The following is a 288,358-nucleotide window of genomic DNA, read 5'->3' as shown; positions in this document are numbered from 1 at the left end:
TTTTCTGCCATTTTACTACAGCTATGAGCTCCCCCGCAAAGGGGCCTACTAAGTCAGTGTTGCCCAAGGTGCCACATAAACCGGGAGCCGACTTTGATTTGATAGGACACTGTGCTTTTGTAATTATTGAATATTGCAGTACAGTTGTGTATGATTGGTTTTGGAACATAGTATAGAATTTGGCCATCTGTCATGCCCCACAAATTCAATGGCTTTAAAGGGGTTATCCAGGGGAGCAAAATTTTTGGGGGATTTACGTTTTTATATAAAAAGAAGACACTTACTATTGTACTTTGTGCAATTCAAAACTGGTGAAGTGGTGCTGGTAGTCCTGTAGATTCCTAATATTGATGACGCGCCGACACGGACCCATGTGATTGATGGCTTGTTTCCTATTTGTGTTGGCGTGTTATCAATCACATGACCACAAGGGGAAGGAACATTGCCTATTGCTGGAGTTCCCGAGCAGAGTATTAGGTAGGGCTCTGCCTAGGACTCCAGCACTGCTCCCGATATAACTGTCTATATATGGGTAGTGGCTCCAGGGGTTTACTACAATGTACCACCAAAAGCAAGTATAAACCTAATGTATATATATATATATATATATATATATATATATATACATATATGTATCTGTGTGTGTGTGTGTGTGTGTGTGTGTGTGTGTGCATATAAATATATATATATATATATATACACACCGTGTTACAAATTATTATGCACATTGGATTTAAGTGTCATAAACATTTAATTATTAGTTTTTCAATTAAACTCATGGATGGTATTGTGTCTTAGGGCTCTTTGGATCATTGTAATCAATCTCAGACACCTACGAGTGTGACAATAAGTTTGTGAGGTGTGCCCAATCAAAGGAAAACTACTTAAAGGAACAGTGTCATCAGAAATTATTTTTTTATATGTTAAAGATGTTAGTGCTTTATTAAAAACTTTTATATTTATTTGTGTGTTTGTGTTTTACTTTTTCTTATTTTTACACTTTTTCTTCCCTATGGGGGCTGCCATTTTTTGTTCCATTTCTGTGTGTGTCGATTAACGACACATACAGACATGGAATACGGCAGCCACAGTCCCATAGGGACTGCGAACGTCTCCCGTCCCATTGACTGCAGTGTACGGCGTCTGTGTGGGAACTGCGCATGCGCCGCTCCCACACAGTCCTATTTGAAATTGGCGCCGTCCGGCGCCATTTTCCTGTGGACCGGAAGTCGCGGCCGGACAGTAATATTACTACTTCCGGTCGCGGCTTCCGGATTTCTGCACTTGCACCAGCGGCAGCAAACGGAGCGGACGGGCCGGAGGGAGCCGCGGCGGCAGGAGCAGGTAAGAGATTTCAATGTATGTTCGTGTTTGTGTGTGTTTACTACTGTATGTAAACCTACTACGCTGTGTGTTAGCTCAAAAAATGGCGACACACAGTGTAGGAGGTTACACCGTTCAAACCCCTCGTTTATCCCGGCACTAGCCAGGATAAAGGAGGGGGGGATGCTGAGAGCTCACTAGAGCGAGGGCTTTAACCCAATGTTGCAATGCTGCAATTTTGGGAACAGCTCCATCTAGTGACCAAAAATGGGTAGTATTATAAATTAGAAATAATTTATAATATTTCCTGGACTCGTGCAAAAAAATAAAAAAAATTTGAACAATGTTTAACCACCCACACACTAAATGTTTAATTTTTAAAAAAAAAACATGTTTTTCTGGCAACACATTCCCTTTAAGAAGGACGTTCCACATTATTAAGCAGGCCACAGGTTTCAAGCAATATGGGAAAGAAAAAGGATCTCTCTGCTGTCGAAAAGCGTGAAATAGTGCAATACATTGGACAAGGTATGAAAACATTGGATATTTCAAGAAAACGTAAGCGTGATCATCATACTGTGAAAAGATTTGTGGCTGATTCAGAGCACAGACGGGTTAGTTCAGATAAAGGCATAATGAGGAAGGTTTCTGCCGGACAAATTAATAATATTAGGAGAGCAGCTGCTAAAATGCCATTGCAAATCAGCAAACAGGTATTTGAAGCCGCTGGTGCCTCTGGAGTCCCGCAAACCTCAAGGTGTAGGATCCTCCAGGGGTTTGCAAGTGTGCATAAAGCTATTATTCGGCCAACAATGCACAAGCAGAAACGGTTGCAGTGGGCTCAGAAATACATGAAGACTAATTTTCAAACCGTGTTGTTTACTGATGAGTGCCGTGCAACCCTGGATGGTCCAGATGGATGGAGTAGTGGATGGTTGGTGAATGGCCATCATGCCCCAACAAGGCTGCGACGTCAGCAAGGAGGTGGCAGAGTCATGTTTTCGGCTGGAATCATGGGAAGAGAGCTTGTAGGCCCCTTTAGGGTCCCTGACAGTGTGAAAATGACCTCTGCAAAGTACGTAGAGTTTATGACTGACCACTTTCTTCCGTGGTACAAAAAGAAGAAGAACCGTGCATTCCGTAGAAAAATTATCTTCATGCATGACAATGCAAAGAATACCTCTGTGTCATTGGCTGCTATGGGCATAAAAGGAGAGAAACTCATGGTGTGGCTCCCATGTTCCCCTGACCTCAACCCTATTGAGAACCTTTGGAGCATCCTCAAGCAAAATATCTATCAGGGTGGGAGGCAGTTCACATCAAAACAGAAGCTCTGGGGGGCTATTCTGACATCCTGCAAAGATATTCAAGCAGAAACTGTCCAAATACTCACAAATTCAATGGATGCAAGAATTGTGAAGGTGATATCAAAGAAGGGGTCCTATGTTAACATGTAACTTGGCCTGTTACGTTTTTTTGATTGAAAGAGCTTTTGATTTCTGTAAATATGACCTCCTGATGCTGCAAATTCAACAAATTACCATTTTAGTTCTCTTTACAACCTTTAAAATGTTTTGATCTCTGTTGTGCATAATAATTTGAAACAGTGCATTTTGAGTTTTTTACTTCTAAAAAAAAATCTGTTATCATTAGGAGATTTGTTCAATTTAAATTTGCATTATACTCCAACGGTTGATGACTTGAAGATTATACTGACTGTCATTTGCATCAACTATTTAGGAAAATCAGCGAAAAATAACATTTGCATAATAATTTGGAACGCGGTTTATATATACAGCACGCGCACCTGTATTATATGTCAAATTAACCCATGATCACCCTGGAGTAGAAGAAGAGCCCTGCCCCTTCCTTCATTGCCTGAGTATTGTTGTGTTTACCCGTGTAAGTCTTTGCAAATGGTTCCTTAGTGTTTTCCAGTATCCCGTGCTACCGTGTTCCTGTGCCATAGAGAGTTGGAGTCGTGTTGTGCCGTATATTACGCCTTCTGTGTTACACCATGCCTGGTGTCTGCCTGCTGCCATGTCCCATCCGAGCCTACTATCGCTACTGTCTGAATTACCACTGGTAATACATCCGTATTATGAGATATTATATGTTTTATATATTCTCTATTATTATTCAAGTGAAAGGCTCCTGAGTTGAGCTGAAACGTCGTGTGTATATGGACCAATAAAGCACCTTTTTCTACTTTGCTTATACCTTGGAGTGCTGACTGATTTTTGGATTCTATATATATATATATGTATATCCTCAAGAAAAAATAAACCATAACATGAACCAAAACAAAGAAAGGTTTACTATCATTTGCGATCCACAGAACATGCTGTGAATCTGCACATTTGAAATGATACATTCAATGCCACACATTGTAAAGATTTAGACACTAGAGAAGGATGAGTCACAGATGCATTACTTTGTACATCTTGTTTAGACCTGTGGGGTTTCTACCAGTGACCTATGGTTGTCTCACAGATTATGTCAAGCATGTAGTGTTTTGTAGATTCATTGGTTGTGAATACAAAAAAAAAGGAAATACAAAAAAAATGGAAATAAAAGAAAAGGCAACCTTTGCGCAAACTGACCTTTTTTTCCTTAGAGAAATCCAAGTACTTTTGATGAGAGGTGAAAACATATTCCTGGAGAAGGTTAAAATCTTACCTTTCATTTGTAACTGTGAGAAAGTTATTCTCTTTTTTACTTTTTCTTTAACTGTCTCAAAAAAGAAAATCATGTTTATTTTTAACTGAGCATTAGCTTACCTGTAAAATCAAGACCAATCTAGGAAAGTTAAAAAATACTTAGTGTTATTTTTAAGGTGGGAGGCTAAAGATTGAATTACCAGATTTCTAGCCTTAAACATGTAGAGCTCATGCACATGGCCACATTACAGTTTTTCTATTGTACCTATATATGCCTCAGAAGAAGGTTTACACAGTTTATTTTCTGTATAAATTGCCACGATCTAAGGGTATGTGGACCCACTAGGCCGCTCCACCGTGGCGTAGTGGCAGCTGACCAAGTCACAGTCTATGCAAAGTCCATACAAAAAGTTTGTACGGTAGCACAAGGGTACCTGAGATAGTCCAGACAGTGGCAGAGACTCTTGCACGGATGGGGCTAGATGTGGCAGGTTGTGTCAAACATGGCGGATGATACCATGAGTGGCAGATGACACCAGACATGGTGTATCAGGGCAGGTGGCACAACACTACTCCAAAACTAGACAGGCTCGGTAACAAAACACAGCACGGGATACATGATACAGGTATCAGGGCACGGGAACACTGGGAGCAGGATACAAACATGGGAAAACTACAATAAAGCTCAGGCAAGGAGTGGAAAGGCGGAGCCATTTTTATAGTCCATGGTGATCTGGAGATAGGTTAGGGAAACTTTAGAGTGTGTGCGCGCTGGCCCTTTAAGGCCAGGGATGAGCACGAGCACACACGCACCCTACAGTAAAGTCCAGGACAGGAAGGCCGCGCCAACTGGTGTCTCCGGGGAGGGAGATGCTGGCATACGGCCAGGAGGCTGCGATCGCGGCCGTTCGCCGAAGGTAAGCGGCGGCGGTCTTTGGCCACAGTCGTAACATATATGTCACAGAAAGAAATTGTGACATGCTCTATCGGAAGTCATATTACATAAATAACCGTGCAGAGTACTATACGGTAGCACATGAAGTGCCTACAGCTCCGTACTACATAGCCACAGGAACTTTATGTGCTGCCATATAGCCTACTGCAAGCAAAAAAATCATTATGAAGCTTTGGTCGGACTTGAAGTGTTGTGCACATTGCACTTCCACTCATTCTCTTAACCTTTAACATCTTGGTGCCAGATACCAAAGGACACCGACAGAGATCTTGTGGAGTCCATGCCTTGATGGATCGGAGCTGTTTTGGCGGCATGAGGTGGACCTACACAATGTTAGGCAGGTAGTTTTAATGTTATGACTGAACAGTGTAAATGACATGTGATGATGGTGATAACGGCTGGCAGAATAACATGCCATCAGCTGTGGGGTGTAGGATCATTCTTAGGTAGCTTATTCGAAGTACCAGTTTATGTAGTGGAACATACTGTTTATGTAGTGTAACATCACTTTTGAAAAAAATGGTCACCGTAACTGAATAAAAAAATACCAACATCTCGGTAAGTTAAAGACAAAATATTATTAAAGTTTAAATCCTTTTCAAACATCAAATAATATGAAACAATACCCCAAAATAAATGCTATTTTTCAAGCAGAATAAGTCACTTCCTGTGAAGGGAAAATAGCCACCCTAGCAGCCATTAGGTACTGTCAGATAGCATTGACAAGAGAAGACATAGTTTCTAATAAAATGCTAGACAGAAGCAGAGAAGAGACTGTGACTAATCTCTTTTCTATTAGTCAGAGAAGAGTATGAGTGCTAAGGAGTAACAAACAAAGATTCAGAGATATGTGGTCACTCAAGTGTTCACTGAGCATGAAAATGAGCCTTCAGCAAAAATCATAGTACATACTGTGATGTGCAGTCAAAAAGAACTGTGTTGAATTAGATTACAAAATTGCTTTGTCTACATTGCTTGAGAAACACATCACAAGTGCAAGATATGCTAATCATCATGCCCTGAAGACATTTGGATAATTAATTAAAAAAAGCATACAGAACCATAACTATTCTTTATTAATCAATATTAATGAGGTAAATTGTTGACACCAGCGAAGACTGACACTGCTTGTTTGTTATATATTAGCATAAGAAACTGACAGCTCTATTTTATTCTAGGCACTATAGAATAATATGTTATTCTTTCTTCTTCTTTGTTTAGGAAATGTATTGGAGAGGTGCTAAATGCCATGTGATGTTTTGTTATGCAAAAAGTCAACGCCTGTCATATGCAATGGTGTGTTTTTTTAAATTGCACTCAACCTTTAATTAATGCAGGTGCTCCATATGTTCCATACAATCATTCCCAGCTGCCAAAATAATTTTGCTTTTAAGCTACTTTTAAGATATCCTGTAATGACACACTGAGTACCTACATGTATGCTTTGTTGTATCTGCTTCTTACTATAATAATGTAAAAAGATGCACAATCTCCATGTTGTAACACATCAGAAAAGGTAGGAAGCAGCAAAAAAAATGTTGTCAAAAAGTTGACGTTTCTCCTTAAGAATATGAAGATCCCACATGATAGGTGCATTGAGTTCAGTAAATAATAGGGTAAAAAATAATCAACGTTTCCGGGTGGCACCGGGTGGCACTTCTAAGCTAAAATGGAGTTCTATGTATAGAAATATGAAGACCTTTAAGACATAAAGATGTACCATAGTGGTATATTTTATTTATACGTGATTAAAGATATGTCATCGAGCTTAATAAAGTTTGCTTATATATGCAAACAAGAGCCAGGGAGACTGGCAACTACTTAATTGGAAAATGGGACGGGCTAGCATAATTAAAAAAGTACAAAAAAGGAAATTAAAAAAACTTAGAATATATTAATAATCAAAACATCAAGCAGAATAAGTTAACTAAAAGTTCATCAAAGATTTATTCAACACAAAGAAAAAAAAGTCCACATATGCACATACATTTCACCTAAATACATTTTCAACCGTAAGATGACAATGCAATGTTCTGAATACCCTAAGAACAAGCAGAAGAAACCAAAACACCTATCTTCTGGAAACCTACCAACATATTAATCTATGTTCTCCAACTCTCTAAACTTTTGGTGAACTTCTTATGGTTTATGAAATATTTAGATTTTGATTATCAATGGCTTCGGAGGTTGGTTCTATATAAGCGTACCTGTCGTTTCACGTGACTTTTTAGAATAAGGGGTTATATTTGTGTACATGAGGAATAACAGTATTTCTAGTAATTATATGACTTGCATTTGCATTTTTTTTAGCAGTTTTCCACCTCTGAAGCTCTGTCTCTAATTCTCACGTTGTGTGGCAACAGGAAAACGGAAGTTAGAGCTCATGGACAGGGCTGAGGAGGAAGTTTGGATTTCAGGTTAGCGAAATGTTACATGACAGAAGATGTGATACACCGCTAGGAACATCGGCTCAAACGTATGTATATTGCAAAAAGATTTGTTTGCCATTGGTTAGTTTAACTAGATTGGATTATTTGATTCTGGAAAACCCCTTTAAATAATAATAGCAATGTTACAGCTCTAACACTTACTCCGCACATTGGTTCTTTAGCCTTCATCTTTTCAATACTTAATTGTGGCAGAATATCTGCCGGAGACAGGCACTTGCCATCGCTAGTCTTGTTGTGGCTCACACGGAGTGTGTGGCCATTCATCAATTTCGGTCCGAGCGATAGGGACCGCGCTGTGCTGCACTGTTTGTGCTGACTTTGCACTCAGACAGCTGATCGCGGTTTACCTACTGCCATTCCCCATGCCAAATTGACTACATGCGGCGCTGCTCACGATCATGCAGAGTCTGTCATCTTAATAGGTTCCTTCACCGCTGGGCTTTATTTACAGCGCGATAAAGGAACTTTTAAGCATGGAATATGTTATACAACATCTCTTATTTAACTTTAGGTGGATGACACCTGGTATGTAAGCCTTTTGACAGGTTTTGGGGTATATTCACAGCCCTTTATCACCCATTGACATTTCAGAGATACGCTAGCTCGTCATCCTAGGCAGCCATTTACTAGCACAGACAGACATTACACAACATCTCTTATTCAACTTTAGGTGGATGACACCTGGTATACAAGAACAGGTTCACCTACCCAGGATATTGGCAATTTGTCTTACATCTATAAAGGCTTCCAATAATATTTATATGGAGTATGTTCACTATAAGACATTTATTTGTCTCCAGTGCCCAGTGAGGGGTCATTGGCACTGAATATTTATCATCTAACATTGTTCTTTTTAATCATATTATTAATAAAACGTTTTTATTTTTTACATTCTATTTGATCACACTCCTTTCCCATCATTCCTTCCCTGTTACAATATACATTATTAGTGTAGTGGTGTACACCTAGTGTGATTTCATTGCCCTAATTATTCATTAAACTGTAGGAGGGCATACATCTATCACATATCTCTAGTAAGCAATTGTACCTATATACAGATTGCAGTGCTTTTCTGGTTGGCATAAACATGAAATGGTTAAAAGCTATCTCTATCCACCCAAGAAACATCATTCACCTAAAAATATACAATTTAGCTTTTGCCCAGGATTAGGACAATCTCATTGCTCTTGGTATTAGTGGGGTCAAATAATATAGAAATTTGCTTACTTCATGACATCATCCACCTGCACTGAGTGCTATCATGAGAACTGCTAAATTCTCTGTACTAAAAAATTATCCCTCTGATTCAGGAGATATTACCAGATATTACTGTAGATAATAGTATAGGTTCGAGTGGATTATTTATTTTTAGAAATAATCAAAAAGTTATTGGTGTCACTCAATGCAGTAACAGATGATGTCACAAACAGCCTGAAACAAGCAGAAAGAAACGGAAGCACATTTTAGTTTTTGCTTGCTAATTTTAGCAGAATAGCAGCTGGCCAACTAGGTACAAAACAATGTCTATAGTCCAGAATGGGTACCTGAGGCAATGTAGACAGTAGTGGAGACACAACTTGACTTTCACTGTAGATGGCACAGTAGATGCAGCGGAAGACACAACTTGACTTTCACTGTAGAAGGCACAGAGGCAAGGTAGCACGGGATACAGGGTACAGGAAGCAGGAACAGGTAACACTGGGAACTGGAAAACACTTAGGAGACCATGTGCAAGACAAACTTTAGGTAGACAACAACGCTCAGGCAAGGGTCAAGTGGGCAGAGCCCTTTTTATAGTCCAGCAGCATTCTGGGCTTATTACTGATTAGACAACTGGACGAGTACTGGCCCTTTAAGGCTGTGCACGCGCACCTGTGGGAAACAGTCCCAGAACCCGGAAGTGAGTGCCAGCGTCTCCCAGGAGGGAGATGCCGCCGAGAACACAGACGTCCATGGCCGGGGCCGTCAGAGGGTTAGTCTGAACGACGGCCCTTGGCCATAGACGTTACACTGTGTGGGCACTAAAATCTCTTCTACTGATTCTCTTATATAAACTAGGAACATTTTGTACCATGGCAGCATATTAGATCTGTATGTAAATATAAATATTTCTTCATAGGTCTTAAAGGCAAAACTCAACATCCCATTGGTCTCATATTACAATTAAAACTGAGAAATATATAAAGAAACCTTCTCTGTGTTTCATAGGAGATCAACCATGTCCCACTCTTCTTCTTCTTCACTGTTCTGTGTCTTGCTGTAAGACAACTGACTGGAGCAGGAGCCTCCCACTCTGCCCTGTCTGCCCTGTCTGCACTAGGACAAACAAATGGTTAAGCCCTGCACCTCATGCATTCCCTAACTGCTAAAGGAACAGATCATCCATGGACGAAAATCTGTATTCTTTGCAGGATATCTACAAGACTGTTTGCAAAAATATGTATGTAAAAAATCCTGCAGACTGACAAATAGTGTAAGCAAGTTTATCTCGTCTACTTTTATCATTCCTTTCAAGGTTTAGTGTTCCTTTAATAAGATCTTCAGAGACTATTATTCTTGAGTAAAAATATCCTTAGTCTTTGAATACACAAAGGTTCATTTATACACAAACCGCTCAATATAATTTGTCTGACTTTCCACATCCCTTTGCGGACTAAAATATTCTGAAAGATAAATGAAATAAACACTTTCTGTCCTTCATATTCTAATTGCTTTGTTGTGAAACAGACACGTAGGTAATTTTTTTTTGGTAACTGGAACAATGATTACTGATAACTTGCCCCTTGATTCAAGTTTTAATTATTATTATTAGATAAACCCAGGTATAAGAAGAACAAAGAGAAACCAAAAATGTTATCAGAAAAATATTAAATTACTCTCGCCATTACGATTTATCTCATACACATGATGCCATTAATTCAATTTTCTTCTAACTGTTTATTTTAAAGATGTGAGAGATTTTGCTTGATTCATTTCCATAGTGTTCTCCTTAACTAGCTAAATTTACCATCGCACATCCTCAATGTTTAGCATCATTTTGATAACTCAACACTTCATATGAGATTTACAAAAAAGTGTCTCCACTTTTATGTCATTATTTTCTATTTTATAATTTACTCTTGATGTACTGTATCTTGCATTCTTAGCAATGAGTGTATAAGAAAATAAATAGTATTTTCATCTAAAACCAAAATTTCTTGGTAAAAATAAATCCTTTAATTAACCTTTTCTAAGAAGATTAGACTTTTGTTCTGTTAAAATTAGCAGCCATTACAGTTTCCATAATGGCTGTCACTAAGCTTTCCCTGGCTCTTAAAGAGGCTCTGTCACCACATTATAAGTGCCCTATCTCCTACATAAGGAGATTGTCGCTATAATGTAGGTGACAGCAGTGCTTTTTATTTTAAAAAACTATCTGTTTTCACCACTTTATTAGCGATTTTAGATTTATGCTAATGAGTTACTTAATGCCCAAGTGGGCGTATTTTTACTTTAGACCAAGTGGGCGTTGTACAGAGGAGTGTTTGACGCTGACCAATCAGATTCATGCACTCCTCTCCATTCATTTAGGCAGTGCATAGGGTTCCTTTTAGATCACTATGTGCTGTTTTCTACTAACAAATTAACAATACTGAAGTGTTTATAGACAGTGAGTAGACATTCCACGGGATGTCTATTCACAATCTGTGCACTTCGTTACTGTTTCTGTGGTAGTTACAGCAGAGCAAAGCGTAATCTCGCTGTAACCTCTCATTTACAGCGTAATCTCGCGGGATTACGCTTTGCTCTGCTGTAACTACCACAAAAACAGTAACGAAGTGCACAGATTGTGAATAGACATCCCGTGGAATGTCTATTCACTGTCTAAACACTTCAGTATTGTTAATGTGTTGGTATAAGACAGCACATAGTGATCTAAAAGGATCCCTATGCGCTGCCTAAATGAATGGAGAGAAGTGCATGACGCTGATTGGTCACTGATTGGTCAGCGTCATACACTCCTCTGTACAATGCCCACTTGGTCTAAAGTAAAAACACGCCCACTTGCTCATTAAGCAACTCATTAGCATAAATCTAAAATCGCTAATAAAGTGGTGAAAACAGATCGTTTTATTAAATAAAAAACACTGCTGTCCCCTACATTATAGCGCCGATCCTTATATAGGAGATAGGGCTCTTATTATGTGGTGACAGAGCCTCTTTAAATGGCAAATCTGACTCTCCTATTTTACTGTATACAAATTAGCAGAGCAAAATTTGAAAAAGGGCTCATTTAAAAGGGGGTTGTGGGGAGTTTACTCCATCTCTTCCTGGAGACTTAAAAGTATGACATTTCTCCAACAATAAAGTCCTATTCATTGAAAGTGCCATAAAACATACATACCCGTGCAGGAAAGTAGTATGCATCTTCAATATGGCCGCCCGTTGATGTAGTCGTCTGATGGCTGGGTTGTAGTTTTTATTGGCACCTTCTTGAGGTACAAAAAATTTATTAAATACCTTTTAGACATTTTTTTGAGGGGGGAATGGAAAAAGCAATTTCATCATTGTTTTTTTACAACTCTTATGTTGTTTTTTTGTGTGGTATAAATACATTTAAAATTTATTCTAAAGGTCGGTAGAAATACAGCAATAACACATTTACCGTATATATCGGCGTACAAGACGACTTTTTACACCCTTAAAAAAATTTCAAAAGTGTGGGGTCGTCTTATATGCCGGATATTGTCTACATTAGGGATGCACATTGCAGCCGCACAGCTCAGTATAATACACATGAATGTATGGGAGCGCGGCTGCGGCTGTGTAATTCAGCCACAGCCCCGCTCCTGAGTCATAAGTTCGCGGGGTCAGGATGATGCAATGCGGCCAGCGCTGCACTAATGAGCGGCGGCACTGGAGACAGAACATGGCGGGCGCGCTACAAAACACCCCCATGTTCTGTCTTCAGTGCCTGAACTGCCGCTCATTAGTGCAGCGCCGGCCGCATCACCTCATGCTGACCGCGCGCGCACTTCCTATCAGGAGCGGGGCAATGGCTGTATTACACAGCCGCAGCCCCGCTCTATAACGGCGGAGATCAGAGAAACCGCTCATCTCCGCCGTTATTCCCCTGAATGCTGCGATCACAGCTGACTGCAGCATTCAGGGGAAAGTGAGAAGGGGGGATGCCCCTGGATCACGTCACAGGGAATTCCTGTGACGCGATCGAGGGCCATACCATATATGGGCAGACAGCCCAGGGTCTATTGACGGACCCCAGGGCTGTCTTACCATATTTCATGTTGTTAGGACATACCCAAGTATGTCCTAACAACTGCCTGTGTATTATCCGTCCACAGGTTAATGTACTGGCATATATCTGATATATGTCAGTACATTAAAGTTTAAAAATAAAGTAAAAACAAAGTATTGTTAAATTGTAAAAAAAAATACACCTTCACCTTTTTTACAATAAACATTAAAATAAGTCTCAATACATAAAATACACACATTCAGTAATGGCGCGGACAACAATGTTTTTGCATCATTTATGATGTGTACGCTGTAAAAAGGGCCCGCCCTTTCCTCTCATTCCCTGCCTCTCAGATCTCGCGCGATGAAGCAGCCTATCTGCGCATGCGCGAGTTCAAAGAGACAGAGAGTCCTGGGTCCTGCCGCCGATGGCCATAGTGAAGCGCTCCTGCACGAAATGGTGAGTATATCTTAAATTCTATATTTTAAGGGTAAAAGTTGGGTGTCGTCTTATACGCCCAGTCGTCTTATACGCCGACATATACGGTACATATATTTTTTAATTTTTTAGTGCTTTTGCATAATAAAAGCAAGTTTTATGAAAAAAATATTTATTGTACAAAATTACTAAAACATAAAAAATATATATAAATTTTGCATCTCAGTACTTTTACGGACTAGAGATCAGCGAATTTACAGAAATTCATTTTGGGTCCGATTCGATCAAATCAGCCATCTGATTTGATTGAAAAAATTTTCCGCAAATTGCAATTGCCCCAATTTCCCTGAAGACTGAATCTCTGATGTCTTCTAGTACTGTTAATCTCTTTAACACCAAGCCAGTATTAGCCATGTCATCCACCTCACCTACACCAAACATTACCGTTAGGGGCTGTCACATTGCCTATTGCTTGAGTCCCGAGTAGAGCATCAGCTAGCGCTTTGCTCAGGACTCCAGCACTGCTCCCGACGTCCATATTTGGTCAAGTCAGGGGTTTCCTATCGCTGGAGTCCCCGAGTAGAGCATCAGCTGATGCTCTGCCTGGGGACTCCACAGCTTCTACCCACGTCATTGTCACTGTCTATATATGGACAATGACGTCAGCAGCACTACTGGAATCCCCGAGCAGAGCATCAGCTGATGCTCTGCTCTGGGACTCCAGTACTGATTTTGCTAGACATGTTAGACACTTTTCTCTTCTGCTATTTTCTGTTTGTTTCCGTTTCATAAGGTCTCTTTTATTTTACGGAAACAATAGCGCAGTCGACTGTGCTATTGTTTGCGCAAAAAAACCTGAAACCTTACAAAACGGAAACAAATGGAAACCATTTGCAATGGAATCATTACCATTGAAATCAATGGTAATGCAAATGGAAGCTATGGTTTCCGTTTGCCTTTCTGTTCATGGTTTCCACTGACGGAAAGGTCTAGTAGAACCCAGGAATGGAAGGGTGACGCTGATGTGAACAGCTGAAATGGAAACTTGTGGAAACTTTGCTTCATTAACCCCTTAAGGACAGGGCCAATTTTGGCCTTAAGGACAGAACAATTTTTTTTATATTTGCCTCTTTGCATCGTGGCGCTCATAACTTTTTCATTTCTTGTCCGACATGGCTATATGAGACTTTTTTATTGCCGTAAGAGTTGTACTTTATGTAGGTACCGTTTTTTGGTACATTTACATTATCGTTTAATTTATATACATTTTTATTTTGCCCAAAAATTTAGAAAATATTTTTTTTTTTTTTACACCATACACCGAACATTCGAAAAAATGTTTAGACATTTATTGTACAGGTTGATACGGATGTGGTGATACCAAATATGCGAGTATTATTTCATGTTTTAGAACTTATATTTTGAAAAGTTTATTTATTGTAAAAAATGTGTTTTCTTTGTCTGTTTTTCTTACTATTTTTTTAATTTAACATTATTTTATTTCTTTTTTTCTTATTATTATTATTATTTTTTTTCATTATTTGTTTTTTCTTTTGACTTTAAAGGATAAATCAAGGAAATTACTTGTAACTAGTAACTCCTGCCATTCCCCAATAATAACAACGAGGTTCACATAGACGGTGCAGATCGTTGTTATGGTATTATTATTTTTTTCTAGATTCTAATACCATAATTTGAAGGCTTCAATTTAAAATATATATTAGGTAGAATTGTTTGCAGAAATGTGTGTCAATATTTCTGGCTTGTTTTGTGCATGAAATTTGGCAACTTGTTCTTGGTATGCATTATTTCATATAAAAAGAATGGTTTGATAAATGTATTCCTATCATACAAAGGCAGATCAATAGGTTTCAATCCTCTAAAACCCAAAAATGTCAGATCGATACGATGTTGTACTTTATCAACGCAGAAAATGCTACACTCAATAATGGTCAATTTATTTAAAGATATGAAAAGGCATACTTTATTACTTTATCTAGGAAGACTACACAAAGCTAGAACATAAAACATTGATTACGCAGTTATATAGATATATTGTGCCCAACTGGACAGAACATGAGTGCTGCTTCAGACATTTACGTAGACATATAGTTGTGAATTTAAATACCTGAATGTTCTTTCAAGATGACATTTGTGGTCTGTAGAGGTGATACTTATGTGTTTACCTTCAGAATGACCACATAGTTACCCATAGATAACTACCAATGCTTTATTAAAGTATTCCTTATGGTAAAGTGCTGTACATATTTTGTGTAAAATGTGCAAGTTCAAGGATTTGCTAATAGTGATCTTAACATTTTGGATAATGGAGGCTTAAAGATGACCATTGTAATAAATAGCAGAATTAAAGTTTCTAAACCTATTGTTTTTGCATAATTCAGTAGCACATGTGAATAGCTAAATGGTTCTTCTACCCCTTTGGTCAGACGACCGGTGTGGGTCTCGGAGTTCAGACTCAAACCGATCATGATGTAATGTTAATTATGTAAAATAGACAAACCATATAATATGTTTAGGAAAAAAATTGTAAACATTTAAATTAATGATCATGCAATCCTAATGTGTTGAATATTATTCAAATTGCATTTCACACAAATTAATTTTGTCGAGAGAGTTCCAAGGACCAGATCATAGACATGTATGTTAAAGTGCAGTAGACTGTAAAAAGGAAGCCCTTGCACAAATAAAGAAGACATCCTTAACTTTTTTTATGTTAATTAATGATGCTTATATAATAGCACTACTTTTACCAATTAGGAACCCTATAAATATGTTACCGACTACCTCCCTGTAAAAAGTACACCATAAATGATAATGTGTAATTCCATGTAAGTAGTATCACACAGGTACTTGACTGTAGCTATGATTAGTACACTAAAATCATAATTGGATTCATTATGAAGTCAGGAAGAATGTGTTCTGTATATATATATATATATATATATATATATATATATATATATTTATATATATTTATATTTATTTAGTATAACGTGTTGCTTGTAGGGTTGGGATAGGTTCCCTGTAATATGGTCTCGAATTACCCCAGCACACGCAAAAAATTAAAGTAGCTTAAATTCTTCAATGAAATTTTTTGTTTGTAGCTGTATTTCATATATTATTTAATATAGAAAAGACAATTTTTCAAGAAACATATGAAAGAGGCGACTGATTGGTGATTCGGAAAATCCATGCCCTTTATCACTGTCGCTGCAGGAGGGAACAAAATGATGCATCAATACAACGCACATTCAGTAGGAAGATATGTTATCTATGTTAATATTCATTACAGTACATAGACGTCACTTCCTCTTCTCGGAGCTGACGTATATCCGGTTCTCGCACACTTAAGTGCGATACATTCGCTGACTCAGTTCACTCTGGAATATCTGCTAGACGCCCATATACAACTTCTCTACATCCACAGGTAATTTTCATCTCAAATGCTTTCTTTACTTTTCCGGTATTTTATGGTATGGTCTTCTCCTAGGGGGTTCTCTCTCCTTCCCTTCTCCTATTAGAAATGATGATGCTACTATAATCTATGATGACTCTGTACTCTTATCTTTGTAACGACATGTGTCGCGATTCCGTATACATGTATCTCTCCAGATGTTGGACATCAGTCGCCTCTTTCATGTGTTTCTTGAAAAATTGTCTTTTCTTAGATTTTTGATACCCTGATATGCAACAATCCATTATCTGGTACAAATATTTCCCTGCCCTAGTTCTATTTTCAGTTTTTTTTTATATTGTTCTCACGTAATGGACGTCATTCTCTATGTACTGTAATGAATATTAACGTAGATAACATATCTTCCAACTGAATGTACATTGTATTGATGCATCATTTTGTTCCCTCCTACAGCGACAGTGACAAAGGGCGTGGATTTGCCGAATCACCAATCAGTCGCCTCTTTTATATGTTTCTTGAAAAATTGTCTTTTCTATATGAAATACAGCTACAAATGAAACAATACATTTCAATGAAGAATTGAATCTACTTTCATTTTTTGTTTAATTTTGGACTACTATGTGGCAGGGTGGCCAAGTGTCCACAAATTCCTCATTGGTCCGTAAAAAAAAAAGACTTTTTTCAGTGTCCATAAAACATATGCAGTTCACTATTAGGCCCTGTTCACACTGAGTTTTTTTGCAGGCCAACAAACCTGCCTCAAAATTCCTTCAGAAATTTTGGGGCAGATTTTGACCAGCCTGCATATACTTGCCTCGTTTTTCGCAGCGTTTATCAGTGCATTTTTCACCCGTGGCCATTGAGTGCAGTGGGCAAAAAAACGCTTTCTCTGCCTTTCATTGATTTCAATAGGAGGTCAGAGGTGGTACCATGGCAAGAAAGAGCATGCTGCTTTCTTGTTTCCTCAAGTGGCTAAAAGCCGCCGCAAAAAACGCCTCCATCTCCCATTGAAATCACGCGGTTTCAGCGTAAAAAAATTAATTGTGAACTGGGCCTTGTTGTAATTATCATAATTTTACAGGTCACAGTAGATGCTGCTAATGTCTTCATATCAGTATTCTGAGCTATAAACATATATTACTTGTTGTTAGTCGTCCATGAATTGGCAAAACCATTATACCAGAGGATCCCTCGATGGGCTTAGGCTGTGACACAATAATGGACCAGTAATACCAACATGGTCCAAAAGGTCCAGCAAAAGACTAACCCATTTGGTGCTTACATCAACAAAGAGTACATTGAAATTAATAGTGGATGTGTACATGATCTGTATAGATGGAAGTTGGGCCTGCAGAATAATTGCTTCTGTTGGGCCAAGGAATCCAGTCTGATGCTGTTTATGATTCCTTTTTTGAGGGCACTTACACTTTTTTTTAAGTGTACCAATGACCTATTATAGATGTGTGTTTGTACTTAAGCTGCATCTAAAGCATGTCTGCATAGTTTAGTTAACAAAGTGCTTAGAATCCCAAAATACATACATTACATAAAAAACAGCATCAAAGTATTCCATAGCTTCTTAGCATACATAAAATGTGATCTATTTGTCACAGTTATATATCTTTAATTTGACTTATAAACATACACTTTACCTTCAAATGAAATCTGGGGGTTACATTTATTTTATACCTATGCTGAGGAACAAAACATATTTTTCTTTTATGCAGTTGCCTTACACAAAGTCATGCAGATGGTGGCAGCAGGGAATGCATTTTCAGATGAATAGCTCTATTCAATAGTATTCATATGAGGATTGTCACTTTTTTTTTATTGCTTTGTTTGGCAAACGGCAATTTTAGCAAATATTAGCACAAATAGATAGATAGATAGATAGATAGATGATAGATAGATAGATAGATAGATAGATAGATAGATAGATAGATAGATAGATAAAAAGCAGTAAATAGGCAGCACTCACAAAGGCTGATGGTGAAAAAAGTGGGTGCTTTATTGACCCCAAAAGTGCGACGTTTCGGCTCACACAACCTGGGCCTTTCTCAAGGCTTCTGAAAGGCTTAGGTTGTGTGAGCCGAAACGTCGCACTTTTGGGGTCAATAAAGCACCCTCTTTTTTCATCATAAGCCTTTGTGAGTGCTGCCTATTTACTGCTTTTTGTCTAGAGGGACAGTGGTCAGTTCCCTAAGGTTTGCACCCCCTTTCATTTAAGCCTGTGCTGCTGGATTCTATTTTTGTATCTAGAAAGATAGATAGATAGATAGATAGATAGATAGATAGATAGATAGATAGATAGATAGATAGATAGATAGATAGATAGATAGATAGATAGATAGATAGATAGATAGATGATAGATAGATAGATAGATAGATAGATAGATAGATAGATAGATAGATAGATAGATAGATAGATAGATAGATAGATAGATAGATAGATAGATAGATTTATGTTCACATAGCTAACACAAAAAATGTAGAAAACAAATTGCAATGTCTAAAAATATCACTTAAGGAGAATGGCACTATAACATCCAGATGTTGTTCTTAAAAAATTCCACACCAGCAGTTTTCACAGTCAATTATTTCCTTTTAATGACTCTTAAAAAAAAACTTTTTACTCAGATATACTCATTACAAATAATTTCCTCAAAAAAGAATGTGGGATACAGGCAAATTACTTCTCGGAGCAAATTAACAAGTCACATTTTGGTGACTTCGTTGTGAGAGATAAGACTAATAAAGCTGTGCAATTTGACATGACATAATTCAAATAATGAATTCTATGTATACGTTTACTGAAAGCTGCTGTTCTGTATTGAGGTGGGAATATTTTGTGTTTATTTTGTAGTTATTTGATAGAAAAATTTCACAATTTCACTTTTAGTGGCAAGTTTTATTATTTATTAATATAGTATATAGGGCATCTATCATCAAGGGGAAACAATTGGCTGATACGTTCTGTTTTGTAGAGATCACTTTCAGCAGCCATCTTGCTATCATCACAGAGAGTATTAGGGCACATTCACACGTGGCGGAATTGCTGTTGAATTCCGCTGCGGACAGTCCGCAGTGGAATTCTGCAGCAGCCATTTTTTACATTTTTTTCTATACATTTTTAGGAAACTTAGTTCAGACATTGCAGAAAATAACTGTGCAGAAATCAGGCTGTGGTGCAGATTTTTCCCTCCGCAGCATGCTCATTACATTGCGGAGAAGAAGCGGAATTTCACTGCGGATTTCAGCCTTTGCAATGCAAAAACTGAAATCTGTGGCAAGGCCACTGTGTTTTCTGCAACGTCTGAATTACCTGTCAAAAATGCAAATGTAGGTGCAGATTCGTTGCGTAATTGCCCCAAATCTGCACCAACATTTGCAGCGGAAAAACTCTGTCACATCTGAACGTGCCCTAAGGGCACTGCCCCACGTGGCGGTTTTCCTCCGCAGCTGTCCGCATCAATGTGTGCAGATTCTGTGTTGCAGATTCTGTGGCGGATCTGCCCAAAATGTGCAGTAAATTGATGCGGACTAGCTGCTGCGTACTGCGGTAAAAGTGCTTCCCTTCTCTCTATCAGTGCAGGGACAGCACTTTCCCTAGTGAAAGTAAACAAATTTCATACTTACCGGCCGTTGTCTTGGTGACGAGTCCCACTTTCGGCATCCAGCCCAACCTCCCTGGATGACGCAGCAGTCCATGTGACCGCTGCAGCCTGTGATTGGCTGCAGCCGTCACTTAGACTGAAACGTCATCCTGGGAAGCCGGACTGGAGACAGAAGCAGGGAGTTCTCGGTAAGTATGAACTTCTATTTTTTTTACAGGTTGCTTTATATTGGGATCGGTAGTCACTGTCCAGGGTGCAGAAACAGTTACTGCCGATCGCTTAACTCTTTCAGCACCCTGGACAGTGACTATTTACTGACGTCTCCTAGCAACGCTCCCGTAATTACGGGAGCCCCATTGACTTCCTCAGTTTGGCTGTAGACCTAGAAATACATAGGTTCCGCCAGAATGAAGAAATGTCATGTCCAAAAAGCAAGACGCATCCGCAGCACACATAACATGTGCATGACATCTGCGGACTTCATTGTGGAATTTAGAATCTCCATTGAAGTCAATGGAGAACTTCCGCAATGAGTCCGCAACCAGTCCGCCACTGGTCCGCAACATCCATTATATGCTGCGGACACCAAATTCCGCACCGCAGCTTATGCTCCGCAGCGGAATTTTCAGCCTCGTCTAAACGAAGCCTACTAAAAAGAAGTGGAAGGCAATGGAGAAACGGCTCCGCCACGTGGGGCTTTGCCCTAAGAGTGCTAAGCACTGAACCATCAGTCTGACCTTTGCAGTGCAATAATTCATGTGAGCATTCATGCAATTTTGGTATTAGGACTTCTGTTACTGATATTTTGATCATATACAGCAACAACATTTTAAAAACAATTTAAAACCTTTTTTTTCTTTTTACATTTCTGAACATTATTCAGTAAGGCCTTATTCAGACGAACGGGAAATACGTCCGTGCAACGCGCATGATTTTCACGCGCGTTGCACGGACCTATATTAGTCTATGGCCGTGCAGACAGGTCCGGGATTTTTACTCAGCGTGAGTCAGTTCTTTGGGCGTTTTTCGCGCATCACGCACCCATTGAAGTCAATGGGTGCGTGAAAACCATGCATGTCGCACGGAAGCACTTCCATGCGAACAGCATGATTTGCGCAACAGCTGTCAAAAGGATGAATGAAAACAGAAAAGCACCACGTGCTTTTCTGTTTACAAACATCCAATTGAAGTGTCATAATGATGGCGGCTGCGCGAAAAGCACGCAGCCGCGCATCATATGCTGATGCCCCACTGAGCTGTTAAGTGCCCTTTGCGCAGGCAAAACGCCACGTTTTTTGCCTGCGCAAAAACGGCACGCTCGTGTGAATCCAGCCTAAGTCCTACACTAATTATCCACTAGGAATTGGTTTTTGTAAACACTTACAAGGGTTACCTCTAAACTTGGACTTTTTTGTTCTCCTGCTGATTGATTCCAACTCTTGAGCTACAGCTGAATTCTAAATGAGTACATTGAGTTGAATGTAATCTTGGACTGCAGCTCTCACTCAATAATTAAAAATCAATCAGTAGAACTAAAAAAAATTCAGTGTAGCCCTAAGGCCTCATTTACACGAGCATGTGCGTTTTGCGCGCGGAAAAAACACAGCGTATTGCGCGTGTTGGCATTGCGTTTGCACTGCGTAAACTCAGCGTTGTTGCGTTTTAAACGCGTGCAAGACTAGCGTTTGCATCGCGCGTAAAAATCGCCGAGGGGATTAATGCGAGGCCAGCCTACAAATAGGCCAGCTGGCCCAACCCCTGCTTGCTGGGAGAAGCCGGTTTTGCACCTTATTTCCGCCTCTGCAGAAACCCCAGTGTGTGTTTCTCCATTGAGGTTGGAATAGCCTTTGCACAGCACAATTATGCCTTCTCAGTCGCTGGCACGTGTGCTTCTTGCCTGGATGATCTCACGTCGTTTTGGGGAGCGTCGACCCATGCTGCAGCACCAGACGCCTGTAAGATGTCGCATTTGGGTTCATCCACTTGTGGCCCAACGTACGATGAAAGGCCATTTCCATAGCCTGTATGAGGACTTACGACGGCATCCTAAAAAATTTCGAGCCTTCTGCCGCATGTCTGTGGCCACATTTGACCTTCTGCTTGAGAAGATTTGCTCTGGTCTCACCTACAAGAATACCAACATGAGACGCTGCATTTCGCCCAAGGAACGTCTGCTTGTGACCTTGAGGTATGTGTGCAGCTGCTATTACTTAGTCAATGACGCTCTCTGCTTTACCAGCCCCCCCCCCTAACATGTGTTGTGGCTTTCCTTTTCTTTCTCTTTGTTTTCTAGATTTCTGGCCACAGGCAATAGTTATCATTCCTTACATTTTGAATTTCTTTTGGGAGTGACCACCATTTCGTTCATTGTCACATCCACCTGTGTCGTGTTGTGGCAGAGGTTAAAGACCACGGTCATGCCTCAGCCCACGACAGAACAGTGGCTAAGTATTTCAGAGGGATTTCTTAGAGCAAGTGATTTTCCAAATTGCATTGGTGCCCTAGACGGCAAACACATTCGTGTGAGAAAGCCCCCACGCAGTGGCTCACAATACTATAACTACAAGCAGTATTTCTCTATGGTATTGTTAGCCTTGGCGGACACGAATTATTGTTTCACTATTGTTGACATCGGCTCGTATGGAAGCTCGGCAGATGTCCGCATATTCCGTTCATCAAGAATGGGGAAGCGACTCGTGAATAATCGACTGGCGGTGCCGGAACGTTCCATCCTCCCGGGCTCCAGCGGACCCCCAATCCCGTATGTCATCGTGGCGGATGAGGGGTTTGCCCTGACAAGGCAAGTCATGCGTCCTTTTGCGAGAAGGGGCTTGTATGACCGTCAGCGCATGTTCAATCTCCGCCTAGGCCGAGCTCGACGATGTGTGGAATGTGCCTTTGGCATTATGTCGAACAGGTGGCGTGTCTTTCTGACGACAATGCAATTGTCCATGCAGAATGTGACACGTGTTATACAAGCGTGTGTAGTTCTGCATAACTTCTGCCGCATTAATGATGTTACCTTTGATGCAGAATATATCCTAACACATGCAGGCACCAGCCACACTGTCCCAGTTATTCCTCTCGGCCGATCTCTCTCTTCCGGCCTTCGAGTGCGGGATACTTTGGCGGCATATTTCGAGTGCCCATCAGGAGCCGCACCGTGGGGGCGTGATGACCTTTGAAGGGTTGTCTGTTGTTTGGAGGCTTCACTACACACGTCACATGTGGCCTGGGTTTTTAGAAGTTTTTGGGGTTCGTGTTGGGTTAGGGACTCGCAAAACATGAGGACCCTTGACGCGGGTTGCGAGCTTACATCTGTCGGGGTTTGACCAGGACTTTTGACATTTGGCAACATTCTTTCTGGAGATAGAATGATGTGCGGCCTAAAGATAGGCAAGTCCAATTGCAAGTGTACTTAGTTTGCTTCGGGGCCCATGACAGCACCTAAACATTCGCACCTCTTGCAAACCATGTCAAACCCCGAGAGATTAACTAAAACCTCATATCACGTGTGTATGCATTGGGCCCAAAGGCCAGAAGTGTGAGAGGGTATAGCCAAAGGAAATGTGGGTTAAACATTGTGTTGAGGGGTATCAATTAAAAACAACACGCAATAGAAACAATCAACATCCATGTTTTTAATGTGTTGGGAATGCACACAACGGAAACATGGTGTGGTCAGGAAAACACACAAACATATCGTATAAACAAACAAACACCAACATGGTGTAATATACATAATACATAAGACGACGAGTTGCCATCCCTGCATCAAAATTAAATTGGCCGCCCAAATATCACGCCACCAACACACTCACAGGTGTTGGTAGTGGTGGCCCGGGGACGAATACGCCGGCATTTCAACACCACTATGCTGGACCTGGAGCTGTGGAGGTTGTTCCTCGCCAGGATAGTGGTGCTGATGTTGCCCGTGGTACGTTGGGGCAGGGAAGTGGGGAGCCATAGGGCACATATAGGGATGCGGACGTGGCATCTGGGGGCCTGGATTGTATGTGGCCGGCATCTGTGGCGTGGTGGCCGGCATGGCTATTCCGCGCCACTACTCAATGGGCGTGAAGCAATGGTTGGGATTGTGGGGTGGTGTGGATGCGTCGATCAACGTTATTATCGACGCTTGCAGACGGGCCATACGATCCATGGGGACCAGCCGGAGTAGGGGAACGATGCTGCGCCCAAAGGAGTCGTTCCCGTCCTCATCTGCGGCTCGCCTGAGATATTCGAGGACCCGGGTATCGACTTGGGCAGCAGCGGAGGCCCGTTGAGCACGGCGCCGGCGAGTGGGGGCACGCACGGTGCGCTCCTCAGCCGGAGAGGCGACGGCCCGTGCAGACTGGACAGGGGCGGGGTCCAGGGGTGTCGGCTCGGGGCTAAGGGGCAGAACATGGTCAGCAGGAGGTTCCGGCAGAGACTCTCCCATGTCCGTCTCCTCTGTCGTATCCTCCAAATTGTCGGTGGTTCTATAAAGGGAAAATTACGTAAGAACAGAATATAGAACAATGCCCACAACAACACGATGGCAAACAGGACATGGGCGAACACACATTAGACACATGCAATTGCAGAATCTCTTACGTGCGCATCGCCATTATGTCCTTCAGGAACATCAACTGTTTAGTGTACATGTAAGGGCGCTTACGCGAGCCGCCATCTCCGCTGCGTCCCTTTTCCCCCATTTCACGGCGGAATTGGTCCCGGAAGCTCCGCCACCGTGTTTTGATGTCTTGGACTGTTGGAGTAAAAACAAATATAACGCCATAAGAACTCTGCCCTCTCACTAAAATGAGGGGCCCTGCCCTGCCAATGACGTGGTACATGGTGATGCGCCTGCTCCACAAAAGGTTATTGGGCAAATGCGCGGAAGAAGACACATATAGGGCCCCAGTTCTTCAATAGGGATGACATTGCATTGACAGAAAAAGCATGGTACTCACCCAACCGACTGCGGTCCCGGGTTCGGCCACTCTCCCACTCCTGGCCAAAAAGCTCCTTCGCGACCTCCTCCCAGGCGTCCTCCTTGACCGTGCGGTCGTGGTCATGCGTGGTTTTCACGCACCCATTGACTTCAATGGTTGCGTGATGCGCGAAAAACGCACGATTATAGAACATGTCGTGAGTTCTACGCAACGCACTCGCGCTGCGCAAAAAATAACGAATTGTCTGCACTGCCCCATAGAGTAATATAGGTGCGTACGACACGCGTTTATTACGCTCGTGTAAATGAGGCCTAACTGTAAGTGGCGTGCAGTTTTTTTTTTGTTTGTTTTTTTTAAACAGTTCTATTTCAGTTTTCTTAAAACCTTTATTTTATGGTCGCAGGATTACTCATCTCTAAGAGGAACATATCATATTGTCCATATTTTAGAAAAGTGTGATAAAATTGGAAATGGTTTTCTCCATGCCAAAAGTAAGTAAACTTTAAAGGGGGTGTACCATGATAAAATATTACATTTCTTTATAAGATCTTGCAAAACAGAAAACATATTCATATGTCTGGATATTGCTGGTACATACTTGTTATGGCGCATCCTGGTGTTTTTCTCATTCCTTCTCAGAATGTTCACCTAATGTGTCCAGTACCGAAGGACATACATGCCCAGGAGCTTGAACCTGACACCCGGATCCTTTTGGACACGAGCAGCAGAGTGATTCTTGCTACTGTTATGGCCACCCAATAGGAATTGTCACACTAGAAGCGGCTTCTCCTCACTAGCACTGGGCAAATTAGGTTGACATTTTGAGACCGACTAAAAATAACACCCGAGGTGTTAAAACTAGCATGTGACAGCAACATCTAGACACAGGAGTATTTTTTTTAATAACAAGGGAAAACCAATTGAGTGACCTAATATCGAAATGTTTATTGGAAATAAGTAGATATGGTCCTTAGCACCATGGACTTGACTTTACATCAAATGGCTCCAGGCTCCGCCATATTCCAGAAATCATAGTCCAGCAGAATTGCCAGTGAATCGATTAATCAACTAGCTTTGTCTTTATTCTATCAACAATTTGTAAATACAGTCAAGGCGACGACAATGACCTTTGGACTTGAAAAAGGCCATTGTATGCCAGAAATGTCACCTTGATTGTATTTGCAAATTGTTGATGAAATAAAGACAAAGCTATTTTAACAATTGGTGTAGTGACAATTTTCAGTTGGATAGAAATGTTAATCAAAGGCCGGATTCACACGAGCGCACGCAAAAAAAATGCGGCGTTTTGCGCACGCAGAAGTCCACAAAAGCTCCATGTGTCACCAGCATATGATGTGTGGCTCCGTGATTTTTGTGCAGCCGCCATTTTTATGACACTCTGTTTTTATGTTTGTAAACAGAAAAGTATGTGGTGCTTTTCTGTTTTCATTCATAGTTTTGACTACTGTAGCGCGCATCACACCCGCACAACGAAAGTAACGTCCGTGTGCCGTGCGCAGTTTTCACGCACCCATTGACTTCAATGGGTGCGTGATGCGCGAAAAATTGGCAAATATAGGACACATCGTGAGTTTTACGCAGCGGATATACTCTGCGTGAATATCACGGACTGTCTGAACAGCCCCATTGTCTAACATAGGTCCGTGCGACGCCCGTGAAAAGCACGCGCGTAGCATGGACGTATTATACATTCGTCTGAATAAGCCCAAACTCTAGTCACTGGACAACGCCATTAGGTTGGATTTACACTGTGCATTTTTGTTGCATTCTTAACATACATTTTTTTTTATTTTGGTTGACGAACTTCCATTGAAAGACATGGGAGTTTGTTAAACAAAACAAATAAAAACACATGTTTAAAATGCAACAAAAAACTCACAAAGTGAATCTAGCCTAAAGTCGTTTTTGTACTGCGTCTCAAAATTAATTTGACATACAATGGCTGTTATTTCTTTCACTCTGGTCCTTCAAATGTAAGTTTTAAATATGCTCTGTACACTATTAGTCTTTAACATTACAGGAAATAATAGAATGGCTGCATGTTACTGGGCTGTACATGAGTACTCACCTCTCACATCACCCAGTGCTCTGAAGCAATTGGTTGAAGTTGTACCTCACAGATTTCCTTCCTGCTTCGCCCTTCGCACGATTCACAGTTTACCAGGTACAGCGCCGTAGACATTTAGGTCATGTTCAGACGTGGCAGAATTGCTGTTGAATTTCGCTGCGGACAGTCCTCAGTGGAATTCTGCAGCAGCCTTTTTGACATTTGTTTCTATACATTTTTAGGAAACTTAGTTAAGACGTTGCGGAAAATAACTGTGCGGAAATTAGGCTGCGGTGCAGAATTTTCCCTCCGCAGCATGCTTATTATGTTGCAGAGAAGCAGCGGAATTTCACTGTGGATTTCAGCCTTCGCAATGCAAAAACTTAAATATGTGGCAAGTCCGCTGTGATATCGGCAATGTTTGAACTACCTGTCAAATATGCAAATGTTGCTGCAGATTCGTGGCGTAATTGCCCTGAATCTGCACCAACATTTGCAGCGGAAAAATTCTGCCACGTCTGAATATGGCCTTATAGCAGCTGTATCTGGGATTGCAATGCTCTGAACTGCCTGGTAAACTGTAAAGAGGCCGTGGCGTTTGTTGCTTGTTCCAGCTAATTGATGTGAGTGCCGGTAGTCGGACACTTACCAATCTGATATAGATGGCCTATTCTAAGGATAGGTCATCAATATAAAATTCCCGGAGAACCCTTTTAACTAAACAAAATCTGATCATCCCTCTCATTATAGGGTGACATCCTCGACTAATAGATACCCAAAGTAGTAGCCCTAAAAGCAGAGAATTGCGGGCGCTCTGCTCCTGTTGAGGTAAGGACTTACGTCTGGACGGTAGACAACTTTTTAAAACACTAGCAGAAACCCAGAGTCTGAAAATGGGCAATCAATGTTTAACAAATGGGGCTTTCAGTTCTAGAACCCCCGCCAATCAGCACAGTGAAATAGCCATGGATTTCCTGTGATCATTGTTTACACAAGCACCCCCACCGCTCAAACATTAATTAAACATATTCAATTATGAATGGCAATATTATATCATTTATCAGTTTTATATTTTTAAATCTTGAACTGTCTATGTTTCATCAAAACATTTCAGGTGTTTTTACACATTTAGTTTGATGTTTCTATCTATCTGTCCCAATGCATTTAGTGTGGAATCAATGCATAACAAATCAACTACTTAACTGACAGCAGAATACAAGAGCACTTTCACACTTTTAGTCTAGTGTCCCTTTTCATTTTCACAGTTGCTTTCACCTTTCCAGGGATTTTGTCTGACTTCTTATGTTTTAAGAATACATTTCAATGCATAACAGTTTTTTTGGCAAACAAAATGCTGCTAGTTCAGAAGACGTTAATGTGTAAAGTGATATAGATTACAGCTTGAAGGAAAAAAAAAGCTTGAGGGGCATTTTTTAGGACAACATTTCAATTATTTTATAGATTTAAAAAAAATATGTTTTGTTTATTTCTTAAAAGAACACTCGGGGTAAAAACTGATACTCTGTGTTATGCCTAGCGCAGGTCCTGATGCAATGGTGGTGCATGACACTGGAATTAAGAGCACAAAAAAAAAAGAGAATCCCATGTCCGCCCTGGAAACCTCTGAAATAGCTATAGCACACTGTATCAGTTTGCCTGGAATATTTCTTTAATGCACAACATGGAACTTTTCATATATGATATTTTAATGCATATGCAGAAACAGTTTGAAATCTCTTTTTCATATGTACAACAATAGTCCATGTGTAAATGTTGTTCTGTTTGAGATAGCAAAGTGAGCATGTGAGCATGATGCCCGACCCCCGTTTTTATATAGAGAGCCTGCGAAGCTGCACTGTTTTCAAGGAAAGACTAAGCTGCTCCCTGACTCGGATTACCATTGCAGGGCAAAAAGAATGACCATCCCTGTCGTTGCGCGAGAGGATTGACCGGCTGTGCAAGCTCTTACCCAGCCTGACTTCCTGACTCGACCTGCCACTGTAGGATAAGCCGAATGGCTGGCTGCCTAAACCATCCCCCGACTGCCATCTCACTGCCATTGCATCTATCTCCCACCGGTGTAATTGTTCCAGCACTTCAATCGACTTCTGTCTCTGGGATCGGAACCCCTGCCAAGGCTACTTGAAAGGGGATGTGAAGGAGCTTACCAGGGCCTAAGAGCTGTTATCTGGGCTGTTTGCCAAATCTCTGGTTGCTCAGTGGATGGGGTTCTTGCTGGGGGAACTCCAGCATGGACCAGTGCTGAGCTCTGTAAATGTTCCACAATAGAAAAAACGCTGTCTCTCCTCCTTAGCAGACCTGTCGCTAACTAGGCGAAGGAAGCATTGACTGATGCATTTTTGGATAAGTATAATCTCCCTTATGTCTTTCATAAATACAGGACAGTTGAATTGTTGCTATTGCTTTGGAATTGTGTGATTTTTTTTAATATATAAGTAAATGAATGCTTTCTTTGAATAACAGATCAACCTCAGCAATTGGCTATTGGCTGAATGTGAGTTTTGAGGTATCGCTGATTAAGTCTGCAAGGAGTGTTGGCCTGAGATTGATAGTTATCCCGTGCACAAACCACTAAACTCTACGAAGTTAAACAGAGCAGAAGTTTTGTTGATGTTGCTTTAAATAATGCTCTAAGGGTAGGAACACACACAGCCTAAACACTGTGGATTTTCTGCAACAAATTAATTGGGGAAAATCCGCAGTGTATTACAGTAGCATCCGTGTGGATGAGATTTTAACAAATCTCGTCCTCACAGTGCGGAAAAACGCATCCAAAAAACGCACATAAATTTACCCTGCGGTGCGGTTTCCTCAACTGCAACATGTCAATTAATGCATCAGAATCACAGCTCTTCTGTTGCCGTTTTTGCCCATTGAATTCAATGGGGTGCTTAAACATGCAACAAAGCGGTGCGTGTTACAACATTTGCGGCGGAATCACAGTGATTCCGCTTCAAAAATCTTCAAAAGTTATACTTACCCAGCGTTCCCTGCTTCTTCTGCCATGTGACCGCTGCAGCCTGTGAATCACAGTCTGCAGTAGTCACATGGCCTGCAACGTTATCCCAGGAGGCCAGACCACGCATAGAAGAGAGGAAGGGGGTAAGTATGAACGTTTTTTTATACATTTTGAACAGCATTACATGCGCTGTTCAGGGAAGATACGCTGCAAAGCTTGAGGCAGCGTATCCACCCAGAACACGCAGTGTGTGTTCCTACCCTAAAGATTAATGTCTGTGCCTGCAAACACTTGTCAAGAATCGAGAATTTCTGGCTAAGCATTAAAAGACAGGTCTTAATATACTTGGACTGTAAGCTATAAAATACACTCAACTGGGCCTTTTCGTTTCTTTAAAGAATAAACACAAGTAAGAATATGAAACAGGGTAAGAAAGAGGAAAATGTGGCCGCACCTGAAAAAAAAAGTCCTTCATTGGAAGCAGCTAAAAGCTCAGGGAAAAGTCGCTGCCAGATTGCAATACTTTGCCCAGCCCCCTCTGAATCGAACAATTGTTGATGAATTTAAATGAAAGTCCCTGGAAAAGAAAAATATTGTCAGGGCAGTTAAGGTGCTGAGGCAGTGACAATGGAGTAGAAACAGAAAAATAAGGAGAGAGGCACTGTTACTCTATCTCAAATATTGGCTGCTATAAACAAAAATAATAGGACAATGATGGAATAATTGGCAGGGGTGGTGGAGTACAGGCTGAAGTTATGTTGGTGATAGGGTACATGCATAAAATCCAGGAAAGACTGTCAATGGTGGAGGAAAGGGTCAGTGGAGTGGAGGATGAAGTAGAGATGCTCAAAAGAGAACTTAAAAAAATACAGGAACATAACAGGGCATGTATTAAGAAGCTGAATGATCTGGAGAACTGGTTGAGGCGATATAACCTCAGATGTATTTGATTCCCTGAAAAAGTAGAAGACATGGATATCATTGGATTCCTGCAAAACTGGTTCAAGAATAACTTTGGAGAAAATCTTTTTGCTGCAATGACTTTATAAACAGAGCCCATAGAGTGCCTCTGAGAACACCCCTCTTTGGGGCACTGCTGAGACCAATTCTGGTAAAAATGATGTATTCCAGAGATAAGGATAAACTTCTTAAGATGTCAGCAAATAAAAAAGATCTAATTTGGAATGGGGGGGGGGGGAGGCGGAATTAGTATATTCCCTGATTTTTCTCCAGAAGTCCAAATAGTAAGAAAAGGTATTTTTGAAGTGAAGAATCGCTTAAAGGGGTTGTCCAGGAATACATTTTATTCTATTTTAACTTTTAACTTAATGTAACATGTCCGATTAACTTCCTAATATAATGTCTGTTTATATCTTGTGGCGTTACTTCTAATGTGTACATTTTTCACTTCCTCTGACATTCCGTGTCTTTGCTCAGCCAGCACTTCCGTCAGAGCTGAAGCACGGTACGTCATCAACTAGGTTTACAGGTAGTGGGACCAGAGGCGTAGCTCTGAAGAGCTCATAAAACATCTCCCCGGCCCACTGCCTGTAAACCTAGTTGATGACACGCCGTGTCTCTGTTATCCCGGAAGTGCTGGCTGAGCAAAGACAGGGAATGTCATCTCTGCTAGTATACGCCCCCTCCTCCTCTCTCTCAGAGTTCCCATACAGCCCGCCCGTCTCCTCTCATCGCCCACGTGCCCCCCCCGGCACCCCTCCTGATGGTATATACAGTTATTAAAGGGGTTATATAAATACAGGGATGATGGGCGTTATATAAATACAGGGATGATGGGGGTTATATACAGGGATAATGGGGTTATATACAGGAATGATGGGGTCATCATCTCTGAATATAACTCCCATCATCCCTGTGTATAAACCCCATCATCCCTGTGTATAACCCCATCATCCCTGTGTATAACCTCCATCATCCCTGTGTTTTACCGCCATCAACACTGTATATAATCCCCAACATCGCTGTGTATAACCAACATCATCCCTGTATAGGATGTTCGGGATAATACACAGGGATAATGGGGTAATACACAGGATGATGGGGGTTATATAAAGGGATGATGAGGTAATACACAGGGATAATGGTGGTTATACACAGGGATGATGGGGTTATATACAGGGATGATGAGGTAATACACAGGGTTGATGGGGTTATTTAATGGGGTTATACACAGGGATGATGGGAGTTATATACAGGGATGATGAGGTAATACACAGGGATGATGAGGTACTACACAGGGATGATGGGGGTTATATACAGGGATGATGGTTCCCTGTATATAACAGCCAGGAACAGAAGCAAGAGATGTAAACAAACAGAAAGAGCAGCAGTGACGATTGAGATTAAACAGAAACTGGTTAGAAGGTTAGTAAGGGGTTTTAGGGAAGGCAAACCAAGGCTTCTTTCCTGGCCAACCACTTTAAGATACAATATATTTTTTTAATATATTCGGGTGAAATTTGAGAATTATCCATTAGGATGAATCGCTCTCTCTCTCTTTATACAGTATATATATATATATATATATATATATATATATATATATATATATATATACATACACACACATATAAAGAAGACTCTGACTGGATAGATAAAAACTCTCCATGTTTTTTTCCCCCTTATCTCTGCTCTTTTTTCGGGTATCAGCACAACATATCTGTCTCTGACCTGTATAGTACAAGTTAAGGGGGTAGGAGGAGTGGGGGTTATGTAGGAGTAAAGAGCTATCTCAGATGGAATCTGATCAAAAGGTGGCTAGAAGAAGTTTGCTTTCAATCTGGCTTTTATGCCCTTCCCATATGCCACAGATTGCAGCTAGTTGGTTGAAAATGTGATAATTTGCAGATTAGCGACAACTGCTACTTCCTCTCTTTGCATAACCTTACTGCTTCCCCTTCTTGGTGTTGCAATTTCAATCTTGATGTGTGTAGTAGTAAGTTTTACGTTTTTAAGAGTGAACACATGCACTTTACTCTGGGCCACTATGGGCAGCTTTGGTACTAGATTATGAAGCACCTCTACAATTTACATATCATGTGATTCGTCTCCATAAGCTGTTGGGGGCTTGACATGCACAGTCTTTGTACTGGCAAATGGACATGCACAGTCCGGATTTCCGAATGCCGGGTGCCGATCCATCCCCACCACTACTTTCATCAGAGAACGATTCTTTGCATATATTTTTATGGTTATGATTGTTCGCTTGTATCATGTGATTATGCACTTAAACAGTTACTTTTTACATAAATTTACATATATTTATCAATAATATATAGATTTTTTTCTAGCACTTATCACTTTTTCTCATTAATTAAGAGAAGTCCATGTTGAATAACAGTATTGATTATTGTGTTTAGGGAGCTTCGTATTGGAGACTTTACCTAGGATCTAAATCTTTGTCTGGTCACACACCACAGGAGGGTCACATTATTGTCTGTGACCCTCTTTTGAGATTCTCCTTTTTTACATGTGTTTTATATTTCTTTGTTTTTTGGGTGTATGTATATATTTTTGTGTACTATAATAAAGTGTTTGTGCTTTTTTCAATTTCACACTATAGTGGGTATGCATACTTCTTTTTTGAGTAGTCACACTTTGTGTAAGAGTCTGAAAGCTTCATAACAGTGCCAAAAATTAAAATTCTTAATATCCGAAAATTCTTAAAAAATGAAAAATATGGAAGTATGTATGTATTAGATTTATGGGCGTCTCTACCTGTCCGCTTACTTGTTGTTTTGTATATTTCAAAAATAAAAAGTATTAAAAAAAATATTCCTCTGTTTATTGGTACTTATATATTTATTCAGCAGCTGTTAACCTAGAGAAAACAACTGACTTGGCACAGGTGGAGAAAAGGGAAATGCTTAGCTGCCAACTAGTCCATTCAATCAACATCAACATTTGTTTTATGACTTGTTCGGGCATTTGGAAGACAAAAAAAACATATGCTACAATTTGAGTGGAATTGATATAATGGAAAAGGTAGTAGTATTTTTGATTATAATGTATATACATTTTTATAGAAAATAGACAGTTTCCAAATGTTTTTCCTTGGAAAATATGACCCAAGAACTTTACAAATAATGTAAATACATATACAGTGAAGGAAATAAGTATTTGATCCCTTGCTGATTTTGTAAGTTTGCCCACTGGCAAAGACATGAACAGTCTAGAATTTTTAGGCTAGGTTAATTTTACCAGTGAGAGATAGATTATATAAAAAAAACAAACAGAAAATCACATTGTCAAAATTATATATATTTATTTGCATTGTGCACAGAGAAATAAGTATTTGATCCCTTTGGCAAACAAGACTTAATACTTGGTGGCAAAACCCTTGTTGGCAAGCACAGCAGTCAGGCATTTTTTGTAGTTGATGATGAGGTTTGCACACATGTGAGATGGAATTTTGGCCCACTCCTCTTTGCAGATCATCTGTAAATCATTAATATTTCGAGGCTGTCGCTTGGCAACTCGGATCTTCAGCTCCCTCCATAAGTTTTCGATGGGATTAAGGTCTGGAGACTGGCTAGGCCACTCCATGACCTTAATGTGCTTCTTTTTGAGCCACTCCTTTGTTGCCTTGGCTGTATGTTTCGGATCATTGTCGTGCTGGAAGACCCAGCCACGAGCCATTTTTAATGTCCTGGTGGAGGGAAGGAGGTTGTCACTCAGGATTTGACGGTACATGGCTCCATCCATTCTCCCATTGATGGGATGGAGTAGTCCTGTGCCCTTAGCAGAGAAACACCCCCAAAACATAATGTTTCCACGTCCATGCTTGACAGTGGGGACGGTGTTCTTTGGGTCATAGGCAGCATTTCTCTTCCTCCAAACACGGCGAGTTGAGTTAATGCCAAAGAGCTCAATTTTAGTCTCATCTCACCACAGCACCTTCTCCCAATCACTCTCAGAATCCTCCAGATGTTCATTTGCAAACTTCAGACGGGCCTGTACATGTGCCTTCTTGAGCAGGGGTACCTTGCGGGCACTGCAGGATTTTAATCCATTACGGCGTAATGTGTTACCAATGGTTTTCTTGGTGACTGTGGTCCCAGCTGCCTTGAGATCATTAACAAGTTCCCCCCCGTGTAGTTTTCGGCTGAGCTCTCACCTTCCTCAGGTTCAAGGATACCCCACGAGGTGAGATTTTGCATGGAGCCCCAGATCGATGTCGATTGACAGTCATTTTGTATGTCTTCCATTTTCTTACTATTGCACCAACAGTTGTCTCCTTCTCACCCAGGGTCTTACTTATGGTTTTGTAGCCCATTCCAGCCTTGTGCAGGTCTATGATCTTGTCCCTGACATCCTTAGAAAGCTCTTTGGTCTTGCCCATGTTGTAGAGGTTAGAGTCAGACTGATTAATTGAGTCTGTGGGCAGGAGTCTTTTATACAGGTGACCATGTAAGACAGCTGTCTATAATGCAGGCACCAAGTTGATTTGGAGCGTGTAACTGGTCTGGAGGAGGCTGAACTCTTAATGGTTGGTAGGGGATCAAATACTTATTTCTCTGTGCACAATGCAAATAAATATATATAACTTTGACAATGTGATTTTCTGTTTTTTTTTTATATAATCTATCTCTCACTGGTAAAATTAACCTAGCCTAAAAATTCTAGACTGTTCATATCTTTGACAGTGGGCAAACTTACAAAATCAGCAAGGGATCAAATACTTATTTCCTTCACTGTATACATTGATAATTATGCCTCAGTCTGTGCAATTAAAGTTTGACTTCACCTAAAATTATTCCATGACTATCCTAGCAATAAGTCAACACTGACATATATATATACTATAGTGGGAAAACTTCTTTAAACAGCTTTATTCAAAATCACCCTTTATTACAACTTTGCCAGTACAATACACTAGCTAGTTTAGTCTATTTTGACAATCTGATAGTTCTAACTCAACGTTAGAATTTTTAGCTTTGCTGCAGCTGTGTAATGATGTCATAAGATGTAAGGAAATTTATCATTAGACTTATAATTGACATAATTTAGCCACATCTACTGCTCTGCATGGCCGGCCTTATGTGTGTGCAATGTGTGCGGTAGCACAGTGCGCTTCAGGCAACTCTGCTGAAGGGGGCACGACATGGGCACCTTAGGGGTATTTCTGACAATCAAAAAGGGTTTATTATTTATTTTTATTTATTTAGTAAAACTATTAATTATTGTATAACACCACTTTTAAATTACACTGAAAACTGCTATTTGGTGACAGTGTGTTGCCATTATTTGAGCACTGTATGTTAATGTTTACTTAGGCATTGTGTGGCACTGTTGCTTGAGTGCTGTACAATATATTATTTTAGCATTATATGGGGGTGGTGGCACTATATAGTATTGCTATTTAGGCAACTGGATGGAAGTCTTTTGGCTAACATATGACACTGCATAGTGCTTAGAATTAGGCACTGTTTGGTATGGTTATTTGTAAACTACAAGATTCAACTTTAGGCTGGACCTGCCGCTATGCTAAAAAAAACAATACTTTGATTTCAGTTGGTCTATTTTTGGTTAAATATCGATATATTTTATAATATTATCATAAAATTGAGTCTGGAGGTTTTAGCCATGGCATAATGGAGGCACAGCCTAAATCACTGGCTAACATGATGGGATTTGGCATTAAAATCCAAATCAAACTTTTCATTATACAAAGAATACCATTAATACCCCTTCCAGTATTATGTTGTATATTTTCAGCACATAAATCAGCTTTTGCACTGTGCTATATATATATATATATATATATATATATATATATACATACACAGTGCCCAACAAAAGTTACGAAACACCCTCATAACTTTTGAATAGCTTGAGGTAGTGGGTTGACATTTGGTGGGATTTGATGGGGTCATAAAATCCACCAGTTAAAACAAAAACAAAAACACACCACCCTCTTGGGGGTGGTGAAGTGGACAGGGGGCAGCAAAATTTCATTTGAAAGCTCTTTTCAATAAGAAAACAATGCCGAAATCGATTTTGAGATAGGATTTTTTTTCGCTGAGATATTTAACTTTAAAGTTATTGTCTTCATTATCGGCTACCGCCAGTGTTAGCATTACCCAAAATGTACCGCGTGGGTAAAATCCTAAATGTGTGTGAGCGCGTGTGCGTGTGTGAGCTTGGGAATGTCACATCAAGGTCACTTTAAATTACGTATTATTACAATTGGCCTTGGCGATACAAAATGGACCTTGTCTACGATTGTAACATGAGTTCATGTGTACACATTTCGGTAGTCACTTGTGAATTTCAGAGTGCGCTAATTTGGAGAGTAATTTTCATTTTTGTACATTTCTTTTGTCATATCACAAAAAGTATTTCACCGAAACGGAAAGGATCACTTTATTGATGATGAGAGGGTATGGCGAAGAAAAAATAAGATTCTTGTAAAGGATCTGCCAGGCACAACTTCTGTGTATACGCCCATAGGTAATCAGTCTGCACCTGAGTCTATGTCTCTGAGACTGACTCCAGCTTCCACCACTCAGGATGGCAGGCTTAGGAGTGGGAGAGCCTATCGCAGCCTGGCCAGACGGAGCTAGCTCCCGCCCTCTGTCTATTTATACCTGCCTTTCCTTTTCCTCCTTTGCTTGTGACTCTTCTCGTGTGGTTTCCTGGCCCAGCTACAGCTTCTGACACTTTGATCCTGCTCCATACTGACCCTGGCTTTCTGACTACTCTCCTGCTCTGCGTTTGGTACCTCGTGCACTCCTGGTTTGACTCGGCTCGTTCACCACTCTTGTTGCTCACGGTGTTGCCGTGGGCAACTGCCCCATTTCCCTTTGCTTTGTGTTCCCTTGTCTGTTTGTCTCTTGCACTTACTGAGCGTAGGGACCACCGCCCAGTTGTACCCCGTCGCCTAGGGCGGGTCGTTGCAAGTAGGCAGGGACAGAGTGGCGTGTAGATTAGGGCTCACTTGTCCGTTTCCCTACCCCCGTCATTACAATCCTATCGAGAAGTAGCGGCTTTACACAATGCTACTTATCCTATCCAATTTCATTATTAACTGTTAAAAGAACTTTTCATCGTTTTGAAATAGCCAGTTCAATTAAAGACGCACCAAGATCCGGAAGACCCCAAACATGCTAGTAATGATGAAAAAGCTTTAGATGTTCTGCTCACTGTACATGACATTCCTCATACATCTGTAACGAGTGGAGCACAAGAAAATTTATCAGCGCCACATCAGTCCGTCGAATTTTGAACAGGCATCATTATCATCCTTATAAAATACGTCTAGTTCAGGAGCTATCCGAAGCTGATTATTACAGATGATAACTTTAACGTTAAATATCTCAGCGAAAAAAAATCCTTTTTTAAAATCGTTTGCAGCATCGTTTTTGTTTTGAAAAGAGCTTTCAAATGAGCCCCCACTCGACCCGCCGTGTCATTTAAGATTTTACTAGCCCCCGCCCACCGCACCGCCCCCAAGGGGGTGGGGGTTTTTTTTTTTGCGTTAACTGGTAGATTTTATGACCCCATTAAATCCCACCAAATTTCAACCCTCTACCTCGAGCCGTTTAAAAGTTATGAGGGTGTTCCAGAACTTTTGGTGGGCACTGTATATATATATATATATATACATACATATATACACTTTATGGACAAAAGTATTGGGACACCTATACATTACATCTACAGGAACGTTTTTGACGTCCCATTCTAAATTCATAGGAGTTGGTACCCCTTTGAAGCCTTAAGAGCTTCCACTCTTCTGGGAAGGCTTTCTAGAAGATTTTGGAATGTGTCTGTGTATTTTTGCCTATTGATCCAGAAGAGCATTTGTGAGGTCAGACTCTGATGTTGGTGGAGAGGGCCTGGCTCGCAATCTCCGTTCTAGTTCTCAAAGGTGTTCAATAGAGTTGAGGTCAGTGCTCTGTGTGAGCCGTTAAAGTTCTTCCACACCAAACTCACCCAACCATGCCTTTATGGACCTTGCTTTGTGCACTGGGGCACAGTCATGCTGGAACAGAAAAGGGCTTTCCCCAAACAGTTGTAACAAAGTTGAAAACATATAATTGTCCAAAATGTCTTGCTATGCTCAAGCATTAAAGGTTTTTCTTTACTGGAACTAAGGGGCCTAGGTCAACCGCTGACAACCAACCCTATAGCATTATCCCTCTTTCACCAAACATATATAATATATACTATATTTAATAATATATAATATATAATATAATATATGCATATTTTTATATATACAGTGGATATAAAAATTCTACACACCCCTGTTAAAATACCAGGTTTTTGTCATGTTATAAAATCAGACAAGATTAATAATTCCAGCATTTTTTTCCACCTTTAATGTGACCCATAATCTGTACAATTCCATTGAAAAACAAACTGAAATCATTTAGAGGGGAAAAATAAAAATAACAAAACTACAGTAATGTGGTTGCATAAGTGTGTACACCCTCTTATAATTGGAGACGTGGTTGTGTTCAGAATGAGCCAATAACATTTAAACTCATGTTAAACAGTAGTCAGTACACAGTTGCCATTATTTAAAGTGATTCTGAGTAACCCCATATAGAGTTCAGCTGTTCTATTAGGATTTTCCTGACAATTTATTTGTTGCATGTGACAGCAAAAGCCATGGTCCGTAAAGAGCTTACAACACATCAAATGGATCTGATTGTTGAAAGGCATTATTCAGGAGAAGGGTATCAAAGAATTTCCAAGGCATTAGACATAGCATGGAACATAGTGAAGATGGTCATCAAGAGGTGGATTACATTTGGTACAACAGTGACATTACCAAAAACTGGACATCCCTCAAAACCTGATGAGAAGACAAGAAGAAAATTGGTCCAGGAGGCTACCAAAAGGCCTACAGCAACATTAAAGGAGCTGCAGAACTTTCTGGCAGGTACTGGTTGTGTAGTGCATGTGATATCAATCTCCCGTTTTCTTCATATGTCTGGGCTGTGGGGTAGGGTAGCAAGATGGAAACCTTTTCTAACAAAGAAAAACATCCAAGCCTGGCTATGTTTTGCAAAGACCTAGTACATCAAGTCTGCCGAAAGCATGTGGGAAATCGTGTTATGGTCTGCTGAGACCAAGGTTGAACTTTTTGACCATAATTTCAAAAGGTATGTTTGACGCAAAGCCAACACTACACATCACCAAAAGAACACCATACCCTTAGTGATGCATGGTGGAGGCAGCATTGTACTTTGGGGCTGTTTTTCTGCAGCTGGAACTGGGGCTTTAGTCAAGGTGGAGGGAAATTTGAACAGTTCCAAATAAATATCAATCAATATTGGCACAAAACTTTCAGTCCTCTGCTAAAAAGCTTAAGATGGGGAGGAATTTCACCATTCAGCACGACAATGATGACACAAAGCATACCTCCAAATCAACAAAAGAATGGCTTCACCAGATGAAGATCAAAGTTTTGGAATGGCCCAGCCAGAACCCAGACCTAAATCCCATTGAAAATCTGTCGGGTGAACTGAAGAGGGCTGTACACAGCAGATGCCCGCGCTTTTGCAAGGAAGAGTGGGCAACAATTGCCAAGTCAAGATGTGCCATGCTGATAGACTTCTACCCAAAAAGACTGAATGCTGTCATAAAGTCAAAGGGTAATTCAACAAAGTGTTAGTTTAAGGTTGTGCATATTTATGCAACCACATTATTTTTGTTCTTTATTTTTATTTTTCCACCCCAAAAGTTTTTCAATACAATAGTACAGATTATAGGTGATATTAAAGGTGGAAAACGTTCTGAAAGGATTCATCTTGCACTGATTTTGTAACATGAGAAAACTGGCATTTTAACAGGGGAGTGTAGACTTTTTATATCCACTGTGTGTGTGTGTGTGTGTGTGTGTGTGTGTGTGTGTGTGTGTGTGTGTGTGTGTGTGTGTGTGTGTGTGTGTATATATGTATATGTACACACACACACATATGTACATATATGTATATATACACACAAATATTTAATGGTTTTTTTCGGGGGGGAATATTTTATTTCTAGTGATATGGGCTATGTTTTAAGCAATACAGCCAAATTATATTTATACTATATTATAGTATGGTAGAATAGTAAAGGAATTCATTTGTTTTGTATTACATAAAATAAATATTTTAAAGGGCAGTCTAAATGGGTTTCTAACAGACTTAAAATCAAATATGACAATTAGAAATTAATCAAATGTGTTCTAGGTTTGACATTACTGTACATTAGTTTAATTATATAAAACTAGGGACTTTGATGTTCTGTAAAAAGGGAATGCTCTCTTTGATGTCAACTTGTTTGCCTGCAAGGGGAAAATGGCACTTTAAAGACATTGGGAAGTTAACTTATTTTGAGTTCGCTATACTTTGCAATGCAATTAACGTGAGGTTCTTCTAAGTCCTTGGCACAGCAAGTTTACCTATTACTCAAAAAATAAATGCATAATCGGCAAACGGCGACATGCTGAAATGATCAATTATTTTTTTGGGTATATTAATGATCAACAAAACCTTGACTTGTTGCGATTAATTCTATAGAGATTAGAAAGGCAATTATAATTATCCCTATCCAGATAAATTCCCAGAAGAATTGTATAAAACAGTTTAGAACTCAGCAAATTGCTTATTTTATCTTATAGAGAGTCAATTGACAAAATAAAATGGTAGGACGCAATGATAGAAACTGCAAATTAGATGGCACTGGAATTAGCTTTGAATGGCTGTCATGCTTGCTTATATTAATTTCCTGTCTACCGAAACTGGAAAAAAATAAAAATGTATTTAGAGTATATAGTTTCACAGATAATTTTGATGATCATAGAAATTTAAAGGGAACCCATCACTAGAAAATATACCTATTTATTGGCATATTTTACAGATACCCTCATAACACTGAACCAAATGTAACTACCACTACTAAATACCCTCCCAGTGAGGTAATCATAAGGCTGGAAAGTAGCGTACCACATACTACTCTCTTTCACATCACATCTGGGAGATCTGCTCTCTCTTATGTCTCTTTAGATAAAAATGAGGATCGGATCATGGAAAATATTGCCTAATATTTCCATTCTCTTGTGCCGTGATTTGATTCTCCTTTTGTTATAAAATGACATACAGGAGAGTAAATCTCCCAGATGGGATTTGAAAGGAGCCTAAATAAATGATTTACCAATGTATGATATTGTAATTTGATGCTTATACTTCTGATCATGTGCAAACACTTCTAAGATAGTTTTCCTGTATTTTTTTATTATTGTTGATATTATAATTCTATTTTGACAGGCTAGGTTAATAGATTTATTTAGATTGCTTTGAGGAAGGTACTCTATAAAAAGCACCTCTCTCATAAGCCGAGGGGCCTATGTACTGTTCTTGCCCATGGGCCTACTGCTGCCTGTGTCCACACTGAAGTAATGCGTCTATGCAAAGATTTACAAGTTGACCTACCCCATGTTATTACCATGCCATTCAATTCAAATCTGATGTCAAGAAGATTGAGGTATGGGTGAAACCACCAGACATCAGCCTTACTGCTTTCATGCTGTATGTTTTTGGGAAAACGTTTTATCTTTTTGATTTTAATATAGAACACACAGTAGAAATGTATCCCCCCCCCCCCCCCCCAATGCAGTATATGCTGTATTTTTAAGCAAGTCAGTTTCTCTATTGAAATATATGGTGGAAGGTTAAAACCAAAATGTGTCTATAAGCTATATGTATACAATAGATTTAACATGTTAAACAGCATGTGCAACTTTTTTTTTTTAAATTTGTCTAGCTTTGCACTGAATTCTGAGTATCTCTCGCAGATTTTTTTTTTCTTCTACCAGTGTATGTAAAACAGTGGCATGGTACCATGTTATGGTTACTGTTAAAATCTTCAATAAAATAAAATAAAAAAAAAAAACAAAAACTGATGTGCCGTTGTTTCCAATGCAGAAAAAGGTAGTACATTTCTTTGTCGTAGTGCGACTCTGCCCACTTTTTTAACACATTTAAATGAACAGGAAAACAAGGCGTAAATATTTTCAGAAATATGCCAATTAGCATGAACAGAATTATTTTCAACAAATGTTTTAGAATATGTTAATTTAATTGAAAAATACATATAGGACATATTGGAGCAGAAGGGGACATCACGCAGGAAAATAACATGCAATCATGCTACATGACCGTCACAGAGGTCAAGTATTTTGTCACTGTACAGGGGCTTTAAGATTGTCTGTATTTTCTCCCACTATTTACTACGGGTAGATTAAAGGCACCACCCTTGGCTTTGTCCGTCATCATCTTCCTGCCTGAGCTTGTCTCATATTGAGAAATTGTATTGCTTTTCTTTTGTGGCCAGATGTGATGTGAACACTGCCTTCACCTGTCCTCATACCATCTTTGCCATGTCACACCTGCACAGGGCTGCACACCGCTTCAGCCCGTCCATTACACGTGCAACACTAAAAACTAGAGCATATTAGTAGTGTTGCATGATGTTCTGCTCTTGATGACGTACGGGCTCTTTTGGTCATAAAGAGGTTATTACCTCAAAAAACACTCGTTATATTGAGAATGCTGTCTTGTTTGCTTTCATCTGTCTCAAAGGATTTCGCTCTTTGTTCTTATATTGATAGTAAATGCATTAGAGGTAAGTGCGATTACAATTGTAAAATATTGATTTGTGGTGCTTGCTTTGCAACTCATATAAACTTTGCAATCCATTTACTCTTTTAAAAAGGAAATGCTGCATCATGTACTTATTTGCAATATGAATTTGTAAGTTTATGCTGAAAAAGTTATGTTAATGTAATAGAAGAGCATTATGATGGAAATACAAAATATCAAATTTGGTGTTTTGGTAGATAATGGGAAAAAGCTGTTGCAGCAGTTCCTAACTATTTTTCTGGTAACTAGTAGAAAGTTGCTTCCAAACCATTTTATCTAAGCAAATATGTGTTTACATTAAACATCTGTTCAGGTAACTTTCTTTAAGGACTTATTCACATGAACAAGTGCAAACTCGGATGTGAAAAATGTCAGTTTTTTTTACTTCCGAGTTGCACCCGTACGGCACCTGTTTTCACAGTTCCCTCATAGACTTGAGTCTTACAAGGGATCCGTTAAAACGGAAAACAAAATAGGACACGTAATATTTTTAAACAGACCCGTCACACGGTCCGTTGAAACAACAGCTGTGTGAATGGCCCCATTGAAATACATGCATCCGTGTGCGGCTGTCGTTTTAACGGCCGTCATATTGACGTATATAACGTTCGTATGAATAAGCCCCAACACTCTATAATTTACCTTCACAATAAAAGTACAGCATGAAGAGAGTGCTACTACCTCTTCAAGACACCTAGTTTTTATACGATGTCCTGTAAGTGTACATGACTTCCGCCAAGGGGAAGTATGGAGCACGCTCACAGTCTGAGCACGCTTCATACTGAGCGGTTGTCGGCTGTATGTTACAACTGATACCCCACTGCAATGGGCCGGATCTTAGATCACTTTGATGCCGCCCGTTAAACCATAGATACCGCGGTCAATAGCGACTGCGGCATCTAAGCCATTAAAATAATGGGCGGCTCCCTCAGACGTGTCATCGGCCCCCCGTGATGCAATCACGTGATAACAAGTGATCAAAAAGTTGCATGTGCTCCAAAATTGTACCAATAAAAACTACAGCTCGCTATGCAAAAAATAAGCCAACACACCACTAAATCGAAGAAATATAAAAAAGTTATGGCTCTCAGAATATGGTGACAAAAATATATTTTTGGTAAAGTGGTAAAACATCATAAAAACTATATAAATTTGGTATCTCCGTAATCGTATCAACCCGCAGAATAAAGTTACCATGATGTTTTTAGAGCACAATGTACGTCGTAATTATGAAACCCAAATAACCAAAGGTAGTTTTTTTTTCTATTCCACCCCACAAATAATTTTTTTATCAGTTTCCAGTACATTATATAGAAGAATAAATGGTGTCGTGAAAAACGACAACTTGTTCCCCCCCAAAAAATCACACATGTGTCAAAGGAAAAATAAAAATGTTATGACTTTGGGAAAGCGAGGAGGAAAAAAATGGAAATCCGAAAAATGGCTGCGTCTCCAAGGGGTTAATGAACACATATACTACTTAATAATTCATGTGATTCTGTTCTCTAAAATCGTGCAGGGAGTATATTAATGTATATTCAGGGACGGACACTGACAACTGAGACCCCTTATCCCTTGGCAACCCCACAAAACACACAAATAATTTAAAATAAATAATGACTATAGTGGAAAGTGAATGGTAATATACTGGTTGCCTAAGGAAGTAAAAGAGTTAATGCTAAAATTGCTGTTGGTCTAGAGTAGTGAAAGAGTTAGTGTTAATATATCCTGTGGTCTAATGTTGCTAATGGGTTAATGTTAACATCCCTGGTGATCTAGAGCAGTAAAATGGTTATTGATAAAATCCCTTATGGTCTAGATTAGAGAAAGATCAAACCACTAGCAGTACTTATATTAAAGGCTATGTGAATGTTTGAAAGTGAGATCCCTCTCGTTTAACCTATTAAATGCTGCGGTTAATAGCGACCATGGCGTTTAAATCGTTAGAAAGATGGGGTGACCCCCTCTAACAACTCATCACCCCCTGAGATGCAATCATGGGAGGCTGATGGTAGCTATGGCAGTCTGGGGGCCTAATGAAGGCCCCCAGGTCTGCCATCTTTGTGCTCCTATCAAGCCCTGCTTCTGACAGTGCTTAATAGAAAACTGTCAGAAAGACGATATACTGCAATACATTAGTATTGCAATATATAATGCATACAATCCAATGATTGCTGGTTCAAGGGGGACCTAGGGGGACTAATAAAAAAAGAAAAGTAAAAATCTGTTAAAGAAAGTTTTTTTTAATGTACAAAAAAAGTTCGAAAAACCTTCCTTTTCCCATTTTCCCCTTAAAGCATTGTAAAAAAATAAATAAATAAACATAATTGGTATTTTTGCATCCGTAAAAGTCTGAACTATTACAATATAACTTTGATGAACCCGCACAGTGTACGCTGTGAAAAAAAATCCCACAAAAAATGAAATAAAAAGTGATCAAAACCTTGCATGTACCCTAAAATGGTACCATTAAAAAAAAAAAAAAAACTTATCCTGAAAAAAATATTTCCTCATTTAACTTAATAGGCAAGCTTAATAAAAAAACGTATGGCTCTCAGAATTTGGCGACACAAATGACATTTTATTTTTCAGTTAATTTTCCTTTTAAAAGTAGTAAAATTGAAAAAAAAAACTATATAAATTTGGTATCACCATAATCATATTGACTTGCAGAATAAAGTTAACATGACGTTTTAATTGCACGGTGAATTCCGTAAAAATAAATCGCAAAAAACAATGGAGGAATTGTGTTTTTTTTTTATTTTCTACCACACAAATATTTTTTTCCCATTTTCTTGTACATTATATGGTGCAATAAATAATGCCATGAAAAACTACAACTCATCCCGCAAAAACCAAGCCCCCACAGGACTATATCGATGGAAAAAGAAAAAAGTTATGGCTTTTGGAAGGTGGAGAGGATTTTTTTTATTGAAAATATGAAAATGGCTGCGGTAGGGAAGGGGTTAAGATACAGCTGTTCTGTATTCTCTATACAGAGCAGCTGTATCTAGTGCTATTGCCTGAATCCATCAGTCCCACGGACCTGACGGGTTTAGTGACAGCGGGTCCTGCGTGTCTCTGGCGTGATATTTTACAAGTGGATCCTGCGTGTCAGAGACACGCAGGACTTGCTGTCACTGAACCCGTCCGGTCCGGAGGACTGACGGATTCAATTAATAGTGAATGATACAGCTGCTCTATGTATCTTAAAAAGTTAAAATAATTTGTAATAAAATGTATTTACAAAGTTTATTAAAACACACTAAGGCCTCATTTACACGAGCGTAATATACACGCGTGCGACGCACGTGCTTTTCACGCATGTCGTACGCACCTATATTAGTCTATGGGGTAGTGTAGACGATGCGTGAATTTTGCGCAGCGCGAGTGTGTTGTGTAAAACTCACGACATGTTATATAATCGTGCGTTTTTCGCGCATCACGCACCCATTGAAGTCAATGGGTGCGTGAAAACCACGCATGCCGCACGGAAGCACTTCCATGCGAACTGCGTGATTCGCGCAAGAGCTGTCAAAAGGATGAATGTAAACAGAAAAGCACCACGTGCTAATTTGACATCCAAACGGAGTGTCAAATTAGAGATGAGCGCACCAAACTTCACCGGGTTCGGCCGAACTCGTTTTGACCGAACCCGGCAAAAAATGTTCGGGTACGCGACGGCAGGAGACAGTCACTGTCCACGGTGCTGAAAGAGTTAAACTGGTTCAGCACCATGGACAGTGACTTCCGATCACAATATACATATACGTGTAAAAAAAACAAGAGGTTCTGACTTACCGATAACTCCCGGCTTCTTCCTCCAGTCCGACCTCCCGGGATGACAATTCAGTTCAAGTGACAGCTGCAGCCAATCACAGGCCAAGCACAGCCTGCAGCCAATCACAGGCTGCAGCGGTCTCATGGACTGCCGCGTCATCCTGGGAGGTGGGGCCGGATGATAAGAGAGGGACGCGTCACCAAGGCAACGGCCGGGAGACCGGACTGGAGGAAGCAGGAAGTTCATGGTAAGTATGAACGTCTTTTTTTGATTCACAGGTTGGTGTATATTGCCGATCAGTTAGCTCTTTCAGCACTTTGGACAGCGACGGGCGTCGACTAGCCTCATCTCAGCCGCGCATCATACACGGATGACGCACGGAGCTGTCAAATGCCTTTTGCACGCGCAAAACACAGCGTTTTTTGCGCACGCAAAACGCACATGCTCGTGTAAATCAGGCCTAATACACAATTTAAAAAAAACAAAAAAACTTTCAAACCTTTTTATAGTCTTTAAAGACTGCATTACTCATTATCTGGCTTCTGCCTTCCACTTGCTCCTAAATCCATGGATCACAGATAACTAGAGCATTCACTTTCAACCAATCAAAAAGCAGCTGATACATTCATAGAGGCTATTGATTGGCTGTTGGGCATGTTTCATTTTCTGTGTAATCTGCCAGAGACCTACAAGTGTATGAACAAGGAGAGTGTAAGTAAAGCAAGATAGTTTTTTTTAGACTCTGTTTACGTCAGCGTGGAGACTCCAGTTGTAGTCTCTGTCACAGATTCTGTAAAAAATGCAGGCAAAAGAATAGCGCAATTTTTTTTCAGGTGAAATTACGGACACCATGACGGAATTCCAACAGAAGTCAATGGGGTCAGTCGGGCACCATTGGTGTCTGTTGTGAAGGAGCTTTTCATTTTTCTGTTCCTATGAAGGAACAGAAAAACAGAAATATGAATGCAGATGTGAAAATGCCCTTGAAAAAAACATGGCCAGAGTGTGTCGTCTCCCACTCTGGACCCCTGTGTAGTTTTACATGCTGCACAAACAATATCACCCTGTATGTATGCACGTCTAAATGTAGGGTAGGTAAAAAAAAGTAATCTACATTATCGCTATTACCAGATATTTGATAAATTGGTAATATATCAGAAATCCAACAATTTTCCATATGTAATGGACAGTAAGTTGAGGTTTGCCTAAACATGACTGTGAGGGACATATTGGACATGATCTAGTTTTGTATATCTTCAAGAGTATAACCGTGAAAATCTTGTAAATGTTCCAAAACACATAGCTGGGGCAGATCCCCAAAGCTAGAAATAGTGTGGTGCATTGTAAGTTTAATGCTCTAAGCAAAAAAGTGATGTCAGTCACTAATTAACTCCTTTGAGGATAACGGACTAGGTATTTGTGGAACACAAACATAAAAGTAAAAAGCACAGAATCCTTTTAAAATTCATACATTTTATTTTAAATAGATAACGTTGTTTTTATATTTAACCTAAGTTTGTGGTATATATCATTTTGTGCTTCCATCACTTTAATCAGAATTGCTACATAGATAACTAGTGGCCTTCTTATCTGGAATAATAAGAAGCTGAAGTTACAAGGATTTATGTGAGAGAATCCTCTGTGCCACCTGCCCAGCAACGTTTTGTGTTCCAATGGTCCGGCGACTCATTAGTAAACTGGGCCTCTTATTTAAAAAGAAACTCCAGCAGACTCCTAAAATAATTACCACTACCCCCTAATCTCTTGTATCAGTGCTTTATTTTTCACCATGTCACCTCTAACTTGCTTTTTAATCACACAGGGAGCTATGGCCTGATAATATCTATCAGTCCTGCGTCCCCCATTCCAGAGACGCATGACCATGGCGTTAAGGAGTTTGAATGGAGTGGTGGTAAAGTTGCCGGTTCATTTAAACTCTATAAAAGAGACAGAAAGAGCTGAGGGAAGCACATCTCCTCTGATATAACATTTATCACATAAACATATCATTCCAAATTGTGACACAGATGCTGAAAAGTCATAAATGGAGGTCTAAGGCACAAGAAAAAGCAGAGAAGAGGTTTCAGATTGTGCCCATGCAGCAGCTTTCATACCACGGGTAGTTTACAAATTGAAGCCCATCGCACAGAAGGCAAAGATGGTTGGTTGGAATAGCCTTTCATCATCTACAGGAAACACCTAGGGGAGGTTCAGGGGAAATGACAGAATACACAGGGCTAAAAAGATTTGTAGTTGTCACCCAGTGTTTTCTTGAACTAGTGCTATTAAATGGCCCAGGCATACTCTGTCTATATTTTATTACTCAAAAACCTTTACGAAACAGCATCAGGCATCATGATTACCAGTAAGAATTTGCATGGGTGTTTCCCTATAACCCAGCCGCAGCCAGTTTTATTTTTTTAATTTTAGTCCCCCCTGCCAGAACCTTTTTATTTTTACATTAACATAGCTGTATGAGCGTTTGTTTTCTTGTGGAATGAATTGTATTTTTTATTCGAACCTATTTAATGTTTCATCTAAAGTACTGAGGAGCTTGTAAAAATTATTTTGTGGGGTGGAGTGGAAAATAATGGAAAATAAACAACAATTTCTCCACTGTTTTTTTTTTCTAATTTTATGGCGTTCACCACATGGCTTCTGCAGATCAATATGATAAGGTTATGTTCACACGCTTAACAAAAAATGGCTGAAAATACGGAGCTGTTTTCAAGGTAATACAGCCCTTGATTTTCAGCTGTTTTTTTTAAGCAACTAGCATTTTTTGCGGCATTTTTTACATCCGTTTTTGGAGCTGTTTTACTATTGAATGAATGAAAAACGGCTCCAAAAATGTCTCAAGAAGTGACATGCACTTCTTTTTACCAAGCATTTTTTTTACGCCGCCGTTTTTAAATACGGACGGTAAAAAAAAAAATGACCTGTGGGAATGAAACGCCGTTTTTTCCATTGAAATCAATGGGAAGATGTTTGGAGGCGTTCAGCCCTCGTACTTTAGTTGTTTTTTGGGGCGTTTACGGCCCTCAAAATGGCTAAAAATAGCCTGTAGTGCGGTTAGGTTGAGAAAAACGGGACCATCGGCGCTGCTTGGTTAAAGATAATCCACAATCATTCCAGTGGGTAAAGTAATAAAAGGATTTATTGATGACAGGCTACGCGTTTCGACGCGTAAGCAATCGAAAGCAATCAGGTCAAAGGTCATATAAACAGAAACAGAAAACAAAGGAAAACATCAACGTGTATCATGTATGATGTTTTCCTTTGTTTTCTGTTTCTGTTTATATGACCTTTGACCTGATTGCTTTCTGGCGGTCTTTATTCCTCGCCTTAGTGTATAAATAAGGCTGGAACCGCACAGTCTGCATTGGCCTGAGGAAGACGCCGGTACGGCGTCAAAACGCGTAGCCTGTCATCAATAAATCCTTTTATTACTTTACCCACTGGAATGATTGTGGATTATCTTTAACCAAGCAGCGCCGATGGTCCCGTTTTTCTCAACCTAACCGCACTATAACCTTGACAGCAAACATGCTTTGACTGTGACGTTTACCTGGCTGCAGCTTTCCAAGCCGTATTGACACCTTAAGGTGTCCACCACCCGAGGTAAGCGGAATCACCGCACTCACCATTCTTCTGATAATTATCAGATTCTCATTTGCGGCGCCGTGTCTCTTTTCTAATCTACATAAAAATAGCCTGTGTGAACATACCCTAAGGGCAAAGCCACACGTGGCGGAATTGCTCTTGAATTCCGCTGCGGACACTCCGCAGCGTTAATCCGCAGCGGAGCCGTTTCTCCATTGACTTCCACTTCTATTTAGTAGGGTTCGTTTAGACGATGCGGAAAATTCCGCTGCGGAGCATAGGCTGCGGAGCGGAATTTGGTGTCCGCAGCATGCAATGGATGTTGCGGAGTTGTGGCGGACTGGTTGCGGACTCATGGCGGAATTTCTCCATTGACTTCAATGGAGATTCTAAATTCCTCAATGAAGTCCGCAGCTGTCATGCACATGTTATGTGTGCTGCGGATGCGTCTTGATTTTTGGACATGACATTTCTTCATTCTGGCTGGACCTATGTATTTCTAGGTCTACAGCCAGACTGAGGAAGTCAATGGGGCTCCCGTAATTACGGGAGCGTTGCTAGGAGACGTCAGTAAATAGTCATTGTCCAGGGTGCTGAAAGAGTTAAGCGATCGGCAGTAACTGTTTCTGCACCCTGGACAGTGACTACCGATCCCAATATACAGCAACCTGTAAAAAAAATAGAAGTTCATACTTACCGAGAACTCCCTGCTTCTGTCTCCAGTCCGGCTTCCCAGGATGACGTTTCAGTCTAAGTGACGGTTGCAGCCAATCACAGGCTACAGCGGTCACATGGACTGCCGCGTCATCCAGGGAAGTCGGGCTGGATGCCGAAAGAGGGACGCGTCACCAAGACAACGGCCGGTAAGTATGAAATTCTTTTACTTTCACTAGGGAAAGTGCTGTCCCTTCTCTCTATCCTGCACTGATAGAGAGAAGGGAAGCACTTTTACCGCAGTCCGCAGCAGCTAGTCCGCATCAATTTACTGCACATTTTGGGCAGATCCGCCGCAGAATCTGCAACGCAGATTCTGTGCGGCATTGATGCGGACAGTTGCGGAGGAAATCCGCCACGTGTGGGCATGCCCTAACAGTGATACCTAATTTACATCGTTTTTATATATAGTTTACTACTTTTAATTTTTTTTCTGTCCCCATATTCTAAGACCCAAAACTTTTTTATTTTTCTTTCTTTTTGCAGGCCAAGCTGTAGTTTTTATTGGTTTTATGTTGAGGTCCATGCAACTTTTGATTTTCTTTTTTCCATTTTTTTGGAAGGTGAGGTTACAAGAAAAATTAGCAATTCTGCCATTTTTACCATGCGGGATGAATAACGTTATATTTTTATAGTTCAGATCATGGACGTGGTAATACCAATAATGCTCATTTTTTATTATTTACATTATTTTATGGAAAAAATGGGAGTAGTTGTTTATTTTATTTTAAACGCCCTGTTCATATATATTCTTAAAAACTTTATGAAACTTCCTTTCACAAGTTGTTTTAGTTCCACTAGGGGACTTGAACATGTGATCAAATATACTTGTACAATACATTAGGAGGATTAAAAATGGAAGACTTGGGGGCCTTCATTTGGCCACTGGCTGCCATGACAACCCTTCGGCACCCCACAATTGCGTTGTGAGGAGGCCTATTGGATGACAGAGGGGGCTACAAATCACGGCATCTAAGTGGTTCAATGGCCGGGAATGGAATTATCTCCAATCCCAAATCGTTAGTGCGAGATGTCAGCTGTAATAGCTCCATACATATCTGAGCTCCTCCATTCATACCTTTTCAGACTATGTAGTACAAGAACGAGAAGGCTTAATTTTTTTTTACCTATGCTAGGAAAATAAAACATGGTTTCTGATTACTAGCTATTAGGCCCAATGAGCCTATGATAACAGTGAGCTAGCTCGGAACTATGTTCACTCCCATCAAATTGTTGTCTATGTACATCCCAGCACACAGACCACACTGATGCTATCTTTTTTAACATGTCTAAACATGTCAGAAGAGATAAAAGGTAGAGATTTGTTACGGTTGTGACTTCAAATTTTGGACTTTAAGGCTGGATTCACACGACCTATTTTCAGACGTAAACGAGGCGTATTATGCCTCATTTTACGTCTGAAAATAGGGCTACAATACATCGGCAAACATCTGCCCATTCATTTGAATGGGTTTGCCGACGTACTGTGCAGACGACCTGTCATTTACGCGTCGTCGTTTGACAGCTGTCAAACGATGACGCGTAAAATGACTGCCTCGGCAAAGAAGTGCAGGACACTTCTTTGCAACGTAATTTGAGCCGTTCTTCATTGAAGTCAATGAAGAGCAGCTCAAGATTTACGAGCGTGAAATACGCCTCACATAATGCGAGGAGGAGCTTTTACTCCTGAAAACAGTCTGTCTTTTCAGACGTAAAAGCCACTTGTCGTGTGCACATACCCTAACAATTGCTAACACAGACTGACTGAAGTTGCTTTAGAAAAATATCTTAATTATTTTCAAGGTGGTGTTTAACCCTTTCATGACCAAGGGTCATTGATGCCCCTGTGTCCAGGTCTAATTTTCTATTTTTGATATGCACTTATTTAAACGATAATATATTTGCAACCGCTTTGAATATCACAACTATTTTTACTTTGTTTTTTTACAAGACTTACAGGGCTTTATTTTTTTTAGATTACTTTAATTAATTCCGTGTTTTTAATTTTTATTATGAGCAGATAAATCACTAAAAATGTAAAAAAAAACACTTTTTTGTAATTTTTTTATATATATTTATCTATATATATATACTGTATAGCCCTGTAACAATTAGTATTCTTCTCTCTCCATAACCCTGGATCACTGTGAGGGGAGAGTCAAGAGGGCTATATACACACGTCCGTAAAAAAAATGGCAGTTAACAATGGATCAACTGTCAGTTTTTCATGGCTGTTTTGCATCAATGTGTCTCAAAATTTGAGTCAATTTCCTGGCTGTCTGACCATTTTTAACCGTTATTTGCCATCCATTTTTCATGCACGTTAAAAAAATGTATGAATTTTTAATGTATGGGGATTTTTGTCCCAACCCCCTGAAAACACTAGATAGTGACAAAATTCCACTTTAGATAGTGCCACATTGCCCACATAGATAGTGCCAGTGCCCACATAGATAATGCCTGCTGTAAATAGTGCCACAGTGCCCACATAGTGCCACAGTTCTCCCTGTAGATAGTGTCAACATAGTGCCACACACACAGTGCCCATGTAGATAGCGCCACAATATCCCCTGTAGGTAGTGCCAATATAGTACCACACCCCCTGTATGTAGCACCCCCTGTATATAGCACCACACCCCCTGAAAATAGCACCACCCCCTGTACATAGCGCCACCCCCCTGTAGATAGAAACACCCCCCTGTATTTAGCATAATCCCCCTGGAAGATAGCGCTACCCCACCTGTAAATGGCATCCCCTTCCTGTAAATAGCACCACTGTAGCTCCCTGTAGAAGCGGAATCCCTCTGAGAGAAAGAACGTAAGTGGTTCAGAGAAGAGTTGCAGCACCCCTGAAGGGTTCTCATAGAATCCCAGGGTGCCTGATTTAGGATGTTCATGTAAAGGGTTTGCCAGACACAGGTTCTGTGTCGACGCCCTGGGTTAATCAGCCTTCATCAGCTCCAAGGTCTGCTAGAGTGACGCGATCTGTTACCACTCAGGCTGGCAGGCCTGACGGTTATAGCTCCCGCCTTTGGTCTATTTATACCCTCACTTGCAGCATGTTCCTTGCCTGCGATTGTCTGGTTTACTGGATCTGCGATTCCTGCTATTTACCTGATTGACCGCTGTTACTTATTGACCCTGGCTTAACTGACTATTCTCTTGCTCTGATTTTGCTACTACATACTCTCCTGGTTTGACTCGGCTCGTTCACCACTGCCTGTTGCTCACAGTGTTTCCGTGGGCAACTGCCCCTACTACCCCTTGCTTCTGTGTGCCCTTGTCCTGTGTTGTCTGTCTTGCACTTATTGAGCGTAGGGACCGTCACCCAGTTGTACGACATCACTTAGGACGGGCCGTGCAATAGGCACCTGTCCGTCTCCCTACCCCGATTCATTACATAATCACAGGCCCTATACCTTTTCTTACCCTGGTCCCTGACTCTACTATGGACCCCCTTAAGGCCCTGGTCAGCAAATGTAGGGTCTCTCCCTACAGGTCCAAGACCTGGCTCAAAGGTTCAACCAGCGTGATGCTACCCAGGTAGTGCCCTTCACCTCACCTCTCGAACCCCACCTCAAGTTGCCTGACCGGTTCTCAGGGGACGGGAAGACTTTTTTCTCTTTTCGGGAGAGTTGTAGACTCTATTTCCAATTAAGACCCCACTCCTCAGGTTCTGAGAGCCAGCGAGTGAGTATAATTAGGTCCTGGCTCCAGGACGGCCCCCAGGAATGGGCCTTCCCCTTGGCTCCTGACGCCCCTGAACTTTCTTCTGTTGACCTTTTTTTTTCTGCTCTCGGGCTCATCTATGACGAGACTGACAAGACTGCCTTTGCCGAGAGTCATCTGGTGACCTTATGTCAGGGTAAGAGGAGTACTGTTCTGACATTAGGAAGTGGTGTGTAGCTTCTCGGTGGAATGACCCTGCCTTGAGGTGCCAGTTTAGATTTTACTGCTATGTACTCTCCTGGTTTGACTCGGCTCGTTCACCACTGTCTGTTGCTCACCTAGTTTCCGTGGGCAACTGCCCCTACTTCCCCTTGCTTCTGTGTGCCCTTGTCTTGTGTTGTCTGTCTTGCACTTATTGAGCATAGGGACCGTCGCCCAGTTGTACGTCGTCACTTAGGACGGGCCGTGCAAGTAGGCAGGGACTGAGTTGCGGGTAGATTAGGGCTCGCCTGTCCGTCTCCCTACCCCGATTCATTACAGTTCAGTTTCATAATTTTCCTGAATTTCTCAAAACTAGACATACATCAATAAACAAAAACAAAGAAGTAATTTAAATAATCGTCAATATGAGTGAAATGAAGCAATAACAATCACATCATAATCACACAGAATATAGTAAAAAGGCCCAAAGGCTCCTATACCACATAGGAACATACCAGTATTGTAAATAGCGTAAAGTAGGTGGGGGCCCTCAGAATTTGCATTACATTATACTGCAACAAATGTATTCTGTCTAAACGGATGACCCACATTTAAGCTAGCATATCCTCCATCCTGAGTAGCTGAGTAGCCAAAAAATGGCATCTACATAAAGTACATCTTGTTCCGCAAAAAAACAAAGTCTGATATAGCTACGTTGAACAAAAAATAAAAAAGTTATGAGCACAGGAATGCAAAGAGAAAAAAAAAAATCTAAAAATGTGTCTGGTCTTCATGGCCACAATTGGCCCGGTCCTTGAGGGGTTAATTACCATTGAAATGTACAATTAACTTTGAGTACATTTTCTTTTAGTGTATTTAACATATTATGTTTACTAAGCTATTGCCCAAGATAAATCCAACTCTTACGGCCCTGTAAGCTGCTCAGATGAAACTGTTGCAAATGTAGCTGTGATTCTAGTTGCATTAAATATCTCTGACATTTATATTGTGCTGTCTATGTAATATTACGTTTAGTGAAAACTGTATGGGTGGATCTATTTTATTTTTATTTTTTATTAGAATTTATTTTAAGTGGTTCATTGCATTTTAGTTTCCACCAAAGGATCAGAGTATTCTCTATAAATATTATCCATATAATCGTGGAGTAATCAATAGTATCAGGTGTGTAAGAAGATGCTAGTTGTGTTTTATGACTTGGTTGTTGGGAATACCATTTTTTTTATGGGGCCATCTGCTGGGGAAACAATCTTAGGAAGGTAGATGCTAACAAGCTAGAGAAATAAAGAAAGAAAGCAGGCCAGGTAGTGGGATGTAAGTTTGCCTCTTTTGCTGAAGTGGTTGAAACTAGGACACTCTCTCGGTTTAGAGCCATAGATGAGAATGGCCTCATCCATTTTTGAAGCGGCTATCGGTGGTCATTTCTGCCAACTTCCATTAGCCTCTGAAATAAATTGTTGGCGGGGAAATATGGATGTGGAAATTGTTAATATTATAGACATAGATAGTACAAATATTGCTGGTGTTTTTGCTATAGGCAGGTAATTTTTTTTTTGTTTATTGTGTTCTTGTCTTTTTATGTAATTTTTTAAGGTTTTTCTGCTTTTTGTATTATGTTTTCTATGTGATTACGTAAAACTTTAACACAATGTTTTCCCCCTTGGGGATAAAAAAAAGTATTTCTATCTATCTATCTATCTATCTATCTATCGATCTATCATCTACCTATCTAAAGAAATGCTATTAGATGTACGTTTTGCATATACTATATTCATTAAGTACTAATAACTGAATCTTTTTTGAGAAGTACGAAACCTTGCTATTTGAAGGTAGTGATGCAGATGGTTGTGTTTGCGCTTTTCTTCATCCTAAATGTATAGATGATGAAAGAGTTAACATGGAGCCTTGGTTGCTAGAAGACAAAATTAGGTCTTTTCAAGAACAAGCATGGTTTGATTTGTCAGAAAAAAGCCGTAAGTTAAAAAATTTACAACCTTTGACAGTCCACTTGCCTTTGACAGCACAAAGTGTGCCGCTGGGCAGGGATATTTCTTGAAGACTGCCATGTGCTACTGAAAACATAAATAACCATTACTGGTATATCAAAACCAGTAGAGGAACAGTGAATGGAAATTTAGATTTGGTTCTTGTCTGATTGGGTATAGTGTGCATTCAAGTGGAGAGCAAACATCTGTTGGAAAGACATGTTCAGAGCTACTAACAAATGCTTCAGGTCCTTACAGTTTTGGATATTCCGGAATATCCCCCATATTTAATAGAATTACCTGAGGGGATATATCAAGAATGTGCCGCTAAGGGTTTTATGTTGTTGACAGTACTTTTCTACCACAGCAGAATTCAAAATCAAGAAAATATATTTAGAATTGAAGTCTTGCCATAACTGAGTCAACAAATCATGAATATCTATTTATCTCATATCTATCTATCTATCTATCTATCTATCTCATATCTATCTATCTATCTATCAATCATGTGCAGACAAAGAGAAGTAACAGTAAATGATTTGTCAGAATATTTAGCCATACATTTTATAAACATGAAATATTTTTAAAATATGACTAAATAAACTTTTATATTCCTTGTGGCTTCAGTGTCACACTAAAACATAAACACAACATGGAATCACTGGCCGCAGCGGAGATGTCAGTATGTATGGCACCTGACTACTGTGGCAAGTGATTGGCTGGCAGCTATTGTGGTACAATATGGCTAACACTGTGGTTGTTATAGATGAGATGTCTTTGGTTGTCCTTCATGGGATATAGAAGTCAATATTCATAAGGGGGCACTGTGGCTGGCACTAATGACGGCACTGTGGCTGGTACACATGGGGGCACACTAACTGTCACTGTTATGGGAACCTTGTGGCTGTCACTGTAATGTGGACGCTGTGGATGTCAATAATGTAGGTGTGCTGTGTCTGACACTATTATGGTGGAGCCTTGTGCTGTCCCTGGGGTGGGAGTGCTGTGGTTAACAAAGTTTTGTGGGTGCTGTGCCTGTCATTTTCATGGGGGCTGAAACTGTAAGGGTATGTTCACACAGGATGGATATGCTGCATAAAAACATACAGTGTATCCGCCCTGGGCACTGCAGGGAATTCTGGCCAAAAAATTCACAAAATTGTGGTGCAATTTTTAAGCCGGAATGTCCGCTGCGGAAAGCTGCACATAAAAATAAATGTTTTTGTGATTGGGTACAGTGGTCACATGGGATGAAACGTCATCCCTGGACGCCGGCCTGGACGAAGAAACACAGAATTCTGGGTTAGCGTGAGATTTTTTTTTTTTTTCTGAGTTGTTTTTTTTGCAGGGGAATCGCTGCTTTTCTGCCACAAAAATGCAACATCTGCTATTTGTTGTGAGTTTTACCTCCCCATTGAATTCAATGGCAAAAACCTGCAACAAATAAGCAGCGTTTAAGGTCAATTTCTGAGCATTTTGTCCGCTCAGCATTTACGCAGCTTGTGAATGAGATTTTTTTCACATCTATTCCACTCTACTGCTACCATATTATGCTGCAGATTTTCCGCAACAAAATCTGTTGCGGAAAATCCGCAGTATTTATGTTACATGGGAGCCTGCCCTAATAGGTTTTGTGGTTGTCAATACAAGGGCATTGTTAGGAAGGAACACATTTTGGAATGCTTTCCTTGGGGCCAAAAAAAGTATGATTGTGCAATTACGATTTAGGGTATGTGCACACGACCTATTTTCAGACGTAATTCAGCCATTTTACGCCTCGAATTACGCCTGAAAATACGGCTCCATTACGTCTGCAAACATCTGCCCATTGCTTGCAATGGGTTTTACGATGTTCAGTTCAGACGAGGTGTATTTTTTTTAGAATAAATAGTGAGCAGGTCTACTTAAGCCCTCCATCGGGCTGACCATCTGATTAACTGCACTCTATGACTGGATGAGTATATTATTTTCATAACATATGTCCTTACATGTGCATTCAATTATAATCAGACCATTGTTGATATGTTTCATGCTGATCCCCGACATATCCGTGTGCGGTACTTTTCTTAAATTCTCTGATGTGACCCTGTTACTTGCTATACTTATTTCCCAGTAACGTGATGTCTGGTTTTGATCACTGTTTTCTTCAGTATGTAAATGTCTCCTTATATGTCTCATAGTCCTCATTTTGAACAACGTTTTTCATCTGGTTGCTGATAATTGTCCATACATCATTGCTTTTCGACATACTGTAATAATTTGAATTATACTATTGGCTGTGTATGTAATTTTCATGATTTAGGTCACATGCTTTTTTACCTTTGTCTGTCTTACTGCAATATAGGATTACCTGTGGTGCGGTTATCTTTGAAATTATTTTAATATTTTATATGAATAAAATGTTGTTATTTTTTTAAATCTAAGAGTTGAGTGCCCTTTAACTACCAGGTTTGTTCTTCTGGTTACAGATTAGCTCCAATGTGAATAGTATTATATTAAGAGGTATTGGATATTATAGGTTTATTATATTAATATGATTATTGTTGAGCTTAAAATTGGCAACAGAAGTTTAATGTAGATAATGTAGACCACACATTGAATAAGGTATAAACACATAAGCAAGACAGAATAGTTGTGGAAGATTTAGAAATGACGTTAACATTTTAAATTGTTTACAATTCTTGATATAATGTACTGAACTGCTATATATACATTGCGGCAATGAAAATAATATTTTCTGAATGTGACAATACAAAATTTAATACATATACAATACAACTTTAATGTAAGATGTTCTTGCAAGAGATACAGAACTAGATAAATTAAAAACATCTGACAATGCAAAAACATAATGTTACATTAAACATTATTTGGGAAAATGCTCAAAAAAATATACACTTTTCTCAAGGAAACGTAATAAATTATTGAATGAATACTTCATGGCTAGCAACGATAAAAATCATTTAAGGTAATATACGTTTCACTTTCAAAGACAAATCATTAAAATGTAACATAAAGGATATGTTTGGGATTAAGCATAATGTTGTTGTGATAATACATCATTTCAATGGTAGCTGTGTGGGATATGACTATGATGAAGATGGAGCTATCTGACCTTTTTGTTTCTTTAGTTCATAGAGATTGTACTAATTTGCTGTATGATATCCATGCCATAAACAACCAATATAAAGAAGAGGTTTCTAAGACTATGCGGGGCTCAGAACAGATGCCCTTCTTTAAAAGACACAGGTTTTGAAGATCCTCTCTATGATGGGAATTTTCAGGAATAAACATAGCTTACCTCCAAAGTGCAAATGCAAGAGCTGCCATTCGTACTCATAATTTTTTTTTTAACTATGTTCCTAGAATAATTTAGTGATTACAACTTCTGTCTATATCCAAATTTATGAAAAATCTTTAGGGAAATCTCTTCATTAGAAGCATGACAATAAAATTATAACTTTCATTCAAAAATATAATGTAATTAGTTACAGCCAAGAGAACTAAAGAGCTCAGTTCAGTTATTTCTGTATATATGTTGATAATATTTAGGCATCCTGTAATGTCTAAATATGGTGTAAAACAAGGTAAAGCTGGGTTCACACATTGGGTATTTCTGTTGTGATGCTCCTTCAGAGGAGCAGAACTAGGGAAAACTGGAAGCAATTCATCCGTTGCACCACGTTAATCACCGGTGGCTGACGTAACCCATTGACTTTAATGGGTTCTGACAGGGTGTCCGTGGTCTTACTGGAAACATTAGCGTAGCATGCTGTGCTATTGTTTCCGGTATACTCAGACGGATCTACGACAGAGGCCTTAAATCCAAGGGTTGTTGTTATTTGACTTATTTATAAATTCCATAAAGCTCAGGTCTTATAGATTTTTGCTCTCCCCTGAATCGATAACGGTAAACACATTTCTAAGATTTACTCCCTCCTTTCTTTTTACCCTTCTTTTTCCTTCCCCTTGTTAAACTCAGGGTCAAATTCTAGAAAGGAAAAACAGAGCATTTGTCCTCCACTACCTGAGGGCCTAAGGAGGGACATCCATTATCCCCACCTCTGCATTGCTGTACATTTTAGTGGCTGCTGCGGGCCACGGACACCAACCACTGACAGTGCTGAGCCATGGCCCATATAATTTGCAGCATTGCTGGTTGTTGGTATGCAGTAGTTAGAACCTACATAAAGTGGGTTAAGGAAGGACAACCAATGTACCGGCGACACTGTGATGGGAGCCCAAGGCTCATTAAAGCGCATAGGGTGCGAAGGCTAGCTAATCTCGTCCGATCTTACAGGAGAGCTACTGAAGCATAAATGCCTAAATAAGTCAATACTGGCTATGACAGAAAGTTGTCAGAACACACAGTGTATCACAGATTGCTGCGTTTGTGGCTGTGGAACCACAGACTGGCCAGAGTGTTAATGCGGACCCCTGTACACACTGCCGAACGCGCCTATAATGGGCATGAGAGCATCAGCATTGGACCATGGAGCAATGGAAAAGGGTGGCCTGGTCCGATGAATTATGTTTTTTTGTACATTATGTGGACAGCCGGGTCCACATAGAAAAGATGGCTCGAGGATATGCTATGGGAAGAAAACAGGCCGGTGGAGGCAGTGTGATGTTCTGGCCATTGGACGTTACATTGACACGTAGCACCTATCCAAACATATTTGCACACCTACTACTTTCCTCCTTGGCAACAGTATGCCCTAAGGGCTGTGGCCTCTCTTAGCTTCTCTGCAAACACTGTTTAGGAATGATTTGAGGAACATGACAATGAGGTCAAGCTGTTAGTATGGCCTTTAAATTCCAAGTTGCCAATAACAAGTCCAAACCACGGAGGCCCACCTTAGAACTTAACGGACTTACAGGATGTGCTGCTAATGTCTTGGTACCAGATGCCACAGGATACTGATGGGTCAGAGCTGTTAAGAGGACCTACACACTATTAAACAAGAGGTTTTACTGTTATGGCTATATATTCAGGGGGGTTATAAGTAGCTATACAGTTTAAATGATAGGTAAGTATTATAATAATAATAATAACAATAATAATAATACTAATAGATATACAGTTTAAATAATAATTTATAGAATACCAAAACAATTAAGTACAATCTCTTATATGCTCAAATTGGTGGTCCTCACAATTTACACATTGCTGTAATCTAGTTTTTACACTCAAGCACACTTTGGCTCAAAGTTCTTTATTGCCATTGATTTATTGGCATGCTTCCTTTATTAACTAAATCATGTTATCAATCCAGCGTGGTTTTCTTGAATATACCTTATCTTTGATATCTCCCAAAAAGAAAAAGTCCATCGGGGTAAAGTTGGTGATTGTTGTGGCCATTTAACCGGGCCTCATCTGCCCATCCACCTATTGGGTAATTTTTTGTCAAGAAAATTACGCACCGTTAAAGCATAATGAGGAGGGGCTCCATCTTTCTGAAAATATGTCTACATTTTCATGCTCCAACTGCAATTGTGCAATTACATTTTCTTGGAGCATGTTAAGGTACAGGTCTGAGGTAACCGTTGTATTGTTGAAGATGGGTCTAATTACCCCTTTACATGAAGGGGCCACTCAAACTGTGACCCCAGGTTTATTCAACTGTTCTTCAATTATTGCAAAGAGGTTTTCTGTTGAATAATAAACACGGTGCCTTTTAACAGCACCTGAAAGTTTAAAGTTGGCTTCATCGGACCAAGGTTTTTTTTCTAATAATGTGTTAGTGTTTAGTGTTTCTTCATTAAAAATTGCCTCAAAATTGTAATTACACTAATCCCACCCTGTATACCTACTTATGCACCCCCCTGTATATTACTTATGGAAGAGCTAAGACAAAGTTACACTACAAAAACTTGCAATTTAGATTGACAATAATACATACATAGAACTACTATACCACACACATACATAGTTCTGTTATGCTGCACACATAAATACATTGCTTACACAAACACATCTTTCTCCTGTCTATACCGACAGAGTTGCTGCCTCTACCCCAAAATTACCCCGCTAGTCCTACCCCCTAGCTGCATCTTGGAGCCTGCCCTCCAAGTTCATATAAGCAAGCAAGCAAGCATATATCTGTGCCTGTTTGACCGTACAAGCAGGGCCGGCCTTAAGGGTGTGCGAGCGCACAGGGTGCTGCCCCCTCCAAGCATGTAGAGGGTGTCACTGGGCTCTGCCTCTACTCTATGCTCTTCTCTTAGTTACATACACGGAGTAAATAAGAGCCGAGGAGCAAGAGAAGAGGAGAAAGCTCCGCCCACAGCCCGTCTTGCACGAAGCCTGTGATCCTCTCAGCAAGGAGAGATGGTGATTATCTATGTGTGTGTGTCTCTGTGTGTATATGTGTGTGTATACAGTATGTGTCTCTGTGTGTATACAGTATGTGTGTCTGTGTGTATACCGTATGTGTCTCTGTGTTTGTATGTGTATATGTTACAGTGTGTGTGTGTGTGTGTGTGTGTGTGTGTGTGTGTGTGTCTGTGTGTTTATGTTTCTTTGTAAAAGTGTGTTCAATATTAAAGTAGAACAGATAAAATTAAGAGATCTGTGCTGCCTCCTATATACCCTGGTGTCTCTTGTATACCCTGCTACCCCTATATATCCTGCTGCCCCTTATATGCCCTGCTAACTCTTATATACCCTGCTGCCCCTATATACCCTGCTGCCCCTATATATTCTGCTGCCCCTTATATATCCTGCTGCCCCATATATACCATGCTGCCCCTATATACCCTGCTGATCCCTATATATCCTGCTGCCCCTATATATCCTGCTGTCTATATATATGCCCTTCTGCCCGTATATATACTGCTGCACCTTATATATGCTGCCCCTATAAACCCTGCTGCCCCTATATATCCTGCTTCCTCTTATATACTCTGCTGCCTCCTATATACCCTGATGCCCATATATATCCTGTTGTCCCCTATATATCCCACTGCCCCCTACATATCCTGCTGCCCCTTATATAACCTGCTGCCTCCTATATACCCTGCTGCCCCTTATATACCCTGCTGTCCCCTATATATCCTGCTACCCCTTATATACTCTGCTGCCTCCTATATACTCTGCTGCCTCCTATATACCCTGCTACCCCCTATATATCCTGCTGCCCCTTATATACACCCTGCTGCCTCCTATATACCCTGTTTCCCCCTATATATTCTGCTGCCCCTTATATATCCTGTGGTCCCCTATATACCATGTTGCCCCTATATACCTTGCTGCCCCTATATATCCTGCTGCCCCTTATATACCTTGCTGCCTCCTATATACCCTGCTGCCCCTATATACCCTGCTACCCCCTATATATTCTGCTGCCCCTTAAATATCCTGTGCCCCCTATATACCCTGCTGCCCCTATATATCCTGCTGTCCCTATATACTTTGCTGCCCCTATATATCCTGCTGCCCCTTATATATCCTGCTGCCCCTTATATAATCTCATGCCTCCTATATACCCTGCTCCCCCTTATATATCCTGCTGCCCCTTATATACCCTGCTGCCCCTATATACCCTGCTTCCCATTATATACCCTGCTGCCCCTTATATACCCTGCTGCCCTTTATATACTCTGCTGCCCCTTATAAACCCTGCTGCCCCTAATATACTCTGCTGCCCTTATATATATGCCTGTGTGTGTGTGTGTGTGTGTGTGTGTGTGTGTGTGTGTGTGTGTGTGTGTGTGTGTGTGTGTTTATATGTGTCTGTGGGTATAGTTATCATCTACGACATTATCTGTACTCAGAGAGTTATCACTGTGTTATCAGCGGTGTTACATAGGACTGCAGGTAACATCTACGACATTATCTGTACTCAGAGAGTTATCCCTGTATTATCTGTGGTGATACATAGGACTGCAGATAACATCCACTGCATTATCTGTACTAAGAGAGTTATCACTGTGTTAGCGGTGGTGTTACATAGGACTGCAGGTAACATCTTCTACATTATATGTACTCAGAGAGCTAGCACTGTGTTATCTGTGGTGTTACAGAGGACTTCAGGTAACGTCTACTACATTATCTGTCCTAGTTGTTACAGTGTGTTATCTGTGGTGTTACATAGGGCTGCATGTGAAATCTACGGCATTATCTGTACTCAGAGTTTTCACTGTGTGTTATCTGTGGTGTTACATAGGACTGCCTGTGAAATCTACTACATTATCTGTACTGGGTCTCTTTGTGAATGTGTTTTTGTGCTTGTATATATGTGCCTTTTATGTATTTGGATATGTTCCTGTCTGTGTATTTATCTGCAGGTGAGTGCAGGGCCGCCATCAGGGCAGTACTGGTGGTACAGCAGTCAGGGGCCCGGGCATAAATAGAAAAAAAAGGGGCCCGCACTCTACCGCTGGAATTAATATACTCATGGCAGTGTGGCCCTTATGATTTCATTTTGGTGAAAGGAATAGGTCCCATCACAAAGCCGGGGCCCGTTCTTTACATCAGAATAAAACCATAAGGGCGTGCTGGAGAGTGAGATGTGCCCGCCCCTCCTCTTCCTCCACAACAGCGTGATAGCATGTGGGGAGGAGACAAGGAGTGGAGACATCACAACAGCGGGAGTTATGAGCTCAGCCTCAGAGGATACGTCCAGCAGCAGTCTTCTTCTTCTGACACAGTGAGTACTAAGTTATTTCTGTGTCCGGCTGCTGCTGCCCAGAGTCTCCTGAAAAAATCTCCTCCTGCCGCCATAGAAAGTAAATATCTTACCCACCTCTGTATTATTTCCTCTTAACACTGCAGCATAGGATTGTATCACTATCAGCTCTACGACGGCTCTTATCTCCTGTCCTGTGTAACATGTGACAATAAACCTGTCTTCTCCCTCTGTTTATGCAGCACAGGAGATAAGAGCCGTGGTAGAGCTGATAGTGATACAATCCTATGTTGCAGGGTGGGTAAACTAATACAGACGTGGGTAAGATTTTTGCTTTCTATGGGGGGGTAGAGTTAGATGATAATGGGGGCAGGGAGATGATAATGGGGGCAGGGAGATGGCATTGGGAGGGGAGGGAAATTATTCTAGAGTGGGAAGGAGATAATAATGGAGGGAGGATGGCACTGGAGGAGGCATTATACTAGGGGGGTAATAATTTGGGGAAAAGAGTTTATATCTGAAGGGAGGGTAGAAATTATACATGGGGAGAGGTAGAGGAGGGAGAGAGTATACCTGGGTAGGGGGAGAGAGCTTATACCGGAGGCATAGTTGCCAACAGTCATGAATTTGCAGGTACTGTCCTGAATCTACAGAGACAGTCCCGGCAAATTACTGTCCCAGACGTGTTCGCAGCAACTGCCATATTCAATTGTATCTGCGACCACAGGATGCAGATACAATTTAATACTATGGCAGTTGCTACTCTCTGGCCGGGGATTCCTCTCTTAGAGGTAGCCCCTGAGGTCACTGTCCATATATGGACAGTCAGGTCAGGGTCTCCTCCTGGACTGGAATCCCCTGTAGATAGTGCCACACTCACCCAACTGCAGATATTGGCACACTCCCCACTGTAGATATTGGCACACACACCCCTGTAGATAGTGCCGCACATACTCCCCTGTAGATAGTGCCGCACATACCCCCCTGTAGATAGAAACACACCCCCTCCCTGTAGATAGTGCCACACACACACCCTCTGTAGATAGTGCCACAGCCCCCTGTAGATAGCGTCACACATCCCCTGTAGTTGTGACAACACCCCTGTAGATAGTCCCACACACCTCTGTAGATAGTCCCACATTGCCCTGTAGATTGTGCCATCCACCCTGTAGATAGCGCCCCACACAGGCCCCTGTAGATAGTGCCACCCCCTGTAAATAGTGCCCCACACCCACCCCCTGTAAATAGTGCTCCACACACCCTGTATATAGCGCCACACACACCCCCTGTAGAGAGTGCCACACACAGCCCCCTGTAGATAGAGCCACCCCCCCCCCTGTAGATAGCATTCTGCACCCTGTAAATAGCGCTCCAGACCCCCTGTAGATAGCGCCACACTCCCCCCCCTGTAGAGTGTGCCACACACAGCCCCATGTAGATCTAAAGTCTAAATGCTAAACTCTGGCCACAGGTAGGGGTCTGGTGGAAAGGTGTCTGAATTACCTAACAGGTCTGGTCTAGGGTCTGAATTTTTTTCTGGTTTGGTGTCTGAATTAATTTTGTTGTGTCGTTTTTACACAGATAACCTGTGTGCGGCGTGTGAAGAGAATGCAAAAACATCATCCAGGTGTGCCCGTGGCGATGGGAGATCTTAGCGAATGCAGCAACCAGAACTACATTTTGGTGAGTGACTTTGCTGTGTATAGGACTTCAGCAGCTTCAGTGCAATGATTTTTGTTTATATTGCCCCCCTATACCCCGACAGATTATTTTCACACACACACACACTCACACACACACACACACACACACACACTGTTTCCCTTTTTGCCCCCCACAGAACCGCTGTCTCTTCCCTGTCACTCCACTGAGCCCCTGTGAGTTTGACTCTCCCTCCTGGCTACCACTGCTACTTTCAGTTCTCCCAGCCCTGGCACTTAGTCTTTCCCCTTTGCCCTCCGACACCCACCTCCTGTCTCTTCCCTGCTCCTCCAAATAAACCTTGCTAGTTTTCTTTTCACTGTGCCCTACCTCCCGCCCCTTTACATTTCAAACCCCCTCCTAATATTGAGGGGGCGGGGGCCCAGACTCGTTGGCAGCATGGGGCCCAGAAATACCTGATGGCAGCCCTGGGTGTGTGTGTGTGTGTGTGTGTGTGTGTGTGTGTGTGTGTGTGTATATGTATCTGTACATCTATATATTTACCTGTATGTACTGTATATATCCCAGAATGTGTGTATGTATATTTGCCTGTATGTCTAAATATCTGTCTTTATATATGTACAGTATGTATGTTACAGTATGTGCGTGTGTATATATGTGGTTAATTTTTGGTTTGTGTAGGGGGCGGCAATAGAGAGTACCGCACAGGGCGCCATCCAACCTAAGGCCGGCCCTGCGTACACGTTATTACATACCTGTTCCTGACTGACTATACAAGGGTGATCGCATATATGCCTGTTCCCGATTGACTGTATGAGTGAATGAATGTATATGCCCGAGTATGAGCAAGAATATGTCTGCCCTTGATTGTTCGAATGTGAGTGGGCATACACCTTTTCCTGACTGATAAAATTGGACCATAGATATATGGCTTTTTATCAGACATAATAAATATATCTTGTATTTATTTCCTGATGTTATAAACTGTTATAAGTGCACCTCAGTTCCTGAGTTCTAGTCCTCATCTGAAGATAACATCATCATAATAATATAAACCATTGTTATATTCCTCTGCACGATTGCTAATACAGAGTATGCTGAATGTTTCTTTTCAACTTTCTGTTCTTTTCTACATTGTGTCAACTTCCATTTCCCATGATATGCAGATAAAATGTGCTGTCTGTAGAGTCTGCTGTCATCTTTAGAGCACAACAACATTATTTTTTGCCTACTAATTAACAGTGATTGTCTTGTTAACTCCCTGCATGCTATAAATTCAGAATGCAACGTGCACTGCTACTGTGACTGGTTCGGCTTATGTTATAAAGCCCCGGGCTCAACTAAGAGGCAAGGAAGGAGGATGGCGCTGCACAGCTGCTACTGACCAGGTGCCGCTGGTACAGCTGCCGCTAATGGTGGAACTAATGGAACTATCTACAAGGGGGCTGTGCGGCACTATCTACAGGGGGTGTGTGTGGCACTATCTACAAGGGGGGCTGTGTGGCTTTATCTACAAGGGATGTGTGTGGCACTATCTACAGGGGGTCTTTGGCACCATCTACTAGGCGGAGTGTGGAAATATCTACAGGGAGTTGTGTGGTACTATCTACAAGGGGCGCTGTGTGGCAGCATCTACAAGGGGTTGTGTGGCACTATCTACACGGGGTGGCACTATCGACAAGGGGGGCTGTGTTACACTATCTACAAGAGGAGGTTGTTCATTATGTCACCATATAGTCTCATTAGCCTCAGTTATACAATCTGTTTTAGTCAGGCCCTAGGGGACTCGAACAAGCGATTTTTGAATAGCTGGTACAATACAATTCAATAGTTATGTATTGCAGTGTTTTGTGATTATTACTGGCTGTTATCACCCCTTCATTTGGCCCCCAGACTGCCATGACAACCATCGGCACAACGCTATTGCTTTGCGGGGGGGGCATGGAGTGACAGCGGGGCCCTCCTCTATCTAACAGCTTAGATGCTGCGGTCGCTATTGACCACGGCATACATGTGGTTAAATGGTTGGATTTAAAGTTATCTCAAATCCCGGCCGTTAGACGTGGGTGTCAGCTGTAACACACAGCTGACACCCACAGCGTGTGAAGTGGGCTCAGCCCACTGAGCCCCCTCCATTCCAACCCTTTCCGACAAAGATGTATAAGAGTGCAATAACACGTGGCGTACTTGCTTTGCATTTCCACCGCATAGCCATTCGCTGTGGAAAAAAGTTTACAATGTAAGCCAATAGGAAAAATATTGTGCACCGCAGTAGAGAAATCTGAGATGCAGAATCATTTTCCCATAGGCATACATTGTAGTTTTCTGCAGCATATGTTTACGGTGTGGAAATACAAAGCATGTACACAACGTGTGACTGCACTCTTATGTCAAATGTTGGTAAGGGATTAAGGATTGTGGTGCCTAAACCAATAAAGGGCTGACCAATATGGACTAGTGCCCCATTGCAAAAATATGCTCAATGTTTTCTTGTGAACTCTCTCAAGGTGCTGTATAATTTTTATTTATATACACAGAGAGAGAGTGAGAGAGAGAGAACACAATCTTAAAAGTCTTTTAATTGTGCTTTCATTCGTCGTCATGGAGCTAACATTTTTGTTCTAGAAAATAGCTAGTGCTTATGAACATTTGCTTACTTGCTGAGAAAGAATGCACACTTTCAGCTTAGTACATTTCTAACAACATAAAGCTTGACTCTCTCTGCATGACGCTTCATGGTGCAGAGAACAAATTAAGTTCAAATTTGACAATTTCCAGTGAAATGCTGTGACCAAAACCCAGTGCTGCTTCATTTAACATTTAGAGGACTGTGGATCATATTTGTCTTCACTGCCCAGCCACTTTAAATCCTTATTTTTTTCTTGTGTTATGTCCAGACATATTGGGACTCATTGTGCCACAGGAAATGGACTGTGTGTGATTTTGTATCTACTTTATATCTTTACAATGTTGGGATTAAAATAAACCATGCTGGGGCGTGGCTTGGCAGCTGAGAGATATATATGGTAACTTGATTCCCGGGCTCCGGCACCTTTAACAGCCATTTTCACAGCAAGGCTTTTCACAATGCATCATTTGGGCTTCTGGAGAAGCATTAGACAGCAAGGCAAACTGGAGTTTTACGTCGACAAAGATCGGGATGGAGACGAGGGAGACTCCAGAGTCACTTCCCACTCACATACCTCAAGGCCGGGGTAAACTGGCTTCCCCGCTTTCATCCTGTTCTTCACAGGGAAGTAAACATCCTCCAACTACCACAGAGGACACTCGGAAAACCTCTCCTGTGTTTGTCCCAGGCTCCAGATACAGCACCCTTGCAGCGGTGTCCTCAGAGAATTTGGGCGCCAAAACTAACATGCTGCCGACGCCATCTCCTCCTTCAGTGAGCACTGTGAAACAGAGACTCAGACTCCAAAACCAGACTCGTCAGGAGTCAGAGGTAAGCAAAATTGCTTCTTTCCCCAGCGTACCATCATCTATCGCAAAAGCATTTATGGACATACCTACCAATGATCGCCCTGCATCGGGTACATTAATTAAAGAGATGCTAACGGAATTTAGCATTTCCATGCATAATGAATTCACAACTTTATTGGCTCCCATTAACTCTACAATGCAGGGATTGGGTCATAGGATACATCATGTGGAAAGCAAAATAGGAGACTTTGCTACCTCTCACAATCACCTTGTGGATACACACAATCACCTATCTACAGAGATTGATAACCTAAAAGCTAAAGTTATAGATCTCAAAGACTGACCAGGCGGAATAACGTGAAAATCTGGAGCATATCGGAAGACATTCAATCGAAAGATCTCGTAAAGTACATACAAGACCTCATGATGGCTATACTACTGACAAGTTCCACTACTGATATAATAATAGATGGCGCGCACAGGGTACCTCGCCAAAGTCATCTTCCTGATACCATGTCAAGGGATGTTGAAAGATGCCTTGATGGCCTCTGCTAGGACACTTGCCGATTTGCCGTCACCTTACCTATTAAGCTGTTTGCAGATTTATCATTGGTAACGCTTTGCCTTCGTAAAGATTTGTCTCCGATTTCTTCTGTATTACGGGACCAAAAAATTGCATACAGATGGGGTTTACCTGTGAAAATTCGAATACGCCATAATGGATCACTGCACGTAATCTCTTCATTGACTGAGGGGAGGAAACTCCTGCAAATGTGGAATCTTTCACTTCCAGAACTTGCAGATGATAGTACAATCTTGTCTAACCGTCTGGAACACGACTAGCAAATGGTGACCCCCTCGGAGACGAACCAACCGTTGAAGAGCTATTTTACCGAGCAGCAAGTGCCGGTTGGAGTTCGGCCATGTCTTTGGGTAACGAGCCCTGAGTGACTGTCCCACCATCTTTCTACAGCTTATATAGCTGCTTATGTGTTTATTGTGTTCATTTAGTGTCTCTGACTCGCATCTTTGGGTAAGTTACGTCTTAGTTTTAATTTTTCTAATGTCTCTCTCAGCTAGATATGTGATACCTTATAATTCTCAGATGTTTGATATACCTTCACTTGTATGGTGTAATAATTTGGTCTTATAGAATATGAATATTTATGAAGTATACTCTTCTATTGATACTCACTTAGGGATAGATATTTTGCTCATATATCACCCGAGTTCACAACCTTACACAATTGCGTTTTATTTATTATACCAAGATGAATAAGTTAGCTTCCTTAAATATAAAGGGCCTGAAAAGTCCCCATAAAAGATTGTTTATGTGGAAGGAGACACTTTCTTTGAGGTGTGATGTGTTCTGTACTCAAGAGACCCATAAAGTAGAGAAGGATGCACATAGAATAAGACACCCCCACTTTTCTAAAATTATTCTTTCTCACCATAATAGGAAACAACGGGGGGTACTTCTCGCCATCAAAAATACAGTGGTGTTCACTCCAATTTTGTCTCTATTGGACCCCTATGGTAGGTACATCATTCAAATAGTACTCAATAATGTGTTATTTACAATGGTGGTTATCTATGCCCCAAACACCCACCAGCTCTGTTTCCTTAATAAATTATTCCATAAAATCAACAAGGTTAAACAGGGTGAATTAGTGATTTGTGGTGATTTTAATACCGTACATGATTCTCAGAAGGATTCCACAGCCGTACATAGATCCTACTCCCAATCCCTAGCCATTGTCCTACATAAGGAGGACATATATTATGTGTTGCGGATTCAACATGATTCAGAGAGAGATTATTCACATTTCTCCCCGGTACACAAATCTTATTCTCACATAGATTTATTTCTCACAGGTAGATCTTTATTACAGAAAGTTGAAAAATCTACTATTGTGTTGATTAAATGGTCAGATTACGCAGCAATTACTATATGTGTTAATTAAGCACAACCCACTTACCCAAATTTACTATGGAGAAATAATGCTTACTTAATGTCCAAAGACGAACTTCGTAAGGACCTTGATGAATACTTCCTTTTAAATGTTAACTCTGTCCGGGATCCTTTTGTTCTCTGGAATGCGCATAAGGCATACATGAGGGACCTTTTTATAAAATGGGGACATAGAGCAAAAAAAGATAGGGAGCGCCAATTTGATTAAATACTAGCACAGATACGTAATTTCGAATCTCTAAATAAATCCGATATATCTCTGGAAAATATAGAGAAGCTACGGAATCTTGGTATCAAACTGAGGTCCCATGCACGCGACCGTATTTTTGTCCACCCGTAAATACTGGCGTAAATACGGGTCCTTGGTCACACGTATTCGACCCGTATTGCACCAGTATTTACGGACACGTGCCTGTAAATACGGGTCCGGTGTCACCCGTATTCCACCCGTATTTACGGGCACGTTTTTGGCTGCAAAATTGCACTGCACTAATCGGCAGCCCTTCTATCTATCAGTGCAGGATAGAGAGAAGGGACAGGGGACAGCCCTTTCCATAATAAAAGTAAAAGAAATTCATACTTACCCGGCCGTTGTCTTAGTGACGCGTCCCTCTCTTGACATCCAGTCCGACCTCCCTGGATGACGCGGCAGTCCATGTGACCGCTGCAGCCAGTGATTGGCTTGTGATTGGCTGCAGCGGTCACATGGGCTGTAACGTCATCCCAGGAGGCCGGACTGGAGGAAGAAGCAGGGAGTTCTGGGTAAGTATGAACGTCTTTTTTTTTTATACAGCTTTATCTTTATTGTGATCGGTAGCCACTGTCCAGGGTGCTGAAACAGTTTCTTCCGATCGTTTAACTCTTTCAGCACCCTGGACAGTGACTATTTACTGATGTCGCCTAGCAACGCTCCCGTAATTACGGGTGCACACACGTAGTCACCCGTAATTACGGGAGCCCCATAGACTTCTAATTACGGCCTGAAATAGGACATGTTCTATCTTTTTCAACGGCACGGACACCTTCCTGTAAGCAGTCGGGGAGGTACCCGTGGCTAATAGAAGTCTATAGGCCCGTAATTATTGGCTGTAATTACGGCCCATAATTACGGGAGTTTTTACGGTCGTGTGCATGGGGCCTAAGAGACTGCTTAATGTATAAATATGAAAAAAAAAGTGCAATCTATCAAACCGCAATTTTATTCCCAAGATAATAAAGCTGGCAAACTCCATAGAGCGAGTGTGTCGGCTGTGTGTTACAGCCGACACTTCTGGGTAACGAGCGTTAAATGCCGTGGTCAATAGCGATCGCGGCATTTAAATGACTAAAAACAGGTGGGTGACCCCCTGTAATGTACCAATGCCCCCCGCGGTGAGATCGGGGGGTACCATTGGCTGGCATGACTGCCTGGGGGCCTGATGAAGTCCCCCAGGTCCGCCATCTTTGTACTCCTATGAAGCCCTGCCTCTGGCAGGGCTTCATAGGAGACTGTCAGAATCACGATATACTGCAATACATTAGTATTGCAGTATATCTTGCAAGCGATCTAACGATCGCTGGTAAAAGTCCCCTAGGGGGACAAGTAAAAAAAGTAAAAAAAAAATAGTAAAATAAAGTTTTTTTAACAAATTTAAAAATTAAAAGTAAAAAAAAACAACTTTTCCCATTTTCCCTCAAGCACAATGTAAAAAAAATAAGAAGCTAACATAACTGGTATCGACGCACCCATAATAGTCTGAACTATTACAAGATACCATTATTTAGTCCGCACGGTGAACGGCGTAAAAAAAAAAATGTAAAACATCAAAATTACTGTTTTTTTAGTCCCTTCGTCTCCCACAAAAAAATGAAATAAAAAGTTATCAAAAAGTCTCACGTACCCCAATATAGTATCAATATAAAATACAGCTCGCCCTGCAAAAAAAAATAAGCCCTCATACCGCTAAATCATCAGAAAAATAAAAAAGTTATGGCTCTCAGAATATGGCGACAAAACTCAAATTTTATTTTTAACAATCAGTTTTTTCCTTGTAAAGTCACAGCGAATTCAGATGTATTCCAGATATGGTCTCAACCTGTTACACAACTTAAAGGCTTGCGTCCTCTATATGACCTCTTAAGTTCTAAAGCTAAATTTGAAAAGTCTTCTCCTTTCTTGGCTTGGGAGACGGAGCTCACATGAGTTTATCCCCTATCTAGATGGCCATACTCTCTTGCCTTTGTAACAAAACACCTGAAGTGCACTTTAAAATATGAGTCGGTGATGAAGACTATACTCAGATGGTACTATACTCCAGACATTCAGCATATGTTTCCTAGTGCTTCCCACCTTTGTTGGAGAAATTGTGGGGGCAGAGGCACCATTCTCCACATTTTATGGAACTGCCCGCTGCACAAAAATCTTTGGAACTCTTCATTCGCTTTGTTATCAAGACTTGTAGGGACGCCTTATTGCTCCTTCCCCATCAGTAGCACGACTTTTTCTAAATATTAATACCATACCGGCTAATTATAGGATTATTTCAGCTCATATATTCATCGTGACCAAACTGGTAGTTACTAGATATTGGAAAAGCCTGACAGTTCTTTCCATACAGGAAATAATTGCACATGTCAATAGTACATGCTCCCATGAGAAAATGATGGCATATAATGATCACTCATTTAGTAAATATGAGAAATTGTGGGGGCCCTTGGATACGTAGCGCTCATAACTGTGTTCCTTAGTGAATGGTTCTCTGCTTATATCCCAGATTTTAAACACTTTACATCTTAGCTTGTATCTTGTATGAGACATTTCATTATTTGTTTAGTTCTGTTATTTTCTTTTATTATTACTCAAATACATTCCACGTAGAAATGGTTCACAAATTGTACATCCAGGTATATATCGTTTTCACTTGTGATGTTTTGCTGTGCCATGGATCTCTTATACTAATACTAGACCTTTATTTAATTGTTAAATCTAAATACGATCCCTATGAATGGTAATTGTAACTTGTCTTGCGACTATTTTGTTCTTTCATAATATATCTAATTGGGCAACCACTATGTATGTTGTTCATTTCTGAAAAATTTTCCCCAAAAATTAATAGATTATAAAAAAATAAAAATAAACCATGCTTATTACATCTGCTCCCCAAAACACTTTCTTTTTTCCTTTGTGGTCAAAACATTTTGTTTCCCTTTAATGATGCAGCCAGTGCTGTGGCATCAATTATATGCTGGGAGTTCACAAATGAGTAAAAGGCCTGAGGTAATGCAATTTATATTGTGTATTTGAAGCTTCAGTGGCATAGCTACATTTTGCAAGGATTCCATAAATAGCAGAGAAGCTTCAGAACAGATTCAGGCCCCTAATTTGCTGTGAAGGCACTTTTAAAGATAACCCAAGAGAAATAAATTATGTGTACTAAGATACAAAAACAGAACAAGTTTACTTCTATTTTCAAGAGATTGTTTTCCCAGGATACAATGTACTTTTCATGTTAATATAAGATTCATTCATCAACGGACATTTTTATTGAAGTGTTTGTAAATAATACCTGTATCATATAATAATATTTATATAATAATATTTAGAAAAACTTCACAATCTGATGTCTGAACCTGACGATTGAGATGAATTATGCTGCTCATCACATCCTGCAGAAGAGCTATGTTAAGTGGCTTTGTAGAAAGTTTCTTCTGTTGTGTCGACCACTGACCATCATGTAGTGAAAACTCTTTCTATAAGAAGAGGCCCTTCAGCAGCTGCAGCAGCTACTGTATTGTGCCCCAGCTGCTGCAGAACACAGCTGCGACCTTCTTTATGAAAAGTGGATGAGGATATGAATGAGGATCTTTCATATCAATCAATTAAATCATGGACAGAAAGTTTCCTTTCAGTTGTGCATACTAAGGCATAATGGAAGCCCTAGTATAAATTACTTCAGATTCTTGTGATATGTATCACTATACTCTGCCTACGATCTTGTGCTTTTATATGGTCACAGAACTGATCATATTTTTAGATACATTATCCCATACACAGTATGTTCAGCACTTTTTTTGCATCACAAATTGCTAATTATATGTAAATTAAATCTATTTATTAAAGCGACTCTCCGGTCCCGTGACAACATTTTAAATATGCCTCGGTGTATTGGTTAATTATACCTGGTGACGCACAGTTGTGCCCCTCTGACGTGAATCTGCCGCATTGGGGTCCCCTATGTGTTGTCCCAAAATGGCAGCAGCGCTTCTTAGACTACGAGTCCGAGACACTCCATTTATTCTCGGATTGGCCAGAGCAATTAGAGAACAAGGGGAGTCTGTGAAGTGCTCTGGCTATTTTGGGACAATACAGAGGGGAGCCCAAAGCGGCAGATCCACGGCAGAGCGGCGCAACTGGAGGGCACGAGGTAATATAACTCCATGTACCCTGTCATATTTATAATTTTGTCCTGGGACCGGAGGGTCGCTTTAATCATGTTCTGACATCAGAATGTTTCAATAAAAAGGAAATAAACTGGACTGTTGTGTGAACTGACAACCGAGATTACTTCCCTCTCCACTTATAGGCTGCACAGCAGCTTCATTAAGCTTCTAAACGGACTCTTCTCCTCTGCACTTGTCGCCTAACTGTCTGAAAGTACTACTATACCCATTCTCTTTAGGACACCTCCTCACTGGTAGAGGGAAAGTCATACTAATCACAATAGTGTGTTCTCTTCTATGGGACTTGTTATTGTACTGTTGGCTGTTACCTTTAGCAAACATATCTCCTACCTTCCTATTGTTTGTCTGGTTCCTCATTAGCTGGCGATATCCAGAGAATCTACCACCTTGCTAGCTAGAGCCACCAAAGTCCTAAGACAAGCTGAGTACCTCGACCCTAACCAAGTCTTGGGAAAGTGGGGTGCTATAGGTTCATTGTGCCACCTGGTTGTTTCTTTCTCTGAGTATCGTAGGAACCAGACTATATAGGAGCCCAGGCTCAACAAGGTCCATGAGGTCTTGTAATGGTCAACTAAACTGATGCTGGATTGGATTACTTGTTTCTGTTGTTTATTAGTTCTCATTGATTATTTATGTGTCTGCTATAATAACTGCAGAGTATATAATGAAATTTAAATGGGAATATGTATTTGCTCTACAGGGTAGGTCCTCTGATTAATTTCCCCTAGTGGGCCCTTAGACTGACACTGCTTGCAAATAGGAAAATGTTTGCTGCAGATATACATTTTACAGTTCAAAAGCTTTTTGGCACCTAACTTTTCCCTTATTATTCTATTTTTTTTTATTGTAAACATTACATGTTGTTGAAAAATGTTGCACCCAGAATTATAGCAATGTCCATGGGTGTCTCCAATGGAGAGCCCTGACATATTTGTTAAAGTGTAGTATGTGGTAGTATCAGTAGTAGTAGTTTTAATATGGAGATACATTTCCATAATTCTAAAAAATACATTTATAAATACATTAAAAAATACATTTAAAAAAAGGTATATCCTGGAAAACCTTTTAAAGGTAAATATCCATACAGTAGAATGCAGATATTAATATTTGGACATTGCCTGGTTTGTTCAAACTATGTTTTCATTGGAGCTTAGTGGTACAGTACATAAACAAAGATCTAGTGCTTGACACTAGTGCTAGAGCATTGACACCTTGCTATCAAAGTAATAAGCAAGTAACATTACTGACACTTGCTTATTACTGGGTCTATCACCGGCTATCAGTACAGTAATATACCCACTGATTATTCAAAGCTACCTTACTGTGTGTTGTCAATATTGTTAAAAGAAGAGGAGTAACCTCACCTGGGCCCCAATGCACAATCTATAACAGGGCCCCAACCTACCATGGACCATTTATAATAATGGTGTCAAATTATGTGGCAAAGGGGCCTTTTATAGCCCAGATGAGACAGCTACATTTGGACCCACCTTTACAGGGAACCTGTCACCATTATTTCACCTATTGAACTTTACTTATCCCTCACTGGCCGCTGCTATCATAAGTTCATTGCCATTATCCCTCTCCTAAACTCCTCCTCCGACTGTAAATAACGGTCTGCAAACATTTTGCGCCTTTTATCGTAATCATCCGGTGTCCCTTTGTGTACTCACACCAGAAGGGGACATCAATGCACAAGTGTGGGATTTAGTGTGCTGGGCAAAGGCGAGGAGCTGTCCATCAAAAGTAAGGAGGCGGGGTTAACTCGGAAAGACTTGAGGAATGAAGATTTGACTCTTCAAACGAAGATTTTACTCTTTTCTGCTCATTAGCATACATGTGGGAACACTAAAAAGCTGAATACTAAAGCTACAGAGCCGACTAAGAAGACAATTATAGGTTATATAGAAATTATTTTTCACCCACTACCACCAGGTATTGCTGGTTTAATAGGTGAAACGCTGATGACAGTTTCCCTTTAACTACGCCACTGGCTAATAGATGCATGAGGCTTTTATTGAATATTATGAAACTAAATTAGATGATTATTGCAGTTTATTGTACTACAACATACACTTTTATTTTCTAAATCCAAGATGCTCTACAACAGTTAAATTATTTATTTTGTATATATGCACCACTTTCCCTCATTAGTTTTCATATCAATTGTGAATTGGTCCTTCAGTTTATATGCAATCGTCTCACCTGACAATCTCCCACTATGGCCTTTGTACAATCTGACTTACACTGAAATTGGAGAAGCAATTGCTAATAACAAAGGGAAAAATATATAATTGCTTGTTAATATCAATTAGGTAAATGTTTTGTTATGCATAGAATGCATAATATTAATTGACCAGGGTGCATACTGTAAGTGTGTCTAATCATAAAAGCTAAGAGATTATACAAAATATATATGCAAATTATTTTAATAATCAGCTGTATGCTGAAACATCAGGAAATATTCCTCTATACACTGCAAACATTAAAGTAAATATTACCAAGAAATATCCAAGGGATATGATTTAAGCATCACTCTGTGACTTATAGAACAATGCTGAATAAACAAATCTATAAAGTATAAAATAATTAAAAAAAAAGCACTAAAAATAACATAATGTTTTAGGATTTCACTCTTTCATTGTAAATGCCAGAATGACTTTGTCATGACAGAAATTATTGTTACAGCACAAATGGACTATCATTCCTGCATGTCCCTCTTCTCACATTTTTTGGAACTTCCCTACTCAATACCTGTAAAATGCCTTCTTTTAATTGACCTCTCTCATGGTTTGAGACCTTACTATCCCGTACTATGTATCTAGATAAGCCGATGTCCCAATAATATCAAAAATTATCCACACCCACCTCGCTTTCCACCCTTCTTACGTTTGCTTGTGGGAAATGGACTTAGGGAGGACACTATCAATCAGTGAAGTTTCACATATCTTGTGAGCTCCATATAAAAACTTTAGGGTTGTCAGAATACAAAAGAATTGTTATAAAATTTTGACGAGATGGTATAAAATCCAAGGTAAAATAGCAATGTTTGCAAAAGATAAATCTATTTATATAAGTTCTGGAAGTGTCTAGAAGAAGACAGTACCTCCTTCATTTCTGGTGGATCTGCAAAAAAAAAAAAAACTTGGAGGGCCGACGTTTTTGATAATGTAACCTAGTTTGCAAGACCAATGCCTCCCCCAAAAAAAGTATAGCGCTGATTTACCTTTTTATGGGGAAAATGTATAGTCAGACCTCTCTCGTCTTTATACAATTTATAATTGCAGGCCACTGCTCCTACCACAATATTGTCTCACAGAAGAATTAAATGGGAATCTCGCAATAGACATACAATATATCGATGTGGGAACCATAGGGATATTGTGGTATTACACCTATTGCTAGATGAAAATAGCTTAAAAAAAAAAACAGCCCTTTGTTGGGCGCAGTTCCGTTCTGGTGCAATTTTTTTTTTCTGGTTTACAGTGTTATGCATCCAAGAACAACACTGAAACCATTCAAATAGAATGTTCTTTATTTATAGTGGCACAAGCGATGCATTTCATTTATGTAACATATACTGAAAGTTAACCCTTGACCTCTGCCTCACTATCATCCTTTTTTTCTGATTTTTTTTTCAGTATAAATGTTTGTACTATCATCACACCATGTTATTCCTGTGATATAATGCCTGAAGAATTAGGTGTTACGGCTCCGAAACGCGTCTCTTGTGTCACTATAATCACTATTTGAATGGCTTCAGTGTTGTTATTGGATGCATAACACTGTAAACCAGAAAAAGGACTGCACCAGAAGGGAACAGCACCTAACAAGGGTTTGTTTTTTTTTAGCTATCTCACCTACCAATAGATGTAATACTACAATATCAATTGAATTTGGACAAGCACTTTTTATCCAGACAAACCCATGACTTGCAGTTCCCTGGATTTCTACATTGTAAAGACCACGTCTACAGGGATGTTGTGCGTCTAGCATGACATCACCAGATGAGCACTATTTGACAAACTCTTCTTTCTGACACTCAAACATGGGATAATACCCTATGTCTGCGCCATTGTGTACATTTATTTCTTTCAAGTGATATGGGAACCATGGAAAAGATACAGCATTGGAGCTTTCAATAAGATAGCAAATAGGCATATTAATAATGCTTCAATAAAGTCCTTCATGATTGTAGTCTTGTGATTCGCTTATCCTAGTTCTTTTACCTACCTCATGCTTTAGGAACCAAAAATCTTGGTGGAACTAATGGTACTCTTCATGAGCTATGTATGTGATGTATCTTGCATTGTTCTTATTATTATTTTCTATTGTTATATTTGTATTTCTGTGTATTGTATTGTGCTCTGCACCTACTTCTAACAAGAAGATATCTTTGTGTCATATGGTGCCAATGCTATTGTTTGCCTAAATTGTAATTAACTGCAAAAAATGTTCATGAAGTAACTATAACAAAACTGAAAACCCTTCAAAATAACAATTTACCCCTTTCTTGATGTCTATTTGTCAGGTTGAAAGTAAGCGTATGGAACTTTTAGCTTAACCTGAATTGAGGCCTCGCATGACAGGGTGTCTTAATAGGAAGGCTGTAGGCAGATATGCATTAAGAAGGTGGAGGGATTTAAAATTGGCAGGAAGGAAGAACATTTTGAACGGGATAAAAACGCCACCCGCTTGATTTTCACTTAGTGATGTTTGAAATGTTTTTTTTCTCTTGCACAGGATTTGTCTTGGCAGCCTAGCTGGGTCAAGGGCAGTGTAGGTAGTCAGTGGGGGGCCAATTGGAGGTATGGTGACCCTGGTTATAGTGTTGTGTACTCTGTGAAAATGGATGGTACAGGAAGCATTGCAGAATTTCTATATATTTGTCAGTCCTGATTTATCGCAGTGTGGCTAAAGATAGTTTTGTAAACTAGATTCTGCTCTATAAATGCCATAAAGACCTCTTCTTGCAGTGCTCCCATATTGCTAGTGTTTTATAAGGTGATATGATGTCAAGATGGTAATAATAAAAATAAGTTATTTATGTAACTGCACCAGCTTCATAACTAGTTGCCCCAACTTTTTCATCAATATCTGGATCTAAACTCTTTCTTTTGGTATATGTCTTTATCTTCACTGCTGAAGAATTTAAGCTCACTTTTCTTTGTGCAAGATTTGCACATTTAATATTCTGCCAGGGTATCTATATTAAGGTCCACAATTACTTTTTCCTCGTAATCTTTAATCGCCATCTGCTGATGAACCAAATGTCTTAAATCAGTATTTCAGTCTCCCTCGTAGATCCAGAATCTGTGAAAGTAAATAAAAAAGAATAAACAGAAATTATTAGATGACTATTAATTAAGGTGGTAATTGAATATAAAGAAAAAGAGTTCCGGACAAAACCAGCACACACTGGGCTCCAAAAATAATAACATTTTAATTAATTTAGTTTTAAATATTAAAATATATAGGTGAGGGTATCATTTCCCTGAAGATTGCATATGACTACAATGTTATTAAAAAATATAAACCCACATCAAAGACAATGATATATCAATAATAACACAAGTTATAAACAGCATACAAATATATTAAGATGTGTCGATGGAGATAAGAAAACATTCAAATTATCCCTATAGTAGATATTGCAGATATTATTTCCCAAGAAATATAGCATAAAGCCAGGCATATAAAGCACACGCAAGTTGATCCAATAAGAGGTATACTCATCTATTTATAGATGTCAAGGGGCCCCATGGACAAATAGATGGCTTCGATAGTAACCAAAAGTTCTCCTTTTTGTGTGTTCCCTTTTAAAGCAGTTTTTTCAGCCAAATATGCAGGGAGTACTACAATCACGTCTTTCAGGATGGTGCTAGCGATTCCTCACCATTGGATATATCAGGAGTTCTGGTTCTTATTCTAAAATGCAAGTGATGTTTGGGTAATCTCACCTGGATCCTGCAGAGTTATTCACCGCGTGGTGAATCCAGGAGACCTGTTTGTACAGCTTGTAGGCATGAAAAGCGAGTACACAGCGTGCTGATGTCACACACAGCACGCCGTGCTGAAATTAGTTCAGCTGACACACTTCGCCCCAGTTGGGACTTTCTCAAAGCAAGGAATAGCAATCATGTTGGTGACACCTTTTTATAGTATTTGCATTTAAATGTGCAGTGTCTGTCATTATACAACTGTCATTAGTTAACCCTAAGTTTGGTCATCATCGACCAGACTAGATAATATAATAGTATAAACTTCATAATGGAGTCAGAATTTCAAATACAATCAAATATGCATATTAAAGAGACACCGTATCGTATCCAATGTGTTGGAGCTATTAGTAAAGCCCCGAACAGAACTAATACATAGTACCATGATAAAAGGGGAAAACCACCATTTACAATCATCTAAATTCTCTCAGAATCATGGATAGATGCCTTCTCCAAACAAAAAACAAACAAAAAACTAAGCAAAAAGGGGGGGAGAAGAAAGGAAAGATATAAAATAAAAAATAAATAATAATTAGGATAGCAAATCCACATCATGGGAATATAAGTATAAAGCATATGTGCTTACAGAACCAGAAGCCATCCTTCCAAACATGGCTAGAAGCCAGCCAACAACAGTCTGACCTATGTTAACCTTGATTATGTGCCTTGACTCGACACTGTTTGTTGCACCAGCTGACAATGCGGCCCGCCCCCCGACTGCTGATGGGGACCCGGTCTGTGGCTACCATTTTTAGTTTTGTCGCTGACTGGCTCCCTGGCGCCATTGGGTTGGGCCGTCCTGATTGATTTGCATTTGTAGATGGTAATTCAGGCTGGTGCTGTCCATGTACTGTCACTGTGACAGTTGCCGCTCTTTGAGGCTGTACTGGTGTATCTTGCATGTATGGCTACATTTTGTTATATCGGTGGGATTCTAACTCTCCTAAGATACTTGTAGTTTTTATTCCTAGGCATTAAATTAATGGTCACTATTTGGTCTATCCTGGTAACTGGTGGGTTCTCCGTCCGTCCATGGCTGGGACCCAGCCTGAGGCAGCCTTAGTGGCGTGCCCTGACTGGCTCCCCGTCCCTGGTGGCATTCGCTATATTTGGTTCCGATTTGGTTCTGATGGTTCCTGCTTCCAATGGGGACCAGGTCTGTGACTGCCATTTAGGCATTGTCGCTGACTGACTCCCCGTAGTCACCGGGTGGGGGCATCTATTTTTCCCGCATCTATGGATGGGGACCTGGTCTGGTGCGTCCTCTGGGCTATTCTTGGCTGGCTATATGCCTAGCTATATGCTATATTTCCTGGGAAATAATATCTGCAATATCTACTATAGGGATAATTTGAATGTTTGAATCAACACATCTTGATATATTTGTATGCTGTTTATAACTTCTGTTATTATTGATATATCATTGTCTTTGTAGTGCTATCTCCCAGCCAGGTGATGTGGGTTTATATTTTTTAATAATATTGTAGTCAATTGTGCAATGTTCAGGGAAATGATACCCTCAATTATATATTTTAATATTTAAATCTAAATTAATTAAAACCTTATTATTTTTGTAGCCCAGTGTGTACTGGTTTTGTCCGGAACTCTTTTTCTTTTTTGGTCTGCTATTATTATTCCACACAGCACCGTGTAATATTTATTACATTGATGGATAGTGCTTTAGGATTTTTTTTTAATGGTAATGTAATGTAATATATTTGAAAAGGGTTGTCTTTGTTAGAAATGCCCATTAGATCCCAATGTGTCCCCCTGGGGACCCCAGCTATCAGCTGTAATCTATGGAGAAAATTGGCAGTAAGTGTTCAGTTTCCCTGCAGCACCACCACAGGGAAAATTAAGCATTACACAATTACCAATTAAATCAAATCAATCAGTTGTCTGTGTAATGCAGGACAGGACAGGTCCTCCAAATTGTGAGACACTCTTTGTAACTCGTGTCCACTTTGGCGAAGAGATGAGTATCCCAAATAAAGGACCGCCTTCTATTAACTCTTCTTTCCCTAATAGGGTGTATGAAAATTGGTTTTTGAAACTAGACAACCCCTTTAAGCACCAATAACTGAAATTAGATACATGGAAATATTTTACACAAGAGGCATTGAAGCCCCATCCTGGACATTCTCTTGTGAAGACATTACAAAATATTGTACAATTTTCATATTGTAAAAGTTGTCTTGCAGCTGGGACCCACACTGATGTTAGGAATGAGTGGTTTCAGCACCATCTTCTATGGAGACAGCTCAAACCCCTCTCTGAATTTTATATCATGACAACCTAGAAGCTCACTTGCGGACTTTTGTAGCGTTCATTGATTTCATTGGTGTGAAAGAGCATCACCTTTACATGAAAACCAGAGCAAGATAAAAAAAAAAATTAACATTAGTGAGGTGAAACCCACTGCCGACCCCCATAAAATGCCTAATTGACATGTCATTTATTAGAAAACTTAATTTATCAGAAAACTTATTAACAGTAGAAATATGAATAATAATAATAATAATTATAATAACAGCAACTCTTCTGTGCACAACATCTAGTTTAACCCCTCAATGACCGCTGATAAGCCTTTTCACGGCGGTCATTAATGGGCTTTATTCTACAGCGCCGCTATTCCACGGCGCTGCATTAGAATAAAGTAAATAGAGCAGGGAGCTCTCAAATCTCCCTGCTCTCAGCTGGAGCTGGGGGCATCCCTGCTCGACCGGGTGAGATCGATATTAGTATCGATCTCACCCGATTAACCCCTCAGATGCGGTGCACAATAGCGTGCACCGCATCTGAGTGGTTTTGGAGAGAGGGAGGGAGCTCCCTCTAATCCCACTGACACCCGGCGATGAAATCGCCGAGTGTCTGTGTCTCCGATGGCAGCCGGGGGCCTAATAAAGGCCCCCAGGTTTGCCTGTGGTGAATGCCTGCTTGGTCATGCCAGAGGCATGACCTAGCAGATGCCTGTCCGTTTTAAACGGACAGGCAGTAATACACTGCAATACAAAAGTATTGCAGTGTATTATAATAGCGATCGGAGGATCGCATAGTGAAGTCCCCTAGTGGGACTAGTATAAAAGTAAAAAAAAGTTGAATAAAGTTAATTCAAAAACATGAAAAACATACTTTTTCCCATTACAAACTGCTTTACTATTACAAAAACACAATAAAGCAAAAAAGTTACACATATTTGGTATCGCCACGTCCGTAACAACCCCGACTATAAATCTATTACATTATTTAACCCGCACTGTGAACGCTGTAAAAAATAATTGCTGTTTTCTGTTAATCCTGACTTAAAAAAAATTTGATAAAAAGTGATCAAAAAGTCGCATCTACTCTCAAATGGTACCAATAAAAACTACAAGTCGTCCCGCAAAAAACAAGACCTTATACAACTATGTCGACGCAAAAATAAAAAAGTTATAGCTCTTCGAATGTGACAATGGAAAAATGTAAAAAATGGCTTGGCCATTGGGGCCCACAATGCAAGCAGGGGGAAGGGGTTAAAAGATACATATACACACACCTTTAAGACAAGTGTGAAAGATAGTATATGCAATTTTAAAACGCAATCATAAAGGCTATGTCCACTATCACATCCAGTTGTTTTTTTTATTTCTCCAATGCATTTAATGTCACTACTTTGTAATAGGTCTTAATTAAAAATGTACTACTGTTTTGTTTCTACAGCATCTATGCAGTTTATGCATCTCCATGGTAACAGACAGCAAACAAACCCTCTGTAGTCTTATTATACTCTCTCCCATCTGCCCCCTACTTCTTGGTAACCTACTGAATGTACATTAGTAGGGGACAGCTGGATCAGACTATACAAGGTTTGTTTGCTGTCTGTTACCATGGAGATGCATAGTCTGCATAGTAGCTGTAGAAACTAAATGGTAGTATATTTCTTATTAAGACCTATTGCAAAGTTATGTAATTTCTCATATTTGATGCATTGAAGCAATAAAAAAAAATGTTGTAGCGAAGGTGAACATAGCCTTTAAATTTGTTGGTTTCATATTTTATCACATAAAAGTTTCAGAATGTGACTGGATTCAACTTTATTTTTGTTTTTTAATACTTTTTTTTACTTTTTTACTAGTCCCACTAGGGGACTTCACTATGCGATCCTCCGATCGCTATTATAATACAGTGCAATACTTTTGTATTGCAGTGTATTACTGCCTGTCCATTTAAAATGGACAGGCATCTGCTAGGTCATGCCTCTGGCATGACCTAGCAGGCATTCACCACAGGCAGACCTGGTGGCCTTTATTAGGCCCCCGGCTGCCATCGGAGACACAGACACTCAGCAATTTCATCGCCGGGTGTCAGTGGGATGAGAGGGAGCTCCAGAAATGCGCCAAATTTATTAAGATACGTGCAGTTTATTCCAACATTCTTGAGAATAAGACTGGCGTATGAAACTTTCCCCCTATATCTCTAAAAATAATAACCTGTGTTTTAATTGGTGTTTATTGAAATTTGCTTGCACAAAGTATTAAGAATTTAACAGCTTTTCTACGCCAGTTTTCTTGCGTACAAATTAGCAAATGGCTCAAAAGTCGCAAAAATATTGACTTTTCAAAAAAGAGTGCAGCGTTTAGTACAAGGAGGCGGGGCCAACCACGACCTGAAGCATTTCCCTGACCTCTTCCCTTGTCTTTTCTCATCACATGTACTTACATGTATTTCTACTGGCATGCACTTCCTACTTATCTCATTTTTATTCACATTTTATTAAGCATTGTTTTCTAAATTTCTAATACATTATATTTAAATTAAATATATAGAGCTATTGTCATTTAGCTCTACCCAGTAGCGTAGCTATAGAGGTTGCAGAGGTAGTAGTCGCACCCAAGTCTATGTTTCTTTACCTCTGCAGTTTTCCTCTTTAACAAGTTGCAAAACTTCCCAGAAAAAATGACTTGTATGTATTGTATTGCTGCCAATTAAGTTAATTATAGCGTTCAGAAACATTACTAATTGCTATGATTGCAATAAAAGAAACAGACACACAGGTGAAAAATAAATGAAAATCTTGACTAAACAAAACAACAGCAAACCTACGGAGGTATTACAGTTTTAGCAAATAAAGCGTGTTCATTGTATAATGAAAAGTTAGAACACTTTCCAAAATTGCTGAGAAAATTGCTGAGATCCCCTAACATATATAACGCCTAAGGTCCTCTGCACAAGGCAGAGAGTCTCCCGCATTTGCGGGCTATGCTCCCATTATAAAGTATGGGAGCACGGTCCTTCAATCAAAAAACAAGACATGTCCTATTTTTTGCGTGTCATTTCTACTGCCCGTACATCTTCCCATAAATATACCGGAAGGTGTCCGTGGGCAATAGAAATGAATACACATTAGTTCGCAGTTACGGTCCATAATTGTGGATAAAAATGATGGCCGTGTGCATGGGGCCTCACAGTAATTTCACTTCTTTGATGCACAAAGGCTCAGACCTTTATTAGTATTTTACAGTTCATCATTAAAAACTTTAAAGCACTTAGATGTGTGTGCATAAATTCAAACTCAAAAGTATCCCGACAGCTGAACTCCAGGTTAGCAAATCCACGATAAACTGCAACTCAAAGCCACCCACCAGACTAGTGCCTTTAGAAACAGACAATTTTGACATTGTAGACAAGAACATTTTTTTTTTCCTCCCCACATTTGGGAGCCATTGCAAGAAATAACTTAGAAGCTTGAGAGTGACCTTGTTTCCCATAAAGAAACATTAAGGTTGTGTCGTGATAATTCTACTATAAAATATCCCTAGTCTCAATCAAAGCTTCCTGAAAGATCTAAAAATATTACTGATGTAAACGGCATCCTTTCCTTGTTAAATCGATATCAAATGTAATGTTATTGCATCCAGAGACAAATAGCGATCTATCTGCCTAATATTATACAAGAGCAATATCTGTTTCGCCGGAATAAAATTTTTTGCAATAATTGTCTCGTTCTATGATAATTTGATTTTGGATACCAATAAGAACTCTTGAAATAATATCAGACGTCCTGTGATCAGAAACTGTTTTGACGATCTGATCCTCTTTTTATATTTTTCTAGCATCTCAAAGATAAGAAATTAAATTAACTTTAAAGTTTATCTACCCTAGGGGGTTTACACATATCTCTTTTTCATTTTCTACTTATCAGATTGCAGAGTTTGTACATGCTGTTAAACTCTGTGCCTGAATTCCTAATTTTGCCTTTATTAGAATACATCTCAGATCTTTTTAAGAAAAAAAAAATACATACAGAAAACAGTTACATAGAGGAGAAAAAAGCTAAATATTCAATATCTACCATGAATGTTAGAGTAATCTATGACAACATATTTTCACATATTATGATGTAATTCCACCATTCCGCTTGAAAGTGCTTGTAATGCTGTATAATCTGTATAATAAAGGGTTATTTAAATTGAACAATTTTTTAAACTACTGGTGAAGGATCAGACATTTTCCATCAGAAAGATTATTGAGGAGGAGTTTTCCGTTTTCGAGATGCAGCCATCATTTATTATTGATATTTTTTTGAATGTGCAATGAGCAAGTATTATTATAATAGAATGCAAACTCACAAATTGTAACAGAGAAAAGGGCCTTCAGTGTAGATTGTGAAGCATCAAAGTTACTCCTGCTGCAGTTAGGCTATAGCTACATAACAAGCCATAGCAGCAAAATCAATGCATTATTATGAGTTGCATGTAACCTCAATGTTTCCCTATTGGGAAAAAAAAGTCTTGCAAAACTCACAACAATCCCTCATGAGGAATCATTAAGGTTGTGTTCAGTTCGTTTTAAATGGACACTAACCTTTCAAACAATTTATGCTAACCTAATTCAGTGACGGATTAAGTAGATCATAGGCCCTGGACTGTACCCCAAATTTGGGCCCCTCTTCCCCACCGATGCCCTGCTGCGCCGTCTATAGCCCCCTGTAAATAGTGCCACACACCCCCCTGTAGCTAGTGCCGCACAGCCCCTGTAGATAGCACAACATAGCCCCCTTTGGATAGCGCCACATACCCCCCTGTAGATAGTTGTAACGTCTATGGCCACGGTCTGTAGTTCTAACTTACCTCTCGATGACCGCGGCCATGGACGTCTTGATGCTGTGCTGCGTCATCCCCCTGTGAGGCGCCGGCACTCTCCTCCAGGTATCAAGCCTGTCTCCCGGAGGGTGCGCGCGCGCGCTCGCGCCCGCTCTTAAAGGGCCAGCGCGCGCACCTGGAAATCATCATCATCAACTCCAAAATTCCTGGACTATAAGAGGGTCACCGTCCTCATTATCCTCGCCTGAGCATTGTTGTTGTTTCCCTTAATCTGTCTTGCAAATGATCTCCTAAGTGTCTTCCAGCTTCCCAGTGTTACCAGTGTTCCCCGTACCTGTAGCCTGTATCCTGTTTCCCATGCTATCAGTACCATCTTGATCTACCGCCGTGCTGAACTGTAGTCGTATTTTGCTGCATCTCCATGCCTGTTCTACTGCACCATGCCTGATGTCTACCTGCCTCCTAGTCCCAGCCAAGCCTGCCTTGCTACTGCCTACATTGACTCAGGTACCCTTTTCTGGACTATAGACTCAGTACCATAGGTACCTTAGGTACAGTATCAGTACCAAACCTGTTTGGCCAGCTGCAATCCCGCTACGTGGTACGGCCCAATGGGTCTGCACCCCGCATCGTGACAATTGTGTGACACATCTCCTTTTAGATAGTGCCACACAGCCCTCTATAGATAGCGATAGACAGCCTCCTTGGGCCATAGACAGCCACCCTAAATGGAACTGTGGGGATCCACTATTGCTAATAGAATACCTTATATAAATCAAATTTGTAATTTACTTACTGTTAAAACTCAGTTGTTTAATCCATGTAAATTCTGTGTAAAATTACTGCCACTAGGTGTCTCCCTTCCTGTAATTTGCTGTTCAACCCCTGTTGTAAAACAAAGTACGTCCCTGATTACAGAACAGAATTGACGGACTACAGAAGGTGGGTGGTGGTCTCTTCCCTGCCTGCCTATACAAGTGTATGGAGAGGGGAGGGGGAACAGGTGGAGGAAGCAGGAGAAGAGCGAGAGACACACAGGCTGCTGGTAAGATTTCAATGTCACCCCAGTGCTGGATTCTCAACTACACTGCTTATTACTGCTGTATAATTACCCCTATGCTGCAGCAGCTTCCATATATATGTGTGATAGAAAAAGATAGGAGAGAATGATTCTCCTCTTCTATGTGTGCAGTGTATGTCAGACATGATAGTCGTTAGGCTCAACCCATTAGCTCAGAGAGTACTAGGAATTGGCAATAGAGCCTGCAGAGGAGAAAACTGCTAAATCATGCAGAATACAAGTAATATAATTGCCAGAAATAGAGTTATTCCTCGTGTACACACATATGACATCATGCTCTGAAAATTCACCTGAAAGTTAGGAATGCCTCAAGGGTATGTTCACACAGGTCAGATACACTGCATAAAAGTATACAGCGCATCCGACCTACAACCCGCAGGGAATTCTGACCGAAAAACCACACCAAATCGTGGTTCAGACTTTCAGCCAGAATTGCCCCTGCAGAAAACAGAGCTGAAAAAATACCCAATGCTTATCTTCAGTGGCATTGCCATAGTGACGCGCCCCTCTGTTCTCTGGGCAACCTGGTCTCCTGTGATGACGCTGCTACCCATGTGACCTCTAAAGCCTGTGTGTCATGTTGGGTTCATGGACCCACTGGGCCATACCGCCTTGGCGGTATGGCAGCTGGCCAATAGGGCGCAGGTAACAGTCTATAGTACGTATAGGGTACCTGTGGCAACTCGGAGAGTAGCAAGGCAGGCTTGGCTGGGACCAGGCAGCAGGCAGCCGTCAGGCGTGGTGTAGCAGGACAGGCAAGGTATGCAGCACAGCACGACTACAGCTCAGCACGGCACTTGACCAGGATAGCACGGGATACAGGATACAGGTATGAGAAACACTGGGAACTGGAAGAAACTGGGATACCATTTGCATAGACAAACTTTGGGTACGACAACAATGCTCAGGCATGGGAGGAAGGGGCTTGGCCCTTCTTATAGCCCAGGGTACTCTGGGAGCAATCAGCTCAATCTCCCACCTGCGTGCGCTTTGGCTTCTTAAGTCTGGACTGAGCTCGCGAGCGCACCCTGGTGGTCACTGTGGTACAGGACAGCCGTATGTGCAGACATCTCTGGAGAGAAGGGCATCAACTGGATGGAAGGAGTTTGCGGTCAGCCACTACGGACGTTACACTGTGATTGGCTGCAGCAGTCACATGGGATGAAACGTCATCCCAGGAGGTCGGGCTGCACGGAGAATAGACAAGGAGGTGCTGCTATGACAACGCCAGTGGATAAGTGTAGACTTTTTTTTAATAAAATTTAAACTTAAAAAGTATTTTTTTTTTCAGATTTTCGATGTTTGCAGCGGTGTCACAGCTTTTTCGCAAAATTTGCGATTTGTTGCAGCTTTTTACTCCCCATTGAACTCAACGGGGATAAACTGACAAAAGTGCATTGATTCTGCAGCATAAATTGAGGATCTGCAGATTTAAAAGCTGTCAAATTATGCAAGTTTTCTCCAGAGATTTTTTTTCCGCAGCATGTGGATGAGATTTGTTCTAATCTCATCCACTTTGCAACTACCACAATATGCTGCAGATTTTATGAAATGAAGTCCAGTGAAGAAAACCTGCAGCTAAACCGCTCAGCGTGAACATACCTAAATTTTATATTATTATTGATTTCAATGTTTAACAGTATTCCCATACTTCTAGGCTCCCTCTAGTGGTGGCTGCAGGTACCCAGCATGTCATCTTTTAATTCTATATCTCTACAGAGGGTTCGGAGCTCCATATCAGAAGGATAAAGGGCCTACCACCATCAATAAATCTTAAGACAGCTATCCACACAGAATTTCAGACCTAATTGCTCAACTTTTCCTACAGTACATAGCAATTTATGGATAGAGAAAACAGGGACGGCAGAGTTCTTAATTAGAATAGGGAAGCTAGTGATTTGCTAAATTCAAACATAAATATTTAGGGAATATTTAATTGCGTAAATGACTCCAATATTGTAATTTTATGTGGGTCCTGTTATGTATTTTTTAAGGATGTAATTAGGTCCTGATTACAACCTTATATAAGCACCATGTCAGTGGAGGAACGACAGCTGATTTAAAGTGCCAGCATGGAGACCAGTAAGGCTGTGAAGAAGAAGAGAGGAGGTGGGGTCCGGGCAAAATCCGGAGTTTGAGTATTGCGAGGAATGTTCTTTTAAGGTCTTTTCAATTTGAAATACATACATCTTATCAATAAAATTGTTGTGAAATGTGTGTGGGACTCTGGCGGATGTACACCATGTATTATGAAGCTTTTCCTTCAAAGTGCATTTTTTGATGACTGTAGGGGTTTTGGTAAAGGTAGTTTATTTTCTATACTCTAAAGCACCATAATGGCTTGTGAACTCCATTGGGCCTATGATCTACTGTATATTTGCTTTCATTTCTATACACACTACAGCAGTAAATGAATAAATAAATACAGATAAAATGTTGCGGGCTTAAAATAAAAGTGGTTATGTTTTTGTGTGTTATTCAAACAGTTATCTGTGTTTTCTTAGTACTTTATTGTATAGAATACAACTTTGTGAGGCATATGTCTGCTGTGTAAGTGATAATTAACATAAAATATAGCCATTAACATAATAAATTAAAAGTTGCAGCCCCATCTTGGTGTATTTGCTATGCGTTATTAAGCACAATACATAAATCTAACAAAGCATAAACATTGAAAATGAAATTATGGATTTGTCATGAAGGAAAATTATTAAGTGATAATATATTATTTTAATAGCAAAACACACATAAAATAAGTATCCAGTATTAACAGTTTTGTAGATAAAAATCTATGTTTGTTTTGTTTTGCTGACTGTGTTGAATATAATAAAATTACACTTTTCAGAATCATTATTATGAACTATCCAACCGCAGTTAATATGCGAAGCTTTAAATTTCCCAATAAATTACTTTTGTGTGACATATTTACAATAAATAGATGTAATACAGACTTAATGGTAAGTTTTCCACTTTGAATGAATATTATGAATATTAATATAACAGTGTTATATTTTGTATTAATTCCATGAATTAATGATATTTCGAAACTGCAGATAAAGCATTTTCTGTTTTGGAAAAAAAAGTAACATGGCGAGTTTGCAGCACACATACATTTTAATGTAAAGGCAAAAAGAAAATATCTAATTATATATAATTATATTTAATATTTACCATTGCAGCCATCATACGGCCACTACTTATGTGGCCCAGGGTATAACTATAGGAGGTTCAGAGGAAGCAGTTGCACCCTGACCTTGATTTGTGAGGGGTCCTAATGGATTCTTTGCCATATAGGAAAAAGCTAGTACCATAAATTTCACGTTACAGTTGAACGGCCTTGGTACAGATTTTGCATTGTGGCCCAGGAGCTATAAGTAATGCCCCTGCTCTGGTCCATTTGGCTCAACAAATGCCCCTATACAGGAGAACATAAAGCATATTGTAGCAAATCTCAATGAGAAACAATACGAGAACACCTTCCTGTGAGTTACCAATGATGTCCAGAGTCCTATGATTCGTACAAATGAATCACAGTATTGATGTGTAGTCTGCAATAATGGAGCTCTGCATAGTAACGACAAAATAAATTTAAATAGAAGTCTACATTTATTTATTTTTAAGTAATAATACCTTTATGCTTAAAGTAATAGAAATATAATTATTACAACAATAATACATTGCCATCTAGCAGTTACCTTTGAAGCTGGAGTGCACCATATGCTACAACTGGCCACATTTTATTATTTTTGAAAGGTAGCCAGTTAAACCATATGTCTCGAAGACGAGTGTCTAATTTGCAAAAGATGAGAATATTATGAGAACAATACTTAATGCTTACCTAACCTTTCAGGTGACTTTTAAGAATAAACTGTCATATGTGTGCATGTAATGGAATAACACTATTTCTAACTTGTATTCTGCATTTTTTTAAACAGGTTTCCCCTCTGCAGGCTCTGTCTCTTATTCTCAGTTTTCCCTAAACTAGTAGAAATACTACACCTGCTCTTCAAACTCTGTGACTGTGAATTTTCATGTCTTTCCATAATTGATCCTATACTGAATTATACTATTATGCAGATGCTTAACTCTGAAAAAGGTGTAGTTCTTGGGGAGTGTTATAGGACTGATATATTTATATTTGATGCTGAACTTCCGAGACAATATAAGAAACACCATATCTATAAGTGAAGGAAGCCAATAGCGGGGCCTTAAAAGGAACCTGTCACCAGCATTTCTCCTATTAAACTAGCAGTACCTGGTGGAAGTGGGTAAAAAATAATTTTTATGTAACCTGTAATTATCTTCTAAGTGGACTCTGTACCTTTAGTATTCCATTTTTTTAGTAGCCCTGCTCTGTATGCTAATGAGCATAAAAAAGTCAAATCTTCGTTCGAAAAGAGTCATATCTTAATTTCTTAATACTTTCCGAGTTAACCCCGCCTCCTTACTTTTGATTGACAGCTCCTCGCCTCCCCCCAGCACACACGAAATCTCACGCTTGCACAACGATGTCCTAATGCCCAGGACACCATAGCAGCACATGCACAGTAACTAGATTTGAGGCCTGGACGAAGCAAGAAAGAGAGTCATACCATACATGACGGGCACACGCGCGCTATCTCAGACGAGATTTTGGCATTCAGGTGGGACAGTTTTCAGTGCTGGGTGGGCATAAGAAGAGGAACAAACGAGACTGCCTGATTATTACCATAAAAGGTGTGAAATGTTTGCAGACTGTTTTTTACGGTCGGAGGAGGAGCAGTCTAGGAGAGGGGATAACGGCAATGAACATTTGACAGCAGCGGCCAGTGAGGGGGGAGTAGAGTTCAATAGATAAAGTACTGGTGACAGGTTGCCTTTAAAACCCCCTTTGAGAATATCTTTAATGCATTAACATTCAACTGGAAATGAGGTAAACTTCTAGACCTGGGACTGAAAACTGTTTTTTCTGTGTCTATTGGCTCATACAGTCCTAGAACTGAACTTGTGTCTAAAAGACATACTTGCATTGAGAGCATTACACTCTAACTAGAGAGGAGGTAAAGGATCAGAGCTTTGGTCAAAATGTGATTTATTCCCCTCCTATAGTGAAATTACTGAATCTCCGTCATAATGACATACCTCTATTGAGAGCTCTACATCGGCAACTTTTTTCTAAGCTTTAAAGCCAGATTGTGTATCATTGAGATTTTTACATTTGAAGCCATAACTCTTCTGAGTGGTTCAACTAGAACTTGAATCTGGAATTTGAAAGTGCTTCAATGGACTTTTCAAATATTTCTGTATTGTGCATTATATGTGCAACTAAACCTATTTAAAAAGGGTGTAGTGTACAGGCCTTCAAAGCGTAATTGAGTTATTCTTCATGGGTTAATCTGTTGTTTTTCAAAATGACTGCATAAACCAAGTGTATAAGTTAGTGTCCATTTAGAATGAACAACAATGACTTTTCCTGTTAAAACTGTCCTTCAAATTAGCCGTAAACCTACACCCTTTTTTTATACAGAATAATGCAAACCCAGGAATACGAAAATGTTCTTGGATAAAAAGAGGCACTCAAGTGGTATTTCCACATGGTCAGACTGTAGGAGAGCCAAGACAAGAACAATATACATAAAAAATTTTAGGGGCGAATTTATTAACTCTTCGACTACAGATTTCTGGTGTAAAAAAATGTGCAAACGGCATATAGGTCGCAATTTCAACTTTTGTGCCATTTATGCCGCTCACTGCACTTTTCTAAAAAGTGGTTGGATCTTCGGAAAGGGGTGGGGACAGAAAATGACGGCTTAATTCTATGCGAACACGTGGCTGGCCTAGATTTCACTTATACTACACAAAAGAAAATGATTCAGTCTATAGAACATATAAAGAGACTAAGACATGCAGATATACAATACTCTATGTTATACCCAGCCAAGTTGTGGGTTACCCTTGCAGGCAAACCCACTTTTTACAATGCCTTAAGAAGCTTCAGATTGATTTTGATGGAGTAGGAGCAAACACATGAAAGAAAACCACACCAAGTCAATATTTGGGTGTAGGGAGGTATATACTTGACTAAGATCATTTTGACAAAGCAGTGAAGGGTGTCACGGGGAGATATCAAAAGTTAGGAATCAATCAGAATTCTCAAACTGCACAAATCAGATTGTTATGAGGGTTAGGTTAAGTTGGGTCTCGGCAGCGAGGTGAGTTTTTTTTTTCTCTTCTTCTTTTCTTTTTCTAGAAATCAACGAGGATGGTAGTATGGAAAATGAAAGGTATTAATGATAGACTAAAACAATATGCAATTTTGGGCAATTTACAAGAAAACCTACCGGCTTTAATGTAAAATGAAGGGAATAGTATGGGTATTGGCTGCAATATACATACTTCTCCCATATTCCTCTAGAGTAATATTTTCCTTGAAAAATAATTTCAATGACAAAGTGAATACTCCTGTTTTGGCCGTAGGTGACTATAAAAATATCATTGATAAGAAGTTAAACAGATTCAGAGCGAATCATTCACAATTTTTTAAGAAAAAATGTAAGGCTGAATTTAGATTGATCCATATTTTGTGGCATATAAATTCAAAGAAGTTGCAACACTCATATTTTTCTAGTTCTTATAATGTGTCACGTGAGCAAAAATAGACTATGTATTTTGAAATTATCTTGTTATTCCAATGAGCTTAAATACTGTCTATAAAACAACAAGTATTTCAGATCTTTCTCCATTATTAAAAATGTCATAATTCCTCTGATTTACCTTAAAATTAATCCAAAATGACTTCCTCTCATTAAAGACAACAATGATATTTCCAATTAAATAAGTGACCTTTTTTTTAGGCAAATTTTCCTTCCAATTCACCTAACTCGGTATGGGAATCCTTTAAGGCATTTCTTAGAAGAATCCTCTGTAATAAGATATAATATGTCCAAAAAAATTTCAAACAAAATGTAATGGGATATGTTATCTCAGATAAATCTTTTGAAATTTGAATATGTTGTAAACCGATCAATTGCTCTTAGAAAAGCATGTAAAAAATGCTCTAAAAGCTTATAATAATTATAAAATTAGTAGAATGAAAAACCTCTCTCTCTGAAATAAAAATATATTCTTTTCCAAGGTCGGAACCCCTGGTAATTTTATTAGCCAATTTGATTAGTAATCAAAGAGTACATAGATTGTCTAATTCCAATTAAACGTTTTTTGTCATTTTTAAAAAAAAACTTGTAATATATCATAATGACTAGAGATGAGCGAACTTTTCAAAAGTTCGGTTCAGCTAGTTCGCCGAATTTCACAAAAAAGTTTGATTCGGACCGAACTAGTTCGGACCGAACCTGTCACTTCCGTGCGCCGAGCATGCTACTGTCCAGGGTGCTGATAGAGTTAATGGGCTGCACTAACTCTTTCAGCAACCTTGACAGTACATGCTCGGCGCTTGGAAAATAAAATTTTAATGTAATAAAAAAATAAAAATTAGACGTTCATACTTACTTTCCTCCTGTCCGGCCTCCAGCGATGACGTTTCATCCCTTTCCCCGCTGCAGCCAATCACAGGCTGTAGTGGCGGTCACGCACGTCAGGATGACGCTTCATCCCACGTGACCGCCTCTGCAGCCAATCACAAGCTGCAGCGGCGACATGGATGAAACGTCATCGCTGGAGGCCGGACAGGAGGAAAGTAAGTATGAACGTATTATTCATTTTTTTTTGTCATGTATGTATGTTGTCATGGATGTATGTATGTATGTATGTATGTATGTATATATGTGCATGCATGTATGTTGTCATGTATGTATGTATGTATGTATATATGTGCATGTATGTTTGCATGTATGTTGACATGTATGTATATATGTGCATGTGTGTATGTATATTTGCATGTATATATTTGCATGTATCTTTGCATGAATGTATGTATGTTTGCATGTATGTATGTTTGCATGTATGTTTGCATGAATGTATGTTTGTATGTATATTTGCATGTATATATTTGCATGTGTGTATGTATGTATGTATGTTGGCATGTATGTATATATGTGCATGTATATATTTGCATGTTTGCATGAATGTATGTTTGTATGTATGTTTGCATTTTATGTATGTTTGCATGTATGTATGTATGTATGTATGTTGTCATGTATGTATGTTGTCATGTATGTATATATGTGCATGTATGTTGGCATGCATGTATATATGTGCATGTTTGTATGTATATTTGCATGTATATATTTGCATGTATGTATGTATGTATGTTTGCATGTATGTATGTATGTTGTCATGTATGTATGTATGTATGTTTGCATGTTTTTATTTTTGCATGTATGTTTGCATGTATGTTTATATATATGTGCATGTATGTAATTATGTTTGCATGTATTTATGTTTGCATGTATATTTGTGCATGCTTCTATATATGTATGTATGTATCTTTGCATGTTTGTATGTATGTATGTTTTCATGTGTGTGTGTATGGATGTATGATAGTTTGCATATATGTATGTATGTTTGTATATATGTATGCATGTATGTTTGCATGTATGTATGTTTGCATGTATGTTTGTTTGTATATATGTCTGTATGGCCATGTATGATACTGTCTGCTGGCGCCCTGTATCTATGTCAACTTCGCGGCAGGCTTCTATACATGGTATAACAGTCAGTATCACACATTAAACTGAATCTAAGCCTACGACATGTTTTATTTCATTTTTATTTTTTTTTTACAGGTTTGGTGTTTGGACTACGTCGGTTTCGAGGACTACTTCGATGACTGTTTTTTTTTCTACAATAAAATGGTTAATGAGGGTTGTGTTGGGGGTGCTTTATTTCAATAAAATATTTTATCTATATCTTTGTCTTTTTCTTTTCAAATTTTATTACTACCACTTTAGTAATGGCCGCTGTCTGAGTGACAACATCCATTACTAAGGCGAGGCTTAGTGTTAGCCGGTGCAGAGGCTAACACTAACCACCATTATTACCCCGGTACCCACCACCACCAGGGGTGCCGGGCAGAGCCAGGTACGATCCAGTACCCGACCATCTGTTGTGATGGTCGGGCTCTGGGGCGGCCGCAGGCTGGTATTATGAGGCTGGGAAGGGCCAAAAACAGTGGACCTTCCCACCATTGTAATGCTAGGCTGCTGCTGCTGTGTTGTATCTGGCTGGTTATAAAAGTGGGGGGGACCCCACGTCATTTTTTTAAATTATTTATTTATTTTTAATTTTTTTAAAAAGACATGGGGTTCCACCCAATTTATCATAACCAGCCACATACAACACAGTGTTATTAGCCTGGGAATGGACAAAACCAGTGGCCCTTCCCACCCATGTAATGCCAGACTGCTGCGGCCTTGTATATGGCTGGTTATTAAAAATGTGGGGGACCCAACGTCTATTGTTAAATTTGTTAAATTCAAAAAAAAAAACGACGTGGGGGTCCCCCCCATTTTTATAACCAGCCCGATACAACACAGCAGCAGCAGCCTAGCATTACAAGGGTGGGAAGGTCAGCAATTTGCTTGTTTTATATATAGATTTTTTTACAGCATTCACCGAGCGGGTTAAACAACGCTATATTGTGATAGTTCGGACTTTTACAAACACGGCGATACCAGTTATGTTAACTTTTCTTTTTTTAACATTGATTTAGTGGAAAAATTTGAAAAGGGGGTTTTTTTGAACTTTTAATACTTTATTGTTTTTGGAACATAACAAAAATCTTTATTTAACTGTTTTTTACTTTTTTTATTAGTCTCTCTTTTGGGGACTTGAAGCAGCAATAGTTGGATCACTTGCATGATATAGTGCAATACTAATGTATTGCAGTATATCGTGATACTGACAGTCTCCTTTGAAGCCCTGCCGGAGGCAGAGCTTCAAAGGAGTACAAAGATGGCAGACCTGGGGGCTTTTGTTCGGCCCCCAGACTGCCATAGTAACCGTTTCAACTGGCGCAATCGCGTGTTTAAGGGGGCGCCCCCCTGATTCTAATACTTTAAATGCAGTGGTCACGATTGATCGCAGCATTTAAGGTGTTAAACGGGTGGAATCAAAGTTTATTCCGCTCATTGCAAGGAAATGTCGGCTGCGTGTTAGGGTATGTTCACACAAAATACAAAATATATCTGAAAATACGGAGCTGTTTTCAGGCGAAAACAGCTCCTTATTTTCAGACGTTTTTGTAGCAATTCGTGTTTTTCGCTGCGTTTTTTACGGCCATTTTTGGAGCTGTTTTCAATGGAGTCAACGAAAAACGCCTCCAAAAGCGTCCCAAGAAGTGTCCTGCACTTCTTTTGATGAGCCGTCATTTTATGCGGCGTATTTTGACAGCGACGCGTAAAATAAAGGCTCATTGGAACAGAACATCGTAATTCCCATTGAAAACAATGGCCAGATGTTTGTAGGCGTATTAGGGGCGTTTTTAGGCGTAATTTGAGGCGTAAAACACCAGAATTACGTCTGAAACCAATGCGTGTGAACAAACCCTCACAGCCGTCATCCGCTGTGTATGGAGCGAGCTCAGCCCGTGAGCTCGCTCCATACTTTCCCTTAACTCTCATCACGTACACTTATGTGATTTTGCGTGAAGGGGTTAACTTCACAAAAGATTCACAGTCTCTACTGTTTGAATAATACATGCGTAAATACACAGCAGACATACTTGACTCAGAAATCTAAATCCAAATAAAGAAATATTTAAAATGAATATTTTGTAAGAAAATAAATACTGTATTAATTCACAATGAAAACATAATAAATAATCACTTACCATATGTAAGCCTCAAAGATTTCTTTCAAACATCCATGGGCACAGAGGCAGTGCCTAAAGCAATTCAGATCTCTGCTTTTTGAATCCATTTGAGCTTGGCTTGGATGAATATATCTAGCTTAGCTCAAGTGAATCCTTCATGTTTATCCTTTGGATGGATGGTACCGAAGCAATTTTTTAAGTTTTTCCATCTTAGCATTCAAAGAGCTATAACTTTTTTAGTTTTCCATCGACATAGCTGTAAAAGGAATTTTTTTTTTGCGGGACAAGTTGTATTTTTTAATAGCACCATTTTTATTAATTTATTGATTAACTTTTAAGAAGTGTTTTACTACTTTTACATAGTAGAAACACTTTTTTTTCTAAATGATTTGTTTTTGTGTCGCCATATTTCAAGAGCCATAACTTTTTTCTTTTTATGCTGATATAGCTGTATGAGGGCGGGATGACATGTTGTTTTTATTGATACCATTTTGGAGTACATACGACTTTTTGATCAATTTTTATAAAACATTTTTGAAGGCAGGATGAACAGAAAACAGCAATTCTGGCATTATGTTTTACTTTATATTTTACGGTGTTCACCGTTTTAGTTAACTAATGCAATTGTTTTATAGTTGGGTCATTACGGATGCAGTGATACCAAACGTGTATCTTTTCACTTTTTTTGATAATAAAGTATTTTGTAAGGGGGAAAAGTGTTTTTTTTTTTTTTACTTAAGACTTTTATTTATTTGCTACAAACTTTATAAAACTTTTTAATCTTTTTTTTAGTCTCACTAAGGAACTTTACTCTCCGATCTTTTGATCGTTTTTATAACTGACAGTCATCTGTTAACAGGCATTTACTAAAGGCAGAGCTGGGGGCCTTTGTTAGCAACCGCCACCACAGCACCGCTCCTGAAGAGTGAGCAACCTAGGGGTCCAAAAGCACCCATGCTATCAGACCGTGGCAAGCCTCCTTGGCTATGGGCCACGTCCACCCACAAGTGCAGCACTACAGCAACAGACACCACCTCACAGCACCGCAACATGTGAACAGATGAAATGATCTCACCTTACCATGCGCCCCAGTGGCCAACTGAGAGCAGAAGCAAGAGCAGAAACACTTATGAGGTCATTCCTGCATTCAAATCAGCTGGTTTTTTTTCAAATGCATGGAGTGCTGGTGCCAAGTAAAACCAAAGAATTGAGGAGGGCAGAATATACAATATCAGCATTGTGAGCAAATAGAAATGGACTGCAGGAGCGGTGCTGCGGTGACGGTGGCCTCCATGCGGTGCTGCAACCGATAGAGTAGGGACCAACTTTAAAGAGGTTGCCGTGAAGTGGCAAGTGGGCTTATACAGTTTGATCAAAATGTTAACAAAGACCCTCATGTTAATATTTATAAATTATGCCTAGCGGTTCAGATCAACGTATATATTGTGGATTGTGCGGTCCATGTCTAGTTTCTCACAATGCTGATATAGCAGTATGAGAGATTGTTTTTAATGGGACACGCTGTAGTTTTTAATGGCACTATTTTGGTGTACATACAATGTAATGTCTACTGTTTATTATTTTTTAGGGCGGTTGAAAAATCATTAATTATGTCATTATTTTTGTTTTTACGGCGTTCACCTCACTGTATAAATGAAATGTAAAGTTTGTTCTGCAAGTCAGTACGCTTATGGAGATACCAGATTTTTTTTAGATTTTTAAAGTTTTACTACTTTTCACAAAATAAACACTTTTTAAATACAAATTTTGTTTCTGTGTTTCCATCTACAGAGCCATGTTAGGGTTTGTTTTTTTGCTGGAAGAGTTCATGTTTTATTGATACCCTTTTTAACTCCATACAGCTTTTTGTTAGCTTTTTGTTGATTTTTTTGTGTGAGGAATGAGCATATACCGCAAGGTAATTACTGAGTTTCATGACGTTATAGTACATCATTGGACACTAAGGTGTTAAACGTAGTGCTTATAAGATATTGAACACTTGTCGATCCATGGTTCTGTCTGCAGATGTTTCTTTTTAAAAACGTAATTTTCATCTGCAAATATCCTGAACAAGGTTTTATCCTGTTATCACAGGTAATGCAAACCATATCTTCTATTCCGACATTAAGCATCAGTGTCTAAGGCATTCTCTATATAGCTTGTGATTCATGAATATGCAATGGTATATCTAGCACATCTGAATCTATCCTAAAACAGATGAGTAAAGAAGATCCCTTGAGCACAAATACATGGCTCCTCTGAGCCTTAGCAAAAAAGGTAATTAACAGTGGGATCTATGGAACTTTATGATCCCAGTGTTAATTAAGAAGCAGGGTAACAAAATTACAGCATGTTCCACAGTCTACAGTCTACCACCTTTGAAAATTAGCACTTAAGTGATCAATATTTTGTCCTGGAGACATGGGAAACAGGTTGAATCCTTTTAACTTTGATGCATACAGACAGGGCCAGTTTTAGACAGCGTGACCCTGGGCAAAGTTAAAAATGGGGCTCAAAATGCTAAATTACTGTATCAATAATGCAGATAATTCAGTAGGCAGTGAGCAGAGAACTGCATTACTGATTTCTAGCACGTCCAGGAGTGTTGCAAGCCCCAAAGCATATGTCCCCCCTCTCACACAATAATAAAAATATATATATATATATATACAGGGTGGGCCATTTATATAGATACACCTAAATAAAATGGGAATGGTTGGTGATATTAACTTCCTGTTTGTGGCACATTAGTATATGGGAGGGGGAAACTTTTCAAGCTGGGTGTTGACCATGGTGGCCATTTTGAAGTCAGCCATTTTGTATCCAACTTTAGTTTTTTCAATGGGAAGAGGGTCATATGACACATCAAACGTATCGAGAATTTCACAAGAAAAACAATGGTGTGCTTGGTTTTAACGTTACTTGATTCTTTCATGAGTTATTTACAAGTTTCTGACCACTTATAAAATGTGTTCAAAGTGCTGCCCATTGTGTTGGATTGTCAATGCAACCCTCTTCTCCCACTCTTCACACACTGATAGCAACACCGCAGAATCAATGCCTCCCGATCTGACCCCCTTAGAGTTTTATCTTTGGGGTCATCTGAAGGCAATTGTCTATGCTGTGAAGATACGAGATGTGCAGCAACTGAAACTACGGATACTGGAAGCCTGTGCTAGCATTTCTTCTGCGGTGTTGCTATCAGTGTGTGAAGAGTGGGAGAAGAGGGTTGCCAAACAGCACCCCCCTTTTATATAGTGCCACCCAGTCCCCCATGAATATAGCGCTACACAGTCCCTCTTGTATATAGTGCCACACAGCTCCCCTTGTATATAGTGCCATACAGCCCCCCCTTGTATATAGTGCCACACAGCCCCCTCCCTTGTATATAGTGCCACACGGCCCCCTCCCTTGTATATTGTGCCACACAGCGCCCCCCTTTTATATAGTGTCACACAGCCCCCCTTGTATATAGTGCCACACAGCCCCCCTCCCTTGTATATAGTGCCACACAGCACCCCCTTGTATATAGTGCCACACAGCTCCCCCCTCCCCTTGCATATAGTGCCACACAGCCCCAAAAAAATAAAAAAAGTGTACTTACCTAGCCGATTCCCGCGACGGACAAAATGCTTCACAGCGTCCGGGCGGGAGCCCTGCACAGGCCAGCATGATGCAGTAACATCATGATCATTATTCCAGCCTGCGCAGGGATTCTTCGCAGTGCCTTATAGGCTGCAGGCCTAACGTGGCCTGCAGCCTATGGTGTTCAAATATATCTGCATCCTGAGGATGCAGATGCAATTGAGTGTGGCTGTTGCTAGCATCGGACCCCCCCAGTGCTAGCAACGCTAACGTGCATGTTATGTGCCAGGCGGCATGGGCCCCCTCATGTCTCAGGCCCCGTAGCAGCTGCTATGGCTGCTATAGTGGGCAGGGGGCCCTAAGAGGATGGGAGCCCTGGGCAATTGCCTAGTTGCCCCCTAACGGCGGCCCTGCATACAGAAATATGTATGGACCCCCTCCCTTCAATGCCAACAAAACCACATGAAGGAAAATATCTATATAGAAAGTAATAACAAGGAATGAGCAAATAGATTAATCTATTTTGCTGATTCGCCCAAGGTGAATTGGCAAAAACCCTGCATTCAGCCACCGTGCTGTGCAGGGAAAAATAGTGATGGAAACACAGTGCTAAATCAGCAGTGCAGCCCCTTTATTCTCAGGATTGGTGAGGTCTCAGGGGTCGAACCCGCACTAACTAAAAAGTGAAGACATGTCTTAGCACTATGAAATCACTATATAAGATGGAAATATATTTTTATATCATATGTCCACTTTTACCCATTTTATAAAGTTAATTCATCTTTAGAAAAAGTTGAGTAGTGGGTTATCAGTTCTTTGTGGGATGTACTGGGCAGCTTTTCTGATCTAATAGTATAGTCCTGACTATAATCTGTTAGCCAGTATGGTGCACTATATATAACCGTGTGACTGGAACCTAAAAAAAGAATTATCTATTTGCATTTATAATTATAAGCAGCCAGCCTGATTGATAGGTGTGTGAGTGACTTTTCATCAGTATATCGCACCTGTGTGTCCTCCCATATAGCTTGCCTGCATCCTGCTGGGAACTAGTGTTTTATACTGCCTTTGTTTCAGGGAGTATGGCCTTCTCAGTGATATGAAGTAATTTTGTAAATACGTTGCATTATATCTTGTACTATCCTGTAGACCGGAGCTGCATTCACAATTCTGCTGGTTTTTATGGGATACAGTTGACAAACTTAACGACAAACAGACAGTTAGCTGTAATGCATAGGATAGCTGTTATTCATAAGCAGGTTTGTTTTTTTCATACATCAGATAGCTATACAGTGCTCTGACTTCAGGCATGAAGAGTTTGAATACAGCTCTGGGCTGTAAGGCCTCATGCACACGGCCGTGCCCGTTATCACGGCCTGCGATTGCGGGCACGGCCGGCCACCGATGGCCACGGACAGCAGCCCGCATTTTCAGCCTGTTCTCCGATATAAAGTATGGAAGCATGGCCCGTAAAATGCAAAAGATAGGACATGTTCCATCTTTTGCGGTACAGTTCTAAGGCACGGACACCTATACGTAGCGATATGGAGTTGTCCGCGGCCAATACAACTGAATGGGTCCGTAATTGCGGACCTAATTACGTTCCGCAATTACTTAGATTTTTTTTACGGTCGTGTGCGTGGGGCCTAATACAGGTTGTAACTCAGGATTAGTACAAGATTAGTAATGTGATGTATTTACAAAGTTACTCAACTTTTTGTGGGATTGATTCTATATGTCAATTAAAAAATGTTTTTTAAAGGTGTGAGAAACAGTCATTTTGAGGTGCCTTTTTGATAGATGGGCTAACAAGCTCAGGAGCGCTCTTAAAACTAACGCTATGCTTGAAAAAGACCCCTGTGTGGGTTGAAACGCTGCAGCTTTTTTGTCATTCCGGATAAAATACCACTTACTTTGATATATTTCTACACCTAGGTGGATGCTGTTTTTCCAAAAAGTCTGTTGTGTGGGGTCCTGAACGGATTCCTGGACATTGCGACTTTCAGCCTTATTTTAACCCCTTGAAAGGGAAGATTTTGTGAAAGGAGTATGCTGTGGACACGTTTGTTTTTTTCTGGGTGAGAGCAACCATCTTCAATTTCTCTACCTACAATGGAAGACCAGACAAGCATAGACCCAGTGGCATAACTACCGCTGTAGCAGCCATAGGGGCATGAGGTTGCCCATGGCACCTGGCCCGACACATATGTGCCGGGCCGGGCAGCACTGGCCCCCTCATTCCCGGTGGTGTTTCAGGGGCTGGGTATCCGAGAGCCCCGGGTGACTGCCACTTTTAATTGTATTTTACGTCTATAGTATCTGCATCCTGCGCCGGCCTACTCAAGGGTCCCATCTCAGGCTGCTGTGGAGCAGCTCCGTTCGTCGCAGGAACGGGGCTGGGTGAGTGTAAGTTGTTTTTTTTTGTTTGTAGTGACACTATGTACAAGTGAGGGGCTCCCGGGGCTGTGTGGCACTATGTACAAGGTGGGGCTGTGTGGCATTATCAACAAGGGGGGCTGTGTGGCACTCTCTAAAAGGGGGGATGTGTGGTACTATCTACAATGGGCGTATGTAGTACTATCAACAAGTGGGGTATGTGGCACTATGTACAAGGGGGACTATGTGGCACTATGTACAAGGGGTGGTATGTGGCACTATGTACAAGGTGGGCTATTTGGCACTATGTGGATGGGGGCTATGTGTGGCACTAGGTAGAAGGGGGCTTGTGTGTGTCACTAAGTACAAAGGGGGTTGTGTGTGGCACTATGTACATGTGGGTAGTGTGTGTGGCACTATGTACAAGTGGGGTTGTGTGTGGCACTAACTACAAGGGGGTTATGTGTGGCACTATGTACAAGGGGGGTTGTGTGTGGCTCTATCTCCAAGGGGGGTTGTGTGGGGTACTATCTACAAGGGGGATATCTGGCAATATCTACAGGGGTGTCAGTTTATAGCATTCTGAATATGAAATAACATAATTAAGTGATAACAAATGTTAAAATATCTGTGCTTAACTGTTTGTTACAATTTCTGTATCCCTGTAACTAAAGGTTAATAAGAGTACATAAGAGTATTTTTACATTGCACACAGAACTGATAAATGTTCATTGTCGGGAGGGCGGGGATGTCGGGGTGGAGGGGTTGTTGGTAGCGGGGCATGCTGATGGAAAGACTAATTTTGAACTTGATACTTAGCACTAAGCCAGATAATGGACAGCCTGAGGCAATGTGCCAGACACCGTAACTGGACAATGACATTTTATCGTGTAATAGGATATCTATGACATGTAAGTTATGAACTTAGATCTCATTGATTACAGGTGGATCATGCATGTCAGAGACACGCAGGACCTGCTGTCACTGAACCCGTCAGGTCCACTAGACTGACAGATTCCGCGAAAAGTGCTGGATACAGCTGCTCTGTATTTCGAATTCAGAGCAGCTGCATCTTAAAAAGTTTAAATAATTTTTAATAAAATGTATTAACAAAGCTTATTAACACATCTAATCCACATTTCTATAAAAAAAAAGAAAAAAGAAAAACACTTTCAAACATTTACATCGCCTTTAATACTGCACGTTACGGCACCCTTATCATGTACCACTGTAATCTCATAAAAAGCTAATTTTATTATTTCTGAATTTATTTAAGTATAAAGTAAATAAAAATATAATAAGGCTGTAAATTAGCTAAGTGAATGGGACAGTGATGCAATACCTTGCAATACCTTGCACGGCCACAAAAAATGTAATGGCACGTGCCAGTAAGAAAAGAAAGAAGAACCTTGTAAACAATGAAGAGGCTGCGTTGCTCGTATGAGCGCCATAGCCCCTTCAAACAGCTGATAGGCGGGAGTGCAGACAGTTGACTCCACCGATCTAATATTGATAACCCATTCTTAGGACAGTCTATCAATTTTAATAACCCGGATAACTCTTTAAAAAAAGGGTTGACTCAGTATGATTTGACAGGTCAAAAGTTGAATATTGTCATAATCTATTAATTCAACACATGTTAGGCTATGTTTACATGTAAGTAAGACAATCTCTTTAATATGTGCTTCTATATGTTTATATTAAATGCATCCCAATCAGGGGTTAGTTAGCAAACGTATTAATTAATATTTCACCATTTGCCGCATTTTCTCATTGCCTAAAGATGTGGAGATACTTCATATTAACTTCTCATTTGTTTGCAATCATCCTAACATGGGCAATTGCTTACTTAGCAGACTTTCCTGTAAGATTCCATTCTCAATTAGAACCTTCATTGTAAATACAACATGTTCAATGTTTGTAAAACCCATTATTCAAAACTGTTTTGCAGCAGTAAATAGGTAAGAAATTGCTTTGAACTTTGTTAGGGACATTTCAACAATACCATTAAAAATGACTCTAAACCCTCACATAAGAGTCCTCACAAGATATTTCTGTAATTAGTCTTTTATTACACTTTATCAAAGAGCATTCATTATCTCCATGATGTCTTTAACACAGAAAATGAAGACGTTACATATGTATAAAATCCTTTTGTCCTATTGCATTTACTGGTACCACTCATAAGTCCTCTTTGATAGATATAACAAATGTTGTTTATTAGATAATAATAATAATAATAGAACAAATTACAACAAGCCTAAATATTAAAAGGGAAACAAAATGTATTTAGACACTGCCAATGTCCTCCCTTTTAATCCTGTCCAGTTCACTTTTTAAGACTTCAGTCACATCTGCATCAGGGCTCCGCTCAGGCGTTCCATCCAAGATTTCCATCAGGGGAACCCATGAACGGAACCCTGACTGAAACAAATGGAAACCATAGGTTTCCATTTGCACCAATATTGATTTCAATGGTGATGGATCCGGCGCAAATGGTTTCCGTTTGTCTCCGTTGTGCGAGGGTTCCATCGTTTTGATGGAAGCAATACTGTAGTCAACTACGCTATTGCCTCAAGATGTATATATATTTTGTTGAAATTGTAGCTTCAATACTCAATCATACAACATTAGAAAAATACATTTAAGTATTTTAGCGGACATAAAAATGTCCCCTCCCTTCCCCAATCCCTACCCTCTGTACCTATAAAAGAAAAGAAGAAGGAGAAAAGGGAGAAAAATCTCTCCTGTAAAGCCTCAAGTGTTTCTAATATCAGCAGGAAAGATTTTTCAAATTTTGTCATTAGTTTAGAGTTGGATCAGTTGGCCAACAAGCCAATCTCTCTGCCAGGAACTTCACTTGAATGGCCCCATGCGTCTGCATACATTTCTCATATAAATGATATTGGTTAACCCGTTTCCTCACTCCATTAATTTGAGGAGGATTTTTGCACTTCCATTTAGAAACTGGCTCTGCCTTAGAAAACTATAGGATTACACTTGTCATCAGTTTCCCTCTACACTACCCCATAGGGGGAAAAGACTGAAGGGGTGGTATATGTGAACATGCCCTAACAAACAAGTAGTCCAAATACTTATATGAACATATTCATCGATATAATGCTCAAGTCACGTGTCATACAAACAACAATATTAATAAAAGACTCCACTCTCCCGACATCAGACCTAATGAGCCAATATACCAAAGGTAAAATGTGGGTGGCTGGAAATCTGTCAACATTTCAGTTAAAAAAAATATATAGTTTGAGCTTTGCTAGAGTAAGTACATCTATGTATCTGCCGTTTTGATTTTCTATTTCTCTATGCCTCTGGCAGTCGTAGCGTTAATCATTAAACCCTAAAACTTGCTACGCTGTATTTAGTCCAAACAAATCAGTCTCTAACAGGTTAATTCATAAGAGTATGGGCACACGACAACTGCAAATACGTCTGAAATTACGGAGCTGTTTTCAAGAGAAAACAGCTCCTGAATTTCAGACGTTTTTACAAGTGCATGCGTTTTTCGCGGCGTCTTTTACGGACGTAATTGGAGCTGGTTTTCTTTGGTGTCAATGAAAAACGGCCCCAATTACGTCCCAAGAAGTGTCCTGCACTTCTTTGATGCGGCCGTAATTTTACGCGCCGTCTTTTGACAGTGACGCATAAAATGACAGCTCGTCTGCACAGAACATCGTAAGACCCACTGCAAGCAATGGGCAGATGTTTGCCGACATATTGGAGTAGTCTTTTCAGGGGTAATTCGAGGCATAAAACGCCTCCATTATGCCTGAAAAGAGGTTGTGTGCACATACCCTAAGAGTATTCATGTTGGCTGGTCAAAACACAGAACATCCAATATGCGCAATTTTAGTATTGGGTGCTAGACTTTTGATGAAAAAAAGGTGTTGCTGAACTACTTATCAGGTGTTCACTGAAAGAATGTATAACAAAGCAGTGATTAAATCACTATGTGACATGTCTATGATAAGTTCCATACACATCAATGAAGCATTAGTTTGCTTTAGTGGCTTATGGTATTGTCTCAGTATTACTAGAATTTAACTGAGTGGTCTTCTCAAACCTGTAAACTGTCTTTTAATGCAGCAACTGTGAAAACAGAATAAAGTGTGAAGAATGCAGCACTTGACCTTTACATATTTTTTAGGACTTCCCAAACAAGTGATTGAGAAATCCAGTGTATCTTAAATTCTAAAATGTAATGGTGTGATTTTTGTAAAGAATGCCATATCAAAACACTCTGACATCTTCTGAATAACTTTGAAAATCTATTTTAAGGTTATTGTTCATAAAGACAATTGAATTACATGGCTGTGCTGTTGTTCATTAAGTGTATGTGTACACGGTGAGAGGCTTTTACGGCTGAAATGACAGACTGTTTTCAGGAGAAAACAGCTGCCTCGTTTCAGCCGTAAAAGCTCCTCCTCGTATTATGCGAGGTGTCTGAGACGCTCGTAAATCTTGAGCTGCTCTTCATTGAGTTCAATGAAGAATGGCTCAAATTACATTGCAAAGAAGTGCCCTGCACTTCTTTGCCGAGGCAGTTAATTTACGCGTCGTCGTTTGACAGCTGTCAAACGATGACGCGTAAATGACAGGTCGTCGGCACAGTACGTTGGCAAACCCATTCAAATGAATGGGCAGATGTTTGCCGACGTATTGTAGCCCTATTTTCAGGCGTAAATCGAGGCATAATACGCCTCGTTTACGCCTGAAAATAGGTCGTGTGAACCCAGCCTAAAGGAGAATTCTACTTATATGAACCCGTTGTGCGACTGTTCAGAGTTGCATGTACATGCAACATTTATTATAGGCCACTGCCATTAGGCAACACATAAAGGGGTGCACTTAGACTGTAACAATATTACTGTAGGTGGTATGTGTCAAAGTAACATCCACATAAATTCCAGGACTCAAAGTTTCCCAGCAGAATCCTGGTGTATCTCTTCCACAGGTAAAAGATGCAAACACACCTGACCGTCCACGCGATGTAAAATAAAACATCATTCACCAGACCAGGCCACCTTCTTCTATTGATTCATGGTCCAGTTGTGATGTTCACATGCCTATTGTCAGTGCTTTTGGCGGTGGGCACTCTGACTGCCCTGTCTGTTCTGACACCTTTCTATCATAGCCAGCATTCATTTTTCAGCAATTTGTGCTATAGTAGCACTTCTGTTTATTATCAGACCAGACGGGCTAGCCTTCACTCCTCACGCGCATTAATGAACCTTGGGTGACCATGACCCTGTCGCTGGTTCACCAGTTGTCTTTTCTTAGATTTTTGCACTTTTGATAGGTACTAGCCACTGCATACCGAAAACACCCCACAAGACATGCCGTTTTGGAGATGCTCTGACCCAATCATCTAGCCTTCACAATTCGGCCCTTGTCAAAGTCACCCAGATCTTTACACTTGCTCATTTTTCCTGCTTCCAACACATCAACTTTAAGAACTAAGGCCTCATGCACACGTCAGTAGTTTTTATCCGCATTAACGGATCTGTAATTGAGGATAAAATACTGACACATTAATTTCTATCGGCCACGGACACCTTCCCATATATACGGGTGTGTGTCCAGGCCGTAGAAATGAGTCGCAAAAAATAGGACATGTCCTATTTTTCTCATCTACGGACCATGCTCATATACTTATTACTCTGAGTTTGGTCCGCAAATGCGGATGAGCCTCTGCGGCCCGTCCTTGCAGTATTCACTGACCGTAAATACTGCACGGACGTGTGCATGGGGCCTTACTGTTTACTTACTGGCTAACTATCTCACCCCCTGATAGGTGCCATTGTAAGGAAATAATAAATTTATATATATATATATATATATATATATATATATATATATATATATATACATATTTGGAAGCAAACCAGGCACTCCAAAAATTCTTTGTTTTTGAAAAATAATTTTATTTGCAATCCATAGACTTAGACAATGTGACGTTTCAGTCACTCCAAAAATTCTTTGGTTTTGAGAAATTATTTTATTTGCAATTCACAGACTTAGACAATGTGCAACTGTATGTCCCATCTTATTAAAATGAAATGGTACTGGCAACAACAAGTTCTTACACCTACTGGTAGATTTATGTTGAGAAATGCAGTCTCGTATATGTTGGGTAGTCTCACCAACATATACGAGACTGCATGGACATTTAATCGCATATACAACATGAGACGAATCACAGGTAAAATACCCTTTAATATCAAATGCTTTACCAGACAAAGGATGTCCCCTTTAGTGATATTAAAACATTGTAAACAGTGTAAACAGGGAAAAGTGCCCCTTTTCTGAGTTTTAAAAAAACTCTCTTTTGGAATTTTGTTCACTGAACCATCATCCGCTCTAACCAACTTATCTCTCAAATTTTAGGGGCTAAAAAAGCAAGGTAAGAATGTTTCTTTAAATTCTTTAACTAAAGGATAGCTTTTCATCAGAATCGGCCAGTGCTGGTGTATGATTCTATGCACCTTATAAGCGAACGGGTGAAAGGAGTGAACAAAAGATCCCGATATGAAGATTATGGAGACTTAATCTTATCTACATCCCCATTGGACCTCAATGTTGTATGTGGGTATCGCGGTCGGATAACAGCTCGAATAATGCAGGAGATTGTTGTGATCAGTCACCTTAACAAAAAGGTCTGTAGATAAAGATCCATCTTCATCTTTAATAATAGAGGTATCCAGTTCACCATTCATCATGATTTGCACTAGATTGATTTCTTGGATACCTCTATTATTAAAGATGAAGATGGATCTTTATCTACAGACCTTTTTGTTAAGGTGACTGATCGCAACAATCTCCTGCATTATTCGAGCTGTCTTCCGACCGCGATACCCACATACACCATTGAGGTCCAATGGGGATGTAGATATATTTTAGGACTTCAAAATCTTCTTATCGAGTTCCCTTTGTTCACTCCTTTCACCCGATTTTTCAAATCTGACGTGTCACTTTATGTGGTAATAACTCCGGAATGCTTTTACCTATCCAAGTGATTCTGAGATTGTTTTCTCGTGACATATTGTACTTTATGTTAGGGAAAAAATTTGGTCGATAAATTTAATATTTATTTGTAAAAAACACCAAGATTTAGAGAAAATTAGCAAAAATTTGCATTTTTCTAAATTTAAATGTATCTACTTGTAAAACAGATAGTAATACCACAAATAATAATTACTAGTTTACATTTCCCATATGTCTACTTTATGTTTGCATCATTTTTTGAACATTCTTTTATTGTTCTAGGACGATACAAGGCTTAGAACTTTAGCAGCAATTTCTCATATTTTCAAGAAAATTTCAAAAGCCTATTTTTTCAGGGACCAGTTCAGGTCTGAAGTGGCTTTGAGGGCCTTCTATATTAGAAAGTCCCCATAAATCACCCCATTTTGAAAACTGCACCCCTCAAAGTATTCAAAACAGCATTCAGAAAATAATTGAACCCTTTAGGCGTTTCACAGGAATTAAAGCAAAGTAGAGGTGAAATGTACAAATTTCATTTTTTTTTTTTGAAAATTAATTTGTAATAAATTTTTTCTGTACCACAGAAGGTTTTACCCAAGAAATGCAACTCAATACTTATTGCCCAGATTCTGCAGTTTTTAGACATATCGCACATGTGGCCCTAGTGCGGTAATGGACTTAAACACAGGCCTCAGAAGCAAAGGAGCACCTAGAGGATTTTGGGGCCTCCTTTTTTTAGAATATATTTTAGGCACCATGTTAGGTTTGAATAGGTCTTCTGGTACCAAAACAGTAAAGACCCCCCAAAAGTTACCCAATTTTGGAAACTACACCCCTCAAGGAATTTATCTATGGGTATAGTTAGGATTTTGAACCCACAGTTTTTTTTTCTAAATTTGAATTAGTATGTGAAGATGAAAATCTACTTTTTTTCTGAAAAAAACATCAACATTTTTTATTTTTACAAGGAATAAAGTAGAAAAAACACCCCAACATATGTAAAGCAATTTCTTCCGATTATAGCAATACCCCATATGTGGTAATAAACTGCTGTTTGGACCCACAGCAGGGCTCAGAAGGGAAGGAGCGCCATTTGGATTTTGGATTTCTGATTTTGCTGGAATAGTTTTCCGTGCCGTGTCGCGTTTACAATGCACTGGAGGAACCAAAATAGTGGAAACCCCGCAAAAAAGACCCCATTTTGGAAACTACACCCCTCAAGGAATTTTTTTTGGTGTAAAGTTAGCATTTTGACCAAACAGTTGTTTTGCTGAATTCATTGGAATTAGTCTGTAAAGGTAAAAATCGACTTTTTTGCTGAAAAACGTAGACATTTTTAATTTTTACAAGGAATAAAAGAGAAAAAGCACCCCAACATTTGTAAAACAATTCCTCCCGATTACGTAAATACGCCATATGTGGTAATAAAATGCTTTTTGGACCCACAGCGGGGCATAGAAGGCAAGGAGCACTATTTGGCTTTTGAAGCTCAAATTTAGCTGTAATAGTTTTTGGGTGTCATGTCGAATTTGCAAAGCCCCCGAGGGACCAAAACAGTGGACGCCCCCCAAAAGTAACCCCATTTGGGAAACTACACCACTTAAGGAATCTATCTAGGGGTATAGTGAGCATTTAGACCCCACACGTCTTTTGCAGAATTTATTAGAATTAGGCCGTGAAAATTAATATCAACATTATTTCCACTAAAATGTAGAATTTTTTCAATTTCACGAAGGATAAAGGAGAAAGAGCACCCGAATAGTTGTAAAGAAATTTCTCCCGAGTACGGCTATACCCCACATGTGGTCATAAATGCTTTAGAAAGTAATTAACCCTTTCCGGACTGATCCATGTTTTGCTTTTTCTTTTTAATTTTTCCCTCCCCACTTTCCGAGAGCCATAACGCTTTTATTTTTCAGTCAATAGAGCGTTGTGAGGGCTTATTTTTTGCAGGATGAGCTTTTTTTAGCACTTTTTATTAAATTTTTTGTTAGAACCAAGGTGACCAAAAAACAGCGGATTTGCCGTTTTAAATTCTTTATTTTTCACAGCGTTCATCGTGCAAGTTAAATAATGGTATATTGTAATAGTTTGGACTTTAATGGACGCAGCGATACCAATTTTGTGATTTTTTTTTATTTTTTACATTACTTTAGAGAAAAAATGTGAAAAGGTTGTTTTTTTGGACTTTAAATATTTATTCAATTTTTTCCACTAATAATAACTATTTACTTTTGTTTTTACAAATTGTATTAATTCCCATAGGAGACTTGAACCAGCGATCATTAGATCACTGGTAGAATACACTGAAATACTAATGTATTGCAGTATATTGTCATTTTGACATGCTCCTGTAACAGCGCGATCACTGTTTCTGTCCATTAGTCCCGGGTGTCAGCTGTAATACACAGCTGACACCCGCAGCATATGGCATGGACTAAGTGATTGAGACGCTTCATACATCACCCCCCACACCACGACATGCTATTAAGTCATGGTGCGCGAAAGGTTTCATGCGCAGCGGAGGGTGCAAAGTGAAAATTAAAATTTTCTACTGATGTGCCATTTTAGTGCACTCTATGTTGTGCCCAGTTTGTGCCACAAATACCACAAATAAAATATTAACGGGGTTCTTCTGGGTATGGCGATGCCATATCGGTGGACGTAAACGGCTGTTTGGGCACGCAGTAGGGCTCAGAAAGGAGGGAGCGCCATTTGGCTTTTGGAGCACAGATTTAGCTTGGTAGTAGCTCTGGCGTTTTGCTGGTATTTCAGTTTATAATGTGGGGGTACATGTAGGCTGGGCAGAGTACATCAGGGGCATAATAAGAGGGTATAATAATTGGATAAATAAATAATAATCTGCAGATATGTGGCCAGTGTCGCACTGATAAATGGCGCCCGATCTTATCCGCTTTTGGAACACTGCACATTTTGCATCGCTATACTCTGGGAGCCAGAACTTTTTTTATTTTCTTACCACCGGAGCCGTGTGAGGGCTTATTCTTTGCAAGACAATCTGTAGTTTTCATTGGTACCATTTTGGGGTACATGCGATTTTTTTTTGATCACTTTTTATTAAATTTTTCATCAAGCAAGGTGACCAAAAACCATCAATTCTGACAATGTTTTTTATTTATTTTTTACGGCTTTCACCCTGGGCTATAAATGACCATTATACTTTATTCTGCGGGTCCATACGATTACGGCGATACCATATGTATAACATTATTTTTACATTTTGCAGCGTTTGCGCAATAAAATAACTTATTTATAAAATAAACTATTTTTTGTGTCACCATATTCTGAGAGCCATAACTTTTTTATTTTTCAGTCAAAAAAGCTGTGTAAGGGCTTGTTTTTTCCGGGACAGGATGTCGTTTGTATTGGTACCATTTTGGCATACATGCGACATTTTGATCACTTTTTATTGTATATTTTGAGAGGGGTGGTGACCAAAAAATAGTGATTCTGGCATTGTTTTTCGTTTATTTTATTTGCGGTGTTCACCGTGCAGGAAAAATAATATTATAGTTTTAAAGATGGGGTTGATACGATCGCGGTGATACCAAATATGTGTACTTTTTTTTTTACGTGTTCATTTTTTTCCTATAATAAAAGACTTATTATAGGAAAAAAAGCAGTTCTTGTTTATGTCACTTATAACTTTTAAAACCAATACGCTCCGCAGCACACATAACATCTGCGGACTTCATTGCGGAATATTGACTCTCCATTGAAGTAAATGGAGAAATTCCGCAATGAGTCCGCAACAAGTCCGCTACACGTCCGCAACAACCATTGTATGCTGCGGACACCAAATTCCGCACCGCAGCCTATGCTCCGCAGCGGAATTGTTCGCAACGTGTAAACGAACCCAACCACAAAGCTGTGGAAGGCAATGGAGAAACTGTCCGCAGCGGAATTCCAGAGCAATTCCGCTACGTCTGGTCATGCCCTAATAGTTTGTCATTTCCAGCTATTGCCTTTCTGTTGATACCTTGTATTACTTGACAACACAGGAGGGAAAGTATTCACGATAATTACACCCAGCTGCCGATCATGTGATCGGCTCACTGTTTAAAAACCTTGAGGGATATGAATGAGCAGCGCTCATTTCCTTGCTAGCGGCGGACGTTGCAGGACAGCGCAGCACATGTTGTTCATACTAAACGCAATACGGCAAAGGCTGACTCATACCTATGTTTATTTTTTTATTTTTTTATTCTATTTTTTCCATGCAGCAGTAAAAGTATTTTGTTACAGTATACAACTTATTCCAATGAATGGTGCTCATATTCGTTTCCTATGTATAATAAGATATGATTCTCAATATCTATAACATATGAGTAGTTTTGTTACATTTTTTGATCATATATAATGCAGTATGTAGAACATTTGTTTATATTGATATGATTATTTTCATATTAGCTAAAATTCTAATTTTTGATGGCGATGACATGAATGTTGTTATTGGTTGTTAATAGAAAAAACGTTGTTATTCATTTTACAGACTGTTTGAAAAAGGTCTTGTAATTATGACCGAAATGTCACATTGTCTAAGTCTGTGGATTGCAAATAAAATTATTTTTCAAAACCAAAGAATTTTTGGAGTGCCAGGTTTTCTTCCAAAATACTACGGAGTTGAACCCTACCCGAGCACCCTTCTATACGGAGTGCCGTGGTTTCTTCGATTTTATATATATATATATATATATATATATATATATATATATATATATATATATATATATGTATATATATTCATCTTTACAATGTTACTCAATATTGCAATTAGTTACTCTTAGCTACTAAAAGTTACACAATCACTCTATGTCTTACAAGGTATGCACACCTATATCATGGGGAAAAAAATGTTTTTTATATATTACGGTTCAAGTTTCACTTTGTTGTTTTGTTTTTTTGCATTGCCTCTCTTATTTTCAAGATCGGCTTTCTTTGACATGTTGCTTTTAAAGAACAAGTGCACATCCTCCGTGAGGCAAGCTCTCTGCTTCCCCCTACCTTATTTTAATGCTGAAGCCTGGTGCCTTTGTAACCCCTCCTTCTTCTATCACACTGACATTACTATGCAAGATGTGATTGCTGTGATAAAATGTAGAGAAGTTCCCCTTAGGGATATATAACATGCCGTGTGTGAATAACACTAATCTGTTCTGACCACATTAGAAGTGCTCAGGAGTAAGTGCTCAAGGGAATAATATATGACTGCTAGATCAGATGACACAAAGCCTTTGTTTATAGTCTGTAGCCATGGAACAGTAGCTGCATCAACCTGGTTCACATAGGAGCTGTATACACAAAACGTTAAGATGCATGTCGTTAAGTCTTTTTGCAAAGGAATGCTTGCAAATGTTCATATGCCCTTTAACGTTACAACAGAACAAAAAACGAATGTATCACATAAATAAGTTATTTTAAAGTGAAAATAATGTAACTTTAAAGAATCGGCAGAATGTAAATGTCAAGAAAACTGATTAAGCAACAGTAAATGCTCATCAAAAAAAAAAAAAGAATAGAGTTGTTGTTTTTTTAGGGGGGAACATATGCTAGACTTTGTACATTATGTAACAATATGTTATGTTTCCATCTGGCTTTTCGTAGTAGCATACTGCCGCATATTTTATAGTCAATTATCCTCAGGATTGTTTTTGAGCAATGACAGGAATTAGATAAATGCATAGTAGCAAATTATTTTGTCGTTTGATAGAGGGTTTTCTAATGGAACATACTGTAGCAGGTTTAAACTATACCTGAAGCAAAGGCAGTAAAGGTCCTCTTTAAGTTTAGTATCTTCAGCTGGCTGCTAATCAATATAGGAACCATTCAATTGTTTCGGGTATCTGCCCATGCTAGTGATGATAGGCAATAGAGCTTTGGAATAAGTCAATATTAGAGATGAGCGACTTTGCAGAAAACAGTTCCATGCCAGATTTGATCGATTCAAATCGATTTGATCCAAATAAATTAGCTGCAAAACACAGATGCCTCGAATGCCCTGAAAAGTTGTGTCTGACTCTCTGATATCTTCTAGGACTTTATCCAACCCCCTTCAAGTTATTTAACAAAAAGCCAACATTAGTAATGTCAAAGTGACAGCAACATATGGGTAAAGTTAAATAACCGCAGTGCGTTTTGAGAAGGCTGCTTGCAGAGCATTAAGGGGAAGCTCGCCAGAGGTCATGTGATTCGTTTTCTAATCTTTAAAATAGAAGCCACCATTTTGCCGCGGTCAGTGTGCCGTGAACCTCAAAAGTTTTGATTTTGTTCAAAACTTTTGGGATATTCTGGATCAATTTAATTTTTGTAGAATCAATTTGCTCATCTCTAGTCATTATGGCTAGGCTCTTCGGTAAAATCATGAATTTTGTACATAATTTCCTTACCAACAGACAAAACAATAAAATAGTTAAAATAAAAATTTACAGAATATCTACACACTTACTGTCAGATTCTCTAACAGATTACAGCTGATCACTGCGGGTCCTAGCAAGAGGAAACTTTGTGGTCAGTTTATTGCCAATAAACCTTTTAAACAAGTCAAGGTTGTCCAAAGTAGACAACCCCTTTAAAACCCTTAAATATACAATGTATGACAAATTGGTTATGGTAAATTTAATTAAAACACAGTTATCAAACACAGAGCATCACCTCACCAGTTGTTAATGGACTGTGTCCTGGATGTTGCTTTTGGTATTGCTGATATCAAAATGATATTCAGCTTTCCCCCTCCTTTACTGAATCTTTTGAATCATTAATACTTAAGATGAGAGAATAATAAAAATAAAATTTGCTTTGCCTTTGATCCATTAAACAGGGCTATGCGATTCACTCTACACAAAATTACTAATTTAAACACATATTTGTGCACACATTTTTTAGATAAATGCGTCAATACGTAGCTAACACACGGATAAGTTGGGCAATGAACCTGAAAAATTAAGCTGCATTTCCTTTTTAGTCTCTGTACACTTTAATTGGGAAATTAATGTGGTTTCTCAATTTTAACTCCTACTCCCTTTTTTTCTGTTCTCCTGTTTCAGCTTGAATTATACACTTTGTGTCAATATGGTCAAATTGCCAAAGTTAACTAAACTTGTCAAATTCATTAAGGCACCTCTAATTACATATACAATATAGGAAAAAGGAATGTGGACTACCCCCCTAATAATTAATCTCATGTGCTTCAGCCATACCCATTGCAAACAGGTATAAAAAATCAAGCACATAGTCATGCAAGCTCTGTAGACAAACATCGGTAGTATTAATAGTTGTACAGAACAGCCAAGAGAATGCCAATATAGAATGGCAAGTTGCCCCCAATACAGTAAAAACCTCAAGACATCTTTCATTCTTTATATATATAATGTATATATATATATATATATATATATATATATATATATATATATATATATATATGTCTATGTAATTAAGGAATGCACATGTGCCACTCACAACACTGTACATATTCTGCACATGTGCCACCCACATGCTGCACACAAGCCACCCATATGCTGAACACACGCCACCCACACCCAGGATACATGCTGCACATTTACCACCCATAACCATGACACATGATGCATATGCAGCACTTACTCATGGGACAAATTACGTACAAGCACCACTCAAATGTAGGACACAGAATGCATGTGACATGTACCACTCACACATGGAACGCCAAAGTGTAATTTACACATTACATTCACCCCTGACACAAGTCACACACACATAGGACACATGCAGCACGCGCACCACTCAGACAGCGCACATGACACATAAGCACCATGCACACACCACACACACACACACACACACACACATACAGCATATAGCACACATTGACCACTTACGTTACACATCAATCAGTGAAACTTACCAGGCCTCTTTTCTTCCAATTGGTAAACCCTGGAAGAATACCTACAAGCTGCAACAAAACCTTGCCCTTGAGTCAGGTTAGCCTTGTACACTTTGCGATTAAGCCACGTCCCTTCGGACATCGCAACTTTCTATAAAAAAATCAAGACTTTAGTCCATTGCTAACTTAGCTTCTGCTTTTTAATCTATCTGTGATAGAGAGGTACTTCCCACCCCTTGAAGCCCCTGTGCACCTGCTGAATTTGCGGTATGTTTTCCCCTGATGCAGAGAGAGAGGTCAGGGGAAGAGGAGACTACGTTGGCTAAGTGACTGACCCTGTAGCATGCAGAGACAGGTCAGAGTTGAGGTGGAGAAGCTACAAAAGCCTCTCAGAGATGAAGATGTGATCGGCCCACTGCCGACACCAGCCCATCTAGCATTTTCCAGAACTGCCAGGTGGGCAGTCGGTCCTGCACAACGCCAAGTGGCAGCTAGAAAGCCTTCCCTGAAGAGTAGTGGCTGTTATAGGAGGACCAACTCCAGATTGATGCCCTTGATTTTGAAATGGGATGTCTAACAAGTTTGCATAGGTGTGATGGTGAGGTGTTCCCATACTTATGGCCATACCTACCATACACCAAGCCTCACCACTGCCAACAAATTAATATATTATGTTTGCAAGACTTTAATTTACCCATGCCTGTACAGTAGAATTTTAATTATACCTATTGCACACTACATTTAGGATATGTGTTTTTTTATCCATTTTAATATTGTATTTACATAATCTTCTAACTTTATAATATAGTATAATAAGGTTTGGTTCTCCAGGAAGGTCTCGCTGATATATAATTTTACATATAATTTTTATATAATTTCTGATGATAAATGTCATATAGCAGAATCCTCATCATTTTCACCTTATTTTCACTCTAGCAGCCAAAGTAAACAATGGTAGATGTTCATCCAAAAAGGGGTTGCTTCTTCCTTTTCATCCCTCTGTGAAACAAACATATGCTAGACGTTTGAACAGTACAGTAAGATAGAATTACATTTCCATCTGGTAATTCAAAGCTGCGCATTTGAACATATTTTTGTAATGACAATCATCTTGAAGTAGGCTTTTCAACAACAAGAATGTCAAAATATATTTGTCTGTTCGCAGGTGCAGTATAAATAGCTGGAACAAATGATGAAAAACAAAATATTCCTGCAATATGCATGTCTGTATGTGTGCATTGTGGGTGATGAGTATATTAGGCTCCTATGTCTATCATTTTATATCTGTACAACAGTAAGAATAAGCTTGATATAATAAGGTTGTCTTTATACATAACAATTCACAGCAAATCCGCTGTCATCTTCAAAGTAAAATTATTGCTCTTTAAGCATAATGCACTGTAGTGAACATTGAGACAGATCATCACTAGCAGTACACATCCTTGTCAGCAAAGGCTGAAGCAATGGACTACATAAATCAATTCTGTACATTAAATGCTCGTTTAGTAACAAGATGGAAATCTTACTAGTGGACACTTATAGTAAATAATTATATATTTGTGATTCTTGGTCTTATGTTTAAAGGGGTTGTCTGGGCATGGGGCAGTTTTTCACACTGATGACCTATCCACAGGATAGTCATCAGTATATGATCGGTGGGGGTCCAACACCAGGACCCTGCACCAAACAGCTGTTCTGGCTGCCTTCTGGACACCGTAAGTTATGCAGTGATTCGGTGCTGGAAGCAGAAGGCTCAGTGCACTGTATGGCGGCCGTGCTGCAGTACTGCAGCTCTGCTCCTATTCTCTTGAATAAGAGCAGAGCAGCAGTAACTCAGCATAGCCGATATACAGTGTACGGAGCCTTCTGCTTCCAGCACCGAATCACTGCATAACTTACGGTGCTGGAGGCAGCCGATTGGTGCGGTGTCTGGGTTTCAGACCTCCACTGATCATATACTGATGACTTCCACCGATCACATACTGATGACCTATCCTGTGGATTGGTCATCCGCAATAAAAAAAAACAACCGCATGACCAGACAACCCCTTTAATTTCAAGCATTTCTGACCCTATTTATTGAAATAGCAATGCATCTTCTTCAAACTCTGCATTGTGCCGTTGCTCTGTTATTCCTCCTGAAAATGTATGAATTAATTGACTACTCAGAGTTACCATTCCCTTGTCTAAAGGGTATATTATTGCCAGCACTGATTAGACAGTATAGAGGAGTTGAAGTGTATAGGGCCAATTTGTCAATATATTCCAAAAGAGAATAACAGTAACAGAGGAACAAAGTAGAAAATGAGAGGAACTGCAGCACACCAGTATTCAAAAGAGTGTTGGTATTTATTCACCAAGCATATAAACTTGCAATGTTTCAAACCTCATAGGGACTTTATCAAGTAACAGAGGAACGGCACAATGCAGAGCTCTAAGAAACGATGCTTCAGAATATAGATGACATATCCTCTTTAAGGGTATGTTCACACGCAGTGTTTTCAGATGTAATTCGGGCGTTTTACACCACGAATTACGCCTGAAAAAACACCCCTAATATGCCTACAAACATCTGCCCATTGCTTTCAATGGGTTTTACGGTGTTTTGTTCCCACGAGCCTTAAATTTACGCGTCGATGTCAAAATACGGTGCGTAAGACGCCGCGAAAAAGAAGTGCATGTCTCTTCTTGGGACGTTTTTGGAGACGTTTTTCTTTGACTTCATTGAAAAACAGCTCTAATAACGGTTGTAAATTACGTTAAAAAAAACGTCTGAAAATCAGGTGCTGTATTCGCCTGAAAACAGCTCCGTATTTTCAGACGTATTTTGGTCACTGTGTGTGAACATACCCTAAGTGATGAAAGTGAATCATTATTGTAGGGTCCAAAACAATTAAAGTATTGCTGGATTATATGCATTCTTACCGTGAAGTCACTTCCATTTTCTGACAATGGTTTGAATGGTGTGTTTGCTGAGAATATCATGTCTTCTGTTTGGGTCTTCAGATTCTTCTTGCTTTTCCAGAAAAAAAGTTTTCTTTATCTTTTTACTGGTCGTCCTTTCACTTTTCTAGACATAGTAACATAGTCAGTAAGGCAGAAATCATTTCATCTGGTTCAATCTATGTTCTTACAGAGTCAAAAATAATGCTATGACGCAGTTTCCACTTATTCTCATGTAAAAATAATTCTTCCCAGTTCCAAGTTTGGAAATCAGAATAAATACCTGAATCAATGACCTATCTCAGGTAGTAATACAGATAGTTCTCTGTTACTAAGGAAAGCCTCCAAACCTATTTTTGACATCAATGAAATGACTGTATGAAAAGTAGAGCATAATATGGCGCTTCAATTGCACTAAAATTCCGTGTTATATCTGCCTAATGCGCACCATATTAAAACAGTAAAAACAGCAATGTTTGGGGATGAAAAATCGTACATGTACAGTACCTGTATGAAAGTTTCTTACAGATGCGCATTAGCGGATTAGATTTTTTTTTAAAAAGACTTCAAGTCAGAAAGCATAGCAAAATTAACACCACTGTTCAAGGCTGAAGTAGTCACCAGGAACACCTGGAAAAACATGAGCCCACTGGGATTGGGGACTAATGGGTTACATTCTCTATATATGTCAAGCAGGTAGGCTAGACAGAAAGCCCACAGTGACTCTCAGACTAGTGTTGTCATTGTTCTTGGCTTATTTAGAGAAATGTTTTTAAACAGGTTAATGTTCTTCTTTTGACCCTAATGCCTGATTACTAATTTTACAATAACTGAATATTGTTACAACATAATTATGAGGCAGAATAATTATCACATGACATTAATATGGCACCATACTCTTGTGTTACATCTATCTATCTATCTATCTATCTATCTATCTATCTATCTATCTATCTATCTATCTATCTATCTATCTATCTATCTATCTATCTATCTATCTATCTATCTATCTATCCAGAATTTTCATCTCCTGGGCAGAATGGAGAGTGGCTACAAAACGCATCTCTCCCTCTGGAGGACCTGTTCTGCCCTGTCCTACATTACACAAACAACCCATTAATTTGAAAGGGCACAACGTCGTGACACTGCAGGAAAATACACCCAGTACTGTAAGGTTTACCAACAGATTACAGTGGATGTCTAAAGTCCTAGCAGGTGATGAGCTTATTGTTAACGGACTTGTCCAAAGTGGTGAAACCTTTTAACTATTCCAGCCAAAACCAAAAGTGAATTCTAAAAGGAGGCACAGTACATACTTACAGGGCTGGAACGAGGGTTAGGTAGAGTATGTGGGCACCTATGGTGTCACCAGGGAAGCACAATTTATGCATTTATGCTTTCAATTTCTTTGCCTTTTCCTGATGTACATTTTCATAATATTCATAATAGGAGATTTAATCATAGAGAACTAAAAACGCTTAATGCAGCACTGGTATATAGTAAGAGACAGATTTTTTCATTAGACATAAGAATAGTTACACCTTGACCCTGGTACCTTAGGGGGCACAAAGGCTCCTTTGCCACATGAGAAGAGTGAATTGGTACATAGTTAATTGTGGCCCTGCTATAGATTTTGCACTGAGCTCAGGATCATAAAGGGGTTGGCCACTGTAGCCGGTGACAAGACATGTCATTCAACCTCCGCCTGTGCGTCTGCGCTAGTTTCCTGGGTGTAGTGTGTTACAATGGAGGAGTTTTCACTTAATTTTTCACCAAGAAGGTTAAATAATGCTATATTCTAATAGTTCAGGCTTTTATGGACGTGGAGATACCAGTTGTTTTAACTTATTTTTTTTAACATTACTTTAGGGAAAAAATGGAAAAAGTTTTTTTTTGGAACTTTCAATATTTTTTTGATGGTACACTACTGAAAACGTTATTTTTTTTATTTTATTTGTTTCATTAGTCCCTTTAAGGCATTTGAGCCAGTGACAGTATACTGCTGGAAAATGAAATCAGCATCTCCATAAAGCTTGTCAGCAGAGGGAAGCATTTCCAAAATGTCCTGGTAGACGGCTGAATTGACTCTGGATTGGATATAACACAGTTGACCAACACTGTTGCTTAGTGTCCAAAGTCCTGCTTTCAGATGAAAGTAAATTTTGCATTTCATTTGGAAATCAAGGTCCCAGAGTCTGGAGGAAGAGTGGAGAGGCATCTATCCAAGTTGCTTGCGGTCCAGTGTAAAGTTTCAACAGTCAGTGATGGTTTGGGGGCCATGTCATCTGCTGGTGTTGGTCCACTGTGTTATATCATGTCCAGAGTTAAAGAGGCTCTGTCACCAGATTATAAGTGTCCTATCTCCTACATAATCTGATCGGCGCTGAAATGTAGATAACAACAGTGGTTTTTATTTTGAAAAACGATAATTTTTGAGCAAGTTATGAGGCATTTTAGATTTATGCTAATTAGTTTCTTAATAGACAACTGGGCGTGTTTTTACTTTTTACCAACTGGGTGTTGTACAGAGGAGTGTATGATGCTGACCAATCAGAGACCAATCAGCGTCCTGCACTTCTCATTGTTCCAGCCCAGCTTCTTTCACTGCACAATCACACTGTAACAATGAGAAGTGTATGACGCTGTTTGGTCACTGATTGGTCAGCGTCATACACTCCTCTGTACAACGCCCAGTTGGTAAAAAGGTAAAAACACGCCCAGTTGTCTATTAAGAAACTAATTTGCATAAATCTAAAATTGCTCATAACTTGCTCAAAAATTACCGTTTTCAAAATATAAACCACTGCTGTTATCTATATTACAGCGCCGATCAGATTATGTAGGAGATAGGGCACTTATAATCTGGTGACAGAGCCTCTTTAACTGTTAGCCACAATCATCAACATTAAAAGAAAAACATGCTGGAAATAGATCACTCTGTGCGTAATGAACCTATATAATATAGGAGTTTCACTTTTTTATCATATTGCTTTTAATATGATATTAACATAAATGTTATTTATTTGTATTCTCGTGTTCAACTTTTTACTTTTGTACTTACTTTTATTTCTCTATGGGGGCTGCCATTTTTTTTTCATCTCTGTATGTGTCCATTAACGACACATACAGAGATGGAATACTGCACATACAACCCCATAGAGAATGCGAATGGGAGCCTTCCATTCTCTGAAGTGTACGTCGTTTGCGTGGAAACGGCGCATGCGCCTCTCCCACACAGACCAAAATGAAGCCATTTTGATGTGGACTGGAAGCCACTGCTGGACAGTAAGATGACGACTTCTAGCCGCGACTTCCGGCCATATGTTCAAGGAAGCAAAGGCGCAAGGAATAGGAGTGGAGGCGAAGGTAATTCATGTTCATGTATGTGATGTGTGTATTATGTTCGTGTATGTTCATGTTATACTGTCTGCTGAGCACTGTATCTAATGCTCCTACACTGTGCAGTCGCTCAGAAAATAGCGGCACACAGTGTAGGAGGTTTAAAGATTCAAACCCCTCCTCCTCTTGGCATTAGCCAGAATAAGGGAGGGGGGATTGTGTGAGGACACTAGAGAGGGTGTGTCTACCCCAAATTTGCAGCATAAAGCAATGAGATTGCTTTACCACATTGACCATGCTGCAATTTTGGGAACTGCTCCCTCTAGTGGCCAGCACATGGAAATGTTATAAATTAGAATCTAATTTATAATATTTCCTGACTTGTGAAAAAATTAAAAAAATTAAAACAATGTGTAATCATTTAAATAATAATTGTTTAACTAAAAAGAAAAAAAATTCTAGCAACACATTCCCTTTAAGTGAGGCTGAACAATACAAGACACAGTCAATGGACAAGAATGGCACTATTTCTGGGGGGAAAAAACTGCCCCTTTTTTTACAATCTTAACTAAGTGTAAACATACTCCAACAGCATTGCTATGATTAGCATAGATAATGTATGGATATTTAATTACCCCTTTAGTTTCTCAATATACTCACAGTAAAACTGATAAGCCATAGTCTGGATAAATGATTGTTGTATTTTAATGATTAAAATAAAGTCACTAAGAACTCATTATGGAGAATTCAGCACATTTTCCCTTAGGCTATAAAGTGACAATAACTTACATCTCAATTAGATTATTGATTTAAAATACATCATTAGACAGCTGACTTCATAAGAAGATCCTGAAGGTTTGAAATATTGTATAGAATCTCTTAATTAATAAAGTCATCTCAAACTATCTTCAGGGGAAAAAATGAGTGCAAATATATTACAATATACTAATGTAGGACACATTATTATTTCAGACTTTCTTAGCAAACCATTGTCAAATACTGTTCTTGATATTTAATTAACAGATTTATGTATTATTATTTTTTCCAAAATATTTTTGGGTCATGCTAAATATCACAGCAACATAGCGCTTATCTGTCAAAGATTGTTGTTTGAAAACTAAACAGAATATTTTGGAAAGTCAAGAAAGCTGGAGATTGGTAAATACTTTCTGTCTGTATCTAGTGAAACTAATATTTTATGTTCCCCTTATACGTACATACGTTAGCATGATCATATGTATAACAGAAATGACCTGTGCATACTGTATGGTAGATCCAAAACCATGGAAACCCTTTTTTTTTTTTATCAATAACACCACCAGAAACTGGATATGTTTTTTAGGTTTTTAGATGAACAGTTAAACTTTTTTTTAAAAAGGCTAATATTATGAGGACAGTACTCTAAAACATAGTTAGATAAAAAGTTAATTCAAAGGCCAAAATAGTGAAAGGAACATAGAAATTAAAGTACAGCTTATGACTAAGATGAATGATATCAAGCTAGCAAATAAGGCTTGTTTCTTAAAAAGTGTGCATTAGATTAGAAAAATATTGCTGATTTCTTCTAGGAACAGCGCCTCTCTTGCCCGGGAGCTCTGTCTGGTATTGTAGTCCTCTCTATTCAAGTGATAGGGGCAGAACTGCAATACCCGAAATGGGGCAGTACCTGGAAGAAGGCAGCAATGTTTTTCTAATATCATGCAACCCCTTTAAGAAACAATAATCATATGCTATTTTATTTTATCTGCTTACTAGTCATAAGCTGTTCTCATACAACCCCCATATGCAAATATTTATATTTATACTTTAAAATAGGGTTCAAAGGTGAGCCTATGCTTTTTAAATAATATTGTATGTATATACTATTATGTATGTATGTATGTATGTATGTATGTATATATATATATATATATACACATATATATATATATATATATAGTATATACGTGCTTGACTAAGCGACTTTACATTAAAATCATAATGTAGTTACATTTACATCATTAGGTACACAATTACATAGTTACTGAGGTAGAAGAAGGCACAGGTCCATGCAAGGTCAACCTGCTGTAAAAACGTAATGTGCTTTATAGAGGATGTGAAAACAACGCCATCTGCTATCATGACGCGTAAGCAGTGAAAATATTTCCCAAGTCCATATACGGAAATCAAATTAATTCCCTAGATCAGTCAGTGGATCTTTTTATAGTACTAGCTCTGACATTTTGAGTTTAAGTTATCTTCTTAACTACTTTAGATATTTTACACCTGAAATGTTTTATTACGTTTGATATATTTTTCTGATTATCTGCCATTATTTGCATCTAGACAATTTAATAATATTATTGCAGATTTTAGCAAACATTGAACAAAAATGTACACAGTAGATTATTTATTTTTCCAGAAATCAAATATCCAATGGCTAGCAAATATACCTTAAAAAATCCGTATTTCTCACCAAAATAAATAGCTTAAAAGTTAGTTAACGGTGTACATATGCTGCATACTTTCTTAGGCACCGGTGTATGTGATATGTACATTATATATTTGTTGAAAAAGTCAAACATGAGGGTTCAAGGACTGAGATAATAGTGACTCCAAGCTTGACTCAAATTGCACAATGTAACTTTCACAATTTTTTTTTACTTTTTTGTTTTAATATATAACTGTGAATAAATGTATAATAAAAAACATTTACATTGTTTTCTATTGGAGGGCACAATGTACCTAATAGTGTCATGCCATTCAAAAACACTCAATCAACTGCAACTTAGGATGCTGCATTGGGCTCGGCACGTTGTACAACCTAATGTGAGACTATTGGGTGTGCTATAGCAAGATTTCATGTTTTTTAAATAATTTGCAGACTTAAGTAGTGGAATCGCATGCCAAGGCCAACCGGTGATATACCCTCTATATCAGTGGTGACCAAAAAGAAGGTTGCAATCTACAGGTAGATTTCTAGTGAAATACATATCGGTGAATTATACAGGAACATGTGAATCTTGACTAGTGCTCTTAGCTGGTATGGATCTTGGATAGTTCCTGAGAACTAATAAACACTCAAGCACAGAGCAGGGCAGAAGGGAGGAGCAGCATGGATATGTATAAAAAAGGCATGCATGGCTGTGGAGCAAGTGCAATGAGTAACTGTGTCTGCTATCACTATGGAGACATTGGGGCAGCTGAAAAAGGTGCATGTAAAAAATATTGCAGCAGTGTCTTCCACATGCCTAATGTACTTGTCCCTCGTCCCGTGGTAGATTACAAAATTTAGGCTTCTCAAAAAGAAGTCCTCAAAAATGCTTGACAAATTATGGCCATTCCTCATGTATATCAAGTATGTTTATTTTATATTAAGGGTAGAGATGAGCGAATTTCTCAAAAAAGTTTTGTGTCTGATCGAGTCAAATCGTCCGTCCGATTAGATTCGGTCAGATTTTTTTTTGCCATGAATCACAAGTGCCCCTGATTGCCCTGAACACTTGTGTCTGACTCTGGTGTCTTCTAGGACTGTGTCCCACCAGTAGCCTTTCCTGGTTGTGTTTATTAAATTGATATGAGTCATCCACCTGTATCCTTCTTGACTGGCTGTGATAGAGGGAAGTATAATCACAGTGCATTAGGAATGGCTGCCTTCAAGGCAATAGAGGTAAGCACTCATTCTTTTTCTAATCTGTGAAATGGAAGCCGGCAAATCACATGCCACAAACCCCAAAAACGTCTAATTTTGGTGAATCCAAAATTCTTGAGAAATTCAGAACTAGTTTAATTTGTGTAGAATCGACTCACTCATCTCTAATTATGGTCGAAAACATTTTTTGGAAATAATACTGTTTTTAGCATTGTACCCTTCTGATACAAGCATAGCTGAAGGAATTTCATATTCCCTTACATCCTACAGCAGCACAATACTGGGTTATTTCTGCCCCTGTGTACTAGTAGGACAGATGACATTTTTAAAACTAATCAAACTAATTAACTAGAGTCTCCTCCCTACATAAGGTAATTTAGCCCCTTCCACCATGTGTTTTTTCTGTCCTGTGGACTTGAACAAGATGGTTTTGCACTACTTGTTTGCTTTGCGTTACTGTTTTCATTTGTTATGCCGAACTTCCTAGATTCCTTGGAGGTGTAAAAAGGGTGTTGTAACCGTATGCAACCTGGAGACTGCTGCAGCCTATTAAGGCTTTAGCTGTTATTTGCAATAATGCATCTTAACCTTTTCAACCCTCTAGGAAGTCTGAGCCAGCATCCCTTGGGACCAATGGCGGATCATCATATGGTGTTTTGGGCGGCCGCCCATGGCTCCCAGGGTGCCAATGGCCTCCCAAAGTACAATGAAGTTTTGTTGCTTTTTTGCCGCGAATCGCAGCAAAAAACGAGACAAAACAGCATTGTATACGTCCTGCAAAAGGACCTTTAGACATAAGGTCACATGACCTTATCTCTGAAGTTCTTACTACTGTTTAGAGACCTGCTGGTCACATGACCGCAGGTCCATGAGCAGCAGCAAGATTCCACAGAGAAGACTGAGGTGAGCTGCAGTGTAAGGGGATGGATTTGTTTAAGGGGTGTGTTTTTAGGGGGTCTGTATTTAGGGGGCCTAGTTTGGGGACTGTAATTAGGGGTTCTAGTCTATATTTAGGAGATTTGGTGTCTGTATTAGTTTAAGGGGTCTGGGGTCTGTATTTAGGGGTCTGAGGTCTGTATCAGTTTAAGGGGTTTAGGGTCTGTATATTTAGGGGTCTGTGTTAGTTTAAGGGGACTGGCTCTGTATTTAGGGGGTCTGTATTAGTTTGACATCTGGGGTCTGTATTTAGGGGGCCTGTTCCAGGGTCTGTATTAGTTTAGGGGTCTTAATTTAGGGGTCTGTATTTAGGGGTCTGGTCTGAGGTCTGTATTAGATTAGGGGGTCTGGTCTGGGGTCTGTATTAGATTAGGGGGTCTGGTCTGGGGTCTGTATTTAGGGGTCTATTAGTTTGAGGTCGGGGGTCTGTATTTAGGGGGTCTGTATTTAGGCGTCTGGGGTCTGTATTAGTTTATCTGGTCTGTATTTAGGGGACCTGCTCTATAATTACCTATCCTAAAAGGTTATTTCCTCCTGGTCATAATCGAAGATGGACATAGGCGATGAAGAGCCGCCATGTAGGGGGGGTTGTGTGTGCCCCCATGCTCTCCAAGAGTTTAAATGGCATGCTACGTTGTGTCTCCAACCATGCACCAGTATCTGTGAGCCACTGTTTCAGTCCCTTATATGCAATGTACTGGGCTCCTGTGCAGCTGCAGGGTTTGCACATTTGGTGTGTCCGCCCCCTACCCATAACATCCGTTAAGAGAATAGGGAAGCTTCAAACATTGTGATCAGGGTATCCATACAACAGATTCCAATATGACATGGTTTTGCTAAGGCTACTGCCAAACTTCACTGCAAAGCTCCCTCATTTGTAATACAAAGACTACACATACTATCCAATTAGCTATCTCAGTCAATGTAAACAATCTTACACGTGCCGTCCAGATTGCGCATAAAGTACATCAGATTCCTCCATGAAATGTTCTTGCTAAATCTACTGCCAAACTTCACTCCAAAGCTCCCTCATTTGTCAACTCCCTTCCAGTTTTCTGGCACATGTCTTCCTCTCATGAGGAACATAATCTCCATTCCTAGATCTGTGCTGTTGTCTTCAGATCTATTTTGCTGGAGTAAGAGACCTTTCCTGCCAAAGGTATTGATTTCAGTTATAGCACTCTGTTGCGGAATTGACATTTATCTAAATTTTTATATACCCTATAATATGTTTGTAGGTTCACCAAGATGGTTTTACATTAACCGCTTCCTGACATTTGACGTATCCATACGCCAAAGTCGGATGGAGAAGTATGGAGCGGGCTCATGGAGTGAACCCGCTAATTACGATGCGGGTGTCGGCTGTTTTTTACAGCCGACACTTCAGAGTAACGATCGGCATCGCGCTTGAGCGCGATCCTGCTAGTTTAACTCGTTTAACTCGTTAAATGCTGCGGTCAATAGCGACTGCAGAATTTAAATAGTTAGAAAGAGGGGGGCCCCCAGGTCTGCCATCTTTGTGCACCTATTAAGCCCTGACTCCGGCAGGGCTTAATAGTTGCCTGTCATAATCACGATATACTTCAATACATTAGTATTGCAGTATATCGTGCAAGCGATCTAATGATAGCTGGTTGAAGTCCCCTCGGGGGACTAATAAAAAATGTGAAAATAAGTTAAATAAAGTTTTTTTTGTGTAAAAAATGTTTTAAAATATTAAAAGTTAAAAAAAACTCCTTTTCCCATTTTCCCCCTAGAGCGTAGTAAAAAAATAAAAAAAATAAACAGAATTGGTATAGTCGCGTCCGTAAAAGTCTGAACTATTACAATATATCATTATTTAACCCGCACGGTGAACGCCGTAAAGAAAAAAATTGTAAACTCCAGAATCTCTCTATTTTTTGGTCACCTAATCTCCTACATAAAATGAAATCAAACCGTCGCATATACACCAAAATGATATTATTAAATACTACAAAAAATAAAAAAGTTATGGCTCTTGGAATTTGGCGACACAAAATAAATTTTCTTTTTTACACTTAGGTTTTTACTTGTAAAAGTAGTAAAATATAGAATAAACTATATATATTTGGTATCTCCATAATCGTACTGACCCACAGAATAAAGTTAACATGTTGTTTTAATTGCACAGTGAATTCCATAAAAACGGCGTGCAAAAAAACATGGAGGAATCGCTGTATTTTTCATTTTCTACCCCACAAATAATTTTTTGCCTGTTTCCTAGTACATTATATGGCAAAATAAATGGTGCTACCAAAAAATGCAACTCGTCCCACAAGAATCAAGCCCTCATAGTACTATATCGACAGAAAAATAAAGATGTTATGGCTTTTGGAAAGTGGGGAGGAAAAAACGAAAATGAAAATTTGAAAAAGGGCTGCGGCGGGAAGGGTTAAAGAGGGTAAATATAATAACATATCATATGTATAATTATACCAAAATGTTCACTTCTGTTGTTGTTGCTATTACTTTTATTATTACTATTTCTTATTGCATTATTATTATTATTTCATTTAAATTTCATTATAATTTAGAACACAAAACTAATCAATGCTATATAAAGCATTTGCAAAGTAAACCAAAGTTACTATTTACAGTTCCAAAGTCAACTATAAATGTACTTTAGAAAAAGTGGATTGACAGTTTAAATCAAAATTATAGTTCATAAAAATCTGCTGGAAAGCACATTTGTAAGGTCTCGTAAATTATAGTAAGGATCAATTTGTTACATCAGAAAATGGATGTGTTTTCAAATCATGCACTTGCATATAATTAAGCCCCAACTGCTATATGAACACCGAAGTGAAATATGCTCCTTTTCTGCAGATTTCTCTCTCTTGACAGGTGTTCTGAAGGCAACTTGTAAATCATAAGAAAGAAATCTATGTTTGAAGAAATAGAATAATTTGCACTTGTTTGGGCCAAAGAGGCCATATTATACCTTGAGAGCCAGGTCTGAATTCGGAAAGCACTTTGGAAACTATAGAAATTCAATTGACAATAAAATAAAATGTTTTAAATTAACATGCTTACATTTTATATCATTTTACAGCACATGTCAAATGCAATTAATGTTCAGCATATGACTGGGCATTCTTGACTATTTAAGCCTCCTTGTGACTCCTAAGTCTGAGAAATAGGTCCTTTTGAAGCCAGTACTATGTATATTCTGTATGCTGTCTGCCCTGTGTCCAGTAACCCGTTCTCCAAGAACTCTGCCTGCCCTAACCTCGGCTTACACACAACCACGCTTCTCTCATTTTGGTACTTAGCTATGAATCTTCTGCCTATCTACATGTCAGGTGTTGTTAAGAGAGGGGGCTAATGGTAAAGAGTGGCTTATCCCTTATGTTTCCCTTCCTGGTCTAGCCTTTGCCAACATGTTACTAAGGCTCTGTTCACATCTGTGTTGGGGTCCTGTTCTGACGTTCCGAGAGAAATCAATGGTGATGTAGACGGAAACCTCTGATTTCCGTCGGTGTCGGTTTGTGTCTGCTCAGAGTCCCGTTCTAGCGGAAGCCTCCAACAGGACATCAGAACGGGACCCCAACGCAGATGTGGACAGAGCCTAACCCAGTGTTTTCACGGTCCATCTATTAGCACCTCATGACAGTTAGGCTGGATTCACACGAGCATGTTCGGTCCGTAAAGGACGAAACATATTTCGGCCACAAGTCCCGGACCGAACACACTGCAGGGAGCCGGGCTCCTAGCATCATAGTTATGTACGATGCTAGGAGTTCACCCTGCCTCTCCGTGGAACTACTGTCCCGTACTGAAAACATGAATACAGTACGGGATGGGTTGTCCCGTAGCGAGGCAGGGACTCCTAGCGTCGTACATAACTATGATGCTAGGAGCCCGGCTCCCTGCAGTGTGTTCGGTCCGGGAATTGCGGCCGAAATAGGTTCCGTCCTTTATGGACCAAACAGTCTCGTGTGAAGCCAGCCTTAACAATAGAGATGAGCGAACCGGGACAACCGAACCCGGTTTCGGTCCGAACTTCCGGTAAAGTTCGGTTCGCAGCGAATCCGAACTTCACCGGGTTCGGCCGAACCCGTTTTGACCGAACCCGGTCAAAAACATTATACAAATCGGGAGCCACTTATCTCTATCAATCACTGATAGAGAAAAGAGGCTGCTGATTAAAAATAAAATAAAAAGCATTTCATACGTACCCGGTCGTTGTCTTGTTGACGAGTCCCTCTTCTTCCTCCAGTCCGACCTTTTCTGACGCGGCAGCCTGTGATTGGCTGCAGAGGCCTCTGCAGCCTGTGATTGGCTGCAGAGGCCGCGGCAGCCTGTGATTGGCTGCAGCGCTCACAAGGCTGCATCGTCATCAAGGAATGTCGGGCCGGATGTCGAGAGGGACGCGTCACCAAGGCAACGGCCAGGAGACCGGACTGGAGGAAGCAGAAAGTTCTCGGTAAGTATGAACGTCTTTTTTTTTACAGGTACTGTGATCGGTAGTCACTGTCCAGGGTACTGAAACAGTTACTGCCGATCAGTTAACTCTTTCAGCACCCTGAACAGTGACTATTTAGTGTATGTGCACACACACTAATTACGTCCGTAAATGACGGACGTATTTCGGCCGCAAGTACCGGACCGAACACAGTGCAGGGAGCCGGGCTCCTAGCATCATACTTATGTACGATGCTAGGAGTCCCTGCCTCTCTGCAGGACAACTGTCCCATACTGTAATCATGTTTTCAGTACGGGACAGTAGTTCCACGGAGAGGCAGGGACTCCTAGCATCGTACATAAATATGATGCTAGGAGCCCGGCTCCCTGCAGGGTGTTCGGTCCGGTACTTGCGGCCGAAATACGTCCGTCAATTACGGACGTAATTAGTGTGTGTGCACATACCCTTACTGACGTCGCCTAGCAACGCTGCCGTAATGACGGGTGCACACCTGTAGCCACCCATCATTACGGGGCCTCATGCACACGACCATAAAAACACCCGTTATCACGGGTCGTAATTACGACCCGAAATAGCGGGCCCATAGACTTCTGTTAGCCACGGGTACCTTCCCGTTTTCTCACGGGAAGGTGCCCGTGCCGTTAAAAAGATAGAACATGTTCTATTTTTTTATTTTACGGGCCGTGCTCGTAATTACGACTCGTAAGTACGAGCACGGCCGGCCGGCCACGGGCAGCTGGCCGCTTTTGCGAACCGTGCTGTCATTATAATTATAGCAGCACGGCCCGTAAAATAGAACATGTTCTATTTTTTTAACGGCACGGGCACCTTCCCGTGAGAATACGGAAAGGTACCCGTGGGTAACAGAAGTCTATGAGCCCGTTATTGCGGGTCGTAATTACGACCCGCAATAACGGGTGTTTTTACGGTCGTGTGCATGATGGGAGCACGGCTCGGAAAAACGAACGGCTGCCCGTGCTCATCTCCTGAAATAATCTGTGCTGCCTTAAACTCTGTGGACAGGTCAGGATCCTGTTTCTTTTAAATGCTGCTAGGGAACCCGCTCGATCCACTATATAAGGCTACGCTACAGTGCAGCATTTAAAAGAAACAGGATCCTGACCTGTCCACAGAGTTTAAGGCAGCACAGAGTATTTCAGGAGATGAGCGTGCAGATTCAGTGCTGTTGTGAACTCTGCTCTTACCATTACGTAGCTCTCAGTCTGTTATCTCTCCTCCACTCCTGTCCTCAAGAACACCTTCACATGATTGGCAAGTCACCACGTAATGGTAAGAGCAGAGTTCACAGCAGCACAGAGTATTTCAGGAGATGAGCGTGCGGATCTTGTGCGTGGTGGTGACTTGCCAATCATGTGAACGTGTTATAGAGGACAGGAGTGGAGGAGATGTAACAGACTGAGCTACGTAATGGTAAGAACAGAGTTCACAGCAGCACAGAGTATTTCAGGAGAGGAGCGTGCAGATTCAGTGCTGCTGTGAACTCTGCTCTTACCATTACGTAGCTCAGTCTGTTACCTCTCCTCCACTCCTGTCCTCAATAACACCTTCACGTGATTGGCAAGTCACCACCCCGCACAAGATCCGCACGCTCATCTCCTGAAATACTCTGTGCTGCTGTGAACTCTGCTCTTACCATTACGTGGTGACTTGCCAATCATGTGAAGGTGTTCTGGAGGACAGGAGTGGAGGAGAGGTAACAGACTGAGAGCTACGTAATGGTAAGAGCAGAGTTCGCAGCAGCACTGAATCTGCACGCTCATCTCCTGAAATACTCTGTGCTGCCTTAAACTCTATGGACAGGTCAGGATCCTGTTTCTTTTAAATGCTGCACTGTAGCGCAGCCGTATATAGTGGATCGAGCGGGTTCCCCAGCAGCATTTAAAAGAAACCGTGTTTGTGTATGTGTGTGTTTGTGTATATATGTGTGTTTGGGTATGTGACTTTGTCTGTTTTTGTTTTTATATGTGTGTGTGTATATATGGGTGTGTTTGTGTATATGTGTTTTGTGTATATGTTTGTGTATATATGGGTGTATTTGTGTATATGTTTGTGTGTAGATGTTTGTGTGTGTTTTTGTATATGTGTATATGGGTGTGTGTTTGTGTGTATATATGGGTGTGTTTGTGTATATGTGTTTGTGTATATGTGTGTTTGGGTATGTGTGTTTTTGTTTGTATATGTGTTTGTGTATATGTGTTCGTGTATGTGTGTATAACTGTGTGTGTGTGTGTTTGGATATGTGTGTTTTTGTTTGTATATGTGTGAGTTTGTGTATATGTGTGTGTTTGTCTGTTTATGTGTGTGTGTATATCTTGTTGTGTTTGTGTATATATGTGTGTGTCTGTGTATGGTTGTTTGTTTGTGTGTGCGTGTATATATGTGTGTAGGTGAGTAGAAGTATTGGTATTGTTCACATTGATAACTGTTTTTTTATGTTGTTGCAGATTTTGATGTACCGATTGGACTACATCTACGATTCGTTGGACTACTGCGTAGATCTGCGTTTTTTCAAATTTTAATAAAATGGTTAACGAGGGTTTTGTTGGGGATTTCTTATTTCAATAAAAAAGAATTGTCTTTGTGTTTTTTTTTTCAAACTTTATTAGTGCCTAGATAATGGCAGTTGGCTGATTGACAGCGTCCATTATTAAGGCGGTACTTAGTGTTAGCCGGTGCAGAGGCTAGCACTAACCACCCATTATTACCCCGGTACCCACCACCACCAGGGGTGCCGGGAAGAGCTTGGTACGATCCAGTACCCAACCATCTGTTGTGATGGTCGGGTACTGGGGCGGCCGTAGGCTGGTATTATGAGGCTGGGAAGGGCCAAAATCAGTGGACCTTCCCACCCTTGTAATGCTAGGCTGCTGCTGCTGTGTTGTATCGGGCTGGTTATAAAAATGGGGGGGACCCCCACGTCGTTTTTTTTTGGAATTTAACAAATTTAGCAATAGACGGGTCCCCCACATTTTTAATAACCAGCCATATACAAGGCCGCAGCAGTCTGGCATTACATGGGTGGGAAGGGCCACTGGTTTTGTCCATTCCCAGGCTAATAACACTGTGTTGTATGTGGCTGGTTATGATAAATTGGGTGGAACCCCATGTCTTTTTTAAAAAAAAAATGTAAATAAATAAATAATTTAAAAAAATGACGTGGGGTCCCCCCCCACTTTTATAACCAGCCAGATACAACACAGCAGCAGCAGCCTAGCATTACAAGGGTGGGAAGGTCCACTGTTTTTGGCCCTTCCCAGCCTCATAATACCAGCCTGCGGCCGCCCCAGGGCCCGACCATCACAACAGATGGTCGGGTACTGGATCGTACCTGGCTCTTCCCGGCACCCCTGGTGGTTTTGGGTACCGGGGTAATAATGGTGGTTAGTGTTAGCCTCTGCACCGGCTAACACTAAGCCTCGCATTAGTAATGGATGTTGTCACTCAGACAGCGGCCATTACTAAAGTGGTAATAATAAAATTTGAAAAGAAAAAGACAAAGATATAGATAAAATATTTTATTGAAATAAAGCACCCCCAACACAACCCTCATTAACCATTTTATTGTAGAAAAAAAACCGTCATCGAAGTAGTCCTCGAAACCGACGTAGTCCAAACACCAAACCTGTAAAAAAATAAAATAATGAAATAAAACATGTTGTAGGCTTAGATTCAGTTTAATGTGTGATACTGACTGTTATACCATGTATAGAAGCCTGCCGCGAAGTTGACTTAGATACAGGGCGCCAGCAGACAGTATCATACATGGCCATACATACATATATACATGCAAACTATCATACATACATGCATACACACACACATGAAAACATACATACATACAAACAAACATGCAAAGATACATACATACATATATACAAGCATGCACAAATATACATGCAAACATAAATACATGCAAACATAATTACATACATGCACATATATAAACATACATGCAAACATACATGCAAAAATAAAAACATGCAAACATACATACATGCACATATATACATACATACATGACAACATACATACAAACATACATGACAACATACATACATGCAAACATACATACATGCAAACATACATACACACATGCAAACATATATACATGCAAATATACATACAAACATGCACATGTATACATACATGCCAACATACATGCAAACATACATGCACATATATACATACATACATGACAACATACATACATGCAAATATACATACATACACACATGCACATATATACATACCAACATACATGCACATATATACATACATGACAACATACATACATACATGACAACATACATACATATATATATATATATATATACACACATGCAAATATACATACATTCATGCAAACATACATGCAAACATACATACAAATATACATACACACATGCACATATATACATACATGACAACATACATACATACATACATACATGACAACATACATGCAAAAATACATACATGCAAATATATACATGCAAATATACATACAAACATGCACATATATACATACATGCCAACATACATGCAAACATACATGCACAGATATACATACATACATACATGCCAACATACATACATGCCAAAAAATAATAATAATACGTTCATACTTACTTTCCTCCTGTCCGGCCTCCAGCGATGACGTTTCATTCATGTCGCCGCTGCAGCCTGTGATTGGCTGCAGAGGCGGTCACGTGGGATGAAGCGTCATCCTGACGTGCGTGACCGCCACTACAGCCTGTGATTGGCTGCAGCGGCGAAAGGGATGAAACGTCATCGCTGGAGGCCGGACAGGAGGAAAGTAAGTACGAACGTATAATTTTTATTTTTTTATTACATTTAAATGGTATTTTCCGCGCGCCGAGCATGTACTGTGAAGGTTGCTGAAAGAGTTAGTGCAGCCCATTAACTCTATCAGCACCCTGGACAGTAGCATGCTCGGCGCACGTAAGTGACAGGTTCGGTCAGAACTAGTTCGGTCCGAACCGAACTTTTTTGTGAAATTCGGCGAACTAGCCGAACCGAACTTTTGATAAGTTCGCTCATCTCTACTTAACAATGCAAGTCATATAATGAAGACTACATTTTGAGTCAGACTTTCTAAAATTTAAAATTTAAAAAACGTACTTGTGATGTCCTCCCCTCTTTCTGATTGGACGACACTGCAGGACATTCCCTATGACTAAGTATCAAATGCCTCTGAAGCGGTATTTCGAATGCCTTTGCCCCATAGCCCCTGAAGACGCCAGTTCTTGGTGAAACATGTCGGAGGGGCACTGATTCTATATGTTTTTTAGTACAGTCGACACACTGTCCTGCAATAATTAAAAGGCTATGGAAGGTGAACTGCCGTCACCACCATAGCAAAGTTTCTTATCCCGCTCGTGTTTGCACCAGTGGCGGCTGGCAGGGACATAATAATTAGTCAATGGCCTTTCATGTTTGAGGCAGATTAAGCCGACAATATAAGCTTATTAGCTATTAGGTAGTGTGCATGATGGATTTTGAAATTGTGCGGCTAATCTTTTAGCGATCTAATAAAAGTTATATTTTACAATTCACTCAGAAAAAAAAAGAGTGGATAGACTGGTTTTGCCATAGGTTCCCAGGTGCCCCTAGAATATTAAGATATGCTAGGCCCATTTCTAAATTGAGAAGGTGGGTAGTAAGTAAACTAGTATCAGTAGGCACAGTAGTACTAAATCAAAGTGATTGGCACAGCAGCATGGTGCAATTATTATAAATCCCTGGATGACATAAATGGCTAATATTCATAATTAACAAGAGACAGTAATATAAATTCATAATTATTTATGGGGGGCATGGATTCAAGCATGGTAGTGCTTTTGAAATTCCAGAATGTACCAAAAATATTGCCATGTGATCAACTGTGCAAAAGACTGGAGTGGGATAAATGAATAGTGTTATGGGATCTATGCATGTAGAAGTGGACAGAAATGGCACAAATTGCACCAACTTGATCAGCATGATATAAGTAACATGATAAATTTGGCGCCACTTGCTAAGCATGTTTCAAACTTTTGCTTTGGCCACTAAATGACAATTGTACATTTTCCATATACTTTATAACTGTGGAATGGAAATTGTCTCAGCTTTGATGACTGCAGCTCGAACACTAAAACAGGAATATTTTTTTCTTCCAAGTTGCTGATTGGTTATGACTGGGACTCTAATGTAAGAGTATAAGTGATTTGTAAAATGTTACTTTTCTACTTACTTAATTGAAGTTGACTGAGTTTCAAGTATCTGTACTATGCGAGCCAAATGGAGGTTTTACAAATTTGATTATCTCATTTGTGGCTTACAGAACAGATAAACTTTTTCCACAAATCTTTTGTTTTATATCAATATGTCACTTAGCGGAATAATTTAAATAATTTATTAATTAATTAAGATGAATCAAATATATCCTGATCTGTTAGGCATCTGCAGTATGAAGCCTATTTCAATTAAATGTAGTGCATGGAAAAAAAAATTAAAAACCAAAGAGCAGTTCATAGTATTTCATTTCAAGTTGTATTGAAACATGCCAAGCTGTTAAAATCTCTTACTTTTTTTTCTTACGGTGCATATCATTTTCTGTTGGGGTAATCAAAACCTTTGACGATTTAGTTATAGCCAAATACAATTATGAGGACGAAAAAATAAAAATTTTATGACTTTTGGAATGAAAAAAAAAAACAAAGGCTAAAATGTTTTCAGCCTCCCTGTTTGCAAATGATGTGGCAAAAACATTACTGTGACTAGCAAACTCACCCATGGCTTCATCGTGTAGTCAGACTCCGTTCTGGGCTACCGTTCATGACACCCACTCTGACCATTTGAATCTTGCAGCATCTGCTGTGTGGTCAGTCTCTCAGTTCATACCTATGAGAGTTGTCACGGTCTGTGGGTATGTGAACCCACTAGGCCGCACCGCCATAGCGGGGAGGCAGCTGGCCAAACCACAGAGCAACCCAGCAATACAAAGTCCCACACTAGGGTACCTGAATAGTCCAGACAGTGGCCGAGGCTTTGGCACGGATGGAGGAGGTTGCAGCAGGTTGCGCCAGCTGTGGTAGGTGAAAGCAGGTAAAGCACGCTGCGCCAGATGTGGTGGATCATACTGGACGAGGAAGATGGCACTGGACGTGACAGTTGACAGCAGGTGCAGCACATTGCGCAAGACGTGGCGGATCACACTTGAAGTGGAAGATGGCACTGGACGTGGCAGATGACACAGGACGTGGCAGATGACACAGGACGTGGCAGATGACACAGGATGTGGCAAACGACCGCAGGTGCAGTAGACACGACTCCAACACTAGTAGGCACAGGAACAGCTAACAGGGCACAGGTAACAACTGGAATGGGAAAACACTAAGGGACCATTTGCAAGACAGACTTGGGATACACTAACAATGCTCAGGCAGAGCCCTTCTTATAGTCCAGGAAATCATGTGTAATTGATGATGATTGTTTACATGTTGCCACGCGCTATCCCTTTAAGACCGGGCACGAGCCTGCGCGCGCACCCTACGGGACACAGCGGATCGGGCGGAAGTGAGCGCTGGCGTCTCCTAGGAAGGAGTTTTAAGCCAGCTCTCACTGATCCATGGCTGCGACCGTCGGGAGGTGAGTAAACCCAACGGCTCGTGGCCATGGACACTACAAGAGTCTTCATGTAAATCTCATAGAAATTACGAAACTGACTAACGGTCCACACAGCAGATGCAGTGAGATTTAGAAAGTCAGAGTGGGGGTAAAGTGACCAAACGGTAGCTCGTAATGGAGGCTGAAACTACAAGATAAAGCCATAGGTGAGTTTTCTAACTACAGTATCATTTATGACACCTCAATCACAAACAGGGGCCGCTCAAAATATTTTTGTTGGGAGTGCTTATTCAAGGGATTAATATTGATTTATCTGCACCAAATATTTTACTAGAGTAAATATTTGAATCACATACTTTGACACTGCCTATAGTTAGCCTTAGGTTTGAGATTTACTTGTAAGGGTGTGTTTTTGGGCTACACTACCACCAGCTAACGCAGCTGCTCCCTGTCCTTATCATACTGAACAAATGCTACAATAGGGGAAGTCTAATGGAATAAAACCAAGTCTGTATATTGTGTTTATTGTGAATGGTTTGATTTGTATGTTCAATACAGGAGGGATGAAAGTCTGTGTGTGTGTGTGTGTGTGTGTGTGTGTGTGTGTGTGTGTGTGTGTGTGTGTGTGTGTGTGTGTGTACTGTGGTTAGCACTGTTGCTTTGCAGCACTCGGGTCCAGGTTTCAAAGGACAACACTGAACCAAGTGTATTTGACTAAGTTGTAACGGTTGAAGCAATTATCAGAGCCTACCTAGGCTTCTCTAGTACCAGGGGATCCCCAAAGTTGGGATCACATGAACTTGAGCATTGGATTAAACTTCCTTAGTTTAGCGGGACAGGTCCCGCTACAAATAGCTTTTCGCAAAGGGTCGTCAGCACAGCAGTTTCATCAAAATGATGGATGTGTAATGAATTGAGCAAAAAAGTTAGCCAGTGAGCCGAAACATCAAAATATTCACTCATGATAAATAAACCATTAAACCTGCTTTAAAAGTGAAGTCTGTATGCTGTCTACCTAATTAAGTATCTTGATTACCTGTCTCCTGCCACCCTCAATACTACTTAAATTACCACCACCACCACAAGCCACTGCACTACTTCCAGTGCCCACAACTACCTGAACGCTTAGTGATCCTTTTTATATATTTTTTAAAATATTCTAGGAGAGTCAGACTCAGTTTAAATGACCAATTCCCCATCTATGGATATTTTGGTATGCAAAATGTAGAAAAATTTATAACAGTTATGTACCCAAATTTGAAAAACAATACAGCTCTTTATTTTAGTAGCTTGTGAATATATTTATTTTGGACACCTTACCACAGTATTTGGGCTTTGTGAGATTCAAATCAAAAGAACAGCAAGAGCGGCATGACAAGTACTGTATGTAAAAGCAACATGTAGATACAGCAGCACTTAAAAAAATAAAAAATAATTCCAATTGAATTTTTTAAAAATTTTGCGTGATCCAAAAGAGAGTGTAATATTCATTCCCATGGACAACCCTTTTAAATGAATGACTGGATTGCAGCATCCAAAAAAATTATCAAACTTAAAGTTATTTATTCTGGAAAAAAGAGGGTGATCTAATTACAATGTGCAAATTTATCAATGTACAGTACAGAGATCTTTCTAATTATCTTTTTATACTTAGGCCTGTAACCATGACAAGGGGGCGGGACTGACCTTAGTGCTGTGTGACCTGTGCCATTGCACAGGGCGCATCACTCCTGCAGGTGGAAGAGAGCTCCCTTCCCCTGCTTGTTTCAGCACCACCCGGGCCCGGCAACTCAGCAGCTGCCTTTCCGCTCCGGGCGCTTCTTTTCTCAGTGGTGTCACTACTGCTGTAGCAGCCAAAGCGGGTGCTAGTGGCATCACCGGGCTTCGGGGTGCCCTTGCTACCCGCCAGGACACGACCCCCCATGGCCAGCGATGCCGCTAGAAACCGCTGTGGCTGCTACAGCTGCCACACTCAATAGTATCTGCATCCTAAGGACACAGATACTATTGAACACTATAGAAGAGCAGGGAGGCATCTCCCGGCTCTGCCATCTACTAGGCCATTGGTTCCCAACTGGGGTGCCGTGGCACCTTGGAGTGCTGGGAGAACCCTCCAGGGGTGACACAACACTCCTCTGAACCACGGCCGTGCTTTCTCTCCTCCTCGTCACAGCGCAAAGTGCATGTGAGGAGAAGGAGATTTATTGCAGCCTCCGTAGAACCCACACTCCACCCCCTTTCCTGTAGATAGCGACACTGTAGCTCCCTGAATGAGCAGAATCCCCCTGTGGCCGGGATTTCCGCTCCCAGACGGAGCACTTGATGTCTCTGTCCATATATGGACAGTAACAAGATGTGCAAATGCTGAAACGGAATCCCCATCCACAGCATTGCTAGCGCGGTGATTCAGCCCCAGGAGAAGCCCCAGATGTCACTGTCCATAAATGGACAGAGACGTCAGGGGCTTCTCCTGGAGTGGAATCCCCGGTCACAGTGTCAGCAATGCTGTGGACGGAGATTCCGCTTCAGGACTTGCCCCTGATGTAACTGTCCATATACAGATGTAGCCATCTTTAACTTGACTCTGATAACTTGCTGCAGCGTGATATTACACAACAAAGCCATTGAAAAGTCATTGAAAAAGTCAAAATAAGAGATCTAGCCATTGTTTATTTAATGCATTAAAAGTCAAGGTAAAGACGGCTACATCTGTATGGACAGAGATATCAAGCGCTACGTCCAGGAGCGGATTCCACAGGGGGATTCTGCTTCTTCATGGAGCTACAGTGGCGCTATCTACAGGAAGGGGGTGTGTTCTATCTACAAGGGGACTGTGTGGCACTACCTACCATTGGTCCATGTGGCACTACCTACAGTGGGGTGTGTGTGGCACTACATACAAGGGGGCTGTGTGGCACTACCTACAAGGGGGCTGTGGGGCAATAGCTACAAGGGGCCTGTGTGTCACTACCTACAAGGGGGCTTTGTGGCACCACCTACAAGGGGGCTGTGTGGCACTACCTACAATGGGACTGTATGGCACTACCTACAAGGGGCTGTGTGCCACTATCTACAAGGGGGAGGTGGGGGCTGTATGGCACTGTCTACAGGGAGGCTGTATGGCACAATCTACGGGGGAACACTAACTACAAGGGGTGGGGACTGTGTGTGGCAGCCAGGGGAGGGGACATTATACTGTGTGGAGGCCACTAAGCAGACACTCTACTGTTTAGGGGCACTACAGGGGGCAATATACTGTGTGTGGCACTTAGGGGGCGTAATACTGTGTGGGTACAATTAGAGGACAGAATTCTGTGTCCTTGAAGGGGTTATAATATATTATTATTATTATTATACTGTATGGGGGCACTAATGGGGTATTATACTGTGTGTGGGGCATTAAAGGGGCATTAAACTGCGTGGGGGCACTATATAAGGCATTATACTGTGGGGGGCATTATACTTTTTATGGGGCATTTTTTTTATGATGGGGTGGGGCACCGAAGGATAATTTTGCATGATGCGCCATCTATCCTAAGGCCAGCCCTGTCTAAAGGAAAGAGGGTTTCAACATCATTAAAGATGGGGATTGCTTATTGTAAGAGAAGTGAGACTATCAAATTCTCTACCACAGGATATTGTAACTGTTGTTTATTGAACGAATTTAAGAACGGCTGGGATGCCCTTCTATGAAGATATTCGTAATTGATCCAGAGATTTATTCTGATTGCCATATATGGACTTGGGGTGGCATTATTCCCCCTTATATTAGGCAATTGACAACTGTTGCGGCTATGGGATATGTGGACCCACTAGGCTGCTCCGCCGTAGAGGAGAAGCAGCTGGCCAAAGAACTGTCAATAATAGTCTTTAAGACAAGAGTACCTGAATAGAAGATTAGGCAGACACTTGGTGTAGTAGACACTTGGCGTAGCAGATGATTGATGTACCAGTCATTTGATGTAGCAGAAGTTTGGTACAGATGACACTTAGCACAGATGATATTCTCAACTCCGGCACTAGACTTTGCACTAGACTAGCAAACATATTTACTGGATACGGGATACAGGATACGAGAACACTGAATACAGGATACAACTAGGGGACCATTTGCAATAATGAACAGACACAACAATGCTCAGGCAAGGAGGAAGAGGGAAGAATCCTCTTTAAAGTTCCTGGTATGCTGGGATAGGATGGGAGAGGTCTTCCTAGTGAGCATGCTGGCCTTTTAAGGACCTTATGCAAAGCAGCAGCCGAGGCAGTATTGTGTGCCGGTGTCTCAGAGGAGGGAGACACTGGCAATAGCTCACAAGTCTGTGGTCACGGCAGTTGGCGGGTAAGTAATGCAGACGGTCCGCGACCACGGCCATTACAGCAACTTCCTTATAGGAGTTTTTGCCTCCCTCTGGATAAACACTGTGGGATTACTGGTTGGATTTGATGATTGGCTAAACAAGCAGAGGAGTAGGAGGGCAAAAACCATCCTCCGTAATCCCCCAATAGGGAGAGGTCTAATTTCTGAGACAAAAACTACTTTCTGTTTTTATAATTTGGTCAGGCACAGATTCAGACTTGTATGGGTTTGTAGACCACCTCAATTCCAACAACAGCATGAATATGATTCACTTCTAAAATTGACTCAAAAAATCTAGAATTTCAAGATGTCCAGGTATCTATTAAAGAGAACAAACTAACTACGCTGGGTTATCGCAAACCAACAGCAACCAATTCATTATTACATAATAATAGTTTTCACTCCAACCATACCAAAAAGGCCATACCATATGGACAGTCCATACGACTTAGACTCATTAATGACAATGAGCAGACCTTTCTCCGGCAGGCGTTCAAACTTAAAGACCACCTCCTGGAGAGAAGCTACTCAGAGAAATCATTGGATATTGCCCTGAATAGGGCTCATGAGAAAGACAGGTCTGAACTGCTCCACAAACATTGGAATAGCGCCAATAAGGAAATTAATGAGAGAAAACAGAGATTTACCTTCTCTTTTCAATTTAGCCCCTTGGAAATCCGTCATTAGATCATCTATCAATAAAAACTGGCATATCATAGAGAGAGATCCTGATTTTAGAGACATGGCTCTGAATAAACCACTGGTTAGTTTCAGACGTAGTAAAAATATTAAAGACATGCTGGTAAGCAGTATTTTCAAAAGAAATAAAGAAAATTGGCTCGACAAATCTATCCCAAATTGGAATTACAATGTGGTGGTCACTGTAATCACTGTTGCTTCCTCTTAAAGTCTAGATTTTTAAAAATAGGGGACATAACTACTATTAGGGTGCGCCAATTCATTACCTGTAAAAGCAAATTTGTGGTGTATGTTATTTTCTGTCGGTGTGCTCATTTCTATATTGGCAAGACAATACGCTGTCTACATGTGAGGTTCCGGGAACACTGCAATTCTATTGCAACGGGTGTAGGAGCCCCATGATTGATAGAGCATTATGAAATAGAAAGGAAGAATGATCCAGCGCTGTTTGAAGGTAAAAGGGATACTGTGTTCCCACTTTCATTTGTACAAAAAGATGGTTAAAATTGGAAGGAGACGCAGTGTCAGGGTGGTTATCGTACGGGCAATGCCCGAGCCTACGCGTTTCGAAAACTAACAGTGTTCTTATTCATGGCAGAAGAATAAGCAGTAGCCAGGCTTTAAGTAATAAAACATACCGTAAATAAAGTATGTTCAACCTGGGAATGTTTTATATAGAACAGAGAATTCTTGGCAATAAACAATTACTTCAGTTATGTTTGATATCGTACAAATAGAACACTGTCCAAACTTTGCAAATATGCAACAAATATATTCCTAAATTCTAGTTTGTCAAAGCAAAGCTCATAGCTAGAAACTTTTAGCATCTTTCCTAATGAACAAAGTAGTATTCATTTGCAGTGTTGCTACTAAGTGTGAAATATATTGTGTGACAATTTTTGCAATCTATTATGTCAATAATATTTAGGTAGGGGTTCAGAATAACTCAAGATATACAAGATATTAACTCCTTAACGCCGAAGGACGGATATATCCGTCCTCAGCAGCTGCTAGTTCGCGCAGGAGGACGGATATATCCGTCCTGTGATGGCGCGGGTACTGAGACTGTACCCACGCGATCAGCGGCAGGAGCACGGCTGTTATACACAGCCTGGCTCCTAATATAACCGAAAAACACAGCATGGATCTAAAATGGTTCAAAGCAAAAATAGAAATGCGGCTGTCAGCAAGCATATATTCAAATATGAACCAGATCCGGGGGTGTATACCCCTAGGGCATCCAAAGCATGATATATAACCGAGAAGAGAAGAAAATGCCAACAAACAAGAACATGTAGAAAAATAGAAAAAATGCTTTAATGAAAATGACACATAAATACATAATGATAAAAAGAATCCATAAACCAACAGGTTAAAAAGACTAACACGCCATGCAATATGTAAGGAAGGTAACGTCTAAGGTAGACGAGCAATGGTGACAACCAAATGATGTAATCTAATGATCAGGGTACGTAGATACATAAAAATAAATGAATATCACTGACTACAAACATGTGTCAGATGAGGTAATTAGAGAGAAAGTATATGCTCTAAGGTACAAAAGATAGTACCATGAATGAGTACCATTAGTAGGTGAGTATAAAAGAACATATGGAAATGAAACACATACCCATTGATCAAATAGATGGATGCACGGCGGTATGTCTGCCCCAACGCGCGTTTCGGCGCAACTGCCTTCGTCTGGGGGTAGCATTTGAATGATGTGTACACCACTATATGTAGGAATAAGCCAGCCAATCGTAGAGTAATGAGGAAACATGTGATGATACATGTATCGCTACATATTTATCGGTCGCTTACCTCATGGTGAAGGTGGTGGCCGCACCTACCAGAAGCGCCAATCACGAGAGGCCAGGACCGGATGCACGTCATCGCGTCAGAAGACGCGGTCACGTGGAACCGGAAACCGGCGCGTCATGAGGGCGGGACGGAGGCCGGGCACCCATTCACCAATCAGAGGGAGCGACGCAGCGAGAGGGTAAGTAACCCAGGATACGCCAGTATATACAAAAGTGGCCGTGAAGCCAGATGAATCAAGACGTCAGTAAACAACATATATGTCTATATGATATACATTTGAACGAACAAATTTAGATAAAATATAACAATCTGGCAAGAGACAGCATGAGAGGGCATGAATAAAGTGAAAAAGTAATATTTATCAGAAAAATAATACTAAATTGAGTTTTGAAGAATCGTGAAGGAAAACAAATATACTGAACAACAGTGCCTGAATAATAAGAGCAACAGAATAAATGCTGCATGAGTGAAAAATTAAATAATAAAAATAAATATGAAAGAATTTAGTATTATTTTTCTGATAAATATTACTTTTTCACTTTATTCATGCCCTCTCATGCTGTCTCTTGCCAGATTGTTATATTTTATCTAAATTTGTTCGTTCAAATGTATATCATATAGACATATATGTTGTTTACTGACGTCTTGATTCATCTGGCTTCACGGCCACTTTTGTATATACTGGCGTATCCTGGGTTACTTACCCTCTCGCTGCGTCGCTCCCTCTGATTGGTGAATGGGTGCCCGGCCTCCGTCCCGCCCTCATGACGCGCCGGTTTCCGGTTCCACGTGACCGCGTCTTCTGACGCGATGACGTGCATCCGGTCCTGGCCTCTCGTGATTGGCGCTTCTGGTAGGTGCGGCCACCACCTTCACCATGAGGTAAGCGACCGATAAATATGTAGCGATACATGTATCATCACATGTTTCCTCATTACTCTACGATTGGCTGGCTTATTCCTACATATAGTGGTGTACACATCATTCAAATGCTACCCCCAGACGAAGGCAGTTGCGCCGAAACGCGCGTTGGGGCAGACATACCGCCGTGCATCCATCTATTTGATCAATGGGTATGTGTTTCATTTCCATATGTTCTTTTATACTCACCTACTAATGGTACTCATTCATGGTACTATCTTTTGTACCTTAGAGCATATACTTTCTCTCTAATTACCTCATCTGACACATGTTTGTAGTCAGTGATATTCATTTATTTTTATGTATCTACGTACCCTGATCATTAGATTACATCATTTGGTTGTCACCATTGCTCGTCTACCTTAGACGTTACCTTCCTTACATATTGCATGGCGTGTTAGTCTTTTTAACCTGTTGGTTTATGGATTCTTTTTATCATTATGTATTTATGTGTCATTTTCATTAAAGCATTTTTTCTATTTTTCTACATGTTCTTGTTTGTTGGCATTTTCTTCTCTTCTCGGTTATATACAGCCTGGCTCCTGCTGCAACTGCCGGAATCGAAGCGCGCGCCGATTCCGGCAGTTTAACCCATTAAATGCCGCTGTCAATAGTGACAGCGGCATTTAATGTGTTTGACAGAGGGTGGAGCTCCCTCTGTCACCCGATCGGCGCCCCCGCAAACAAATCGCGGCTCGCCGTCGGGTTTCCATGACAGCCGGGGGTCTAACAAAGACCCCCAGGTCTACCTTCAGCATCTGCCTGTTAGGCGATGCCGGAGGCATGGCCTAATAGGTTGCCTGTCAGTTTTACACTGACAGGCAATAATGCATTGGTATACTAAGTATACCAAAGCATTATATATGCGATCGACACATTGCATAGTGAAGTCCCCTGGTGGGACTAAAAAAAAAAATGTAAAACAGTTAAATAAAGTTTGTGAAAAAAAAATAAAAATAATTACAGTCAAAGTCAAATAAAACTACTTTTTTGGCCCAAAAAGTGGTTTTATTTAGTAAAACGGTCAAAACAAAATCACACATACACATATATGGTATCCCCGCGTTCGTAACAACTTGAACAATAAAATGAACATATTAATTAAACCGCCGGATGAACGGCGTCCAAAGAAAACGCAATAAACAACGTCAAAATTCTCTCTTTTCTCCCATTCCCCCCATAAAAAAATAAAATAAAAGTTAATCTATAAGTCCTATGTACCCCAAAATAGTACTAATAAAAACTACACATTGTCCCGCAAAAATCAAGCCCACGTACGGCCACATCGACGGAAAAATAAAAACGTTACGGCTCTTGGAATGCGGCGAAGCAAAAACAAGTATTTTTTTTCTAAAAGGGTTTTTATTGTGCAAACGTAGGAAAACATATAAAACCTCTACATATTTGGTATCCCTGTAATCGTGCCGACCCACAGAATAAAGTTAACATGTTATTTACGCTGCGTAGTAAACGGCGTAAACTTCTAACGTGAAAATCAATGCTGGAATAGCTGCTTATTTTCAATTCTCTCCTAAAATAAAGTTAATAAAAGTTAATCAATATGTTATAAGCATCTAAAAATGGTCCAATTACAAAATACATCTCGTCCCACAAAAAACAAGCCCTTATACGGCTATGTCGACGGAATAAAAAAAGAGTTACGACTCTTGGAATGCGACCGTGAAAAAACAAAAAATAATCCTTGGTCATTAACGTGCAAAATGGCCCGGTCATTAAGGGGTTAAAATGTTAATATCACCTGAGTATCTAGGTGCTAACTTTACATAACAGTTTTAATGCTAAATCAATAATTATAAAGGTATTTTAAAACTATAGTATTGGCAGGGGTATTAGGGCACTATGTTTTGACTGCCAGGGTGGTTTGAAATGAGGCCTCCTGAGCCCTGGTTGTCACCCAGACCCTGTAGTCTCCTTTTCTCTTACTCTCTGGCAAGCACCTTTAGCTGCCCCCCCCCCTCCCTCCACCTCCCCTCTGACTCCTTTCTGCCCTCAGAAGCATCAGCAGTGTCAGAACAAAGGGAGGAGTTTGAGCTCCAAAATATGCCTAAAATAAGCCGTGTGAATATACCTCCATGCTCATTTTGGAGCGTAAAAAGCTTGTATTACGCACCAAAGTAGACATTTAAAGCATACCTGCAAAAGTTTCCATTGATTTCAATGGGAAATACACTGCTGTTCACATGAGGCGTATTTTTACGCTGCTAAATTAAATAACGGCATGTACAAATGTGTTTCATAAAAAGAAGTAGCATGTAACTTGAGACGTTTTTGGAGCTAATTTTCAATTGACACTACAAAATGCTTCAAAATACGCCACACAATACGCCCCAAAATACACTCCAAAATATGCTAGCAAGCACCAAACTCAACTCCAAGAATGCCTGGATTCATAGGCTGTTTTCCCCTGATATCAGTCTCGTATTTTCCTGCTTCAAACATATGCCATGTGAACATACCCTGAAAGTAACCAGACTATTGAAAGTTAAAATGCTGAAAATATATTAACGTAATGTTAAATGTAAACAATTCTAATCAATTTAAACAATTATATACCTATATAACCAACAAACAAACTAGTATATACATTACTAAAATGTGAAAAGTTGTTACTTGTATGCTACTGTACATACAATTGTAAATGTAATGTATCTGCATGGTAGAACTGTAACCTTTTGTATTTTATCATGCAAAGCTATGAACACAGGACATCAATTCATGTTACTGAGACTTGTTACTGTTGGTATTGATGGCAGTATGACATATGCCTACCTCATGCTGCTTTTAACAAAGATACAGATGTGTTTTATTTGAAAAAGGAGTAAGAGTCACAGTGGTGATAAAGATCATTATACTGAATCGCTGCAACCTGCTGTCCATAGGACGTATAAAATCTGGTCTACTTACATCAGTCATGAACTTAATACTTAATGTTTCATTAATAAGTATTTGAAAGGAAGGAAGATGCGGGACATCATTATTTGATTTAACTAGGGCTAAGCGGGGGGCAGAGCCTAAAGGATGGAGTATGGACTTTGTGAATTTCCAGGTTGGGGGAGGGAAGGAAGGAAAGAAAAGGAAGAGAAAGGAAGGGAACGGAAAGGAAGGGAAGGAAGTTCAAAACCGCCACACACAACACATCCTTTTTCATCATATATTAAAAAGAATAAGCAAAATGCATTAATTTTTTAGTATTCCAATCAATTTTTTATGATTACATGGTTCCTTACACAGTGTGTTTGTATGGGTTCGCTTCCCAAACCTCTAAAAACCTCTAAAAATGACTACATGTAAATGATATATGCCCCCCCACTCAAACTTTACTATCTTGTTGTATTACTCACTAGCACAACGTTGACCGTGATTTAGCTAGCACCAGTAGATATGATGAATATATTCACACACACACACACACACACACACACACACACACACACCAACACACAAACACACACACACACACACACACACACGCACATGCACACTATATGAATATATCCATTGGACATTTATGATGTCTGAATGGAAACCATTTATGATGGAAACCAAAACTAATATGCTTGTTCGAGCTAAACCATACTTGATGAGACTGTAAAATATATCAAGATTGGGCCTGATGTATTTTTTTTCTCTGAAATTGAGAGATAGAAATATTAAAATGGTTTATTTATAATAATGATTTATAATTAGTGATGAGCGAATTTTAAGAAATTTGTTTAATTGCTCTGTCCGACTCTCTGATGTCTTCTAGGACTGTATCCAAGTAGGATACAGTCCTAGATGACATCAGAGAGTCAAACAAGGCAATTGGGACACTTGCGATTCCACTCCTAAAATAAAAGTACCATATTGACCACCTTTCCTAGTCTCCCATAGCGACACATCTCTGCCGGCCTCTCGCCATGATATCGTAGTTTCCCATGTGATAAAAAAAACTGAAATTTCTTCCTAAAACAGTGCCACACCTATCCACATGTTGTGCGTGTATTGTAGCTTAATTTCAATGAAGCTGAGTTGCAATACAAGACACAACCAATGGGCAGGTGTGGCGCTGTTTCTGCAAGAAAGCAGTCATGTTTTTCTAACCCTGGCTACCCCTTTAATATAAGTTGGATAATGTAAGGGCTTGATGGGGGCTTATCCAGGAGATCTGACTTTTACCTCCTACTTCTTCTCACAATCGTGTATCTGGCTATAAGAGAACTGACTGCAGTAGTAGCATCCCCTTCTGACTTGTTTTTAATAGAACACCAGGGTAATTAATCTCCAACCCCTTGAATAAGCCCGTATACCTCAATAGTTCAGCCAAAAATGGCTGTTTATTTTAGGAACATGCAGAAAATCATGCAGACTGACGAATAGTGTGGACAAATTTATGCCGTTTACTTGAATTACTTATTTCAGGTTTAGTTTTCCTTTAATCTCTATCACTTTTAAAGATGTGATCTAATAAAATTAGAGAAATGTTTTTTTTTATAAATTGAAGTTACTATTGTAAAACTATTAATTAGTAACTTATGTTACATGTAACTTATGTTACATATAAATTAATTTAAAAGTAAGATAAACTTTTATTTTCCCATTGTAAAAGTTTTGTTTATTTATCTTAACATAAATACCAAATGTGTACTGCCTACATTGTGAAAAAGTATAAAATAGCATATATAACCCATATATATATTATCCAATTAACAAAGACAGTGTTTTTGAAGACATGATCAACTATGCGCTATTAAAATCAATATATGTAATATTGTTAGAAAAACGAAGAAACTAAACTATAATAACTTCTTTAGAATATCAAGAGGAAAATGACTTTTTTATATTTACATTTCATTTTTTTTTTAAAAACTGATCTATCAACCTCCAAAATATCCGGGGATGTGTAGCGGCCGCCACTCCCACTGCCATGTACTAACCTGCCCACTGCCTTACCTGGTCCCTGCTCGGCGCTGAATACCTTCCTCTGTCAGGTCCGTTTGTGGCCTTCATCACTGCTGCTCTCCTTTCGCACCTCTTTGTGCGCGCACTGACCCTTGCGGTCTTAAAGAAAATCTGTTACCCAGCTTTCCAAGGGTATAAAGGGACTTCCCTATCTTTTGCACATTGCCTGAGCATTTTGTTTCTATCTCAGCTTGTACCTTTGACTTTTCTTCCGTACCGCCTGCTCATACCTTTTGCTTGTCGCCTGTGACTAAACTCTGCCGTCTGCCTTGACCTTTTGCTCTACCAACCGTGAGTGCCCATCTGCCGTCTGCCCTAACTTTTGCTATACCTGACATAACATGTCGTCTGCTATTTCTGATCCACTCATGTTTATGTCGACTGTCACCAAATTAGACCACTCCGCACTCCCCAGCAGAAAAGTCCAGATCTCTGTAATGGGGTAAAGGGTCAATACCTGGGGTTCCCTTAGAATCCGCTCCCTGGTTTAGCTACATGTCAAATCCTCTGGTGACACAGTGGGTTCACATTATCCTCTGCAGGCCCCGTGAAAGTCTCACTTTCCACGGGCCCTGTGACAATGTGAAGTTCTTGGGTGTTCTTTCTACTTGCTTCAATGGAGCATGACTTTCAGGACCTGTAATAAACATTCCCTCTGATTCCGTAATATTCTGATAAGAGACTTCAGTTGGTCATGACATTGCTCCATGAAGGCACTTAGGGTACCTAAATTATAATTTCCATGGACACAGGTACAGTTTATCTGGGAGAAGGCTGTAATACTGTGAACCGCCGATACAAGTGTGAATCATTCTACTGCCGTATAATGTACTCCATGCTGCTGCAGATTTAAAAAAAAACGAATAAAAATTGATCAAAGAGTCATATGTACCCCGATATGATACCAATAAAAACTACAGCTCGTCCTGCAAAAACAAGTCTTCATACCACTCAATTGATGGAAAAATAAAAAAGTTAGGGCTTTTGGAAGGTGGGCAGGAAGGGCTGCAGAGGGAAGGTGTTAATAAATTAAAACATTTTCGCTCTTCCATAAATTGAAACAGTGATTATTTAGGAACCTCAAAAAAAGTCCTTCATATAAATGTCCCTTTAAGAGTATGATATAGTAAATTAAGATCTAAAATAATTCTGCATAACAAATAATCCTCATTATAAACACCCTATGATTTATTTTAAAGTACAATGTACTGCATCAGTCTTATGTAATCACAGTACTGAACCCAAATGGAAAGGTTAGATTTTAATAAGCAATATCTGAAGGAAGAAGATTCTGACCTTTCCAAACTGTTTCTTCATTATATCATGGAAATTCTCCCAAACAGGCTGGGAGCAAATATTTTATATGTACTGTATGTACAGACAGTAAATATTCACACATTAATGTGCTACAGAAGCAAAATGTTGATCAACAATTCAAACAGAACAGAGAAAAACGAAAACTGCACTGGAACATAATCCCTGGGGTTTTTCCAGTCAAGAGTTCATGCAAAACCATTTATTATCTCACTGCTGCTCTGTAATTATACCTTTCAAGATACACATAATCTTGAACTAAATTTAGAACTGCTACGCTTTACAAATAGAATCTGTCTTTAGCAAATCAGGATATGTTATTGCGTAAAACAATGGTTTTTATCAGTGCAAAAAGAAAATTATAAGAAGAGGTTGACACAAATATGCTATTACAAGTACATTAGGAAATGTTTTTTGTTTCACAAGAGCATGAGATAATGATACTGCCATTGCGGAGGTTAAGGAATAGCATTACTATGGGACTTCAGGGCAATGCTTTGATACTTTTAATAATACTGTTGAATAACAATGTCAGGCACAAAGGTAAAACAAAATAAATAGGCAATAGGTTGAAAAAACAAATACAATTATGTCCTTAATTATATGATCATATCTATATATGCATCAGACAGCTGATGTGCGTGTGTGTGTGTGTGTATATATATATAATCCCCAAAAAATGAAGAAAAATATATTCATATATATACATATATGTCCATACCTACCAACATAATTATAATAATCTTTCAATCAATTCAGTCGGTACATGTACAAATTAAATCATACATTAAAGGAACAGTGTCATCACAAATTATTTTTTTATATGTTAAAGATGTTAGTGCTTTATTAAAAACGTTTATATTCATTTGTGTGTTTGTGTTTTACTTTTTCTTATTTTTACACTTTTTCTTCCCTATGGGGGCTGCCATTTTTTGTTCCATTTCTGTGTGTGTCGATTAACGACACATACAGACATGGAATACGGCAGCCACAGTCCCATAGGGACTGCGAACGGCTCCCGTCCCATTGACTTCAGTGTATATAAAAATAAAAAAAATTTGAACAATGTTTAATCACCCACACACTAAATGTTTAATTAAAAAAAAAAAAACATGTTTTTCTGGCAACACCATGCCTTTAAAGAGTGAAAACTAATTAGCAAGTAAAGCAAGTGGACTGAGGTTAATCTTAATCTATAAGAAAAAAGGGGCAACCCAAGATGTAGAAGTGGTTTCTTTTTAGGCTGGGTTCACACAACCTATTTTCAGGCGTAAACGAGGCGTATTATGCCTCGATTTACGCCTGAAAATACGGCTCCAATACGTCGGCAAAGATCTGCCCATTCATTTGAATGGGTTTGCCGACGTACTGTGCCGACGACCTGTAATTTACGCGTCGTCGTTTGACAGCTGTCAAACGACGACGCGTAAAAGGACTGCCTCGTCAAAGAAGTGCAGGACACTTCTTTGGACGTTTTTGGAGCCATTTTCTCATAGACTCCAATGAAAACAGCTCCAAAAACGGACGTAAAAAACGCTGCGAAAACGCCGCGAAAAACGCCACGAAAAACGCGAGTTGCTCAAAGAACGTCTGAAAATCAGGGGCTGTTTTCCCTTGAAAACAGCTCCATATTTTCAGACGTTTTTGGTCACTACGTGTGCACATACCCTTACTATGTTTCACACATTTTTAGTACAAAATTAGGAAAGTCACAAAGCTGCATAAGCCAGTTACCCAGCCAGTAACTGTGCAGATAGAAATGTGAAGTGCATTAGGGTGCAGGGAGATTAGAATCCCAAAATCGCAGGACATTTTTAGCTGCACCCCAGTCCACCTGGGCACACTCTACAAAATTACCTAGAAACCCCAGTTTTTATAGAAATAAAGTATACACACTGACTCTTTGCTGTCGTATTGGCAGGACAATCCTGCGATGAATGAGACTGCTTGGAGGTGCTGTAGGAAATATAACATTGCCAATGTGTTGACATATTTCCTCCAGAGGGGCTGTGACTTAATTTTGTACTGAGTTCTGATATTTCACAGTGTGCACCACTTTTATAAATTTGCTACAAACATGTAAAGTTCTGTAAGTATGACACTATTAATAAATGTGCCATTCTGTTTGGAATCTTTCAAGAGATATAACACACGCAAAAATAAGTACATACAGTTAATAAATGGGAGATGTACATTGGTTGGAAAATGAGGCAATGTCCCAGTATTGCTAGCTAATACCCCATGCACAAGTCCGTAGTTTTTATCCACATTTACGGATCTGTAATTGCGGATAAAATACTGACACATTCATATCTATCGGCCACAGACACCTTCCCGTATATTTCAGGGTGTTTTTTCGGGCCGTTGAAATAAGCTGCAAAAAATAGGACATGTCCTATATTTTGTATTTAAGGACCGTGCTCCTATAATTATTACTGCGAGCACGGCCGCAAATGCGGATGACACTCCATGGCCCGTTTGTGCTGTATTCACTGACCGTAAATACTGCACTGATGCATTGTAACAACTTCCAGCTGTATAAGTTAGACTGTCACTAAAGGCTTTTATCCTCTCTATGTAAACAGGGTTTTGGTTTTCACTGACATGCAAAGATCTGAAAATGGTGAGACATTAAAACAAAGAGTAAATGAGAAGGTTGCATAAGTTTTTATTATACACTGATTTTTGTGCTCTGTTCACATTTACGTTTAAGCCTTTCCGTATACCTCGGGAGGATTTCCTGAAATATCCCTCTATAGACATACATTGGCATGCATCACCAATAGGCTCCCATTGTAAAAAAAAAAACGTACACAGCGAGATATACATTTTATATTGTATTACTCTGTATAGAATAGCGCAGTCTTCTACACAATTATATAGTGAAAAAAAAGGTATGCTAACACTAGCCCGGCGTTTGTCAAAAGGGCACTCTTTAGGAATGCGCCGGGTGAATGGTGCTCTATGGATACGTTGGCATAGACGCTGGGAGCTTTTCCGGAGCATACCCCGAATGTAGTTCCTAAACGTAACGTGAACTCATATACATAACACTGGACATTTCCTTTAATGAAACATTGAAGTCCATTTAAGAAAATAATGAAGCATTGGTAGTGCACCTCAATGGTATGTTGAAAACATATTCAACTGTTAAAGTCTACATGGTACAACATTTGAGTAGATAATGTGGTGAACGTTTTTCTTTTGTAATAGAGCAATGATTACCAAATCCTGTTAACACAATGAGGAGAATATAGCAAAAGGTTTACGCCAGTTTTCTGATGTAAAAAAAAAATCACAAATGTTGGCGTATGCCCTAGTTGTGCTAAAATTTGCGACTTTTTACTTTTCTTGCCACTTACTGAATGTGGCAAAAAAAAGAGGATCGGAATTTAGCTGAGAGGGCGGGGGGCTCATCTGGAGAGACAGTCTTATCACAATTTACGCCAGAAACTTTATTAATTAAAAAAATTTGGCGCATTTTACACTGACGTAAGCTAGTTGAAAACTGGCGTTTGAAGCACCAGTCTTAATATATTCCCCCTTGTGCTTTTAGCGCTTCTTCGAAGCCCAGATATTTTAAGCTACATGTGTTCAATTGGGAATCAATTTAAACAAGAGCTTTACACTTCCTGTCTGCAAGACAGATAATCTTATCACAAGGCTAGGGTATTATACAAAGGAAAACCTCCTAGGTCTGATAAAATTATCAATACGGAGGAAAATGGAATCTGTTATAAAACTCCTTCACTGTGAGTTACAGAATATGAAATATTGTATAAAATATTCATAATAAAATATAAAGATTTAGGCTAATAACGTATAAATACTAAGAGGATTATACATTTCCTATTTAAAAGTTTTCTTTAAAATTAATGAAAACCAACAGTAACATCATGCTGGCGGATCAGTGGGTGCACTTGGCAAAAACAAAATCAATGAGGGCTACATATGATTTTCTTTGATTGTATTATTTAAAAAAGAAGAACAAATCAACATAAAGGGTTGCACCGTATTTAAGAACCTAATCCAAGTGTACAGACTTGTTTACTGCATGAGGATAATATCTAAAAGTGATATGAACAAAAATGAAAGAATACAAGAGATAATTACGATATTTAAAGGGGTTACTCAGTCCTGAAACCTGCGTTCTGTAAACCTAATGAGGTGGGGTAGAAGGATTTCAGAGATGGCATTCAGAAAGAAGAGGAAGGAAAAACATTTGGAGTTTGTGACCAGCAAGGCATCTTAGACTCGGCATCTTAGACATCTGAGCGTTTTTTACAATCACTGTAATGATAGGGGTAGGGAAACGGACAAGTGAGCCCTAATCTACCCGCCACTCTGTCCCTGCCTACTTGCAACGACCCGCCCCAGGCGACGGGGTACAACGGGGCTCAGTAAGTGCACGAGACAAACAGACAAGGGTACACAAAGCTAAGGGAAAAGGGGCAGTTGCCCACGGCAACACCGTGAGCAACAAGAGTGGTGAACGAGCCGAGTCAAACCAGGAGTGCACGAGGTACCAAACGCAGAGCAGGAGAGTAGTCAGTATGGAGCAGGATCAAATAGTCAGAAGCTGTAGCTGGGCCAGGAAACCACACGGGAAGAATCACAAGCAAGGAGGAACAGGAAAGGCAGGTATAAATAGACAGAGGGCGGGAGCTAGCTGAGTCTGGCCAGGCTGTGATAGGCTCTCCCACTCCTAAGCCTGCCAGCCTGAGTGGTGAAAGCTGGAGTCAGTCTCAGAGACATAGACTCAGGTGAAGACTGCTTACCTATGGAAGTTAACCCCGAAGCTGTGCCTGGCAGATCCTTTACAATCACGTAAAAGTAATCACATTCCTGGTTTTATCTTCATGTGAGTTGATTTCTACCATTATTGATTTCTACCATTATCACTTAAGATATGACTGTTTTAATATATAATATGACTTTTGTAGTATTTCCATAAAAGAAAATGGTAGTGCATGCTGCATGAAAATTTTGCTGCATCTTGCATGACCTGTTAAACATTTTTATCTTCCTTATACCACTTTTGATTTGGCTTTTATTGTGCCAGAGTTTTGAGTCAGTTTTGAGCCAGTTTTGAGCCAGTATTTTGGCACACATTGGTGCATTTTAAGCCACACCCCCTTTCTGGCAGGTCATACACTTTTTCTGCTCAGTCACGCCCCATTTTGGGAATCTTTTAAAAATGTCTAGTGAGGTGCAAACCTCACTATTCCACCGAACTGCGCCTACATGCACAAAAATTTGGCACATTTTTTGATCTTGTGTTTAATATTACCCAAAAATGTAAACGTAATATAAACATCACTTTGAGACACTTTACTCCGGTATAGTTAAGTGTCTATCACACATTTATTTTCCTAACTACCCCTGCATTCTCTTGCCCTTTTACCATCATCTTCAAATATTTTTTAGGAACCTAATCCACTCCAAGGGAAAATTTTAGCATGGATAGGTGCTCATGAAAGTGCCAAGGCACATACATACCAATAGAAATGTTAAAAATGACCAAAAATCATGTTTTATACTGCACTGAGATCCAGAAGGGAGAAATGTAAAATAAAACAGATTCAGTCTTCCCGCTGGAAGGGGTTGACATTAAAGCTCACCTTCTGTCGTAAATCCCGAGCAGAATTAAAAGGAATGACATATAAATATGGAGGCTGATCAACAAGTGGTTAAAGAATATTGTGTGTCTCAGACTACAGAAAGGCTAAAACCACTCCTGAAATTAATGTGGAACCTAAATGAAATCCATCTTTATTCATTTAATGTTCTGTATATTAGTACTATGCTTGTTTCAGTAAGTAACCTTTAAAGTGGAGGACAATTTATGGTAAATTAGAGTTTGAGTTTCAACATTGAAAGAACATCATACATATGAGTCGCAGTAATGTCATGGTTACATAGGCAAGAACAATAAAGAATAGAACCAACAATAAAGTCAAATGTTACATTACACATCCTTACAAAAGAGAAAAAATATTCTCTACTGCGACTAAGCATGCATCATTATACAGAGGAAGAGGAGCAGGAAGAAAGGGGAAAGCGTAAAAAAGAAAGGAAAAAAAATCCCCCTCTCTTTGTCGGGATAGATCTGTGGTAGTACAAAATTTAGCAAATGGTCAACTACATAATCTATAAGATTATAAAGAGACCCCTATGATGAATATTCTAACCCACCCTCTAGAGACATACCCACAATACCAACATTTCTTAAAATTATCAAACATACCACAATTAGTGGCTATTATCTCCTCCATTCTGCATATGTGATTTAATGTTTCCACAAATTCAATCTTAGGAGGAACAGTGATAGACTTCTTTTTTTCTTTTTGTTTTTTATCTTTTTTACCCACAAAATACAACAACACCAGAGTGTTACATATAACTGAAACACCCCCGCCCCCTTCCAATCCACTCACAACTCCACTGACAACAAAACCCCTTGGGAGAGAATTTAAAAAAATATATATAATAAGCTCTTTCCCCAAATTTGCAAATCTATGCTTTAACTTCATAGTACAGTTTTTCTGAAACAATCAGTTTCTTCATTGCACTGATCCAAGATTCATATCTCGGGGGGACATTCGACTTTCAATTACCACACATAATTCTTCTTGCCACTTGCGAGGCTTTTAGGGCCACCGCACCAATTTTTATCTACCTCTTATTCCCTTATTGGAGCCAAGATAGTATTTACTTCATTCCATCGATTTTGTGTATTGCAATATTTATCTATCTCTGCTATAATCTTCCCCCAATAGATATAAAGCTTAGGACAGCGCCAAATCATGTGGATTTAGTCCACGTTCAAGTTTGCACGCCTTGGGCATAGACTTCTAATATCTTGGTATGATAGCCCATGCTGCTCCCAAAAAACCTCTCAGTTGGCCTTTCTTGACTTTCGAAAGAGAGCCTGGTAGCAAGGTTAAAATAAAGTCATTTTAGGTGAGACATCTACTTGGCAGGTGCTTACCTGGTTGAGAAGATAGAATACCGAGCTCATGTTACGCACTTGAACCATGCAGGACATCGAGGAACCAATTGATTCGTTAATACATTTTATGAAGCTCATCTTCTCTAAAGGTATGATTTAATGCACATTCCAACTTCAAATGGAAAGCCGTATTGGTCGATTCCCGGTCCCTAAGCAACCCATAGAATGAGGAGATTGTGTGGGGGGTTTGGGAGCACAGCTTTTCAAATGCCATGAGGGACCTATGAAGGGAATTACCCAAGAATAAAAATGCAGGGGTTGTCTATATAGAAATCAGTCTCTAGAATCAAAGAGGTATCAGAGATAACATGACTCAAACGGGGTCTCTGTAATCAATAGACCTTGGACCTCCTAAATCTGACAGTGAATCGTAGATTATCATAGTGAGGTGTCAGAGGACCCGGATTAGAGGAGCGATCATGTTTTTCAATTATGTTGTCCCATACCTACATTAATATCCTAAATACTAAAGGAAGATTAATGTCCGAGAGTCTGGACTCCAGTTGCACCCACTGTTTAAATAGGGAATGTTCACTAAAATCTAGAACTGAGCACAAACTGCAGCTAAATAATAAAGATGCGTGTCTGGTAAACCTTTCCCTCTCTTGTCACCATGTTGAGTTAGCGAGTGGCTTAGTCTAGGGAAACTGGAATCCCAAACAAATTTGGTCAAGAGTACTCATAATTTAGTAAAAAAATAATAATAATATGCGGGATCGCAATAGGTAACGTCTGGAGAAAATAAAGAATACCGGGGAGGACATCCATTTTAAGTGGTGCTATTCTACTAAACCAGAATAATATTGTAATGGCAGGAAGGAGGTGAAGGGAAAGTGAGCCCTAATCTACCCACCGCCCTGTCCCTGCCTACTTGCAACGACCCGCCCTAGGCGACGAGGTACAACTGGGCGGCGGTCCCTACGCTGGCTAAGTGCACAGGAAGACAAACAGGGAACACGCAAGGGAAGGGGCAGTAGCCACGGAACGCCACGAGGAAACGGGGCGGCGAACGAACAGTCAGGACCAGGACGAAGTGAGTACACCCGAGCAGGCACAGAGACAGAAGCAAGCCAGGGCAAGCAAGCAGGTCAAGCAGAACTGCAGCAAGGCAGAAGCACGGCAGAAGCAGGCTGGAGCAAGCAGCAGAGGCCAGGAATCCAAAAGAATTACAAGCACTGAGGGAGAGCACAGGGCAGGTAATAAAGGGCAGGGGGCGGAGCTAACTCCGAGAGAACAGGCCGCGATAGGCTCTCCCACTCCTGAGCCTGCCACCCTGGTTGGTGGGAGATGGTGTCAGTCGAGCAGGTCTGGCCTCAGGTGTGGATTGATTAATCCCAGGAGTATAGCTAGATGAAGTACCTGGCAGATCCCTAACAGTACTCCCCCTTTTATGAGGGGCCACCGGACCCTTACTAAGGGGACCCGGTTTAGTGGGGAAGAGGAGGTGGAACCTCCTGATCAATACCCCAGCATGAACATCACGGGCAGGTACCCAAGTCCTCTCCTCCGGCCCGTATCCTCTCCAATGGACCAGGTACTGGAGGGAGCCCTGGACCATCCTACTGTCCATAATCTTGGCCACCTCGAATTCCACCCCCTCAGGGGTGAGAACGGGAACAGGAGGTATCCTCGAGGGGAACCAGGACGGGGAGCAGCGTTTAAGGAGGGAGGCATGGAAGACGTCATGTATGCGAAAGGATGGGGGGAGCTCCAGACGGAAGGATACAGGGTTGAGGACTTCAATGATCTTATAAGGTCCAATAAATCGGGGAGCAAACTTCCTGGACGGGACCTTAAGGCGCAAGTTCCTGGACGACAACCAGACCAAATCCCCGACGACAAACCGGGGGTTAGCAGAACGTCTACTATCCGCCTGAATCTTTTGTGCGCTCTGGGACGCCTCTAGGTTCTTCTGAACCTGGGCCCAGACAGTGCACAGTTCCCGATGAACCTCCTCTACCTCAGGATTATTGGAACAACCAGGGGAGACGGAGGAGAACCTTGGGTTAAACCCGAAATTACAGAAAAACGGGGAGACACCTGACGAGTTACTGACCCGGTTATTCAGGGAAAATTCAGCAAGGGGAAGGAATGAGACCCAATCGAATTGACAGTCAGAGATGAAACACCTTAAATATTGTTCCAGGGATTGGTTGGTCCTTTCCGTTTGGCCATTAGTTTCGGGATGGAAGGCGGAGGAGAAGGACAGATCAATCTCCAACTTTTTACAAAAAGCTCTCCAAAATAAGGAAACAAATTGTACCCCTCTGTCAGAAACGATATTGACTGGGGCCCCATGGAGACGCAGGATGTGTTTCACAAACAAAGAAGCTAACGTCTTGGCGTTAGGTAGCTTCTTAAGGGGCACAAAGTGGCACATCTTGCTGAAGCGGTCGACTACCACCCACACCACCGACTTGCCCTGAGATGGAGGCAAATCGGTGATAAAATCCATGGAGATATGGGTCCAAGGTCTCTGGGGAATGGGCAAGGAACGTAGTAGGCCCGCAGGTCGGGACCTAGGGGTTTTGGACCTAGTGCAAACCTCACAAGCGGCGACGTAAGCCCTAACGTCTTTAGGCAACCCAGGCCACCAATAGTTTCTGGTAATGAGGTGTTTGGTGCCCAAGATGCCAGGATGACCAGATAGAGCGGAGTCATGGTTTTCCCTGAGTACCCTCAGCCGGTATTGCAGGGGAACAAACAGTTTGTCCCCAGGGGCGTTCCCGGGAGCTGCACCCTGATCAGCCGCGATATCAGAAGCTAAATCAGAATCCGTGGCAGAGACGATTATACCAGGGGGTAAAATACAAGCGGGATCCTTCTCGGAAGGAGGATTGGCCATGAAACTACGTGACAGAGCGTCAGCCTTAATATTCTTGGACCCAGCCCTATAGGTAACCAAGAAATTAAATCTGGTAAAGAATAGTGCCCACCGAGCTTGTCTAGGATTAAGCCTCCGGGCCGATTCTAGGAAAACCAGATTCTTGTGATCCGTAAGGACCGTTACCTGGTGTCTGGCCCCCTCCAGGAAGTGCCGCCACTCCTCAAAAGCCCATTTAATGGCTAGAAGTTCGCGGTTACCAATATCATAGTTACTCTCCGTGGGCGAAAACTTCCTAGAGAAGTAAGCACAGGGGCGGAGATGGGTGAGGGAGCTGGTACCCTGGGACAAGACGGCCCCTACTCCCACCTCGGAAGCATCAACCTCCACAATAAATGGCTCCTCTTGGTTGGGCTGAATCAGCACGGGGGCCGAGATAAAGCACTTCTTGAGAGTCTCAAAGGCCTGGACGGCCTCAGGGGGCCAATGGAGGACATCGGCACCCTTGCGGGTAAGGTCCGTAAGAGGCTTAGCGACGACCGAGAAGTTGGCAATAAATCTCCTGTAATAGTTGGCGAACCCTAAAAAACACTGTAACGCCTTAAGGGAGGCAGGTTGGACCCATTCCGCCACAGCTTGAACCTTGGCAGGGTCCATGCGGAATTCATGAGGAGTGAGGATTTGCCCTAAAAATGGTATCTCCTGTACCCCAAAGACACATTTCTCAGTCTTAGCAAACAGATTATTCTCCCGAAGGACCTGGAGCACCTTCCTGACATGCTCCACGTGGGAGGACCAGTCCTTGGAAAACACCAGTATGTCATCAAGGTACACAACAAGAAAATTACCCAGGTACTCTCTCAGGATTTCATTAATACAATTCTGGAAGACAGCAGGGGCATTACACAACCCAAAGGGCATGACCAGGTATTCGAAATGACCCTCGGGTGTGTTGAACGCAGTTTTCCACTCATCCCCCTCTTTGATGCGGATAAGGTTATATGCCCCCCGTAGATCGAACTTAGAAAACCATTGGGCTCCCTGAACCTGATTAAAAAGATCCGGAATCAAAGGAAGTGGGTACTGGTTCCTTACGGTGACCTTATTCAGGTTACGATAATCAATGCACGGCCTAAGACCACCATCCTTCTTCCCCACGAAGAAGAAGCCAGCACCTACAGGAGAAGTCGAGGGGCGAATGAAACCCTTGGCCAGGCATTCTTGGATATACACCCTCATCGCTTCACGTTCAGGACATGAAAGATTAAATATCCTACCCTTAGGAAGCTTGGCACCAGGCACCAAATCGATAGCGCAATCGTAATCTCTATGGGGGGGGCAACACCTCGGAGGCCTCCTTAGAAAACACATCGGCGAAGTCCTGAACAAACTCAGGAAGCGTGTTTACCTCCTCCCGGGGAGAAATAGTGTTAACAGAAAGACATGACATAAGACATTCATTACCCCATTTGGTGAGATCCCCAGTATTCCAATCAAACGTGGGATTATGCAACTGCAACCAGGGAAGACCTAATACCAGATCAGACGATAATCCCTGCATCACCAGTACAGAGCACTGCTCCAAATGCATGGAGCCAACCAGGAGTTCAAAAACAGGAGTATGCTGAGTAAAATAACCATTAGCAAGAGGAGTGGAGTCGATTCCTACTACAGGGATAGGATAAGGTAAATCAATACAAGGCATCTTTAGAGACATAGCAAAATCCACAGACATGATATTAGCAGATGAGCCAGAATCCACGAAAGCACTGCCCGTGGCAGACCGGCCAGCAAACGAGACCTGAAAGGGAAGCAAAATTTTATTGCGTTTCACATTAACGGGAAATACCTGTGCGCCCAAGTGACCTCCCCGATGATCACTTAGGCACGGAAGTTTTCCGGCTTCTTATTCTTGCGCCTGGGGCAGGTGTTCAGTAGATGCTTGTCGTCCCCACAGTAGAAGCAGAGACCATTCATTCTGCGAAACTCTCTACGTTGTCGAGGGGACATGGAGGCCCCGAGTTGCATAGGTACCTCCGAGTCCTCCGTGGAGGGGCGAGGAGACGGGACCTCGGGGGGAATCACAGAAAAGTCAGAGGGGAGCACACTGAAGCGTTCTAGCTGACGTTCCCTGAGACGTCGGTCAAGTCGTACTGCTAGGGCCATAACCTGGTCAAGGGAGTCCCGCGAAGGGTAGCTAACCAGCAGATCCTTCAGGGCGTCAGATAATCCTAACCTAAACTGGCACCTTAGGGCCGGATCGTTCCACTGAGAAGCTACGCACCACTTCCTAAAATCAGAACAGTATTCCTCAACCGGTCTCCTACCCTGACGTAAGGTCACCAGCTGACTCTCGGCTAAAGCAGTCCTGTCAGTCTCGTCGTAAATGAGTCCGAGGGCAGAGAAAAAACGATCAACAGAGGAAAGTTCAGGGGCGTCAGGAGCCAAGGAGAAGGCCCACTCTTGGGGCCCTTCCTGGAGTCGGGATATGATGATACCCACCCGCTGGTTCTCGGAACCTGAGGAGTGGGGCTTTAGGCGGAAATACAGTCTGCAACTCTCCCGGAAGGAGAGAAACGTCTTACGGTCCCCTGAAAACCGGTCAGGTAACTTGAGGTCGGGTTCTAGAGGTGAGGTGAGGGGTACTACTAAAGCAGCGTCACCCTGATTGACCCTTTGGGCCAGGGCCTGGACCTGTAGGGAGAGGCCCTGCATCTGCTGGGTCAGGGTCTCAAGGGGGTCCATGATAGCGTCAGCGTAGGAGAAATGGTAGACTAGGTAAGGGCTTGTAATTATGTAATGGCAGGAAGGAGGTGAAGGGAAAGTGAGCCCTAATCTACCCACCGCCCTGTCCCTGCCTACTTGCAACGACCCGCCCTAGGCGACGAGGTACAACTGGGCGGCGGTCCCTACGCTGGCTAAGTGCACAGGAAGACAAACAGGGAACACGCAAGGGAAGGGGCAGTAGCCACGGAACGCCACGAGGAAACGGGGCGGCGAACGAACAGTCAGGACCAGGATGAAGTGAGTACACCCGAGCAGGCACAGAGACAGAAGCAAGCCAGGGCAAGCAAGCAGGTCAAGCAGAACTGCAGCAAGGCAGAAGCACGGCAGAAGCAGGCTGGAGCAAGCAGCAGAGGCCAGGAATCCAAAAGAATTACAAGCACTGAGGGAGAGCACAGGGCAGGTAATAAAGGGCAGGGGGCGGAGCTAACTCCGAGAGACCAGGCCGCGATAGGCTCTCCCACTCCTGAGCCTGCCACCCTGGTTGGTGGGAGATGGTGTCAGTCGAGCAGGTCTGGCCTCAGGTGTGGATTGATTAATCCCAGGAGTATAGCTAGATGAAGTACCTGGCAGATCCCTAACAAATATGAGCGATTTCCATTCAAACAGGTCCCTCTCTACACCTTGCAGTAAGCTCAAGTATGCTCAAGTAATCGACTGCGACTGACACCTAAAAGGGAACTGGGTGCATTGGGTAAAGAGAATGTCGGGAGGGAGGGAAATATTTAATAACTCAGATTTATGCCTGTTTACTTTGATTACTCAAAGTACCATATACCTAAAACTCTGCTTGGATCGACGGCAAACAGAGCACAGGAGATGTGGTGTTTATTAAAAGGTCGTCTGCGTACAAAGAAAGCTTGTAGACATGACTCCGGATCGCCACTCCAGAGATAGAGATACACTTGTCTTGTGCCATTGCAAATGGGAAATGAGGGGGGTCAAAGTGCCGTTAATCTGAACCTGACTTGAGGCATTGGTATACAATACCATGATACAAGAGAGCAAATTCAGGCTCATCCCAATTACCTCCAGGACCATAAAAAAAAAAGTCTGAACTTTTTTCATTTTTCTAATTTTTTTTGTGACTTCCAATTCCTCAGGCTTAAATGGACAATCTCGGTTCTCCCATAATAAGGCGCTATGGAAGGCAGTTTAGTTCTAGTAATATAAGACCTAATTTTTTTATCTATAGTGCTCGGTCGGAAGGTGTGAATATTTATTTTTAATGCTATAAAAGTTAGTGTAAAAAGCCCTAAATCCCACCGCTATGTGAGAAGTAGAGTGTATAGGACATTACGATGGAGTTTTCAGGGGCATTATATAAATGGAAGATAGCCTAGCATAAGAGCCACCTATAGCTTTTGTCAACATATTTATAGTACCCTCTAGGGGCTCTTTAAAGGAGACATAACAACTTCTGATTAAGGTAACTAAGAAATTTCTGCCTAGTATTAGAAATTTAAAGCTGCGTAGCAGCAGAAAAATATATTTTAAAAGTGGAGGACAATTTAAAGGGAAAACAATATTATCAAGCTCCTTTTAAATTTAAGGAAATTTTTATATTAATATAGCTGTGGTTTTCAGGGGTTGATTGCACTATAAGCCCTTTTAAATTATTCTCAAACAATGTATATTTAATTCAGATTTTATTGTATTATTTTTTTAATCATTTTTATCTGTTTGAATCTAGAAGCATATTCAAAAATTTCAGCTATAATGCTGCACATTTCACAATTACATTAATGGAATAAAAAAAATATAAGAATAAATAAGTAAAACAGTACCTGTTTCAGTAACTGCTGACTGTGGATACAAACCTGCTGATGTTACATATTTAAATATATTCCCCTTGACGACAAAAACAGCTTGAAACACTAAATGTATCTATACATCAAATACAGCTTAGTAATAGTTGTCTAAAGTTGTAAAAAAAATCAAACAAAAAAAAACAGGAGTTTAACCTGGCAAAGTATAATTATAGAAATTTCATGATTTTAAATTAAAAACAAATATTTAAGTTACTTATTTGGTATAGCCACTGCTTTGCTGTCCCATTGATACTTCTAAAAACCATCAGGAAAACATTATTTATTCTTGTAGAAGGCACAAGAAGGTATGTGCGTGTGTCAGTGAAAATGCTAATGCTTACATTTTAATGTTATGTAAATTATACTTAAACCAAGAAAACTTAAGTATAGGTTTGTGTCTGGATAACCTAAGATGCATCTGCACTTACTATTTAATGTACAGCTCCAAGCTCATACATTTTACTTTGATATACTGTATCGTATTAAACAGATATAAGTGAAGCTGTGCACTTTTTATTTGCCAAAACTGCACCACCCTGTTAAATTTGTGGCAAAGACTTGATCACTAATATGTGAATCGTAGATATGGATTTTTGTTTGACTTACATTTGGCCTATAGGGGATGCATTAGTGTACCACATGAAAAAAAAATATTTATTTAGTTGTCCTTGTCACAGATGGGAAAAACAAAAATTACACTGGTTAATTTTATCAGTGAAATATGCCTGTGTCACAGAAGAAAAATACTTGAATGCTGCCATAACAGCATAAATAATTATTTATTTTGCAGTGCAATCTGCCAATCTCACAGATTGGAAAAATTAGAGTGCTAAATATGCAGGGCAGTAGAATAACATTCATTTTTATTTGTTGGAGTACAACACCATTATGATAGATGAAAATTATGTAATGCCGTATGTGCAGAGTAGTAAAATTACATTATGTTTTTATACATTATTTTCTTATTTGCACTATGCCCATATCACAAATCAGAGCAGTGAATTTGCTAAAACCGATTAGTCAAAACATAGGAAGATTAAATTCAACAATTTTGACCTGTGAAGAAGTCAGGTCACCTTTTTGTGCAGCTGGTGTTCTGCCTATTTCACAGCAGTCTCCATGCATGTAACCTTAACCTAGAACAGCAATGTAATAATAGTAACACAAAACTAAGAAATTAATGAAAGAAAAACCACCATTGCTCTGTAATGAAGATCAAGAAAAGCTAAGTACGATCTTAAAACAATATTTGTTTAAGATTGTTAAATCGATTTTCTTTCTCTGCTGTACAACACTCATATCACTTTACAGGTGTAAATAGGTAATGAAAATGTTACTTCTGGGCACTGTTATAGCTCTATGAGACAACATAACGCATTAGCTATACCCATAGTTCTATGGAAGCCACAAATAACTGTGTTGAACTTACAGCACCGGATCCAGTGATATCCTTCAATCCCACCTGGGTTGCTCGCTCTACGGGTACCGTGTTGCAGCGGCACTGATTGCCATGCAACACTGCACTTCATGGAGACCCACTTAAAAGAGGTCGCTGTGAAGTGGAAAGTGGGCTTATACCGTTTAATCAAAATATAAACTAAGAACTTCATGTTTATACATTTTTACATTTTGCCAAGCCGTAATAGATAGAGTATAGCAAAGTGGATGTGTGGTCCAGGTTTTCCTCTCTCCCCTTGTGAACACACACTTAAGTTCCGAGGCCAGCAAAGCACCTAATCTCTATCCCAAGTTGTGGGAAAAGGGTTCCTATAAGTGAAATGTGTGATTTGGTTTAATTCTTTGGATATCTTGGAGCCAGGTTTGTTAATACAACACATTGTAATATCATAATCAGTAATGTGAAATATAATATTCAAGCACACAGTTCTTTTACAATTTTAGTTTAGAAAATAAATCTCCAGCAGGGCAATTTTACATTTTTATGCACCATTGTTAGCCATGTGCCTTATTTTCAGTATGAGATTGAGTATACATATAATTATAAGAAATAATAAACCAAAAAAATATGAATTATTTTCCCTAATATCACAACCATGTAATAAATAGTGGGAGTACAAATGGTATTAAAACTTTTTAAGTAATTCAAAATTATATAGAATGCATTTATAAAAGTGTAGCCCCACCTTTAGTGAACATTGGATACATAGCCAGCAAATATGAAATAAAAGTACTTTTATAATAAATAGTCATTAAAACTGAGCCTCAGTGAATAAAAAAACTTCACATCGCTCTCAGAGAATAAATCCAACAAACAGTATAGGACACTTATTTTTTAATTCTATATTAAAAACATAGGTTTTCTTAGTGGATCGCTGAAGGCACGATTTAACTTTCTTATCTGTAATGTTCAGTTTATTTTTATTCTGTGCAGTGTAAAAATAAATCTCTTGTTGTTACCTGAAACCTGCTACTGACGGATCTTATAATTCGAATTCTGATGAAGGTATTAGGTACTCATATCTTAATAAGGCCATTTAGATAGTCATATGTTACTAAGCCAAAATGCCATGGGTATTCCTGTGGTAATGAGTTTGCATAAGGAAATTATTCCAGGTTTTTAAAGTAATGGATTTATTTTTGCCAGTGCTCACCTATAAATTGTTGCATTTAACTATAAAGGACAAATAGAACTGGCCTATCATTAAAAATGTATTGTTAGAAGAGCCATGAAACATTCCTAGGATAGTTCAGAAAAAGAAATGAAATATGTGTGTATGTAATTAATATTATTATTATTATTATTATTATTATTATTATTACTATTATTATGTGTGTGTGTTTTAGGTAACAAGGTGAAGGTTTAATAGCAGGAAAACCAAATATTGAAACCAGTGCTGAATCTATCCTATTGACGTTAGTGCAGTTGCCCTTTCTCCCTTATGCAATGTTATATATATACATATATATAACATTGCATAAGGGAGAAAGGGCAACGGCGTTAACGTAAACAGTAGAGATGAGCGAACCGGGACAACCGAACCCGGTTTCGGTCCGAACATCGCGAAAAGTTCGGTTCGCAGCGAATCCGAACTTCACCGGGTTCGGCCGAACTCGTTTTGACCGAACCCGGGCGGGCCGAAAAAACATTACAAAAATATTATATTAATCGGCAGCCACTTGTCTCTATCAATCACTGAAAAGTAAGAAGAGATGTTTTTAAAATAAAGGCAGAGAACAACCTTGGAAGATTAGGCAGAGGCCGTGGCAGCCTGTGATTGGCTGCAGAGGCTGCTGCAGCCTGTGATTGGCTGCAGGGGCCGCTGCAGCCTGTGATTGGCTGCAGAGGCGGTCACGTTACGTGCGTGACCGCCACTACAGCCTGTGATTGGCTGCAGCGGCGACATGGATGAAACGTCATCGCTGGAGGCCAGACAGGAGGAATGTAAGTATGAACGTATTTTTTTTTTCATTACATTAAAATTGTATTTTCCGCACGCCGAGCATGGTACTGTCAAGGTTGCTGAAAGAGTTAGTGCAGCCCATTAACTCTTTCAGCACCCTGGACAGTACCATGCTCGGCGCATGGAAATTACAGGTTCGGTCAGAAATAGTTCGGTCCGAATCGAACTTTTTCGTGAAATTCGGCGAACCAGCCGAACCGAACTTTTCATAAGTTCGCTCATCTCTAGTCAACAGGATAGATTCAGCACTGGATTCAATATTTGGTTTTCCTGCTATGAAACATTCACCTTGTTACCTAAAACACACACGCATAATAATAGTAATAATAATAATAATAATAATAATAATAATAAAACAGGGGTTCTTCCGGATATATATATTTTTAGTAGGCCCTCTTATTCTAGACAAATTCCTTTCCTTCCTCAAATGCCCACTAAACAGTGCGCCGCTGCATGTAAAGATTGCAGCAGTGCTCCGGTCCATACATGGCCCCCATCTCTCATGGGGTCAGTTCACACAATTTTTTGCAGGCGGAAAATTCTGCCTGGAAAAATTAGCTCTGTTTTTTCCTCAGTAGTTTTGTACCACACGCGGTTCTTGACGCGTTTTTTTTTGTTTGTTTTTTCTACACTTTTTTTTCCTCTTTCTTTTACAGGCAAAGGAAAAATCCTCTTTTTTACCACGAGCAGACATAAACCGATCGGGAAAAAAAATGCCTCTGACTCCCATTGAAATCAATGGGAGGAGCTTGGGGCGGTTTTTTCTTTTTTGATTCCGATGCGGTTTCCATGTTAAAATCAGCACCAAAAAACTGTGTCACTGTGTGAACAAGGCCATAGTCTTTGCAATGTACAGGACATATTTGTTTCACATATGTGCAGTGGGGAAAGCCTCAGCTGCAGCAAAAATAAATTTTTATTCTGGAGAATTCCTTTAATGTGCACCTCCAGCCATATAACGAAAAAAATCACCGTTGTGTGGGCTCTAGGGCATACATTAATAATGCCACCTTTTTAGTAGAAAAAAACTAAATCGTACTTTTTTTTGTTACTGTTCGTTCCTGTTTACACTGCGGATTTTGCATGGCGGGTCCCGCCGCAAAGTCCACCGTGGAACTATTCCTACTGTCGACAGGAAGATTTCTCCCTCCCATTGACTTCAATGGGAGGCTAAGGTGGAATCCACCCGAAGATTGAGCAGGATGCTTCTTTTTCCCGCTAGCTGAAAAAATCAACTTTCGGGAAACAGAATCGCCCGACTCCCATTAAAATGCATGGGATGTTCAATAAAGATCAAAATCTGTGGCACTCTAAAGGTTGTCTGGGTGCTATGGGTAGGGTTCCCACCCCATTAATATTTAAGAGGTAAACTCAAGCACTCCTTAGGTCAATATGCAAAAATAGATTTATTTGAGTAGAGCAATATGAAGGGATAACTGTAACGTTTCGGCCACAATCCAGCCTTTGTCAAACTCTATTGCAGCTGGTCAATAAAAAAAAATGTTATTACTTGAGAATGACGCTTATGGAATAGGGTAACTTGTACCATGGGTATGTGTCTCTGCATTGGAGGCAGAAAATTACGTTGAAATCCGTGGCGAATTCCGCCGCAAATTTCCTCTGTGTGAGCATACCCTAATAGTCCTAGTGGCTTGTAGCTCCTAGCTGTAGACATGGTATACATATTAAAATGCATGCTTTCAACAAATGCCATATAATAGCATCTGTCAGCCATAAGGTCTCATTGTAAAAAAACAAAAAACAAAACATATGCTGCGTGGTATACATTATTTTTACTGGATAATCTACTATACTATTTTAATACGTTTTTTGCGTGGCATACTGACATATATCGGCCAGACGAAGGCCAAAAGGACACTCTTTTGTCCTCCAAATAAAAAGCTGTGACAGCATCCAGCAGCGAACTAAAGCTTGGCATTTAATAACACATTCCAATACAACAAACTGCAACACTTTGAGCCACGTAGGGTTCTTTATCAAGCATGCATGTCATCCATCTGATGAAACGTTGCAGCTTGTTGTATGGGTATGTGTTAATAAACACTAAGCTTTTGTTCACTACTGGATGCTGTCACAGCTTTATATTACTTAGATTAGATTTCCAAATTTGGGATTTTTGGTCATGTGAACCTTGCATCCTAATTTTGCGATTTGAAGATTGGTGAGTGCTGCTAGCAAACGCTGTTTTTGTACTCTTTTTGCCGTCGGCCCAATGTAACAATATGGACAAGTTTAGTGTGTAGGTCGGGAGCTATCCTGGCATACAAGCTGAAAGTATGTCACAAACGTGATGTGAACAGGGCCTTAGAATCAGAGTGGGAGCAGTAGGGGAAATTTAAGGAGAGCAGAGAGGATTAGAGCAAAGAACAGCAAGGGAAAATGCACATATGTCATCACATAGCCTTGTGAGCTGCAGAATTGACCTTGACCGGAGGGACCCCGTGCTTTACTGACAATATGGATGACTGTGACACAGGCTTCGTGTCACAATTACAGGAGAGAGGACGGGTCTTCTGATGAAAGAAGACTTTAAAAATACTTGGAAAGACTTTAACCAGTGACAAAGCACGTGGATTTATAAATTAATCCATGTTTTTAGATTTTGCTGGAGGTGTGCAATAAGGTCTCATGCATGTGGTAGAGCTGTGTAGATGAGTTTGTATGACGGCACACAGAATGCTTCTAGGTGGAAAGACTTCCATATTATAACATTCCATGAAGCATGCCACTTTTTTTTTTCTGCCAGATTCCATATGTAACAGACAGAAAAAACTATGTACAGATGTAGCAGATCTTTAACTAGACTCTTCAAGTATTAAATACACTGTGGCAAGAAACTTTAGCTTGACTTGTTCAATGGCTTTTGTTGTGTGATATCACAATGCATCAAGTTATGAGTCAAGTTAAACTCTGCTACATCTGTATGTCTCTGTATGAAATTGGTTGCATCTGAAGGCACAGTAGGGCCCCATAGACGTCTATGGTTGTTGTATGATGACTTCATACATCTCGGAGGTTGTATGGAGCCATAATACAACTGTGTGCATGAGACCTTTATAAAGTATTCAAGATTATGTAATGATATAGATAAATTAACATTTATCTTTTTTCTTCTTTTAGCAGAAACAGAATAAATATAACAAGGGATTGCGCAGAACATATTTTAAACCCTGGAAATGAAAATATTTTTATACACAACATTGTCTTTGTTCACGATGTATTTGGCACATTATTTAGAGTATATTTTTTTAGAATGTAAAAATTATTCTTCTACCACATGCTTGACAGTCACAACAGTTTGAAATAACATGGTAATTTATGCAGACATTTTCTTATATGGTATTAAAGCTGCTAAAAATAACATTTGATTTATTCATTACTATGAGGTAAGCATATGCTGAAACATTGAAAGCTACTGCCGTATCTACAACAGAAATATTGAAACCATTCCTGGCAGGGAAAATGTTAAATGTCAACCCAAGAATAACTACTGTAGTTTAATATTATTTTTGCTTTGCTATTTAGAATTGTTTAGAAGTAACAGATGTATCATCACAGGTGACTGGTGGAAAATAGGTTTATGTTCTTGGTCAGTCATTCTGACTTTTTTTTTTATCTAAAGAACTCTTGAAAGTAATAGATATCAAGAATTGATAAAAAAGGAACATCAAGTTTGTTATCCAAGTGGAACATGTTTTTCAGCCAGTAAAACAGTAAACAGTCAAAGCTTCTTCCTTATCTGAATGCAGATGGTCAGAAAAAACAAACTGCTACCAACAGTTTATGTCATCGAAGTGGTAACTCCATGTCTGGAATTAGTTTCATTTTAGGGAATGCTGTCTATTTTTATTATATGGTAGTGAACAATGAGTAGAGCCACGAATTTCAAAATACCTGGGGAACATTGGGGCACCAAGTAAGGATATGACCCCTAAATCACCTCATCCCCAAATACATACAGTGAAACTTCTCCAAAAGATCGCCTCTTTGAGAAGACCACCGCTTTATTCAGACCAGATGTCCTGCAACAGATTCTCAGTCCCATCATATACAGTACTATGCATACTGCCTATCATCTTGGAGAGGTCCGCCCCTCTAGAAAACCATTTGTGTGTGCGAGCGGGTGTTCGTGTGTGTTTGTATATATAAATATGTATATATATGTGTGTATATATATATATATATATATATATATATATATATTAATTCACAGAAACTTTGATCTATAGTCTTATCTATAGATCCGTAGATAAAATGTGTTTATTATAATTCAAAATAATGTAATACCAGCAAATAGTTACTGAATAACATTGAGTGATATAAAACCCCCATATAGCGGATACAAGATCAGATCTAAGAATACAGTGCTGCTCAAGCACAGTCAAAGGCACAGTAAGCTAAAATTAAATCCAGTCACTCATGTTTAATGTCTTTTCTGATCGTAGTTCTGTCTTTTCTCTTTGCTCTTCATCTGTAACGTCTAGGGCCGGGGGTCGTCGTCCTGACTTACCTCTTGACGATCCCGGCCATGGACATCCCCCTTCACGGCGTCAGCTCCCTCAAGGGAGACGCCGACACTGTCTTCCGGGTCCTAGGATTGATTCCCGCAGGGCGCGCGCCGCACGCGCGTGCACGGCCTTAAAGGGCCAGTACACGTCCAGCTGTCACCTATCAATTATAAGCCCAAATGGCTGCTGGACTATAATTAGGGGCTCTGCCCACTGGTTCCTTGCCTGAACATTGTTGTTAACTCTAATTTGTCTTGCTAAAGGTCTCCCAGTGGTTTCCAGTTCCCAGTGTTACCCTTTCCTGCTGCCTGTACCCTGTATCCCGTGCTATCGTATCTACAGTGAAAGTCAAGTCGTGTCTTCCCGCTGCATCCACGGAGTCACCTGCTGTGAAAGTCAGGTCGTGCTCCTGCTACTGTCTACATTGCCTCAGGTACCCGTTCAGAACTATAGACATTGTTTTGTACCTTGTTGGCCAGCTGCTACCCCGCTACACGGTACGGCCCAGTAGGTCCACACCCCGCGCCATGACAGTATCTAACCTAGCCATCAAGTATTCCTCCAGCTACAGTTTACTATATGGACAACTCTGACCTCCCTGTTTTGTAACTACTCCCCATGCTCCCTGGCAGTACCCCTGTAGCAGTGCACGCACATGCAAATAGTTTACATGCCACAGTATCATATTGAAATGTCTGTGTTGTATCCCATAATAGTGTCACCATAGCAATAACAGCCACATTGCACCCTTAAACAATCTGTGCTTGGTGCCCATATAATTAAGGCAGCAAGGTTCCTCGCAAACAGTGCCTGTCAGAGAGTGTCCCCATATATACTGTCAGTTAGAGTGCATTTACAAATAGTGCCTGTCATAGTGTCCCCATATATAGCATCAGTAAGAGTGCCCTCACAAACAGTGCCTGTCATAGAGTGTCCCCATATATAGCATCAGTAAGAGTGCCCTCACAAACAGTGCCTGTCAGAGAGTGTCTCAATATATATCAGTAAGAGTGCCCTCACAAACAGTGCCTGTCAGAGAGTGTCTCCATATATAGCATCAGTAAGAGTGCCCTCACAAACAGTGCCTGTCAGAGTTCCGAAATACAGTATTTGCAAGAGTACTTGACAGTATTCTGTAAGACTTCTGCACCTGGGGAGGCAGATACTATAGGGAGTAGTGGAGTCCAAAGACGCTGAGCACTTGGCAGGATACCCAAGATATCTGCCGTACGTGCCCTGTGATAGTAATGACACTACTAGCAGTTGTATAAATACAATACGTATGTCAATTAGGTATTAGTGTGGGTGGCATCATATTGCTTTAAATAACAATTATTTTTAATAACAATTTAACAATAAAGTATTTTTTCTTTTTGACATCAATGAAACACACTACTTTTCCTACTCCCCCTGTTCCTTCAATCATAAATAACAAGAACACCTAAGAACACCAATTTTGTACCATAGACAAGCAGGGTTTGTCTAAAATAAGTTTACTCTTAAGGGTTACATTTTTTTTCTAAATAAACAGGTCAGTCAGTGTGATTAGTGTAACTTTTTAATTAGTCTTAAGCATTTGTTTTCCTTTTTTAGATACAGCTGCTCTGTATTCTGCATACAGAGCAGCTGTATGTAGCGCTAAATCCTGTTCCCGTCAGGTCCGCATGACTGACAGGCTCAGTGACAGCGGGTCCGGCATGTGCCTGACATGCAGGATCCCCCTGTAATCTTTCACATCTAAGTTCATAACTTAGATGTGAAAGATTACAGGTCGATCCTATGTGTCAGAGAAACGCAGCACCTGAAGACACTGAACACATCAGGTCTGCATGACTGACAGATTCAGATCATAGTGAACGATACAGCTGCTCTGTATAGAGAATACAGAGCATCTGTATATAAAAAAGTAAAACGAATTTTCAATAAAGACTAATTAAAAAGTTATACCAAACACACTGACTGACCTGTTTATATAAAAAAAAATGTCCCTCAAATGTGTATATAGCCTTTAAGAAAGGCATCTTAATATATTGTCTTATAATGATTTTTGCCTACAAAGATGTCAATAATGAGCTTTTGCTGTATGAGCTAACTTTTACTATAATCACTCGGATAAAAATAACATAACATATATATTTCTCTAGCAGTAGCTCAAAAATCCAATTACACATTATCTCAATTTCTCCACCTGGAAAATGTAATTGTATATTAAGCATAATGTTGATTTGTGCTTGATAAAACTTTATGCATAACCATATTAATGAATACCAGTGTACTGGATGATGTAGATTATCTCTTGAAGAGGTTTTACCATTTGTTGATGATTCGTTGGTTCAAAGACAGGATTCTTGTACCAAATGGCTTTCATCACTTTAATTTAATCGTAGCAAAAAATAGTAACTCATTATTTTAAGTATATCTAATTCTAATATATCTGAATGAGTTATTGAGCGATGGACTATGTTTCGACTCTATACATATTATCAGACATTGCAAGGGTGCCGGATACAATTATAATTACTGTTAATTCAATCATCTTTAGCATTACCTGTGCGGTATTCATATTACTTTCCATCAAAAGAAGTATTTTTAAATACAATATGCAACAATTTTACACTCCTCAACATTGAAATTGCAACACCAAGAAGGAAAAGTTTTGGAATTGTGGAAATCACAGGATTGATAGACATGTTAATGATATGTAAATGATAAAAAAAAATGGAAACATATTATTCCAAACATCTTGATTTATTTAGTAATCGAGTATGAGCCCCACACGCACTTACACGCCATGGCATGCTATCAATGAGGTTATTAATGGTTGTCTCAGAAATGTTATGCCCCACTGAATGCACTTGAGCACGCAAATCATTAAGATTGACTGGTGGCAGTTCCCTTTGCAATTGCCGACCAATGACGTCCCAGATGTGCTCGATGGGAGACAAGTCCAGAGACGCCGCTGGCCATGGTAGCACATTTAGGCCTCAATCTTGTAAGGCCACGTTCAGACGTGGCAGAATTACTGTTGAATTCCGCTGTAGAGAGTCCGCAGTGGATTTCTGCAGCAGCCGTTTTATACATTTGTTTCTATACATTTTTAGGAAGCTTAGATCAGACGTCGCAGAAAGTAACTGTGCGGAAATCAGGCTGCAGTGCAGAATTTCCCCTCCGCAGCATGTTGCGGAGAAGAAGAGGAATTTCACTGCGGATTTCAGCCTTTGCAATGCAAAAACTGAAAGTCAAATATGCAAATGTTGATGCAGATTCGTTATGTAATTTCCCCGAATCTGCACCAACATTTGCAGCGGTAAAAATCTGTCACGTGTGAACGTGGCCTAACAGTTGTATCACAATCAGTTTTTGTACTAATGGAAACTGATGCAAAGTGATGGACATTGATGTCAATTTGTCATGCATTTTTTGATCAGTTTCGGTTGCAGAACAGAAAAAAAGGCTTCTAATGTGGGACGGGCCTGAGGGGGTGGAGCATGCAGGAGCAAGAAGAATTTATGTTTTTGCTGCAAAATAAGAGAAATGTTTCAGGATACATCGTGTAGCTAACAGTGATATACTTTAATTTAAGTTCCAGAAAAAAATTACACAAATGTATGCAATTTGTTTCCCTGAGAAGTATTATCAGTGGAAATTGCTTGGTCTTTGAGGCCCAAAATAGGCCGGTCCTTATGGGGTAAAGCAATGTGAAGATTTTATATGTGCTTGGTTTTCTGTGGTATATGTGATTGGTGGAGGAATACCAGGTGTGTGAAAGTATTACTGGTGGATATGTTTAGAAGTACATTTCCTTATGAGCTGTATGTTCCGAAGCCTCAATATTCAGGAAAGTTTTTAGTTTAGTAAAAATCGAACACTGGCAGGATTGGAGTAATTACATACTAGCATATGTTCTAACTGATTAATCTAATATTAATTTCTTGTATAAGATTAAAAAAATCTTAAATAATGAAATTTTTGTTCTTCTTTAATCTGGCGCTGATCACATTGTTTAACTTAGTTTTTGTCTCTTTAACAATGATGAGCTAACTGTTTTGACTGATTCTGCATTTTGCCCCATCCGTGATTTGCAGATTCGCCAGCTATAAAATAAAATTGTGAAATGAATTCAGCTATTATTTTCTTAAATTCTCTTTCTCAGCTCATAGACAGGGCATAGCTTACATTATTTCTTGCCCCCTTTCTCTTGCTCATTTTTCATATTGAGAATGGATGATTTATTGTGTCATCTTTTTATAATTTCTGGTAATTTGTGAGGCCTAGAACAGGCCTGTGTAACATAGGGGAGTATTTAGAGTGTAAAACTTTCTCTATCCTCTTTAGTTCACATTTCATGTATTGCAGTGTTGATGACCAATTTAGGAATTTCTATATATGTTTTAGGTCGGCAAAATGAAACACACTGGAGAAAATGTATCAACCTTCGTACAGTAGTAGGCAAGTGGTTAAAGGGGTTTTCCGGTAACAAAAACATTGATGGTCTAACCAATCTGTGATTGGTGGAGATTTTACCGTGTAAGCCAAGCTGATTAGGCAATGTAGGGTTAGTCAGAAAATGATAGCAGTGCGTTCAGATGATACAAATGACTGGTGGTATATACAAACGACCACAAGTGGTGTAACAAACTTCTCCACATATGAGAGGCACAGTCTATCAAACGTTCACCAAATACAAAATGGTAGCAATGCAGGCAAAGGCGGGTAATGATGGCTCACTCAATTCTGTTGCAGGACAGAGGTTTTTACTCCTCCCTGATGCAGCGGTACATCCTATTAAAACTTCAGGCCCTTTCTTTGGCCTATAACACTCTTTATTGCTTGCGACGATGCCCTCTGGCAGCTTCTACCTGCCAATTCAGCAACTCATTTTCGGGGAGAATCCCTGGTGACTCCACCCGCCGATAATAAACCCTCTCGAGCTTTTGTGTCTCTCCTCCATTTACAGCTTCCTGCTGCTCTATGGGCCGTAGCCCATGCACTGAACCACCTTTTATCAACTAAGTACCGCACCCCCCGCATGAGCCACACAGCGTCCCTGTGTTGTATGCATCCTCACCCTGTTATGGCGCAGCAAATTCTGCTCTAAGATGGAATCTGGGCCGTTTCTTCCGACACTAATTTAAAGACACAGTAAGCCGCCATTACCTACCATCCAAGGTACATTACAAGACAAGGATAAAATTACAAAACATAACATATATGGCAACAGCTCTTCTCATCCAGGATCAACAAATCTGTACATTTCAAAAGACCGCAGCATATATTTGGATGAGAGCTGCTCCACACCATAAAGAAGGTGGGGGACCCCTTCCCACACCTTATATCTGGTCCCTTTATTGCTTACCGAGACACAGTAAATTGTCTGTACATGAGGCTGTGTCTGGTACTGTAGCACAGCCCCTTCACTTTACTGATCGGTGAGATTCACTTCATACGGATTTCCACCATTTACACATTGATATATTATCTATATGATATACAATTAATGAATTTTCCATAAAACACTTTAAAATAATCACTGATGGTTTCTAGAAATTGGCTTTGATTGGTAGTTATTTTTCCTCCAGCATAGCTCAGCTATAATGTTGGCATCAAACTCAAATTAGTAAAGCTATAAAATATAAAGTATCCTCTTAAGCATAGAGCAGTAATGTCAGCAGCTGAACAAGACCGGTAGTGGGTGGATAATAAAAAGTACAAATTGTTTCACCTATGTCTTTTGCTCTGTTAATATTGAACATGGTGTATCAATTTGCCCAATGCATCCTATTGGCCAGAATATGGGGAAAAAAATTGTTGTTTTTTTTTTCTCAAAGTATGCAATATATAAAAGACCATAAGACATGGAAAATGAACATGGGAATTTGTTGTGTGTTTTCTAAATGAATACTGTACATCTAATCTCGCCTTCTTGACAAGTTATTATTAAACATTTTGTTTACCCTTTCTGAGCAATATTGCTTTCAAGCACCTATTAAAGAGATTCCATTGAGACAGCTTAAGAAGTACACAATGACTATGAACTTGAAAGTAATGAAGGATGTAATACTTAAATGTTTTGCTTCTTTTAATGATTTTTCGAGAATTCTGTAATTATGCCGTTTAATATAGAACACAATAAATTCTATATACTGCACTATATACAGGACTTGTTAAACGGACATTCAGGTGGATGGTAAAGTACAACTTTCGTACTGCACGTTATGATAACCTGAAAGATGTTCATAGACAGTAAATTATCTTTCTTAGGTCACATTCAGATGGAATCTGGATGTGGATTCCGAACCAAAAATCTGCAACTAAATACTGTCTAATGCTAGAGAATGGGGTTTTACAAAACCCCAAGCACACTTGTCGGAATAAAGTCAAAACGATTTTAGGGCAGTTTAGCATGCCCTACATGTCGCAGATTTGCAGCAGATTTCAGTGTTTACAATGAAACGGGTGAAATCTACAAAACATCCACAGCAAAATCTGTAACAACTGCTGCAGATATGCGGGAAAAAATCTATTGTGTCTAAGCATACAGTATCTTACTGTAGCCTTACCTAACTATTTGTGCTAAAAGGGACCGTTGGCATTTGCATGCATGTTGGAGGTGATGATGCATTTTCTTAAGCTGTTCAATGGTAATCATTCAATGGTTAGTGAAGAATGGTTACTGAGCAAGCCATTGATAGACTAATATTTTGCTTCATCATCATCCTTCTTTTTACTTCATTTCCTCTCTTCATTTTCCTCTACATTGCACATGGAAGTTAACTGCAATCTAATGGATTAATTTTGTCTTAAACTTCCGAAGAAACTCATTTAGAGAAAATAAATGTTTGGCATACAAACTACCATTCATTGTACCAAACACATCTATTATCTTGTACAAGCAACACAATAAATTGAAACATCCAAAATTAATAATATTTTAACCTGCTTGAATATCAAACATATTCTTGGCAGGCCTTCAGATCATTGTTAGTCACCAAATCTTTAATATAGCTCCATTGCCACTATAAAACCCTACGGTTACAATGTGTGCATTGTTAGTATTGTACTATTTTGGATTGAATTCTTTTGGGGTTGTTTAAAAAAAAAAATAATAATAATAATAATGTTATTTCCTCTATGTTAAACTTTTATAATACCATTAATAGCGCTACACGTTATGCTTTCTGTCAGGGCCTGCATCAAGACCAAGAAGATCTTGGGAGATGCTAGGGCCCACCTGACACTAGGGGGTTTTTTGCCTTCAAATAAAATTCCTCTTAACTCCAACTCTTGTAGCAATATGCTCTAAAATGAATCTTATGCGCACCACCTGGCCACCAGCTGAGGAGGCAGTCCCAACACTAGACTGCAGAGAGGTCTAAATTAGTGCTGTGAGTGCCTCTATGTCAAATTACTCCGCTGCTGTCTTCAAAGTCCCCTCCAAGCTGGATACCGAATGTGCCGACAATGTTTGACCAACCTGTTTTAAGTATAGATCAGAAGATGGATCTGTGCTAGTGGGGTAGACACATTAACTTAGAAATAACCTTGGGTGATGAAAAACTTACAGTGGTATTATAAAACTTTCAAAAGTATAGCCATATGCCCAGGTGTGTTTTTCTCCATTTTTATATTGAATTTAGAAAAGTTCCACAGGACACAGAATACAGACAAAAGAAAGTATAAAGCCTTTTTGAATGGTGCTAACCTGAAGTTCTGATTATTATTATTGAGACACACTGTACTTTTATAATTCAATTTTTACAAAAGCATGACAGGACTGCTATTATAATAATAAGCACAATAACATAAAGCAAGTAGTTTAGTCAAATGGTGTAAATACGGAGCGGCAATTCAATATAGTGTCACATAAGCAGCTATTTTTTTATGTATCAATCTAGTTAAATAAAAAGTAAAAAAATAATTTAATGCTTACTCTGTGTCTACATGTGCTCAAAATTAATTATTTCGAGGTTCATTCTTCAATATCTACTAAATCATTCCATCACATTTATTAAAGTCTATGTAAATCCTTTGAAATCATTTTATTCAATAAAATTGTCTATCAGTGTGTTTTGTGCAGCTTTCTAAATAATTTTTATTAAAACAAAATTTTACTTTTTGAGATACAGCTGCTTTGTATCCTGTATACAGAGCAGCTGTATCATGCACTGAGACCTGAATCCGTCAGGTCAGCGGCACTGACGGGTTCAGTGTCAGCAGGTCCTGTGTGTCTCTGACATGGAGGATCCACCTGTTATTGATCACATCTAAGTTATGAACTTAGATGAGATCGGTAACAGCTCGATCCTCTGATACTGAACCCGTCAGTGCCGCTGACCTAATGAATATAGGTTTCAGCACTAGGTACAGCTGTATCTCAAAAGGTAAAAATAATTTTTAATAAAAAGTATTTAGAAACACATTTTTATAACAAAAAACTATTTCAAAGGTTGAACTGCGTAGAACAATACATGAACAAATGTCTTATACCATTTATATATGTATTTATGTATAAAAATATGACAGCCTAATCCTCCCTCTTAGGGCATGACCACACATGGCGGAATTCCTCCGCAACTGTCCGCATCAATGCCGCACAGAATCTGCGTTGCAGATTCTGCAGCGGATCTGCACAAAATGTGCAGAAAATTGATGCGGACTGGCCGCTGCGGAATGCAGGAAAAGTGCTTCTCTTCTCCCTATTCAGTGCAGGATAGAGAGAAGGGACAGCACTTTCCCTAGTGAAAGTCAAAGAAATTCATACTTACCGCCCGTTGTCTTGGTGACGCGTCCCTCTTTCGGCATCCGGCCCGACCTCCCTGGATGACGCTCCAGTCCATGTGACCGCTGCAGCCTGTGCTTGGCCTGTGATTGGCTGCAGCCGTCACTTACACTGAAACGTCATCCTGGGAGGCCGGACTGGAGACAGACGCAGGGAGTTCTCGGTAAGTATGAACTTATATTTTTTTTTACAGATACATGTATATTGAGATCGGTAGTCACTGTCCCGGGTGCAGAAACAGTTACTGCCGATCGCGTAACTCTTTCAGCACCCTGGACAGTGACTATTTACAGACGTCTCCTAGCAACGCTCCCGTCATTACGGGAGCCCCATTGACTTCCTCAGTCTGGCTGTAGACCTAGAAATACATAGGTCCAGCCAGAATGAAGAAATGTCATGGTAGTAAAAACAATACGCTCCGCAGCACACATAAGATCTGAGGACTTCATGGCGGAATTTTGACTCTCCATTGAAGTCAATGGAGAAATTCCGCCATGAGTCCGCAACCAGTCCGCCACTGCTCCGCAACAGACAGAGCATGCTGCGGACACCAAATTCCGCTCCGCAGCCTATGCTCCGCAGCGGAATTGTACGCATCGTGTAAACGAACACTGCTAAATTAAAGTGAAAGTCAATGGAGAAACGGCTCCGCTGCGGATTAACGCTGCGGAGTGTCCGCAGCGGAATTTAAGTGAAATTCCGCCATGTGTGAACCCGCCCTTATTAGTATAATGTTTTGCTAATTGTAGAAATATGCCAAAACCAAATGAGAAAGACAAATCATATGATATACATAATTCAATGTTGTTTATACCTAGATTGCGTTAAAAGCAGGGGCATTCCTGTATGGGATGCAGAGGTTGCGGTCACAATTGCGCTCTGGAACCTGAGGTGGCCCAAAAGGTCACTCTGCCCCATATAAGGAGACCTGTACAATAAATATCACGTGATAGTTGGGGGTACCCTTATGGATTGTTACGGTTCCCACCAGGAAGAGGATCCTGTGACTGAGGTTTTGAGTCAAAGTAATCTCCCCGCTTATCCTCCTAGAACCCCCGCAATGAGGTATGGTTTTTCCGAGTCAAATTCACAGCTCGTGGTCTCCAGAGAGTCCTGAGCCATGGCCACGAGGTGGAGAGTGTTTTTTGTCTGGGGCGAGTTGCGTTAAATACATTATGCATCAGGACAGTTACACCCCTGATTAAAAGATAACAACTATGCAACTCATTTTCTCCTAAATAATTTTAATCACAATATTAGGCTAAAAATATCTGTCAGGACACTGTACAGTCTAGGTAGTTTATCTGTCACCAAAATGCTAGTTTTCTATGTTTTGCCTAAATCATGTTGGAATGATAAAATAAATACATATTTTGAACTATAAGGAGGTTAAAGCTTCAAATAAATCATTGTTGTGCATGTCCCACTTACCAGCAGCCGCGACCACAGGACTGTTTCTTGATGCCGGCATCTCCCTCCCCAGAGACACACGCGGCTGCAGCTCTGTGTCCAGTAGGGTATAAGTTCCCCAGCCAATCCCCTTACAACCTGGACATTAAAAATGGCTTTGCCCTTCCTCTCCTTGCCTGAGCATTGTTTTCCCATGTTAGTTAAGCAAATGGTCCCTTAGTTGTATCCTGTTCCCAGTGATCCCATATGCTGCTTCCTATAACCTGTATCCAGTTACTGTGTTTGTTCCTGAGCTAAAGTCTAGTGTTGTAGTCGTGTTGGTGTCATCTGTCATGTCTAGTGTCATCTGTCACGTCTGGTGTCATCTTCCACGCCCTGTGTCATCTGCTATGGCTGGTGTCATCTACCCCGTGCAGTGTCATCTGCCACACCGAGCATCATCGGTGCCACAAATCATCTGTGCCAAAGCATCTGCTACATCTCGTGTCTGTCTAGACTCTCATACAGGTACTCTTGTGCTTAGACTTTCCATTGACTTTTGTTTGGTCAGCTGCCACTCCGCTACGGCGGAATCGTGACACTCATAATGTGACCATTCTGAATTTCATGTGTGAATCTTAATAGAAATGGCTGTTAATTAATAATACTTAGGGGTGTTTGCTTTTTCTAATACATAATTTAGCAGTTTCCAGTACAAGCTTACTGATTATTTGCCTGTCATGGAACATCACATTCACTTCTGTGTAAGAATGAATGTGATTGGTCATATCAGCAAACAGAACAGATACATTGGTTTGCTGATTGTTTTCCACTTTTTTAACTTCTATGTATGTACTTGTTATATACCCAACTGCACTCCTGCTGCCTAGAGGAGCATTGTGACCCCTTAATTTTCCAGATCTGAGGCCTTGGGAAATAGGGGCCTAATTGGGAGCCGGATCTACGGGCTAAATTTACAACTGGAAGTGCACAGACAGCACTTCCGGCGGATTGGACAGCGGCCGGGTGAGGCTTACTGTTACAGCCTGGATCGACAGCAGGTGCTGAGGTGCCCAACGTCACTGCCCAGGGACCTGTATGATACAGAGGACCATGAAAGTCCCATCCTCGCCGGAGGTGTCAGAAGAGCGGCCGCCATTTTGTCTCTCTCATCCCTGGCCCCGTGGAACAATCTGCCTACACAGTCACGGTGCGGTGAGTGGCTGTTGTGATTGGCTTGCTGGTGGTAATGTAACACCTGGAGGACTCTCCCCCTTCCTTGTGCCAGTGTTTTTGTGAAGTACAGTATATTTCTGAGTGCACTAGCCTGAGTTCTCTTCTCTGTTCCTATGCATCTCTTATAACTGAGGTCTATCTGCAATGGCACCCTCCAAACAGTCTAAAATTCCCGACAATATGAAGAAATCGTCTGGAGCTGTGTCTGGGTCATGCACATCGTGGCCCTCGTAGGCGTTCACCTCTCCTTCCACTCCTGTTGACTCTCCCCCTGTACCACCTATGCTAGATGATTTAAGAGCTATTACAGAGTCCTGTACGGTACTAACCGAAAAGATAAATGCTCTGCAGACGGACTTTGGCCTACTTAGCGATGATGTGCACACATTGCGTGAAAGGGCTACTGAGTCTGAATGTCGCATATCTGACCTAGAAGATGTGGTGACTCCTTAGGTCTAGAGTTGACACTCTGTAGTCTCAACAGTCTACTTGGCGGGCTAAACAGGATGACTTGGAGAACCGTCTGTGTCGGGGCAATATTTGTTTTGTTGGTCTGCCGGAGGGAGTCGAGAAAATAGATCCTGCTGCCTTTTTGGAAAGCTGGCTTAAATCAACCTTTGGTAAAACTGTCTTCTCTCCTATGTTCTATGTGGAACGTGCATACCACATCCCGACTAGAGATCCTGGACCCGGAGTGCCTCCATGCACATTTAAAGCCAAATTTCTAAACTTCAAGGACAGGGACAAGCTGCTGGAACTCATAAGGAAACAGGGTCCTCTGAAACATGCCAACCAAGATGTGAGAGTTTTCCCTGACTTCTCCCTGGACGTGAAAAAGCAAAGACAGCGATTTACAAAGGCTAAGAAATCTTTGAGGGAAAAGCAGATTCCCTATTCCTTGTTTGCTATTGAGCCTAGCCTCTATTCTTATTTGATTTGTGACCTATATAGTGGGAAAGGGGGTTGCCCCCTCATTTATTCAATCATTTAATTGTATTTTCTAGCTCCAATTTTGCTTACTGCAGGCTTTCACTGCAATTGGAAATGAAACCTGTCTCAAGTTCGGGGATATGGGTAGGGTGGGTTGGAGTTTGTTTGTTTCAGCATTTCATGTCTATTTAGATATAATTGTGATGCAGAATTTTGAGTGGATCAGTGACTTGACCTCTATGAGTGCTGGAGTGTGTAGTTCTTCTTGCGGGTCCTGTTCTCCTATCTCTTTTATTTATGTGCACTCTCCCCATGTGACCTATTATCTATATTGGAATTATGGAGATGTTGCAACATTTTAGGATTATCTCCTGGAATGTAAGGGGTCTTAATGATAAATTTAAGAGATCTCTGGTCTTAACTTTATTTTCACCTATAGTCCACAACTGGTACTCCTTCAGGAGACTCATTTGATGTTCACTAAACTGAAAGCTCTTCACAGACCCTGGGTTAAATATGGCTACCATGCCTTTTTCCAGCTACTCATGTGGGGTCTCCTTACTGGTCCACAAATCTTTACAATGTGTGATTACCTCTGTTAAGACGGATCCTAGAGGGAGATTTGTTATACTGTTTTGCCAGATCTACTTTACCTTGCTTATTTTTGTCAACATCTATAATCCTCCTCCAGCAACTGTTTAATTACTTGATGATATAATGGTACTAGTGACGGACATGGGTCCAGCGCCACTTTTGCTTCTCGGGGATTTTAATCTTCTACTTTGTCCAGTGTTGGACAGGTTCAGAGGAGTTGCGGGTGGTATTTCTCCTCTAAATACATGGCCTGCAACATACTACCTAAGGGATATTTGGCGTACACGCCATCCTCTATCTCGGTCCTACTCATGTCACTCTCCTGCTTATAGGTCATTCTCCCGAACTGACTTGGCATTTGGAAATACAGCTTCTCTTATGTTTGTCATAGATGCCAAATACCTTCCCAGAGGCATCTCAGATCATTCCCTTCTGTTGGTCACTTTGGTACGAGTTGGTGAAGTGTAAAATGTGGAGATTGAGTCCTTTGTGGCTGTCTTGTAAAGAAGTTGCAACATCCGTAGACATGGAACTACCAGGTTTTTGGAATACTAATATTGGTTCGGCAGAGTGTGGCATGGTGTGAGATGCTTTTAAGGCCTATACTAGAGGGGTTGTTATATGAGCCATCTTCTCTCATTGACGTGGACTGGCCGCACATCGTACTGATCTTGAGACTAGTTTAGAAGTAATGTAGGAGGAATTTCTTAGAACTAGGGAACCCTACGCTCTTCAACTCCTCCACCTTTTCCAATCCTTGTGTAGGGAGGCAACCCTCCCAACCTCTATGAGAGTGGCTCTTATAGTTCTGATCCCCAAGCCCCGCAAAGACCACAGGGAGTGTGGTTCTTATTGGCCCATTTCGCTTCTCAATTGTGATGTTAAAATTTGAGCAAAAATTCTTACACAGAAGGTTATATCCCACATCATTCAACCTGACCAATCTGGCTTCATGTCGGAAAAAGCCTCTGACATTAAAGGGGTTTTCCACTCCCTAAAAATTGATGGTCTATCCTCAGGATAGGCCATCAATAGCTGATAGCTCAGGGTCCGACTCCCGGGACCCCCGCCATTCAGCTGATCGGCAGAGGTCCCTGGGGTCAGGTTGCGAGCTATCAGCTATTGATGGCCTATCCTCAGGATAGGCCACCAATTTTTATGGACTGGTAAACCACTTTAACCAGCAGAGGATATTCACTAACCTCTCATCTGCTTCTGATCTCTCTGGCTGCTGAATTATTGCCTCCTTGGACTTGGAAAAAGCGTTTGGCTCGGTAGAATGGTAATATTTGTGGTCAGTACTATGATACCTCTGGACTGAGGTACTGGAATTTATTGAATTTACAGTTGGACTCCCTCACGTAGTAGATCCCAAAGTCTGCCTACTCCTTTTGGTGGAGGAACTTATAAATACTGTAGCTTCAAGATCCCTTATGATGCTTTTGCTGTTTTATGCAAAGAAAACTATCCTCATAAATTGGAAACACCCCAAGGTCCCTACATTAAAAGCATGGATTACAATGGTTAGCGCCAAACTTTCCATTTTTAAACTCACACATGAAGTGCATGGGTGCATGGATAAATTTGCAAAGATATGGCACCCCTGGGTGGCTAACCTACACTACCGTTCAAAAGTTTAGGGTCACTTAGAAATGTCCTTATTTTTTTAAAGAAAAGCACAGTTTTTTTCAATGAAGATAACATTAAATTAATCAGAAATACACTCTATACATTGTTAATGTGCTAAATGACTATTCTAGCTGCAAACGTCAGTTTTTTAATGCAATATTTACATAGGTGTATAGAGGCCCATTTACAGCAACCATCACTCCAGTGTTCTAATGGTACATTGTGTTTGCTAACTGTGTTAGAAGGCTCATGGATGATTAGAAAATACTTGAAAACCCTTGTGCAATTATATTAGCACCGCTGTAAACAGTTTTGCTGTTTAGAGGAGCTATAAAACTGACCTTCCTTTGAGCGAGTTGAGAATCTGGAGCATTACATTTGTGGATTCGATTAAACTCTCAAAATGGCTAGAAAAAAAGAGCTTTCATGGGAAACTCGACAGTCTATTCTTGTTCTTAGAAATGAAGGCTATTCCATGCGAGAAATTGCCAAGAAACTGAAGATTTCCTACAACGGTGTGTACTTCTCCCTTCAGAGGACAGCACACACAGGCTCTAACCAGAGTAGAAGGGAGGCCCTGCTGCACAACTGAGCAACAAGACAAGTACATTAGAGTCTCTAGTTTGAGAAATAGACGCCTCACAGGTCCTCAACTGGCAGCTTCATTAAATAATACCCGCAAAACGCCAGTGTCAACGTTTACAGTGAAGAGGCGACTCCGGGATGCTGGCCTTCAGGGCAGAGTGGCAAAAAAAAAGCCATATCTGAGACTGGCTAATAAAAGGAAAAGATTAATATGGGCAAAAGCACACAGACATTGGACAGAGGAAGATTGGAAAAAAGTGTTATGGACAGACAAATCGAAGTTTGAGGTGTTTGGATCACACAGAAGAACATTTGTGAGACGCAGAACAATTGAAAAGATGCTGGAAGAGTGCCTGACGCCATCTGTCAAGCATGGTGGAGGTAATGTGATGGTCTGGGGTTGCTTTGGTGCTGGTAAAGTGGGAGATTTGTACAAGGTAAAAGGGATTTTGAATAAGGAAGGCTATCACTCCATTTTGCAACGCCATGCCATACCCTGTGGACAGCGCTTGATTGAAGCCAATTTCATCCTACAACAGGACAATGACCCAAAGCACACCTCTAAATTATGCAAGAATTATTTAGGGAAGAAGCAGGGAGCTGGTATTCTATCTGTAATGGAGTGGCCAGCGCAGTCACCAGATCTCAACCCCATAGAGCTTTTGTGGGAGCAGCTTGACCGTATGGTACGCAAGAAGTGCCCATCAAGCCAATCCAACTTGTGGGAGGGGCTTCTTTAAGCATGGGGTGAAATTTCTCCCAATTACGTCAGCAAATTAACAGCTAGAATGGCAAAGGTCTGCAATGCTGTAATTGCTGCAAATGGAGCATTCTTTGATGAAAGCAAAGTTTGAAGGAGAAAACTATTATTTCAAATAAAAATCATTATTTCTAACCTTGTCAATGTCTTGACTATATTTTCTAGTCATTTTGCAACTCATTTGATAATTATAAGTGTGAGTTTTCATGGAAAACACAAAATTGTCTCGGTGACCGCTTACTTTTGAACGGTAGTGTACATACTAATCAATAGTTTTAGATCCCAGTTCTATGTGCTCCTATTGGAGTTGTTTGAATTATAGAGCTACCGATGTTTTTGGGGTCCGCTTACTCCTCCACTGGGTTCTCATTTTGGTCTGAACTAACAAGCTCTTTTCAGATGTGAAAAGCTGTTTGTTTGAGTTTTTGTTTTTGTTAAACGTTGTATAGCTAAATTGATCATGTATCCTTAATTTTTCTGTAAATTTTTGGCCTTTTACAATTGGGTACATTTATACTACCTTTTGTATTTGTGACTTTTCTATGCAGATTTTTTTTGGACCTATGCCGGTTTTATTGTGATCATAATAAAATTGACCATTAAAAAAAGCTTGATTATTCACTGTAATTAACCGAACATGTTACACAACATACAGTAGTTCAATATGGTTCTGTCAGGTCTCTTATGCTCCCCTATCTGAGAGGAGTATAAGAAAGAGAGGGGACGTTGAGCTCTGGGATATATTGTTTTCTATGATTTCATTTAGTCTCCATAATAAAAAATATCCAAATATAACAATAAGAAAAAAAAAAGAGCTTTATAGGGTGTGTGCACATTGTATAAGTAGGCTGAGAGTCGAAACTGGACATCATGTAAAGTTGCTTCCATCTTGTCATAAATCCCTATGATATTTAGTGTAAAACAGTGAGATCATAATAGTTGTCACAAAATGTTATGGCTCCGACTGAAATGACGGCTGTATGTATATAGCAGTTATATAGCAGTTATATAGAAGTTAGTGGGATAAGTGTGGACAGCTCCCTTGAATATCACGTGCCTTTGCTTACAACCCTTACAGAAGCCCCAAAGTGATTGTCCAGAATTCGAAAAAGGGTCTTCCTTTTTTTTTTTTAGAAACAGCACCACAGTTTCTCATAGGCCGAGTCTGGGCTTGCAGCTAAGCCCCAATGAAGTGAATGTGCCGGCACTGCAAAATAAAAAACTTTTCATTATCCTAGACAAGGCTCCTGGAGCTTCTTTAAGAGCTATGAGCAATGTTGCCTAATATTCAAGAGACGAGCCCTATAATGTTATTTACTAGCACCCAGATAGCCTCTTTTGACAATGGTGTCTGTGGAAAAGTATATTTTGCAGATCATATTTATTATGAACTTTCCTCTATTACGAAAAGAGTAACCACTCGGTGCACTGTTAGGGGCTTACTTTGGATGATACTGGATTTGTTCTTCCAGATAAACAAACTCAATGACACTTGACAACCCACAGTAGAAATGACATGATTGTAATAACAGAACACTATAGTGCTTCCTGGCTGTTGTAAAGGGATTGGTGGGGAAATAGATGGATAGGAACAATGTTATTATTTTTCAATTACACCTGAGTAAACAGGCACCTAGATATAAAATTGATCTTGCAAGCATCACTGTAACAGGAGCAGGAAACAAACAAATGACTTTAAATATCTCTGTCTACCATCAAAGAAGCTATACAATTTAACCCATCTATAGATGTGAATTTGTAAAATTACATGATGGTGCTTTAAGAGATAAGAGGCCAATGACTTCCTTAACATTGACAGACATTTTTATCTTTCACTTAAAACCATTACAACATTTCTTCTTTGAGATACAGCATAAAATTCTCTTTCATGTGCACTCAATCAGAAAAACAGTGGCATCTGCCAGGGGTAACAGTTTTTTTTTGTTTGCAGCAAAGTCAAGACATACTTATGTTTTCTTTATAAGTGTTTCCTATGTTCATGTAATTTTTTTTTCATTTTTACATTCTTTATTCATTGATTTTTATTCCACCAAATACAAGCATGGATAACATAATTTACGTAATAGCCGCCTTATAAGTGAGAGTCTGGTTTTCCTATTAGAACTGTAAATAACTCTACCATTTTGCTTTTATAGTGATATTTTCAAAAGACTATCCATTAGGCATCCCTGTCTATGATAGATTAGATGTACTTATCTCTCTGCCAGCAAACAAATATGCAAACTGGGCACGTTGGAAGAAATGCTGAAAAAGAGAGTAGCATCACTGTGCATTTCCCCGATGAAATACTTTTTCTTCAGTTGTCCCAGTCACTACTGGCATATCTGGGTGTTCCTCCACCCCAATCTATAATGTTTGTTCCTTCTGCTCCTCCACCTGGATGATAATTGGGTCATCCTCCTCTTCCAGGGCCTCCTGTGCAAAGCTTCTTTTCTTTCCACCTGGTTGCCAAACAGACACACTGCATGAATTCAGATCAAGAACTTCCCTTACCATTTTGCTGAATCAAAGTGATTTTCTACTCCAAAATGTATACGAGAGAGAGGACATTGTTAATGGATGTGTTGGCTCTGCTGACAAATTGGATGGTCTCATACAAAGGTCTCATGTTGTAGCATGCGTCCTTGAAACCACACTCTAATTGAAAGTAAAGGCTTCATTTTCACATGTTCTTATGGCAATAACAGGATTGGATGTGTTGAGAGTAAAGTAGGGAATAATTTCCAAAACCTTCCTTTGTAGGTTGTGCAAACAGTAGCTCACCAGAGGCCATGCAGACACATTTCTGGGCATAATAGCCTAGCTATCTTACATGAGCCGTAATGGCAAGACGTAATAGGAATAATGGAACATCTCTCCCTCCTCCATGTTTACAACAATAGTCCAGTTCTGGTTTTCTGGGCAACAGGGGCACTTTGTCGTTATCTGCACATGCTGTTGGTGCTACTGTTACGGCTAGCGCATGAAGTTGCTTTTAGTGCTGCTGTTGAGAACCCGGTGAATTTGTGACATCTTGAATCAAAGGTGCAGTGAAGGCGGCATTATACTCCTTTATAGTATTCCCTGTAGTTATTGTAGTTATTCTCTTAAGATTGATTCTTTATTGATAAGTAATGCCATAATCGTCGGTGGCACTGCCTGTACAAAGTGATCTGAAGGTGATAAAGAACAGAAGGTGAGACATAAGATTTCCCACCTCATCACCAAAGTCTTTCTGATACATCGCAGTCAACTTGATATCATTCATCCAGCATCAAGTAACCAATGGATTTTCCCCTGGAGTTTTTTTTTTCACGGACAATACATTTAGAGAAACTAAGATATGCTCCCAGTTTTGGTCTTCTAAGGCTCCATTAGCCCAACATATGACAGAAATTAAATACAAAGGCATCCCACAAAAACGCATACCATGTAGTATATGTTTTTATAATGTTTTTATAAAGGTAGTCAAAGGAAAACTTATACAACTATATGTAATACAGTTGCATATGTCAGAGGCATCCTTCAGAGGAATAGGGCAGGAGAATTTTTTTTCATCTACGTTCAACATACACTGCACTGTTAGCGCCTAAGTGTCCAATAAAATGTGCTCTTATGCTGTTTAAAATGTTCGGCTCGATTTGTAAGACCAAATCAACCTACTTCTACATTATATTTTACACACTACTGCTGGAGAAATTGTACACATATGTATTGCATGCTGCACAGGAACACTAATACGTAGCTATTAGCAGATAATGTATCTTTTTAGCTATGGCTCAACAAGGACGTCTGTCAACGCCCTTGTTCATTTGAAGAAGCCTTTTGATTTATAAGTAACTCCAATACACCTGTAACTATCTAATCCTGTAATTATTTATTTTGAAGCAGATGCTCACATCAATTTGGCAAAATCGAGAAAAAGGTAGGCATGGATATAAAGCCTGTGTAGCCTGTTCTGCTGCACAGGGGCCCAAGGGAGGGTGGGACGCAGGAGTTTTAAAATAAGTATTATGCCTCCCCCTGCTTACACTCTGCAGGGGTCTCCTATATTACACAGACACTTTATCAACTCAGTCAGCCAATCACAAAGCCTCTATGATTCTCTGAGCTGCACTGTGATTGGCTGATAGCGGATAATGCAGTATGCGTGTCTGAGCAGTCTACATTTCCAGTTGGAGGAGCAAGATGAACTACACAGGGAATTAACCCCTTCACTATGCTACACTAGAGAACCAGTGATGTTATCATTAATCACTTAACTGCCTTAGACCACCAAGGATGAAACCAATAACCAATAATTATGTCCGATTGCATAAGTGTCGCTTACATGGGTGAGAAATGGCACCAAGATGCACTATGGAAAGAAGGCAAGCCAGCAAAGGCAATGTGATGCTCTGGGCAATGTTCTGCTGGGAAACCTTGGGTCCTGGCATTCATGTGGATATTACAGTACCACCTATCTAAACATTGTTCCAGACCAAGTACACCCCTCCATGGCAACAGTATACCCTAATAGCAGAGGCCTTTTTCAGAAGGATAATGCGCCCTGTCACACTGCTAGAATTGTTCAGAGATGTTTGGAGGACTTAGTCTCACAAATTACCCAGATCTAAATCCGATCGAGCATCTGTGAGATATGCTGGAAAAACAAGCCCAATTCATAGAGAACCCAACTCACAACTTAATTTAAACAGAACTTAAAGGATCAGCGGCTAACGTCTTGGTGTCAGATACCACAGGACACCTTCAGAGGTATTATGGAGTTCATATCTCAATGGGTCAGAGCTCTTTTGGCGGAACGAGGGGGCTTACACAAATTTAGGCAAGTATTTTTACCTCTTCCCGACATTTGATGTATGTGTATGTCATAGACGGGGGGGGTGGGGGGCTATGTTTGGAGCTCCATACACAGTGGGCTTAGAGATTACTCTGATCCTGAATGTTTATCCACTTACACACCATGTTCAATACCGTCCGCGGCATCTAAGTCGTTAGGCAGAGTGGGGCCCCTCGGTCATCCCATCGGCCCACCTGCAATACGATTGCGGTGTGTCGTAGGGTTGTCATGGAAGCCAATGGGCCTAATGACTGCACCAAGTCCTCCAGAGACAGGGCTTAATAGGAGAATGCTAAATTCATTGTATTAACAACATAAGTATTGCAGTGTATTGTACATGTGATTAAATGAACGCATGTTCAAGGCCACTAGTTGGAGAATTTTTTTTAAAAAAAAAAGCTTAACAAATCATCTCGCAGTAAAAAAAAACAAAAAAAAAAAACATGATTGGCGTCGCCACATTCGTGACACTCCGAATTGTTAAAATATAATGTTATTAACGATATCCCACACAGTAATGGCGTAAAGAAAAAAAAGAAAGAATTGCTGTTTTTTGATAACTTCGCCTCCCTAAAAAATTAAATAAAAAGTTATAAAATAAGGAAAATGCACCCCAAAATTCTAAAAAAAAAAAATGTCCTCACTCAAATCTATGAACTGAAAAATAAAAAACATTTTTTTAACAAAGTGTTTTTTTTCTGCAAAGTAGTAAAACATAAAAAAACCGGTATGAATTTGGTATCACAGTAACCCTACTGACCCTCAAAATAAAGCTAACATGGCATTTTTACCATATGGTAAATGTCATAATATCAAAACACCCCCCAAATTTTTTTTTTCTCCCCCTTTTAACCCACAACAAGTTTTTCAGTACATCATATGGTACATAAAACGGCACCATTTAAAAATACAACTCATACTGCAATATACAAGCCCTCATATGGCTATGTTGACGGAAAAATAAAAAAGCTATGGCTCTTCAAAGCCTGGGATAAAAAAGAATGAAAAAGGAAAACTGGCTGTGGTGGAAAGGGGTTAATGTTATGGCTAAATGATGTATATGTGCCAGAATATGGAAATACACAAGAGCTCCCGGCACAATAAATAGTTAATAAATTATTTTCGAGAATAGCACATCATAAATTATTTAATTTTAGTATAATTGAACGGTAGGAAAGTGTTACTTAATAAAGAATAACCTGGTGTTTAGTCCCCACTGCAAATTACACTAAACAATAATTACAACTGCATTAAAACTAATGCTGGGGGAAATAACTGACTGCGGCTCGTAATTGACTTTGTAGTGGCACATTTATATAACATAATGTGACAGAACCTTCTCTCTCTTCCTCTAAGGCCTCATTTACACGAGCGTGTGCGTTTTGCGCGCGCAAAAAACGCTGCGTTTTGCGCGCGCAAAAGGCACTTGGCAGCTCCGTGTGTCATCCGTGTATGATGCGCGGCTGCGTGATTTTCGCGCAGCCGCCATCATAGAGATGAGGCTAGTCGACGCCCGTCACTGTCCAAGGTGCTGAAAGAGCTAACTGATCGGCAGTAACTCTTTCAGCACCCTCGACAGTGAATGCCGAACACAATATACACCAACCTGTGAATAAAAAAAGACTTTCATACTTACCAAGAACTTCCTGCTTCCCCCAGTCCGGGCTCCCGGCCGTTGCCTTGGTGACGCGTCCCTCTCTTGTCATCCGGCCCCACCTCCCAGGATGACGCCGCAGTCCATGAGACCGCTGCAGCCTGTGATTGGCTGCAGCCTGTGCTTGGCCTGTGATTGGCTGCAGCTGTCACTTTGACTGAACTGTCATCCCGGGAGGTCGGACCGGAGTTATCGGTAAGTCAGAACGTCTTTTTTTTTTTACAGGTTCATGGATTTTCGGAGCGGAAGTCACTGTCCATGGTGCTGAACCAGTTTAACGCTTTCAGCACTGTGGACAGTGACTGTCTCCTGACGTCGCGTACCCGAACATTTTTTACCGGTTTCGGTCAAAACGAGTTTGGCCGAACCCGGTGAAGTTCGGTGCGCTCATCTCGAATTTGACACTCCGTTTGGATGTTTGTAAACAGAAAAGCACGTGGTGCTTTTCTGTTTACATTCAGGAGTTTGACAGCTCTTGCGCGAATCACGCAGTTCGCACGGAAGTGCTTCCGTGCGGCATGCGTGGTTTTCACGCACCCATTGACTTCAATGGGTGCGTGAGTGCGCGAAAAACGCACGATTATAGAACATGTCGTGAGTTTTTTTCTGCGCACACGCGCTGAGCGCAATTCACGCATCGTCTAAACTGCCCCATTGACTAATATAGGTGCGTACGACATGCGTGCAAAGCACGCGCGTCGCACGCGCGTATAATACGTTCGTGTAAATGAGGCCTTACTCTTTATTGCACGCTTTTATTATTTACTTTTAGTCATAAACCATCACCAACGAACGATTTTCTTTTCTTGATCACAAACTTCTAAACTAAACTAAGTAGAACTTTTTTTTTTATAAATCAATGTTAATTATTCTAACCTCTGAAGGACAGGCCATTTTTTTATTTTTTTCATCGACCAATTTCAAGACCCATAATTTTTTATTTTCCCGTCAATATAGCTGTGTGATTGTTTATTTATTGCGGGACAAAAGATAGTTTTTATTGGCACCATTTTGGTGTACATGTAATTTATTAAACTTTTATTTAAAAAAAAAATTGAAGGGGAATAAGGAAGAAAATCAGCTAATCCGTTTGTTTTTTTTTGTTGTTTTTATAGCACCATGCGGTATAAATAATATGTTAACTTATTTTTATGGGTCAATAAGATTGCAGTGATGCCAAATATTTATTTAGTTATATTTTAATTTGAAGCTGTGATTTTCTGATCGCTTATATAATGTTTTGGAATACTGAGTATTCCAAAGCATTATTGTCTGTCAGTGTACCTATGGAACCTATGGAAAACCTGGTTTCTCTGATACTGACAGTTACAGCGGGAACAAGGCAATTCATGACAATCGGTTACACCAAGGAGTTAAAGCAGATTTACATAAACCAGAAGTACTAGAGGTTCTATATTAAAATTATTTTAGAACAGTCATAGTTAGGCCTCCGTCAACCCCTACAGTAACCCCCCTGCATCTACACTCCTGCTTTTTAGTATTTTCAAATTAATTTGAAAAAATATATATATATTATAGTTTCTTATGTTATCTGTGTTGAGTTATAAGTAGTTAAAGTTACAGGCCTCCTGTGAGAAGAGCATCTCTTCATTCAGTTCTATGACAAAATGCCCTGCTTGCGTAAACTGTCATCTGTGTTCATGGCAACTACAGACAAGAGAATAAGCAAAAGTCTTGATGTGTAAATTGGGCGCCTTTACTGTTACAGAGCACTAAAATAAAACAATGGAGACTGAAATAAAGACCCTTGTTGAAGCAATGCAACTTTTATTGTCATATAGAGGGGGGAAAAGCTCTTTAATAGGAAAGTCAGCATCAGTGAAATGCTGGCACAGCAAATGTTTACAGATTTGCTGATTTCTAATGACAACCAATCTAGCAATCAACCTAGTTTTCATTTTTTCATTCCAGTCTTCCATCCAGGTAAGGCAATGAAAGAATAATCTCATTTGTTACTACCAGGCCCAGTGTCCCGATTACATTTTGGAGGGTTGCGAATAGATTGAATTTGGACATGAACAGTCTGGACTTCACAATATATTTATGATTTTTAATACATATCTACTAGTTTATAAATAATCAGTGTTTCAAAAAAAAGCTTGCTCACTTGGTGCAAGTGTACATTTTAGAGGTACATAAAGAAAAGGAACAAAACTAATGTAAATTATGTATATTTACAGTGCCAGAAAGATGAAAGGACAATTTTACGTCTATATACAAGGTACAGTATATCATAACATCATATCATGCAGAAGCTTACAAGGCAGTTCACAACATGTTCCCTTTATATATCTCTGTCCTAATCCCCACACTCATAATCTTCAGTATTAAGACCTTCTTTGCTCTCCTCTGGTCTGCTCCTCACATAATGATTTCCAATATTTCTCCAGTGTATACCACATACCATGGAGCTCACTACCCCAACAGACACTCTTCCACCATTTAACTTTTCAAAAGCAACCAGAAAAGACACCTCTCAAGAAAAGCTTACCATAATAGGAAAATCACCATCATCTAAAGAATAGTGCAGCAATTGTTCACAGATTTGCTCATCTCTATTGACAACCAATCAATCAACTAGCCTAGCTTGCATTCTTCCATGATTATTGCATGTACATTAAATGGAATAAAACTGGCATAATAGGTCAAGACAGGGGCGTAACTAGGAAAGACTGGGCCCCATAGCAAACTTTTGACTGGGCCCCCCCCTCCCCTGGGTGTCACACAACCCCCCCTTGTAGATTGTGCCTTTTTTACAGCCCCCCCTGTAGATAACGCCATACATCCCCCTGTAGATAACGACATGCAGTCCCCCCTGTAGATAACGCCATACAGCCCCCTCTGTAGATAACCCCATACATCCCCCTCTGTAGATAACGCCATACATCCCCCTCTGTAGATAGCGCCATACATCCCCCTCTGTAGATAGCGCCATACAGCCCCCCTGTAGATAACGCCATACAGCCCCCTGTAGATAACGCTATACAGCCCCCTCTGTAGATAACGCCATACATCCCCCTCTGTAGATAAAGCCATACATCCCCCTCTGTAGATAGCGCCATACATCCCCCTCTGTAGATAGCGCCATACATCCCCCTGTAGATAACGCCATACAGCCCCCTTTGTAGATAGTGTCATACATCCCCCTGTAGATAATGCCATACAGCCCCCTTTGTAGACACCACTGAACACTACAGCAGAGCAGGGAGGTATCTCCCCGCTCTGCCATTAAACAAAAGACATGTATCCCCTATCCACAGGACAGGGGATACCTGTGGATAGGGGATACAAGTCTTTTGTAGGACACACTGTAGGTCGCATTTTTTTGGGAGGGGGGCGCTGTATGGCGTTCCCTACAGGGGGGGGCTGTATGGCGTTATCTACAGAGGGGGCTGTATGGCGCTATCTACAAAGGGGGCTGTATGGCGTTATCAACAAAGGGGGCTGTATGGCGTTATCAACAAAGGGGGCTGTATGGCGTTATCTACGGGGGGCTGTATGGCGTTATCTACAGAGGGGGCTGTATGGCGTTATCTACAGGGGGGGTCTGTATGGCGTTCTCTACAGTGGGGGATCTGTATGGCGTTCTCTACAGGGGGGGCTGTATGTACATATACATACAGCGCCCCCCCTCCCAAAAAAATGTGACCTACAGTGTGTCCTACAAAAGACTTGTATCCCCTATCCACAGGTATCCCCTGTCCTGTGGATAGGGGATACATGTCTTTTGTTTAATGGCAGAGCGGGGAGATACCTCCCTGCTCTGCTGTAGTGTTCAGTGGTGTCGCGCTGTAGCAACCGTAGCGGCTGCTAGCGGAGCCTCCGGCCATGGTGGGGGCCCATGCTGGCGGGCAACATGGCCCCCCCAATGCCGCGTGCCCCATAGCAGCCGCTACGGCTGCTATAGCGGTAGTTATGGCACTGGGTCAAGAGAAGAACCTGGGTATTCTGGTTACAAGTACTAAGCAGCAGTACTTAATGTCAAGCAGCAGCTGTAAAAGCAAATAAGATTAAAATAAGATAAAAAATGTATGCTGCCCTCAGACAGTAAAACATTCCTGTATCACCGTGGCATCACTAGAAGTCTGTGCGGGAGCAAAGATGACAGTAACAGGCTGCAAACTGCTCTTACTTGCAGTTCCCACTCCACAAAGACATGCTTTTCGTCCTGCTCCCTGAATTAAAGTGAGTGCTGCGCCTTGAATATTGAACTAAATCTTTGAGTCTGGTATCCTTTGAAAGCTAAGATTCTGGGCCAAGTTTTCAGCTCTAGCCCTTCTGTTCTGGTCAAAAAGTGTTTAAATCATAATGTATTAGATATGTCCTTGTTAGTGAATGGGTTTAACCCCCTGATATTTTGTAAGTACAGTGGCCTGGGAGTTAATGGTGCTATAAAAATTTTTTATAATAATAATCTTGTAATGTAACAGAGACCTAAAAATACAATAATCAAACACTGTCAGGAAAGATGAAGGTAAGTGTTTTCTTTGTTGACTACTACTAGAGAAAATGTATCTTGCAAGTCATATATTCCTATAAACTCTCCTTCTTTCCAGGAGACCGCTACCTAGCTGGTATATAAGGGTAACCCCTTGGGTAATGCCGTAAATAAAGCTGACAAGTGCCTTAAAAAGAGTCTTAATGTCCCTGTCCATATGTTTGCCGGTAGTGCGGGCAGTGAGCCCCGTGGCGATCAGCTGATCTTCACATGGGCCCCATTCTGAAAGGGGTTTTCTCTAGTGATACAACCCCTTTAACTTAGATGTATCATTGAGTTACCTGATCTTGTGAAATAGATTTTTGTAGGGCTTTAACAGTTGCTAATATAAATAAACACCAAGTGGAGAGGGTTAAATAATTGTTAGCACAACCCCCTTTCGAAAAATGTAAAATACTCTGTTCTATCCTTAGAGAGGTAACCTGAAGTACCTGGGCCCATATGCAAAATTTGTAATAGGAGGGCCCTCAACTATCATGTGTCCTTTATTGCACTGGACAGAGGGACCCTTTTCACCTCCTTAGGCTCAAGTGCCGAGGTTTGACGACAACCTTTGCACCACCTATCTTTACTCCCCTGTCTATCCTAATTTATAAATAGGATGTGAAGGAAGTAAGGGTGCAGTCACACACGTCAGATTTTGTTGCAGACATTTTCTACGACTAAAAATCAGTATTCTTCATCTGAATGGGGTTGTTTCTGCAGCAAGCAAAGGATTTCTGCAAGTTCAATTCAGATGAATGGAACTAATTTTCATTCGTAGAAAATTTGACCTGGAACCTGCATCACGTTCCGTCCGTAAAACCCAGCAGAATTTTTACTGCAGAAAGCAGCACTGAAAAAAAAAAAAAGGAGTCATTTATGCTTACCCACTCTTCTGTGCGTAGTCCAGCCTCCTAAGATGACATTGCAGGCCATGTGACTGCTCCGGACTGTGACTTGCTGCAGCGGTCGCATGGGATGAAACGTCATCTCAGGAGACCGGAGTGCAGGAAAAAGCAGGTAGTTGTGGGTAAGTATGATTTTTTTTTCTTCTGAATTGCTATTTTTGTGGCGGAATCGTCGCAATTCCACAGTCAAATGTCGCAACACTTGGCTTTCTGTTGCGGGTTTTGAATCCCCATTGAATTCAATGGGGGGAACCTGCAACAGAAAAACTATGAAAATGCAGCATAAATCGACATACTATGGATTTAAATTCTGCATCGCAGGTTAATTTATTAACGTTTACGCTTCAGGTTTTTTCCGCAGCATGGGCATAAGAGTTTCAAAATCTCATCCACTTTGCTGTTACTGTAAATGCTACGGAATTTCTGCACATAATTCAGTTGCGGAAATTCCACAGCGTTTATGCTACATGGGAAGCCAGCCTTAGAACTGTGTAGGCAAATAATACATGGGTCCTTTATGACCCACTCCTGGCTCTGGCTAAAAACATACTGCCTCAAAAACTGCATGTGTGAATAAAGAACAAACAGAAAAATAGTCAAATTAAATCATAGAGATTTATATTAAACAGTCAATGCTTTTTGGTGAAATGTCCTGCAATCACAGCCCATATGAAAGTCTGAGTTAGAACGTTGACTTCTATAAAAGATGTAACAGATAAGTGCAGTGTACTGCTCAGAGAGCTATAAAAACTAATGCTTTGTTATAGAAAATGTTTAAAACATGTTTTCTGTGTATTCACAATGTGCTATTCTGAAATTTTAAATTGTGCTGGAAATATGTTATACTTTAGAAAGATTTTTTTTTTACTGGGTTTTGCATAACCACATAAATGTGAACTATGAAAGTTCAGCAAGTGCAAAGAATCATGAATTCTTGCCATATACAGAAGAAAATGTACTGGAATACATCCATTTTTTTGTTAGCTCTAATGAAGGGTTTTAGAAGGTCATATGATGTCATTCTGTACAGTCAAAGGACATGTCACTGGCTTCTGCCACATTACTTGTAGATGTTTTCCCACTACAAACATTTGTGTCATAGCAATTTAAAATGTCATAAATGTCTTATGAGTGAGGGTATCACATGCATAGTCACCCTCTATTATTACGAATCAGAGATACAGAAACAGGCACTCACATGATTAGACATTTATAACACAGCCAGTATATGTGCCCTAAATGTTTTTTGTGGGAAAACCCCATTTAGCCAATGTTCACATCTGGATTTGAAGATTACCCCAAAATTTTTTGCATACAAGTGTAAGGGCACGTCCAAATGTGGCGGATTTGCTGTGGACAGGCCACAATGGAAATCAACAGCATACTTTTTTTTTCTTTGGTTTTAAATAGCTTTTTAATTAACTTAGTGCAGACATTGTGGAAAACAATAGTGCGTAAAATAGCTTGCGGTGCAAAATTTAAATTTTGACATTTGCTCAGTATGTTGCGGAGAAGCGGCACATTTTCACTGTGGCAAGTCCACTGCAAAATATGCCATGCCTGAATGAACCTTCAAATATGCACGTTCTACAGCAGATTTGTTGCATAATTGCCACAAATTTGCGTCATAATCCGCAGGCGAAAATTTCCGCTATTTATTAAACCAAAAAAGAATACCTATAAATTCAAGGTCATATATCAATGAGTATAGTTGCATATATGGGACCCCATGCATAGAAACACCAAAAAAGTTATCCCTACATGCTATAATAAGACCAAATCAATCGTATCTTAGAAAAATACAAAATAATTTTATTGAAAACAAACACAGTTGATCAAGACACTTTAAAAATTACCACCCATAAAAACAATGTACAACAGTACAAAGAGAATAGACAGTGTTGAATATAGGGCAGGGCAAACAATGGTAGTATAATGCATACTATATCATAGACTATAAAGTATGTATCATGAGTATAAATATACTGATAACAATCACCACAGCAAATGCCTATAATATGACCACAAAGAATGTAAGGTAACAGTCATGGAAAAGAAAAATCACTAAGACCTCAAGATACGCATACCAAAAACCCACCAGGAGCCATTCCACTGCCACAACACTGTCAGAACATGCATGCCTAGGAGCCCACTGTGCACACAGATCATAGACATTTGGGGTGAAATATCACCATATATATATATAAGATTATATGACCAAACATCATACCAAATTGAATAGATGGATCAAAATATGTAAATAAAGGAAAATAAATAAATAAAAATCAAAATAAAAGGATGTATAGAAATATATAAGTTAAGATGTGAAATAAGTGGTTTAAAAGTACGTACATGAAAAGCAGGTAAATGTATAAAAAAATATATATTTAAACAAATATATATAAAGATAAGTAATCATATATATTATAAACGTGCATAAATACTTATATGTGTATATGGCCATATGCATGCACACATAAAAAATAATAAAGTAATATTAAATAAGTGTGTGTAAACGGACCAAATAGGTCACAAAAAATGTGGAAGTATATAAAAAATAAGGTTAGGAGTGCAATTAAAGCACAATAGTGTAGCTTCAAAACAACAAAAATAATAAAAATAAAAAATGTGAAAAGACATATGGATAGAAAAAAGCATATGATAATAAAGAACGTGTTAGAACGAAACATCCATCAGTGTTATAATGCATCTATGAAATGCCAGAATATAAAGACAATCCACTGCAAAGGTAACTGTACCAGATCATGAGCAAAAATATCGCTATTACTACCTAATGTGATCATCACATAACCACAGAATCATGAAAAGAAAGGTTAGAACAACCAATCACTACATAACAAATGTTAGCAGATGATATTGACACTGGAACCTCATTTGTATCAGAGAATATAAGATAACTATCGTCGTGTGCCTCCAATGACACCATGCACCTCCATATAAACCTGCACCTCATGCGCCTCCAATATGACCGATACAGTCCACTCTGAAAAGACAAGCAAGCAGAAGTTAGATAATAAATCATCCCTACACACAAAAGGATAAAACATAACAGAGGTTGGCACCTACTAGAGATTCACATTATAAAAACGGAGCGAAACTGATCATTTCATTTAGCCCCTTAGGAAAAACGGTTTGTCATTTCACAATCCATTTACATTCACGTTGGGCAAGGATTCTCTGAACATTACCCCCTCTGTTTCCTAGAGAGATCTTATCAATTCCACTGAAGGTGAGAAGTCTCCAATTACCTTGATGGTGGTCACGAAAATGGCGAGGTATCGGTTTTAGTTTGCTTAACTTTTCAGGATCATCAGTTTTCATAGCACCCTTTATGTCCCTTATATGTTCAAGGATTCTCACACGAAGTTCTCTAGAAGTGAGACCCACATATATTAGTCGACATGGACAAATGGCATAGTAAACCACAGCAGTTGAACGACAAGTGATGTTATGACAGATCTTATATTCTCTTGACCCAGAAGAATCACTAAAATGTAGAGATCTAGTCATAAGGGATCATGCCCCGAAGTCACCACAGGGGTATGATCCCCACTTTGGTCCTCTGGAATTTAAATATAAATCCTGAGGTAGGAGCTACATAATTGCTCTTGACTAATATATCCCTTAGATTACGTGATCTACGTGAAGTCATAAGGGGATAATCTGATAGCACTACACTCAGGTCCATATCAGTGTGGAGAATTGGCCAGAACCTCTCAAAAATCGATTTAATTTCTCTCCATTGGGCATGATATCCAGTAATGAACCTTACCTCTTCATTGCTGTTCTTTTTCTTAGATTTGGGTATGAGTAGGTCGCTTTGTTGCGTATTTTTGGCTCTCATGTATCCTTGCTCAATATCCATAGATTTGTAACCTCTAGCACGAAACCTGTTTGAGAGGTCAGAGGCCTGATTCTCAAAGGCTGATTCTGTGGAGCATATCCGGCGTGCTCTTAAAAAATTGTCCCGTTGGAACTGCTCTCAGTGTCTGTGGGGGATGAGATGATTTAGCATAAAGGAAAGAATTGACTGATGTACTTTTCATGAAAATGTCAGTGACAATTGATCCATCTATGTCACTAGTGAGTCTGATGTCAAGAAACTCAACATCAGTGCGACTCATTTTAGAAGTCAAACGGATGTTGAGCTGGTTGACATTCAGATCCACAAGAAACCTGTCAAGCTTCTCTCTCTCACCATGCTAGAGAAATAGTATGTCATCGATGAAACGCATCCAAATCAGGACGCCTCCATCATCAGCATCAGGCAACTGAAGATTCTGCTCCCAATGGCCAAGAAAAAGGTTGGCATATGAGGGCGCACAAGTGGCCCCCATTGCCACACCCCTCTTTTGTAGAAAATATCGATCCTTAAAAAGAAATAGATTGTGATGTAAAACAAAATCCAGTAATACAATCAGCAGATCAATAAGATCGGGTTCCAAGTTGGTCCCATTTAAATAAAACCTAGCAGCTTCAATGCCATGTTTGTGTTCAATTGAGGTATAGAGTGACTCCACGTCACATGTCACAAAGAAGTCATCATGACCCATAAAAACCCCCTCTAACCTATTCAAGACATCCGTGGAATCACGAATATACGAAGGTAATTCGCACACAAGGGGTTTAAGATAATGGTCACTGAAGCGACAAACAGTTTCACACAAACTTCCATTGCCTGAAACTATCGGTCTTCCCGGAGGGTCCGTTAGATTTTTGTGGACCTTGGGGAGCAGATACAGGGTTGCTCAGATGGGTTTATCAACAATAAGACCATCAAGTGTGGTTTTAGGTATAATGTTGGATTCAAAAGCCTTCCATAAGATTTGGTCTAATTGGTTCTTAAAACTGCCAAGAGGGCATCCATCCAATTTTTGATAACATGACACATCATTGAGCTGTCTAAAGGCTTCTCTCTCGTATTTTTCAACAGGCCACAATACCACATTTCCACCTTTGTCAGCTGGCTTGATAACCACTGATTTCATTATTTTCAATTGTTCAAGGGCCTCACGTTGTGCCCCATTTAAATTGTCATTTGTACGATGTGAAGACAATTTACTCAATTCATTAGTAACCAGTCTCACAAAAGTGTCAACTGCAGGACACATTGACAAAGGAGGAAATGTGGTAGAGCGCCCCCCTAACTCCCAACGGAAATTTATGTTCAACAATTGGTTCTTGTTCTTTTAAAAGCTCATCAAGAGCCCTAAGGGTCAGTTGTTCATCCTTTCCTGTAAAAAGTTGCACATCATATCTAGAAAAGTGCTTTTTAAAAAGCAGTTTCCTAGCAAAGAGGTGTACATCCTTGACAGCCTCTAAAAAATCAAAGTTAGATACTGGAGAGAAGGTCAAGCCCATTCCCAATACTTCTAACTGTGCCTGCGTTAATATCTCATTGGACAAATTAATTACCTTTAGTTGATCTTTGCCTGTCTCTTCCTGAGGTTCATCCCTCCATCTAAAGGCTTGTTTCTTTTGCTTTTGCCCATTAGATGTCCTGTATCTTGCTCCAATCTTGGGTGTTTGCCTAAAAAACGACCAGTTGTTGGTCCTTCATTAGAGAATGACGATGTATAGCCTGATCTAGATCACCTAAAGACACGATCATTCTGGTAATCAGAGAGGTCACGCTGAAATTTCTTCATTTTAAATTGTTGGATCTCTTTTTCCCATTTGAGAAATTCACTATCTAATTCCTTTTCAAAGGCGAACATCTCTTCTGCCGTCATTTTCGCCATCAAATCTTGCTGTAGTGGTTCAATTTAACTCTCTAGTACTTCAAGGGTCTGTTTATTACATCCTATCAGTAACTCTAACATCGTTCTGGAGCAGATTTTACATGCATCTTCCCACCTCTGTCTGAATAGGTCGTCGTCAACGGGAAATGAAGGTGTCATTTTAATTCTCAATCCCCTAGGGATGATATCCTTACTGAGATAATGCTCCAAAGAAGCCTTGTTCCACCATGTTCTGGTCCGCTTTTCCAGTAAAAATTTGATGTGTAACTGAATATCTCTATTCAAAGGTACATAGGTGCCAACCTCTGAATGTATATCACTTTTAAAAACATCTGACAACTGAGTGACCCAATTTTGGTCACGACCACGATAATCCATACCAGGACCTGTATTCACCAAAGAAACAATAATTAAACCAAAAAAGAATACCTATAAATTCAACGTCATATATCAATGAGTATAGTTGCATATATGGTACCCCATGCATAGAAACACCAAAAAGTTATCCCTACATGCTATAATAAGACCAAATAAATCGTATCTTAGAAAAATACTAAATAACTTTATTGAAAACAAACAACACATTTGATCAAGACACTTTAAAAATTACCACCCATAAAAACAATGTACAACAGTACAAAGAGAATAGACAGTGTTGAATATAGGGCAGGGCAAACAATGGTAGTATAATGCATACTATATCATAGACTATAAAGTATGTATCATGAGTATAAATATACTGATAACAATCACCACAGCAAATGCCTATAGTATGACCACAAAGAATGTAAGGTAACAGTCATGGAAAATAAAAATCACTAAGACCTCAAGATACGCATACCAAAAACCCACCATGAGCCATTCCACTGCCACAACACTGTCAGAACACCCCAACGCGCGTTTCGCACCTGACTTCGTCAGGGGGTGCTGGAAGAGTGTGATCAGAGGATTTAAATAGGGGGTATACAGCTGAGCAGTGTACCACACTTACTTGTCCATAGGATGTTCAGCTGGCGCCTGCACGAGGAGAGGCGGCACCTCAATCACGCAGTACACAGCGTCCGGAAGTGAGCAGTGCGCATCTGCACAGAGCCCAAGTCCATGTTGCGCCGTGAACTACGTGATGAACGGCCCCCCGTCCCGCGCATGCGCACAACAAAATTTGCGCTATGTCTGAATGTGCCCTTAATCTCTCAAGAGACCTAGTCTGCAGCTTCTCCGACTTCCCTAATCATTACAACAAGGTATTAAAATAAGACATTGGCTATCTACAGTATTTATCTGTAGATTCTGATTGGGGGTAGAACCTGGACAAAACAAGTAACTTATCTGCATAGTCCATCAACTTTTAATGTTTTTAAAATGGTCACATACATTGCATATTTGTTAAAGGCACTAAAAACATATCTACTTTTTATGTGTCAGACAGGCCCTTGGGCCACCTCAGGCACCAAGAGCTAGGTATGACTGCCACCTCTGCATCTACTATAGCTATGCCTCTGTGTGTAAATGACTGCCGCTCTTTAGGTTGTAAAATATTAATGAGTGCACTATGGCTGGCACTCATGGAGGCACTGTGACATAGTATTTAAGGAGGGTATTATGGCAAGACACATCGACACCCTTGGCATGGTACTGCTATGTGAGGCTTGTCACTAATACTGTAATGGGGTTATTCGGGCTATAACTCTTTGAGGGCACTGTGGTTAGCACACTTATGGGGCATCTGCTAAAGCTCTTAGTGGGGCACTATTATGAAAGCACTCTGACTTGAACTGTGACTAACACTGCCTTTGGGCCCTATAGCTGTCTCTGTTATGGGGGAACTGTAACACACTCTATGGAGGACACACATAATAGGGTCAATGGGGGTAGGAGGTACAGTTTGCAAGGTTTGATGATCTACCAATGGTTGGGAAATATGTTTTTAGTTTACATAAGACATAGGCTATAAAACAGTATTACATCCCTGCTACAACTTTGCAGCTAAAATTTCCCATAAAAATGTGAATTTGATTTTACATATAATGCACATACATGCTGGCTCAATATAAATGGCTTTGTTTAATTCAAAAACATGTGTTTACAAATGTAATGTATTTTAGATAATTGCCATAAGAACAAAATGTTATATGTAGTAATCACTCATTGAAGACCTTGCATTGCTCAAATAATTGTTAATTTTTATTTGCTTAAACTCATTCACATTATTTTTTTAATATAGTTTTTGTTGTCTGGTTTAGATGATTAATTTTCAATTAAAATTGAATTGACAAAGAGGAATTCCACATTTATAACCGCCATTAGTTAGGCGGAATAGGGAGCCGTTACAAGCAGCATCTCTTTCTATGGAGGACCTAGCCAGTCCAAGTACTACATGCAAACAATTTCAATAGTCACCAGGTAATGCTTTATTTCCCCCCTTGGTGGCACTGGAGAGAAATTGAACACTTGCCAGATTCTCCAGCAGATCACAGCTGATTGCTGGGGGTCTTATCAGCGGAACAGTCTGTAATCAACTTCTTTTCATGGACCCTTCTAAATTAGGTGATTGTTCAAAGTAGACTAGACCTTTTAACTTTTTTTTATAACATCCATGTCAAAGAATATGGGGCTTTACGGGACTGTGAGAAGTGACTTTTATATATACAAATAATAATACGTTAACTAATATGCTAGAGGCTAATAAAAATGTAAAAAGACATGATAAGGGAAATATATTAACTAGTTTAAATTGACGTATTCTGACTCAGGATTATTATTTGAGATTAGCGATAAAATATCTGTGGACTCACTCTTATTTTTACATCTCCTGGGAAAGGGCAGAACATAATGAAAGCGATTGATCCACTAAGAACATCTTTAACAGGTGTCAAATTAAAGCATTTTGAAAAATCATCTTGCTTACAGCTTTTCCTATAGAATCACATATTTGATGAATCTTTCTGCCTCCGCTTTTATGATTCCTGTCATTTTGACCACTTGAAATCATAATTGAATTAAAGGTCAGGCTGTGGATTTAACAGCAATACTATGCTGTACAGGAAACCATAATTATGATGGCGTAAAATCTGTTGTCAGTTCACTGGATTTTTAAATCATTTAAATCACCTTTTTATTTCTAGCCTACTTATCGTGACAAAGATACCTGTCTTTGATGGAAAATTCCACCTTAAAACAAAAACAACTATTTGGATAATATGAATATACTCCTTTAGTACAGCATCAATGAAACAAGATGGATTGTGGATTATCGGATATTCTAGATTATAAAACATAGAAAAGTAAATAAAACTATCTTCCTGAAGTCGAACCTTTAGAAAGAAAGCCCAAAATAGAATGTTTACAAAAAAATGTGCTGCTGTCACCTATCAGAAGAATTTCATACTTGGTTATGTCTGCTTAGTCTTCTGCTTTTGGTTTTGTGAAATTCCACATGATTCGGAATTCAGGAAACAAGTGCCCGTTTTAACAGATTTTTTTCAAATAACAGTTGCTGAATGAAAAGATTTTTACTGTATATTATAAAGATATGATTTATTTAGCAATATGCAAAGTAGTATTATTAGTTTAGCAGTGCAACAACCACATGTTTATAGTTTGAGTTGTTGTATTCTGGTTTTAGCAAAGCATATTTATGCTGAAATAAAAGATATCTGTCCTCCTATTTGACGAAGAAGAACCCAACCCCGGCCGGGGAGGAGGGCTTTCATATAAATACTCCTTAAAATAGGCGAACATAGACTGAGTCTCTGGCAAGGAGAGAGGGTATACCCTTCCACGGGGAAGGGATGCATCAGGAACTAATTCAATAGGGCAGTCATACACCCGGTATGGTGGCAGAGTCTCCGCCTCCTTCTTGCTGAAACCATCCGCAAACTGTGAATAGTGAGAAGGCAATCCTACCAATGACTGAGACTGGGGAGGCTGAGCCGGATGGATCTGCCCCAGGCAGAGGTTGAGGCACTTGGAACCCCACTGGAGAACCTCTCCAGAATTACAATCCAGAACTGGGGCATGTAGTCGGAGCCAGGGCAAGCCCAGCAGCACAGGTTTGACGGCCTTGGACAGGACAAAAAATTAAATGAGCTCGGAATGAAGGGCTCCCACTTGGAGCTTCAGTACTTTGCTCACAGCTACAATCGGGTCTGGCAGAGGCAGTCCATTCACTGAGGCAATGATCAAAGGCCTTTCCAGGGGGGTTGTGGGCAACTGGAGAAGATCCACCAGGTCTCTCTGAATGAAGTAAGCTGCAGAGCCAGAGTCCAGATAGGCAAAGACCCGGTGCGTCTTTTCGCCAGATACTTTGGTCACAGGGATGGACAATTTAGAAGAAAGTCCCTCTTCATCCAGAGTGGTCTCTCCAACCAACCCTAGGCTCTGGGGTTTTTGGGGGCACAGATGCACAAGATGGCCTCTGAGGCCACAATACAGACAGAGTCTCGAGGTGCGTCTGCGTTGTCTATCCTGGGTAGACAGCTTGAGATGGTCCATCTTCAAAGACTTTGGAGGAACAGCTGATAAGGGCAGCAGGGGTTGTTGCAATGTAGGAGTCGGACTAGGGATTCCTCCCACTTGGAACCGTTCTCGGATCCTTATGTCAATCCGGGCGGCCAGAAGGGTGAGGTCATCCAGGGTAGATGACAGATCTCGGGTGGCAAGCTCGTCCTTAATCTCAGGGGACAGTCCCTGACAGAATGTAGCCACCAACGCCTCATTGCTCCAGAAACAACTCTCTCGCCAGGGTGCGGAAGTGAATGGCGAAGGTCCAGCAGGGAGGCAGCTGCCGACGAGACTCGTCCAGGCTCCTCAAACACTGTGCGAAATGTCCGCAGGAACCCCTGGAAGTCACGGATCTCTGGTCCTTGTCGTTCCCAGATAGGGTTCGCCCATGCTAGGGCCCTGACAGTGAGGAGAGAGACGATGAAAGCGACCCTTGCACTGTCCGTAGAAAGTGCTTTGGCATAACTGTTTCAGAAATCCCCTGCAGGTCCTCGTGTCTCTGTCACAGCGATTAGGTAGTGGCAGAGAAAATCAGGGGTAAGCACTGCCAGGAGGTGTAGTCGGAGGGTCCGTACTGCTAGGAGGCATAGTAGGAGGAACAGCAGAGGCCGTAGGAGCAGGTACTGGGGGAACTGCAGCTTGCATATCCAGCCAATGTGCAATAATATTCAACAACTGGAGGAGTTGGTCCTGTCTGGTCTAGCATATCTGCTCTCATCACTTGTGACGTTGTCATGGTCTTGGGTTGACCAGCGGGGTCCATGGCCTGAGCATACTGTCACGATGGGTGTATGGACCCACTGGGCCGTACCACCGTAGTGGGATAGCAGCTGGCCAAACAGGATACCTGTGCAAAGTCAATAGTTTGAATAAGGGTACCTGTGGCAATACAGACAGTAGCAATGGCAGGCTCGGATGGGACCTTGGCAGTAGGCAGACACCAGGCACGGTAAAATACAGCAGGCGTAGTATACGACACAACACGACTCTTACTCTCTATGGCACAGGAAAAAGGCAGCAGGGGATACAGGTAGCAGGAACGGGAACTGGAAAACTCGAAGGGACCATTTGAAAAGACTAACACGGGTAAACACAGCAACGCTCAGGCAATGAAGGAAGGGGCAGGGCCCTTCTTATAGTCCAGGGTGATCATGGGAGCAATCAGTCAATCTAAAACATGTGTGTGCTCTGGTCCGTTAAGGCCGGGAAAGAGGTCTAGCGCGCACCCTAGTGGTCACTGCAGGACAGGACGGCCGCATGTGCTGGCATCTCTGGGGAGGAAGACGTCTGCAGGATGAAAGGAGTCTGCGTTCTGCGACCGCGGACGTTACAGCAATGACTCATATTACTGTCATCCACTGAGTCATCAGTTACTCGCACCTATACCCCTCATGATTAGCTATGCTAGTGAGAGGGCTGTCTGCAAGACATTTTGAGCAAGCCCGCAGGGCCGCCTCCCGAGGTCTTGTGATCCACTGTCTTCTTATCTTCTCCTGATCCATAAAAGGGCGGCAGTCATTTTGAGCAAATAATGGGGGACAAATCCCAAAAGCTTCGGATTCGCTAAAATCAGAAAGCTTTTGGGAAATTAATTAATTTGATTTGTGTAGAATTGATTTGCTCATCTCTAATTGGAACCTTTAATTTTACTTCCAGAGTATTAAAATCTGTCCTGGTCATGTGAAGGAAACACAAATGCACACCACAATACATTACAGTACTGTTCTCAGAGTCGTGTCATGTAATGACCCATGTACCTATGTGATCATCCCATGACCAGGACAGATTTTCATCTGTTAATAAACTCATTTGCTCAATGCTTATATTATACCTGCCAATTTTGTTAGTCTATATAAATTCAATATTATTTGCTGACTGATTTCGTAATATATCTGTCATGCTGGGTTCGTGGACCCACTGGGCCCCTACCGCCTTGGCGGTATGGCAGCTGGCCAACAGGGCGCAGGTAACAGTATATAATTCGTAAAGGGTACCTGTGGCAGCTTGGACAGTAGCAAGGCAGGCACGGCTGGGACTAGGCAGCAGGCCGACGTCAGGCGTGGTGTAACAGGACAGGCGTGGTATGGAGCACAGCACGAATACAGCTCATCACAGCAGTTGACCATGGTAGAACAGGATACAGAATTCAGGTACAGGAAACACTGGGAACTGGAAGACACTAGGAGACCATTTGCATAGACAAACTTTGGGTATGACAACGACGCTCAGGCATGGGAGGAAGAGGCTGGGCCCTTCTTATAGCCCAGGGTGCTCTGGGAGCAATCAGCTCAATCTCCCACCTGCGTGTACTTTGGCTTCTTAAGTCTGGACTGAGCTCGCGAGCGCACCCTGGTGGTCACTGTGGAACAGGACGGCCGTATGTGCAGACATCTCTGAAGAGAAGGGCGTCGACTTTGATGGAAGGAGTTTGTGGTCAGCGACCACAGACGTTACAATATCCTTATAGATGTTACAGATTTCTTTTTTTATGCAGGGCTTACAATTCAATGCTTCTCAAAAACTATAAATTAAGTCTGCCTACAGCTGGCACTAGGGGGTGAAAACTGCATGTAGATTAATACAGCTGCTATTGAACGCAATCATAAATCCGTCTTCAGTAAGCTCATAAGATTTAGTGGCGGCTGCAGACAGCCCAAGTTTTTATCATTTAAGGTGAATCAGTTCGATATTTACAATATGCTGCCCTGTCTGAGGGCAGCATAAAGAAGTGACCGACTTGCTGATTTCAGTGTGCTATGAATTACTAGTTCATGTTAAGTAGTTACCATGTATTTAAAACTTTTATATGCGGCATGCGGCCAGCGCCGCAACTATTTCTTAAAGTATATTTAAATATTTATGCACCCCACACCCTCCAGTCACTGATTGACACTTTTCTCACTATTACTGTGCATGAGGAGAAAGGTGGCAATTCTCCATCTCCTCTTCACTTTATCCAGTTGGAGTGCTGCAGAGTTTTTGTTATTTTTATCATGTGGACACATGGTCAGTGTCTGAAAGCTTGCACTCAGGCTCGAACCAAGATTGGGCCTGGGGAGCGGTGGTCATGGCTGCAATAACGCACATTCTTTTGCTCCAGGCACCACCTGCTGCACTGTGTGCTGATGCTGTCTAGCGTCAGGACCAAGTGTGTGGCAGTTAGCGCCTGAAGCAGAAAAGGCACAGCAAGCGAGGGGTCTAATTAATTTAGGGGTTCTGATTCATTTAAGGATTCTGACATGGGATGTGATTGATTTAGGGGGTTTGATTTGTTTGGGGTCTGAATTAATTTAGGGCTTTGGTCTGGGGTCTGAATTTATTTCTGTTGCTATAGAGGCTAAGGGCGGCTTTAGAAGCAAGGAGCCAAGTATATCTTGACAGGAAACTCTGCAGTTGGCAGGAAAAGTCGTCATAACTGTATGAGTTGGATGGATAAGAAAAAGAAAAGAGAAGACGTAACCTGTAAGTCACTGAGTTTATAGAGGACCTGTCAACTCTCCTGACATGTGTGTTATAGTACATCCTTGTATCCTCCATGAGATAACAATTCTGGAGCAGCTGTACTTAGAACTCTGAGACATTCCTCTGTTATTCCTCCTGGAAATGTATGAATAAGGCTCGGCCTACATGGAGACTTTTTAGAGTTTGGGGACACAGCCCATTGACAAGGGTAATAGTAACAACCAGTTGTCAATTTATTTATTCATTTCTAGGAGAAAAACCAGAGGAATGGCACAATGCAGAGTTAGAAGAAATAAGGTGCTAGAGAATGCACCATATACATCAGTTGACTTCCAAGTCACATCTAGAAAAAAACAACATGACAGGTTAAAACTTTAACATAATATGGGTTGTTATTTGGCCAAATAACACTGAAAGGTCATATCAAATTAACAAATGATCGTCAGTTAAAAGTTTGAAAGATTTTGGCCAATATGCATCTAATGACTATGTCAAGTTTAATACTTCTCTTTTTTTTTTTAATAAAATAATATTTCATGAAAAAAATATATATTAACCCCTTCCCATCGTAAACAACTTTCAGATTTTCATTTTCGTTTTTTCCTCCCCACCTTCCAAAAGCCTTAACTTCTTTATTTTTCATCTATATAGTCCTATGAGGACTTGATTTTTGCAGGACGAGTTGCAGTATTTCGTAGAGCCATTTATTGTGCCATATAATGTACTAGGACATGGGAAAAAGATTATTTGTGGGGTAGAAAATAATTAAAACAACATGTTAACTTTATTCTGCGGGTCAATACGATTACGGTGATACCAGATATATATAGTTTTTTATATATTTTACTAGTTTTACAAGTTAAAAAACTAAGTGTAAAATTTTTTATTTATTTTGTGTCGCCAAATTTTGAGAGCCATAACTTTTTTATTTTTCCGTCGATTAAGTGGTATGAGGGCTTATGTTTTGCGGGACAAGCTGTAGTTTTTAATGATTTTGGGGTACGTGCAAGGTTTGATCACTTTTTATTAAATTTTTTTGTGGGAGATGAGCAGACCAAAAAATAGCGATTCTGACATTTTCAATTATTTTATTTTTGTGGCCTGTTTTGGCCTTCAGGACGAAGCCGACTTTTCAAATCTGACATGTGTCACTTTATGTGGTAATAACTCCGGAATGCTTTTGCCTATCCAAGTGATTTTGAGAAGGTTTTCTCATAACATATTGTACTTTATGTTAGGGAAAAAATTTGGTCGATAAATTCTAAATTTATTTGTAAAAAACACCAAGATTTTGAGAAAATTAGCAAAAATTTGCATTTTTCTAAATTTAAATGTATCTACTTGTAAAACAGATAGTAATACCACACAAAATACTTACTAGTTTATATTTCCCATAGGTCTACTTTATGTTTGCATCATTTTTTGAACATTCTTTTATTTTTATAGGACGTTACAAGGCTTAGAACTTTAGCAGCAATTTCTCATATTTTCAAGAAAGTTTCAAAAGCCTATTTTTTCAGGGACCAGTTGAGTTCTGAAGTGGCTTTGAGGGCCCTATATATTAGAAAGTCCCCATAAATCACCCCATTTTGAAAACTGCACCCCTCAAAGTATATAAAACAGCATTCAGAAAGTGTTTTAACCCTTTAGGTGTTTCACAGGAATTAAAGGAAAGTAGAGGTGAAATTTACAAATTTCATTTTTTTTCCCGAAAATTCATTTGTAATACATTTTTTCTGTAACACAGAAGGTTTTACCCGAGAAATGCAACTCAATATTTATTGCCCAGATTCTGCAGTTTTTAGAAATATCCCACATGTGGTCCTAGTGCGGTAATGGACTGAAACACCGGCCTCAGAAGCAAAGGTGCACCTAGTGGATTTTGGGGCCTCCTTTTTTTAGAATATATTTTAGGCACCATGTCAGGTTTGGAAACTATACCCCTCAAGGAATTTATTTATGGGTATAGTTAGAATTTTGAACGCACAGTTTTTTTGCTAAATTTATTTGAATTAGTATGTGAAGATGAAAATCTACTTTTTTTGTGAAAAAACGTAGAAATGTTAAATTTTTACAAGGAATAAAGTAGAAAAACACCATAACATATGTAATGCAATTTCTTCCGATTATAGCAATACCCTATATGTGGTAATAAACTGCTGTTTGGACCCACAGCAGTCCTCAGAAGAGAAGGAGCACCATTTGGATTTCTGATTTTGCTGGAATAGTTTTCAGTGCCGTGTCGCGATTGCAATGCACTGGAGGGATGAAAACCGTGGAAACCCCCCAATAATGACCCCATTTTGGAAACTACACCGATCAAGGAATTTTTCTAGGGGTAAAGTTAGCATTTTGACCGCACAGTTGTTTTGCTGAATTCATTGGAATTAGTCTGTAAAGGTAAAAATCTACTTTTTTTCTGTAAGACATTTTTAATTTTTACAAGGAATAAAGGAGACAATTTCTCCTGATTATGTAAATACCCCATATGTGGTAATAAACTGCTGTTTGGACCCACACCGGGGCTTAGAAGGAAAGGCGCGCTATTTGGCTTTTGGAGCTCAAATTTAGCTGGAATAGTTTTTGGGTGTCATGCGAATTTGCAAAGCCACTGAGAGACCAAAACAGTGGAAGCCCCCCAAAAGTAACCCCATTTGGGAAACGACACCACTTAAGGAATATATCTAGGGGTATAGTGAGCATTTAGGCCCCACATGTCTTTTGCAGAATTTATTAGAATTAGGCCGTGAAAATTAATATCAACGTTATTTCCACAAAAATGTTGATTTTTTTCAATTTTACAAAGGATAAAGGAGAAAATGCACCCCAACATTTGTAAAGCAATTTCTCCCAAGTACGGCTATACCCCACATGTGGTCATAAATGTTTTTTTATTAGAAAGTAATTAACCCTTTCCGAACTGATCCATGTTTTGCTTTTTCTTTTTCATTTTGCCTCCCCGCATTCCGAGAGCCACAACTTTTTTATTTTTCCATTAATAGAGTGGTGTGAGGGCTTATTTTTTGCGGGACGAGCTGTAGTTTTTATTGGTACCATTTTTTGGTACATAAGACTTTTTGGGCACTTTTTATTACATTTTTTGGTAGAGCGAAGGTGACCAAAAAACAGTGATTTTGCCGTTTAAAAGTCTTTATTTTTCACGGCGTTCACCGTGCGAGTTCAATAATGGTATATTGTAATCGTTTGGACTTTTACGGATGCAGCGATACCAATTTTGTGTGTTTTTACATTACTTTAGAGAAAAAATGTGAAAAGGATTTCTTTTTGGCCTTTAAATATTTATTTAATTTTTTCCACCAATAATAACTACTTACTTTTGTTTTTACATATTTTCTTAGTCCCCCTAGGAGACTTGGACCAGCGATCGCTAGATTCCTGGTAGAATACACTGCAATACTAATGTACTGCAGTATATTGTGATTTTTACAGGCTCCTGTAACAGCTCAATCGCTGTTTCTGTCCGTTAGTCCCGTGTATCAGCTGTAATACACAGCTGACACCTGCAGTGTATGGCGCGGGTTCGGCACGTGAGACACAGCATATATCACCCCCCACACCACGACATGCTATTAAGTCATGGTGCGCGAAGTGTTTAATGTGCAGCGGATGGTGCAGAGTGAAAATTACAATTTTCCACTGATGTGCCATTTTAGTGCACTATATGTTGTGCCCAGTTTGTGCCACAAATACCTCATAAAATATTAACCGGTTTCTCCCGGGTATGGCGATGCCATATCGGTGGACGTAAACAGCTGTTTGGGCACGCTGTAGGGCTCAGAAGGGAGGGAGCGCCATTTGGCTTTTGGAGCGCAGATTTTGCTTGGTAGTAGCTCTGGCGTTTTGCTGGTATTTCAGTTTAGAATCTGGGGGCATATGTAGGCTGGGCAGAGTACATGAGGGGCATAATAAGATGGTATAATAATGCAGTAAATAAATAATAATCCGCAGATATGTGGCCTTTGTGGCACTTATAAATGGTGCCTGATCTTATCTGCTTTTGGAACACTGCACATTTTGCATTGCCATAATCTGGGAGCCAGAACTGTTTTTATTTTTTCACCACCGGAGCCGTGTGTGGGCTTATTCTTTGTGGGACAATCTGTAGATTTCATTGGTACCATTTTGGCGTACATGCAATTTTTTTTGATTACTTTTTATTCCATTTTTCGGCAAGCCAGGTGACCAAAGACCATCAATTCTGACAGGGATTTTTATTTATTTTTTACAGCGTTCACCCTGGGCTATAAATGACCATTATATTTTATTCTGCGGGTCGGTACGATTACAGCAATACCATATGTATATCGTTTTTTTAATGTTTTGCAGCGTTTGCGCAATAAAATAACTTATTTAGAAAATTTTTTTTTTTTTGTATCACCATATACTGAGAGCCATAAGTTTTTTATTTTTCAGTCAAGAAAGCTGTGTGAGGGCTTGTTTTTTGCGGTACGGGTTGTAGTTTGTATTGGTACTATTTTGGCGTACATGCAACTTTTTGATCACTTTTTATTGTATATTTTGGGAGGAGTGGTGACCAAAAAAAAGTGATTCTGGCATTGTTTTTCGTTTATTTTTTTTGCGGTGTTCACCGTGCGGGAAAAATAATATTATAGTTTTATAGTTGGGGTCGTTACGAACGTGGTGATACCAAATATGTGTACTTTTTTTTTACGTTTTTATTTTTTTCTACAGTATAATAAAAGACTTATTATAGGAAAAAAAGCAGTTCTTGTTTATGTCACTTATAACTTTTATTTTTACACTTTTTTATAAACATTTTTTTTCTTTTTTTTACTTTTCTCACTTGTCCCACTAGGGGACACTTAGACTTGCAGCTCTGATCGCTGCTGGAATACATTACACTACACACGTAGTGTAATGCATTCCAACTGTCATTGTGACGTAACAGTCACACTGACAGGAAGCCTACGAAGACCAGCCCCCGGCTGGTCCTCATAGGCTTCTGTACATGGCAGCCCGGAAGCCATTGTCTGGCGTCCGGTTGCCATGGGTACCATCAGCAGCCCCCGTGATTTCAATTTAGAATGTTGCCGATCGGCGCTAAACACCTTAATTGTGGTGTTCAAAATCGAACGCCGCAATTAAGGGGTTAACTGCCGAAATCAGCGGCGATGGGCCGCTGATCGGCAACGGGGAATGCAGGGCAGACACCCTGCAGTTAACCGCCGCTGCGGTGTAGCGCCCCATGGTGGTTAACTGTCAAAGCACAGACGTAACTGCACGTCAAGGTGCGCGAACTTACTGCACACATTGACGTCAAGGTGCGGGAAGGGGTTAAAATTTGATACAATACAAAATTATTGTTAATCAATTAGTTATTTAATCTACTATAACACTATATTACTATAGTAATAATACTACATTACTATAATAATACCGCTAGGTTTAACATTTTAGGGAATTCTCCACGTGCTTATTTCAACAATCCCCTTTCCAGTTTAAGTGTCGCTAAATGCAGTCCGGTAGCTCAGTTAGAAGTGTTTGGCAGACACACATGTCAAGATTGGGCAGCTCCTTTTTAGATAGTGCCACAGTGCCCTCTGTGGATGCTGCCACAATGCCCTCTGGGGATGCACCACAGTGCTCTTTGGGAGTTGCTGCCACAGTGCCCTCTGTAGATGCTGCCACAGAGCCCTCTGTAGAAGCTGCCACAGTGCCCTCTGTAGATGCTGTCACAGTGCTCTCTGTAGATGCTGCCACAGAGTCCTCTGTAGATAATGCCACAGTGCCCTCTGTAGATAACGCCATAGTGCCCTCTGTAGATAATGCCACATTGCCCTCTGTAGATAATGCAACACACCCCTAGATAATGCCAGAGTGTCCTCTGTACATACTGCCACAGTGCCCTCTGTAGATGCTGCCACAGTGCCCTCTGTAGATGCTGCCACAGTGCCCTTTGTAGATGCTGCCACAGTGCCCTCCGTAGATGCTGCCACATTGCCCTCCGTAGATGCTGCCACAGTGCCCTCCGTAGATGATGCCACAGTGCCCTCCGTAGATGCTGCCACAGTGCCCTCCATAGATGCTGCCACAGTGCCCTCCGTAGATGCTGCCAGAGTCCTCTGTAGATAATGCCACAGTGCCCTCTGTAGATAATGCCACAGTGCCCTCTGAAGATAATGCCACAGTGCCCTCTGAAGATAATGCCACAGTGCCTTCTGTAGATAATTCCACAGTGCTCTCTGTAGATAATGCAACACACCCCTAGATAATGCCACAGTGTCCTCTGTACATACTGCCACAGTGCCCTCTGTAGATGCTGCCACATTGCCCTCTGTAAATGCTGCCACAGTGCCCTCTGTAGATGCTGCCACAGTGCCATCCATAGATGCTGCCACAGTGCCATCCGTAGATGCTGCCACAGTGCCCTCCGCAGATGCTGCCACAGTGCCCTCCACAGATGCTGCCACAGTGCCCTCTGCTGATAATGGCACACACACCCCAAGTAGTTAGCTCCATTGGGGCTCCCTCTAGGAGTGGAATCCCCAGCCAGAGTGTTGCCGACACTTTGGCTGGGGATTCCTCTACTTTTGGAGCCCCTGACATCACTGCACTAGTATAGGCTCTGTGCCGGAACTCTGGGGAAGTCATTAACATCAATGTCCATATATGGACAGTGATGTCAGGGGCTTTCCCAGAGCTGGAGTCCCAGAGCTGAGCCGCTTCTAGCACTCTGCCTGGGATTCCAGCTCTGCTCCTGACATCCATGTCCATATATGGACATGGATGTCAGGGGCAACCCCAGGGCTGGAGTCCCAGGCAGAAGGCTAGTAGGCTGTTCCTGGGACTCCAGCTGTGCTCCTCACATCACTGGGACTCCTGCTCTGGGGAAGCCCCTGACATCACTGTCGATGTATGGACAGCGATGTCAGAGGCTTCCCCAGAGTCCTGGAGCAGAGCCTGTACTAGCTCTCTGCCCAGGACTCCACTCTGGGGAAGACCCTGACACACTGTCTATATATGGACAGCGATATCAGGGAATTCCACAGAGTCTGGGAGCAGAGCCTATACTAGCGCTCTGCATGGGACTCCGGCTCTGGGGAAGCCCCAGACATCGCTGTCCATATGTGGACAGTGATGTCAGGGAATTCCAGAGTCCCGGAACAGAGTCTGTACTAGCTGCTCTGTGTCCTGCGGGCTGCAGATGACAGCCCCAAGGGCCGCATGCCCATGGAGGGTTAAATAATGATATATTGTAATAGTTCACTTTTTTTATTAGTCCTCCAAGTGGACTTTAACCAGCGATCGTTGGATCGCTTGCACAATATACTGCAATACTAATGTATTGCAGTAAATCGTCTTTCCGACAGGCTTGTATTAAGCTCTGCCAGAGGCAGCGCTTAATAGGAGCACAAAGATGGCGGACCTGGGGGCCTTCATTAGGCCCCCAGGCAGCCATGAGCTGCTAGAGGTTGTCGCCCCGTTTTTTCTGATGATCGAAATGCCGCGGTCGCTATTGACCGCGGCATTTAACAAGTTAAACTAGCACGATCCCACTCGTTACTGTGAAGTGTCGGCTGTAACATACAGCCGACACCCGCATTGTATGGAGCGGATTCACTCCGTGAGCCCGTTCCATACTTCCCCTACCTGGCTATGACGTAACCATACGTCAAATGTCGGGAAGGGGTTAAAGGACAGCCTAACACCAATGTTACGTTTTACTGTTCATTTTCCATACTATGTATTATCTACCAAAACTAGAAAATTAAATATGTTTTTGAGTGCAACAGATAACATTGGGGCAGATTTACTAATGTGATTGTAGCGTGCCATGTTTATAATACAATGTGGAATCCATTTTCAACCTTTTTTATGAAGCAAATGTGCCAAAAGGAACAGATTTTTGGTGCTTCACTAGACACAAAGTGTCTACAAAATGGGTGTGCCTTGGACAAATCTGTGTGGTTTAAAATGTGCCAAGTGTCATTTTTCGCAAAAAATTACAAAAATCGGAAACTAAGCCAACCAAGAGTTGGTAAAGGAAAAGAGAACTGTTTAACATGTTTAGATAGATGCAAGATATTTATCATGCAGCATGCGACACTGTAATCTTCTGACTGCCTGGTCTGAGTTTACGCTGTCTAAAGATTAGACAGCATTAGTAAAAATGCTCTATTTTTTTCTATTTGGACAAATGAAAGACAGCTCAGTTTGTATAGTCATACAAACTGGAATGTCATTAGTGTGACACTACATAAAACTAGGCTAGGAAGCTAGTAAAATGATGTAAGTGCTTTGCAACTCTCACATGACAGTCTGCCTTTGTTCAATTAGTTGTACTGATTCTACATCTACAAAGGGGTTAATGTAATGTCACTGCTGAAAGCATTTAGAGGGATTTCCTTACTGGCAAAAAATTGTTATGGAGAATAGAATATGTGTTTCATAATAGTTGATAAAATTGTATAAATTCAAAGTCAAATATTTTAAAAATTATTGTAGGGTAGTGGATGTTACAGATGAACAGCAAATCACCATTTAACATTTTTGAAATGTATCACTCTGCATGATACGTACCTCTGAATAAAGAAAATATATTATGTTTTATTAAAGTCCTATGCAAAGTCACATATAGGGTTCTATTCACACCATTTGTGGCTATATAGTGAAAAGCCTATGTCTGGAAATAATGCAATAATAAATAACAAGAGAAAATAGAAAAATAGAAAATATTTTCAATTAATTAAAAAGGATGCAGACGCAAACTTTTTTGCAGTATATATATACAGTGTATATATATATATATATATATATATATATATATATATATATGCATACAGTATATATTTGGTGAAGCTGAAAATCTGGCACAGGAAATCTGGTCTTCTCAGAGAGATGGACTTTTGGAGCTGTTTCACAGTATAAAATCAGTAGTTTGATTAACTTTTATCTAATATGTATGCATGACATTTTGATATGTTGGTCTATAATGCAGAAAATACATGATATTACAGAATGTAAAAAAAAAAAAAGAAAAGAAACTGATGTTGTCTGACATAGCATACATCAGCCTATAAGCAATCTGAACTCTTCTGCATCTTTTTAATTTGGACTTCCGTATTTATGAACAAACATGGGTCTATAAATTCCATTATCTAGAGTGGAAATGTTGACACACTTTTGTTGTGTACTTATACACAGTCGAGTCACATTATTATGACCACCAGCCAGGGGTAAACCTAGCCCCCCTGATGCCTGATGTGAACTATAAAAAGGTGCCCCCCCAAAAAATCTATCCGAGTTTTCTCATTACTAGCTTTACACAACAAACACGCAATATATACATTTTTTAAATAGGAAAACATTTGATGTTTATTTGTTAAAGTGCTGTTTGAAACATAGAAAAGATTTAAATAATTCTTCTTACTGCCAATCAGTGCAGTGCAGTGCAAATAGTATGGTCTGCACTGCACTGCCCCATGTCTCTCCTCGGCAGCCAGTCTCATTTGCAGCATAACTCTCTGCAATTACATTCAAGCCAGTCCAGGACGGATCGCGCTTTGTGCTGTTTTGAAGCAGGAAAGTCCTGGGCTGGTTTCTTTGCTCTACTTGCTGTATTGTAGTGGTCTGCTTGTGCTGGCTCGATGTCAGTGGTGGATTAATATGATCTTAGGCCCTGTGCTGTACACAAGTTATGGGCCCACACACGTAAGTATCACCTACATGTCAAAGTACATCACATGCCACTCTACAGACTGTCTCTTAGTCTGATCAACTGCTGCCACACTCACACTTCCCCACAGACCACACCACAGTAATTTACATAGATTGTAAGACCAACATTTTCAACAATACCACCATACTGTTACTGAATAATACCCCCACACCATAACTACATAGTGGCTTAATAATACTTGCACACCATGACTGCATATTACCACCACATAGTGTCTGAATAATACGCCCATACTGTTACTGAATAATACCTGAACTCCATGAGCACATAGTGACTGAATAATACCCCCATACTGTTACTGAATAACACCGCCACACCATAACCACATAGTGACTGAATAATGCCCCCATACTATTACTGAATAATACCTCCACACCATAACCACATAGTAACTGAATAATACCCAATACTGTTACTGAATAATACCGCCATACCATAACCACATAGTGACTGAAAAATGCCCCCATACTGTTACTGAATAATACCACCACACCATAACCACATAGTGACTGAATAATACCCCCATACTGTTACTGAATAATACCTCCATACTGTTACTGAATAATACCACCACATCATAAAAACATAGTGACTGAATAATACCCACATACTGTTACTGAATACCTCCACACCATAAACACATAGTGACTGAATAATACCTCCATACTGTTACTGAATAATACCTCCACAACATGACCACATAGTGACTGAATAATACCCCCACACAGTTACTGAATAATACCGCCACACCATAACCAGAGACTGAATAATACCCCCATACTGTTAACGAATAATACCTCCACACCATCACCACATAGTGACTTAATAATACTTCGACACCATGACCACATATTACCACCACATAGTGTCTGAATAAGACCACCATACTGTTACTGAATAATACCACTGCATCAGGATCACATATTAACACCATATAGTGACTGAATAATACCCCAAACTGTTACTGAATAATACCTCTATGCTGTTACTGAATAATACCACCACATTGTAACCACATAATGACTGAATAATACCCCCATACTGAAACTGAATAATGCCACCACATCATAACCACATAGTGACTGAATAATACCCCCATACTGCTACTAAATAATACCTCCACAACATGACCACATAGTGACTGAATAATACCTCCACACTGTAACTGAATAATACTGCCACACCATAACCACATAGTGACTGTATAATACCCCCATACTGCTACTAAATAATACCTCCACAACATGACCACATAGTGACTGAATAATACCTCCACACTGTAACTGAATAATACTACCACACCATAACCACGTAGTGACTGAATAATACCACCATACTGTTACTTAATAATACAGCCACACCATAACCAGTGACTGAATAATACCCCCATACAATTAACAAAAAATACCTCCGCACCATCACCACATTGTGATAATACTTGGACACCATGACCACATATTACCGCCACATAGTGACTGAGTAATGCCAGCATATTGTTACTGAATAAAACTAACAAAACCAAGATCACATATGACTACAATATAGTGTCAGGAAAAAAACACCATACTGTTAGTAAATAAAACACACTATATATAGACCAATATTACCACCATACAGTGACCTTATAGAGGTAGATGCCAGTTATACAGATCTGCAGGTCATATAAGTGATTACAGTATAGTTATATCCAGTGACTCACTGGTGACGTCTTCTCAGATTGGAGTTGTTCACTTTTACCTTTTCTTCATTATCCAGCCAAAACCGCAATGACAGCTTCTCCCACCCACATTTTCCTGCAGAATACAACACAGATATCTTTAGGTCCTTGCTTTTATAGCACACCCCTAACTATTCCCTACCTCTACACAATCTCCCTATACATCGTGCCCCAGATGGTAATAATGCATTCTCTAGGTGCCCCACACAGTAATAGTACATACCCCCTTTTGTTCCCCCTCAAGGGCCCACACAATAAGTGCTACTTTTGATCCCGTACACAGTAATAATGTCCCCTTTATACCTTACCCAGTGATAGAGCCACTTTTAGTGCCCCACCCAGTAATAGTGTTCCCACTCAGTACTAATACCCCCTTTATGTCCCCAGAGGAATAATGTCTCCACTCACCAATAATGCGGCCTTTTATGCCCCCACTCAGTACTAATGCCCCTTTTTCTGCCACACTAATAATGCTCTAACAGTAAAATTGCCTCTTTATAACCCCACTCAGTAAAAATGCCTCCTTTATGCCCCCACATTAAGGATGCCCCCTTTTGTATGCTCCTTTTTTATGCCCCCTTTTTATTACCTAATAGACTTGTAACCCCAGCCTGACGTTCTGAATGAGTTCAGTGGCACGGCGTGGACGGCATAATGCAGTGACATCATCGTGCCGGGCCGCTGACGTCATCAGCGTGCTCTTGTAGGCCGCAGGCCTAAACAAGGCAGTGGCTTACAAGGGAAAACGGTGGAACAGGGAGCCAATGGCCAGGGTTCGGCTTGCAAATTTTAGCCCCGTAAGAACTCTGCTAACTGTCAACGAAAAAAATCACTCGCGGGGTGGCTGTAGGCTGTATTATCAGGCTGGGAAGGGACAAAAACTGTGGTCCTTTCCAACCTGGTAATGCTAGGCTGTTGCTGCTTTATTGTATCTGGCTAGTTATGAAAAATAGGGGGTACCTCACGTCATTTTTGAAAAAGTAAATAATTGAAAAAAAATGACGTGAGATCCCCTCCATTTTTTATAACCAGACAGACATAATAAAGCAGCCACAGCCTAGCATTACCAGGGTGGGAAGGGCCGCAGGCCCTTCTCAGCCTGATAGTACCAGCCTGCGGCCACCCCAGTACCCGCCATTCACTTCAGATGGTCAGGTACTGGATCGAACCTGGCTCTTCCCGGTACTCCTTCTAGTGGTGGGTAATGGGGTAATAATAGGGGTTTAGTGCTAGCCTTTTTACGGGGTAACACTAAGCCACAGTAGTAATGGACACTCTCAATCAGACAACTGCCATTACTAAGGCGGTAATGAAGTATTAAAAACCAAACAGACATAAAACATTTTTTTTAATTCAGAAAAACAACTCTTCCACACAATCCACTTTAACCATTTTATTTTTTTTTTAAAACCATAAATCAGCGAAGTAGTCCAACTAATCTACGACGTAGTCCAAATGGTTCAGCGGAACCTGAAAAACAAAAATTAGCAGTATGGAAAAAAATATATAAAGATGGCTGCCCCCACAGAAGTACAAACATGTGAATAAATAGTTACCGTAGGGAACATATTAAAATAATTAGAAAAAATAGGCCCATAACTTAAAACATATCAAATTTAAAAAAAAATGATAACACCTTTCCTTTAAAGTGTAAAAAAAAAATTCAAAAACTTTTGACACGTCTGAAGTTTTGATCATTGGGGTCCGAGCACTGAGACCCTCACTAGTCGCTAAAACAAAGTGGCAGAAGTGCTTGGGTGATCGTTGTGCCCCTTCGATTCTGTTCAGCTTTCCTTGGAGCAGTGTTCGGGCTCAATAAAAAGTTTATGAGTCTGTACACCGGTCGGCTGATAGACAATCATAATTGAAGCGGCATAGCTCTCACCCAAGTACTTTGTTTTAGTGATTGGTGGGGGTTTTGGACCTAGCACAAACTTCACAAGCGGCGACGTAGGCCTTAACGTCTTTAGGTAACCCAGGCCACCAATAGATTCTGGCAATGAGGTGCTTTGTACCCAGGATGCCTGGATGACCAGATAGTGCGGAGTCATGATTTTCCCTAAGTACCCTTAGCCGGAATTGCAGGGGAACAAACAGCTTGTTCTCATGAAGGTTCTCGGGAGCTGAACCTTGATCAGCCGCAATCTCAGAGACTAAATCAGAATCAATAGAGGAAATGATTATACTTGGAGGCAAAATACAAGCAGGATCTTCCTCCGAAGGAGGGCTGGCCATGAAGCTACGCGACAGTGCATCAGCCTTATTATTTTTAGACCCAGCCATATAGGTAACCAAAAAGTTGAATCTGGTAAAAAATAACGCCCATCGAGCTTGTCTCGGGTTTAGCCTCCGGGCAGATTCTAGGAAAACCAGATTCTTGTGGTCGGTAAGGACCGTTACCTGGTGCCTAGCCCCCTACAGGAAGTGGCGCCACTCTTCAAATGCCCATTTAATGGCTAAGAGTTCGCTGTTGCCAATATCATAGTTACTCTCAGTGGGCGAAAACTTCCTGGAGAAGTAGGCACAGGGACGGAGATGGGTGAGGGACCTGGTACCCTGTGACAAGACAGCCCCCACTCCCACCTCGGACGCGTCAACCTCCACGATTAACGGCTCCATTTGGTTGGGCTGAACCAGCACCGGGGCCGAGATAAAGCACTTCTTAAGGACCTCAAAAGCCTGGACAGCCTCAGGAGGCCAGTGGAGGAGATCAGCACCTTTGCGAGTGAGATCCGTAAGAGGCTTAGCGATGACCGAGAAGTTAGCAATAAATCTCCTGTAATAATTAGCGAACCCCAGGAAGCACTGTAACGCCTTCAGGGAGGCAGGTTGGACCCATTCCGCCACAGCCTGGACCTTGGCGGGGTCCATGCGGAATTCATGAGGAGTGAGGATTTGACCCAAAAATGGTATCTCCTGCACCCCAAACACACATTTTTCGGTCTTAGCAAACAGTTTGTTTTCCCGAAGGACCTGGAGCACCTTCCTGACATGATCAATGTGGGAGGACCAGTCCTTGGAAAACACAAGTATGTCATCAAGGTACACTACAAGAAATACCCCCAGGTAGTCTCTTAAAATCTCATTTATGAAATTCTGGAAGACCGCGGGAGAATTACACAACCCAAAGGGCATGACGAGGTATTCGAAATGACCTTCGGGCGTGTTAAACGCAGTCTTCCACTCATCCCCCTCTTTGATGCGGATAAGGTTATAAGCCCCCCGTAGATCAAACTTAGAGAACCATTGAGCCCCCTGAACCTGATTAAAGAGATCAGGAATCAATGGAAGGGGATACTGGTTCCTCACAGTGACCTTATTTAAGTTTCGGTAGTCAATGCATGGCCTAAGACCACCATCCTTCTTCCCAACGAAGAAGAAGCCAGCACCTACCGGAGAAGTAGAGGGGCGAATGTAACCCTTGGCCAGGCATTCCTGGATATACTCTCTCATGGCTTCACGTTCGGGACAAGAGAGATTAAATATCAGGGAGCTTAGCTCCTGGTACCAAATCGATAGCGCAATCGTATTCTCTATGAGGGGGTAACACTTCGGAGGCGTCCTTAGAGAAAACATCAGCGTAGTCCTGAACAAATTCAGGTAGCGTGTTCACCTCCTCAGGGGGAGAAATAGAATTAACAGAAAAACATGACTTCATGCATTCATTACCCCATTTGGTAAGATCCCCAGTATTCCAGTCAAACGTGGGATTATGCAACTGCAACCAGGGAAGGCCTAAAACCAAATCGGACGATAATCCCTGCATTAACAGTACAGAGCACTGCTCCAAATGCATGGAGCCAAAGGAGTTAAAAAACAGGGGTATGCTGTGTAAAATAACTATTAGCAAGAGGAGTGGAGTCGATACCCACTACCGGGACAGGTTTAGGCAAATCAATCAGAGGCATAGAAAGAGACATAGCAAATTCCACAGACATGATATTAGTAGAGGACCCTGAATCCACGAAGGCACTGCCGGTAGCAGACCTACCACCAAAAGAGACCTGAAAGGGAAGCAAGATTTTATTACGTTTCATATTTACGGGAAATACCTGTGCGCCCAAGTGACCTCCCCGATGGTCACTTAGGGGCGCAAGTTCCTCCGGCTGCTTATTCTTACGCCCAGGACAGTTGTTCACTTGATGCTTGTCATCCCCACAGTAGAAGCAGAGACCATTCTTCCTGCGGAACTCTCTACGTTGTTGGGGGGACACGGAGGCCCCGAGTTGCATAGGTACCTCCGAGTCTTCCGTGGAAGAACGAAGCAACGGAACCTCGGGAGGCATCATGGGGGAGTCAGAGGAAAAAACACCAAGACGTTCAAGTCGTCGTTCCCTGAGACGTCAGTCAAGTCGTACCGCTAAAGCCATAACCTGGTCTAGGGAGTCAGAAGAGGGGTAGCTAACTAGCAGGTCTTTCAGGGCATTCGACAGGCCCAACCTAAACTGGCACCTTAAGGCAGGGTCATTCCACCGAGAAGCTACGCACCACTTCCTAAAGTCAGAACAATACTCCTCAACAGGTCTCTTACCCTGACGTAAGGTCACCAGCTGACTCTCGGCAAAGGCAGTCTTGTCAGTCTCGTCATAAATGAGTCCTAGAGCAGAAAAGAAAAGATCAACGGAGGAAAGTTCAGGGGCATCAGGAGCCAAGGAGAAGGCCCATTCTTGGGGCCCCTCCAGGAGCCGGGACATAATTATACCCACCCGCTGGCTCTCAGAACCTGAGGAGTGGGGCTTTAAGTGAAAATAGAGCCTACAACTCTTCCGAAAGGAGAGAAAAGTCTTCCGGTCCCCTGAGAACCGGTCAGGCAACTTGAGGTGGGGTTCAAGAGGTGAGGTGTGGGGTACTACCATGGTAGCATCAGGCTGATTGACCCTCTGAGCCAGGGCCTGGACCTGTAGGGAGAGGCCCTGCATTTGCTGAGCCAGGGTCTCAAGGGGGTCCATAGTAGTGTCAGGGACCAGGGTAGACTAGGTATATGGGCTTGTGAATATGTAATGATGGGGGTAGGGAAACAGACAAGTGAGCCCTAATCTACCCGCTACTCAGTCCCTGCCTACTTGCAACGACCCGCCCTAGACGACGGGGTACAACTGGGCGACGGTCCCTACACTCAATAAGTGAACGACCGACAAACAGACAAGGGAACACAGAACCTAAGGGAAACGGGGCAGTTGCCAACGGCAACACCGTGAGCAACAAGAGTAGTAAACGAGCCGAGTCAAACCAGGAGAGTACGAGGTGCAAAACGCAGAGCAGGAGAGTAGTGAACAAGCCGAGTAAACCAGGAGAGCACGAGGTACCAAACGCAGAGCTGGAGAGTAGTCAACAAGCCAGGGTCAATACGAAGCAGGGATAAATAGTACAAGAAGCTGCAGCAGGGCCAGGAAACCAACAGAGAAGATTCACAAGCAAGGAGGAACAGGAAAGGCAGGTATAAATCGACAGAGGGCGGGAGCTAGCTCCGTCTGGCCAGGCTGCGATAGGCTCTCCCACTCCTAAGCCTGCCATCCTGAGTGGTGGAAGATGGAGTCAGTCTCACAGACCTAGAAGCAGGTGCAGACTGATTACCTATGGGCGTTGATAAAGAAGCTGTGCCTGGCAGATCCTTTACAGAATCATAGAAAGAATATTACATTTAAGGGGCATTGCATTTATTCACAATATCTAGAGCTCTGTAGTTTACTCAGTTTAAACCGCATCAATTTGAACTATTAAACCAGAGCATTGCAAACTCTGGGCTTTGATTTTATTCTTTCTAATGAATCATGACTAAAAAAAAAAAATAGAAATTTTCATTTTGCACTGAATTTCTGAATAATTGAGAGCTAATTACATCAAATGCCAAAGTCTTTCACAGCTCTGTACCATGAGATGCAGCTCAGAGTAAGAAGGGGCAGTGACCTTTCACCCCATCATAATAATAGCACATTGTGCTTTTTCTGGCAGAAAAGTTGCATTGCATGGGAAACAATTTCTTAGTTTGTCGCTCATTAGACACATTTAGTCAACACAAACTAGGATTTTTATTCTGTTGTAAACAGTGTACTCAGAGTTTGAAGTCTCTGTATGGCTGTGAAACGTAACCACAATAGTTGTCACATTTCAAATTGCTAATTGTAATTATGGAAATCTCTTGATACTTTCTTCTTACTATAATGTTAGAAAGATGGCTAAATTTAAACTAAGAATTACTGGGTCAAATACTGAAAAGAAAGAGAATGAAAAATCAGAGAAGATTATCTAAGGGTATGTTAAGATGTGGAATATATGCTGTAGAATTTCCGCAGCGTTTACAGTAGCAGCAAAGTGAATAAAATTTTCTCAAATCTTATCCTAAGGCTACTGAAAAATTCTGCACAGAATAAAATGACCTGCGGTGCGGATTATAAATCTGTTGTGGAAAGTCTGCGCATTTGTTGCAAAATATTTCCTATAGTTCAAAGAAGAAGTCAAATTCTGCAACAAATGCCAATATCTGCAGCATTGCTGCGTATTCATAGCAAATTATGCATGTTAAAAAAAAGACTTTACTCACTTTCCCAGTGCTCCTATAGCAATGTGGCCTTGCTCTTCTGGCTGCTCTGTGAACACCAGCCTCCTGTATTGATATTTCATTACACGTGACCCTTGCATCCAATCACAGACTGCAGCAGTCACATGTGACGAAACATCTTTACAGAAGGCTGTCTGTGCAGAAAACAGATGGGAGAGTAAGAACACATTCCTATGGCACAGCCAGGGGAGGTTAGTTTAGGCCATTTTTGTTTATTTTCGATCGGCTGTTTTCCACAGTGGTCAATCCGGCCAAATATTACATGGTATTGCCAAATGGAACTTTAATTTGGTGCGAATGTTCGGCCAGTTATTTCTGTGGGTTCTGGCTTGGAAGCGTATCTGACCTGGGTGAACATACCCTTAGGGTGTTTTAACCGGTTCAGTACAAGTGCTGTTTTCAGCCTTCAGGACCAGACACAGTTAGGCATTTTTAGCACAGGTTAGTTAAACGGCTATACATTTTTTATTTGTTGGGCTAGCGACAATATTTTTTTCTTAGACAACGCAAGTTTATTTAAATCAATTTTCTGATTGGTGGAATGCTTCAGTGATGGTTGACCTTCTGGAAGTTTCTCCTATCTGCACACTGGATCTTTGGAGCTCGGCCAGAGTGAACATTGGGTTCTTGGTCAACTCTCTTATCAAGGCTCTTCTCCCATGATTACTTAGTTTGGTGGGGCAGCCAGCTCTAGGAAGAGTCCTGGTTGTTCCAAACTTCTTCCATTTAAGAATTATGGAGGCCTCTTTGCTCTTGGAAGCTGTTAGTGCAGCAGAATTTTTTTGTACCCTTCCCCACATCTGTTCCTCCACACAATCCTCTCCCTGAGCTCTACAGGCAGTTCTTTCCTCTTCATGGCTTGGTTTTTGCTCTGATATGCATTGTCAGCTGTGAGACCTTATATAGACAGGGGTGTGTCTTTCCAAATCATGTCCAATCAAATGAGTTTACCACAGGTGGACTCCAATCAAGATGTAAAAACATGTCAAAGATGATCTACAGAAATGGGAGGGCCCCAGAGCTAAATTTTAAGTGTCATAGCAAAGGGACTATCAAAAATGTGAGTTTTTCATTTTTAATAAATTTGCAAAGATTTCTAAAATTCTGTTTTCACTTTGTCATTATGAGGTGTTGAGTGCAGAATGATAGGGAAAAAAACTTTTTTTTTTTTTAATTATTTTAGCACAAGGCCTCAACATAACAGAATGTGAAAAAACTGAAAGGATAAGAAGACTTTCCGAATGCACTGTATGTGCGACTGAAAAACCATCCCATGCATCTGAATGGGTTTGTTTCTGTAACATGCACATGGATTTCTGCAAATCTATTCAAATCTTACCAGATGTGGCGGATTGCCGGGGAATTCCGCAGCAGACTTATTTTCTTTGGTTTCTATAGCTTTTAGGTTACGTAGTGCAGATGTTGCAGAAAACAACAGTGAGGAAAATAGCTTGCCCTGTGGAATTTCCACTGCTGATTACAGTCTTTGCAATGCAAATATTGAAGTCTGCTGTGAAATATTCCAAGCCTGGATGAACCCTTACATATGCAAATTTTGTAGCAAATTCGTTGCATAATTTCCACAAATTTGATACAAAATCTGTAGCAGCAAATGCCCACCACATCTAAACATGCCCTAAGTCTTCATGTACATGGCAGTGGTGTGGTCAGGATTCTGTATGGCAGCACACAGAGTCCCCTGAGCAGGAGTAGATATGCGACAAAACGTGTACCATTCTCGGGCTTTCTACTTAAAAAATGTGTCAAAAATTGCAGCTCCTTGGAGACCACGCCCACGTTTCTTGTCACTTTCCAAAAGTCGCAAAATTTGCCGCAAATTTGTCACACTTTGCGGTTTGATTATTCACTATTTTGTTGCCAGTTTATGCCAAAAACTGACTTCAACTGCATGACAATTGTGGGCCAATGTCTCATTCATCTGATATGTGTGATATTTACATTTTTTTGCGTTCTTTAAGGAGTCTGATCGTGTCAACTTTTTCTTTTTCCCTATCAAAAGTTTTTAATATACTGTACCTCTTGCTCCAAAAGACATGATAGAGTGCAAGAAGCATCTTTTTTGCTCACCCATTTGGAATCTTACACATCTTATGCACTTTATGGGTATAGAGTCTCGGAAGAAAAAGGGCTAAAGCATATTTCAGATTTATTTTCTACTGGGTTCCATAAGTCCTTTGATCCTTAAGTCTATCCACTTCCTAAAGGGATTCTTTCAGGAATAGCAGCATGCTAATAACTCTCCCTCTACTTCTTTTGTTATTTTTGAATTCTTGATATCACAGACTTCTAGGAGAGGCTGCACTGCAAAGTTATATAAATACTTAATGACCAGGTTTTCTCTATGGTGACTTAATAGTAGGTTCAGCAATCACTGGCGAAGAGACAAGGATACTTTTTTAGATAATAGGTGGAATTCTATTTGTGGTCTGTATATGGATTGTCATCTAACGTTGCTCACAAAATGTCCCATTTTATGATTATTAACCATTTACACTATTCAACTTTTTTTATGCAACTTTGGCCGTCTGACTGCTAATTGCCCTAAATTCATGCCCCGTCAGCTGATTTTTTTTTCAAATGCTGTGACTCTATTTTGGGCCTTTTGGAATTAGGATAAGGTTGAGCACCCTTATAATGTTAAATCATTCATATGTGTTTTGGGTGACACTAGTTTTTTAATGTTATCTGTTCAAAGTTCAACTTTGATTTAGTTGAAAATGAGCTTAGAAGCTCATTCAGGAAAGGAGAGAAACGGGCTAATGTACGAGCCATCAGAAAACCAGTCTGACGGATTTGACTGTGTACGGTATTCTGCAGTCTGCTGTGTACTAGAATACATGCAGGCTACAGAAGTCAAGTGGAATTTTTTTTTTAAAACCAACCAATTGTAACAGGGTTTTTTAGTGCATAATACAGCAAATGTAATAAAACAAATAGTTTCAAAGGTGTTCATAGCAGTTAACCCCTTCCTGACATTTGACGTATCCATACGCCAAAGTCAGGTAGGGGAAGTATGGAACAGGCTCACGGAGTGAATCCGCTCCATACGAAGTTGGTGTCGGCTGTATTTTACAGCCGATACTTCAGACTAACAAGCGGAATTGGGCTCAAGCGTGATCCTGCTCGTTTAACTCATTAAATGCCGCGGTCAATAGCGACCACAGAATTAAAATCATTAGAATCGAGGGGGGTGATCACCTCTAACAGCTCATCGTGCCCCCCGCAATGCAATTGTGGGGGGGGGGGGCGATGGTTTCTATGGCTACCTGGGGGCCTAATGAAGGCCCCCAGGTCCGCCATCTTTGTGCTCCTATTAAGCCTGTCAGAATCACGATATACTGCAATACATTAGTGTTGCAGTTTATCGTGCAAGCGACCTAACGATCACTGGTGGAAGTCCCCTAGGGGGACTAATAAAAAAAAGTAAAAATGAGTAAAATAAAGGTTTTTTTTGTGTAAAAAAAAATTTGAAAATTAAAAGTTAAAAACAACAACCCTTTTCCCATTTTCCCCCTAGAGCATAGTAAAAAAATAAATAAATAAATATAATTGGCATTGCCACATCCGTAAAAGTCTGAACTATTACAATATATCATTATTTAACCCTCACGGTGAACGTCGTAATAAAAAAAAATCTAAACGCCAGAATCTCTATTTTTTTGTCACCTCATCTCCCACAAAAAATGAACTAAAAAGTGATCAAAACGTTGCATGTACCCCAGAAAGGTATCATTAAAAACTACAGCTTATCCCACAAAAAATAAGCCCTCATACGACTTAATCGACGGAAAAATAAAAATGTTATGGCTCTCGGAATTTGGCAACACAAAGTACATTTTAGTTTTTACACTTCGGTTTTTCCTCGTAAATGTAGTAAAATATAGAAACAACTATATATATTTGGTATCACTGTAATCTTATTGACCCACAGAATAAAGTTAACATGTTGTTTTTATTGCACAGTGAATTCCGTAAAAACGACACGCAAAAAACAATGGAGGAATCGCTGTTTTTTTTTCATTTTCCACCACACAAATAATATTTTTCCCATTTCCTAGTACATTATATGGCAAAATAAATGGTGCTAAGAAAAACTACATCTCGTCTCGCAAAAATCAAGCTCTCATAGGACTATATCGACGGAAAAATAAAAACGTTATGGCTTCTGGGAGGTGGGGAGGAAAAAACGAAAATAAAAATCTGAAAAAGGGCTGTGGCGGGAAGGGGTTAAGATGTTAATTGTTAAGCAATTTTTTTGGGGGGAAGGATACTTATACTAGTAAAAGGAATCGGTCTAGAGACCCAATCTCTGAATGGATGTACTAAACGTGAGACACTGGTTTTTTTATGGTCTTTATTTTTTTTTTCTTCTCCTCCTTCCTTTTATGTGTTGGGGTGGCTGGACTGTCAGGTAAAAAGGGGTATGATTTGATATGTTTGTTATTCACTCTTTTTGTCTTTGCCTTTTATCTCTTGTCTCTGATTCTTGTTTGTTAAAAAAAAAATAACAAAGAAATATAAAAAAATATATATTGGAGACTTTTTGTAGCACAACATCGAGTGACAGCTGGAGTCCAGAGGGGTGCACAGAGTTGTATGAAGTTCAATGTATTCCTTTGGACTGTAGCTGTAGCTTGCTAGTTAAAATTGAAAAGTAGCTCTACAAAAAGTCTTCATGTGTAGACCATAAAAGAACAGAACTGCACTTGTTCCCATAGACAAACATTACTTCAACATGATTTGGCTCAAATAGCAATTGTGCACATATGTGCTTGTTATAAAGATATTTTGTTGCATGGTTTTATTATAAAGATATTTCTAGACATCATTATAATGAATATTAACGAAAGCTGCACTTTTGTTTTCATATGATTAATACAATTGTGACTTGACTATTCTTATACAGCTTATCTGGGTAGATGCAGATGATAGCTTTCTAGTTTAGACATGTTAATGTTTTTTATTGCTTTAGACTGATTAGACATTTTTTCTCCGTTGATTACACAGTAATTCAATTACATTTTTCCTACAATTATGTCAGAGGCCATAACCCTGTTTCTTCTCTTGCTTTTTTCCCTGCTGGGGATGGCTAAGTGCTAATCACATTGCATAGCTCAGATCACACTGAGTGAGGTTATTAGTACAATCTGTTCAAATCCTCCAATAAAGAAACCTTGAGCAAACAATTTCACATTTGCTTAAAACAAGTTAAATAATTGCCCATAAAGCCTAGCATGATTTTGTTCCCAGAATATATTATACTCAACATTCATTTAATTCTACAGCCAACTACAAGATATGACTTCCTGATCCATCCATATCCTGTACATGTTGTTATGATTCATCGTATCTTTAGCCTAGCTTTAATGAAGAAGTAGGTATCGTCTCAGTCATTTGCCAAGTACATTTTAGTATTGCTTTCAGATTGATTGTACAGTGAAAAGAATACACGATCTGGGGTTCATTTACAAAAACTAAAAGAAGCCAAGAAAAGACGAACAGAGTGCATCATAGGGGAGCATATCATATCAATCATGGCAGATCCCAAAAAACAATAGCTTCTCCACTCACCTGGGCAGGTTGTGCTGTAGAAACAACACTATATTCAGCATGTAAGGAGATTGGTGATGCAGTCTACTGATAGTCCGAGTTAATTTTAATGCAGGCAGCAGCAGCATGGAGGTTAAGGAAAGAAGGATGGAAATGTCCCAGCCAACAATTCAAGGAATCGCTGATAACTACAATAAAGTACATTTTTGTGCAGGACTTATTCTTATTAAAATCTCACATGTAACATGTTTTAGGGTTAAACCCCGGAACACATTACATGTCAGATTTTAATGAGAGTGAATCATGCGTAACAAATATATTTTATTTGTTTTCCAGAATTTTAGTGTAGGGGTTCCTGCGCAAGTAGTCACTCTCCTTTGAAATGAATGACATATATAGCAAACTCCAGTCCATATTAACATAGAATGACTGTGTTCTGGAAACTGGAAAGTCAAACATGAATAATGAAATGTATATGATAGTGATATTTGTCTACAGCGGAGATACGAATATAAACACATCAGTAGAATTTAATGTAAACTTTAAAATGTTGAAAATTACAATAAGTTGTGGAAGCTCCTACAGCTAAAAGAAAGAAAAATAAATCATGGATGTGTCTACCTCCTATTAAGTATTTGAAGAAGTCGCTGGTGCTGGGTCGAAATATGTCCTATGAGAAAAATTATTTTAGATTTCAACTTCATGTACGGCTACTTCATCATTTATTTTTGGTAAGAACAGAACCTTTTGATGTCAGCGCTTTCCAGAAGTTCTATCTAAGACTGAGAGGATCCAAATGAAATAATCCCCAGGATACCGATGCTCAACAGCAGCTTAGTTTGATTCTAGAATCCTATAACTGGTCTTATGTATAGTCTTGTACAATATTTTTCTAGGGGTGCCGCTCGTGTTTTCCTTTATTTAAAATTTTCTATTGAGGTCACTGGTCAAAAGTCCCCTATTTTTACAGACTGTCTATGCCCCACATCACCATAACTGGATCCTTTTCATCTGGTGATTATGATATGTCTAAGTGTGTGAATGTGTGTGTGAGTGTGTGTGTGAGTGTGTGAGTATGTGTGGGTGTATAGAATACCTATTTATTAAACAAAATTTCTACTTATGTTCTCTTGTCTCTGACCATGTGTCTCCACCCAAAACTTAGAAATGGACATTTATTAGTAAATCAACCATTATCACAAAAACTGCCAAAAGAAAGTGCAGAAATATTAGTTGGCAACCAATATGGTTGCACTTCCTCCTGTTACTTTTGCAGGAATGGGCACCCCAACAAAATGGATAAATGATAATATCTCTGTAAATAAGATAAACGTATAAGTTAAAGTTTGGCTACTTCTCTAACTTCTGATTTACTAATATGTAGTCAATTTTACATTTTGGGTGGTAATCCTCTTTAAAAAAAAAGATTTCCACACTTAATAAATCATATATAGTTAGGGTACCCCATGAATGTAAAAATGTATATGTAGAGACATGGTTGCACACTGGCTGCTTAGCCTCTTAAGGACCAGTCCAATTTTGGCCTGGAGAACATAAGAAATATTGTTTTGACAGTCAAAACTTTTGTTTGATGTACTTGTATGAAGCTTTTTACATCACGAGTTGTACTCTATTAATGTGCCATTTGGTACATGGTCTTGCTGCACCATTATCTCTTTCTGGAGTTCCATATGCTCCCGTATAGCTGAAATTCTGGATGTCCCATTCCCCAAAAATTCAATCAATTTGTCTGTTGGATGACAAGCCCCCTAGGATGACGTCTGCAGTATTCAAACCGGTACAAAACATATTATTAGCTACTTATACTAATACTGCCTTTAAATGGAAGTCATCTGACCTCTCGTTACACAAAGTCAAGGCCTGAATAAACAGAATCTATTTGGAAGTAGAAGCTTTACGATCTGACAAGTAGATCTCAACAATAAAGTGTGGCATCTTTGGTTGTCTTCCTCCCACTCCTCGAATCTACATTGCCATGTTTTCATTTGAGGGATATTCTTTTCTTTGTAATTTGTCTCCCACTCTTGCGATTACGGTGCCATGTTTATTATAATAATGTGATACTGATGTGAAGTAGTACTGATCATTATGTAATTGCCATTGTGGAGATTTATACTCACCTTGTACTATCCCTTTACTCTTTTTTTTTTTCCCTCTGCAGCTCAATTTATTGAATATACCCGCTATCAGTTTGCTTACAAATCAATAAAGATTTTTTGACACTAAATTGCAAATCTTTGGCAGTTTTTATAAATATATTGTTTTTACACCATACAAGTGATCTTATGCATTTTTTGTACATGTTGTTATGGTTATGAGCATATAAAATATGTCTATATTATTTTATGTCTTGGAACTTATTTTTAATAAAGTTTATCTATTGGACAGTTTATCTTGATGGACATTTGTCTTTTTTCAACCGTATTAACTATGTAACTATTGTAAACAATGTGTTTCTTTTTTGTTTTAATTTACATAATTTTTTTTACATTACTTTTTCTTATTGATTACATTTTTTTTTACTCCCATAGGGAAATATTTAATTTATATATTTTAGGTTTCTCTGATATTCGCTGTTAGATCAGGGCTGGGGCTGTGGACTACAGCCGTTGCCCCACTCCTTCTTGCAAGGGCACAGTAGCAGCAAAAAGCTACTGCCTGACGATCATAAAGAGGATACTCGTCATTAGTTGTCAAGCAGTTAAGAAACATTCACTAGATCATTAAGAGTCTGTTCACACTGCAGTTAGAAGCTCCTTTCGGAACCTCCATTAGCAGTTTCATCATATTTAACTGTAAGAAAATGGAATTATTGAAATCAAAGCAAAGGACACCCCAGCAGAAGCCTGACGGACCCCTTTATAAGTAAATAGGGTCTGTTGGGCGCATTTGGTGTAAATATAGTGTGGACATAGCCTTACAAGGACAGGCGAAGTTTAACCTGTTAGTGACCGCTAATACACCTTTTCACGGCAGCCACTAACGGGCTTTATTCTGATGCATACGCCTTTTCACGGTGCTGCATCAGAATAAATCTGTGGCGCCGGGAGAAGTTAAAACTCCCTGTTCTCAGCTACCGGAGGTAGCTGAGAACTTGGGGCATCGATGCTCGAGTGGGCAGATCGAAATCCGCCTGTTTAACCCCTTAGATGCGGCGCCCAATAGCGAGCGCTGCAGCTAAGTGGTTTTGGAGAGGAGGGAGCTCCCTCTCTCACCCCACTGGCACCCTGCTATGAGATCGCAGGGTGCCAGTTTCTTCTATGGCAGCCGGGGACCTAATAAAGGCCCCCAGGTCTGCCTGTAGTGGATGCCTGCTAGGCCATGCCTCTGGCATGACCTAGCAGATGCCTGTCCGTTGCAAACGGATAGGCAGTAATACACTGCAATACAGAAGTATTGCAGTGTATTATAAAAGCGATTGGACGATCACATAGTGAAGTCCCCTTGCGGGACTAGTAAAAAAAGTAAAAAAAGAAAGTTTAATAAAGTTATTAATAAATAAATAAGTGAAAAAAAATATGAAAAACACACTTTTTCCCCTTACAAAATGCTTTATTATGAAACAAAAAAAAAGAAAAAAAAGTTGCACATATTTGGTATTTCCGCATCCGTAATGACCCCAACTACAAAGCTATTATGTTATTTAACCCGCTCAGCGAACGCTGTAAAAAATAAAATAAAAAATAATGCCAGAATTGCTGTTTTCTGTTCATCCTGCCTTCAAAAAAATGTGATTAAAAAGTGATCAAAAAGTTGCATGTATTTCAAAGTGGTACTGATAGAAACGACAAGTCGTCTCCCAAAAAAAAGTGCTCATGTAGGTGCATCGGTGTAACAAAAAACGAAAAATATGGCTTTTCAAATATGGAGACACAAAAACACATAATTTTGAAAAAAAATTGTTTTTACTTTTTTTTATATATATATATTTAATAAAACAATGCATCAAGGTGTTTAATGCAAATAGTTTTTTATCAATTTTATTTTTTAACTTTTTGACACACATCTTCTATGTATCCTGGATACATAGAAGCTATATCTTGCACTGAAACCCAAATCGGTCAGGTCAGCGGGACTACCGGCTTTGGTGACAACGGGTCCTGCATTTCTCTGACATGCGTGATCCACCTGTTATCGTTTACATCTAAGTTATGAACATAGATGTGATTAATAACAGCTGAATCCCCGCTGTCACCTAAGCTGTTAGTCCCTCTGACCTGACAAATTTGGATTACAGCGCAAGATACAGCTTTTATGTATCCAGGGTACAAAGAAGCTGTATCTCAAAAGGTAAAAAAAATGTTTGCATGTAGTTTCTGCACTGTAATGAAATAAGTTTCAAGAATTATAGTTCCAGGTGAATACCCTCACCAGATTGTAAAAACAAACTACCTTAAAATGCAGTCAATCCCTAGGCTTCTGTAAAAGGCCACGGACACAAGTAATCAATATGGCTGTGGCGCTCCTTACATGCCCTTCTTCCCCGTGCATATGTGAAAGGCTCTGTGCAAAGCCTTACTACAGCTGTCACATGACCACATATACCAATGGCTGGCACTGTACTCATACGTGTTATAATTCTTACACTTAGGGTTATGTGACCACTGTAGGAATGGCTCTGTATTTTTAGTAAGAGAGCTTTATGAATATGTTTAGTTAAGGTATACAGCTGAGTTTCTCCTTGGAAAATCAAATACATAATTCCCTTAAACATTCTTATTACTGAAATTGCTCTGTTTACAAGTGCAATTTAGTAATACAGGTGAAAGGCTGTAGAGAATTATGTTGTCCTATAAATTCATCAACAGCCTATAATCTGATAAAGGGCTTGCAAAAATATTGCAGGTAATTTTAGTACCTAGCTTCCTTCTTGTATCATCAGAATGCTTATGTTTGTAAAAAGGAATGATTGTGGTAGAAATAATAATCACAATACCAATCTATTATGATGATTGTTATTTATGTGATTTCCTAATATACAGAATTAGTGTAGGTTTAGCAATGTCGAACCTACGGCACTTCCATAGACTTAGGGACCTTTGACACATGGCGATTATTGTGTAAAATGTTTCAGTCATTGGCCAGTGTAAACATGGGCAGCGATTTCACCATCAGCGCAAAATTTCCTATTTGTTGTTGATCAAATCTTTTATGATAACCTAAAAATTATTGTAGGCATACATTCCCTTATGTATACAGGCATGTCTTAGTCATTTGCAGAGGATACAGGAGGTGTGGAAATGTTGGCTGAGATGTAATGAATGCTCAAAGAGGCAAAGGCAAGTGATGTCAAAAGCCTTTGAAATAAATAAAAACATAAGCTTATTGTTACGTAGAAATCCATGTCTTTCAAACTTTTTTTTCTTTTAATTCTTTAATTTTTTTTTATTATTATATTCTTCCTTTATATGTGACCATAAAAGCCAGATCCAATCAAAAAATGAAGGAAAAGAAGAAAGAAAATAGGGATAAAAAGGGAAAGGTAAGAAAAAAAAAAAAAAAAAGAAGGGGAAGGGGGGGGGGGGAGCAGCATCTCTACACAAACATACTTCCACCTCTCCCAATAGGCGTATTGTTAGCCATATTACCCTCAGTCTTAAGGACCTTGCAAAATAATTCAATACTCATCAGATTTCTGTTTCCAGCCAAGGGCACCAGATCTTGTGAAATCTATCATATACATCTTTCAGAGAAGAAGTTCGATTTTTCATTTGCATAATATCGTTAACTCTAGAGACCAATAGAGAAAGCGAAGGAGATACAGTTTTCTTCCACATTAGTTGGATTCAAATTCTCCCTGACATAATTAAAAAAATATAGCAGCGAGCGTTTAACTGAGATAACTGGGGTCATTCGAACGTTAACTATTCACTATATTGTCAATTGGCAGTGGTTTTTACAAATTTATATTCACGTGATAACAAAATATTGTTACAGCACACAAGCTCTGAATGTCCCTGTATTTTTAAGGCATTACTTGTAAAGAATAGAATTTGGTATTCCAAATAAATTATTTTTTAAAAGGTACGCAAGTTCTTTAGTGAAAATTAGTAACCGGAAGGGCCCTGTTACAAAATTTGCATTAGGGACTAAAAGCTTTAAGTTACGCCTCTGGATAACCTCTAGGTAAAGTCAATCTCTATTACCATGATCTACCAACTTTTTCACATTAACTTTTTTTTTCCCAAGACTTATTACACTGACAATGTTTTTGCTACATGGATGTAATTTAACCAGTGCAATATTGGATGTCTATGTTATTGCTTATATAGAAGAATATTTTCCATGTGGCCTTTTAAGGATGCTGCAAGGATATCAGCTACAGGGACAAACAATGTAATACTTTCATATGTTGACCCAGGGCATCTTGAAATGATTTATACTTTCTTGGCTTATTATTTTCCCCTTTCACATAAAATATAATGTTTTTTTAAAATGTGGTAGATCCAGCAGTGTGATAGGCAGAAAGCACTTAGATATGATTCATATCAAATTGAACAACCGCCAGGTCAATGTGTACTATATGTGAGTTTGAATGCATTGGGGGGTAGCCTGCTCTCAGGGACAACATTGTGGAATGTAGTATGCATTTGGATGAAAATGTGTTCTTAAAAGAGTTTTTAAAAATAAAATAGTACAAAGTAAAAAGTTTTTCTTTTAGTTTTCCAAAGCACTAAAACTGTAACATGTGGTATATGAATAAGAAGGCATAAAAAGTGTTATAACCTTGTCAGTACATTATGCTGCAGTCATCCCTAGGGAATCATATGGATTACTCTTGGCACTATGTAAATGATTATACTGCTTGCGCATAAATATAAGTATAAATATTTTATAACTCTGAGCTATAAATTTATACTGTGACTACTGGGGAAAGACAACAGGATAACCTACCACTTGGCTCTATTTCAAACATTCCCTCTTGACTATGCCTATTTCTTTGTAAGAAGATGATCTCAATATGTTACAAACTATATTAATATTGTAGATCTTTATTGAAGGTGATAACTAGGACACAGATTGGCACTAAGAGGTATACTAACATGCAGTACTGATCCACAGAATTATTTCCAGTGTGGAGATGAAAAATGAATTAGACAGAACAACAGTGTTTGAGATTCATACATAGAACCAATGGATCTTTGGTGGTGCCTGTATATGTAAAATAAGAAGCCACACTGAGAAATTCATGCCATACAAGACAACAAACAATGGTGCATACCCCTGTATAAATAATAAGGATATCCTGTGAATTATATCCAATATTAGGAGATGACAGAGCTGTTCCATAGAGTGAAAACATATTCATAATTGGATAAATTGTAGTCTCAATACTAGAACCTACTTGTATGAATAACTTGCTGAGCACAGTCACCAAGAAAATTCTTTTATCTGCTTTTCTTTAGTCTTAGAAATTCATCTTGCAGCTTGCCAAATGTATCCTTTAGGATGTCCTAGTAACAGACTTTACAAAATAAATATAACCGCATGACACCAAGTCCTCCTGTGCGTAAAGAGACTTACTTCCCACTATTTTTTATAAAAGGTCTTAGACTAAAAGATGAATTGTACAAAACTCACTTCTATCTTTATTTAACAATTGGATATCAGACTAAAGATTGTCTTGGCAAACACTGTAAATGACGGGTACAAATTATTAAAATGTATACAGTGCTCACACTATGGGTTTAATAGAGAATCTGACATGATAGTTCATACTGTTTGTTCAATCATATGACTGTATCATCCCTGGTCTCCACTGGGTGCTTGTGCTGAAGGTGGGAATTGTCCAGCACATGCACTTTTGCTGTATAATTTACCTCTGACACTTTAGCACAAGTGCAGATCACTATAATATAGTGTATAATGGTATCATGTGACAGCATTAACTGTAATGTGAAATGAATGAAGAATAACATACCTCTACTGCACAGAATTTAATGTATGGTTATTGTAAGCATTATAGTAGTTATACTGTGAATGTATAACTCCTATATAACGCCTCTAATTAAATGTCCATGTGCCCTTAATCAAACCCCCTCTAAAACCCATAGCCCCGTTTATATCTTTAGTCCCCCTTTACCCCTCAACCCCAACTCTTACTTCCAATAGACACTCCAACTCTACATTTACATTTCCCTTTTACCCCTTTAGTCCCTCTTAACATCTTTAGCCTTTCACTAACCTCCCACACCAGACCCCACTCTCGCTCTTAGATTTTCTTCCCGTCACAGCCATTATTTAGATTTTAATTTTAATTTTTTTCCTCCCCAACTTCCTAAAACCATGACTTTTTATTTTTCCGTCGATATATTGTACCATATAATGTATTGGAAAACCTGGAAAAAAAATATTTGTGTATATTTTTTTTTACGCCACTCACCGTGTGGGTTAAATAATGGTATATTTTAAAAGGTTTCGACTTTTATGGATAACGTGATACTAATTGTTTTTTTTTATATAGTTTCTTTACATTAATTTAGAGAAAAAATGGGAAAAGGGCGGTTGTTTGAACTTTCAACATATATATATATTTTTTTTACACTACTAAAAACGTAAACTTTTTTTACACATTTCATTAGTCCCCCTAGTGGACCTGAACCAACGATCATTAGATCGCTGGTTCAATACACTGCAATACTAATGTATAGAAATTATGCTCCTGTTAAGCCTTGCCAGAGGTAGGGCTTAACAGGAGATGAATAGAGGCAGTGCTGAGGGCCTTCATTAGGCCACTGGGCTGCCATGTCAACCATTGGCACCTCCCGATCACGTCGCGGGGGGGGGACGAGCTGTTGGAGGGGGCACCCCCTCTTTCTAACGCCTCTGATGATGCGATCGGGATTCATCCCAGCATTTAAGTGGTTAAACGGCCAGGAACAGCACAATCTCTGTTCCTGACCATTAGTCCCGGGTGTCAGCTGTAATAAACAGCGTCATGCTATTACATCATGGTGCTGGAAAAGGTTAAATTGCGTTGTTATACAATTTGTCATGATACTAATTCAATGCAATCTCGCGCCATCCAGCAAAAAAAATGTATAACGTACTGTCAAAAGTTTTTTTTTTATCATGGGAGTCTATAGGAGACAGGTGACCAATAGACACGTAGCATCCCTCAGAGGCCTCTGTCATTCATTCAGTAAAAAAAGTATACATTCATTGTATACATGTTTTTAACATGGGAGTCTACGTATGATGGATGAATGACTGATGGCATCCATTGAAGGCATCCATCGGAGGTATACGTTCTTTTTACATGTTTGTTTAACATCTCACTTCATACATTTTGGACACATTCATAGGCCTCATTCAAACAGATGTATGGTAACCATGTCTTAACCCCTTCCCGACATTTGCCGTATGGGTACGCCATGGAAAGCTAGTGCTTCCCACAATTTGCCGTATCCATACGCCAAATGCTTGGCACCGGCTCAGAAGCTGAGCCGGTGCCATCATCGCTGGATCTCAGCGGTATCTTGCAGCTGACATCCGGCTGTAATGGCGGCGACCGAAATTAGCTTCGATCCCCTCAATTAACCACTTCAAAGCTTCGTTCAAACGCGATCGCTACATCTAAGGTGTTTGCAGCTCATCATAACCCCAGAAATGAAATTGCCGGGGTTCCGGTGGCTGCAATGGCTGCTGGAGGCCTAATACTGGCCTCCTGGTCTGCCTAGCATGGAAGCCGGTCAAGATCCACCCGGCGGCGGAGCCTGATCGGCTTTCGTTGCTGCCAGCAAGATGGCGCCGGTTCAGGAGCTGATCCGGCATCATCAGCGGTGGAAGTCAGCTGTATGTTACAGCTGACATCCACCTGTAATGGCAGGAAACTGAGCTAGCTCCGATCCCTGCCATTAACCCCTTCAATGCAGCAATCGAAAGCGATCGCTGCATCTTAGCGGTTGCTAGCAGATCGCCAGCCCTGACAGGCAATCAGGACTGGCGACTGCTGCTATGGCAACAGGAGACACAATGGCCTCGAGCTCTGCCATTACGGAAGCCAATTAGGCCCCGCCGAGAGGCGAAGCCTAATCGGCTTGCTGTCAGTGGATAACTGACAGATCTAATACATTGCATTATGTAGGTAGTGCAATATATTAGAAAAAAATTAATCTGACAGTTGGACCTTCAAGTCCCCTAGTGAGACTTGAGAAAAAGTGTAAAAAAGTGTAAAAAAAAGTGAAAAAAATAAAAGTTTGAAAACTTTTCAAGTAATAAAATAAAACACAATTGCCATTTTTCTCTTATCAAGTCCTTTATTATTGAAAAATAATAATAAACCATACGTATTTGGTATCTTCGCGACCGTAACGACCTGAGGTATCAAAATATAATATTATTTATTGCACGCAGTAAACAGCGTAAAAAAAACCTGTAAAAAAAAATAGGATAAAAGGTGATTAAAAAGTCGCATGTACCCCAAAATGGTACCAATAATAACTACAGCTCGTCCCGCAAAAAAAAGCCCTCATACCACTACGTCTATGAAAAAATAAAATTAGTTATGGCTCCAATAAGTCAGGAAATAAAAAATATGCAGTTGTGCAGATCAGACGGGAATATTTCTTCTGTTTCAAGAGGCGATTTATCAAGGACCTAAAATTAGGGAGCCAGAAAGGGGTGGGCTCAAACATATCTGCTGGAAGCGACGGTGCCCGTATTATACCAGGACAACACTTTCCCAGCAAAATTCCCCAAACTGCAAAGGTTCGGCGTGTGGACCAAAAGGGGCATTAGAAAGGACGCCATATATCAGTGCGACACCGGCCTGTGCAGAAAGGATTGCTTCACAGCGTAACACACATCTATGAATCATTTTATTGTTTTTTTACCCCATTATTATATCACCTGACTATGCCCCTGATGTACTCTACCCAGCTTACATGTACCCCCACATTATAAATGGAAACACCAGCAATACTCAAACAAATCTACTACCAAGCAAAATCCGCTCTCCAATAATTTCTGCAAAAAACCTGTGCAATCAAAACGCTCACTATACCCATAGATAATTTCCTCAATGGGTGTAGATTCCAAAATGGGGTCACTTGTGGGGGCTTTCCCCTGTTTTGTCCCCTCAGGGGCTCGATAAATGTGACATGGCCTCCGCAAACCATTCCTGCTAAATTTGAGCTCCAAAAGCCAAATAGCGCTCTTTCCCTTCTAAGCACTGCCGTGTGTCCAAACAGCCTTTTATTACCACACGTGGAATATTGTTTTACTCGGGAGAAATTGCTTTACAAATTTTGCTGTGCTTTTTCTCCTTCAGTCCTTGTGGAAATGAGAAAAAATTACCTAAACTACATTTTCTTTGAAAAAATTTAGATTGTCATTTTCAGGGCCAACTTCCAATAATTTCTGCAAAATACCTGTGGCGTCAAAACGCTCACTATACCCCTAGATAATTTCCTCAATGGGTATAGTTTCCAAAATGGGGTCACTTATGGGTGGTTTCCTCTGTTTTGTCCCCTCAGGGGCTTTGTAAATATGACATGGCCTCCGCAAACCATTCCTGCTAAATTTGAGCTCCAAAAGCCAAATAGCGCTCTTTCCTTTCTAAGCCCTGCCGTATGTCCAAACAGCCGTTTATTACCACATGTGGGGTATTATTTTACTCGGGAGAAATTGCTTTACTTCAGTCCTTGTGGAAATGAGAAAAAAATTAGCTAAACCTACATTTTCTTTGAAAAAATGTAAATTTTAATTTTCACGGCCTGCTTCCAATAATTTCTGTAAAAAACCTGTGCGGTCAAAATGCTCACTATACCCCTAGATAATTTCCTTGGGCTAGTTTCCCAAATGGTGTCACTTGTGGGGGGGGTTTCCCCTGTTTTGTCCCATCAGGGGTTCTGTAAATGTGACATGGCCTCCACAAACCATTCCTGCTAAATTTGAGCTCCAAAAGCCAAATAGCGCTTTTTCCCTTCTAAGCCCTGCCGTGTGTCCAAACAGCCGTTTATTACCACATGTGGGGTATTGTTTTACTCGGGAGAAATTGCTTTACAAATTTTGCTGTGCTTTTTCTCCTTCAGTCCTTGTGGAAATGAGAAAAAATTACCTAAACCTACATTTTCTTTGAAAAAATTTAAATGTCATTTTCAGGGCCTACTTTCAATAATTTCTGCAAAAAACCTGTGGGGTCACAACACTCACTATACCCCTAGATAGTTTCCTCAATGGGTGTAGTTTCCAAAATGGTGTCACTTGTGGGGGGGGGTTCCACTGTTTTTTCCCCTCAGGGGCTTTGTAAATGTGACATGGCCTCCACAAACCATTCCTGCTAAATTTGAACTCCAAAAGCCAAATAGCGCTCTTTCCCTTCTAAGCCCTGCTGTGTGTCCAAACAGCCGTTTATGACCACATGTGGGGTATTGTTTTACTCTGAAGAAATTGCTTTACAAATTTTGCGGTGCTTGTTCTTCTTTAGTACTTGTGGAAATGAGAAAAAAAATCGCTAATCCTACATTTTCTTTGGAAAAATTTAGATTTTAATTTTCACGGCCTACTTCGAATAATTTCTGTAAAAAACCTGTGCGGTCAAAATGCTCACTATACCCCTAGATAATTTCCTTGTTCTAGTTTCCCAAATGGGGTCACTTTTGGGGGATTTCCACTGTTTTGGCACCACAAGAGCCCTTCAAACCCGACATGGTTCCTAAAATATACAGTATTGTAATAAAAATAAGGCCCCAAAATCCACTAGGTGCTCCTTTGCTTCTGAGGCCGATGCTTCAGTCCAGTAGCATGCTACGGCCACATTGGGATGTTTCCTAAAACTGCAGAACCTGGGCAATAAATATTGAGTGTCATTTCTCTGGTAAAACTTTCTGTGTTATAAAGAAAATTGGATTCAAAATTAATTTCTGCAAAAAAATATGAAATTTGTAAATTTCACCTCTACTTTGCTTCAATTCCTGTGAAACGTCTAAAGGGTTAAGAAATTTTCTAAATGCTGTTTTGAATACTTTGAGGGGTGAAGTTTTTAAAATGGGGTGACTTTTTGGGGGTTTCTAATATATAAGGCCCTCAAAGCCAATTCACAACTGAATCTGGTCCGTGTGTGTTGTGTTACGCATCGGTGTGCTGTGCGAGTGGCATGCCTTTTTCACGCACTTGCAAAGCACATCTTTTTTTTTCAATGAAATTGATGTGCAAATCATGCACAGCACACTGCGTGAAAACTCCTGCGTGTGTGAATGGTCCCATTGAAATCATTGGGTCCGTGTGCTGTGCGTGATTTTCACGCACAGCACACGGATGAGTTTTACGCTCGTTTGAACGAGCCCTAAGGCTTTTTTTTTTAGTGATCAGGAAACTCCTTTAATGTGATTAAAAGACACAATCTGGATAAAAGATGTTCTGATAAATTATGGAACCACCAGTGATTTCTATAATGTAAGCACGCTGCCGAAAACTTAAACCACTTTGGCACTGCTCACAGATTTCTGTTACAGAAAATCTAACATACCATGCTAAGCAAAGGACCATTGATTTGAATGACCCATTGGTTAGAAAATTGTGACAGATTTCCAGTAACCGAAATCAATGCAAAGTGCCAAAGAAGATTAAACTCTCTATAGAACCCTTACATTTTGAAAATCAGTAGTGGTTCCCTAATCTATCAAGATATCATTTTGACTGGATTTCCAAGTTAAGAATTTATTTTCCAACAGCATTTAGGAGGACAGTGGCCTGGACAAATTAGCTGATAGTATGTTGCTGTCTCCCAAAAGAAAATAATTATGTCTAAGAGGAATGAAGATAAGGGTGGATGAGGACCTTCAAGTACTGAGGTAATTACTTTTTTACTATAGAAAAATATCTTGTAGCCTCAGGTTATTTCGATTATAAATGGATTGGAATAGTCTCCAACTGGCATGTCCTCGGGCGAAAATGTGCTCGGTCGGAGGACCGCAAGCTTTGCAGAAACAAGGTAACAATGGTAAATAATATTGTACAGTGCTTATTTGATGTATATACTTGGTCATTCTCAGGTCCTCTACTGGGACCTCAAAGAAAAAGTACAACATGTATGCTTATATGAAAGCTTTCAAATATGTTGGACTATGCATAGATGGTTTCCAAAGAACTTACTGTGCAATGATTAACCCCTTCCCTCTTTAGTCACTTTTGACCTTCCTGACCGGGCCTCATTTTTCAAATCTGACATGTGTCACTTTATGTGGTAATAACTCCGGAATGCTTTCACCTATACAAGCGATTCTGAGATTGTTTTCTCGTGACACATTGGACTTTAAGTTACTGGCAAAATTTGCTCGATATGTTCAGTATTTAATTGTGAAAAACACCAAAATTTAGCGAAAAATTGCAAAAATTAGCATTTTTCCCAATTTAAATATATCTGCTTGTAAGACAGGCAGTTATACCACACAAAATTGTTGCTAATTAACATCCCCCATATGTCTACTTTAGATTGGCATCGTTTTTTGAACATCCTTTTATTTTTCTATGACCTCACAAGGCTTAGAACTTTAGCAGCAATTTCTCACATTTTCAAGAAAATTTCAAAAGGCCATTTTTACAGGGGCCAGTTCAGTTGTGAAGTGGCTTTGAGGGCCTTATATATTAGAAACCCCCAAAAAGTCACCCCATTTTAAAAACTTCACCCCTCAAAGTATTCAAAACAGCATTTAGAAAATGTCTTAACCCTTTACACATGTCACAGGAATTAAAGCAAAGTAGAGGTGAAATTTACAAATTTCATATTTTTTTGCAGAAATAAATTTTTAGTACAATTTTTTTTTATAACACAGAAGGTTTTACCAGAGAAATGCAACTCAATATTTGTTGCCCAGTTTCTGCAGTTTTAGGAAATATCCCACATGTGGCCGTAGCGTGCTACTGGACTGAAGCACCGGCCTCAGAAGCAAAGGAACACCTAGTGGATTTTGGGGCCTTATTTTTGTTAGAATAAATTTTAGGCACCATGTCAGGTTTGAAGGGCTCTTGCAGTGCCAAAACAGTCAAAATCCCCCAAAAGTGACCCCATCTGGGAAACTACACCCATTGAGGAAATTATCTAGGGGTACAGTGAGCATTTTGACCGCACAGTTTTTTTACGGAAATTATTGGAAGTAGGCCGTGAAAATTAAAATCAACATTTCTTCAAAGAAAATGTAGGTTTAGCGATTTTTTTCTCATTTCCACAAGGACTAAAGGAGAAAAAGCACCGTAAAATTTGTAAAGCAATTTCTCCCGAGTAAAACAATACCCCATATGTGGTAATAAACGGTTGTTTGGAGACACGGCAGGGCTGACAAGGGAAAGAGCGCTATTTGGCTTTTGGAGCTCAAGTTTAGCAGGAATGGTTTGCGGAGGCCATGTCACATTTACGAAGTCCCTGAGGAGACAAAACAGTGGAAACCCCCCACAAGTGACCCCATTTTGGAGACTACACCCATTGAGGAAATTATCTAGGGGTATAGTGAGCGATTTGACTCCACAGGTTTTTTGCAGAAATTTTTGGAAGTAGGCCCTGAAAATAAAAATCAACATTTTTTCAAAGAAAATGTAGGTTTAGCTTATTTTTACTCATTTCCACAAGGACTGAAGGAGAAAAAGCACCACAAAATTTGTAAATCAATTTCTCCCGAGTAAAACAATGCCCCACATGTGGTAATAAACGGCTGTTTGGAGACACGGCTTGGCTTAGAAGGGAAAGAGCGCTATTTGGCTTTTTGAGATCACATTGAGCAGGAATGGTTTGCGGAGGACATGTCACATTTGCAAAGCCCCTGAGGGGAAAAAACAATGAAAACGCCCAAAAAGTGACACCATTTAGGAAACTACACCTCTTGAGGAATTCATCTAGGGGCGTAGTGAGCATTTTGACCCCACAGATGTTTCATAGAATTTATTAGAATTGGGCAGTGAAAATAAAAACAATCCTTTTTCTTCAATAAGACGTAGCTTTAGCGCAAATTTTTTCATTTTCGCAACAAATAAAGGAAAAAAAAGAACCCAACATTTGTAAAGCAATTTCTACCGAGTACGGCAATACCCCATATGTGGTCATAAACTGCTGTTTGGGCACACGGCAGGGCTCAGAAGGGAAGGACCGCCATTTGGAGTGCAGATGTTGCTGGATTGGTTTCTGGGCGCCTGTAGGCCCAAAACAGTGGAAACCCCCCAGAAGTGACCCAATTTTGGAAACTACACCCCTCAATGCATTTACCTAGGGGTGTAGTGAGCATGTTAACCCTGCAGGTGTTTTGTAGAAATTAGTGTGAACTCGATGTTGCAGAGTGAAAATGGGATTTTTTCCACAGATATGTGGACAATATGTGGTGCCCGGCTTGTGTCACCATAACAAGACAGCTCTCTAATTATTATGCTGGGTTTCCTGGTTTTAGAAACACCCTACATGTGGCCCTAATCTCTTGCCTGGACAGTCGACCAGGCTCAGGAGTGAAAGCGTACCATGTCAAATTGAGGCCTAATTTGGCGATTTACAAAGTATTGGTTCACAACTGCAGAGGCTCAGATGTGAAATAATAAAAATAAACCCCTGAGAAGTGACCCTATTATGGAAACTGCACCCCCACAGGTCTTTTCCATAAATGAATGCGCTGTGGATGGTGCAAATTAAAAATTTATATTTTTCCCTAGATATGCCATTCAGTGGCAAATATGTCGTGCCCAGCTTATGCCACTGGAGACACACACCCCAAAAATTGCTAAAAGGGTTCTCCTGGGTATGACTGTGCCATATATGTGGAAGGAAACTGCTGTTTGGGCCGCTGTAGGGTTCAGATGGGAGGAAACACCATTTGGCTTTTGGAGCGTGGATTTTGCTTGGTAGTAGTTTTGTTTGGAGTCTTACTGGTGTTTCCGTTTATAATGTGGGGGTACATGTAAGCGGGGCGGAGTATATAAGGGGCATAGTCAGGTGGTATAATAATGGGGTAAAAAAAAACAATAAAATAATCCATAGATGTGTGTTACGCTGTGAGGCAATCCTTTCTGCACAGGCCGGTGTCGCACTGATATATGGCGTCCTTTATTATCCCCCTTTTGGTCCACACTCCGCGCCTTTGTAGTTTGGAGAATTTTGCTAGGAAGTGTTGTCCTGGTATAATACGGGCACCGTCGCTTCCAGCGGATATGTTTGGGCCCATCCCTTTTCTGGTTCCCTAATTTTAGGTCCTTGATAAATCGCCTCTTCAAACAGAAGAAATGTTCCCCTCGGGCACAACTGCATATTTTTTTATTTCCTGACTTATTGGAGCCATAACTAATTTTATTTTTCATAAACGTAGCGGTATGAGGGCTGGTTTGTTGCGGGACGAGCTGTAGTTATTATTGGTACCATTTTGGGGTACATGTGACTTTTTGATCACCTTTTATCCTATTTTTTGGGATGCCAGGTAAACAAAAAAACGCAATTCTGGCACAGCTTTTTTTGTTTTTTTTTATACAGCGTTCACCACGCATTATAAACTACATGTTACCTTTATTCTGCGGGTCAGTACGATTCTGGCGATACCTAATTTATAGCACTTTTTTATGTTTTACAACTTTTTGCACAATAAAATTACTTTTGTAAAAAGAATGTATTTTTTTCTGTCGCCAAGTTGTGAGAACCATAACTTTTTAATTTTTTTGTCGACGGAGGTGTATGAGGGCTTGTTTTTTGCGGGACGAGCTATAGTTTTTATAGGTACCATTTTTGGATACGTGCGACTTTTTGATCACTTTTTATTCTAACATTTGTAGGGCAAAGTGACTAAAAAACAGAAACTCTGGTAAAGTTTTTTTTTACGCTGTTCACCGCGTGCAATAAATAATATAATATTTTGATACCTCAGGTCATTACGGTCGCGGCGATACCAAATACATATGGTTTATTATTATTTTTCAATAATAAAGGACTTGATAAGAGTAAAAGGGGGATTGTGTTTTATTTGATTACTTGAAACTTTTATTGTTTTCAAACTTTCATTATTTGCACTTTTTTTTACACTTTTTTATACTTTTTTTTACACTTTTTCTCAAGTCCCACTAGGGGACTTGAAGGTCCAACGGTCAGATTTTTTTTTTTCTAATACATTGCACTACCTATGTAGTGCAATGTATTAGATCTGTCAGTCATTCACTGACAGCAAGCCGATTAGGCTTCGCCTCCCGGCGGGGCCTAAATCGGCTTCCGTAATGGCAGAGCAGGAGACCATTGTGTCTCCTGTTGCCATAACAGCAGTCGCCAGTCCTGATTGCCTGTCAGGGCTGGCGATCTGCTAGTAAACGCTACGATGCAGCAATCGCTTTCGATTGCTGCATCGAAGGGGTTAATGGCAGGGATAGGAGCTAGCTCCGGTTCCTGCCATTACAGGTGGATGTCAGCTGTACAGTACAGCTGACTTCCACCGCTGATGACGCCGGATCAGCTCCTGACCCGGCGCCATCTTGCCGGCAGCTACGGAAGCCGATCAGGCTCCGCCGCCGGGCGGATCTTGACCGGCTTCGGTGCTAGGCAGACCGGGAGGCCAGTATTAGGCCTCCGGTTGCCATTGCAGCCACCGGAACCCCAGCAATTTCATTACTGGGGTTCCGATGAGCTGCAAACACCTTAAGTGCAGCGATCGCGTTTGAGCGCTGCACTTAAGGGGTTAATGGCGGGGATCGAAGCTAATTTCGGTCCTCGCTGTTACAGCCGGATGTCAGCTGTAAGATACAGCTGAGATCCGGTGATGATGGGACCGGCTCAGCTTCTGAGCCGGTCCCAAACATTCGGCGTACATGTACGGCAAGATGCGGGAAGTCAATGCTTTCCATGACGTACATGTACGGCAAATGTCGGGAAGGGGTTAATCTTCAGATAAGCAATATAATGGAACCTCAACCACTCAATGTAATGTACAGAAGTTCGTCTTTTGGACAATTTTTTTTCTAGAAGTATACCAAGAGAATATGTAAATAGGTGGGGGATGTCCTTGATAGAAACATTAAAGGGGTTTTCCAGCCACTAAAAATTGATGGCCCATCCACAGGATAGGCCATTAATAGCTGATGGGTCAGGGTCCGACTTTCAGGACCCCCGCCGATAAGCTGTTTTGAAGGGGCCGTAGCGCTTGTACGAGCGCTGCTTCCCTTTATTTCTTCTTGCTCACTGTGAATCGTCGACACACATTTAGCGACGATTCACAGGTATTGCATTCTTCTTCTCCCATTCACTTCAATGGGAGCAAGAGGAAATGAAGGGGAAGCAATTCTCGTACGAGCGCTGTTGTCCTGTCGAAACAGCTGATTGGTGGGGGTCCTGAAAGTCGGACCCCAACCCATCAACTATTGATGGCCTATCCTGAGGATAGGCCATCAATTTTTAGCGGCTGGAAAACCCCTTTAAATTTATAGCATTTACTGAGGAAAGGTACTAATTTTGTATATTCACCCAGGGCATGGACAACTCATGCTAAATCGGTATAGTAGCATGCCGTCTGCCTTGTCACATGATATCAATAAAAATTGGAGGACAAACCTTCCCTTTATTCTAGCTTTTCCATGCACTTACATTGGGATATCAGCTGTAACATATTAAGATATGCCCCTAATGCTTAGGACCAATACAACAAGTTTATTTTGGATCTGTACCACACGGATACCGAATATAGTGTCACCGCATTTGAAGGGGCTATGCATACAACCATGGTGGTAAATACATGTGGAGTGCAATTATGTGGTTCCTGTAATACCCTGGGAAAGAAACAACCATTTTGCACTATTCACCCATAGGACACCACTTTCTCACAACTGTGTGGTACTAAGCTTGTCCCAGGACTTAGGTGTCCAATATTGATCCGGTGCTTGATTCTCTGGATTACATCTAGCTGAAGTGGAACCAAATACAATGGGAATGGGTTGGAGTTATGGTTATTATGGGCAACATAAAAGTTAATGTTAGAACTTACCAGAGCAGAGAGCATAGTACGTTTAGCCAGGGATTCCAGAGCTTAATCCAAAAGGCCAGAGTTTGATCAGGCAGAGCCCAGTATAGAGAACCATGGAACAGACTTGAACATAGGGTCAGGTAACTGCGATCAGGCAGAACCAGAATGTGGTAGCATGGCAAACCTTAAATGTGGTCAAATAAGCCATGGGTTGAGTAACAGAGATCAAGCAGAATCAGGATGCATTGCAGTGGAGAATCTAAAGGGTAGTCAGGGAAGTCAGGTCACTACAAGGTAGGTAACAAGACCAGAACAAATCAAGATAAAAACATTTATACCTGACACAGCAGCCAGTATGGGTCATATGAATTGAAGAAAATACATCTGTGTGTCTTTATATATAATCTGAGATACAAGGAGTACAGCATGGACCCATAGCAGGCTATTGATCCTATATTATAGATTTGTACGTACAACACAAATCTGTAATATGGCCATGTGCATGACCCCTAAAGCATATTTCCCACTCATTTATGCCTAAAATGTCGGACAGTAGAAGGTAGCCAAAATGAATATACTCTAAAAAAGCAAAGAACAGCCATGTAAGGGACCATGAAAAATAATGGGATGAGGCTCTTTTTGAAGTAAGAAAAGATAAATGGGATGAGAAGAAAAAAGAAGGGAGTTGATTGACCAAGTCCAAAAATTCTTCACGTCATAGTTTGGATTTTCCCAGTGTGATAGATATTGTGGAAATCTGATCAATGCAGAGATTCTCAGAATATGTAACTACTTCCCATCCTATCATTCTCACCTATAAAATGTTATTATTTCCCAACGGGACAAACTGTAATGATGAGAATAAAATTCAATGCAATGCAATATTCCCAGTACCACTGTAGAAGAAAATCTGTGGAGTCATCATAAGTAATATCACAGTACTGGCTACATCATAAATTTGTTTAAGACCAGTAATGTTTACACTATGCTTATTTTAGATCCTCTTATTTATGAACTTTGTCAATTTAGCTGTAGTCTAGAAGCAAACGTGTTGTTGGCCAAGCTGGGTGTGAGGTTTATCTGGTTGTGTGTGTTTATATGTACATTTGTAAAGTGCAAAAATAATAATGTCTATAATCGCGAGCCATCTGTGTTTCATTCTACTAAAAATATAATATTTTTATTTTATTCCAGTATTATTTTATAAAGAGTCTTTTGTCAGCGTAACAGCAGATCTGGATAATATGAGTGATCTTCTGAATTTCCAGCTGGCAGCTGTTTCAAAGGAAACCTAGTGTTAGGTTCTGTTCACACTAGAATCATGACTTCTGGCTATAACAGAAACCATGACGCTGTGATAAATTTGTTTCTCAAAGGATTCAAACAGTCACTGACAGACCCCATAGACGTTAATAGGCTCCATGAGGGTAGCCAGTGGCGTAACTACCACTGTAGAAGCCGAAGTGGCTGCCTCGGGGCCCGCGGCATGAGAGGGCCCGTGTCACGCGCCGGCACGGGCCCCCACCATGGCCGGAGGCTCCGCTAGTTGCCGCTATGGCTACTACAGCGCGACGCCACTTAACACTACGGCAGAGCAGGGAGGTATCTCCCCGCTCTGCCATTAAACGGGTTGTTCCTACATAAGACATGTATCCCCTATCCACAGGATAGGGGATACATGTGTGATCGCTGGCAGCGATAGGGAGAACGGGGGACCGAAAGTCCCCTGAAGTTCTCCATCACAAACCTCGGACTTCCGGGGTCCGTGTCGTCAGCTCCGTAGAAATGAATGGAGAGCCGGTCGCGCTTGTGTGCATGCGTGACCAGCGCTACTTTCATTTTTATTGAACTGCGCAGACCCTGGAAGTCAGAGGTTAGTCATGGAGAACTTCGGGGGACTTTCGGTCCCCCGTTCTCCCTATCGCTGCCAGCGATCACACATGTATCCCCTATCCTGTGGATTGGGGATACATGTATTTTGTAGGACAAACTATAGGTCAGATTTTTTTGGGGGGTTGGGGCTGTACCTACAGGGGGGCTGTATAGCGTTACCTACAGGGGTGTTCTGTATGGTGTTATCTACAGGGGGGCTGTATAGCGTTACCTACAGGGGGGGCTATATACCGTTACCTACATGGGGGTTCTGTATGGTGTTATCTACAGGGGGGACTTTATAGCGTTACCTACAGGGAGGGCTGTATGGCGTTACCTACAGGGGGGTTCTGTATGGCGTTACCTACAGGGGGGGCTGTATAGCGTTATCTACAGGGGGGCTGTATGGCGTTACCTACAGGGGGGCTGTATGGCGTTTCCTACAGGGGGGGCTGTATGGCGTTATCTACAGGGCAGCTGTATGGCGTTATCTACAGGGGGGCTGTATAGTGTTACCTTCAGGGGGGCTGTATAGCGTTACCTACAGGGGGGTTCTGTATGGCGTTATCTACAGGGGGGCTGTATGGCGTTACCTACAGGGGGTTCTGTATGGTGTTACCTACAGGGGGGGCTGTATAGCATTATCTACAGGGGGCTGTATGGCGTTACCTACAGGGGGACTGTATGGCGTTATCTAAAGGGGGGCTGTATGGCGTTATCTACAGTGGGGCTGTATAGCGTTACCTACAGGGGGGCTGTAAAGCGTTATCTACAGGGGGGTCTGTATGGCGTTCTCTACAGAGGGGGCTGTATGGCGTTATCTACAGGGGGCTGTATGGCGTTATTTACAGGGGGGCTGTATGCCATTATTTACAGGGGGCTGTATGGTGTTCTTTACAGGGGGGCTGTATGGCGTTATCTACAGTGGGGGCTGTATGCCATTATCTACAGGGGGCTGTATGGCGTTATCTACAGGGGGCTGTATGGCTTTCTCTACAGGGGGCTGTATGGCGTTCTCTACAGGGGGGCTGTATGGCGTTATCTACAGGGGGTTCTGTATGGCGTTATCTATAGAGGGGGCTGTATGGCGTTATCTACAGAGGGGGCTGTATGGCGTTCTCTACAGGGGGGCTGTATGGCGTTCTCTACAGTGGGGGTCTGTATGGCGTTATCTACAGGGGGGCTGTAACAAAGGCACTATCTACAAGGGGGGGGTTGTGTGACATCCAGGGGAGGGGGGGCCCCAGTCAAAAGTTTGCTATGGGGCCCAGTCTTTCCTAGTTACGCCCCTGAGGGTAGCAATATTTTTATGGCAAGAATAGTGCTGGACACTGCGCTACTCTTGGAGTCAAAAAATACCAAAATGGATGACAAAATCCTCAGCGGAGTCTCTTAAGGCAAGTGTGAATAAAGCCTTACCAGAAGCCAGTATTAAATGCAGGCATAACATGTTGTAAATACTATTTTGACATTGACCAGTAGAAACCAAAATGTGTCAGCACCTTTATACAGAAAGTATGGTTGAATACATCTGAGACTGTAGTAATTTACGGATTCTGCAGATTTTATAACAACTGTATCAATTTAATCTGACAAAATTAAAAAAAATATATATAAAAAAAACAAAAAAAATGTAAAAATGTAGACAAGCTTAAATATCTTGGTTAGCATTGTTGCATAATTGCTAAACATAAGGGGGTTTTACACAGGACGATTATCGAGCAGACGAGCGTTAATATAACACGATCAGCAGATGAACGAGCAAAAGCTAGATCATCTATTGGCCGTATCGTTTTAAAAAAGTGAAATATTATCGTTGTCGGCAGCACATCTCCCTGTGTAAACAGGGACACGCACTGCCAACATGATAATAATGGATGGGGATGAGTGCTCGGAGTAACGACCGCTCGTCCCCATCTATATCTCCGTGTGACAGGAGCAAACAAGCGCCGATCAACGATGCCTCGTTGATCAGCGCTCGCTGCATCGGCCACTTATCGGCCGCTGTAAAAGGGACTTTAGTCCTGTACGTGATTATTTTTAATTTCCTAAAGAGACAGACCAAATGAGTGACTTGTGATATCGACTAGGGTAAGGATGTAGGATGTAGGTTAGTAGATTATTTACTTAAAGTACCGGATATGTGATGGACATCAGTGATTGAAAAAAAGGCTAGTTGTCTTTAGAGAGAGCAGACAAGATCTCCATTAAAGGACACAGAGATGCTCTAGATTTGCCTTCTTACAAGCAGCTGAAGTTTGGTGACTGAGTGCAGCTTCCTGTGATTCAATAGCAACATTCTCTGACAGGGACTCGCATTATCAATGAGTGGGTTGTGGTCTGCAGCACACAAATCTTCCTCAGTTCTGCAGCAGCTCAATACAAAATAAGAATTCAACATGCACAGGTATAAAGCTGGAAGGCAAATTGATTAACAATTGTTTTAGATAAATGTCTTAAATGAATACATCCTACTGGCTTGCACATCCAAATAGAAATAGCAGGTGGGTGGCCAAATAAGGTCTAATTCTGGTAAGGATAAAATGTGCAACTCCCCCTTCTGTCCTATCTCTTACTGAAAGCCTGGTACAGAATGTGCTCCAGTTATAAGCTGAGAAGAAAGGCGAGTTGTACAAATCTGCTACATCTGAAAAACACTTTGCAGTGAGATCTCATTTGAATTTTCCAGTCTAATGTATAGCTATAAATACATGAAATTGATATTTGCAATTCTGGTAATTGCACGTGTCAGAAGGTAAGGGACAAGTGCCTGTGTTTGTCCTTATGTAGCTGATAAATGAATGTCACCCAGAGATATAGAGAGTCATTTTTTGCATTCTTTATCTCTGATGCCAAACACCCCTGCAAATGTCATCCTGTATTTCTCTCCACCACCCACAGTCCATCCGGCCAGGAAACAATCAGTTCACTGATCACTACTTTGTGTGAAAGCGGTTGAGAGAGTAAAGCCAGGCGAGGCTACATTAATGCAGCAAGGGTTTGTGCATTGGCGCCAACATCAAGAAAACCTGCATTCTTCGTCTCTCTTTATAAATGATGTCTTTTATACCCACCAGGACAACCTTTGCAATATCCACTTAGTCTTGATGTATGGCGTTTCAATCTTCTTTTGCGCTGTTATTCCGGCCTGCATTTAGTGTATGTCAATATACGTTTCTTTTTATATTACAAAGTTAACCTTGGGTAACCCATTCACTCTCTGTGTAGTCAATCGTATAAGTAATAATAATATCCCAGATATATAGACTGTAATAACTTCTATATTCCGGCAAGGTCAGGGAATGCAAAGCAGCTTTCTGCAGCTACTCTATAGGAGATAAAGGGTTACTGGGATTTCTGCGCTGACGTTTTTATGAGTGTTAGGATACAAAGGGTTACTGGGTGTTGAGACACAAAAGGCTTCCAACAAGGTAAGGTTTTATGAGTCTTCACTAACTGGAGTTAATGAGCTTCTAGCCACAAATCGGTTAATAGAAGCATCACTGACACCATAGAGAGTAATTGCTGTAATAATGATCCAAATACTCTACAGTCCAACACACAGATGATGATGTTTTACGGTCTACACATAATTACATCTAGACTATGGGACCTAACTCAAAATTTCTCCCAGTGGTCCCATTAGAGGACAAAATCATGTTTGAGGATGAAAAGCTGTCCATCACTTCTTGTCTTCCTCACTGCCCCTTCTCATTACTAGTTGCCAAAGGTCACTTGGGCACCCAGATTCAAGCACATGGGTCTGGGAATGCAGGGATATTTTAACTCTTTGATCACTACATATAAATAGGCACAAAATGTACAAATTCCAAGGTATTATTTTTTTTAAATAAAAACAAACAAATATCTGACAGCACTGAGCACGACAAACATTTTGGTCAGTGTCAGCATTTAGCAGTCAGCATTTAGCAGTAAAATACAATCAGCCCCTATGTACAATAGTTTCAGTAGGTCAAACATGCACAGTAATTAATACAGACATGCGTATCACTCCTCATTACAAAGATTTTCAATGCATATGCTGCACTGATGTACATACCAGACATGCCAGAACAGGTGACACACTTAGACGGTCATCATTTGTATGCAGATATATAGAAAAAGAATAACTTACAGCATTGTCCTCTATATAGTGCAGCCTAAACTGATGATCAGGAGTATTTAAGAAGAAGGGAGGGGGTTGAGAGGATACTGTCCTTCTCAGACAGACAGCATCCAAGGATCACAATGAGTTTCACACTCCCTTTTCTATAATGAAAGGGACGGATCACATTTGAGCTTTACAAGAGAACACAATAGACAGGCACAACGTGTTTGCAGTGCTCCCCCAGCAACAAATTTCCAGAGCGTGACGTCATCCTCTTTTGGTCCGAGGGAGCCTGCAGAGCAGAAGCCTCTACAGAAACCCACTCATAGGAAGCAGAGAAGGGAAGGCGGCCACGGCAGCAACTACTCCCAGTCACGGCAGACTCCCACTCCGATAACTTCTACCCACATTTCCCCAGAGATCATGGATAGGGACAAATGAGATGAGCTGGAACTGCATGCTTTGATATGCAAACCTGCATAGGACTTGCAAGGAAGAAAAGCCTCATGCTTTCCTGATGTGTGAGTACACAGTTAATATTTCTACACGTTTTCAGAGAATATACCGGGAATCACTAGGATGCTGTGGAATGGGTCTGGGAATAGGGAAAGTGGGGGCTTTCAGGCCATTAGACAGCTCTAGAAACAGGGATTTGGATAGTCTTTCTGCACTTTGACATTTGTTGGTTGGCTTCAGTGTGTGATGCAAATCTTTTTTATTTCTTGTTTTCCTAAAAGGTTTTACAATAGGTACCAGATCTTGGATCTGTGGAATATAAAGATGCTGAACAGCATTTTGTTGCTGAGTGTTATGTCAGTGACTGCAATCTTAAAGACAGAGAGTCGTAAAACTGCCAAAGATATATGCAAGATCCGCTGTCTGTGTGAAGAAAAGGAGAATGTACTAAATATAAATTGTGAAAATAAAGGGTTCACCAGCGTCAATTTGCTGCTGCCTCCCCAGTCCAGAATTTATCAGCTTTTCTTTAATGGCAACTTACTGAGCAGGCTATACCCAAATGAGTTTGTCAATTACTCCAATGCAGTGACTTTACATTTGGGCAACAATGAGCTGCAAGAAATCAGAACTGGTGCTTTCAATGGGCTTAAGACACTGAAAAGATTACATCTGAATAATAACAAATTAGAAGTGTTAAGAGAGGAAACTTTCCAGGGCCTCGAGAGTCTTGAATATCTGCAAGCAGATTACAATTTTATCAGTGTTATTGAAGCTGGTGCTTTCAGCAAACTGAATAAATTAAAAGTCTTGATTCTGAATGACAATCTTTTGTTATCTCTCCCAAACAACGTCTTTCGCTTTGTACTTTTAACTCATTTGGATCTGAGAGGGAATAGGCTAAAAATGCTGCCCTTTGCTGGTGTCCTTGAGCACATTGGAGGGATCATGGAAATTCAACTAGAGGAGAACCCTTGGAATTGTACCTGTGATTTGATTCCTCTTAAAGCATGGTTAGATACCATCACAGTATTTGTGGGTGAGATTGTTTGTGAGACTCCATTTAGACTACATGGGAAAGATGTTACACAGCTCACTAGGCAAGATCTGTGTCCCAGGAAAAGTGCAAGTGATACAAATCAGAGACCTGCACATCCAGCTTTTCCAGATACTCGTATACAGCGGATTCCTCCAACCTTTAACCCTGCAGTGAGTCCAACCAGAGGTCCAAAGGCCAGCCGGCCTCCCAAAACCCGGAACCGACCCACTCCTAGAGTCACAGTATCCAAAGATAGGCAGATTTTTGGGCCTATCATGGTATATCAGACCAAATCTCCAGTTCCTCTAAGCTGTCCAGAAAGTTGTGTTTGCACATCTCAAACCTCTGACAGCGGCTTAACTGTCAATTGTCAAGAAAGAAAAATTTTCAATATTTCTGATCTTCAACCTAAACCCAGCAATCCAAGAAAAATGTATCTGACAGGTAATTATCTGCAAATTGTTTATAAGACGGATCTTCTAGAATTTTATTCACTAGACTTGTTACATTTAGGAAATAATCGAATAGCAGTCATACAGGAAGGTGCCTTTTCAAACCTTACAAGCTTACGTAGACTTTATCTTAATGGCAACTACCTTGAAATATTATATCCATCCATGTTTGAAGGCTTGTACAGTTTGCAATATCTATATTTAGAGTATAATGTAATCAAGGACATTTTTCCACGTACATTTGATTCTCTGAGTAACCTACAGCTCTTATTTCTGAACAACAATTTACTTCGATCATTGCCTGATAATGTGTTTGGTGGCACTGCCCTAACAAGACTAAATTTAAGGAACAACCATTTCTCATATTTGCCTGTAAAGGGAGTTCTTGATCAGCTCACTGCCTTCATACAAATAGATCTCCAGGAAAACCCTTGGGATTGCACGTGTGATATTTTAGGTCTGAAAAACTGGATTGAGCAATCAAGCTCCACTGTGGTTGTTCAGGAAGTAACATGTGAGTCACCACTTAAACATGCTGGAGAGCATTTAAGGATTGTGTCTAAAGAGGCAATCTGTCCAGAGAATCCACATTTAGCTGATGCTACCGTGTTATCTTTCAATCAAAAAACCTATACACCACATCCTTCGGGTATATCACCGAGTCCTTATCCAGAACTTCACACGGAGGTCCCTCTGTCAGTGCTCATTTTGGGATTACTAGTGGTTTTTATTCTTTCAGTGTGCTTTGGGGCAGGCCTGTTTGTCTTTGTGTTGAAAAGACGAAAAGGGGTACAGAGTGTTCCAAACAGCAGTGCAAACAACCTAGATATCAATACTTTCCAACTGCAATATGGTTCATACAATTCCAATGATAAAACTGAGGCCCATGTGTATAATTACATCCCTCCACCTGTTGGGCAAATGTGCCAGAACCCGATCTACATGCAAAAAGAAGGAGACCCTGTTGCATACTACCGAAACCTACAAGAGTTTAGTTACAGCAAACTGGACCACAAAAAAGAGGACCCTTCTGCATACACAATAAGCACAACTGAACTGCTGGAAAAGTCCTCTGCTACTGTAGAGCCAGAACTTTTGTACCAGAATATTGCAGAGAGGGTAAAGGAATTGCCCAGTGGAGGGGTAGTTCATTATAACTTTTGCACCTTGCCTAAAAGGCAGCTCATGCCTGCGTATGAATTGAGGCGCCAGAACCAGGACAGGATAAATAAAACAGTTTTATATGGCACCCCCAGAAAATACTTTGCAGAACAATCTAAACAGGAGCATCTTCTCCTTCATGGAAAAATGCAATCAGAGCCAGATTACCTTGAGGTTTTGGAAAAGCAAACTGCAATAAGTCAGCTGTAGGCAACATTTCTAACAGAAAAACATTGCTTCATGCTTGTTGTTTATATGGAATGTCAGAAGCAATTGTGCATACACGGTATGCCTTTTTTAAGCTACACAGGTACAGATACATTGTATAACCTTTGGCATTGGGGACAATGTATCCTTTTTCCTTTTCTTTAAATTATTTCTACCTTAAACTTCTAGAAACAGTTTCCTTTAAATGAATGTTTTTGTTTTTTATTACTATGTTTTTTTGTTTTTTTTGATCTGTTTATTTTTAATATGAGAGTAAAAATTCAGTCTAATGTTCTAAACAGTCACTAGAAACTCCCTGAAGCTTTCAGTGAACTGAACTTCTTTTTTTCTTATGTAAATAACATGTTACTGTTACAAATCAATTACCTACTGCAGCCACTGGGCGTCACTTTTTTGAGTTAAAGTGCCTTTGCACTTTAAATAACCTAAATGTTGCTTTTAGCTTTTATACCATGAATATATTTTAATGTGCAGCATTTCAGAAATATATATATATATTGTATATCCCATAAAGTTTAAAGAACAATCTTTTTGTATTTTACATTACATTGGTAAAAAAAAATGTCCTTAATTTCTTGGGCATTGAAGTCATTAAAAAAGGGGTTTGTTTAGAATGTACATCTATACTGTTTTTCTCCCTTAAGATTTCCTTCAAGATGTAAATTTCAAGTAAAGAATTCTGGAAATTTAGAAATGCTTCCTTGAAAGAGGGATATATATTATATTTTATATATATATATATATATATATATATATATATATATATATATATATATATATATATATATATATATATATATATATACACATATATATATATATATACACACATATATATATATATATATATATATATATATATATACATACATATATATATATATATATATATATATACATATACATATATATAAATATATATATATATACACACACAGTGTTCTTGCTTACTTTTTCCAGCACTACTGATAATGCTAATTGTTTTAAGACTATTTTCCTAATTAAACGAGAGTTAAATGATATGAAATGATATTTGTGTATTGGCTATTTTGGAATATACAACTTCTACAACAATTGTTTGAGTGATGGTGGCCTTTTTGGGATTTTGTAGACTGTAAATTGAGCAAAGGAAAGCTCTAGATAGCAATGTAGAGATGCTATAGCATTAATTGCAGTACATGTATATTTTAGGCAAATGATTGCACAATTAAAATGATCAAAGTGCAATATCTACATCCTAAATAGTCAGTAAACATTTCCTATGCAGGCATAATTGTGGGAATTAAACAAACACTCATTATTTAAAACAAAAACAGTTTTGTTTTTGTCTATTGTAAATCCTTATGCAACTGGGATGGTGATCTGCATATAAAGTAGGACAAGCTTTTCAAATCTTTACTAAAGCAATTGATGGAGTCTGAAAGAAGCACACTGTTTCCTTTTCATAAATAGGTTACTGCACATAATAATCTTTTATTATCATGCAGAGATTGAAGTGGACACTGCTGACTGTTTTAAGAATTTCTATAAATTCTAAAATATTCTAAATTATTCTGTAGATGTGCATTTAACAGTGTTTAATTGCTGTCTGATTCTAATCACAGGAAGCCATAAGAGCAGTGTAGGAAAGGTCCTTGTCCTCCCTGAATTACATCTCAATCATCAAACCTGCAGTGGGTTTCTATAGTAAATGTAAGTTAATGTATCTTGGGAAAGCATAAAAAAAAAATCCAGGAGGATTATACAATAAAAATCAACTTCCAAACACCATTGCATTGATATACACACAGTTTCATATATCGCATTTTTGAAGATTTCTATTGAATGTAATGGTAAATCTGATTTAAAATATGTCACATCACACTATGTTCATTGAAGAAATAGTCAATTGAGAATAGTAGTGTATTATTCTCGTTGGGTTAGGCAGTAATTAAGTAATAGCTTTTGGTTTGGCTATAGCGTATACCATAGCATATAACACCTGTACTAAGCTTTATACTGAGGGATTTAAAACATTATGACGTGCATTGGCACATTTCCTCCTGAACTTTTATGTAAACCATTAGGCCATGTGGTATTTTTTTTACCCATTGAAATTATGTACTGGGGAGTGAAATAACATAATCACAAGATGTCTATGCTATATGTGTCTTTGTATGGCCGCCCAGTGGTTGGGATGTGGATTGCAAGCTGTCAAGGGTTTTGCTAGAATGTCGCGATATTGTATTGAATTTGTTTCATGAGAAATTGGAGTCTTTAACTAAATTCAAGAAAAAGGGATAGTGGACACATTTGGAGGTGTTGCAGATTTTTTTTCAACCCATAGCTATAAATGGTGTTAATTTCCGCTGCAGATTTTCCACGCTACGAAAAGATATGTAACGTTTGAATCCACCCTAAAAGAGTTTCTTCATATTTGGTAGCTGTAATGGTAAATACCATTTTTCTAAACCCCACCTAAAGCATATTATTTCGCTATTGCTTTGTTAGTTTATTATTTGTTTGATGGTTAGGGTATGCTCACACGTGTTATGCTTACATTGTATTTTTGCAGCGTAAACATAGGCTGCGCAAAACTTTACAATGTTTGCCTATGGGAAAAATATTCCACAACACAAGAACTAGAGAAATCGGTCTAAGTTGCAGAATATTTTTCCCATAGACATAGATTGTACTTCATAATGCAATGAAAGTACACCATTTGTGAGCACATCCTTACTCATGTATTATTATTGTTTCCATGAGATCCATCATTTTTCATTATACGGATGATTGTGCTTCCTTTATGTTTAAAAATGATAACTTATGTTTTCATGAGAAGAGAGGTTTTTGATGAATTTCATGTATTTTGCTTCCAAATAGGTTTCCATAGCACTAATATTATCATCAAACCTTGCACTTTTGTACAACAGCATCCTTTCAGAATACTATCATTGCACATAAAATCTCCTTCCCATTTTAATTTATTTTCAAAATAAAAACACACCTAGCTATACAGGGTCCATCATTATCTAAATAGCATGCAGAAGAATTGTGCTGCTTAGCTGTATTCCCCCAGCAAATATAGTCATGGAGTTGATGGGTCTGTTTGAGGCCAATTATCGGGTAAACGAGTGTTCATAGATCGCTCGTTACCGATCATTGACCTGTGTAAACGGGGCAACGATCAGCCAATAAACGAGCAAACAATTGTTTTTCGTTTGATTGTATCGTTTATGCAGTTGAAAATATTATTCTTGTTGGCAGCACATCTCCCTGTATAAACAGTGAGACGCGCTGTCTACATGATAGAAATGTATGCGGATGGCCGATCGCCGATCAATGAGAGAGCTGCAAACGAGTGCCGATCAATGAGCTGTCTCGTTGATCTGCGCTCGTTTACACGGCCCACATCGGGCCGTGTAAGAGGACCCTTACTCTATTCTAGATCAGCCTTCTGAAAAGATCATTGACACAAGGCCACTCCTGCATACTATATAGTGCGAGAATTAAGCATCATCTATTGTTAATTAAAATGTGTGAAATACACACATGTATATTTCAATGGAAGATTTTTATCCGCTGGAAGTAGACAATGAAGGTTCCTATTGAATTACTGCAAGCAGGGAACTTGCAAACGATCAGAAATTAATACAGAAAGCATATTAGAAACATTGTGGAACTTTTTCCTATACAATAAGTTACCTTTGTTTGCTAAAACTGTATACCCCTTTAAGAAAAGGAAAGAAGAAACAGTTTTGTACAAAAAATAGTTTGGGTATTTTAAATGGATAGAAATGAAAGCTGTAACTAGGATCTGCATAGGCTGCAATGTTATGTATCATACATGACGGGACTTCATTTATTTAAAAAAAAAAAAAAAAAAGATTTATTATGCATTAAAGCCTGAATGACAATTTCCAGCATGTCACTTTCTGGAATGAAATAATATTTAGCACTGCAGTTATACATGTCTTTTAGTGAATTATTATTCTGCTCATAACTCATTGCTGTGATTTATACGATTGCTGTAATGAAAACAGGTTTTGCATTTGCTAAATGAACTTGTGTATCCCTCATACTTGCTCTCATGTTTATAGGGTTTTATTATTGTCTTAAAATAGCTCTTGGCTAAAACTTAACATTGATAGTCAAAAACCCTGTTCTGAATATAAAAGACCTTCCCCCATGTGGTGAAGTTTCTTCTCATATATATGCAAATAAGAGAAGATGCTTTACATACATTTGCTAATTTGATAACTTTTGGCTTATTTATTGGTGACATAAAGATTCCAAAGGCATATAAAAATTACGGGCAGATGCTGGTCTAATGTGCTGTGGTATCGGGGCCGGAAATCGCAACTTGACCCAGCCCCAGTGAGGCATATTTAAAAATGTATAAATGCAATCAAAAATATGGTGTTGGACCCAAGCACTCTAACATTCAGGCCCCTGTCATACTTTTTGTTAGAAAAAGTGGATAGAGCTTTGCAGTTGCAGGTACAATGTTTTTCCACCACTTTTCCGATGAACTTAGTAATGATTAGAGTTACAGACTGGCGTACCACTTGGATAGGGTACAAGGGTAAGGCTCCATTCACACTAGCGTTAGGAGCCTCGATGGGTTTTCCGTCAACCATTCCAGTTTATTTGACACCAAGAATAGCCCAGTCTGCAGTACTTCTCTTACTGTCAAAAAAACCATAACCCCGACAGACCCTATTAAATTTGATGTGGTCTGCTATTTTATATCTATTCGATAAAGGATTTGTCACAATGTCATAACTTCCGTTATAAACAAAAGCCATGATGCAAGTGTGAACAGAGCTTTAGATGTATCCTAGTGAAACCTATAAATTATGCTATGAAAATCAATGTAGGCATCGATATTCATGGTAGTAAGTATATAGAAGGAAAATTACTCTTGTTGGAGTTAACAGATTATGTCTTGAAGTTCAGTAGAAAATAAAAATGTATCTCCGCTTGTACCGAGTTCTAAATAGCCCGGATCTTATCCATTCAAACTATCACTTTGAAAGGCCATATTGAATTATGTTCTTGTTACTCAGCTCTCTGGTAGGTAAAGTAAGAGTATTATTGAGATCATACTTCACTCTGCCTTTTTTTATCTGTCATTTAATTTACAGCCTTAGGGTAGAATGTGTTTCTTGGAACTGTCCTGTTCACATTCTGGCCATTTGATTTGGCACAAAACAAATGACTGCTTACATTGCCTGTCATGTACTACCAGCATGTGGCATTGTGCTAAATAATATAACTCAATGCTTCCTAGTAAGACAATCTGTCCCCTTCTAAATTAAAATAAAATATATAGAAAATATAGAACTTTAAGCTATGGAAACCTTTAAATGGTTTTTTTTTTAAACATTTTTATCATTATATAAATGTATATTTTTATTCAAAGCACTTTTTCAATTGACTTTTATTATAAAATGTTTTAACTTTTTACGATACAGCTTTTATGTATTCTGTATACATAGAAGCTGTATAATTCTCTCTGAACTGACGGCTCGGCTCGGCTGAGAGCAGGTCCTGTGTGTCTCTGACACACAGTATCACGCTAATATCAATCACAAATTGATCAACCCACTCTCAGCCGAGCCGTTAGTTCAGCTGAATTGACGGAATCGGCTGAGAGGGAACGATACGACTTCCATGTACACAGGACACATAGACGCTGTATCGTAGGTGTACTTAGCCTTTAAAAGAAAACTGCTTTTAAATTACATTTTAAAATATTTAAATTTGTATCTACATAAATTGTTATACTGTATGTTTTATTGGCTGTTAGCAGAGAGCAGTGCTTTGGGGGAGCTCAGATGACAGTTCCACACTTAGGACTAAGGTAGTTTTATTCACCTGTATTTTTATCACATTGAGGCCTCATGCACTCGAACGTATTTTTGTCCTCCCGTAAATACTGGCGTAAATACGGGTCCTTGGTCACATGTATTCGAAATTCATACTTACCCGGCCGTTGTCTTGGTGATGCGTCCCTCTCTTGACATCCAGTCCGACCTCCCTGGATGATGCGGCAGTCCATGTGACCGCTGCAGCCAGTGATTGGCTGCAGCGGTCACATGGGCTGTAACGTCATCCCAGGAGGCCGGACTGGAGGAAGAACCAGGGAGTTCTGGGTAAGTATGAATGTCTTTTTTTTTTTACAGGTTGAACTATATTGAGATCGGTAGTCACTGTCCAGGGTGCTGAAAGAGTTACTGCCGATCGTTTAACTCTTTCAGCATGCTGGACAGTGACTGTCCACTGACGTTGCCTAGCAATGCTCCCGTAATTACGGGAGCCCCATAGACTTCTATGGGCCTGCCCGTGCCGTAATTACGGCCTAAAATAGGACATGTTCTATATTTTTCAACGGCCCGGGCACCTTCCCGTAAGTATACGGTGAGGTACCCGTGGCCGATAGAAGTCTATGGGGCCGTAATTATGGCCAGTGATTACGGGCGTTTTTACGTTTGTGTGCATGGGGCCTTACCAAGCACACGACAGCTTGTTAAATGGGGCTCGTTTGCTCCATTCAAATGAAGCAATGCTTGAGTGCGTGTGGACGAATGATTCTTACTACAATCATAAAACCCCTTTTTACACAAAAAGATGCGCTGCCAACAAGTGTAAATTTTCATGGCCGCATAAAATATCAGATCAGTCGACCAACGAGCATTTGCGCATTAATCGGTTGTTTGTTGCCCTGTTTACACAGAGCAATGATCATGAACAAGCGTTCTTACAAACGCTTATTTATCCTATCCTCGTGTAAAAGGGCCTTAAGTTGTTTGGTAAGATTGACTTAAAAATGAGAATGCAAAATACTGGCCAAATCTGCACTGTGTGAATGATACCTTTGGTTCATGCAGACTAGCATATCCTATTTATTCTCCCTTAGGCCCCATGCATGCGACCGTAAAATCGCCGGTAATTACGGATTGTAATTACGGTCCGCAATTACAGGCCCACTCATCTCTCTGGCTGATGGACACCTTCCCGTATGTCTACGGGAGGGTGTCCGTGCTGTAGAAACCTGCCGAAAAAAATAGGACATGTCCTATTTTTTTATTTTACGGATCGTGCTCCTATACTTTATAATGGGAGCACGGCTCGTAAAAATGGCCGGCTGTCCGCGGCCGTTCACGTCCGGCTGTGCCCGTAATAACAGGCATGGTCATGTGCATGAAGCCTAAGACTGTAATTTTAGGTTTTTTTTAAAAACACAAACGGACACATTTGATAGCAAGGGTCAAAACTGACTAGAAAATTATTATACTTGGCCTGGAAATTTCTCGTATGTGCTACTATCAATGAAATTTATTCTTTATTAGCTGAACATAGACATGGGTTGATTTTGCTGTAATATGTATGGGAACGGCCTGACAATCTACTGATAACTATGAGGCTAGATTCACACGAGCGTGTCCGTTTTGCACGTCTAAAAAATGCAGCGGTTTTCTTGCTTTGCAGTTAGATGTGACATCCATATACGGTGGTCGTCTGCGTTTTCTACGTGCGTATGTCATCCGTATGTCGCACGTTTTTTACGTCAGCAAAAAAAGTGAAGGAGGTATTTTTCTTTTTCCTCATTATTCCTTTAGCACCTGTTACATGAATCACAGACAGCACAGGGATGGCGTTCATGTGCTGTCGATTTTTTTCATGCACCCAATGAGATGTGTGGTGCGCTAAAACGTACCAAAATAGGACATGCAGTGAGTTTCACACAACTGACACACTCTGCGTGAAAAACAACGCATTTCTGAATTGCCCCATTGATTTTTATAGGTCCGTGTGGTGTCTGTGAAAAAAATAGATGGCACACGGACGTGAAATACACTCGTGTGACTAAGGCTTTATTGGGGAAAAAAATATCAGGCATATTGGATTTCAACATGTATGATCCTTTAGTCCCCTTGTGGCAATGACTTAATAGCCCCTCCCCTTTTGAAATAAATATTCTAAGCTAGTCTGAGTGCATGTACACTACCGTTGAAAAGTTTGGGGTCACCCAAACAATTTTGTGTTTTCCATGAAAACTCACACTTATATTTATCAAATGAGTTGCAAAATGACTAGAAAATATAGACAAGACTTTGACAAGGTTAGAAATAATTATTTTTATTTGAAATAATAATTTTCTCCTTCAAACTTTGCTTTCGTCAAAGAATGCTCCATTTGCAGCAATTACAGCATTGCAGACCTTTGGCATTCTAGCTGTTAATTTGCTGAGGTAATCGGGAGAAATTTCACCCCATGCTTCCAGAAGGCCCTCCCACAAGTTGGATTGGCTTGATGGGCACTTCTTGCGTACCATACGGTCAAGCTGCTCCCACAACAGCTCTATGGGGTTGAGATCTGGTGACTGCGCTGGCCACTCCATTACAGATAGAATACCAGCTGCCTGCTTCTTCCCTAAATAGTTCTTGCATAATTTGGAGGTGTGCTTTGGGTCATTGTCCTGTTGTAGGATGAAATTGGCTCCAATCAAGCGCTGTCCACAGGGTATGGCATGGCGTTGCAAAATGGAGTGATAGCCTTCCTAATTCAAAATCCCTTTTACCTTGTACAAAACTCCCAATTTACCAGCACCAAAGCAACCAGACCATCACATTACCTCCACCATGCTTGACAGATGGCGTCAGACACTCTTCCAGCATCTTTTCAGTAGTTCTGCATCTCACAAATGTTCTTCTGTGTGATCCAAACACCTCAAACTTCGATTCGTCTGTCCATAACACTTTTTTCCAATCTTCCTCTGTCCAATGTCTGTGTGCTTTTGCCCATATTAATCTTTTCCTTTTATTAGCCAGTCTCAGATATGGCTTTTTCTTTGCCACTCTGCTCTGAAGGCGAGCATCCCGGAGTCGCCTCTTCACTGTAGATGTTGACACTGGCGTTTTGGGGGTACTATTTAATGAAGCTGCCAGTTGAGGACCTGTGAGGCGTCTATTTCTCAAATTAGAGACTCTAATGTACTTGTCTTGTTGCTAAGTTGTGCAGCAGGGCCTCCCACTTATCTTTCTACTCTGGTTAGAGCCTGTTTGTGCCTGTTTCACATGAAAGCTCTCGTTTTCTAGTCGTTTTGAGAGTTTAATCGAACCCACAAATGTAATGCTCCAGATTCTCAACTAGCTCAAAGGAAGGTCAGTTTTATAGCTCCTCTAAACAGCAAAACTGTTTACAGCGGTGCTAACATAATTGCACAAGGGTTTTCAAGTGTTTTCTAATCATCCATTAGCCTTCTAACACAGTTAGCAAACACAATGTACCATTAGAACACTGGAGTGATGGTTGCTGGAAATGGGCCTCTATACACCTATGTAGATATTGCATTAAAAACCAGACGTTTGCAGCTAGAATAGTCATTTAGCACATTAACAATGTATATAGTGTATTTCTAATTAATTTAATGTTATCTTCATTGAAAAAAACTGTGTTTTTCTTGCAAAAATAAGGACATTTCTAAGTGACCCTAAACTTTTGAACGGTAGTGTACATAGGGGACTTGTGCCTGTCAATGGAAATCTAAATAGTTTTAAACAGAGCCCTATATCAGCCTCAATTGTCGTATCTGTGAGAAATACAGCTACGTAATGGAAATGTATCAATAATGCGCTGTCAAAGGGAATTTTTGCATATTCGCTCAGCTCTTTTGAGCAGCATTTTTTTTGTTAGTATTTGAAATTATTGACTAATTTATCATTGTTTGTTTTTATATTAACTCTTCACAATATCTCCATTATTGTGGGAGCATACAGCAAAAAAGTTTGAGAAAGATATCCATTGATTTCAGATTTTCAGCATATAGATATGAAACGCTGAAATAATCAATCCCTTTAACCAATTTGCGCAGAATGACATACGTGTACATCATCTGCGGGAGTCAGTTGCCACAGAATGTTATACTTGGACGTCATTCTGATCGTGCAGGCACAGAACTGCCAGGTTACAGCCAGGCTTCCTCTGCAATGGGAATGTCTAAGATGGGAATACCCCATAAAGCTCTGGAAATAATATTTACTAATGTGCTCATTGTATAGACATTAAATGTGACTACAAGCAGATTGTTGACAAAATGTTTCATGTTTTGGAAAATGTCTTATATAATGTTCTTACTTCAGTCATACACAAAAGTATAGAAGGGGGAACAGATACAGATACAGTTCTTTGAGGGCATGTTCACACTGCTTATTTTTAGGCATATTTTGGCGAACACGCTCCGAAATACTCAGAAAATTCGCCTGCAAATAGTTTTCCATTGATGTCAATTGGAAATACACGGTGTTGTTTATATGAGGAGTATATTTACACTGCTGAATTAAAAAACACCTCGTAGAAATTTGCATCAAATAATTGACGTGACAAATGTTTTACAAGCTGATTTTCCATTGACATTACAAAAAATGCTTTGAAAATACATCTCAAAGTACACTTCATTCTCCTATAGTTATTAAAGCCACTTTGATAGAGTACACGCTAAGTGCACATTTCCAAAAGAATTCTAAACATACCCTATGAACTGTTATGTTTAAAGAGAACCTTTCACTACCCCATACATGTGCAGCTGAGTGCACCATGTAATAGGCACTGCTACACAGACCTTGTGTCACTTTAAACTATGTCTCTAGCCTTCTCACATTCTTCTTCTCCTCTTCTGTTTCATGGCGGCTGTGGCGGAGGAGCTGTGCGTGTGTTATATAACGGCACCGATATCTAAAAAACGGAGGAGGCTTTAAACATAGTTTAAAGGGACACAAGGTGTGTGCAGCAGTGCCTATTACATGGTGCACTCAGCTGCACATGTATGGGCTAGTGAAAGGTTCCCTTTAATGACACACTAATGTTTTTGTATTATGAAGTCCTGTAAAGGCCCAGGATGTTATGCATGCACACTAGTTTATGCCTTAATCTGCATAATAGAAGGATACAACATATAATACATTTAAAAAATAATCCAAATCCAAAAAAGTGTAGCTAT

The 288,358-nt window shown here is 40.2% G+C and overlaps 1 protein-coding gene and 2 long non-coding RNA genes across 4 annotated transcripts; 1 reads left to right on the top strand and 2 right to left on the bottom strand.

Moving 5' to 3' along the window:
* Window positions 1-81,384: 81,384 nt before the first annotated feature.
* LOC142659605 (uncharacterized) lies at window positions 81,385-274,480 on the bottom strand. 2 transcript variants are annotated; one of them, XR_012850350.1, is made up of 5 exons: window positions 274,066-274,480; window positions 236,021-236,076; window positions 126,554-126,698; window positions 124,549-124,627; window positions 123,715-123,779 (listed from the first exon to the last, which is right to left on the bottom strand). It is a non-coding gene; the product is annotated as an uncharacterized LOC142659605 (long non-coding RNA). The 2 variants fall into 2 exon arrangements; XR_012850351.1 differs by lacking the exons at window positions 123,715-123,779; window positions 124,549-124,627 and adding an exon at window positions 81,385-83,184.
* Window positions 213,619-216,703, bottom strand: LOC142658758 (uncharacterized). Its single transcript, XR_012850170.1, has 4 exons — window positions 216,272-216,703; window positions 214,629-214,845; window positions 214,105-214,226; window positions 213,619-213,839 (listed from the first exon to the last, which is right to left on the bottom strand). It is a non-coding gene; the product is annotated as an uncharacterized LOC142658758 (long non-coding RNA).
* SLITRK2 (SLIT and NTRK like family member 2) lies at window positions 274,099-278,081 on the top strand. The gene is made up of 2 exons (XM_075835885.1): window positions 274,099-274,559; window positions 274,776-278,081. The coding sequence occupies exon 2, from the start codon at window positions 274,819-274,821 to the stop codon at window positions 277,354-277,356; it is 2,538 nt and encodes an 845-aa protein (XP_075692000.1). The 5' UTR covers window positions 274,099-274,559; window positions 274,776-274,818; the 3' UTR covers window positions 277,357-278,081.
* The last annotated feature ends 10,277 nt before the right edge of the window (window positions 278,082-288,358 follow it).

This window comes from Rhinoderma darwinii, chromosome 8 (genome assembly GCF_050947455.1).
Source record: "Rhinoderma darwinii isolate aRhiDar2 chromosome 8, aRhiDar2.hap1, whole genome shotgun sequence".
NCBI lineage: Eukaryota > Metazoa > Chordata > Amphibia > Anura > Rhinodermatidae > Rhinoderma > Rhinoderma darwinii.
Note: the sequence above shows the minus strand (reverse complement) of the source record. Positions and strands in the feature narration are given on the sequence as shown.

Bases quoted from the DNA above. Each gene is read 5' to 3' on its own strand.
- SLITRK2 (XM_075835885.1), top strand. From the start codon at position 274,819: ATGCTGAACAGCATTTTGTTGCTGAGTGTTATGTCAGTGACTGCAATC.